Source organism: Eretmochelys imbricata, chromosome 1 (genome assembly GCF_965152235.1).
Source record: "Eretmochelys imbricata isolate rEreImb1 chromosome 1, rEreImb1.hap1, whole genome shotgun sequence".
In the NCBI taxonomy this organism is placed as follows: Eukaryota; Metazoa; Chordata; order Testudines; family Cheloniidae; genus Eretmochelys; species Eretmochelys imbricata.
Window position 1 is genome coordinate 139,244,379 of NC_135572.1, and position 240,691 is coordinate 139,485,069.

Consider the following 240,691-nt stretch of genomic DNA (forward strand, 5'->3'; position numbering starts at 1 on the left):
CTTCATCAGGGAGCTTTGCATATACACACAGGCTAATGTATTATATATAATACATATATCTCATGAAATCTATTATATTTTCCTAATAAAACAAAATTTTTATATATTTGAATGATACAAAAGTAGGATAAAAATTGGGGAAAAAATCATACTTTTTGTAAAACCTGAGATTTTTTCTATAAAAATCGGTTAAAACTGAAAATGAAAGGGCTTATGTATAACTGACCTGTTTCCATCATTATCTGCCATTCCACAAAGTATCGCCTCCCTCTCTTTACCCACATATATATTGACTCAGCCCCACCCGACAGCCCTATTTCACATCATGCTTCTCCCCCCTTTCCCTCCACATTCCTAGTTCACCCCACATTCAGCTTTTAAATGTTAACCAGTGTTTAAAAGGTGAATTTGGTAGGGGCATATTGGGATATGGTGGGTATCAAACATGGGAGTGGAGGGAACATAAAGGGAATCAGGACTGGGGGTGAGGTCAGAAGGAACATGGGAGCAATGTAAGAGGAATGTCGAAGTATAAGTCTACAACAGGTCTTTGAGATGGTATTATATATCAGCTCTGATAGCTATCCAAGGCATAATCGCTTTCAATGTTCATATAGACATCTTAAAAAAATGGGAAATTCCACTAAACAAAACAAATCTTTAATAAAAACCTGTTAAGTTTGCTCAAGTGCATATTCCACCAACAGAGCCAGGAAATCACTAGTTAACTCCTCACACAACCCTTGCAACCTATAACTATGGTTTCATCTTCTACAACATATTCCCTCCACACCCACATTCCCCATCCATACCACACAGGTCTCCTCCCTCTACCTCTGCGTAAAACATGCAACCTTCTTTTCTATATAGGTTCTTATACTATGCTAATCAGCACTGTATCTGATCAGCTTCCAGTAGTGCATTAAGTGATATGACTAATATATGTCATGTGTTTCTTCTCTTATCATCTCCCCAGGGCAGAGGTGTGGGTAGTGAAGTGTTTTGTTTTAAATGTTATGCACATGTGCATGTGCGCATACATTTCTAGATATTTGTGTGAGAGAAGGCAAGGTCAAAGAAATGTGCCTTGCCCTTGGAACAGAAGGTGGTGAAGTTTGTGATAATCCATGGTTCCTATGGGAATTCATTCCACAGTCTCGGACCAGCCTCTGAGAAAGTGCTGTCTCCTGCCCAGGTGAGCTTTACTTACTGTAGAAAGTTCCATGTGGCAGAGAAGCAAAAATGTTGGCCATGGACTTCATTCCATAGCTTTAGTTGAGCTTTTAGATACCCTCAGCCCAAGGCCATTGAGTGCCTTGAAGATAAGGGCCGAGACCTTGAACTTGGATTTGATATTCTATGCGTATGGAAAGCCAGTATAGAGTGTGGAGGACAAGTCTGGTGTGCTCATGGTGGTAGCCAGTATGGCTGAGTAGATGCACTGAGAGTTCTGTACTAGAATCGTAGAAATGTAGAGCTGAGAGGGACTTTGAGAAGTCATCAAGTCCAGCCTCCTGTGCTGAGGCAGGACCAAGTAAACTAGTTAGGGTTTCCTAAACATTGAAGGTTTCTTTCCCAGGAATATTGCATAACTGTAGTAATGCAGCTAAGAGATGGTGAGGCATGAATAACAGAGGCCAAGTAATCATTCATCAGATGGGATGGTGTTTCCTAGCCCAGCGGTTCTCAACCAGGGGGCCATGAGCCAGTTTCAGGGGGTTCACAAACCCAGTGTCCCATATGGGTGGAGTTGGGGGGGGGGAGACACAGGGGAGGTGTTGCCAAACACCCCTTCCCCAACTGCAGTGCCTTGCCCTTGGGATTGCCCCATTCTGGTTAGCTCCACTCACATTCCCCACCTCCTCCTCTCCCTTACCCCTGAGGTCCCCCTCCCTGGCCAGGTCGGAGTCAGGAAGCCAGAGCAGGGCAGTGCAGAGCAGCTGCTGCTCTGGCTGGTGCCAGGGAGTGGGCAGCTGCTGTGGCATTCCCCCACTCCCATCCAGTCTCCTCCTCCTGCTGCTGGTGCTCGGGGCTGCGGCTGCTCCTCAGCTCCCAGCACCCTTTGACTGGTCATGCAGCTGGTAAGAACTGCCTGGGCAGGGGGACCTGGCTCCGGGGCTGGCACAGCACTCAGGGAGCAGCAACCCTCCCAGCACACTGCACCCTGACCTACATCCCTGCTTGCACTCTGAGCTACCCCCTGCCTGCACAAAGCCCCTAGCTACCCCCTCCTTGCACCCTGAGCTACCCCCTGCCTACACACAGCCCCTAGCTACTACGTGCCTGCACCCTGAGCTGCCTGCCATCCACACACAGACCCTCCCTCCCTCCCTCCCTGCACCCTGAGCTACACCCTCTCAGCGCACAGCTCCTAGCTGCCCCCTCCCTGCACCCGGAGCAGTTTTCAGACTTTTTGAGCTGAGCTTTAAACAATAAATTCTAAAACTGATAAATGCCACTGCAAACCTCTTTCCTTATTGAACAAAGATTTCCCTCCATTAATAGTCATCCAATGCTATCCACTGAAATATAACCATTAACTAAAAACCTACCCCATACCCACCAACCAACTATTTCAATTCTAATTCAACATTCCAAACATTTAGAAAACATCCACTTTTATCCACTGTATATTATAGGAGTTAAAGGTTGTATGTTTTGTGCAAAGGTGGAGGGAGTAGTTATATATGATGTGGGGTAAGTAGGGCAGTTTGGAAATAAAATGATGGTTGTTGGTTGCAAGAGTTGGGTGAGTGATTAACTAATGATGTTCTAGCTTTTTATGAGTTTTTTGGTGGCAGATGTACTTGAGCAACCTTAATATTTTTTCAACAATATATTTTGTTTGATGGAAATTAATTAAATTTAAATTTTATGCTTTTGCCAGAATACCAAGAAAACCCCCATCCATCTCTCGCATCTCTCTACCTAAACTACTTATACGTTGGGGGTGAGTGGGCGGAATGACTAGCAACAGCCTCCTGCCTAGTATTTGTACTGTAAGTAAGTGGAGGTGGATACCAGGTGTCCAGAATTGTCTTGGGCCAGACATTGTACCCTCACCAGAAGCTGCTGAGGACACAGGTCATCAGCATTTACAGAGGTCACCTAAACTGATAGCTAAATTAGTTTCATAGTTAACCTAAGAAGAATGTATTGCTGGCTGAAAAGAAAATACAATTGATGGTTGCTGACTTAAAAAAGTCTAAGGTCTAAAAATATCGTCTCTGTTGGGTTCAGTCCCATACTTCTAATTAAGGCCCTGATTCTGCAAACATGCACATGCTTAACTTTATTACTGCAAGTGTTACTGGGACTACTCATGGTAGGAAACAAAGTTAAGCACATGCATAAATATTTGCACAACCAGGCCCCTTAGGGAAGACCCCATATTGCTTGCTCTAGATCCTTGTTGAAATAGTCGGAATTTTGTCCGAATGAAGAGTGCAGAATGAATGGGGCCTTTTACCTGTGTTACCTAGAAAAACAGTCCACAGTGTGGTGTTTTGTGTACTAACCATTCACTGTTGGTTCATTAAGCCTTATTTTAGTTTATTGAATGATCTTATACACAGCACTCAAGTGGCATTTTTGACAATGGGTGGTACTATTTAAAAAGGATTTTGACTGTAACACATACCCAATAAAAGAAATTGTCTTAAAAAAAACAACTAAAATAGAAACATATGAATGCTGTCTCCAAACCAGAAATAATATACAGAGAATGCATATTAGCTTTTTTTTTATCAGGAACTCCCCTTGGTTTGACTTCATAGGGAAGGTGGGCAGCTCTGGTAAGGGTGGCTGGCTGAAGCACTGCAGCCAAATGCACACACAAAACCACTGCCAGCATTAGAGTGGCAGCAGTGGGAGTGTGACAAGTCAAATTGTTAACTAAGTTAAGCTAGCCTAGTTTGATTTTCAGCAATGCTGAACATCCCGCCCCATCTTCCAGTGAAGCCGACAGGTTGTGTGGGTGTCTAGTACCTCAGAAAATGAGCAAAGATAGTCTTGTGGTTATGGTTTCAGAGTAGCAGCCGTGTTAGTCTGTATTCGCAAAAAGAAAAGGAGGACTTGTGGCACCTTAGAGACTAACCAATTTATTTGAGCATACGCTTTGGTGAGCTACAGCTTACTTCATTGGATGCATTATGGTTATGGTGTTACCTTGGGAGGTCTGTTTTCAGTTCCCTGCTTTGCCACAAACTTCCTCTGTAACCTGGCCTCTCTGTGCCTGGGTTCCCCAGCTGTACAGTGGGGATAATGGCACTTCCCTATCTAACAGGAGTGTTGTGAGGATAAACAAACTGAAGCCTGGCAGGCCTTCAGCCACTCCATCAAAGGGGGCCATGTCAGCAGTCCACAGCTAGACAGTTAGGCCCTCAGTCACGACAGCTATCCTGAACATTTTTGACAATGCAATTGGAATAGCTAAGACTATAGGGACGAGAGAGGGAGGTTTGGGGACTGGCCTAGGATCAGGTGGTTACAGCCCGTATCATACACAAAAGGCTGCCCCTTTAGCTCTGACCCGGGAACCCTTCACTGACCCCAGTCTTTCCCGAGTGACCGGAAGGGCTTGTGCAAAGCTCCCCAAACCTCTCCAGGCCGGCAGAGCCTTTTCCCTCTGGGGGTCGCCTCTCTCTCCCCCCCGCTTCCCTTCCCGTCCCAGCGCGGGTGGCTGCAGTTCCTTCCCCTCCGCCGCCGCCCCTGGGGCCGCTGCGCGCTTCCCGGCACCGCCGCGGCCGCGCTGCCCCGCTCCGGGGTGCCGCATCCGGCGCCCCCTTCCCCTTCCCCGCGCCGCGTTCCCGCTGGCCAGCCCCGGCCGCGGCACTGCGGGCTCCGCGGCGGGCCGGCTGGGCACGTCCCGCTCTGCTCCTGCGGGGGCCGCTGTCTGGCTGCCGCCTGCGACGGGCGGGGCTGGGGGGAAAGGTGCTGAGCGAGCGGCTCGCCGGCCGGCCGGCAGCCGGAGCACTGCAGAGCTGCACCGCGGAGGCGGGGGGACTGGGACGGCGCCTTCTCCCTTGGCAGCGCCGCCGCCTCCTCCCTGCCGCTCCTGCGCTCCCGCTGCCCCTCGTCTCCGCCGCGGCGCCCATGGAGCAGGGACCCGGCGGGGCAGCCGCGGGGGGAGCGGGGCTGCTTCTGCCCCTCAGCGACACGGAGCAGCAGCGCTACGCCGAGCTCTTCTCGCTCTGCTGCTCGCCCGCGCCCGAGGGGGGCTCGGCGCCGGCCCCAGCCGCCGGGGGGAGCAAAGTGGGCGACTTGTTCAGGGCGTCGCAGCTCCCTGCGGACACGCTGCACCAGGTGGGTGAGCCGGAGGGCGGGGGCGCTCGGCTGGCTTGCACCGCTTCTGCCCCACTAAAGGGGAAGGGTTGGCGGGAGGGGGAGGACGTATTTCCCTCTCAGCTGATTCTCCTGCCCTGGCTCAGCCTGCTCGGGGTAGGGGGAATGCGGGGGGGGGGGGAGGCATGAGCTGCACCTTGAGGAGAAAGTTTCCTCTGCCTTTTGTTCTTGTTTGTCTGTTGTCACTCACACGCTCCTCTGTCTTCTCTCCCTCGACCCCCCGCGGCCCCCTAGTGATACTGTGTTTTAATACGAAACAGATAAGCCCGTGGGTTTAAGCAGACAAGTGACACCTCTCAAGAAAGTTGGAAAAATATGTGTAGAACTTCCCTGTGCTATGCATTAAAATCCTATCACACGGTGAAACTGCCCGGAGTGCTGGATTTGGGATTATAGTTGTGTGACGAAAAAACAAACTTTTTTTTTTCTGGTCGTGATCCAATGTTTTTTTTTTTTTTAAAAAAAAAGAAAGACAAGAGGGTTTAAGTTTTTGATGAGTATTGTTGGTAAGACTATATGCGGTGTGTTATTGCTTTTAAAAATGTTTAAATTCTGAATTTAGCTATCCAGAAAAGTTAAACACTACTCAGAGTATTGTATTCCATTGAATCCATATGTGCTCTTTAACCAGCTAACGTTTAATGCATTGTAAGTGCTAAGTATTCTGAATATTTATTATTAGTATTAGGATTCAGAGATTTTGAACTGGAATGGAGTATTTGGCAACTTTAGCTAGTTTAGCCCCTCTTCCTTTACTCTTTCAATAGTCTAGAGAGTCTGAAACAAATGAGTATACCTCTAACTGTTGAAGGTATATATTCAGCTGAAGACTGTTTATTGTTTGCTATATAATTCTCTGCTACCAGCTCTAAAAAAACTGTAGCAGTAAACTTTGTACTATCACAATTGTACATAGCGTTTTTTGAGACAGCTTTGTATTTGAAATGTTTTTGGCAACACAAATATGTAATCCTAACTTTTTTTTTAAATCTGCCCTAAACTATCTTGTAATATTGCAATAATTGTTCAGTATCTGTTGTTTCATGCTCTAGGTGTTTACATATTAGTAGTGGGTGATTTGCGCATCAGTGTACATGAACAGTCATTCGGGATCCCTTGGGATGAATGCAAGATTATTTGTTGTCCTTTCGGGGTATATATGCATTTTTTTTTTTTTTACATAGACTGTGACTTTAAACTAAGTATTATCATAAATTTCATTAGACACATTCCTAGATCAGCTTTGATTACCAAAATAAATATATAATAATGTTGTGTATTCCCAGGTTTATGAATCATACTCAGTATATTTTCTTCTGGGATTGTCACAAAAAATCTTAACAATACAACATTTAAAATGTATGTAAATACAAAGAGTAGACAATTATATTACGTATGTTTACAAATGATGAAATTACCTTATGTATACTAAGCAGGTCTTAATTCTTCTTTTCCACCTGTGGAATAGTAATTTGATTAACTCAGTCCAGTAGCACATTCTGGTTAGTAATAAACTAAACATAGGAAGAAAAACACCAAACTTGTATTTTGTTGTCAGGAGTTTAAGAAATGCTGTTGTTCAGAAATCCTTGTTAAATATCAAACAGAAACAAATAATGTCTAGACTAAGTTGACTAACAGGTATAACTGGCCATGGCCTGCAGGGACTAAACTGTGTCGTTTCCCTGGAAACAGTCAGGCCTTCTCTTAATGAGCATTCGATTTGGATTTACATAATGTACAGGATATGCTGAAGTACAATAGGGGAAGTTACTTCCATGACCAGATGCCCTCCACTGTTCCAGGTGCTGCTTACTTAATAATATCCAGAGGAAAAAATGTTGCCAGTACCACTGTTGGAAGTCAAAGGGTACGTCTACACTGCACACTCACAGTGGTGTGTAGAGTACATGCATTGCATACCCCTCTGGCATGGGTATAAACAGCAGTGTAGAGGGTGAGGCTCTGCTTAGGTGAGGAGAGGACAGACACACCAGAACTGTAGGTGCATACCCTACATGGCTCTCTGTGCATCCAAGCAGTGCCCCCCAATCTGCACTGATATTTTTTAGCAGCATTGCCTCCTGCTGCCTTCCCACTGCTGGAAGTTTCTCCACTGCCAGAGCCTTTTACTGCTATGTGTAGCTACGCACCGCAGCACGCACGCAGCTTGCGTTTTGCTGCAGTGTGTAGCTACAAGTATCCTACACACTGCTACCAGTGTAGACAAGGACAAAGTGTGTTTGGATCTGCCATGAGTTGGTGGGGCTCCTTATGAATCCTTGCAGGAATTCACCCACCTGGATCTAATTGCAGAGTTCGGACCTTAAATTTACTAACATTTGGGAAAGAGGAAAAATAATTTAAAACAAGAAAGAAGGCTTAAGGAACTTATTTTTAAAAGAAAAACTGAATTGATAATCTTGAAGTTACTTATATAAATCAAATCTATTAGTGATTTTTCTTAATATGGTTTTATTCCATGGCTCTTATTTTAGTATAGTATATTAGTACTGTATCATTTGAGTGTGATTTATTATAGTATTGTGTGCATTTTCTTGCTCTGGGATGTGACTTCAGCTGGCAACGGTTTGTGATTTTTACTTGTTTATTTTAGAATTCCTTCCAGGTTCTTATGATGTACAGAGAGGCTTATTCATAAACTGGTTTATAATTGACTTCAGTAGTATTACTTGTGTGAATAAACTTGCATCCTGCAACTGGTTCCACACAAGTGAACCCCTGCACACGTGCCCTGCTCCAGTGACTTCAGTGAGGCATCTATGCAAGTGAATCCTTGTGCCTGAATGGGTCCAGTAGCAGGATCTGCCCTTTGTGCTTGTAGGATGAAACCCTAAATTAGCAGACTGTTATAACTACAGGCTTTGTAAAAGTGTTCCAAAGTTTTCCATAGAAATGGACTTTCTGGGGAGTTTATGAAGATGGATTTAAAAAAAACCCCAATAACCAAGAACTTCATAAAAAAGAGAACTGAAAAAGTAAAATTGCTTTCTGTGTCACATTCAGATAAAAATAATTAGTTAAGTCAAATATTCTATCTTTCTAGATCATAAGTAGTAACAAGACCATCTTCATTAATTCACAAAATCAAAATATGATCAGCCCCAAACTACAGTTTTGTAAGTCTTTTCACAGCACTGAATTTCTTAATTGGCTATAGTTCAAAGCTTAACTATAGTTTATCATGTTTTAAAATCTAGTTTCTCAGAGATTTTTGTCCTCAGGTTTTATTTACAGTTAATGAAAATAAAGAAATTCTCAAGTTCAGGTTCTTAAACTTCTGTACACAGAATACTACTTCAGTCCTCTAATCTTACTCTGAATTCTCTCTGTTGGTCGTGCTAGCAACCACCGCCATCAAAAGTATTAGCTAACATGTTGAAACTGCAGAAAAAATAATCTAACAAAGAAAAACTTTGGAAAATTGTTGCAAGAAAAAAATTATAGTTGGTTTTCTGAATTATTTTTCACTTTGCATGCTTTAAGAATGATAAAAAACAATCTGATCAGTTTTTATCCACAGAGAGTACAATGCTGGAAACATAAAATAAAGCAGCTGTGTATAATATGTGGTTGCCACTGATAAAGGTTGCAGCCATTTTAGGAAGAAGTGGCTAGCTTGCGTTAATAGATAACTCGTTTAGAAATAGTTGTTTGACAACAGGACTTTTACTTTTTTTTTTATTTAAAGGACGTTTTCGTGCTTAGTATGCAAGCTTTTATGCTGCCTCATGGAGTTAGTGGTACTGGTGGTCGTTGCCATGTAGGAGACATAGATTGGAATCCAATGCACCAGTCTGGATTACAGTTGAACTGAGCTCTGCACAGGCCAGAAGGGGAAGGTACTTTATGCAATGTTTGCGATCCTCAGACTCTGTAGAAAGCTCAGTAGAGCCCCATGTTTTTCACAAATGTGAAGTAACACAAAATTAAAACGAAAAACAATTGATAAGATAAAATGGGGGGAAATGTACTCTGCAGCAGCGGCTCCTGTCCTGTGGGCCTGGGCCTGGCTCCGTGCTCTAGTTTGGCCCATCCAACCCTTTGTCATGACTGGGGGGGGCAGCCAGGCCAAATCCTGAGTGAGTGGCAAACCCTGGAGCATGGGTTTGCAGCATCACTCTCTCAAATTTGACACCCCTCCACCCCGCATCCATTTGCATCACTTGAAGCATGGAGCTAGGGGCCCAGCCCTGTCGGACAGGAGCTGCTGTTGCAGAGTGAGTACGGGATGGGCTCACTGTGCAACTGCTCCCCCTCTCCAGGTCTCCTCCCCTTCCCCAAGGGCAGGACCTGACCCCTCCCCCCCCCGGTCCCCTGGGCCTCCTATGATAAAACAAAATTTAATAATACATTATAATAAATAAAAGAATTTCTCAGGGCTCTACAGATTGGGAATGGAGAAGTCCCCAGCTTGAGCTAGAGTAGCCATAGGGATTGCTCTAATTTATATTGTACTGCTATGGCAACCTCAGGAAGCATCAGGTAGTTCTTAACAGCTAGAAGGCAATATATCCTGGTCTGCTTCCTTCTCCCTCCTCTCAGAAGGCCACTGTGCTGTGTGGACTGTGGAGAGACTCAGCATTAGGGCCATTTTGATAATTCTATGCCACTTAGAAATCTTCCTTATGCTGGAGGTATATTCCATGGGGTTTGTTTTAAAATGGTGTTGTGGTTTCTTTTGCCTGTAGAGCTGGCATACAGGGGCCACAGCAGAGGCTAGAACCTGTGCTCTAATCTCTTGTCTCTAAATTGCTGGCTTTCCAGGGTTTGTAGTTGTGGAAAAGGTGTGATAATCCTTTGAAGGGGAAGGATGCCTTTATACAGCCATTACTTTTCTGGTGGATCACAGCATAACATTATGAGCTTGAAGGGAAGTCTCTTCCCTCCTTTCTTGCCTGTAGTGCTATGGCTTGTATAACAGGAGAAAAAAAGAGATAGGGATGTTGGCCACAGGAATCCATCAGGTAATGTTGATGAGGTAAATTGATATTATCGGAGAGTGAAATGCTAAAAGAGGAAATGGTGGGGAAAAAGTGAATTGCTAACAAACATGCAGTCTCATTAAAATCAGCTACCGTCTGGGGAAATTGTTGCATTTTTTTTAAATGGTGTTAGAGGCAGTTTTGTGAATTATAATAGTAAGCCTCACTTCAGTAGTAGAAAAGTGGTTGAAATGAGGATTAAAATAGAATGATAAGTCACCTAGATGAACAGGATATAAAAGGGAGTTTACCATTCTGGTTTCTATCTGCTCATGCCTCTCTCGTTTACTAGAAATCCTTGAATGTGACTGCAACATTTGCATAAAGGAGATTATTGATGTTATTTATTTAGAGTTTCAAAAAGCCTTAGATAAAATCCCTCCCAGGAGGCTCTTAAGGTAACGTTGTAAAATGTCTGGTGCCCCTAAGGTTTGTACTAGGACCAGTGTCTTGTCTGTTTGTTAGTTATCTGGAAAAGGAAGAGGACAGTGAAGTGACAGAATTTATTTAGGTTAATCGGGAGTAGAGGAAACTGAACATCATCAGACAAATCTAACAAAGCGAAGTGATTTGGCAACACAGTGGCTACATGGAAGAAATTCAGTGTTTACAAATACAAAGTAATGTACACTGGAAGGAATAGTTAGTGCTACACATGCACATTACTGAGCTCTAATTTAATTGTAACCACTTGGGGAAATATTGTGTGCAACTCCCTGAAAACATTTGCTCAATGTGTAGGTCCAAAAAAGCAAATAGACTGTTAGTAACACGGCTGTTACTCTGAAAACTGTTAGGATTGAATGCTGTGTTCATTTCTGATCATCCTGACTCAAAAAAAGAAATAGAAGGTCTCTAGCGAGGCAGAGACACACTCCTGTATGAGGAGAAATTGAAAAAACTGGAACAGCTTAACATAGAGAAAAGAGAGGGTTATACAAAATAATGAATGGTAACTTATCTAGGCTCTCCTACTTGTCATTTCTCATAATACAAAACCAAAGGGATATAAAAGAAACTGAAAGGCAGTAAATTTAAACCTGATAAAAGTAAATTGTTATGCAACAGGTAATTATTAATTGTGGAACTCATTGCCACAAGATATCAATCAGGCCAAGTGCTTAGTATAATTAAAGAAGGCTTGCCATTTATAAGGATATTGAGAATATCTATTATCAGGAAAAAAATTTTTTTGAAAGGGGGAGGGATTGAGAGAAAAATCCTCATGCTTCATAGAAGTGCAGGACTGGAAGGGACCTTGAGAGGTCTTCTAGTCCAGTCCCCTGCACTCAAGGCAGGACTAAGTATTATCTAGACCATCCCTGACAGGTGTTTGTCTAACCTGCTCTTAAAAAGATGGAGATTCTACTACCTTCCTAGGCAATTTATTTCAGTGGTTAACCATCCTGACAGGAAGTTTTTCCTAATGTCCAACTTAAACCGCTCTTGCTGCAATTTAAGCCCCTTGCTTCTTGTCCTATCCTCAGAGGTTAAGAAGAACAATTTTTCTCCCTCCTCCTTGTAACAACCTTTTATGTACTTGAAAACTGTTATCGTGTTCCCCTCAGTTTTCTCTTCTCCAGACTAAACAAACCCAATTTTATCAATCTTCATTCATAAGTCATGTTTTCTAGATTTCTAATAATTTTTGTTGCTCTTCTTTGGACTTTCTCCAATTTGTCCACATCTTTCCTGAAATGTGGCTCCTAGAGCTGGACACAATACTCCAGTTGAGGCCTAATCAGCATGGATTAGAGTGGAAGAATTGCCTCTTGTGTCTTGCACACAAACTTATGCTGCTACTACATCCCAGAATGATGTTTTCTTTTTTTGCAACAGTATTACACTGTTGACTCATATTTAGCATGTGTTCCACTATGACCCCCACATACCTTTCCTCAGTATTCCTTCATCGGTAGTCATTTCCCATTTTGTATGTGTGCAACTGATTGTTACTTCGTAAGTGGAGTACTTTGCATTTTTCGTTATTGAATTTCATCTTATTTACTTCAGACCATTTCTGCAGTTTGAGGGCAAAAGCCAACCACTAATTGATAATTGTTTGGAAGGTAGTTACTTTATGTGTGGAATATTCCATCATTGTCCACAATGGGGTTTCTTGCACCTTCCTCTGACGTAGCTGGTTCTGGGCACCATTGGAAACAGGAGACTAGATTAGATAGACTGCTATTCTGATTTGGAAGGACAGTTACCCTTTCCAGAAAAGTTGAATGGTGTAGTTTTCTGAAGGTGTAGACATAAGCAGTGGATCAGCCAGAGTGTTAGTGATATTTCATCAGGTTTATGCTTCCTGAGTGTATTGAAATATTGATACTACACATATTAATTGCTGTGTAACAGGTGGCTGTTATGACTGTTCTGCAGCATTTCTTTCTTTCTAGACAGTCAAGTGTGACCTGATTTTTAGAAGCATTGCAAGCAAGCAGTGAGTACAGCATCTGCTGTACCACTGCACAATGAGAAATTCATTTAGTTGGACAAATAAAGTACTAACAGAATTTGTATTTGGATGGTGTATTTTACGAAGTATTACTCTGTGTTTCACAATGAGAAGGTGTGTTTTGGCTAGCTTTAATAATCAGTATTAATCTGTTTTATTGAAGACGTTGATTGAGCAGAGAATCTGGGGGACAGGAAGATAGGAATCAAATGTTTGTAAGATTTGTAATTTCTGTAATGTGTGACTCAGAGTAGCTAGAGAGATGGGACTGACACGGCTATAGCTACTCAGAATAGCTAGTAAGATTCACAATACAGACATACTAGCTACATGATATGCTTTAGTCTTACACCATACTGTAATTTTCACTTTATATTTTATTTCTGCTAAATTGTTATGATGTACAGGAAACCTTATTTGTAAACTAAACCTTTGTAAATGTATGAGTGATTTTAGGGTTACAGACTTAAAATAAAAAGAAAAGGAGTACTAATGGCACCTTAGAGACTAACCAATTTATTTGAGCATAAGCTTTCATGAGCTACAGCTCACTTAAAATAGTTTACAAGCACATAGCTAATATTTTATAAAGAAAAGTGCATTCTTTCAACTTTTGAATCAACAACCTGTATTATTTTGAGCTCCACAGATTACAAACACTAGTTGTATGATGGTACTGTAGCTGCACAAATACTGCATTTCTAAGCCGGAACTGTCCTTGTATTTCTGTGTAAACAAAGTATTCAGACAAATTATATTGCTTTTCTTTTACATGCCTAGTAGGTTAATTTATCTTTATGGTGACGTGTTACTATGGTTACCAGGAGTTGTTCGACCACAGTGGTGGTGTGTTAAAAACAGAAGTATAAATAGATTAAAAAAAAAATCTCTAAGTCTGACATTCTGGGTGGAAAAAATGGCAGTAATTTAGTTGGTTCTTAATTTTAAATTGCAGAACTGTTAAGTAGAGAGATAAGGTGGGTGAGGTAATATCGTTTATTGGACGAACTTCTGTTTGTGAAAGAGACAAGTGTTCGAGCTCTGCCGAACAACAGTTAAGTGGGAAGAGTGGAATGAATGTCAGTCTTAAGGCAACTTCCCAAGATACAGAAGAATGAGAGCTGAGGCAGCAAGAATGTAAGGATTATGAGATTTCTGACTGGGGAAAGTCACGGCTTACCATTTCTCTTAAACAGATAAATGCATCTCTCTCTTAGTGCTAAGTTTTGCCCAATTACTTAAGCATGAGCTGAATGTGTGCATCGATGAACAGAATTTAGCTCTAAAGTTTTCTTGGTCTTGAAAATAAAACTTAGTTAACTGGCTTGGAGTAAATGTTGGACTCTAACAATGTGCATGTTGTGATGCGGGGACCTGCCTGGCTCTGTCTGCAGGAAGCAGATGCCTATAATTTGGAGGAGAGATATTTGTCATGAGAAATCTGTTAGTTTTATGTGCCTGTGTAAAGTAAGCATCCTGTTTGTCATAAAACAAATGATTGCTTGCAGTGTTGTTGTAGCTGTATTGGTTCAGGACATGAGAGAGACAAGATAGGTGAAGTAATATCTTTTATTGAATCACCTTCTATTTGTGAAAGAGACAACCTTTGTGTAAACTTGGAAGCTTGTCTCCTTCAGCAACAGAAGTTGGTCCAATAAAAGATATTACCATTGTCTTTCTCATAAAACAAGTGAGATATTTTGTGCATAGGAAGTAGAGGTCTACTATCCATTTAATGTATGGATAGACCTAACTGATGTCTTTCTGGCCTTTTTAAATATCAGAACGGCATAGGGTCGAAAGAGCAATTAAGGAAGGCAGACAATAGTATATCTGAGGAAAAATTACGTTATTATTGCTATTTGTTCATCAGCAGTGTGCTTTGCTTTGTACAAACAGAGGGAGATGCAAATATAGATCCAAGGAAATTATATATCTGAACTCTAAAAATTTAATTTAAACTAATTAGAGCAAGTTTCATGAGGTGTACTATATAAATGGTAATTGAAAGGCTTTAGTGCATCTTAAACTAACATAGACATAGGGCCTATGCTTTCAAAAGGGACTAGTGGTTTTGGGTACCGCAGTTTTTGGGTAACCAATATGAGATAACTTAAAGGGAATTGATTTGCAGAAATTGGTAAGCATCCGCTCTCTAAAAACTCTGGCTCCTTGATGGTGTCTCAAGTTGGGTACCCCAAAATTGAAGCATCCAAAACCACTAGTCACTTTAAAAATTAGGCCAATGTATTTCCATAAATGGCAGTGAGAATTGGCATAATCAGGCCAACCACTTCCTACTGGCTTTCCTTTCCTGGTTGGGGGGATGTTAGGGATTTAAATAGCTACTTGAGCAAGAGAGAGGCACAGATCCATTGGGATGTGCATAAGGGAGTGTCAAGGTTCCTCCCCCACTCTGAACTCTAGGGTACAGATGTGGGGACCTGCATGAAAACCTCCTAAGCTTACTTTTACCAGCTTAGGTTAAAACTTCCCCAAGGTACAAATTAATTTTATCCTTTATCCTTGGAATAACCACTGCCACCACCAAACTCTAACTGGGTTTACTGGGAAACGTAGTTTGGACACGTCTTTCCCCCCGAAATCCTCCCAACCCTTGCACCCCACTTCCTGGGAAAGGTTTGGTAAAAATCCTCATCAATTTGCATAGGTGACCGCAGACCCAAACCCTTGGATCTGAGAACAATGTAAAAGCATTCAGTTTTCTTCCAAGAAGACTTTTAATAGAAATAGAAGTAAATAGGAGTAAAGGAATCACCCCTGTAAAATCAGGATGGTAGGTACCTTTCAGGGTAATTAGATTCCAAACATAGAGAATCCCTCTAGGCAAAACCTTAAGTTACAAAAAAAGACACACAGACAGAAATAGTCATTCTATTCAGCACAATTCTTTTCTCAGCCATTTAAAGAAATCCTAATCTAACGCATACCTAGCTAGATTACTTACTAAAAGTTCTAAGACTCATTCCTGTTCTATCCCCAGCAAAGCAGCATACCAACAGACAGACACAGACTCTTTGTTTCTCTCCCTCCTCCCAGCTTTTGAAAGTATCTTGTCTCCTCATTGGTCATTTTGGTCAGGTGCCAGCGAGGTTACCTTTAGCTTCTTAACCCTTTACAGGTGAGAGGATTTTTCCTCTGGCCAGGAGGGATTTTAAAGGGGTTTACCCTTCCCTTTTCATTTTTGACAGGGAGCAACTCAGATTCTTCGAGAGAGGGGGCTCTAGCATGATTTAGGAGAGCTAAGTATTTCTGTAACCTTTTTCATTATGAGTGTTCTTGTCCTAGTTATATTTAGATAAATCTAGTATATTCAGTATGTAATTGCAAACAACTCTGTGTTTGTGTACAATGCCATGCAAACACTTTTGTGTATAATTATTCTAAAACTATTCTCTGGTTTGATCAGTGGTGTTCATATTAAAGCTGCTCATAGCCTGTTTCCTAAGGGAGATGATGTGTGTAAAAGTTCAGTCTGCTAGGTGCATTTAGTCCATAAAGACCCATGAGAGGGAATGTGTACAATTTGATGATGTGAGCTGAGCACAAAGGATTAACTACATGCAAAGAATTTATTTGCAAAAGATTGGACAAATTGGATTTGTGATAAAGAACAAAAGTAAAGACCTGTTCTTTATCCATGAATTTGTTTTATACTTTACTAAGTGAAATATTTGGCAAATAACATAGGAAATATTTTACTGTGGTAGTATGGCAAAATGCTGTGGATGCATTATCTCATTTAGGTCTATGAGTCCTCAGCATGCTTGCTCCAATTATTTTAACCTTAACTTCTTATTGTGAAGCATCTTGCCATGCTCTTGGCTGTAGTATGAGTGTTGTGTTGTGTTCTAGAATGAAACTGGAAAATGTTTTAATAAGATTTGCCTTGGCCCACATACACTACTAGTCAGCTACTGGGTAATTAAAAAAAGACGATGATTGTGTTTAGGTTAGTCTGACCAGAAACTAAATGGCTCAGAGACAGGCAAAGGGAGATGAATCCTTTTAGCTTGGTGTTGCTGGTCCAGCTTGAGTCCAGTTTAGTACTAATTAAGTTATTTCATGGCTGGTAAGTGGACAGTGTGTAACTGGTTGATGTACTCATTATTGTTCCTATTTCATAGAAGCTAGCAAACACAACTACAGCAAGTTCAATCCCAATTTAAAATAATACCGTAACTGCTGTCTTCAGAAAAACATCCGTCTTGAGAGCTTTGACGTTGTAAATTATGTGGCTGTCATAGCACATTATTCAGTCACCTACTTAAGTCTCTTTATTCGCTATCTCCACAGCTTCCTCACTTCCATGAACAATCTCCTCTTTCTGAATAGGCCACAGGAACAAACTTATTCACTGAAAATATCCTTTCCTTACTATTTCTGTTTCCAGTAACTCTTGAGTTTTCATTTTATATCATCCTATGATCTGTGTGACTTAGGTGGTCGTCTTCTCCTTCAGGTAATGGTAAGGACCTAGTCTTGCAAACGCTACCAGATGCAGGGCTTACTACTATGACTAGTCATGATTCTAAGCTCTGCACTACGTCAAAAATGTTTATAGGGACAGGCTGTAAATGATGAGTCTCAAATAACTTGTGTCGTAATAAACCCTTCAGATTCAGTTCTATGAAAATCTTTCTCTAATCTCATTCTGCCACAGAAAACATTTACTAGAGGAAAAAAAGTTTTCTTATCTAATGAGCCCCAGCTATTGGTTTCATTTAACTTTTAATACATTACTTACTTATTTACAGACATATTACTTGACTTCTTTGAAAGGTGCTAAATTGACAGTCTTTGAGACTGAAATAATGTATCTATCCTCAGGAAATGTTCCATATAGGAAATGGCAATGTAAGCTCTCCGTACTAGCCCTGTAATTTGCCTCAAAGCTGATATAGAGTGAACACTTCTGGAGATATTAGTTTAGTTTTCATTGAATCTTTGGCTTTTCTGGTGAAGAAGATTATATTCATGATGTTGGTTCTGTAAAATCAAGTTTATACGTAACTTAAGGCAGGAATGTGGATATAAAGTATGACATAGGTTAACAGAAACAATCACCAGTTCACCCTAATTTAGAATAACATGTTTAGAGCTGGTAGAAATGTTCATAATTTTAAACTTGATAAATGGAGGAAAAACTTTGACAGACTTTTGACAGAATTTCCCCCCTTTTTGATCAGCTCTAAATACATTACATTATCTCTTGCCTTGAGAAGAATATTTGTCACGGTCCTTGTAATTCATATTGCTATCAAAGCATAGTATTCAGTCACCTTCATCTATCAATAAGTGATTAGGTAAAGACACATTCTAGATGGGCTATTAGATATAGTATAAAAGAATCATATTCCTTGAATGGAAATTGAGTCAAAGTATTATTCTTTCTTAGGTTTTTGCCTTAAGTTATGTTTTTCATAAGAGGGGTTTAGAGTGAATAAATGATTTCTTTAGTCAATGGAACCACTGTTTGGATGTCAAAGGGATGCATTTCCACACAACAAGAGCAAATATATTGGGTGATATGAAAATGACCTTGCTGGATTTTAGTTTAGTGATGGGGAAGAGAAGAATTTAGGAGAGAGCTGCTTCTCAAGGTAATATATTGGTTAAAACCAACGCTAATACTGTAGAAGGTCAAGGAAGGGGAAAAGCTAAGTATCTCCTGCACAAATCTGTGTGAAATAAAGTTATTGCATTGGAACTGCTTGTTTTCATTTAAGAAACATTTTGACAGCTCCTTCAGTCTGGAAGGAAATCCAGAACTCTCAACAAAGGAGACTTGGATATTGATTAAGATAACCATGAAAAACTGAAGGAGGCAAATATATTAGAGGCATTGCTGGATTGCTTTCATAAATACTTTGTTGAACAGCAACCTGCCATACAAGGAGACTATTAGGGAACTAATTGTAGGAAATAAGCCAAATATGATAAATAGGATGGATGTAGGGAATATTTGAGATCTAGAGTTCACAACTTGGAAATGCCATGAGGGTAAATAGTGAAGAAAGAAACAATTTTTACTGAGAAAAATGACTTTTAGGGGAGTGGGAAATACACTGATGTATTTATTTGTTTTTAACTTGTGGTAGCAGATATCCTTTGTGCCCCAGTCATAGTTAAGACTGCGAGTCTGTCACAGAGGTCACGGATTCCGTGATTTTCTGTGACCTCCGTGACTTGTGCAGAGGCTGGTTCTGGCTCAGGGGCTGCCTGAGCTGGGCTGCCCCGGGCCAGCAGCAGCAGCAGTTTGAGTGTGTGGGAGGGGGCTCAGGGCTAGGGGCATGGGGTTGGGGCATGCGGGGGGGTTCTTACCTTGGGGTGGGGGACTCCCCGGCTCCCCCTGGCATGGCCCTGCAGCTCCTAGGTGGCAGAGGGGCCAGGGGGCTCTGCACTGCCTGTGCCTGCAGGCCTCACCCCCGCAGCGCCCATTGGCTGTGGTTAACTCAGTTATTTATGCTCAGGTTAGCCTAGCTGGGGTGAGAACAGCCACACTGAGAAGTAACACTCAAACTGCACAGAGTGGTTGTGTTAGCTAATTCAAGCTATGGCCTATACCTCCTGACAGACAAGCCAACTTGAGTTCAAAGCAGCACCACGCTGTAGTTAAGGGATTTTGTGTGTGGATGGGACTTAAGTTAGAGGCAGCACTCAAGTTAACTCTGCAGTGAAGATACTCCCTTAGGAACAAATGAAATTGACTAGCTCTTTTTGTAATCCTTTTCCTTCTCTGATCCACACTCCATCAGTGTTTGATATGTTGGTGCCTTGAATGTTCATAGTGTTTAATAACTGATAAAATTTTTGTCAGTTTATTTGGTGTGGCCAGAACTGCTTTGTGAACAATGGAAGTTAAGCTATTGCTTGTGTTTACAATATGTAAGGATATGGAAGATGTTAAAGTAGCACTGGAATCTTGAATGGCTTTTTTGCCTTATTTTCTGAATTGTGCAGTAATTAGATCAGAAATTGCCCCTTCCATCTCAAACTTCCCCTCCAATGTGGTCTCAGTATTAAATAGTGAATAAACTGGTACATATGTGCCATCACATTATTTGTTTACTACAAAGCTAGTAAGGTAGGCAAGGATTTTGTGGGATGTGTGTGTGTGGGTGTGTGTGTGTATGTTTTTCAGTGGTACAGCGAAAGTTATTTTGAAGAAAAATGCTTTCCTATTCAATGCAACATGGAGTGTGTTTCAAGAGAGGCATTAAAATTAGTCTCTCATTTATGGAGCATTTGAAGCACATTGTCTGCTTTTCACTGATGTTAATGTTGGGACCTGTCAGTTCATGTCCTACATTTTTGGTTATTTTGGCAATGAATCTTACTAAAGTAATTTAAAAGAGAATCTTGCTTACAAGAAACATGAAATTGCATTTGTGGGTAAGAAATTATCCTGGTTTCAATTTATGAAACATCACACTCGAATCCTACAAACTATGACCAGGATCCTGCAAAAGCTTATGCACATGCATAGCTTTAAACATTGTGAGTGAAATTCTGGCACCATTGAAGTCAATGGGAGTTTTGCTGTTGACATCAACTAAGCGAGGATTTCATCCACTGTGTATAAAGATAAGCATGTGCATAAGTCTTTGCAGAATTGAGCCTATGTCTTTGATCAAAAAGGGCTGATCTTGTGTTCATGAAAGCCTTTTAATTTCCACATATGCAGATTTTAACTTGTAGGTCACACAAATCTGGTAAAACAATGGAACATCTGGTAAATTTTGCCAGATTATTTTTTTTAACTGGAATAAAAAAAATACGAAGGATTACATCAGTTTCTGACAGTTTCTCTCATGTAGTCACATATGCTGTTTGCCCCTAAAACTAACCTTGGTTACAATCCAGGGCAAATATACTTGACTTTATCACAGGCCAACTTTCAAAGGATTATGGCTGAAAATGTTGACACTATTTTGCAAAGCTAGCTTTTCTTTCATTGAGTGAAGTAATAATAAATTTTCATCCATTGTTGAACTGCAGCCCTCTTGGGCACTCTTTGAAAAATGAGCCACAAGCTAAAACTTATTGGGGGAAAAATAATTTAGACGATTACTGTTTTTCATGCCTATCCAGATTTATACTATGGAAGACAGACAATTACTGTGAAAATGGTTTTGTTATGCAATGTTTAATAGACTTTTTTTAAACAGAAACTTGTTAAAATCTTAAATGTTTTGCTTTGTTATTTTCCAGTCTGTTCCTATGAAAACTTGATTTTACTCTGTCCTCCAGTTTTTTGAATAAGCTTTTGTATACTCTGTGCTCCCATCTGTGTGTCATATTATAGATTTGGATCCATATGGAATGTAAATCTCATTCTGGCCTAAATCTGAGTCTAATCCTTTTCATAGCTCTTGTAAAAATGAACTTCCTCTGCACGGTGTTAAGATTTCTGAGGTCAGTACTATCTGGATATACTCCCAATTTATTTAACCGGTTAAAAAGTCTTGTATTGTTATGCAATACAAATTATTAATTGTTCTTGTACTACTGACCTATAATCATCATGAGTGTAGTATCTCATTACTATTTTATTTTCTGTAAAAATGTGAGGGGGGGGGAAATGTATGAATTCCTTTATTTTAATTACTTTCTCTTGACATTGTAACGCTATCTGATGGAGCCAAGGATTGAGTGTTGCGAGACATATTGTTATGAAAGCAATCATAAGCGATTTAAAAATAATTAGGAGCTGAAATACGGTGCCCAAATATTGGAGAGATTATGACAGAGATTGTAAAGAGGGTGGAAAATACAAGTATCTTCTGTTAAAAATTGTATTTATTTATTTTGGATATCCTTCACTTGTTCGTTTTAGACCTAAGGTGTTTCTTCAGTTACTTAATTGAGCAATAATGAGACAATAAATAAACCAATGACTTCAAATTTTTACAAAGTTATTTTGGGATTCATGAAACATTTTCTGACAAGTCATTTTTGGTATCAAGCTCTTCTGTATTATTTTGTGGAATTTTGCATGTTTTGCTCCTCAGGGGAATGTTTATAATTGTCGCAACTATTCCCATGCCTATTTCCCTAGGAAGCTACAAGCAAATAATAATTTCCATATTCCTCAGAGGGCCTTGAACAGAAAATGGAAACAAACTTTACTTTGGTTTGGTAGAACTAAAACAATCCTGGTTTTGTATACACATCAGTGGGAAATCACTATACATGTAGCGTTATCTTTTTTATAATTATACCTTAATCAAGGATGTCACATAACTCTCTTCATGTTAATAAAATAATTACAGTGCAGAGACTCAAACAAAATATGATAGGTTGTAATCAGGTAATGATATGGAAAAGCATCCTAACCACATGTGTAGAAGCATGTGTGTATCAAGGAGCGAATATACCCCAAACGTGATGATGGGCGATCACTCATTACCGAGTATGATCATCTTCCATGGGAGTTATGGGTCCTCAGGTGGCTAATAAGGCCAATCCTTGAATCACAAATTCTATTACAATGAGGGCAGATGTTTTCAGGCTCAGCAGGAGGCTGTTGACCATGACTGGAAGCCAGTCTCTCCTTCCTCCTGCGCCTCTTGTCCTCTTCAGCTTGTCTGTGAGCAAGTTCAAAATGCTGCCGACCATCACGTAGGACTTCACTCCATTTTAAGTGATCCTGGGCAAGTTTCTCCCAAATGTCAATGTCAATATTACACTTTTTTAGGTTGTCCTTCAGCAAGTCCTTATAACACTTCTGTTGTCCACCCATGTTATGGTGCCCTTCTTTCAGCTGAGAGAACAGGATCTGTTTTGGGAGGCCATGGTCTGGCATCCGGACAACGTGACCAGTCCAGTGGAATTGCTGATGGATGATCGTTGCCTCGATACTGGTGGTCTTTGCCTCTTCCAGAACACTAATATTGGTGCACCTGTCTTCCCACTTGATCTTCAGAATCTTATGAAGGCAGCATTGATGGTGCCTCCCAAGGACTTTCAAGTGGTGTTTATAGGTTGTCCAAGTTTCGGACGTGTACAATAGTGCTGGGAGAATAATGGCTTGATAAACAAGAAGCTTGGTGTCTGTTCGAATGTTGTGATCTTCAAAAACCCTGTGCTGCAAATGAGAAAAAGCTACACTGGCACAGTTCAGGCAGTGTTGAATTTCTGCATCAATCTCTGCCTTGGATGAAAGATGACTTCCAAGGTAGAGGAAATGATCGACATTTTCCTGTGCCAGTCCATTGATTTTGATAGATGGAGCAGGTAATACCATATTTGGAGAGGGCTTATGGTTTCACTCTTAATATCAAGAAGACTAAAGTGCTCTAAGACGTGCGTAAGCATTGACAAACACATTCAAGATAGTTTGAAGATCTTTCTCAGAGTGGGCAAAGATTGCATTGTCACCAGCATACTGAAGTTCCACAATAGATGTTGTGGAGATCTTACTCTTGGCTTTCAGCCTGCTAAGTCTGAACAGCTTTCCGTCCATTCTGTAAATGATTTCAACCCCAGCTGTAAACTTTCTAGCAATTAGGTAAAGAATGACTGCAATAAAAAATGCAAACGTGATTGGAGCGATGATACAGCCCTGTTTGACTCCTGTTTGTACTTTGAAAGGTTCGCTCTGGGAGCCAGTGTTGCTCAGAATAGTCGCTTTCATGTTATCATGAAGCAATTTTAGGACACTGGATGTCCTGATAAATACAACAGTCTTAGAACATATAGTCCAGAGGACACAGCAATTCACTGAATCAAAGGCTTTAGTTAGATCAATAAAAGCCATGTACAGTGGTCGGTTTTGCTCCTGACACTTTTCTTGCAGCTGCCATGCTGTGAAGATCATATCCACAGTTCCACGACATGGTCGGACACCACTCTGTGACTCCCGTATAATTTCTTCTGACAGGGGGAGAAGGCAGATTGCAAGGATCCACGCCAGAACTTTGCCTGCAATGGCTAGGAGGGAGATACCATCATAATTTCCACAGTCCACTTTGTCACCTCTTCAAGAAAGGAGATAATCAGGGAATTCCTCATTTCACTGGATATCTCCTCCTTCATCCAGATTTTAAGGATAAGCAGGTAAAGCTGCCAAATTAGCTCTGGTCCACCGTCTTTAAAGATTTCAGCGGGGATCCCATCTAGATCCCATCTGCTACCTTGTTGTTCATCTGTTTGGTGGCATTGTGTACCTCATACAAATTGGGAGGGTCTCTGAGCTCATCCATAAATGGTCGTTGAGGGATTTGCTCAAGGACTTCATCTGCAACCATAGAATTACAGTTAAGGAGGTCCTTTAAAATTTCCTTTCCAGTGAGAATTAATGGCTTCGTTGTCCTTCAGAAGTGTGGTTCCATCCCTAGAGTGAAGAGGGTCCATACCGTGGCAAATAGGCTCATAAATAGCCTTGGTGGCACTAAAGAAACCACATGTATTGTGGATATCTGTGAAATGTTGGAGTTCTTGCGTTTTATCAGTCCACCATTTGTTCTTGAGTTCTCTGGTTTTATGTTGGACTTCCGCCCTCGCCTTGGCATGGGCTTCTCTCTTTATATTACATTTTATGTTGTTCTGCCAAGCATGAAATGCCATTCTCTTCTCATTGGTGAGTTGCTCAATTTCAGCATCATTCTTGTCAAAACAGTCCTGATGTTTTCTGGTTTGGTAGCCTATGGTTGCCTCACAGGCATTGATGATTACTGTTTTCAACTGGCTCCAATGTTCCTTAGTTTCTTTCGGAAACTCTGTTGGGAGCTTTTCGTCTAAGACTGCTTGGAAATGGTCACGCTTAATAGGGTCCTTCAAATCTTGAACCTTCAGCTTGTGCTTGACCTGCTTCTTTTGCAGCCTCCATTTGGGAGCGATCTTAATTTTCATTGTGGATCGAATAAGGCGATGGTCAGTCCAACAGTCATCAGCACTTGTCGTTGCTCTTGTGAGAAGCACGTCACTACGATCTCTGGCACAAACTCTGACATAGTTGAGGAGATGCCAGTGCTTTGACTGTGGGTGTCTCCAATATGTTTTGAACTTTTCCTTTTGTCGGAAAAGCGTGTTTGTAATAAGTAGTTCACGTTCAGCACGCTTGGTCAGGAGCAGAATTCCATTTGAATTGCTTTCGCCAACTCCTTCTTTCCTGATTATTCCTTTCCACAGGTCCGAGACTTGTTCAACACGTGCATTGAAATCCCCCAGAAGGATGATCTTGTCTTCTGTAGGGGTCTCTGATAAAATGGTTTCCAACTGAGAATAAAAATCTTCCTTTATATTTTCATCGGCATCCAGTGTTGGTGCATAGGCGCTCACAATAGTTGCCTGTTGATTTTTGGTGAGCCTCAATCAGAGTGTCGTAAACCACTCATTGATGCCAACTGGTACCTCAGAGATGCACCTGACAAGCTTGTTCTTTATAGCAAAGCCCACTCCATGCAATCGGGGTTCATCTGTAGAATTTCCCTACCAGAAGTAGGTGTATCCTCCTTTCTCCTCCCTCACCTGTCCTTCATCAGCTCTTCTAGTTTCAGACAAAGCAGCAATATCGATGTTAAGCCAACTCAATTCATGAGCAATAATGGCTGTACGTCACTCTTGTCAGTCGCTGTTTGAGTTGTCCATCAGGGTATGTGCGTTCCAAGTTCCAAAGTTGAAAAGTTTCTTACATTTTTGATCGCTGAGGTGATGATCCTGCTGGATGCGGCTATCCAGCCAGGAAAAACAGAGGCAAGACTATTTTTAAGGTACCTTTTCTAACCCCCTCCCTATGTGGGGTGAGCAGAGTGGATCCTAAAAAGGACTGCTCAGTCGTGGGTGCAGCTGTCAAGATGCTCGACCCACTTTAATCCTCGAGCAAGACGGCTGTATCACACACCCACCGCCTGTGTGACGTTCTGTAACTAGGAACTTCCAGATTTCACTGTCCTGTTCCCGTCACCACTTGCCAATCGCCACCGGACTTCTTGACTTGTGCAAATGTTGTTTTCCCAAAAGCTGGAAGATGCCTATGCAGGACTTTTTGAAGTGGGGAGACTGGTGCACAACGGTCACCGCACTGTCCTTGACAGATAGAGGACTTGAAACCAATGGCATGGATGCCGTGACGATTGGAGATCCTCTGTCTGCTGCAGCCTTCATCCACCTTCACAGCTGTTGTAACGTTATACAACAGTTTCACCTCCATTGTGCAGTTATCCTCTGTCTGCTCTGCTGTTAGGGACTTCTTGGATCACACTTTGTTTGGAACCTCGCCCTTGACTGTTCTGCCATGGGTAGCCCTAAGGGAGTACATGACTCCAGGCAGCATTGCTCTTGGAGTCATTGAGACACGTAAGCCTCTCCACCACTACAAGGTGCTGATCCATGGAGAAGAACAAACATGTAAGAACTGACATGTACTCTTCATGCTACTGTTAAACATCAGTAACAATATCAATGACTCACTATTTTCCCCTCACCCCCACATGTTAAAACAATTCTTATGCTGTCCACCAACTCTTCAGGAAATTAGGATTTTTGCATTTGCTCTTGTAAAACACCCAACTTGCTTTAATTGAGAGAGAAAATAAATGTAAATAAATAATTTATTAAGTGTACAGTGTTTAATGATGTGATCACATATTATTTGTGCTACAAGACCTCTGCCTCATTCAGTGCACAGGTAAGACTGAAGAGAAGTGCAAGAAGAGAAAGGATGTTCTGCTGTTTAAGGCACTGGACTGGGACCCAAGAGAACTGGATCCTATTCCGAACTCTGCTACAGACTTCCTTCATGAAGATGGAAAAACTATCATAATAAGTACTCAAATTGAGGCTGAATTAAGGTTATACAAGCAACCTTAATTCTGACATTTGCCAGTTTCAGTGGGTCTTGGATCAGGTCTGTATGGCACTCCAAACATTCTGCAGATATAGGGTCTGGCCGCAGATTTTGAAGAACACAACAAAATCTCATTATTTTTTTTAAAGAACAAAATCTAGCCCTTTTGGTTGCAATACTAGCCATCATATGGTAAATCGATATAAATGGTACATACACTGCTGTTATCATTACAGCTTTTTGTCTGCTTAATAAAGAATCTGATACAGCACCAAGGTGGAAGAAGTGTGAACTCTCTTCTTACCACTCCAGTAACGGTTATGGAACATTCATTTCCAAACATAATTTTGACTGTCCTGAACTATTACACTTCTTGACTGGTATTTTTACTGAATGTTTTTGAGAATATAGAGCAATTTATGTAGTCAGGATACTAGGTCTTAAACATTCAGAGGTGAACAGAGTTTTCATACGACAGCAAAGTTAGGAAAAAAAGAGAATGTTTTTATATAAAATATATATCTATATGATAGGATTAGTGGTCTTAGTTTCATTCAGAAAATGTACCTATTAATTGTTTCCATGCTTAATATACAGCATCCATTGTCTCTAGATTCTTAGTGACCTGTCATCCAAGTGTCCTAGTGATTGCTGTTTAAAAGTCAAGGTTCACTAAAGTTAAAAAATAAGAAAAAAAATTGAGGGAAAAGAAAAATGGTTAATGAACTACATAGCAATCATTCATCTGTTCAAGTGTGTGAGTGTAATGTTAAAAATCAAATTCATTTTTTTTGTTTCAATGCAAAATTCATTACAGAACAGGAAAAGCTGCTAGTCTCTATGTACCTTGTTTATTTATATTATTTATAACAACATATACAAATGTCTCTTGTTGGGTTTTTAGCCCATCTGTTTTATTCCTGAAAGTTGTCACTATTAAAAGGACTAATACACTTCACATACAGTTTTAAAATACCCTACCTGCTTTTACACTTTGTCCCAATTAAGGCGATACAGTAATATACTCATTATAAACATTAGCTCCCTAAAGACCAACAGAACAATCAACACTGCATAAGTTAGGGCTTGTCTACACTATAAAATTAAGTCAACTTTATCGCAGGAGTGAGTGGGTGAGATTCTGTGGCCTGCGTTGTGCAGGAGGTCGGACTAGATGATCATAATGGTCCCTTCTGACCTTAGTATCTATGAATAATTCGACCTTGAACCTCTAAATTAATTAAGTCGATTGTGCGTGGCCACACCATGCTCACTGTCTTGATGAAGTGCATCCTCACTAGCAGTGCCTGCATCGATGCACAAACTAGTGTACCGTGTGTAGCTATCTGTAGCGGGGCGGTCACCCCACTCCGGCTCAGAAGGGGTTAAAAGCCAGCCCTTGGAGAGAGCTGGGGGCTGAGAGAAAAGGCTAGGCTGATTGGGGAAGCAGCCAAGCTGGGGCCACGCTCCAGTCAGTCCACAGCTGGCCCTATAAAAGGGCTGGGAGCCAGGAGCTCAGTCACTCTCTCTCTAGTTCATGAGAGAGAAGAACCTGGCTTCCTGGGAGGGAAGGGTACCTGAGGAGAGTAGTGCTGGAGAAAGGCAAGAGGGGCTGGGGCGCTCCAGCCTTGTAACTCCCCAGGCTGCAGGCCTTGTGCCAGGCCTACAGAGGTACTGAGGCTGCAGAGGTGTAGCCTGGGGTTAGACAAAGGCAGCAGGTCCTACCCCCTTGCCGATGATGAGTGGTTTACAAACTGCAGTCTGCCCCAGTGAGCGGGGGCTAGATGATGACTGGCAGTAGCCACTGAGGCAAGGTGGGTTTAGAGGGTGGGGGTTCCCCTGGGAGGGGAGACCCAGAGCGGGGGTACTGCAGGGGCAGAACCCCGAGGTAAAGGGCACCAGGATCCGGGCGGGACATGGGGCTTGAGGCAGGTGATCCACCAGCCTGGAAAGGGCGCTCTGGGCTGAAATTGAGCTAATTCCCAGGTTAACCAGCAGGAGGCACCGCACTATGAGTCTCGCCTTGCTACACTATCCCAAAGTGCAGTTTGCTGCAGTGTGTTTTGGGAAGTTTTGTGCAATGCCTCCTGGGACCAAAACATTGTCACAGGGGAGAATGGTAACATTGTGTCAGCATCCAATGATGCACTGTGCTCAACGGCAAACAACCAATGGTTTTCGCGTCTTAAAACCGCCGCACATACGCCATAACCCCAGAAGCATGGAGCCTGCTCAGTTGTGCACTCTTGCTGTGAGCATCTCAAACGCCTTGCGCCTTCTCCTGCAGTATTTCCAGATCCGAAGTAGGGTCCGCCTTGCAGAACATAGTCATGTCCTGCAAGCAGCCCTGCTGCAAGCCATTGAAAAAAACAATTCACAGTTGCTGCTGGCAGTCACAGAGGAACTGCACTCTATTGAGTGCCGTTTCTGGTCCTGTGAAACAAGCGCTGACTGGTGGGACTGCATCGTTTTGCAGGTGAGGGATGACGAGCAGTGGCTGCAGAACTTTCAAATGTGGAAGGCCACCTTCCAGGAACTTTGTGTAGAACTTTCCCGTGCCCTGTAGTTCAGCAACACAAAAATGAGAGCTCATTTGACAATGGAGAAGCGAGTGGTGATCGCTATTTGGAAGCTTGCAACACCAGATAGTTACAGGTCAGTGGGGAATCAATTTGAAGTAGGTAAATCAACCGTGGGAGCTGCTGTGCTCCAACTGTGCAGGGCCATTAATCAGTTTCTGCTATGAAGGGTAGTGAGGCTGGGAAATGTGCAGGACGTAGTGGATGGTTTTGCCGTGATGGGGTTTCCTAATTGCAGTGGGGCGATAGATGTCACACACATCCCCATCCTGGCACCAGACCTTCTTGCCAAAGAATACATAAACCAAAAGAGAGAATTGTCAATGGTGTTGCAAGCACTGGTGGATCACAGGGAGCATTTCACCAACATCAGCATAGGATGGTCAGGAAAGGCTCATGACGCACACATCTTTAGAAACTCTGGTCTGTTCAAAAGGCTGAACTCGGGGACTTTCTTTCCAGACCACAAAATGAACATTGATGACATTGAAATGCCTATAGTTATCCTGGGGGACCCAGCCTACCCCTTCGTCCCATGGCTCATGAAGCCATACACCAGCTGTCTGGACAGCAGTAAGGAACGGTTCAACTACAGGCTCAGCAAGTACAGAATGGTGGTTGAATGCCCTTTTGGTCATTTGAAAGGGCGCTGGAGAAGTTTGCTAACAAGGTTGGACCTTAGTGAAGAGAACATCCCCATGGCTATAGCTACCTGCTGTGTGCTCCATAATGTCTGTGGGGAAAAAAACAGGGGGAATTTTCCACAGGGGTGAGCAGTTGAGACAGATCGCATGGCAGCCATTTTTGAACAGCCAGATACTAGGGGAATAAGAAGAGCACAGCAAAGGGTGCTGCATATCTGCGAGGCTTTGAAAAGCCGTTTCAATAATGAGCTGCTTGTCTGCATTGTGCTTTCCCAAACCTTCACCTGCTATGTATCACTATCCCTTTAAAGCCAACCCCCCCACCCAATCCCACTGCTTCTACTCAATAAAGAACGTTTATTTCTCGAATCCATCCATGAGTACATCCATCTCGAATCCATCCAGAGTACATCCATGAAAGTTTCCTAGAGATATCAATGGAGGATTCCCGGGCTATCCCAGTCCACGTAAACAGTCTTTTCCGAGGGCCAGTCTCTGCATAACTGGAGCAGCCTCTTGTAAACAGAGAACCACAGCACCTCACTTTTTCTTCACAGTAAACATTCAATACCGCCAAATGTGTGCGCCCACTAAAGTTTAACTGGACTTTGATTGTAACTGTATACTCACCAGAGGTGCCTTCCCCAGCATCACGGTTGGCCACTGTGATGTCCTGCAACCCACAGGGCTCCAGGGTTAAAAATATTTCCTGGCTCTCAGGGAGAATGGATCCACTGCTCGCCTGTCTCCCATTCTCCTCCTCCTCTTCTGCATCCACCATATCATCCTTCTTGTTGTCCCTAGACTCTCACACCTGTGAGGTGTCCACGTTGCTTGTGGGGGTGCTGGTAGGATCACCCCGGAGAATCGCACGCAGCTTGTTGTAGAACTGGCATGTGTGGGGTTCAGCACCAGAACGACTGCTTGCCTTCCTTGCCTTCTGGTACGTTTGGTGAAATTCTTTTATTTTCACATGGCATTGCTGTGTGTCCCTCGTGTAGCCCTTCTCCCCCATTCCACGAGTGCTCTTTGCATAGATGTCAGCGTTTCTTCTGCTGGATCGGAGCTCTGTCTGCACAGACTCTTCTTCCCACACAGCGATGAGATCCACTACCTCCTGTGCAGACCAGGCTTGAGCGTGTTTGGAGCATGTAGTCTCCATGATCAGCTGTGCTCAAGCTGGCATGCTCCCAGTGCTGATCAAACGGGAAATGGGAAATCAAAAATTCCCAGGGCTTTATCAGGGGAGGGGCTGTTTCCTGTGTACCTGGCTACAGTGCAGCAGAGTTGAGAATGATCTCCAGAGCGATCACAGATGAGCATTGTGGGACACCACCCTGAAGGCCAATTAAGTCGAATTACACAATGCTGTGTCTGCACTACCTCACAGTTGACCCATTAAAATGGAATTAAGTGCTACACCTCTTGCAGAGGTGGATTACAGAAGTTGACATTAGAGGCAACTTAGGTTGGAGTAAAGGACCTGGTAGTGTAGACACATACATTAACAAGTTGACTTAAGGCGGCTTTCTTTGACCTAACTTTTTAGTGTAGACCAGGCCTTAGAAAATGTTTCCTGAGCTCCACCTACACATGCAAGGTTCAGCATTGACATGTTTTTATATGATGGCTTGTTTTGGCTTGTTCTACAGGACTCTCTCTGTAAGACGTAGCAGTGAGTGGAACCTTTTGTGTGCTTTGCTGAGCTCTTTACCTTGGTGATGGAACAGTGTGGAACATTTGTTTTTATGTGGCTATTGTAGCTGATAGTAAATATTATCCATGTCATGGCAAGTTTTTCATAAAGAGTACCAGACTATAGTCCTCCTAAGACAAATACAACTTTATGGCCCTGAGTCAGCAAAGTATCTAAGCTTGTGTGACTTTAAACCCATGGGAGTTCCATTTATTTCAATAGGACTAACTAGGGGTTAAAGTTAAGCATTTGCGTAGGTATTTTGCTGTAAAATGGAACATGTATCACAGAAGATTACTATAATATTCTTAAATTATTTTGCTTATGGAATCCTAAAGTGGAAACAGAATGGCCATCATTTGACGAAGGTAAAAAAGCAAAGTGATTCTGTATTTATTGATCTTGATAGGAAAAAGCACCTCCCTTGTGATTACAGCTGGGTTTTTAAAAAATAATTTGTTTGAAAATTTTCCTTTTAAAAAAAATCAATGACATTGTTCAAAAATAGAGAAATGTTGACCCAGGTCATCTTATGACTCTTTTCCCCCCCCCCCCCCGCCCCGCGCTCTCAAACAGCACAACTCACCTACATTTCCCACAATCCTCCCTGCCATAGTGCACATACAGAGCTAAAAACACCCATCTCGTATCAGCCATGGGACCCTCCTTTGGTTCACCAAGCTGTTCACAGTAAAATACAGAAGCATCTTTCCCCAAATCCCTGTACGGTATCCTTCCCTGTCTGCTGTTCCGTGCTTGAATCAGAGAACATTAATCAAGATTTTCAAAGCTGATTGAGACAGATACCTCTGTAATTTGAATGGAAGTTGTGAGGCTACTTGCCCTACTCTGCTTTGAAAATCTTAGCCATCAGTTTTACTCACCCTCTGTGTAATGACTAGAAATCTAATAGTTTCTATTCCCTTTATCCTCCTCATAAGGCTCAAAGACTCCACAGTCTACATAGAGATGTGTTACAATAAACGTACTTCTATAATGGTTTCAATCCAAGAATCTCAAAGCACTTTCCCACTATAAATTTAGCCCCTGAAGTGGGAAGTTATAACCACCCTCATTTTAAAGATAGAGAAGCTGAAGCTAAGAAAGGCTAAATGACATGTCCCAGGTGGAGGACATCGTCTGTGAAAGAGCTGGGAACTCTAGAGAGTTTTTCCTTTCCAGCATGCACCTTAACCCCATCCACTCAACTCAAAACTGTCCCTAGAGCCATAGTAGCACAGTATGGACAAAGTGAGGGGATGCTGGGTCAAGTGAAACTTGTTAGTAGAACCTCAGCTTAGAGTTACCAGGCTTGCAAAGATCTGTAGCCATTTTAAATGAGCACAAAATTCTAATAAAATTTAAAATTAATCAGTAGTGGGGATCTTCAAGTCTTTCCCTCCTGGAAATTAGAATAAATTTATTCTATCATACTACTTGTTGCTTTTAATTTCCAGAATTTAGTTTGTCATGTAAGCAGCTGAGATTAATTTTGATAAATATTTTACTGTCTTTTTAAACTCTGGACACTAAAAGTTCATGCTTGGGTGATTGTGCATTTACATAGAGTTAAGGGAGACTTTGTCACAAGAGCCATGGTTCATATAAATTTATTGTGTTTTTTATGCAGCAGAACCATTTTATTGTAGCCAGGATCCACATAATTTTACTACCTATTACATATTTTATTTCGGTGTAAAAAGTTAGGAGGGAAGGTTTAATGGAAGTAAGTGCAAATCCATTTCCGAACTGTATTAAAATACTTATCTATCTTGGGATAACCAACATTTAAAAACATTTTGTATAATAAAAGATTAATAATTTCTTTAATAACATAATACATTATAGTTGATATGCTCCACCTTCAGTTTTGATTTTCAGAGTATGTGTTGGCTCTGACACAGAAAGATTCAGATACACTTGCAATTTCTGTTACAGGAAAACCTTGCCCCTGTTGTGTACCATCAAGAGAGGCTATAGGTGAATTGGGGCATTTAATGTCATGTGCCTTGCCTGATTCACTGAGATTTAATGAGAGTTAATACATTTTTGTCCACACTTTTTAACAGTTCTGCTGCCTATCAGTCTGCAGTTTTTGGTCTCCGTGATACAAATATTGTAACCTACTGAACTAAGGTAACAGTGCATGGCTGCATACAATAGAGATAGAACACTCCAACTTCTGTGCTGCTGCAAAACACATGGCTTTAGCACTTGAGCTGAAGCAGAAATCTCAATTAACTGTCAGTACTACAAAGATTTATATTCTCTTTTCAGTTCAACCTCTAGAAAATTAGACTTTTACAAATGGATGAATACTTGAGTTGATCTGACCTCAGAGTCCTCGCCAGATTCCAACTTGGATAATTATGTTCTGTCTACATAAAACTCTTCTTTTAATTTCAATTGCATATTGGAAAGGAAGGATACTGTAGTGGCTCGATACAAAACTGAGGGTCAGGGCATCTGGGTTATACTGACAGCTATGCCACAGACATTTTCTAAAATTTTTCATAGGTATGTTGAAAGTAGAAGATAATGGACAAATGAGCAGAGATATTTAGATTGATATTTAATGCATTTTAAGAAACGTGACTTTTGAAAAAGAAATATATTAAAAAAAAAAAAAAAAAGGAATCCTAATGTTCATTAAATTGATATTATTACCAAGATACTGATTTGCACCAAACAGAAGACAGACTCTGTGGAAGCTTTCCCACACTTGTGTGGGAAGACTGACAGACACACATGACTGCCTTTGAGTGCTAGGTGAACCTCATGTTACTTGAGAAGTTGATATGTTTTCTCATTTGCTTGACTGTAGGGCCAGGTCTACTACTACACTACTATACTTTGGTATAACTTACATCGCTCAGGGGTGTGAATAAACCACTCTCTGGAGTGACATAAGTTGCAGAACCTAAGTGCCTGAGTGGACAGGGCTATGTCGGTGGGAGATCTGCTCCTGCCATCATAGCTATCGCCTCCTGTGGAGGTGGATTTATTATGCCAATGGGAGAGCTCTTTCCTGTTGGCATAAAGTGTTTTCACCAGATGTGCTACAGCGGCACAGCTGCACCAATGTAGTGCTTCTAGTGTAGACTAGTCCTAAGAGGCAAAAGTGGAAAAAAATAAATAACATTGTGGACTAAGTCCTGCTTGTCTCAATCAGGTACTTTAATTCTATTGATTTCAATCAGATTAGGCACCTGAATAATAAAATTAGGATGGCCCATGTACAGCTGTGTTTCAGAGGGTGACAAGTCTTAATATCCAAATGCAGGTGAGCTGATACTCTGGGAAAATATATGAAGCAGTTAAGCAGATAAGAAAACAATGGATTTATAAAGGATGTTAATTTTCAAATATAGCTTTTTAGGAAGCCTTTTAAATTAAGGGTAAAAATGTTGACATGCTTTTTATTGCTACATTCCCAGTCTGAGCTATACCTGTGTATTAAAATCTCACTACCTAATGCTGTATTTGCTCACACAAGTTGAATTGACCGTTTTTGTATAAATTTGATACAAACTAGTTCATGTGAGAAAGAAATACCTCAAATAATTCCAAATTGATGAATGTTTTTTGTCAGGTCATTGGCCAAATAGGAAGAAAAAGAATGGAAGGAGGTTTCAAAATATATTACAGCTTCCTCTCTTTTATCTGCAAGGACTTATTACACTATCTTAAATACGTGTTAGAAAATTTAGTTTAGTGAAGACGCTTGGGTTTCCTTTTTAAAGGAAAGGTAGAATCAAACATCAGCAAATTGAATTGTTAGGAGCCATCAGAAATGTGGAACCCCTGTTTTCCTGAAAACAATTTCCTGTTGCCTGTGTTTAGAGACTTTTGAATATCTTTCAGGACAGAGGCCTTCTGAATTTTCCAACGTGCTTCTCATTGGATGATCCAGTCACGTCTTCAGCAAAACATGCAGAGAGGGAAGATAGGGATTTGTTTGTACAGTTGTCCTATCTGAAATAGGAAAGGCTAAGCACAGAGGAACTGGATTCTTTTCACCAACATAGCTCTGTGAAAACCGTTTTAAATATAGCAAGTGTATCCGCAATCTTGCAAGTTCTTCCGTCACTAATTCATTAGTGTAAATCAACGTAATGTTCATAACCAGCCCTGGCTCAAAATATTTGAAATCTTTTGTCTAACCATGCTGGCCACACGTAGGGTGACCAGACAGCAAATGTGAAAAATCAGGACAGGGGGTGGGGGGTAATAGGAGCCTATATAAGAAAAAGACCCAAAAATCGTGACTGTCCCTATAAAATCAGGACATCTGGTCACCCTAGCCACACATCCTAACTTACCATTCTTTGTAACTTCTTCTTATAATATTTTTGCACAATCTGTTTTCTGTTACCCCAGCTGTAAGAATCTTTCCATTTTCTGTTTATTGCTAACAGTGTTCTGTCAGAGATTGTATCTATGAAACTACAGTATGCACAATATTTCCTTCTTCTTTTAAATCTAACTCTACAATATTCTTTTAAAAAAATCCTTGAAAACCTTCATAAATATGTGAGATCCTTTCTGGGATATGTTAAATTGCAGATGTAATAATATTCAGTATTGGCATCTTTTTACACTGTTCAGAACTTTTTGAACTTTTTAAAAAATAAAGCAGTTGTACTCATTTGGCCACAAAACGATAAAATAAGATTGTAGAGGAGTACTTTTCTTCCTGAGACATAGAGGTGATGTGAAGCAGCCTCATTTATACATGACCCTCATTCTCAGGTCATGTCTACACTAGAGAATATTATGAAAAAATTCTTACCCGTGCTATGATCACTTTTAGTAGGAGATTAGTTTTGACTTAATGAAAGGACTGGTTTCTAATGCCTTTTTACTGGTGGGTGTTCTACAGTTCAGAAGGAATTGTATAAACCAGTGGTTCTCAACCAGGGGTACATAGAGATCTTCTGGGGGTACATCAACTCATCTAGATGTTTTAGTTTTACAATAAGCTATATAGAAGCACTAGTGAAGTCAGTACAAACTAAAATTTCATACTAGCAATGACTTGTGTATACTGCTCTGTATATTATACACTGAAATTTAAGTATAATATTTATATTCCAATCAATTTATTTTATGATTATATGGTAAAATTGAGAAAGTAAGCAATTTGTCAGTAATAGTGTGCTGTTACACTTTTTTTTAATTTTCATGTCTGTATCCTGGAGATGGCAGGAACTGTCTAACATGATCCTTAAACTCGGGAGTAATTTTTTGAACTGGGAGAACATTTCACACTCCCTCTTTTGTAATGAAATACCTATGCTTGATAAATTTCAGTTATTCCTGAATTTTAGCCATTTTTAGATGATTTAGGCAATGGATACTTTTGTGCACCCAGTGCATTGACAGCAATGCACATAGTGTTGTGCTGCTGTATACCATACAGTTAACCTCAGTCAAAAATGGAACCAGAAAAACCAGACTTTCGAGATGGTTTATCTCCATCCTTCCACTGGGTCCCCTGGAGGCAGCTGAATAACTAGCTAAAGTCTTAACATCTCTCTCACTCACACACCACCATTCCTCCTCCCCCCCTCTCCCCATTTCCATCCTTACAAATAAAACTCCAGAGCTTTTTAGAAATCCATTTAAATGTTATGCAAAAACTTTATTAAAATAATGATGTGGGCTGATGTGACGATTTCTAAAGCAAATGTTTTGTTTTTCTTTCATCTGATGGCCTGCTGGGCAAGGGCAAACCTGTACTAAAGTTAATCACCCCCACCAAGGTGTGTTCAGATGGATGGGGAAGATAGAAAATATTAATTTGACCTGAGAACAAGTGGATGTTTTCTGTCTCTTAGCTTTTCAAAATGGGTTAGTTGACCTTCTAATGTAAAGACAAAATAGCTGTTATGCTTAAACAGAGCACACAATTTTTTTTTTTATAGGGGAAAAGGCAACACGCCGCAGTTATTCAGAATACAGCAATTAGCATATGCTTTTTAGTTACATACATATATACTATACACACAGTTTTGCTAGTTGATGTTTATAGTTACCAGTTTAGAGTCTGGATTAATTTAGTGGCTAGCCAGATTGGTTGCAGCGGGGAGCTGGGTGTGATATATGGAATTTTTGTTTAATTCCTAAAGCTTGTAACATTGATGTAAAAACTTTTTCCGCAAAGGCCCCTCCCCCCCCGACCATTATCGGGATCTGTTATTGGTGCTGTTAGTTTTAGTGGGAAATACTTTTACCCATTTTGAAAAGGAATTAATTATTACTAACAAGCACTGAAATTCTTTTTTACTTTTTGGCAATTTGTTAATAAAATTAATCTGAACCCTCTGCCAGGGCCCAAGCCTCCACTGTTGCATCATGGGTTGCCAGTGAGGGGGTTGTGCTTTATTTTGTGCACACCAAATGCAATTCCTTACCTATGTTATAACATCATCCTCTATGTTTTTCTATTTTGCCATTTGTTTTAAGCTATTTAAGGTTCCTATAAAATGTATACTGTATATAGCCAAAGCATAACCAATTATATAGCACAGTACCCATGTACAACAAAGCTGTTGCTACTCATTAATTATGTGTATTACATTAGCAACTAGGAATCCCAGTCTGGGCTCCATTGTGGTGGGCAAAGTAAAGGAGGTTTCAGAGTAGCAGCCGTATTAGTCTGTATCCACAAAAAGAACAGGAGTACTTGTGGCACCTTAGAGACTAACAAATTTATCCGAGCATAAGCTTTCATGAGCTACAGCTCACTTCATCGAATGCATGCAGTGGAAAATACAGTGGGGAGATTTTATATACACAGGGAACATGAAACAATAGGTGTTACCATACACACTGTAACGAGAGTGATCAGGTAAGGTGAGCCTGTTTCAGTGAGTTTGAGGTAGGTGACAGGTGGGCAAAACAGACAAGCTGCATGTGGGAGTATGAGATAACAAAATTAATAGAGTAGAGCAAAACAGGAGAAACCACAGCTTCCTACTTGCTTAACCAGTGAAAGTCCAAATGGTGGTTCTCTCATCAGTTCTCTGCCTAGCCAGTCAACCCAATGCCATTCAATAAATATCTCTGATTCCACCTGCTCCTGCACTTTCACCTGCTGCTCTCCTTCTAGGAAACAAGCCTCAGGGTATGTCTATTCTGGCAGAGTTACAGCGCCATTCAGAGAGCGCTGAAGGGAAACCGCTGTTGTGGATCAATATGCTGCTCACTCTGACTAACACATCACAAGTGGCAGTGGAGTTGTTCCTTAAACTACAAAGGCAAGAGGAGTGCAACATTGATCTCACCACACGTAGTAGCTCTGACATGAGATTGCTTGTGGCATTCATGGAGGTGCTGATCACAATGGACCGCCGCTTTTGGAGTTGGGAAACCAGCACTGAGTGGTGGGATGCACGTCTGGGATGACGAGCAGAGGCTGCGGAACTTTCAGATGAGGAAAGCCACACTCATGGGACTGCGTGATGAGCTGGCCCCAGCCCTGCAGCGTAAGGACACGAGAATGAGAGCTGCCCTGTTGTTGGAGAAACGTGTGGCGATTGCACTGTGGAAGGTGGTTACTCCAGACTGCTACCGATCGGTCGCTAACCAGTTTGGAGTGGGAAAGTCGACCATTGAACTCGTGTTGATGGAAGTGTGCAGGGCCACTAATTGCATCCTGCTCCAAAAGACCCTGACTCTGGGCAACGTGCTTGACATTGTGGATGGCTTTGTACAAATGGGCTTCCCTAACTGCGGAGGGGTAATAGATGGCATGCATATTCCAATTCTGGTACCAGACCACCTAGCCACCAAGTACATTAATCAGAAGGGGTATTTCTCTATGGTTCTCCAGGCGCTTGTGGATCACTGTGGGCATTTCACAGACATTAACGCAGGCTGGTCTGGAAAGGTGCATCATGCACGCATCTTTTGGAACACTGGCCTGTTCAGGAAGCTGCAAGCAGATGCTTTCTTCTCAGACCAGAAGATCACCGTAGGGGAAGTCAAAATGCCCATTGCGATCCTGGGAGACCCTGGCTACCCCTTAATGCTGTGGCTTATGAAGCCATACACGGGGCACTTTGACAGCAGCAAGGAGCTGTTCAACAATAGGCTGAGCAAGTGCAGAATGACTTTTGAGTGTGCTTTTGGCCATTTAAAGGCCCGCTGGTGCTGCCTACATGGGTGGCTGGACCTGTCCGATAACAATATTCCTATGCCTATAGCCACATGCTGTACACTCCATAATATTTGTGAAGGGAAGGGTGAAAGCTTCATTCAGAGCTGGACTGTTGAGGCTCAGTGCCTGGAGGCTGAATTTGAACAGGCAGAGACCAGGGCTATTAGAGGGGCACAGTGTGGGGCCATAAGGATCAGGGATGCATTGAAGCAGAAATTTGAAGCTGAAAGCCACTAATATTTGTTGCTATGCTTGGGAGTGCAGTGCTTGTAATGCTAGGAGATGATTGTGATTGGTGCAGATGATTATTTCTGAAGTTTTAAAAAATTGCCTGTTGCTTTGCAGAGCTGTGTTTGCTTTCAATTAATAGGATAAAGATTGCTTTCAAACCAACACAATTATTTGATTAAAAAACAACAACCAGAGGAGAGAGACAAACAAAAAACACATCAGCACTATGGGGGAAGGGAGAAGGGAGGATCCCAGGAGGAGGTGGGATCCCGAGACGGTTAAAGATTTGTATATGTCCAAATATCATATGCAGCCTTCTCCTTTGGAGTATTTACTGCGGCGTGTACTGTACTTCAGCAGGGCTAAACTGCAGAGAGACGGGTGTTGAGTACTGGGAGTCCACAGGGCTGGACTGTGACAGGGGAGGAGTGGAATGCCATGGGTATAGACTGGAGCCAGGAGGTTGATAAGAGTGTGTTGGCGGTGTCTGGGGGCGCATGGGAAAGAGTCTTGCAACAGCGGCTGCAGGGGAGGGCAGGTGCAGAGCTGCTCAGTTTGCAGTACTAGTATCACTTGGAGCGTGTCCGCTCTATAATGTTTAAGAGCCGCTCCGTGGCTTCATTCTGGCGCACTGTGTTCTCCTTTCGTTCCCTCTTTTTCACTGTCCCACCACTCCTTCAGTTCTTGTTTTTTGGCCATGGAGTGCATCATGACATCACACATAAAGTCCTCTTTAGTTCTTCGTGGCCACTTTCTAATTCTGCACAGCTGTTCAGCTGGCGATAACCAAGAGGGAGTCTGGGCTCCCAAGATTATATCTGTGAAGCCAAAATGCAACATTTTACAGAAGAAGTATTATTTGCAACACACAGACCACTGATTCAGTGATTTAAAACACAGCCACTAGTCACATATCTGTCACTGACTGACCCAGGCAAGCACACATGAGCCACAAGACCCCCAAAATGGTGAGTTACCCCTGGGGCTGGGGAAATCAAAGTTCCAGGACCATACTGTACACGGGGCCCGTGACTCTTGGAGCCAGCACTGTGGGGGGCCCGAAGATCAACACTGCTATGTTTATCCCCACAGCATGAGCCTGAGTCAATCGGTCCAGGCTCTGAGACTCGCTGCTGTGGGGTTGTTTTTTGTTTTGTTTTGCTGGGTGGACATACGCTTAGTTTTGGTCTGCATTTCAAACTTGCCCATAGAGAATGTTTATTTACCTGAAGGCCAGGTGAACTGAATGAACAAAAAGTAAATTTGTCTTCTCCGTAGACAAGGATGTTGAGGTCTAATAAACAGAGTAGGTGAATTTGCGCAAATAGTTGCTAACTTGTGCATGTGTTTGAGAGAGGAGTTTAATTTCAAGCCTGTCTAATGTTTCACAAAAATATTTTGCTGCAATAGTTTTAGGGTATTTATGCTTTTATTTTGTAGTTAGAATGATTATCTGAATTATTGTTGGACAGAGATAGTGATAATTAATACCTCCTATTTATAGTGCAGCTTTCACCCCAAAAAGCTTTCATAGACTGTATGCTCACAGGGATCGTTTCACCTACTAATGAAATGTAGTCACCTCTTGGGTGGAAACATGTTAACTATTTTATAGCAGCAAAGCTACACTGCAGTGTTTTTTGAAGGAGTAATAAATAACTACTTATCTATTTGGGGGGGAGGGATAGCTCAGTGGTTTGAGCGTTGGCCTGCTAAACCCAGGGTTGTGAGTTCAATCCTTGAGGGTACCATTTAGGGATCTGGGGCAAAAATTGGGGATTGGTCCTGCTTTGAGCAGGGGGTTGGACTAGATGACCTCCTGAGGTCCCTTCCAACCCTGAGATTCTATGATTCTATTTTAAATTCAGCAGTATTCAGGTATATAGAGTGACCTGAACTGAATTGCTCACTTTTAATAAAGCGCTGCAAACAGACTTGTGAGTTTTTAGTTCTAGAAGACTTCTCTACTTCAATACGCAATGCAAGTTTCCTAAGAGGAAAGAGCGAGAAGTATTTTACAAAGTGTGTATTTTTTCTCCTTTAGGTCACAGAACTTTGTGGAGCAAAACGTGTGGGTTATTTTGGTCCGGCTCAGTTTTATGTTGCTTTGAAACTAATTGCTGCAGCGCAGTCTGGCCTTCCAGTACGGATAGAGAGCATTAAGAGTGGTAAGTAGCTCACTTTGCTTAGTGAGCTATGAACTTGTTCTTTAATTTCTTTAACATTCATTGTACATTATTTGCTTCAGTTAGTTTTTCTTCCAACCTGTTTGTAAAGCAAAATCCTATTTATGATATAAATATATAATATATAATAATATTTTAGGGGGAGGAAGGGAAGAGGTGAAGGTAGTTTTATAATCCATCCGTTATGGGTAGAAATTTACAATGAAATTCTTGGGTTCTATGTGCAGAGTTGTTACATGGATAGAAAAGTACAAATTGCTTCTGCATCCATAAAAGCATTATAGAAATAACAGTTGACAGTTATCATTGTGGGTCCATTTTTGCCACCCTCACTCATGCTGTGTGGTACTTTAGACTTAAAAGTTCTGCTCAGGCTGATCTCTGCAACTACATGGAGTCTATTGAAGTTGGGGCTCCTTGGGAAGTCAGAGGTCTGTCTGTGCAGAACACCTTGCCAGAATGGGGCCGTTCTTTGCAAGTAGACCTGTTGAAATGAATGCGTACAGGTAGAAAAATCACTCCCTTTGTCAGTAAATGTTACATCAGGAGTTCTCAAACTTAATTGCACTATAACCCCCTTCTGACAACAAAAATTACTCCAGGACCGGGGACCAAAACCTGAGCCGGCCTGCGCCCCACCACCCTGGGTGGGGTGAGGTCGGGTGGGGGGAGGGGAAGGAAAGCCAAAGCCCAAGATCTTCAGCCCCAGTCAGGGGGCCCTGCCACCCAGGGCTGAAGCTGTGGGGTTTTGGCTTTGGCCCTGGGTGGTGGGGCTCGGGCTTTAGCTTTTGCCCCAGACTCCAGCAAGTCTAATGCCAGCCCTGGCGACCCCAGTAATATAGGGTGGCGACCCACTTTGGGGTCCCGACCCACAGTTTGAGAACCACGGTGTAAGAGTGTCCATTGGAGATTATTTCAAACATATTTTCTGTTCAGATTCCATTGTAACTTGATGTTAAATACACCCTGTCTGCAAAAAAAATATTTTTTAAAAGAAACTTTTTAAAAATCCCAAGTGGATAGGCTGGAAGAACATTTTTACTGGTGAGATCCTAAAAAATGGAAATAATTAGATCCATGGTGCCACCTGCACTGCCAGCCCAGAAGCAAAGGATTTAAACTTTAAAGTGGGCGCCTCAAATTTTGATCCTCTTCTGGGCCTGTTATGTCTGTTTGACATAGAAACTATGTAGTGACAATCCAGTTTAGCACAGCTTTTGCTGAACTCCCACTAACCAGGGATCCATCCAAAGGCATCTGATGTAATGAAGTGATTTTAGTACTAAAATGTAAACTGCTTCAGGTAGAATAGGAATTCCAAGCTCTCACTTCCATAGCTATCTTGTGCCATTTTGTCATTCTTGATCCTTCTCTTTGACTGAAATATTATTCTTGAAATCCTTGAAAAGAACTCTCACTTGGGTGTCAATCAGAATCAAGGCATTATTAATTAGGATAGGTTTTCAGTTGAACTAGAGTTATCAAGGTATTTATATTGATCTTGCAGAAATAAGCTTTAGCCTAGGAAACCTACAACATGGCAGTGCCATATTTGAAAACCTTACTGTGTGTGTTTTGTAGCAGGATCACACATTTTGATGCCTTTTTTACTTCCAATTCAAACTTTAATTTTTTAAAACTATCCCCATGTGTGGGTGTGTGTTTTAATTTGCCATTATACCTTCAAAACTGCGTTTGATAGAGATTCCAGTTCCAAGCCTTTGTGATCTTCCACCAGTAAATCCAGACCACTGCATTTGTTGAGACTGCTGTTGTGTCTATGCATATTGGACCCTATTCTTCCTGCTATCTTTGCTATTGCATCATTGTGAGCCAGCAGGGGAGTGAAAATTAAATGGTCAAGAATCTTATCTAAAGAACTTCTAAGACTAGGCTCCTAAATATGTTGTTTGATCATCAAGCCTGAGAGCTGGGATTTTCACATTACTTCTGCCTTTGTTTTGAAGGTTACATTTAAAAAAAGAACAAACAACAAAAAAATCCAAACCAACAAGTAAACCATAAATCTGTCAAGGGGACATTATTAAATAGAAATTTTGGGGTGACTTTCGGTCAGATTCCTGCTCTGTCTATCCTAAGCATCTTTTTCGGACAATAAGGTTAATTTGAGGAGAAATTGGCTACTTCAGCAATCTGAATCAAGTGAGATTCAATGTGTATGTTTCACAAATACTGCATAGATTTGAATGAACAACGGTCTTTGGATTGATATCCCACTTGCTGAAATGTTTCCAGGTTTCAAAAGCGCTAACTACATTGTCCTCAGAAACACAGTAGAGCTGTTGGAATGGATGAGTGATGTACAGCAAAAGTAGATTGATTTCATAGCAACAGCTGTATGTATAAGTGATTGTAAAGATGCTATTGTGTTTTACTTGATTCCAGGAGCCTTTATTCTGTTTGTTTTGTTGTATTGATCTTATAACTTACTATGTGGAGAAGTGGAAGTTTGCAACAATAGGATGATAAATTTCCTTAGAACAGTATTTGATTATTGGATGATGCATGAGGTTATAAGTGTCACTCTTCAGTTCTTCTGAGCTATGGTAAATGGTAGCATTTCTGATACCACAGTCTTACTAGGCTTTGAATCAGTCTGTTTAACTTGGTGCTTTTTTTCTCTGTTCTAGTGACAGCATGGAGCATACAGTGATCTTGCCCTAATAAATGATTGCTCCCATAATTTCTTCTGGAAACTACTTGTAGACAACAATGAACAACATATGTAATGGTGCTGGCTAGGGTTCAGACCAGAAATGAGTTTGAGACTTGGCTTCGTACTGTGAATGAGGCACCTCTCTCTTTTTACAGTAATAAAATATCTAGTGAATATACCTTTGGATCATCATAATATTTGCTATTAAGACACAAAAGTAATTCCAGAAGTTCCATAGGTGGTTTTTTTAAAATTCTTAGTGCTATTTCTTATTTTACAGTTTAACTTTTAATTGGGTTTGCACTGCGGTACTGCTTCAAAGAATTTTAATATGCTGTAGTCTCATTTGAACTTCTCTTTCTTTCTTTTAATAAAGAATTGCCTCTTCCTCGGTTTATGGCACTGAAAAATGACATTGAAATGAGATATGGAAATGCAGCAGAAATACATGGAGTTAAATTTCAGATTCCACATGCAACCTTAGAAAAAAATTCCTTCAAAAGATCAGATGAAGGGGATAAAAAGGTAACAAGGCTCTATTTAAGGCAAATATATTAGTGAATAGCGCAACTTTACGGTCCCATCCTGCAAATAGTTACACTCACGCATGCTTATTCCATTAGTTCAGTGGGACTTCATGCAAGGTTAACTCTATATATGTGAATAATTATTGGCAGGATTTTGCTCTTATTTTGATATTCTCTTGTACCAACTGTATCCCAAGAGGATTTTGTTTGCGAGAAGTTTTATAGAATTATGTATTTTATAGAATTATGTATATGCCTATTATCTATCTATAAAATTCCAGGATTGTAACTCTGTCTGTCAATCTGAAGCGTAGCATGTCTGTTAAATCAGTGTAATGTGATGGAAATGGCTACAAGCATGTTTAGAATATCACCAGGTTCAATCATCACTAGGATTCAGGGTATGTTACCATCCAGTTTTTAAATTCTCAGCCATTTTAACAAATTACATTAATTGTGACACAGGTTTTCAGCTATAGTAAGGCATGTGTCTGTCATGCCAAGAATCCTAGACCATTGTGATATCAGAAGTAACTCAATCAATCACTACCCTTACTCTACAGCAAATTTGCATGCAACAGTTTTATTGGTTGTGTGAGGGAGACTGTACAGATGATAGATCACTTGGTTCAAGTGTTGCAGTTCAGCTCACGCACAAATCAACACAACTTGCCCTGTGTCACAAACTCAGAGGACTCGTGCTCTCTCTCGGCTCTGTATGGTCCCTGGGAGGAACCCCCTTCAGTATGACAGCCCTTCTCGGTGGTTTACTCTCTCTCTGGGGTTAAGCCATAGGCCCCTCCACATCCTGGAACCTCACTTCTCTGAGGCTTTAGCACGCCTGTCTCCCCCTGGACCCCTTCAGGGAGTCCACTCGCTGTGGACCCCAGGGACCTCCACTCCCAGAGGGAATAGTGCAACCCTGATTTCTAGATTGCAATGGCTCTCAGCCAGCATAAAACAGGAGGGTTTATTGAGCATCTGAACCCAGCACAGAAAACTTTCTGGGCCCTTGGGCCTAGCAACCCTCAGCACAGTACATCTAGGTCTCTCCTGCATCCAGATGGGCTCTGCTGCTCCCCCTCCCCAGCCTAGAAGCCCCCTCCTTCCAGCTGATCGTCCAATATCATCTCCCCCAACAGCTCCTCCCCGTCCTTTTATCTTTGGTCCCAGTAAACAGGTTGCTTGGGCCCTCTTTCTTCCATCCTTTGTTCCCCACTGTCTGGAACTGGCTGGTCAGGTCACTGGGGTACTCTCTCCCCAGCCCTTTGTCCTCCCACTGCCCAGAACTGGTTGACAGCTAAGCTGGGGTGGACCTCCTGGTCACCAGGTCACCGGTCGCTAGGGTTCCCCATCTCCAGGCAGTTGTCTGGGGTCCTGGCTGCTAGGCGAGGTCACACCTGGTCCTCTGTAACAACAAACCCTCTTCCACCACCTCGTTAAATGCACAGCGCACACGGAAACTGAGACCCACAGAGTATTTATGCAAAACACTAAGAAAATCCCCCACTTCGTTACACCCAGCAAAATGCACACATTCTTTCTCCCCCCACCCATATTTACCATAAAGTCATTCCTGTGGGTCATCATTTGTTAGAGCTGTAATATTCTTTGCAAAGGTTCCTGTTCGAATGTTGTTTTTCAGAGACTTTGCTTATGTAGTTCAAGATTGTTGTTTTTTAGGGAGGGGAGAGAAGGATGCAGAGAGGCAAAGTAGAAAACTGCCTTGGTTTAAAAAACAACCAAACTAATGAGTCTCTATCATAAGTACAATCCCTAGTGATGACATAATTAATAAAAAGAGTGATGCTGGAAGGCTAAGAGAACAGACAGCCCTTCATGACTCCTGTCAAGCTGTCTGGAGTGGCTCAAGAGCGTGAGTACCAACATCAGGGCAGACTGTTAAGCAGGATACAAACCCCAGATTGGTTGTGTTCTTCGTGTATGTGCAACGTGCTCCAGGTGGCACATGACCAGAATTCATCCCTGAAATTGGTCCATTGGTTGGATCATTAGCTTCCCTGTCCTGGTATGCGTACTGATGGGAAATGTGAGGTGAATGCTTATTCATGGCCCCGAGATTGGTTGTGAGTTCTGTATTTAGATTTCAACAACTAATTATCAAGTGTGAACTCCTTAGGCACTATAACAGCCTTAACATGGAGTTAGACAGTCCCCTTGGATACTCCGATCAATCTGGCTACCCAAATAGTGATAGATGGTCCCTAACACCAAAGATCACAGCACTATTCAAATTAGTTCCCTTTCCAAAGGACCAGTTGCTTACCCTTGGTCAATTGCACCTTAGATCTCACACCAATGGCAATGCTTTTAGCCAGTCCTATGATCAACTATCTAAAGAATCATTAACTAGGAAAAGGAAATAAAAGAGAGTTATTTACAAGGTTAACATCAGATAAACATACAGTCTTAGGTTCCAAAAGGTGATAGAAGCTGCTGTAATGTACAAACTCTGTATGTCCTTTAGGGCTAACCCAGGCTAAGCAACTGGGATCCCTGATATATGCTTGGAAATCTTGCCCTCCTAAAGTCCTAGCAACATAGAGATACAGCCCTGTTCTACACTACGAGTTTAAGTCGAATTTTGCAGCATTAGATCGATTTAACCCTGCACCCGTCCACCCGACGAAGCCATTTATGTCAACTTAAAGGGCTCTTAAAATCGATTTCTGTACTCCTCCCCGATGAGGGGATTAGCGCTAAAATCAACATCGCCGGGTCGAATTTGCGGGTAGTGTGAGCGCAATTCGACGGTATTGGCCTCCGAGAGCTATCTCAGATAGCTCCATTGTGACCGCTCTGGACAGCACTCTCAGCTCATATGCCCTGGCCAGGTAGACAAGAAAATCCCTGCGAACTTTTGAATTTCATTTCCTGTTTGGCCAGTGTGGCAAGCTGATCAGCACAGGTGACCATGGAGTCCCAGAATTGCAAAAGAGCTCTGGCATGGACCGAACGGGAGGTACTGGATCTGATCGCTGTATGGGGAGATGAATCCGTGTTATCAGAACTCTGTTCCAAAAGACTAGATGGCAAAATATTTGAAAAAATCTCCAAGGACATGAAGGACAGAGGCTATAACAGGGAGCCGCAGCAGTGCCGCATGAAACTTAAGGAGCTCAGGCAAGCCTACCAAAGAGTCAGATGGCTGCTTCGGGTCAGACCCCCAGACATGCTGCTTCTATGATGAGCTGCATGCAATTCTAGGGGATGCCCCTACAACCGCCCCACCCCTGTACATGGACTCCTGCAAGGGAGTCTCACGCAATAGGGATGAAGATTTGGGGGACCACGAGGGGGAGGTTGAAGATAGCACACAGCAGGCAAGTGGAGAAACCGTTCTTCCCAACAACCAGGAACTGTTTATCACCCTGGGGACAATACCCTCCCAACCCGAGCTCCCGGACCTTGAAGGCGGAGAAGGCACCTCTGGTGAGTGTATCATTGTAAATATAATACATAGTTTAAAAGCAAGCATGTTTAATTATTAATTTGCCCTGAAGACTTGGGATGCACTTGTGGCCAGTACAGCTACAGGAAAAGTCTGTTAACGTGTTTGGGGATGGAGCGGAAATCCTCCAGGGACATCTCCATGAAGCTCTCCTGGAGGTACTCCTAAAGCCTTTGCAAAAGGTTTCTTATTGCCTCCTCCATGGTAGGACAGTTTACCATGCCAGGCCAGTAACATGTAGTCTGGAATCATTGCATAAGAAAGCATGGCAACGTATGGTCCCGGTGTTTGCTGGCATTCAAGCAACATCCGTTCTTTATCTCTCTCTTATCCTCAGGAGAGTGATATCATTCGTGGTCACCTGATTGAAATAGGGGAATTTTATTAAGGGGATATTCAGAGGTGGCCATTCCTGCTGGGCTGTTTGCCTGTGGCTGAAAAGAAATCATCCCCACTGTTAGCCACACGGTGAGGGGAGTGGTGAAGCGATCATCCCAGAGAATTGGCTGTGTTGGGGGGTTAGTTGGGTTTGTGCTGCATGTTAACCTGAAAACCGCAGCCCCTCTTTTTTAATGGCCAACCCATTTTAAATGGCCAACCCAGCGGGTGGTTGGTATGGGAAATGAGGGCACTGCTGTTTGAAACCATTCCCACATGTTATGAAGGTTAACATGGTGGCTTACCATGGCTGCCTGCAAGCCGAAGTCTGGCGCCCAGCCCTGCGTGTGTGGTCTCTCAGACCAAACCGGCAGGCCCTCAATATAAGAGGAAAAATGTGACCTTGTAAAGAAAGCACATGTGCTATGTAATGTTAACAGCTTGGTTCACCGTGAAAGAGTCTACCCATTGGTCTCTAAAATGTGTCTTTTTAAATACTACTCTCCCTTTTTTTCCTCCTGCAGCTGCAAATGTTTCAACACTCCTCCTATCATCTCCGTCCCAGAGGCTAGCGCAGATAAGAAGGTGAAAAAACAGCACTCGCGATGAAATGTTCTCTGAGCTCATGCAGTCCTCCCGCACTGAAAGAGCTCAGCAGAATGCATGGAGGCAAACAATATCAGAGTACAGGAAAGCAGAAAATGAACGTGAGGACAGAAGGGACGAGCGAGATGAGAGGTGGCAGGAGCAAGATGAGAGGTGGCGGCAGCACGATGAGAGGAGGCAGGAAGCAATGTTGAGGCTACTGGAGGATCAAACTGATATGCTCCGGCGTATGGTTGAGGTGCAGGGAAGGCAGCAGGAGCACAGACCGCCACTGCAGCTCCTGTGTAACTAACCGCCCTCCTCCCCAAGTTCCATAGCCTGCTCACCCAGACGCCCAAGAACGCGGGTGGCGGAGGGGGTTCCGGGCACCCAACCACTCCCCCCCAGAGGACTGCCCAAGCAACAGAAGGCTGGCATTCAATAAGTTTTGAAGTGCAGTGCGTCCTCATCCTTTTCTCCTCCCCCACTGCACCCGGTGCTTCCCTCCTTCCGCACCCCTCCCGGGCTACCTTGGCAGTTATCCCCCTATTTGTGTGACGAATTAATAAAGAATGCATAAATTTGAAACAACAATGACTTTATTGCCTCTGCAAGCGGTGATCGAAGGGGTAGGGGGGGCCATTGGCTTACAGGGAAGTAGAGTGAACCAAGGGGGTGGGTTTTCATCAAGGAGAAACAAACAGAACTTTCACACTGTAGCCTGGCCAGTCATGAGACTGGTTTTCAAAGTTTCTCTGGTGTGCAGTGCGCCCTGCTGTACTCTTCTAACTGCCCTGGTGTTGGGCTGCACGTAATCAGCAGCCAGGCGATTTGCCTTAACCTCCCACCCCGCCATAAACGTCTCCCCCTTACTCTCACAGATATTGTGGAGCACACAGCAAGCAGTAATAACAGTGGGAATACTGGTTTTGCTGAGGTCTAACCGAGTCAGTAAACTGCGCCAGCGCGCTTTGAAATGTCCAAATGTACAACTCTACCACCATTCTGCACTTGCTCAGCCTATAGTGGAGCTTGGCTTGTTTAGTCTAACCAAAAGAAGGCTGAGGGGAGATATAATTGCTCTCTATAAATATATCGGAGGGATAAATACTAGAGAGGGAGAGGAATTATTTAAGCACAGTACCAATGTGGACACAAGAACAAATGGATATAAACTGGCCATCAGGAAGTTTAGACTTGAAATTAGACGAAGGTTTCTAACCATCAGAGGAGTGAAGTTCTGGAACAGCCTTCCAAGGGAAGCAGTGGGGGGCAAAAGATCTATCTGGCTTCAAGATTAAACTCAATAAGTTTATAGAGGAGAAGGTATGATGGGATAACATGATTTTGGCAATTAATTGATCTTTAAATATTCATGGTAAATAAGCCCAATTGCCTGTGATGGAATGTTAGATGGGGTGGGATCTGAGTTACTACAGAGAATTCTTTCCTGGGTATCTGGATGGTGAATCTTGCCCACATGCTCAGGGTTCAGCTGCTAGCCATATTTGGTGTCGGGTAGGAATTTTCCTCCGGGGCAGATTGGAAGAGGCCCTGGGGTTTTTTTGCCTTCCTCTGCAACATGGGGCCCGGGTCACTTGCTGGAGGATTCTCTGCACCTTGAAGTCTTTAAACGATGATTTGAGGACTTCAATAGCTCAGACATAGGTGAGAGGTTTATTGCGGGAGTGGGTGGGTGAGATTTGGTGGCCTGCATTGTGAAGGAGGTCAGACTAGATGATCATAATGGTCCCTTCTGACCTTAATATCTATGAATCTATAGTTGAACAGCTCCTGACTACTGTCCAGGGTGCCTGCGTATGGCTTCATGAACCATGGCATTAAGGGGTAGGCTGGGTCCCCAAGGATAACTATAGGCATTTCAACATCCCCAATGGTTATTTTCTGGTCTGGAAAGTAAGTCCCTTGCTGCAGCCGTTCAGACAGACCAGAGTTCCTGAAGATGCGAGCGTCATGTACCTTTCCCAGCCATCCCACGTTGATGTTGGTGAAACGTCCCTTGTGATCCACCAGTGCTTGCAGCACCACTGAAAAGTACCCCTTGCGGTTTATGTACTGGCTGCCTTGGTGCTCCGGTCCCAAGATAGGGATATGTGTTCGGTTTATCACTCCACCACAGTTAGGGAATCCCATTGCAGCAAAGCCATCCACTATGACCTGCACATTTCCCAGAGTCACTACCCTTGATAGCAGCAGCTCAGTGATTGCGTTGACTACTTGGATCACAGCAGCCCCCATAGTAGATTTGCCCACTCCAAATTGATTCCCAACTGACCAGTAGCTGTCTGGCGTTGCAAGCTTCCACAGGGCTGTCACCACTCGCTTGTGAACCGTGAGGGCTGCTCTCATCTTGGTATTCTTGCTCTTCAGGGCAGGGGAAAGCAAGTCACAAAGTTCCATGAAAGTGCCCTTACACATGCGAAAGTTTCGCAGCCACTGGGAATCATCCCAGACCTGCAACACTATGCGGTCCCACCAGTCTGTGCTTGTTTCTCTGGCCCAGAATCGGTGTTCAATGGCATGAGCCTGCCCCATTACCACCATGATGCCCAAATTGCCGGGGCCTGTGCTTTGAGAGAAGTCTGTGTCCATGTCCTCATCACTCTCGTCACCATGCTGCTGTACCTCCTCACCCGCTTCTGCAGTTTCTGGTTCTGCATATACTGCAGGATAATGTGTGAGGTGTTTACAGTGCTCATAACTGCTGCGATGATCTGAGCAGGCTCCATGCTTGCCGTGGTATGGAGTCTGCAGGAGAGCAGAGTGGCTGCGGAAGCGGTCGTTTGGTGGTTCCATGACAATGGTTTGCTGCCCTACTGCACCGTCTGCTGCCAGTAGCACCCAGGACACAACGGCAGCGGCTAAGCTGAGTGGGCTGCACGCTTGCCGTGGTATGGCGTCTGCGCGGGGAAAAAGGTGCGAAACGATTGTCTGCCGTTGCTCTCATGGACTGATGGGCAACTGACGACATGTACCCAAAACCACCCGTGACAATGTTTTTGCCCCATCAGGCATTGAGAGCTCAACCCAGAATTCCAATGGGTGGCGGAGACTGCGGGAACTGTGGGATAGCTACCCACAGTGCAACGCTCCAAAAGTCGAAGCTAGCCTCTATACTGTGGATGTACTCCACCGACTTAATGCGCTTAGTGGGGACACACACAATCGACTGTATAAAATCGCTTCCTAAAAAATCGACTTCTATAAATTCGACCTAATTTCATAGTGTAGACATACCCACAGTTTCTCCTTGTTAGGGCCTTTTATTCCTTAGCCTGTCAAGTTCCAAGTTCAGCTAGGAGGAATTCAGTTGCATAGCTACTATTCATGTGGGGAAGGGAGCAATCAACAAAATCTTTTGTCTTCTGACGTTTCCTATGGTTAGTTTGGTGATTATGAGCCTTCTTTTGTTGGCAGGAGATAACACCTCCTGTAGTATTTCACACTTGGTAATGCTTCTCTCCTGTGTACTGTAACTGGTGATTTACAGTTAAATATTACCTTATGACATTGGGTACAGATATAACAAGTGAGATTAATGGATGCAGCAGTTTACAAGTGTTCTGTGAAGTCTAAACACAAACCACATATTTATAACTCTACTACCTATTTTAACAATACTAACACATGGATGAGCCAGACCGGTTCCAGTTATGTATTTGTCAGCCTCCAGTTGAGGCCTAGGGCTTTGGCATGAGCTGGCAACTGGTCTGCTATCATCACAACTCCTTGTTTTTGGACTGAGGAACCTACCATATTCTTTCCCCTCTAACCTCCTTTGAGGTGATACCAGGCTAGTGTTCTGGAAATTCACCCTCAGTGAAATATTCTTCCAGTAACAAATCCTGCTGCCACTCTGGCCTTCTGAATTCCTAATTAAAAATAGCTGTATCATAAAGAGATCCATATTGTCTGAATCTATAAAAACTGAGAATGTGTGATGCTTACATGTTTATAAAACCAAGCAATCTCACAGCTTCTGTTGTTTGCATGACCCTTTCCCTTGCCTGACATCTTCTCATCTTGTATCATGTTTTGTGCAGTAAGCTACTTGGGGCAGGCAGTGTATATTATCTGTAGAGCACATGCACACACGGGATGATTTAGTTGGGGATGATCAGATGTGGGATGTTTTAGGATGATTTAGTTGGGGATCGGTCCTGCTTTGAGCAGAGGGTTGGACTAGATGACCTCCTGAGGTCCCTTCCAACCCTGAGATTCTATGATTCTATGAATAACAAACTTTGCCTGAGACTAACCATTATTAATGAGTCAATAGGGTATGCACATGTAGAATAATGAAATTGGAAATAAGGTTGCAAATATCTGTTTTCTCTAAATAATTTCATTCTAGTAGAGCATTGCCACCAAACCTATAACTCTTCCTAGGTGACTTTTATTGCCTTGGTGTTGCACTGTGAAGTAATATTTTTTCTGTTTATATAGTAAATTTATTTCAGGACCGTGTCCTCTACCAAAGCTCAATCCTCAAGGAAAAAGGAAACAAACTCCAAGTTAGATCTGACAATATCTACAAATCTGCTTCTCACAAAGGCAGTTCCCAGAATATTTAAAATAAATCTTTGAATTGGTGCTTTTAGTTATTTTTCATTTTTTGCCTTCTTCTGAAATGAAAAGTATTTTCTTAAATGGAGAATGCATTCAAGCACCTAATACAATATGTAAATCCAAAGATACCCAGTAATAATAAGATTTAACAAAAATATTGATCCAGACACACATGCAAGTAAAATGTCTTAGAGTTCATTCTAACCCCTTGGGATGACTACTCTTGTATTTTACCCCCAGAACAAGGCTCAACATCAAAGCATCACTTTGCCATCTTCCATTTATAGTCACGATTCTTTTGGAAATAGGGGCATGAGAATTTGTCAGTTATTACTATGCCTTGCACATCATGCTGTATGTGATTGAACTGGTATGCAGAATTACTCCACCTATTTCTGTAGTCACCTCAGAATTCCATTTTGTTGTTTCTGAAGCAGGAAACCAAGTCTCCCCCCATGTCACCGATGTGTTCACCTCCTGCTTCTCCATCTAATTACCAGAGAATACCCTTGAGTTATGGCTATGGCAGGTCAAGGAGTGGGCTTGAACAGCCACATGGAGGTAGGATAAAATCTGGGATGCACAAGTCATACACTGTTGTTTTTTTCCGTTCAGTGCCTTCAAATCTCAAATGCAATTAAGGAATCAGCCTAATAATGCCTGGACTTAATTACATCTGTCTTTTAGTAAATGATCTGACCATCTTTTTTTATTTTATGCAGAAGCTCTGCTTTCTGATTTAGTCCTCTCTTCCTATTTTCTTTCCAGTAAATTAATGATCATGTGTAGATTTGTGTGCAACTGTTCACAAATTAATGCTGATTACCACATTTTTGGCAAGCCTATGTGCAGTATATGTTAGTGATTGAGTACTGTGAATGTTTCAGTGGATAAGCATGTTTTTTAATATTAAGAAAAAAAAACATTCCTGATTTCAATAACTGCTGTACTAGTTTTCAGATTTACAGTGGGGATTTGTTTGCAAGGAAGAACAATGGTCTTCCTGGTTACATAACAAAAATAACAGTAAGGTGTAAATGTAAAAACCCAGTGTAATGGGAACCCAGAAGAAAACAAATGACCACAATTTAGACGCTTTAGGGTTGATCATGCTGCCATTAAAGTCAGTAGCATAACTCTCATTGATCTGAGTACACCTCTACCCCGATATAATGCGACCTGATATAACACGAATTCGGATATAACGCGGTAAAGCAGTGCTCTGGGGGGCGGGGGGGGGCTGTGCGTTCCGGTGGATCAGCGTGTCAGCATGTCTGGCTCCGACACACTGCTCATGTTAAGGGGGCCGGGCCAGTGTTGAGGGGTTGGATAAGGGTCAGAGGGTCTTGGGGGTGCGGTCAGGGGACAGGGAACGGGGGGGGGGTTGGATGGTTTGGAGGTTCTGGGGGCGGTCAGGGGACAGGGAACAGGGGTGTTGGATAGGGCGTGGGAGTCATGGGGGGCCCATCAGGGGGCAGGGGCGTGGATAGGGGTCAGGACAGTCAGAGGACAGGCAGCGGGGGGGGTTGGATGGGTTGGAGATTCTGGGGGCGGGGCAGTCAGAGGACGGGGAACAGGGGTGTTGGGATAGGGTGTGGGAATGATGGGGGGGCCTGTCAGGGGGCAGGGGTGTGGATAGGGGTCGGGGAAGTCAGGGGACAGGGAGTGGGAGGGGTGTTGGATGGGTTGGTGTTTCTGATGGGTCAGTCAGGGAGCGGGAAGTGACTATTAATAATGGAAATGCTCGAGGCCAAAGCAAGTTCAATATAACGCGGTTTCACCTATAACGTGGTAAGATTTTTTGGCTCCTGAGGACTGCATTATATCTGGGTAGAGGTGTACTTGGAGGATATAGGTTTTAACAGGTTATAACAGAATAGGGTGCCAGACTTGACTGGGGCTTGTAACAACTGTTGTAATATAAAATGATAATTAAGAATGATGGTGAGTGTCCAATAGACGCGCTCTCACAGATAAAGCATAAAATCTTTCATCATTTCATCAAAGGGACTGGACAGCTGATGTGGGTAGAGCTGGTTGGGAATCTTCCGCCAAAACTATTTTTTGTTGGAAAATTCCAATTTGTTGAAACTGAAACATTGGATGGGTATCCAGTTAGGCTAAAAAGATTTATGAGGTCCAGGATAGAATTTCTGAACAAAAGCAAAGAGAATGCTACCCACCCCAGAAGACCCAGTTGGTTGGGGCACTCACCTGCAATGTGGATGACCCAGGTTCAAGTTGCTGCTCTGGCTGTTTCAGGGTAGGAACTTGAATCAGGGTCTGCCACATCCTCGATGAGTGCCCTACTAAACAGGCTCTAGAGTCAGTCTCTGTCACTGGCCCAGTGGCTATTTAATAATAATCTCTCCAACAGAAGAGATTGAGCGAGACCCATCCCAAAATAGCCAATAGACCAGTAGCCACGTCATTCTCCTGTGATGTGGCAGACGCACATTCACGTGTCTGCTCCGAATCAGGCAGGCTCGCTCGCGCCCCAGGATAGTCCCTTAACCATTTGGCATTTCTGGGGTGGGTGGGTGGCTCCCTTTCTCATTTTCTCATTTTCATTAAAAAAAAAAATTAAAAATCTTGGTTTAGTCCTGATATGAAATGGGAGAATTTTCTAAATCTTGGAAATGTTTGTGGGACAGGAAAACCATTTCTCATCCAACTCTTAAGTGTGGGTACCATGAGTTAACATGCTCTCTGTGAATGATGAATGGGATGTATTGGTTCTTCAGCTGTTGTCCTCAGTTACAAGTGACTGACTAAACTGAGCTCTTACAAAATTTTTTAATTAAGTAAAATTTTGTGCTGGTGGTAAACATCAGTGGTCTAACGCAATCAAATGGACTTCTAGTTAAAGGTTCATGTTAGTACTGACTGATAGTCACTTGTTAGAAAGTAGACTGTCATCCACATTGATATGTTAGTTATCCACATGTAAGTCCTAACAAAGCAGTGATTTCTGATGTTCAAAATAAGCACTGCAGGTGGAATTCCCTTCCACTGTACCGACACGTGCCCTGTCCAAATCTATCAGCCACAGGACAGGAAGGACACATCCTGGATTGCAATTATAATGCAGTGCACTAGGAATTAATGTTAGCAGGAACTGTAAGATTACGAGAAATAGTGATTCTGTTTTCTATGGCACAATCCATTATATTCACGTACTCCCCCCTTACCCTCCTGCCCCAGTCAGATCACAGGTTCTTGTAATGAGTGCTGAATGTCCCACATTCTATTGGCTTACCTTGCTTTGAACAGTAGTTTATATTCCAGTTTATACTTCCAGCAAGGTGCTATTCAAAGTGAGCAAGGGTCTTAGAATCAAGGCTAACATGAGTGTCATTCTTCTGAAAATTAATACAAGCAGCTAAACGTTAAGATGATAAAATCCTGTGAGGCCGTGAGCCCACTGAGCACTAAAACATGGCCTCCAGAAAGGCATCCAGTCTGAATGTGAAGACTCTTAATGTCTTCAGATCAAGACTGGTTGCCTTTCTGGAAGGTATGCTTTAGTCAAACACAAGTTATTGGTCTCAATACAAGGGTGAGTGGATAAAATTCTATGGCCCGGGTTATGCAGGATGTCAGACTAGATGAATAATTGGTCCATTCTGGCCTAGAAAAAAAAAAAAATCTGTTAACATTCCAGTTTCATTGAAACCATTGCACTGAGGACACTGAATACCATTCTGGAGGGGCCTACAGAGCATTGGGTTTGTGTATGCGTGTGTGGTGTTAACCTTTTTTTTTGTACTGTTTATACTCTATGTGGTGTTCAGAAAGTAGTAATCCAGGGTCATTGAACATTCAATTTTTGCCCACCCCTCTAAAGTAGAACTTTAGCTGGGCATTCATGCATTTTATTTTCTTGCTAGTTTTTGAAAGTTCTGTTGCTGGTAACCACATAGCAACAGAACCCCATACTCAGCCTCCAAGTACTGCAGTATATTTCACAACTTCCTTCCTGTCTTCTTTCTGACATTGAAACACATTTGTAAGGGAAAAAACTAGATACCAGCACAGGACAAGAATAGATAACAATCGGAGTTAGAAACATAACTTTAAAAAGCAAGCTGCTTTGTAACGATAGTAAGATTTTGAGTTTCCTTGATTTTCATTTTTCAGGAGACTCTAAAATTTTGTGTAAATGATGCTGAATAGCATTAGGACAGTGCTACAGTTTGAACACTCCAGCAGAAGAAGTTGGATTTCAAAAGAACGATTTGAAAGAGAGCTCCAGTGTGCCCTGCTTCTATGTCTAGTTATTTATCTTTATTAAAAACAGGATTGTTCTTAAATTATGCAGATGGAATGGAAGTCTTCTCACCTTAGGAAAATTGAAATTATTGTTGCTTTTCTTTGCTAACTCTAGTCCAGATTCTGAGCAGTGCTGAGCACCTGCAACCCCATCAGGATCAGGCCTTCTCTGTTTTGAAATGTAAATTTGGGTTTTAAAAATAAAAGATATATTCAAGGTTAGTGGCCTATTGATGACCTGCAAAAAAAATCAGGTTTGGAATTTGCTTGTCAATCAGATATGTCTCAAATCAAGAAGTGATGATTGTGTGTGTGTGTGTGTGTGTTTCTGAGGAAATTAACAGTTCTAATACCAGCCATTTCAGTTGTTTGTCATACTATACTGTTGCTGTATTTGCATTCTAGTTACTCTTCTGCCTCTTAATGTGCACAAGACAAAGCTAAAGGGTGGAACATTTAGACATTGACAAGTGCATAATTTTTATAGCTCAGTTTAACTATTATTTTCTTATCTGTATTTGCAGTACATACTTAGGACCCTGGAAATATCGTCCATTAGAGCCCTTTTCTGTTTCCACTCTGGAAATGCTGAATTTACTTGAAATGTATGGGACTATTTTGTTAAAAAGTAACTTTGGCCTGTAGTAACTTTTCTCTGGAAAGCATCTGTTTTTGAATAAGAAAATCATTATTGATGTCAGCACATCTCCTAGAAAAGGGTGTGATTGCTATATACAGGGTAGGAAGCAAAAAACTTTGGGGTTTAAAGGGGCTCTAAAAGTAGGAAGCTTATTGTTTTTGTTTTCAGTGTTCTGGCAATTGAATGATCAACAACCATAAAACCCAGGTATTTAGGATCCAGAGAATTTTCCACAGTCAAATCAACAGTTTTGTACAGATCAAATCAATGTCTAATGCTCTTCCTTGACAATGTCCTCTTTAAACAAATTAGATTTAAATAAAAAAGTGAAAAACCTAAATCTCTTGAAAATGACAGTTGAGAATTCACTATATTCATTAGTTAGCTGATTTACTGTAATAGTTTATTTTAGGGCTGCTGCAGGTTGTCATGCAAATATGCATTTCAACAACTGTTAAAGCAATTAATGCCAATCTGGTAGGATGAAATGACAACTTCTATTGTTAATGCCTAAATATTAAAGAAGAGAAACTATGATATAGGAGTAGAGCATGTAGTTAGGGCTTTGGGTAAGGGGACAGAATGGACTGTAGTACAACAGTATTAAGCTTAATGAACCTCTGTGTTGTAATGCTTAATTTCCGGTTTGAGCTTGTGGAACCTTATTGATTCGTCTGATAATACATATATATATTTTTTTTTAAACTTTCATAGTTCCTTATGAAGCTAGACATTCTACACAACAACAAGATGGACCAGCAACGGGAAATTATGCATCCAAATCTGCACTTGTACATTCCTCTCTTAGTCGGGTAATGAATTGCATGGTGATTAAATAAATGAATAAAACAAAAAAAGAAATGCATGAAGTTCTAGTTCTTGTCACCTAGTAGTGGTGCTTTTTGAAATAAGTGGGGATATTAGTCCCAGTAACCTAGACAGGTTCCATTTTGAATAAACCTGGACCAAAATCTCCCTGCAGTTTTAGTTGAGTAAAGTATTCTTCGTTATTTTCACTTTATATAATCTTCATTTTGTTTCTCTTCTGCAAAGGTTTCCTCCTAGTCTCTACTGCCAGGCAAATATGGTCTTTATTTTGCAAGTAAGAACAGAAAGGAAGACTGGGGGGTTCAGCTAAGCCCAAATTTAGGTTTTGTAAAAACTATATTTTACAAAGTTTAACATGAATACAAATGTTTTCAGAAATTTAAATATAAAAATTCTTCCATTGGATTTTTTTGTTTTGTTTGTTTAAATAACAACACTCCCCTCTGGTATTTGCAGCTCATTGATTGGTGCATCCTTCTAGTGTAGGAGAAATATAAAGCAAAACTGACTGGAAAGCAAATTGAAAATGACTAGTTCATTTTCATTGTTTAAGCTGAGTGAAATTCAAATGTAAGCAAACAACATAAATATTGGAAAATTAGACTGAGATTCTTAGATCAGAAGTGAAAGAATTGTAAGTTATTAATAATGCAAGAAAAACATCTTTAATATATATGAATTTAATTGAGATTTTTTTTTGTCTTGATCTAGTGTGTTATCCCTGACACCCTCACACTGCCATGACCTGATATCCAGCTTCTCTGTAGGAAATCATTCAAATTTGTAAACCCAGTTTACTGTCTCAATCATCCCAATCCTGATAAAGAAGTTTAGGTGGGATGTTTTGTTTGCTTTACTTAAACTGGTCCAATGTTTTCCTGTTGGCTTCAAAACCGTAACTCTGCAAACTTTCTAATTTGTCTATTGTAAATTCCCTATTACGGCCACAGATTTTTGGCCTTAGGTAAAATATTGCCATGCTTACTAGCAGAACTGCTTTTAAATGTAAGTGGCCATTTTTTGGCTGTGCTCTCACTCCCTCTACCCCATAACATAAGAACAACATGAGACATGGATAGATGATTTGGGATGGAACGAGTTTTTCGAGCAGAGTCAGTTTCCCCCTCCCTCCAGCCCATGTCTACTTAGTACACAATGGACTGCAGCTCCTACAAGAATTATTCATCTTTTATATCTTGCCATATTGATTAGGTTGTATTCATGTTTTTTACCTGTACAGGCAAATATGGTGCACTGTAAAACCTATTTGTCAGTGTTCCATTTATGCATTTCAATAATTCTGCACCAAAAGAATTCTACAAGGCTATCTAGAGCTCCATCACATAGGAGCCAGGGATAATTTTGAATGCTTCCTTTTGTTTAAAGCTTGCCAACTATATCTATATTTTTGTAGACAGAAGTTATGAAAACAATGCACTCTAAACTGGAGCAGAGTAGGTTGACCTGTAATATTCTATTTCTTCTTTGTTCTGCTACTTGCATTCTATTTTAAACTGCCTTGAAGAATTGGGACTATGTTTGCTTGATCAGCTGGTTTGAATAAGGTCAATAATTTTCATTGTTTCAGTACTGACACCATTTTTTCTAGGATTATGTAGAAATTACACAAAATAACATAGCTGTTCAACTAAAGTAGTATGCATGGGAGAATTGTAGAATGTAGCATTATGGGGATCAAAGACACTAATGAAGACAGACGGGGTTGGCCTTTGACCTATCAGCTTCTCTTCCTCCTCTGCCTCCTTTGTTCGACCGGTTGCTCTGCTTCAGTTTAAGGCAATTACCCTTTTTCCACAACTCAGCTGCTGCAGAAAATAAAAAAGGAAGCAGTACACCATAAGGAAATCCTGCCTGGTGTGTATGGAGAATTCAGGCCAAACATGTAGGAGTAAAGTAAAATAACTTTGTGGCCTGTCATCGGCCTTGATGATGATGATATTTTTCTAAAGTCTTTCCATGTTGGATCTTAAAGAGCTTTAGGAAGATTAATTACTAGATCTAGTCAAATGTTTTTAAATCAAAACTCTTCAATGCAAAATGGCTTTTTGATTTAAAAAAAAAAAGAGGCTTTTTGATAAAAAATACTTCAAGCTTCTCAAGAATCCAAATAGTGTACTGAATGTTGAGTCCAACTTTGATGAAAATTTCATGACCACAAAAATGTTTTTGATAAGATACCGCATACTTGAGTTACAAGCCCAGAGTCCTGGTTCTTCTGAGTATTTTTTTAGTTGGATTTTGCACACTCTGTTTATCTTGTTGGCTGCGTAAGATATACATTAGATATATTTCTTCAGATTTCTCACCATGGTAACTAATGGTGCAGCTTCACCAGTAGAACCAACTGTGGGGGAATTTGTATAGGCCAGATTGACCACTGGCATTTTTAGTCACCGAGTTGTCTAATCATGCTAAGAGCAAATCTAGATGACATGGTGGTTGAAATGCCAAATGTTACCAGTGGCCTGTCCATACTACCTCACCAATGGCAGCAATGGTGGATAATAATTTTAAGGAAAAAAAAGCCTAGTGTAGACAAAGCCATTGTGAATTGCCACTGGTTTCATGAATAAGACTATGAGCCTGATTCTCATTTATACCAAGGCCCTGTTACACTGCTCTGGAGTGTAAAGGTGCCTCAAAGTGGCTATGAATTACACGTTTACACATCAGCACTTTGTAAAAGGGTCTTAGTACAAATGAGAATAAAGCCACATGACTATTAGGGTTGTTTTTTAATCACCAGTCACGTTTTTTTGTTCCCCGTGTCCGTCTACTACAGAGCAAAACTTCTCCATGAATTTTTACAAACTTTGCTCTATGGAAGAGTGACCTAGGTTTTTAAAAAGAAAAGGAGTACTTGTGGCACCTTAGAGACTAACAAATTAGCCGTATGGAGTAAAAAAAATAAAATTTGTTAGCCTCTAAGGTGCCGCAAGTACTCCTTTTCTTGTTGCGAATACAGACTAACACGGCTGCTACTTTGAAACCTAGGTTTTTAAGCTGTTCTAAACTATGGTCTCGTTAATATTAAACAGTTTTAAAATGTTTATTGAACTGTAGACTTTGGCTTGAAATAATATAACCTCAGGAATTTAATTTTTTTAAAATCAATGGTTAACTTTTTTTTTTGACATAGGAAAACCTCAGCTGATTCATGGGAAACATGTATCTAAAACATCATGTCTTTTAAACCAATAAATCTCACATAATTTCAAACCAGCACAAAGTACTATTTTGTGATATTTCCTGTTTTGAGGATCTTTTAACACATTTTTAAAACAAAGTCACATATTTGAGTTTGAGCACGTTGACAGTCTGGCCAGAGGAGTGGTTTTAAACTTTGCTGGAGCATGTAGCTTATTCTTTCCTACATTCTGTCGCTAAAATATTTTGACACGCAGGTCAACGCATTTTAAATGTTTGCTTCTTTCCACCAGAAGAGTGATGCTCACAACATTCAATGCAAACAAACAAACACAACCTTATACAAATCAATCTTAAAAAAAAGTAAATAAATACAATTAAAAAAAAACCTTATCTAATCAGTGTCCCCCCAATGGAAACATTCCAGTGACCAAATTGAGTTCACTCGGGACTTCACTGTTGCTATCTGTTTTATGTGGAAGGCATTCAGATGCTTTGGTGATGGGTGCAATATAAAACACCAATATGAGGCGATAGATCTTAATGCATGACTAGATGGAGTGATCTTTCTGCCTTCAACAGTAGTTGGGTTTGTTTTTTATTTTAGCTTCATTCATGTGAAACTTCCTGTAGTTCTCTGAGCAAATGGACATGTATAATAAGCCCTAACTATAAGAGCTATTAATCAACTTGAGCCTTTCTGCTCCCATTTCTTTAAAAAATGGGCCTGCTAGATGTGCAGACTGACCCTTACTTCTTAAAATGTCTGTGTATGCTGCTTTTTCACGCAGTTTTGCAACTGACTTTTTTCCCTGTCTTTGAAGTCTCTTTCAGTAGAGAGGGAGCCACAGGACAGCAGTAATTACCCAGATGACCCCTGGAGGATAACTGAGGAACAGCGAGAATATTACATCAACCAGTTCAAATCCCTACAGTCTGATCTGAACTCTTTCATTTCAGGTAACATTTACTAAATAATATATATGTGCAGCAAAACAACCAGGATGAAAGGCCTGAAAATTAAAGCAAAGTACAGTAGATAAAGGGAGAGCTTCTTGAGTTATCTTTAGATCAGGTTTGTGCCCCAGACAGGGTCGATTTATTTATTTATTTGTTTGTTTTTTAGAGTAACAACTTTTTTAAAAATTACCATCCTACCCACTGCATTTTGTCTCTTTTTTGCTACCCACCCAGTGTTCAAATTCTTGGGGGTGCCCAAAAATATAGGCCAGCAACCCTCTTCTCCTCTGCTGCCTTCTCCTTGCCCCACTGAGGGGGCAGCAACTACCTGCATCCAGCACCCGCTCACCCAGCACTGCAACCCTAACCCAGGTCACAACGCCATATACTCAAACGCCTCGCCCTCCAAATCCTCTTTCTCTCTCCCAGGGCCTGCAACCCTAGGCCGCAACCCATCTACAATCTTCCTGTGACCCACTGAATCACTGAATTAAAGCATTAAAATAATACAGTGGGTAACAAATAGTTTCTTTGAAGAATTTTTAAAAATTCGTGGTTCTACTGTTAAAGATGACTCTAAAATGGGTTACAGGTTAAATGTGTATTTTAATACCACATGCTCTCTGTTTACAGGTAAAATATTTTTTCTTAATTGCTAGCCCTGCAAACTCACCCTGGGATCTGAGAGCCAAACTGAGTTAATTCTTTCTTGTGTGTCATCATCAGAAATAAATGTTCTGCAGGACAAATGCTGTCCTCACAACTTTGCAACCCAACTGTCTTCAGAGAGTTTATACAAGTGTCGTTGATTGGAATTTAGCAACAACAAAAAAATCTTTTTATGATGCACAAGGAGGACTAGAGTCCAACTATTTCTCTCAGCTGTGGTGGCTGCAGGGCTAAGAGAAATACAAAAATAAAAGAAATATATATTTGTCACTAAAATTAATTGATACGATTCTAAACACACACTGGGAGTGGATCTTTTGAGGAAGAATGTGTGAGTTTTGCACACTAATTTTTCAGAGTTGAAACACACTTTAAAAATTCAGTGTGAACTTCAGGAAAGCATCTGCAGTTACAGGACAAAAAGTTAAAATAAATTGTTTGAATCTGAAGACAGTATTTGGGGCTCAGTCCTGCAAAGTGCCAAGCTCTGGCCTGATCCATAAAAACACAAGAATATACTTAACTACTTTCCTATTAAAGTCAGTGGGACTGCTTAGGTGCTTAAAGTTAAGTATCTGTTTAACTGTTCTACAGGATCATATCAGGATGCTCAGCACTATGTAAGATTGAGTTGTTGGCCCTTAAGCGGTTAAATGTAAACCCTGCATAGCACACACATGGTAACAGTGTTGTAACTGATCTTAAAAATCAGATTTTCATTCTGGCCAGACTGCTTGTGAGAGGAGTTATTCTAGGTACTGACAGTTAGTCTGGCAAGGAAAAAACACAGATTTTAACTACAGGCATTTTGACTATGTCCTCTGAGGTTATATTATTGCAATTCAGTACTTTGGGATTCAGGAATTCTGACCCCAGACAAAAGTTTTAAAATAATTGCTTGATCTTGGCAGAAATTAGCACTTCATCAGTTTTTTTCCCCTTGGTTAAATCTTCTCCAACTGATCTTCCTAGTAGAAGGGAAAAGAAAATGGAAGTTCAACACATAGTGGATTTTCCACAAAGCTGCATATAGTCAACTTTGTTTATAATAGAATGCAGTCTTTAAAATATGCAAGATGTTTGCTCTATCTATTCCGAGAGAGAGCCTCATAGGGCCAGACATTGCATTTCATGCACACCCAGATTTACTATTAACTGTAGTGGGAGGCAGAATTATAGATCTGTATATAATGGCTCTGAATGGGGTTGGCCTTACGTTTTTCAGGCTTATGTGAAGTAAAATGTGCAAGGATCTACGGCAGACTTTTGCTACCCCTGTAGCCTATTTGCATGAGACAGTGTTGGGCAGCTGGCTGTGTGGGATGTGTAGTGAACTTCTTATCACTGCAAAGGGCTCAGCAGGGGTTTGTTGGCTGGGAGGGAAATCAGATTGCTTATTATGGGAGGGCTATGGAGGATGTTCACAACTGGTAGTGAAGATTGTAGCAGGATGCTTAGCTGGTTCCTCTTGTTTTTCTTTCATGATGGTAGGGCCGCAGCAGGCCTGAAAGCAGAGAAAGTCACTGTGGGAGTAGCACAGATGGCAGAGGGCCATTTGCTGCCATATACTTGGCATGTGATTAGAAGCATCCTTTTCTCTGGAAAGGAAGCCATTTATCTCCATTTTCCTTTCTTTGTATTCATAATGGCATACTGATGATGATAATGGTAATACTGAGGCATGTTTTCATCCATTAATATTTTTCCCACATGGAGAGAAGTGGAGAAATGAGGTCAACCGCTCTGCCTGGCCTGTCCCATGTTAGTTACTCACCAAGAGACAAATGGCCAAGCAGCTATACTCATTCCCAACAATCAAAGTGTCTGTTGAATGTGAAATAACCAGCTGCTGATGCTGTTGCAGCTTTATAGAAACACAAGCAAAATCAGATTGGAAGATGAATATCAAATGCCAAGCAATCCTTGTGGCACCTTAGAGACTAAAAAATTTATTTGGGCATAAACTTTTGTGGGCCCACGGAAGCTTATACCCAAATAAATTTGTTAGTCTCTAAGGTTCCACAAGGTTTCCATTCTTTTCATTGTTTTTGCTTATATGGACTAACACGGCTACCCCTCTGAAACCTTTCAAATGCCTGTTTCACTGTTCTTGACAGGTTCCGTGGCTAAGAATTTCTTCACAAAATCCAAGCTTCCCATCCCAGAGCTTTCTCACATATGGTGAGTACTGTAGTGTAACTGAGAATATGGATGCTGGTTTTAAAAGACATTTTAGCTCAAGAGTTCTTGTTAGATTAAAATAGTGTCTTTAGAGTAATTCAAAAAAAAAAACCACCCCAAAAAAACCCCCAAACAGGAGTACTTGTGACACTTTAGAGACTAACAAATTTATTAGAGCGTAAGCTTTGAGTAATTATAATTATTGCTCTTATCAAAATCACTTTCAGGTCCAAGCAGCGGGGTGTGTGTTGATCCTCCTGGCATGCTTGTTACCTTTTTAGAGCTACTCTTCTACTCAACAGGACTGCAGATATTTCAATAGCAATATAAATGATAGCTGTTCTTAAGAATGTTATAAGAAACATCATTAGCTCAATGAACAGACATATTTCATGAAATGCTTTAGAAGAAAAACATATTTGGAATATTTTAGATGTGTTCAGTTAGCTTTATGTATCTGGCTGTGATTTGTCAGATGAGGCCTAATTAATACCTAATTTTTAATAATACATCTGCATAATTCATCAGTGCTTTATTAACAAGCCAGCACTCTTGCTTTTAATGAGTTTGTTTAGAGACCATTGCCAATGGCATTGTATACAATACAGTTTATAAGGATCTTGTTGTATTTCCATAAGCATAATGGTTCTTGTATCGTCATCCTATCTTGACATGAGGAACGAACTTTTCTAAACATTCACCAAAAATGCTGATAAAGAGAACTTTTATTTCACTTTATCTATATACTTTTATGAAGACAGATTTTAAGAAAAGCTTGCAAGAGCCCAAACATCTGTTGGGTTCAGAGAATTTGCCTGGAATAGTTTCAAAGCTAGTTGTGAATCATGAAAAAAAAAGGGCTAAAGAAACATTCTCTGGAGAAAAATAAGCACTGGAATTTAATTTAAAAGTTATTTAAGAAAAACTGGTTAACCCACTATGATAACCAAAAACATTTTATTTATGTTACTAACATTAATTGTGCTCTGTATAGCATAACAAAATAAAATGTTCCTTTCTAGGAGCAATTTGAAATCTTGCATGATATAATTCATCAGGCAAAAACTCCTTTGCTAAAATTGAGAAGCATTTCAATCTTATTCACTGTAACCTTGACTGCTTGAAACATTGTCCCTTCACTTTCAAACAGTGATGAAGTAACTATTGCTCTATTTTAGTCATTATAGTAATACTAAATGAATTCTAATATTTTCCAGAAGGTGTATGCTATGAAACTGTATTCATGTGCTTCTGAATTCCTCTGCTGTTGTTTGACGCTTAAACTAAGGGCTTGGCTACAGTTGCGAGTTACAGCGCAATGAAGGAGCCCCCTGGCGCATTAGCTCACTGGCAAGGCACATAATGGCTCTGACTCCGCGGCTACAGCGCTGCTGGTACTCCACCTTGGCGAGTGGACTAACGTTTGCTGCGGCCCCGCTGGAGCGCCGCGGCACCAGTGTGAACGAGGTGTTGCATTACTGCGTTCTGATCAGCCTCCGAAAACGTCTGTTATGCAGACAAAACTACACAGGATTGTTTCAGGGGACAAGACAAGATGTCACATTTATTACAACACAATTTGATTTATGACCACTAACTAATATCCAATACCGATGTGTATACACCCCCCCCCACCCCCATGTTCTGCAGCTGCTGTATAGTTACCAGTCCTGAATGTAGCTTGAGTTCGTGGCTTGGGTTCGTAGCTTGTGGCGGCTAACTGGCCAGGAAAGCTGGGCACAAGGAAGAGCTGGGTCTCTGTTGGGCATGCACCGATGCCCTTCCATGTTGGCAGCAGAATGTTACCCTCCAAAGTCTTTCATCTCATCCATCCTTTATGTAGGCTTTAGTTTGAATCCAGAGTCTATAGGTCTTGCTGTGTCACACTGCCTCTGGGTTCGGTGTGATTGATTACCCATCAATTGCAGACATGACTTTCAGCCTAGGACCTGGCTTTGATGTTTCTTCAATTGTACTTTTGTTCTTTTCTTTTGAGGGTGGACTCCTCCTACTTTGTCAGGGCTGTTGTCTGCATCTTCAGCCATTGGGTATTTACACTTTATTTCATTAGGACAGGCTGGGGCTGGAGGTTGATTCCATCATCCATACATACCTCATTCACACGTCTAAACTAAACTAATCAGATTACAGCAGAGTTTTGCAAAAATGGAGTGAGCATTTTAAAATGGAGTTTGAGTTATAATATGGACAAGTGTAAGGAATGGCAAACAGTGAGCAGAAGTTACAAGGTTGAAACAGTGCAAATTTCAGTGATTAAGCAGCAATTGGATTAAAGGGTGAAACTCAATTAGCGAGTTGTTGTTTCATTCATAAAACTTTGCTTATGAAGTTACAGTAATAAAGTGAACAATTAAAAACAATTTCATTGATCAGTTCTACATGTCCCATAATTCCCTTAAGTCAAGTGGCCAGTCTTGTCATTATTTTTGAATTGCTGCAGGATTGCGGATGTGCCCTTTGAAAGCTCCATTTCTGACAGCTGGCTTGCTTATCTGCTTCGAGACAAAGCAAGCCATTAGTGTGGAATGCTGTGTGAGAGAGAGAGAGGTGGGGAGGGGGGAGGTCTGCTGCTGTCTGAACTTACAAGACAGCATACTGACATGCTCTCAGCCCCCCAAAAACCCAGTCTCTCTCCCCCCACATACACACAACACACTCCCTGTCACACTCCACCCCACCCCCCCCATTTGAAAAGCATGTTGCAGTCACTTGCATGCTGGGATAGCTGCCCACAATGCACCGCTCCCAATGTCGCTGCAAGTGCTGCAAATGTGCCCACGCCAGAGCGCTTGAGGCTGTCAGCGTGGACAGACTGCAGCGCTTTCCCTACTGCGCTCTCTGAAGGCTGGTTTAACTCAAAGCGCTCTACACCTGCAAGTGTAGCCATGCCCTAAAACTAAACTGACAGCAATGCTAACGGGCTGTTTAACGCTAACATTCCAAACTGCCACCAGCATTAGTCAATCCGGCTGTGCACCTTTTAAGGCCAGTCTACACTTGGTAATTAAGCACTTTCTGAAAACTGTTTGCATTGATCGGTCTGCTTGAAACATTACCGAATAGGGTTTAAGTGCTAGCATAGACCAACCGAACTGTTGTCAACACCATTTCGGAAAGAGAGATTGAATTTGGATACTCAAATGTAATTTCTTGACAAATTTCAGCTTTTGAAATACCAGATAGAAAATATTGGATGATGTGGCATAAAGAGAAAGCACTTTTTTTCCCCATATAAAATCTTCCTAGTATTGGAAAGTCAGGTTGTTCCACTTCTCAAAGGGAAATGTTTAAAAAAAATACAGTATTTTTTAAAAAAAATTCCACTTCCTTGGGAATTGTTACCTTTTTACATAAAGGATATACTGTGTGTGTGTGTGTGTGTGTGTGTGTGTATGTATATGCTTCATTCCTGCAGTGGCTCAAAAAATATGTGAATACCATGTTCACAGGGAGCTGAGCGATGTAGACTGTGATGGAGCACTGACGCTGCCAGAATTCTGTGCTGCATTTCACCTCATTGTTGCTAGGAAGAATGGTTATCCATTGCCAGATACGCTGCCGGAGACCTTACTGCCAGATTACCTTCACCCAGGTGAGACTGTGATATTCCTGTATCATTTCAGAAACTCATCAGTCACCCAGAACAGCCTTTTTTAGTAAGAGACAAAGATTTAGCTAGAAGCTGAGTAGTACCTCTCAATGTAGCTTGATAAAATATTCATTTTTAGTTATGCTTAAAGGGAAAATGCTAAAGAAGAACCAAAAAATAATATTTTTTTTTTTTTTAAAAAAGGAGCAGCAGCATGTCTCTGTGAAGGAGCACACCTGTACACTGACAAAGAGGGGAGTAATAAGCTCCTCTGGGCCTGTTCAGCACCAATGAGGCACACCTGCAAGGCTTGTTCTGGAGCTGGTTGGGGGCGTGGATGTTCAAAAGGGAAAACCTGCCACAGGAAAGAGGGCGGGGGATGTGAACAGGGAGAAGGTTGCCCCGGCCCAGACAGCTGAGACAAGCCTGCTGTGACAGGGTTGGGCCGGATGGCTACAGGAGAGTAATAGAACGCAGATATGTTAACCCCAGGTTAAGTAGGTCCCTTTTCCCTGGGTAAGGTAACAGGGAAGGTTCCAGAACAATCAGGAACCTTCTGGAGACAATTGAGACAGACAGGCTGATTAGAACACCTGCAGCCAATCAGGAAGCTGCTAGAATCAATTAAGGCAGGCTAATCAGGGCACCTGAGTTTAAAAAGGAGCTCACTTCAGTTTGTGGTGCACGTGAGAGGAGCTGGGAGCAAGAGGCACAAGGAGCTGAGAGTGAGAATGCGGACTGTTGGAGGACTGAGGAGTACAAGCATTATCAGACACCAGGAGGAAGGTCCTATGGTGAGAATAAAGAAGGTGTTGGGAGGAGGCCATGGGGAAGTAGCCCAGGGAGTTGTAGCTTTTGCATAGCCTATTCCAGGACCACTCTAGGCAGCTGCATTCCACAGGGCCCTGGGCTGGAACCCGGAGTAGAGGGTGGGCTCGGATTCCCCACAAACCTCCCAACTCGTGGTCAGACACAGGAGTCGTCGAACTGGACTGTGGGTTCAGAAAAATGGCCAAGCTGAGGGCTGCCGTGAAGCTCCAAGGCAAGCAAATCTGCCAATAAGCGCAAGACCCACCAAGGTAGAGGAGGAACTTTGTCATGCTGCCCAAAAGGAAACAGCAATAAGTCTCACTTCTCTGAAGCTGCACGGCCCAGCCTCAGAGCAGCACACCTTATGAGGAGGGGCTGGAGGTGGACCTCGGGTAGATTAAGATCTAAGGGCTGACCCAGGAAGACTGCCTAAGTTCCAGGTCACCCTTGTGTCTTTTCAATTTTCTATAGTCTCCTCTCCCCTATAAGGGAAGAAAGAGGGGAGAGGACTTTTCTTCGTTTGTTTGTTTGCTCCAAGAATCCCTTGGGCATCGGCTGAGGGGAGAGAAAGACAGTACGAGGATTTGAAGTGGGGTCTGAAGGGAACTTGAGGGGACCCCCTCTACCCCCAAAGTCTCTGTTCCCTATAGGCTGTCTCCATGTTCTGTTGAAATACTAGGGTCTACTAGAATTCTACTGTCTAGATTCTACTAACCTGAGGCATAGCTAGGAGAGGCAGAAGTCAGTAGATCTGTGGCAAATCTGGATGTCACAAGACTTTACATATGAAGTAGGTGACTTTTAGCTTATGTGTTGTCTTGCCCTAATGACTCTTGGAGGCATGTTTGAAATGATGGAATATTACTGACCTGCTTTACAGGTTATCTTGAATGCTGTATATGTTTACTGGTTTTAGCAGAGCTCAAATTTTTCTATAACTCATTTTCCTGATCTGCCATTCCTATTGTTAATATTTTATAATTAACAGTGAGATTTCACCAGTTTGTGTGGGATGGGGATAAATGAGTCTACAATGTGTAGTGTACCTCACTACTGAGGTACAGTTGAGCGATATTGACATATGTTGTCAATTTTCATTACACATTAACACTGAAGTGCATACCCTTCCATTAAAAAATGTGCACAGCTTTCTCGGGTGAGGAGGATTAATTACTGATAATAGTTACAGTGCTAAGGGATAATATATAAGAGCTAATAAAATCTCCATTAAATTTGCTGGCACTATTAAAGGAGAGGAAAAGAGCAAATCAAGTTGTAGTTAAAAAAACTAAATGTCCCCCATGTATCAATTCACTGAAGTAATTTCTGTCAGATTCCTGTTCTCTACAATCCACCATCTTCATATCCACGGGTATAAACCAGAGGTGGCCAACCTGAGCCTTAGAAGGAGCCAGAATTTACCAATGTACATTGCCAAAGAGCCACGGTAATATGTCAGCAGGCACCCATAAGCTTCCCCAGCTCCAGCCGACAGCCCTACCAATCGGTGCCTTCCCCTCCTTCCCCACGCCTCCCACCTGCTGCGATCAGCTGTTTTGCGGTGCGCAGGAGGCTCGGGGGTGGGGGGGGAAATGAGCAAGGGCATGGCAAGCTTGGGGGAAGGGGCAGAGGCCTTGGGGGAAGGAGTGGAGTGGGGGCAGAGCCTGGGACAGAGCAGGGTGTTGAGCATTGAGCACCCCCCGGCACATTGGAAAGTTAGCGTCTGTAGCTCCAGCCCCGGAGTCAGCACCTACGCAAGGAGCCGCATATTAACCTCTGAAGAGCTGCATGTGACTCCAGAGCCACAGGTTGGCCACCCGTGGTATAAACTGTTTATGAAACATCAGCCTTCAAGATGTTCTCATGATTAGTCTGCATAATCATGTGTCATTATCACTATTGCCTCCATCTTCCGTCCCTCAGGATCTCCTTCCTGTTTGTTATGCTCGCTTCTAGTCTCATTTTAAATTAGACTGTAAGCTGTTCAAGACAGGGATCTTGTCTTTCTATACAGTGCCTTTCACTGTGGAACCTTGAGCATGTCATGATTAGGGCCTCTGGGTGCTACTGTAATAGAAAGAATTAGTAGTAGTAATAGGGCATTTCTCTGACCGCACTGTGAACCTCTCACTTGGCATGAATCAGGTTGTGTGTTTTCTAAGCTAGCCTTCCTCATCTCCATGTCTTCAGTTTTTCTCTTGGCTTCCTCCTATTGTCTTGAATTAAAACCAAATACTTGAATTGCATCCAGCTGTTCATAAATATCCACCAAGCTTTTATTAACTAAAGGCATGTCCACTGCAAATTTGAGAACAAAAGGCTAAATTGCAAACAGGTTTGTTTCTAGCTATTGCAGAATGTTTGTCATCCTACGAATAAAGAATATTTAAAAAATCTTATAAAAAAGTATTATAGTATTTAATAGATAACTTTTCTCTAGGCTCTTTAAGCCATCTCATAGAATTTAATAGGCAATTACATATCCTTACAAGAGAACTTTATAGAATAGTTTAAAAATATCAAAATCCTCTAGAGTTAGTACAATTTTCTGTAAAATTAAAGGGTTTTAGAATCTTTTCAGTAGAAAATTTCAGTGGAGACTAATGGTTTTGTCCCTATTACATTGTTTGGGACTTTTCTAGAAGGGACAACTGAAAATGGATAGCTCAGGAAGACGATACTGGAATACAATGTCTGACACGTCTAGGTCACTAGCTAGAAGCTAGTTTGTGCTGCTAATGACCGAGGGTTTGTCTTCAGCTGCCCTTTTTCACTGTAGCACTTTAGTGAAGACACTCCTATGCTGCCAGGAGAGCTTTTCCTGTCAGCGTAGTTAATCCACCTCTCTGAGAGGGGGTAGCTATGTCAGCAGGAGAAGCTTTCCTGCTGACATAGCACTGTCTATATGGGGGGTTAGGTCGGTATAACTATGTCGCTCAGAGGGGTGAATTTTTCACCACCTTTAGCGGTATAATTATGTCGCTCTAGGTCTGTAGTATAGACCTGGCCTGAGAGTAGTCTGGTGACCTACATGAAGCGTATTTGGTTGTCTCTGTCTCGTTCCTGGCTAGAAGAAAGGTTCCAATATTAAAAAGAAAAGTCATCACCACAGTTTGCACTAGTTAGCACCTTTTACTGGCAGTTTGAGCACAGAGCAAGGACTGAATGAGCACGGATAGTGTGTCTGCGTTTCTCCACCCTTTGAGGCGTTTCCTCCAGGTCATAGTTGAGACACTTTGGCAGGATGGTGGGGGGAAGCTTGCATTGTTGCTGTCCATCTAATATCTGATCTGTTGATAGAGGACCTCAGTTTTCATTATGTCAGTTTGGCACTTGTAATATCTACTTAATTTTAATGAAAAAAAATACATGAGGAGAAAAAAAGGGAGAAGATCATGGCTGCTTATCGTCCTGGCCGATGGTGTCTCGCTGTGTCCTTGTGCTTCCTGATCTGCTTGTTGTAGCCACCTGTTGTCTATAGTCTTATATATTTAGATTGTAAGCTCTTTGTGGCAGGGACTGTCCCATTATTACATATTTGTACAGTGCCTAGAACAATGGGGTGCTGGCTTCCAGGCAGTACTATAATACATACAATTAATAATAACTGAAATCAGCATGCCTCTGTAAGCATCTTCTATGTAACTCCAAACATTACATTTTAAAAAGTAGGGCAGACAGTTGCCTGGGAGGTTTTTTCCCATATATTTTTTCCTCTTCTTTGCACCTAGTTTTTGTTCTGAGCTCCCCTGTTTGCACTGTGGCCTTCTATCTTCCTAAATGAGCTCTGTTTTGTTTCTTTTAAGCAGCAAAGCTTTTCAAGGGCTAACCATTAATTCTAGCAGTGATATTGGCAGAGTAGTTGAGGGATTTGACATTTAGCTAATACTTACAGCTCTACTTAGACAAGATTCGCAGATAAAGATAGAGATTTTTGAAAGGAGAAGTGTGTATAGAAAAAAAAAAAAAACCTTGCACAGTGAATCACATACAGTACAGGCTTCTGAACCAACAACTTTTGGAATACAAATATAAATAAATAAATAAAGCAGTAGGGTGTGCTTCCCCATATATGTTATGGACCCTTTTATACCCACTTCCAAGTACAACACTAGAATTTATGACAACTCGGTATGAAACATTTTTTATGGGAGAAGTCCTGTACCATAGTTTAATGTCTATGAAATCAAGGTTTTGCTTGGCCATTTAGGAATGTAAGTCTATTTGATAGCAGTTCTCATTAGCCTGTTGTATTAAGTCCAATATGAGGTAGACTGAGTCCTTTACTCATATGGCTCAAGCAGAATTTTTTGCATTTGATCGAAATGTTAAAAGTTTAAAATAAAAAAATGACTTGCAAAAGAAGCATTTAAGGATGAATGAATTTTGCTACTTACATGGCTTGTTTTGTGAACTACAAGTTCAGGGCTAAATTCTGTGCTGGGGTAACTCCCATTAAGAACTTGACCCACTGTGTTTTGCTTTGAAAGCTTTTCTTGAATTAAAATAAAAAAACATAAAGCTGATTGCCCTGTCTAGTAACCTAACTGTATTTTAAATTAATACAGATTTGTAAAAGCTTAGTTTGTTTGGAGGGACCAGATGCTAATCAGAAACTGGACTTGTGAATTGGTTATTCTGCTACTCAACATATTAATCTTAAGAAAAATAGTTTTCTAGTTTCCAAGATGCTTAATGGTTTAAAGGGACTAATCCCTGAGGAGTGTTAGCAGAAGGGTCTGTGTATATAGAACAAAAACATGGGTGTTGCAAATGTTACCTTAACAAATTGCAGGGTTGTTTCTCCTGCTCCCAGTATTTACCTGATTGAAAACTATTAAAGATGATACAGACTGAAGCAAGTGTTGTGATTAGTCTTCATGCTTTTCGCTGACATTTAGTTATATTGCGTAGTGTGGGTTCTAATACATTTTCCATTCTAGATAACACAAACAGGAAGTTGCAGGCCTGTCAAATAGGTTTTATAGTTCTAACACTCCAGTCTGTAATGCCAACTATATTGACTCTAGATCAGTTGAAGAAAAGGCACAAATAAAACTTCAGTCACCGTTGTTTTTGGGTGGCTGAATAGTATCAAAATCTGTCCTCAATTTCACCCAATTGTTTCTACAATATATTAGACTTATACATCACTACATGCTGTTACTTAAAAATAATACAAGAGAAAATGATTTTCTGTACAGTACTTATCACCTTGTTATCCAGATCAGATGCAGTATGAAGGGGTCGGGAAGAAAAATAATAATCTAATACATGTAAAATATGTGTGTTATTAAACAAAGACATGTATCTTTGCTTTCCCTCCAGCTTCCCTTAAGCCTAAACGTGACTGCGCATTATTGGATTCTTATTCTGACTCATTGCCAGTTAGTCAACAGACCAGGGACTTTAATCGAACTGAGGTAAGAAAATTACCCGAGGACTATAGTTACATTAAGGAATTTACATTAGTAGACCACCTAGCAATTATTACATCATACATATCTGTGGAATTTTCAAGTGGGCTATCTGTTTTTAAGATTGCCTTTTGTCCATCTTACTGTTCTTCTTTCAGCGATTCATTCAGTGACTGGAGGGGGTAGACCGGCCTCCTTTCAACAGGTGTGCATGAGCGACACAGTCTACATCCTCCTCCTGAGGACTCTATGCTGTGACAAGTTGGGAGTCTGTGGGTCAAATGCAGGGAGAAAGTTGCATAGTCTTTTCTTCTCAAGCTCCTGCCTTGCTGAGGTTGGAACAAACCATGGGAAAGAAGATCTGTGCTGCTGTGGAAGGCAATTGATCAGAGGACTCCAGATAGACTGGGGCATATTAATGCTATTGGGGATTGTATTGGCCAAAATGTTGGCCTTTGTCAGGGACAAGCTTCGTTCTAGTCAGGATCTCCTGCCTTGTCACCTTGGCAGCACACTCCTCCTCAAAGATGCTTTCTTCCTATTTCAGAGCCCCAACTCCCATTTTGTCCCCAGAAATCCCATTGAAAGGGAATAAAATGTACCTTTCTCAGCTGTTCTGGTCTTTGCCCCCCCCCAGTCTCTGGTGACCCCAGATTTGGTGCAATATGTAGCAACAGTTTGGGTCTACAGGTCTAAGTAAGCATGTGCTGCCTGCTGCATCCTCCTTCCCCTGGTTAACTTTGTTCTGTCGTGACCTGGAACAGCGGGAATTGATGCTCTGCCCTTTTTCACTTCAGTGGACAGATTTTTAAAAACGCTCAGCCCCCATTCAGGTATCTAAATGAAGCGGGCAGCACTTGAAAATTTCTCCACACCTAGCAGCTCCCATGGAGAAGAAGAGAGCAATGGGAGCTGCTGGGTACAGAGTGCTTCCAAAAATCTTGGTCCCAAGTTCCTTCTGGCTTCCCTGTGAAATATATCTCATCCATGGTCCTGCTAGTGCCACCAATGGAGATATCGCCACCCAGTCAGCTGTGAGGTGGTGGGCCGCTGCACCCCAGTCCATGCTACCTGCCTCCACTGCCGGTCATAATGCCACAGTCTATCTAGGTACCAGTAGTGGATCAGCACATCTAACTTTTGAATGATCCTGGCACCTCCCTAGGTTCAGGACCCAGCCCTGGACTAATCCAGGCCTGATGGACTGCCTAAAAAGAGAATGGTATTTTTATATCAATATAAGTACAGGCCAAATAACTGAGTTAAGGGGACAATAATTCAGTCAGAAGAACAATAGAAAAGTAAGTAATCTCATGAAATTTATAAACTTGAGAGGTTTAAAGACCTAAAACCTGGAATAACCTTACCCACCTCATGGTTGTTGCCATCCCATTGCACCTGGGTATGTCAATTCAGAGTTTGTAAGCTGTGGCATTTGAAGGTCTTAGCTTGTTAGGGTAGTGAATCAAGTGACAATTTGTGGACAGGGCTATGGCTCAGAATTGTTAGGCCTCTGAAAATTGGCATGCATTGCTGTTGCGGAAGTCCCTTCAAACTCTGCATCCAAATAAAATAATAATGGTACATTATACCAGCTCAGTCCCAGGGCTGGTGTAAGGCTGTTCTCCAGTCACTTCATCCTCCCCCTTGTTATGGGGAAAACTCCATGGTCAAAACACAGCTCTTCTCTTAGCAAATGCAACTGTGCAATATCACCATCAGGCAATAGGCAATGTTTCATAATATTGCTGAGTTTTAGTCTCACTTTGCATGGTGTGATCATCATGTTTATCTCGTGGGACTACTTATATATGATCTTACCAGTGCCCTTTCTGCTCACAGGGCAATGTTCTGGGTACATCAGCTTGATTCAGAATAGCATTGCTATCGGTTTTTGAAAATGGTGCTTTTATTTTAGAAGTGCAGGTAGGTCTTTTACTGAAGCACAGATTTCTGGTCCTATTAATATGTTCACATGCTGTGAGGTTGATTAACAGTGGGGTGCCAGATTCTGCCACAGACCAACACTTCACTAGAACTTTTTCACTGTGTTCTAGTGTTGGAAAACTAATCAGTCCCTTGACAGTTTGACTTATTAGCATATATGTTTATTAATTTGCAGAAGTCATGCTGAAAACACATACTTGCTGCTCCTCTACCAGAGTTTAATAAAATATTAACTGCATATTAGTACTGTATCAGCACAATACATTTAAAATCTTCTTTGCCACAGAGTATTTTTTGTCTTTGCTTTTATTTACTAAAGTATTTTGTATGATTTTTCCACATTGATCTTTATAGATTTATCTAGACAATTATAATTTTTGTGACCAATTGTGTGTGTGACTTTTCTTTGCTCCCACCATCTCTGGTTTTGCTCATATGAGAGATGAAACAGTTTGGCCAAAAGGAATAAGCACAGCAGCTGGAGTCAGGAACTTCTGAGCTCTTTTTCTGGCCCTGCCACTTAATTCCTGTGTATCCTCGGGCAGTTCAACTTTTTTACCTCAGGCCTTGTCTACACTGGCAAGTTTCTGCACAGTAAAGCAGCTCCCTGCGCAGTAACTCCCGAGGTGTACAGGCTGACAAGTCACTTAGTGAGCAGAAACTGCACAGTTGCAGCACTGTAAAAAAAAAAAAATCACCCAGTTTTCTGCACTGGGGCTACAGTGCTGCAGTGACAGTGTAGGCACCCTGGTCGATTACAGCACTGCGATTGGCCTCCGGGCGGTGTCCCACAATGCCTTTTCTCACCTCTCTGGTCATCGGTTTGAACTCTACTGCCCTGCCCTCAGGTGACCAACTGTGAGCCCCACCCTTTAAATTGTGTGGGAATTTTGAAAGTCCCCTTCCTGTTTGCTCAGTGATGCGTGCAGTGGTCTCAGCACATCTTTCCAGGTGGCCATGCTTGCTCCATGCACCAGGCGATCCCCTGCTTGGAGCAACGCTGAGCTGCTGGACCTCATCAGCATTTGGGGAGAGGAGACTGTCCAGTTCCAGCTGTGCTCCAGACATAGGAATTATGATATCTACGGACAGATTTCATGATGCATGACAGAAAGGGGCCAAGACCGGGACACACTGCAGTGCAGGGTCAAAGTGACGGAGCTACAGAATGCCTACCACAAGGCGTGGAAGGCAAACGGCTGCTCCGGAGCTGTGCCCGTGAGCTGCCAGTTCTATGAAGAGCTGGACACGATACTCTGTGATGACCCCACTTCCACAGCAAAGGCCGCTGTGGATACTTCTGTGGCTTGCCTGCCAGTCGAGGGTGGACCGAGCCAGGAGGAGGAAATATTGGACGAGGATGTGGCACGGGAGGGTGACCCAGAGGCAGAGGATGACTCAGAGGTCAGATATGCATGCAACCAGGAGCTCTTCTTTGCCCCGGAGGAGGCTAGCCAGTCACAGTTGTCAGAACTTGGCGAAGAACAAACAGGATAGGAGGCCCCTGGCAAGTGGCTTTGATTTTGGGAATCGCTGAGGCGAGTTGTTGGGGGCAGGAGGGTTGCAGAAAGCAGGTTTGTGTCTGTATGATACCACCACATGCCTAATCTGAGCAGCAGAACAGGTTCTTGATTGACTCCCTCACAACACAGGAATTTGCCTCGGAGATCTCCAGGAAACTCTCATGGAGATACTGGGCAATCTTCTGCCACAGATTCTTTGGCAGAGCTGCTTTGTTTCTTGCCCCATTAAGGGTAACTTTCCTGCACTACTCTGGTGTCACTGTGGGGACACACCATTGCTCTCCACAGATGTGCCACATAAGGGCCAGGGCAGAAGCAGCAGTCTTGGAGAAGATCCTTCCTTGATTCCCTGCTCACCATCAAAAGCGAGATATCTTCCATAATGAACACAGCCTGTGGAAAATGTGGGGACAGGAATGATTACCAGGCCCCCCCTACAGTGCTGGCTGTCCCCAAGAGCCACGTTCCCAGTGTACAGTATTATGGTCCTGGAACACTGATTTCCCCTGCCTCTGCAGTTACTCACCACTTTGGGGGTCTTGTGGCTCATGTGTGCTTGCCTCGGTCAGCCAGTTAATGACAGGTATGTGAATAGTGTCTGTGTTTTAAGTCACTGAATCAGTGTCGTGTGTGTTGCAAACAATACTGCTTCTGTAAACTGTGGCATTTCGACTTCACAGATATGACCTTGGGAGTCCAGCCCTCCCTCTTTGTTATCGCCGGCTGAACGGCTGCACAGAATTAGAAAGCGGCCAAGAAGAAGTAAGGAGGACTTTCTGCGTGAGATTATGATGCACTCCGCTGTCGAAAAACAAGAATCGAAGGAGTGCCGGAATAACGAGAATAGGGACCGAAAGGAGAACGCAGTGTGTCAGAATGAAGCAACGACGCGGCTCTTAAAAGTTATGGAGCACCAAGCGGACAATCTCCAGGCGCTACTGCCACTGCAAACTGAGCAGCTCCGTGCCTGCCCTGTCCTGCAGCCGCTGTCGCAAAACTCTTTCCCATGCGCCCCCCAGACACAACCAACACACTCTTATTAACCTCCTGGCTCCAGTCTGTACCCATGGTATTCCATGCCTGCCCCGTCACAGTCCAGCACTGCGGACTCCCAGTACCCACTGCACTCAACACCCATCTCTCTGCAGTTTAGCCCTGCTGAAGTACAGTACCCGCTGCACTGTACTCCAAAGGAGAAGGTTCCATGTGATACCTGGACATACACAAATCTTCAACCATCCTGGGGCCGCACCTCTTCCTGGGACCCTCCATTCCCCCATCCCCCACAGTATTGATGTGGTTTTTTTGTTTGTCTCTGTCATAAGTATAAAGGGAAGGGTAACCACCTTTCTGTATATAGTGCTATAAAATCCCTCCTGGCCAGAGGCAAAGTCCTTTTACCTGTAAAGAGTTAAGAAGCTCAGGTAACCTGGCTGGCACCTGACCCAAAATGACCAATGAGAAGACAAGATACTTTCAAATCTGGAGGGGGAGGGAAAAGGCTTCTGTCTGTCTGTGTGATACCTTTGCCAGGAACAGATCAAGGATACAAGCCCTCCAACTCCTGTAAAGTTAGTAAGTAATCTAGCTAGAAATGTTTTGGCTTGTGATATTCGCTGTGCTGGAGAATATGTGTATTCCTGTTTTTGTGTCTTTTTGTAGCTTAAGGTTTTGCCTAGAGGGATTCTCTGTGTTTTGAATCTGACTGCCTGTAAGATTATCTTCCATTCTGATCTTACAGAGTTGTTCTCTTATCTTTTTTTGTTCTCTTATCTTTTTTTGTTCTCCTAATAAAGATCTGTTTTTTAAGAATCTGATTGGGTTTTTTGGGTCTTAAAAATCCAAGGCTGGATTGTGCTCATCTTGTTTATTCTCAAGCCTCCCCAGGAAAAGGGGTGTAAGGGCTTGGGGGGATATTTTGGGGAAATAGGAACTCCAAGTGGTCCTTTCCCTGTTCTTTGTCTAAATCACTTGGTGGTGGCAGCATACTGTTCAAGGACAAGGCGAAATTTGTGCCTTGGGAAAGTTTTTAACCTAAGCTGATTAAAAATAAGTGTAGGGGGTCTTTCATGTGGGTCCCCACATCTGTACCCTAGAGTTCAGAGTGGGGAAGGAACCCTGACAGTCTCTTTCTTCCAGTTGTTGTTTTTAATAAAAGAATTGTGTTGGTTTGAAAGCAATCTTTATTCCATTAATTGAAAGCAAACAGAGCCCTGCAAAGTAACAGGCAATTTTCTTAAACCTTCATAGTGCATCGTCTGCATCAATCACAATCACCTCCTAGCATTACAAGCACTGCACTCCCGAGCATAGCAACAAATATTAGTGGCTTTCAGCATAAAATTGCTGCCTCAAGGCATCCCTAATCCTTATGGCCCTGCTCTGCGTCCCTCTAATAGCCCTGGTCTCTGCCTGTTCAAATTCAGCCTCCAGGCGCTGAGCCTCAGCAGTCCAGCCTTGAGTTAAGCTTTCACCCTTCCCTTCACAAATATTATGGAGTGTACAGCATGCAGCTGTAGGCATAGGAATATTGTCATTGGCCAGGTCCAGCCTCCCATGTAGGCAGCACCAGTGGGCCTTTAAATGGCCAAAAGCACACTCAAAAGTCATTCTGCACTTGCTCAGCCTATCATTGAACAGCTCCTTGCTGCTGTCAAGGTGCCCCGTGTATGGCTTCATAAGCCACAGCATTAAGGGGTAGGCAGGGTCTCCCAGGATCACAATGGGCATTTTGATTTGCCCTACGGTGATTTTCTGGTCTGAAAAGAAAGCCCCTGCTTGCAGCTTCCTGAACAGGCCAGTGTTCCAAAAGATGCGTGCATGATGCACCTTTCCAGACCAGCCTGCGTTAATGTCCGTGAAACGCCCACAGTGATCCACAGGCGCCAGGAGAACCCTAGAGAAATGCCCCTTCTGATTAATGTATTTGGTGGCTAGGTGGTCTGGTACCAGAATTGGAATATGCATGCCATCTATTACCCCTCCGCAGTTAGGGAAGCCCATTTGTGCAAAGCCATCCACAATGTCACGCATGTTGCCCAGAGTCAGGGTCTTTTGGAGCAGGATGCAATTAGAGGTCCTGCACACTTCTGTCAACACTCGTCCAATGGTCGACTTTCCCACTCCAAACTAGTTAGCAACCGATCGGTAGCAGTCTGGAGTAACCACCTTCCACAGTGCAATCACCACACACTTCTCCAGCGACAGAGCAGCTCTCATTCTCATGTCTTTACGCCGCAGGGCCGGGGCGAGCTCATCACACAGTCCCATGAGTGTGGTTTTCGTCATCCAAAAGTTCTGCAGCCTCTGCTCGTCATCCCAGACGTGCATGACAATGCGATCCCACCACTCAGTGGTTGTTTCACTGACCCCCAGAAGTGGCGTTCCACTGTGGTCAGCATCTCCGTGAATGCCACAAGCAATCTCGTGTCGTAGCTATTACGCGTGGCGAGATCGATGTGAAACTCCTCTTGCTTTTGAAGTTTAGTTTAAGAAATAACTCCACTGCCACTCGTGATGTGTTAGTGAGAGCGAGCAACATATCGGTCAACAGTGCGGGATCCATTTCTGCAGATCGAAGAGGCAGGGTGCGCAGATGGTGCCAAATGTGGACGGAAGCACAGGGATTGCTGGGATGCGAAGCAATGTATCACGGGGCATTGAGACAGGACCCAGGATGCCCTGCAACTCCCTCCGCCTTCCTACAACTCTTAATGGCAGAAGAGGAAGAGACGTTCTGTGGGATAGCTGCCCAGAGTGCACCACTCCGAATACCACTGCAAGTGCCGCAAGTGTGAACACGCTATTGTGCAGTCAGCTGGCAGTGTGAATACACAACAGCGGTTTCCCTTCAGTGCCTTCTGAGCAGCACTGTAACGGCCGGTGCTGTAACTCTGCCAGTGTGGACATACCCTTAGTCTCCGGGTCTATAAACTGAGGATACTATTGCTTCCCTGCCACACAGGGTTGTTGTGGATTAATGTTTGTATAGTGCTTTTTGAAGATGAAAACTATCTCGCAAATATTTTTTTTTTCAAAATGTATATATGTGTGAGACAAGGTGTCACTTTCTAAGGCACTGCACAGGAATGCTGAATTATGCTAAATTCCCCCTAAACTCAGGTGCTAGAACCCTATATGAAGATGTAACTACTGCTGGCTTCTGCTAGCAGATGGATCACTTTAACTCCAGACAGGATATAAGAGGGATTTGAGTGTCTTATTCTGATGCAGAGGGAAGTAGAGGCTGGGACAGGGGAGGTCATGCAGGGAAAAGCCTTAGCAAGAACCATACTTGAGGAAAAAGTTTAGGCAGAGATGCGTGTGTCTTTATGGTTAACTTACCCCCTTTCTGCGGTTTGTTTTATTGTAAGTTTGGACTGTATTTAATATGCGCACACTTTATTCAGAGCATGCTGGGAGCTTCTACTTACAGTAGGCTTATTATATTTCTAGGAGGGTGTAATGCCTCATCCAGTCCCACTGAAGTCAGTGGGAGTCTTTCCACTGACTTCAGTGAGCTTTGGATGAGCCCTTACTCTACAGTACTTTTATCATCCAGGATCATGTGGAACTTGCTGCTGCATTGATTTACTGAGGCAAATAGCTTAGTAAGTGTTCACATAAAAATAAAAGATTAGATTTTTATGAAGGGCAATACTGCAATTAAACTAGCTAGAAAAACAAAAGGAAGGTTATTAGCCCTTATGCTTCAGGGTATAAAGCTAATCAGCAGCTGGGGTCAGGCGAAGCTTCCTTTCACAACTGTACAATTATGCATATTATGTATAACTGTGATGCTAGTTGCAGTAGGAGGCAGGCTACCAGACTAGCCTGATGATTGGTCCATTCTGATGCACCAGTTTTGTCAGTGGGCAGGTCCCCTGTTTGTCCCCATATCTCCCAGCTGACACATTTTAACTCTTCCCCCCCCCCCCCTTCACAAATTATTACCCAGATGTCCAAAGCAACTTCTCCTATTTCTGCAGAGTGGTGATGAAATTTGCTCCCTGCTAGTGTAAATGCTGGGACATATATAGATATTCATTTTATACTTCAGAAAGCTCAGGGTTTCTCCTTTCATATTCTTCTTAAATTTCCTAATATTAAAAATATTATCCTAATAACCTGATTCAATAAAATTCCATAAGCCAATTTAGCTGATCCATAGAAAGTGACATTTATGTTTGTGGATTTGAATGTTTACACAATAAAGGAGTAAACCTATAAGCAGGGGTCTCAAACTCAATTAACCTTAGGGCCAGTGCCAGTCCTCAAATTCTCCCAGTGGGCCAATAATTTCACTGAAGATGGTTTTCAGAAAAGAAAACGTTTATATTGTATTTTTTTATTTCAAATTTCTTAGAAATAATAAAACTGTCCTACAACTTTATACAATTCTTCGCCAGCCAGAGTTTTTAGTGTTTGCCAGACACCTGGCAATGCTTCAGTTCTGTCAGTCTGTTGATGTTTGACCTCAGTGACTGAGCGGTTGAAACCTTCAGGATTGCAGTAAGGTGGGCATCAGATGGTTGTATTCAGTATTTTGACTTGTTTATATTCATTGTGGAAAAGAGTGATGCTGCCTCCATGGCTGACTCTGCCCAGCAATTAATGATGATGACTCTGCGCAGCGACTAGTCATGGTCCCTTTCCCCCAGCCAATGGGAGCTCCGGGGGGCGGGGCCTGCAGCAGACATTGCCAGCAGCGTGTCTGCCTGCATCTCTCCTGCACGGGCCGCAGTGGGGAGGTTCTCGGGCCACAGATGGCCCGCAGGCCGGGACTTTGAGACCCATGTTCTAATGAGTAGATTTGCTGTACAATGAAATCGCATGTTTTTAGAAATTCCTAGTATAGTAGAAGCAGTAGTCGTTGTCACACTGTCTGCAGTGGCTCATAACCCTAAGTGCCTACCTCGGGGCAGAGTGTCAAAAAACAGGGCATATATCCCAAGCTGGTGGTATGTTCTGTAACTAGATTTCACCAAGCCAGTAACAAATGTGAACTCCCGAATCACTCTACCACTCTACCATGTAGTCACAGACTGGACTTTGTGATGAAATGGTCACTTAAACCAAAAATCACACCACATCAGGTTACTCCCAATCCCAAGTGATCAGCTGCTTACCCCAGATCAGTTGGTACTCCAGAGGTTACACCAAAGACAATGCTGGCAGCCAATTCTGTAGTAAACTAACTGTAGGTTTATTAGCTAAGAAAAGGAAATGAGAGTAATTGAGAGCTAAAAGCAGGTAAAATATAACAGGTGAGTCACTGTTTGTAATTCTAAGTGGTGGCAGTGATGTAATAAACTGCCAGTCTCCCAAAAGTCTTTTTAGGGTACCCAGATTGTCTCTGGGGATCTCTGCTTTGCATCTGGTACAGTTCCCTGTAAAAGTCCAAACAGTCCAGAGATGAAGGATCTTTCCATGAGTCCATATTTGTAGTTTCTTCACTCCGAGAGCAAGCTGACAGTCTCTCTACCCACAGTGGCTTTTCTTTTGATGACAGGGAGTGAAGAGCCATCATACATAATGGCCACTTGCTTTGAAATTAACATTTTCTGTTTAAGTCCTTCACTGGCATTTCACAAGATTTCTTTGTTGGGCTATTTAGTTACAGGGGTGTACACAATGAAAATGTTTGCTATTACATTAGAACAGGAACAAATGAATGAAAATAATACAAGTAACATTCCTCTAATTTTCATGAAGTTCAAACACCTGAGTACACTCATACATTTACACTCATTTTGATCTATACTAATACAAAAGTCTATTGGTCTGTTGCCCTGATCTGACTGGGTCTGCCAGCATCACAGCAGTAATACTAAGAGTAGAATAGTAGTGATAAAATATCTGTTATCTAGTGGTAAGATGAAATCCTCCACTGGGCAGTTGTTAGCAGTGGGGGATACAGCAGAAGATTTTCAAAATGCCATATTGTAAGTTAATTTTTAATTTAATTTTCAAGATAAGCTTTTGAGCACCCCTGTCTGTAACTCACCAGGCTCTGTCTTGCCCTGTAAAACAACCTGCTTAACATAACCACCAAATAACTCCACTCTCCCCAACCTATGAGCTGTTTCTTTGGTAATTAGGTCCCACATTCACGAGGAGCTGGGTATTCTGCTTCATTCTTCCTCATTTCTCTGGTGTGAGGGTGTCCAGTGCTGCCTGGAAACGTGCCAAGAAATACTTTTTCTCTATTAGCTGGTTCATTTGAAAAAAAAATTGAATTTATGGAGGTCTAGCTATTGGGTGAGATAGGATAGTGTCATCTGACCATATTGCAGTTGATTAGACCATTTGACAATCAACAGGCTCAGCTCTTTTCTTCTTGTCTCTATCTCTCCCCCCCTCCCCGCCCCCCGCCAATCTGTGACCTACAGTATTTCTGTTGAGCTGTAGCAGCCAGTGCTCTCTAGGCTTAGATGTGCCCAATTATCCATGATTAATGAATTGTAAAACCTTGCCTCAAAACTGACTCGAAATGATTTTGACTGAAGTGTTCTGATTTTTCCTGACTGATGTTTTTATTTTGAAAAATAATACACTGTGTAAATGTGATTCAGAAAGAGAGTAATTCATCATTGTCTCTGGGGAGTGCAGTGATTCACTTTCATAATTTAATTTGTGGTTCAGCTATTCAGGAAATAGAGTTCATACATGTGATCACAAGAGACTGAACATATTTTATTACCAATGCAATCAATTATGTGTTTTCTTCCTGTCGTCTTCCCTTTCCATCCATGATAAATTCAGGTAGTTTAAAGAGCATCCTTATTTGTAATTGCTGAAATACAGTACAACAGAAATGATTTCTTGAATTTATGTATGAAGAGGGTTATGACAGGAGATGGGTCATGTGGATAATAGACTCTTTCAAAGGCAGAGGGTTTTAATAAACTTGAAATATCAATTAACAGTTTCGGTATGTTTTGTAAAGGAGCAATTCATTTTCATTTTTAACATTAAGAAGTACTATCTGCCCATATTTTCTCTCTTTGGTTTTCTGAGACTCTCAGCACTTTCTTTCTGGTCTGCTATATTTTCCTCTTACATACTTTCTCCCTTTGTACCCCCTCTCCTCCACACACATCAGTGCTACTTCCTTGCAGCAAATAGCTTGGGAGACAAGACAGATTTCTCATGAGGTCGATGAAACTGCCAGCAGTTGCTTTAAGCTCCTCTTTGAAACAGCACCTGACCCAAAGTCCATTGAAATCAACGGAAGTGTTTCCATTCACTTCAATGGGCATTGCTTCAGGTCCTTAGCCTTTTCCTCAACCTTTATGATTTCTTGACTCAGAAGGTGGGGGAAAAGCCAATCTGGAGTCTGGGCCTCTAGTACATTGCAGCTAGACCACTATGGTTGGATATTTAGGCTCTCGAAACATTTGTCTCTAGCATCCCAACATGAATCTGAAATTCATTGTAGATTTTGATGATGGTGAAAACTGAAGCTATTGAACTGTAATAGATTTTTCTCTTTTCCTCCCCAATGTTTTCGCCTTTGTAAAAAAAAAAAAAAAAAAAAAAATCAGCTTGAAACTGTCCATGAAGGTCCAACCAACTCAGAGCCGTTGATTCTCTTTGATGTGGTGATCTCTATTGTTGAGCCAGTCGGTGACTAATTTTTTTTTTTATTCTACCATATTATTGTCTATGTGCTCTAGAAAGTATTATAGTCACAATCATGGTTAATATAGAGATTGACATTTGTCCATATTTTTTCAAAGCACCTACACAATGGATTTGCATGTTACTTCCACTGAAATCTACAGGAACTGTGCTGCGAAAAATCCACATGCTACTTCATAAAATAGATCTCTAATTCCTAACCATGAATTCAGTCCACATTTCTGTACCCACTATTATGGGCCTAATGGATTGAAACCTGGTCGCATGGGCCTGGCTGTCGATAACAGCATCCACAGGCGTCGACTGCGTGGATGCTGCAAGGCTGGAGCACCCACAGGGAAAAATTAGCGGGTGCTCCCCCCGCCTCCTCCCTTGATTGCACCGCGTTCCTGCTCCTCCCTCTCCCTCCCAGCACTTCTGCCTGCTGTCAAACAGCTGTTTGCCGGCTCTCCGGTAGGGAGGGGGAGGAGTGGGGGCACAGCGCACTCAAGGGAGGAGGCGGGAAAGAGGTGGGGTGGAATGGCGGCGGAGTGGAGGTAGAGCAGGGGTGGGAAGAGGCAGGGAAGGGGTGGGGACTTGGGGGAAGGGGTGGATTGGGGGCAGGGCTGGGGGCAGAGAGGGGTCGAGCACCCACTGGTGGGAGCAGAAGTCGGCACCTATGACAGTATCAGTAAGCATGTGAAGAATTTTGGGTTCTGGCATTGCCTTGCCCACTGAATCCCAAGTACTGCTGTTACTGAGATAAGTAGCAGAACAGCTCCCTTTTTGGTGAGGTAACTAGCAGAGATTATAGGAGTAGCAAATGTCCACATTATGGGGTATTACTGTAATCAAAGAAGTTGACCTCATTTGTCAGAACTGGGTTAAAGTTCCTGGTCTCTGCCACGGAGGCCTGAATTGGAATCATGGAAGTTGTGCCCTATGGACCCCAGCTTTCCCCACTTCAGAAGTATTCAGTGAGAGGAAAGAGTAGGCCAGAGGTCAGTTAACTCATCAGGAAGATTTCCTCACGCACAAGAGGCACAGGACAGAGAAGTCTGGCCCCAACTTTGACTAAAGAGGCTATTCTGATCATTGTACTGTTTCTGGTGAAGGGGAATTTTCAGCTAGTGTAAAGCTGATAGAGCTGGCTCCCCACGCCTTGCACAGGGGGCACATCATCAGAAAGAAGAGGACAGAGCAGAATTCTGCTCCAATATGAGAATTCTCAGCTGGCTTACGGTCCCTTAGGCACTATAGCCAGCTGTTGCAAGTTATAGCTGCCCCAGGCTGCCCTTTCTAATGTCAGGACTGCAACTGAGGCAGCTTGAGAAGCAGGAGGCTATAATTGTCTTCATAATGACCCTCCCCACTTCTTCGAGTGTATCTGGTGCAGGAGAGAATATTGGGCTGTATTTCTGTTAGTCCGTGTGCTTAAACATTTGACTATGGAAGTGTTTGTGCATATTTGATACAGCAATCTGTATAATAAATCAATCTTTTTTTCTTCTGTGAGAAGACATCGGTTGAGGAGATGCCTGATAAATCTGCCCTGACACAAGATGCAGATAGTGGTGACAGTCAAGGTATGAGAGCAAAGTGTCTTGTCTTTTTGCTTCATTCATTAGGTTTTAGGTGTAAATAAGTGCTTTATACAATTCCCTTTGCTAACAGAATCTGTGCAAATCTAGCTTCTGAGTCAGTTATGCATTTATGTAAATCTGAAAGAAAGGTTTGTAACAGTAACCAAAGAAAGGACGTACTGACAGCAACAGAGCTGAAGAAAAACAAAATGATGGTCAGTTATTTTAAAATGAACCCCTCATATTTGCATAACCTTTAAAACCCAAATATACCTTCTAAATGTATGTTGGTCCAAATGGGCCTAATGTCATACTTTTTGCCTAAGACTTCAACAAGAATTTTGCTTGAGTAAAGAGTGCAGGATCTCGACCTTAAAACTAATAAAACGACCAATGATGATTTCTTTTAGGCCTGCCTCAGATCTGCCTCATTCTCTGTAGCTGACATACTTAGGTAACAAGGAAAGCCTTTAGGTATGTAATGGTCCCATAAGGATGAAGTTTTGCTTTATGCATATTTACAAATTGTTTTCTATATGATTATGGAAATCTACCTCTTTTTCTTAGCCAAGGCACAGTTGCAGGCATGGAAGGTACACTTGGTCTTATTCTTTAAGTTATTACTATAAATGGGATTCAAAAGAAAAGGGAATATTCCTTCAGGGTGCTGCCCGGAAGGAGAACTCCCAGATAGAACTGGATGATTTTTTTGTCAAATAGTAAATTTGCCAAAAATGTACTTTTGAGGCACTAAAACTTTTTGCGAATTTGCCTAACTGTTTCAAGGGGGAAAATTAAAATGTTTTATTTCTGCTTTTTGGTTTTGAAATGTTTTGATTTTTCATTTTGAAATGGCATTTCATTTTGAGATTGTTATTTTAAAACACCCCAAAATGATTCGGAACAAAAAATTCATTTTGGTCAAACTAAACATTTTGTTCAACCGGAACAAAATGAAAAGCTGAAAAAGTGGGTTTTTTTTTTCAGTTTTGCATTTTGTTGAGGTCTAACGCAATGTTTTGTTAAAATGGAAACAGATTCCCCCCCCTCTCCCCCCCCCCCGAAATTTTTCGGTTTGGCCTCTGAACTGAAAAATCAATTATTTGCTTAGCTTTACTCTTGAGGAGTCAGAATTCTGTAGCTCAGGATGTTTTAAGCGAAACAAATTCTCATTCATTTCCATCATCTCACAGATAAATCAATTCTGCATTGTCACTTAATTGTATATTTAAACGTATATAGTAGTGGAAATAGAGATGGGAATGAGGTAGCAGACTACGTCCTCATAAATTCCTTTTACTCAGGACATATTGCAATGAAGTGAGTTTCATCCATAGTGATCCCGTATAATACAGTTCTCAGCAAAACGAGTACAGCTTTTTTGGTTGGTTTTTGTTTTGCTCACGTCCTTGATGTGGGATGTTTTAGGTGTTGGTGGAAAAGGGATATTGTGATCTAAACCTTTGCTAGAGGAGTAAGCCCAGAGGACCGGGAGCTCCTGGGTTCTGATCCTGGCTTGGTTGCTGACTCACTGTGTGCCTTTGGGCAAGTCACTTAGACCCAAGTTATCAAAAGATTTTGAATGCCTCAGTTTTTAGGTTTCTAGCATGAGATGCTTAGGTCCTAACTTTCAGAGTTACTGACCACTGAACATGCTCAGTTCCATTAACTGGAGTTGCAAGTGCTCAGCACCTTTGAAAATTGTGTACTCGGTCTCTCAAGTTAAACACCCAAAAGCTGAGGCACCGAAAATTTGTGATCGGTTGGCAGCTTGGGCCTAGAGCTCTCTATGCCTCACTTTTTTATAATTATTATTATTTATTATTATTATCATCATCATAATTAAATAAAGATAATAGTGACTTCACACTGTTGGTTTGAGGAATAATTTACCTAATGTGTGTACATTTCTTTTCAGCATGTATGAAATATTATTAATAGGGCCTTCATCAATGTTGAGAGCTATTGACTTTTGTTTTCAAGTACATAATTAATTTAAAATAACTTTCAATTTATTTTTAATTAAGCTCTGAACATAAGCACTACTGCCAAAACAATACCAAAGGATTTTAAACCATCTCAACACTTGTCTGTCAAAACAGGTAAGAGGAGAAAATTTTCATGTTTTAAAAAAAAATAAAATTATATATATATGTATATATATTTTTTTTAAAGAACTTGTCAGCTAAACAATTTTCTTACCAAAATAAGCCTAAATTTGTTTTATTATTTCATTTCACTGGTAATGTTCCTTTCACTCTAGTGATAATTCTTTATAATAAAATTACTTTTAAAAAATGATTGCATGGGTTAATGACCATTATTTGCAAAATTCATCCAAATTAGGATTTGAACTTGTCAAAAAGGTTCATCTACTGTACCTTTCTTCTGATTTTTATTTTTTAGTGGAATTAAAAAATCTTTTATTAATTTCTTAAGCACAAAGGACATTCTGTAATATAGCATATTGTAAAGTTCTATTTTTTTCTGTACATTAGATTGGTAGAAGTTGGTAATAATATAACTGTTGATGGAAATCCTTCCCAAACTCAAAGTAAACATTATATCTTGCCAGCAATGATTCTGAACAGTCTTCATTTTCACAAGAGCTGAGTACCCATAATGCTCAGAGAAGTCAATGAGTGCTTAGCAATTTTGAAAACTAGACCTTGTGACAGGAATTATGGAGCTATAGGACTGGCTCCACAGTTCAGGCTGGAAGTAGCTTTCCTTTCCAGTAGCTTCCTTCTCTTCCCCACCCCTATCATCTGAGAAAGTTTTATTTCTGGAATGGCATATGTCAAAAATTGCTTGCTTGGTCCAGAAACTTCATTTCATTTAACCTCAGTGAGAACTGGTGCTTTTAAAATTAACCACCCAGCCTTCCTAAAACTATTCCTTGCAGAACTCTGAATATTTGAAAACTTTATCAGGTCTCAGTAGAGCTTATAAATCTCAGTGGTTAACCATTTAGGTATTAGTGCAAATCTGGGTTTGCCCTTTTAAAAAAAATTGAAGTTTCTCATCCTTTTAATCACGAAGATATCCTTGATTAAGCAAACTGACCCCAAGGGCCTGTCTTAGCAGTTGTGCCTTAAAATTCAAGTTTATTAATGGCCCCTCAACAGCTGTGTGCCTCATTTCCGACTCTGTTTTCCTGGCTCCTTCCCAAACACTTGGTAACTGCCAGATTTCCTATCTTGCGCTCATGTTCTTGACTGATTGCTTGGTCTCCTGCATACATACTTCCCTTTAGGGAGGAAGAGTTAGTGGCAGAATGTTCATCTTTCTCTCTTTGTACTCCTGCAGGGATTTCTGAATTTCATTTTAGCAGGACTTCTGGCAGTACAGCTATTGCTTAGGGGCAGGTACCTGTCAGTCTCCAGCACTCGGGCCACACCAGGGCCAGCAGCCTCTTCATCTCTGAGTCGCCCCTCTTAGGCTTCCCGGCTACAGAGGCTGCCGCTGCCTTGGGCTTGGGCCACCCAGCTCCCCCCGAGTGGCACCCGGTTCCTGCTGCTCTCGGCCAGCAGGTGCGGGGCCCCAGCCAAGCCCAGCCCCTTGCATCTCCTCTGCGGTGGCGCCCCCCGCCCACGTCCTCCCGGGTGGCCGCAGTGGCAGCGGCCAGGAACTTAAGAGGGGCGACTCAGAGATGAAGAGGCTGCTGGCCCTGGCGCTGCCTGAGCGCTAGAGACTGACAGGTACCTGCCCCAAGCAATAGTGTAAAAAAAAAAATTGGGGCACAGCTTTTTGGTGCCCCCAAATCTTGGCGCCCTAGGCGGCCGCCTAGTTCACCTAGTGGTTACACCGGCCCTGCGTGCAGGGCTCTAATTGACATAAATAGGGAAAGTTCAGTTCTCTCTTGGAGTTGTTGATTCAGGCTGTCTGCCTGTGTTATAAACTCAGGAAGGACAGCATTTCATTGGTTCACATTTGGACGGTTTTCTTCACCATCATAAAGATTAGTAATTTGAAGCCAATGCAAACTGTTTGATTCAGCACCTTTGCAAATCGGGCCACTTATTTAGGTGCCCCTGTGAAATTACATTATTGAATGTGGGCACCCACCTTTAAAAAATTTGGTCTTTAATCATTTCCAAATGACAGTTTAAATTCTGCTCTTGTTGCTTAAGCCAAGCAAGAAGCAGCTCAGTGTGTTGCAGACTGTGTACGAGTGTTTTAGGATAGTCAAGAAATACTTGCAAAAAGAAAAGGAGTACTAGTGGCACCTTAGAGACTAACCAATTTATTTGAGCATAAGCTTTCGTGAGCTACAGCTCACTTCATCGGATGCATTCAGTGGAAAATACAGTGAGGAGATTTATATACACACAGAACATGAAAAAATGGGTGTTATACACACTGTAAGGAGAGTGATCACTTAAGATGAGCTATTACCAGCAGGAGAGGCGGGGGGAGAAAACCTTTTGTAGTGATAATCAAGGTGGGCCATTTCCAGCAGTTAACAGGAACGTCTGAGGAGCAGTGGTGGGTGGGGGAAATAAACATGGGGAAATTGTTTTACTTTATGTAATGACACATCCACTCCCAGTCTCTATTCAAGCCTAAGTTATTTGTATCCAGTTTGCAAATTAATTCCAATTCAGCAGTCTCTCGTTGGAGTCTGTTTTTGAAGTCTTTTTGTTCTAATATTGCAACCTTTAGGTCTGAAATCGAGTGACCAGAGAGATTGAAGTGTTCTCCGACTGGTTTTTGAATGTTATAATTCTTGACATCTGATTTGTGTCCATTTATTCTTTTATGTAGAGGCTGTCCAGTTTGACCAATGTACATGGCAGAGGGGCATTGCTGGCACATGATGGCATATATCACATTGGTAGATGTGCAGGTGAACGAGCCTCTGATAGTGTGGCTGATGTGATTAGGCCCTATGATGGTGTCCCCTGAATAGATATGTAGACACAGTTGGCAACGGGCTTTGTTGCAAGGATAGGTTCCTGGGTTAGTGGTTCTGTTGTGTGGTGTGTGGTTGCCAGTGAGTATTTGCTTCAGGTTGGGGGGCTGTCTGTAGGCAAGGACTGGCCTGTCTCCCAAGATTTGTGAGAGTGATGGGTTGTCCTTCAGGATAGGTTGTAGATCCTTGATGATGCGTTGGAGAGGTTTTAGTTGGGGGCTGAAGGTGATGGCTAGTGGCGTTCTGTGATCACTCTCCTTATAGTGGGTACGATAACACCCATTTTTTCATGTTCTGTGTTTATATAAATCTCCTCACTGTATTTTCCACTGAATGCATCCGATGAAGTGAGCTGTAGTTCACGAAAGCTTATGCTCAAATAAATGTGTTAGTCTCTAAGGTGCCACTAGTACTCCTTTTCTTTTTGCGAATACAGACTAACACGACTGCTACTCCGAAACCTGTCAAGAAATACTTGTTTCTTCCTTTCTCTTTTCAACCACTTTAACATATTAGCACCATTTACTGCCTGGCTTTCAGTTCAGTCTTCAGCCTCTAGAGCAGACCACCACACTCTTTAATTTTCCAAATCTGAACAGACTCCAAGACATTAGGTTACAGGCCAAAGGTCCAGAATCTGCATTCTAAGGTTCCAAAAAAAAAAAAAAAAAAAAAAGGAATTGGGAATTGCTAGTGTCCCTGACCTTTCTTTTGTGTTTTTCATGTGAGATGCAGGCTTATGTGCATTGAGGCAGTGGACTGAAGTATTGTTACATTTTCTGGAGGTATCTGTGCAACTAATGATTGCACATACAAATAAACTGTTTTTCTTATTTAGGAGAAAAAACCCAAATAGTTCTCCCCCCTCTCTCCCCAGGCTGGGTGTCATGGAATCTTAGTCTTGAATTTCCTGACTTTCACTTGCTTAAAAAAAGGCCTCGACCATAACACTGCATTGATGTAGTTCTTTATTTAATACAATAAATAATCAGTTCAAAATAGGATTCTGTCTTCTCTCTATGTCCTCATGTTCACCTCAACAAAACATCATTTGAGGACTCTGATGTCAACCTTCCATAAAGTTTTGTGGGGGGGATCTGAAGAAAATATAAATATTCTAAAAATATGGTTCACCTTGAAGGATATAAAATGAGAAGGCAAATCTTTCAAAAATTATACATATAATTCAATAGTTATCATTAATACTGTTAAAATTGGGTCATATGATTGTAGAAAACTGTTGCTAAAATTGTATTCTATGGGTGTTTCAAACCTAAAAAAAGATATTCATTATTGTTCATTGTTAATGGTAATTCCTTCTCCTCTCTTCTTTTAGTTGCTAGTAAGAGTTGGTTACACTGAGTCAGTTTGTTGATGACATTAATCTACTGAGAGATTCGTTCATAAGTGGTTTTCTTATTGAGCATTAATCACTACCAGTTGCATCTGTATATCCTCCACGCAGAGCCTCAGTCAATAGTGTACAAGCCATTCAAACAACTTCTCTTGTGAGGAAAAAGTGCATGTTTGTGGATCTACATTATGTTGCCTGCTATCTTATTTGTTCTGCATGTCTGTAAACCCCCCAACTGGTATGTGCATACAAAAGAATAATACAAGCCATTAAAAAGTCAACATTTGCCAACTGCTACCACAGATAGAGCCTGTGTAGGAAAGTCTGTGGTAAAATCAGATAGATATTGGAGTGTGGTAATTGTCTGCAAAATACTGATTTTTCTGAAGGTAACAAATAACACTGAAAGTCTCTCCCTAGTACCATCCCTCTGGGTTCTCTTTAGCATTCTATCTAGTATAACAATTTTTTTAAAAAAGGAACTTACCTATCTTAGACTTTTAAAATTGTTTACACTGGTGTAATACCCCAAGAATCTTTCTTTTGGGGAAGTAGATTTGAAAGCAAGCACAAAGTGACATTTCTCAAAATTACTTTTTGTTTAGAGAGGAGACTAATAGAAAGGGATGTACATATATAGGGAATGGTTCCAAGAAGGTAAATCATTCACTGCTGTTTTTCATGTCTCATAAAACAAGAAAAGTAAAACTGACTAAAGGCAACAAATTTAAAATCAATAAAGGAAATACTTTTTAAACAACTCTGAAACTGTGGAACTTATTGCTGCAAGATATAACTGAAGCCAAGAGTTGGAATAGCCAGTCTCAATGGGACTAAAAAAAGAACTAGAGGATTTATGTGGGTAATGAGAACATCCACTTTTACAGATGGGGAGTGAGGAGTGAAAACAATTGAATCCTCATTATTATGCAGGGATAAACATCACTCTGACATCCTCCATTTGTTTGTAATTAATTCTAACTATCTATCATTCTGCAGATAAAGAAACCTCTTCTTTTTTTAAAAAAAAAATGTTTTTAACAAGTAATCTGTTGGTTTCAGTTGTTCAGGAATCGAATACACTCAAGGCAAGACCAAGATCCAGGTACTTGTTTCTATTTCTGTCAAAGAAATATTCCCATCTGAAGAGACCTTCAACAGTGTATTATTTAAACATCAAACTGTTTAGGAGTGAAGGTGTTGGTGTTGCATTTTATTAACTGTGGTGGAAATAGAAGCCAGCCTAATGTCATGTAGGGAGATCGGTCATCATCCCATTTCAGGAACAGTCTCAAGACTTCATCTAATTAAAAGTTGCATGCTACATATGGATAGCAACATTGGACAATCTAGAGAGCACCAATAATGGCAACATCTGATGCGGCTGACTGTGTCCTGTCTTTTGAATTGTGTACTATCACATCTAACAGTAACCGGTTGGTGTGTAGAAGAACATAGTGTATGGTTCATATAAGAATGTGGATTAAAAATGAAAGCTGCTAATGTTGGTTACTTGCAGGGAATGAAAAAGGCAACTCATGTCTGAAAATATTGTGTAATCCAAAAATACAATAACTGGGCTAAGCATTGTTTTTGGCTGATCAGCATTCTGGTATGCCCACATCTTATATTCTACTTTAGGCTGTCTATTTCAGCCAGTGAGATTAAGTACTTTAGGGCTTCATTTCTTTCTCTAATGTATTGAATGTGTAATCATGAGTCTCTTCCTCATAAAGCTTATAATTAATTGAACAAAAAGGAGGAAGAGGAGGAGAAAAAAGTAGCCTGGCAGAGGAGGAGGATATACCAAAGAATAGGAGAAACTAAAAGAAATAAACGCTTTGAAATTAAACTAAAGACTGTAGAGAACAAAATTATATGCTTGACTGTTTAGAGTTTGTTTCAAGGGTTGTAGATGTAGCCTCTAACGCCAGAAGTTGTAGAAGTACTAAGCAGACTTCTCTGCAGCAGATGTATTTTTGCTCCCAAAATGACAGTAAACTGAGGGGAGGGAGGGAAAGGAATTTGACTGGTCTGCTACAGCAAAGCAGTACACTGGTGCTGCAGACAGATAGTATTTGCAGAGCAGAAGTTTGATATACTTCAGGGTTGGAAAAAAGTATTGAGAGGGGAAGAATATGAATTTATGTCTAATCAGATAGTAAAGTGAGTAGTAGAAAATTAAAACAAGGAAAAATGCACTTGGGACGGGTACGCAAAAACTGGAAATGAATTAGTCGGAGAAGAGGAACGCAAGGTTGATGTGATGTGATAAGGAAATTTTTACTTCTGGAGAGCTGAGTTTACCTTGCATAAGAAAATGTGATTTTGCGTGTGTGTGTGTGTGTGTGTGTGTGTGTGTTCTCAGTCCCTACTAGCTGTTTAGCACATGGCAGAACCACCATGTAACTAGACACAGAGAGAGTTTTTGGGTCATGAGTTGTACATTGGAATGGAATGGCAAGGGAGGGTTGAGAGACATGGCTGGCAGAGTCTGTGTCCAGGAAGATTGCACAACACCTGCACGCTTTGTGCCTAACTCAAACTGGAGCTTTTACTGTCTTAAAATTCACTTAATTGTGTTTTAAAATCATAAAATGGGAAAAAAATCTTAAATTACTTTGAAAAGAAAATCACGTGACTAAGGGTCTTCAATGGAATACTTCAAAAGTATGAAGTAAGTTCATTTTTAACCTCAGAACCCCTGTCTAGCATGTATTGCATAAAACCCACAGGCCTGTATGTGTTTGCGTGTTCCCCACTGTGCCTGATCCACAGAGGATATGAGTAAAGCTGTGTAAAGGACAGAAGTTCCATTTTGCAACGGATTTCGAGGTTTCAGAATTTGGCTGTTTCAATTAGGAACAAAACCTGAACATTTTGAAATTCTCTGCAGATGAAAATTCAAAAATTTCCCTCCCCTCCTTTTTAATTTTGTATTCTATTACAACAAATGTAAAAAATTTGGAAACGAAAAATGGAAATGTTTCATTCAAATAATGTTGCAAGAGGATATTGACTATTTTAAAACTAAAATTCCTGCAAAATAGACTGTATTTCGATTTTGATAGAACTTCATATTGTGACAGAATATGGTTCCCTTGAAGTTTATAAGACCAACTCTAGATAGGAGTTCTAACTCTTAGCCTAGTTCAATCTATAGAGATTCATGCTTTTAGTTCTGGAGGTCCCCGGTTCAATCCCTGGTGTCAGTCAATATGGTGGCCTTCAAGTACTGTAGCATTGTATTAACTCTGCAAGGCCAGATGCATTTTTGTCTCCTAGGTACTACTTTACAGTTCTTTACTGCATGAATGATAAAGTATAAAGCTGCCTATCCCCCTCCCCCCCAATATATCTCCCCTTCCATTGTTTATTGTATATATTTGAAGTACAATATTTTAAGGGCCTAATCCAAAGCCCTCTGGCTTTAATGGATTTTGGATCAGGTTTTAAAGGAGTAGGGTTGGAGGATTCTAAACCCTGGGCTGAAAAATGCAGTGGAAGCAAAGGCAACGTGTTGCATGTGAACTCTGAAACAAGTTGGGTTTTACCTCATATGTTTATTGGTTTCATCAAAAATATAAGATTGAAGTTGCCGGCGTCCAACCTGTTAACAAAGAATTGTCTACTAACTGCTGCCGATTTGGCAAAAGCTGCTGATCCCTTTACCCGTTGGTTGGAGTTTTTGCTGGTTGTAGACAAATGTTTTTTTGTCTTGCCTGCCATGCATAATGCGTTACAGTAAGTATAACACTTCATGTTGTCAGTCCTGATTTGAGTAAAGTCTGCAGCCTTGCAGAGAAAACTTGTGACTCCAACAGCAGAAAAATATTGGGCTCCACTCAAGATAATGAAACTTGTTACAAGTGTTTAGAAAATACATTGGATAGTGCACAGACAGTATCACGAAAATGGATCATTGCTCCTAAGAATAGACAGTCACATTCCAGTTTAAGGCATGGTAATGTGAGTTCAGATAGTTTTGCCCTGTTGTCCTACCACTTAATTATTAGTTTAGACCCCCAAATTACCAACTAGCTAGCTCATGGGCTGAAGGAGACTCATGTGATCTGAACCAGACAGTTCAGATTGTCTCTGCTGCAACACATTTAGGGCAAAAAAAACCTGAGCTTGTCTAGGCTGCTTGCTCAAGGAGGTACAGATTTCTCCTCCCTGAGCCAGTGAGGGCAGGCAGTGTTTCTAATACTGCCCTCCCCCAGGAATTCCATTAGAGGAGGACAGCTTTTTAATTTCCCCAATGGTCTGTTGGAACCCCATAAACAGGTGCTGTGAGGGTGAACTGAATAAGACTGGGCCCCGTTTTGGCCATCCTGCTCAGCTGCAGACCCTGGAAAGGAGATGGGGTTGTAGGCATATTGCACTGTTACAGATCCTCTCAAGGGGATTTTGCATTGCCAGCAGCCCTGTGCCCCGGTGGGTTATGCTGGCAGAATCCATCAAAACTGCAGGCTGCAAGTGGTCTCCTGCCAGGATACCTTGTTGTTTGAAGTACTATAACTTATGTTACAGTTAAATGCAACATTTTGGCTACATTTCTTTATTTTTGTGCTTTTCAGAATTCAGCCATATTGTAGGAAATAAATATCATAGCAAAAATGCTTCAGAAGCAAGTTAGCACTTTTAATATACTCCTAGTGGCAGCCAGAGCCCAACATGTTGAGAGTTCAAATTAAAGTTTATGGAGAAGGAGAGGAAGAAAGTCAGTAGAAAGGAAAGAAATTTTCACTCAGGTGTATTCAAGATAGTTACTACAATTATTCTGCTGTTGGCTGAGGTCACATGACCCTCCAAGTTAAAGGAGTGGAGCCTGAAACTATAAAACTAAAACATTGAGGCTAAAAGGCATTTTTAACACTTGTACTAATTCTGTGGCTTGAAAAGTAACCCTCCCTCTCTTTAGAGCAATAATACCCTCTGTCTGTGCCATCTAATATTATATCCCACCGCCATCAGCTGCCCTTTCAATCCATGAGGCAATGATTTTCCACTGTAAAGCTCAACTCCAGTCAATATTTACTACATTTGTATAAATGAATAGTCTAAAAATATCAGTTGATTTTATTTTCCTTTGAGATTCTTATATTTTCCTTTAGGTCCTATTCTAGCACATCTATTGAAGATACAATGAAAAAGGGGGAAGAGCCCCCTACGCCCCCACCAAGGCCCCAGAAATCACATTCCAGAGCCTCCTCCTTGGACCTAAATAAAATCTTCCAGCAAAACACACAAGGTAAACATTCTTATTGCTTATCACTCAGGTAGTACTGTGATAGGTGCTTCAGAAATACATCTATTCTAAATAGCTAGCTATCTTTAATAAATATTTACATACACAACTGTTAATGTTATCAATATATTTCTGCATCAAATGAGATATATATATATATATAGATATATATATATATATATGTACACACACACAGAGAGAGAGAGAGATGCACCAGATGTTGAGACTATTATCTTTATATATATCTCTATAGATAGATAATTTTTTTTCTTTGTTGTTCACTGAGGCTATGATTCAGGAAAGGATTTCTTTTCGGGAAAGCAGAAAGCCCCATGGAAGCAAATGGGATTTAAGCACATCCTTAAGTGCTTTTCCTAAATAGCAGGCACTTAAGCACATAGTTTAATAGCTAAAATATTGTTGTTAGAAAACATGTATGGTAGCAGAACATTATTTAATGTTATTAAACAACACAAAAAGTTTAGTATTGGTGTCAGCAAGTAGTAAAATTATACAATGCTGGTGCATACAATCTGATCTTTTCTTCTTATAAAACTGTTCACTGATGACTAAGCCTTCAAGATAACACATTTTTCAAACATAGCCCAGCAGTTTTTGCAATGAAAGAAAGCAGCTGGAACAGCTTTAGTGTCTTGAAGCAGAAGTTTTCCAAAACTGATTGAGCAAGATATCCTTAGGTACGGTTTTCTGCCCAACATCAGTTGTACAGGCCATTAGTATATTTACTCAGGGGAAAATAGGTGCATTTCTGCATAGGTTTGTACATAAAAGGATCTTGCTTTGGTTCAATAATACCAATATAAGACTTGGGGTTTTTTAAAATGAGATTACTAGCTCCTTTCTTACCACATTGTCTTTGGTTTAGCAACCTGACAAAATTAATCCTCTTTGCTAGGTTCACCGTGTATTATTTTTGCTGCCCTTGGCACACAGCATGTTGGTTTACGTGTGCCCACTTATATGTATTGTTGAGCTTTATTCATTCCTGGAAACATAATGGTATGTTTCAAGTACAAGCAAAAATGTCACTTAAATACTTACATGAATTGGCAACATCTTTCTCTCTTCTTTATGGCCTCACTTAGATAAGAAACATGCCCATTTTTTCTCCAAGGCTGTATATAATATGGTCCTGGAGAAAGGGTGTTCCAGGGGTGACCTGGTGCTCTGTCACGTGGAGGGGGGGAACATCATGGAAGGGATATTCTTGCCTTTGGGCTATTTTTGGACTCTTTTTGTAGTGGCCTTCATTTCCCAGTTTGGGTAAGAGGCTCTGAATGAGAGATTTTCCTGCTTTCTGATCACTGATAAAAAGAGCAGTTTTGCAGGCTAGGTGATGGTGCAGTGAGGAATGTTGGTGTTCCTGTTAATGGTTGCATCCTGAAGCAGCAACAGTCCCTGTTTGGGGAAAGCTGGGAAAGGAATGGGTTTGAAAAATGTGTCATTCACCAGGATTGACCTCACACTTTCAAAAGTCTCTGACACACTGCTGTTTGGGCTCCTGAAACAAGCCACAGGAGGCATACAGCTGATGGTGTTGGTGAGTGTTCTCTGTGGATACAGTGTGCTTTCCCTCTTGTGTCATTGCATGTGTTGGGAGTCTGCCTTCAGATTCTTCCTGTGGACTTGAATTTGGAAATAATATATGGAGAATAGCACGGGCCAGCAATGGGTGAAGTATTCCTCTGAATTTTGGCAGGTGTCGTGGCTTTAAAAACAGTCTGCATTGGCTATCTGCTGTCCAGCTGCTCACAACATTTTCTGCCTGTCAAATCCATTGAAGAGTTTTCTTCTGGACTGCAGTCTGGGCTAACTTCTGTGTTTTTGGCAATTATCGGAGTCCATGTTACAGCAATGCAGTTATCTTTGAAATTTAGTGCTTTTATATAGTATAGTCCGGAATGCATTTTATTCGCTGTTTAATTTCAGTTCTTCATTACAGTTCTTTAATTAATGCCTGTGTGACATAAAGGTTATTTGTTTTGGGAAGACAAGCAGCTTTGGCCAAGTACTGTAGTTGCAATCATCAATAAGATTCCTGAGTAGGTGGAAGCAGGAGAAAATATAATTACAGATTAAATGTATGTTGTATCATCTATCAAAACAGCCACATAAGTATTTACAAATGAATTTGTGACTGGCAGCTTCAGTTGCTGATTTGCTTTTGGAACTCAAGTCCCACTGAGAATATTCTTGCGGTACAAGATATGTGGAATCATTTCCAGAAAAGGCACCATTTCTTTCATGGGTGTGTAAGCAAACAGTCAGTGGACTCACTTCTTCCAAAACTACTATTGGATGTTGGTTTCAGCCATAGTAGTCAGTAACTCAGGGCCAGCATTTTGGTTGCTCTACCTCAGTCTGTGTAAATTAAATACCATGTTTTCTTAGTAAGAATTGGTCAAGGTTTTTTAGCTTTTATTTTTATTTTATTATTTTATCTTAGCTTATGTAGGTTTGAGGGCCAGTTCACAACCTACTATTTATTTTATTATTGCTGGGCAAAAAATGGAAAAAATTTTCATGAAAGTGTTTGCAAAAAATGTCCCCTTATTCCATGAAAATGTTCAAATTTCAAAAATTCTTGACCAATTCTAATTACTCGTAGACTTTAAGGCCAGAAGGGACCCTCATGATCATTTAGCTGACCACCTTCACATCGCAAGCCACAGAACCTCTCCCACCACTTCTGTAATAACTTCTGTATGTGTTATTGACATCCTCCTTCAATTGCAGTAATATCTTGGGGCTCCATCTTGCTAGGCTCTAGGCACACACAATGAAATGTTGATGTCTCCTCCAAACAGTGTACAATCTAAGTAAAATAATTCTTTTGTGGAGGAGACCCTTTAAGCATGGATCTTCCCTTCCCCATATGGAAAAGAGGGTCAGTGGCTTTCTGCAGAGACTTCTGAGGCTCTGGCAATCCACGGAAAGGAAGAGATGGGCAGTGGCTAGGGCTGGGGGAGTATGATTGGGGCAAGAGCAGGGACGTACATGGGGTTGCTCATTGTTCCCCCGCACCAGCATGCCCTTAAGAGTTCCTCACAGAAAACTAATACAACCAGAAAATGTATTTGCCACATTTCTGTGGATTTGAGATTTACCACCATCCATACTGTGAAACTCTGGGTGCCACCAGCAGCTTGGGAATGCTGTAAGAGCCATGCTGCAAGGTGGAGGGAGTGTGCCTCCATGTGGGGGGATAAAGGATGAAGCTTAATATAAAACAAGCCAGGGCAATAATCACAGAATCGTAGGACTGAAAGGGACGTTTAGAGGACATCTAGTCCAGTCCCCTGCACTCATGGCAGGACTAAGTATTATCTAGAGCAGTGGTTCTCAAACTAGGGCCGCCGCTTGTTCAGGGAAAGCCCCTGGCAGGCTGGGCCAGTTTGTTTACCTGCCATGTCCGCAGGTTCGGCCAATCGCGGCTCCCACTGGCCGCGGTTCACCACTCCAGGCCAATGTGGGCTGTGGGAAGTGGCACGGGCCAAGGGATGTGCTGACTGCCCTTCCTGCAGCCCCTGTTGGCCTGGAGCAGCGAACCGTGGCCACTGGGAGCCGCGATTGGCCGAACTTGCGGACACGGCAGGTAAACAAACCAGCCTGGCCTGCCAGGGGCTTTCCCTGAACAAGCGGCAGCCCTAGTTTGAGAACCACTGGTCTAGATAATACTGTAAAAAAATTACAGATTAAAAATCTGTAATGATGGAGATTTCACAACTTCCCCAGGCAATTTATTCCAGTGCTTAACCACCCTGACAGTTAGGAAGTTTTTCCTAATATCCAACCTAAACCGCCCTTGCTGCAATTTAAGCCCATTTCTTCTTGTCCTGTCCTCAGATGTTAAGAAGAACAATTTTTCTCCCTCCTCCTTGTAACAACCTTTTAGGTACTTGAAAACTGTTATCATGGCTCCCTCCGTTTTCTCTTCTCCAGACAAAACAAACCCAGTTTTTTCTATCTTCCCTCATAGGTCATGTTTTCTAGACCTTTAATTATTTGTGTTGCTATTCCCCAATTTATCCACATCTTTCCTGGAAGGTAGTGCCCAGAACGGGACACAGTACTCCAGTTGAGGCCTAATCAGTGTGGAGTAGAGCGGAAGAATTACATCTTGTGTCTTGCTAACAACACCCCTGCTAATACATCCCAGAATGATGATTGCTTTTTTTGCAACAGCATTACACTGTTGACTCATATTTAGTTTGTGATCCACCATGACTCCCAGATCCCTTTCTGCAGAACTCCTTCCTAGGCAGTCATTTCCCATTTTGTATGTGTGCAACTGAATGTTCCTTCCTTAGTGGAGTACTTTGCATTTGTGTGTATTGAATTTCATCCTACAGACGCTCCCCGGGTTACGCAAGACCTGACTTACACAAATCCGTACTTACGTACCAATGGTCCATCTAGCCCAATAGCCTGTCTTCCAGCAGTGGCTAATGCCAGGTGCTTCAGAGAGAATGAACAGAACAGGCAGTCATCAAGTGAGCCATCCCCTGTCGTCCACACCCAGCTTCTGGCAATCAGAGGCTAGGACACCCAAGAGCATGGGGTTGCATCCCTGCCCGTCCTGGCTAACAGCCATTGATGTTGATGGATCTATCCTCTGTGAACTTGCCTGGTTCTTTTTTGAAACCTGTTATAGTTTTGGCCTTCATAACATCCCCTGCCAATGAGTTCCACAGTTTGACTGTGTGTTGTGTGAAGAAGTACTTCCTTTTGTTTGTTTTAAAACTGCTGCCTATTAATTTAATTGGGTGATTCCTGGTTCTTGTGTTACCTGAAGGAGTAAATAATACTACTTTATTCACTTTCCCCACACCAGTCATGATCTTATAGACCTCTATCATATCCCCCCTTAGTCATCTCTTTTCCAAGCTGAAGAGTCCTAGTCTTTTTTAATCCCTCATACGGGAGCTGTTCCATACCCCTATTAATTTTTCTTGCCCTTCTCTGTATCTTTTCCAATTCTGATATAACTGTATTGAGAAGGGGTGACTGGAACTGCATGCAGTATTAAAGGTGTGGGCATGCCATAGATTTGTATAATGGCATTATGGTATTTTCTGTCTTTTATCTATTCCTTTCTTAATAGTTCCTAACATTCTGTTAGCTTTTTTGAGCAGAAGTTTTTCAGAGAACTATCCACAATGAATCCAAGAACTCTTTTTTGAGCGGTAACAGCTAATTTAATACCAATCGTTTTATATAGTTGGGATTGTTTTCCGATGAGCATTACTTTTCATTTATCAACATTTGTTGTCTACAGTAGTGCAACCTCCATTCTGATTTTAAATATCACAATGATTTTAAAAAGAAGACCCCTCCCACCCCATCCCTACTTAGGCATTTCAACTCTTCGCCATGAATGATATCTAGGATATCATCTTACTCTGTTCCATCCTTCTGAATGTAAAAGTTTATGCTGGCTTGATTCCTTGACACAGTACAAATAAAATTAAAGCAGATTTTATTGTAGAAATAATTTGGGATAATGATTATATTCACCTTTCCCCCCTACTCCAGTGGCTCTCAAACTTTTTTACTGGTGACCCCCTCTGAGTGTGACCCCCCCCCTTATAAATTAAAAACAGTTTTTTATATATTTAACACCATTATAAGTGCTGGAAGCAAAGTGGGGTTTGGGGTAGAGGTTGACAGCTCACAACCCCCCATGTAACCTCCAGACCCCCAGTTTGAGAACTCCTGCCCTACTCCCATTTTCCTTATGATTTTTGTCTTAAGTAATTTTATTTAAATTTGAAAAAGGGAGCTGTTGTTAATGAAAGCTTTTAAATGATTTATTTTAAATTAGTTATTTCCTCAGGTCTGCTGTGTAAAATTGCTATATCCCCATGTATCTGGGAATAAAGGAGTACTCTGTGACTGACCTGGTGCAGTACTACAAAATGTTTTGAGCTGTGTGTGTGTACACATTTTTGGGAGTGGTGTGAAAAATCAAGATAAGTGTTTTTTCTTTCATAGTTATAGTGGTTTAGACTTATGTGCCAAAGTGAGATAGGACTTTTACTTCTACATTTTAAAAATAATTAAGTGGGGTTTTAGCATGCATCTCCCACTTAGGTTACTGGAAGTTTCACAGTTACAGTTTTTTTGTCAGTTAGAAAATACAGTGGTTCATGCCATGTTGCTTTGTCTATATCTGTTAGCTTTGCAATATGAAGCTTTGGGGTACGATTCTTAGATGAGATACTGGTAGCGATAAGTTTCAGAGTAGCAGCCGTGTTAGTTCGTATTCGCAAAAAGAAAAGGAGGACTTGTGGCACCTTAGAGACTAACCAATTTATTTGAGCTTAAGCTTTCGTGAGCTACAGCTCACTTCATTGGATGAATCTTTATAATGCTTAAAAATAACCTGGGCCACAATCTCTGTTTTCCTCTAGTCTCCCAGAATCTGGTAAAACCAGCCCCATCTACACTCCAGCTTCCGCTGTTGCTAGGATTGGTGGAGAACTAAGGGCCCCAATTTTCCTGGGTTAGATGAGGCTACAGTGGTAGCCACCTCCTCCTCTGGACTCCTTGCCACTTCTCTTAGACCAGACAAGCCAAGTAAGAGAGCTGGGTCTTGGGCTGTCAGTTGTGATTGGCCTGGACCTTTGCATCTTATTCCCTTATCATCCTACTGAATAACTTTGCGTCCATCCGGATCGGGGAGAATGCCTCTGGTGAGCCTGTTGGTTCGCTACCATAGTTGTTAACATAGAAATGATGACATGGAAAACAATCTCTGAGTAGGAAATGTCAGAATGAGTGCCCTGATTACTTGTTGACAAGTGGAAAATAAAATCAGGGATGGGATTTGTGTGTGTTGGTTTTGGCTGCGAGTAATGAAAGTGCTGTGATTGCATAATTTTGAATTCCCTCTGTTATGTGGTATAGTGTTATCCCTGGGAAGGCCAGAGAGATAAGAGCCCATACAGTACTTATGTAGTGGCCAAGTCTCAGGATGTAGAATTAAATTCTGAAGTTTATTTTTAAGCCTTAATCTAGTTTTCAGGTTGGAGAACCTGTTTTATCTCACTTAATGTCCTGTTGGGATTAATAGACCTTTCTGATTGCCAGAATAAGGCTGAGAAATGGCCTGGACGCCTGCCATGCTGATAGTTCACCATGAAGTACAGATATGCTAAATGCAGAGTGATGATTTTAGTAGTGAAAGCACTATCGTTCTCTGTGTGGGAAAATACATTCACCCTGAATATAGTATTTTATATAGATACTTGATGCACTTAAGCTTCTTTCACTGGTACACACAAGCTACTTTGATCATGATATTTTTTTTTTTTTTAAGATTTAAAGTATGCTGCTCATTCTAATATCAATGTCGCGAAGTCACTGAATAGTGAGGCAAACTCTATGCAAACTGTGGTAGAAATAGCTTTTTAGGACTTGGACACCAAGGCCCCAATCCTCCAGAATTTACTCCTCCTTCCTGCATGAAGAAAATCTGTGGACTCCAGCAGCTCTGGATGCAGCAGAACTCATCAGGCATAATTCCAGGAACGTGCTGCATCTCTCGCATACCTCATAATTGTGCTCCATATTAGCTCACTGTGCTTTAATGTACAGAGGCTTTTCTGGCGTGAGGAGGAAGGAGGACATGGGAGTGGGCTAGAAGGTAGGTGGGTTAGGATAGGACTAATGGATCCAGTGGCCATTTCTACCTCACCACAACTTGTGGAATGGGGAGAAGAGAGTGAAGCAGTCTTGGGGGCTGCTGCACCCTTAAGGTGTGATTGAGCAGCCTAAGGGAAGGATTACTGCTTCTTCGAGAAATGGTCCATATTGCATTCCACTGCGTGTTAGTCATGCGCACCACGTGCCTGGAGTTGGAGAATTTGAAAGTAGTGTCTGTTGGTCCACATATGCGCCCTGACTCGCTGCGTGCTTCTGTCTGAGGGAAAAAAGGACGGGGCGGACTGACCATATCTCCAGCTCTTTCTCAGCGCCACATGGTCCGGGTCGGAGCCTTCAGTGTAATGGTCTCTGACGCAGTTTTAATAATTACAGTTACAAATAGTTTTATCAGTTTTAGCTGTAGTTTTAGTGGGTTTATTTCTTTCCTAGTTTTAGTAGTTACTAGTTTTAACAGTTAGACTAGAGCAGACTTGGGGGATTTACCTGCCCCTGCCCCCTGCAGAACTCCGGGCTTCAGACTCTGTGCTTCTTGCCCGCAATCCTTCTCCGTAACTGACAAACACCAATGCTGCCTCTACTTCCTGGGAGAAGCTCGCACCGCGGCTATGTGCGGTATTTGCCAGTCCTTTCCCAGCTGCACCCAAGAAGGCTAAGCACTTTGTCTCTGGAGGCATCAAATGGAGGTGGCCATGAGACCACATTCAGACCCAAGTAGGGGAACCCCCCCTGTACATTTAGCTTGATTCAGCAAGGAGTGTGCCTCCTGCTGTTATGTCTGACTCCGGTGCTGATGGACCCACCCCCAAAGGCCCAATGGCAGAGAGCCTAGTCAGGAGATTAGGAAGCACTCCAATAAGCATGGAACTAGGTCTTCCTCCAAATCAGAGAAACTGGACATTCCCTCCACCAGCTCAGCCCAAGGGAACACAGCATGTTCCGAGTCCCACAGGCATGAGATGAAGACCCATGAACAATGGGATCCGTGGGTTCCGGGCGGTGAACTGTCATACTGCCATCTCTGGCACTTCACACAACGTGAGACCCTCCTGCACCAGGAAAGACTTCAGCGCTGCTACTGGCAACTGGAAAAGAGAGCGTGCCCGCTAAACTAGGGAGATCCCAATGTGACTGCACCCCAAGATGTCTTCACCTTACTGGATCCAGAGTCTCTTCCTCCATTTGGTCCTCCCACTTACAGAGAACTCAAGTCCCTGCCACTGGATATGCCTACGGTATGGCCTCCTCACATGTGTCATGCGCTCCTTGATCGGCACCAATGGTACTGCTACTGGTACCGGAGTCCGCCTTTTCCTCTTCCGATGAATTGGAACTGGGGGAAGAACCGTCTCTACCACACCACTCCATCACGTAGACTGACACCCATGGGAGCAACTACCTCCTCACCTTCCCAGAAGCCACTGGTGCCCCACGCCATGAGGACTCCTGCAACCTCCTGTTGATCCTCCTTATTGGCCATGTTGGGGACCCTGAGCACAGTATCCTCCTTTGGAGCCCACCCAGTCTTCAAGAGTCGCCACCTGTTTCTTCCCCACCCCTCCTCTGAGGGATCCATCAGGCATGCCCATGGATCCAATAACAGAGGAAGAATTTTATACCCCAATTCTGGCAGTTCTGCTGGAGCCAGCTAGATTCCCATCCTCATCGCTGAACGAAGCTGTGACTACATCATCCCTTTCCCTACTGGATTACTTCAATTTCAAAATCTTTTACAGGGTATTGTGGGGGGAACTCCACATTCCTCTGGAAGAGATCCAAGGCACTCAGCATAAGCTTCTGGACGTTCTTCACGCTTTGGGACTGACAAGATTAGCACTACCAATCAATGGAGCTATACTGGAGCCAGCCAGGACAGTCTGACACACTTCTGACACATGTACCACCACCCTTAAAGGAATAGAGAGATGCTACTATGTCCTGGCCAAAGGCTCAGAATTCCTCTTCTCCCACCCAGCTCCAAACTCACTGGTAGTTCAGGCTACTGCAGAAATGGCTAAACAACAAACACACTCGATCCACACCTGCGGACAAGGAAGGGAAGTGTCTGTATCTACTGGGGAGAAAAGTAATCTTTTCCTCCAGTTTACAATTCAGGACAGCCAATCATCAAGCGTTGTTGGCTCAGTATGACTTCCTGAATTATGCTAAATTAGAGGAATTTGCTAAGACCGTGCCCGTTTTCAGGCCCTTGGCAAGGAAGGGAAACTCATAGCGAGAACTGCCCTACAATCCACAGTGGATGTGGCTGATGCTTCTTCCAGGGCCATGGCTACAACCATCGTGTTGTGTCGAGTCTTGGCTTCTTGCTTTTGTTTTTTCTAGGGAGGTCCAGAACACAATAGAGGATCTCCCTTTTGATGAATCCCATCTCTTTAACCAGAAGACAAATGAGTGTTTGCATACACTAAAAGACTCTAGGGCTACTCTTTGCTCGTTGGACATCTACACTTCTGCCTCGAAATGAAAGTCCCACTGCCTGTCATCCACACAGAGGTACAGGTCTCCACAGTTTTACCAACATAGACCCTATGAACCTCCATGCAAGCAACAAAAGGTCCAAAGGTCTCGTTTCTCTGGGACCTCCCTCAGGCTTCAGTCTCAAACCCAACCCAAACCAAGAGGTATTTTTGATGTAACTTCTTGATGTGAGCTCGAGAGCTGCCAACCACGTGAGCCTAACACCTCACGACCCTTTGACTCCTTTCGGGGGTTATTTAGCACTCTTTTTTCACACTTGGAGTGCAATAACAAGGGACAAATGAGTGCTGAATATCATCCGCCTTGGAGATATGATTGAGTTTGTAATGCTCCAAGACCCTTTGCCCCATCCCCTTTTGGGGACCACTCTCATGACAGTTTTTTCACCCAAGAACTGAATGCCTTATTACAACAAGGATTGGGATTAGCAACCTCCCCTTTTGAACCAATGATGTCTTGATCCATGTCCCTCCTCTCCATGAAGGTCGCCTTTTTTGTTGCTATCACTTCAGTGAGAAGAGTTGGGGAACTCAGAGCTATAATGGTGGACACGCCATTTACAGTATTTCACGAGGATAAGGTCTTTTTATGCTTACACCCAAAATTTTACCAAAGGTGATCTCCCAGTTTCATATTAACCAATCCATTCACTTACTGTTTTCTTCCAGAAACTGCATGTGTCTGCAGAAGAATGTAGACTCCATTCCCTCAATGTCCGATGAGGTCAGGCCTTTTACCTGCAGAGAACACAAACAATCAGGAAGTCCCCTAGACTGTTTGTTGTGGTAGCAGAGAGAATTGGGACAGGCCATATCCACCTAGAGAATCTCCAAATGGATTTCTGGCTGCATTAAACTCTGCTACCAGCTGTCGAACATACCTCCCACCACAGGGGTACAGCTTCACTCCACTAGACCTGAAGCAATGACCATGGCATGTTCCTCTCATAGACATACGTAGAGCAGCCACATGGAGTTCTGTCCATACATCTGCAACACAGTATGCCTTGTTACAGGACTCAGCAGTGCATGTCTCCTTTGGCACGGTGGTTCTCCGCATGACCCTTCCATCCCCATCCTTGCACCCTCCTCCAACTTAGGTCCTGCTTGTCAGTCACCCCCAGTGGAATATCATAGGGAGGATCACTCAAAGAAGAAGAGGAGGTACTTATCTGTAACTGAGGGTCTTTGAGATGTGTGGTCCCTATCTGTATTCCACTTCCCGCCCTCCTTCTCCTCTGCTTTGGATCTGTCAGATTCACCGTGGAAAAGGAACTGGAGACGTGGTCAATTCGCCTCACCCTTTGTCGCCTCAGACGGAAGCACAAGGTGAGTCAGGGTGCATGTATGAATCAGTGGACACTACTTTCAAATTCTCCTTCTCAGGGCATATGATGCGCATCTGTAACCCCAGTGGAATACAGATAGGGATCACATAGCTCAAAGAACATCCAGTTATGGTAAGTAACCTCTTCTTTTCCAGTTACTTGCTGCCGCTTTCTATGAAAGAAGCCTGATATTTGTGTTCACCTTGGAAAGAACTGTTTGCTGTGCTAGCTTATACTTCCAAAGAACACACAACAATTCCATCTTTAACAGACAGAACCCAACACTGACAAACCCTGTGTAGACTGGTTTCCAAGAAAGGCTGTCCTTCCAGAGTCATCTACAATTACAGGACAGCTGCTGAAATGTGCAAAAATGTATTTGTTTTATAGCATGCTCGTTTTTTAGGGGAATGACACCTAAGTGTGTCATTAACACACTTTTCATTGCCTCTTTGGGAAAAAACAATGCATGTTTTTTATAAGAAGTTATTACTTTTCAAAAGTCAGCTGACTCCAAATCTTCTCTGGCAATTGTGCTAACATAAGCATGATTTCCTTCTAACGACAGGCCATAGATGTTCTGAAACAGCAGGGATTTTATGAATATTTCATGAATAGCTTAAGTTAGAATTTGTAGGATTAAAAAAAGAGGAAACTGGGTCAAATTCGCATGGTTAAGTATCTCACTAGCTTAAAATACTAAACTCTCAAATGTGGCATATTTTAAAAGCTGAAATAAGATGCTCTGTGCTCTACTTGACCACTTCAGTGTGAAGTAATTTTAATAAGGAAGGTTGTGTGGACCATTCTGGCAGTGTTGTGGGGTACCAAGTACAAGTTCTGAGCTTGGGAGCAACTTCAGAACATGCTTTCCCTGTTGGGCAAACTAATTTCCTTGGTATAGAATATCATCATTTCTCTGAGGATCAAGCGTATCACTGGGATAGAGTGATGGGTGTTGGGGGATACAGAATATATATTAGATGCTGTATTCTCTGGAGCAATGTTGAGGTTAAAGACAGCACAGGTGCTGGCTTCCTCCTTTCCCTGGGGGTGCTCAACCCCTGCTCAGCCCCAGGCCCTGTCCCCACTCCACCCTTTCCCCCAAGGCCTTGCCTCTGCCCCACTTCTTCCTGCCCAGTTGTGTCCCCTCCCCCAAGTGCCCCCCATTCCCTCTCCTCCCAGTGCCTCCTGCACACCGTGGAACAGCTAATTGCGGTGGGCAGGAGGTGCTGGGAGGGAGGGGGAGGAGTTGATTGGCAGGGCCGCCAGCGGGTGGGAGACGCTGGGGTGGGGAGGTGGGGTAGCTGACTAAATGGGGTGAAGGGTCCTAGTAACTTAATCTCTGCCTGTTTGGATACTTTGTGACTTTGGTTAGTGTTTTATACCTTCAGTATATAAGCATTTTCCATAGGTAACCTAAATTAGGATTCAATAGTTCTGCATTCCTGTTTGGCACTTCTTTGTTTTTTCCATCTTGTGTGTCACACACCTCTTTTGAGCTGTAGTTAGCCAATACAACTGTATTCAATGTTTTACCGATGCATTTTTACACTAACATCTCTGTGTACTTGGGTCCAGATTTTAAAGCGACTGCGGTGTCGCTGCACTCAGCATTGCAATACCTAACTGATTTAGGGACTTAAATCTCATTTTCAAAAGGGATTTAGGCACTTAGGAGTGTAGGTCCCATTATTGCGACACTGAGTGTAACAACGCCTAAATAACTTTAAAAATCTGGGCCTTAGTGCTTCAGATCTTTGTTTTTTTGTTTTTTTTAAGGAAATGAACAGGTTTGCATTAGGGAAAACTTCTGGAAAATTTTAGATGGAATACATTTTAATAAGTTAAATGGCTATGCTGTAACTTGTAATGGTCTGTGTGGTCTTTTAGAATATGGATAAAACTAAAAATAGATGTGTGTGTGTATATATATAACCCCTTGTTTAGCACTATTATAGTAAAAGGGCTGTTTTATTTTAATTGTTGGTTTAGTGCTACATTTTAGGCTTTACAAATAAACACAAATCTGAGATAGGCTGACTCGTATTTTTTCAAAGGCAAGTGGTGGGAAGGCTACACAACATAGGGGCCTCTAGAAGGGAAAATCACTCAAGACTTTGATGAAACTCGCTTGATATCTATGGGTTAATCTAGTCCTTCTCATCACAGCTGCCTTTACAAAGCCTCATATTCCCTGCAGTTCTGCCCTGAGATGGGTTTTAGGGATTTAACGAGAGCCAGATTGAGAATTACAATGGATGGCCCGCATGGTTCTTACCAACTCCGTTCACTGGCTCAGAATGAAAGATTGCACGATGTTGCTTTGTTACATTACCAAAGGGGCCCAAAATTGACTGTTAAAATCCCTTTTTCCTCTCAAAGCCCCCCCCCCCCCCAAAAAAAACAAACAAACCAAATCAAAGCTAAAACTGATCTCTGTATGCTTCGTTTAAGCACCCATTCTAATTCCATGGGGGATATTTTCTTCTCTGACTGGGCGTTGTGACTTGTCAGTATATTTTGTCTCGAGCAAACCCTAATGTCTACATTAGTACACTGCATTAGTTCTTTAAAAAGGCAATAATGTTAATGACAAAGAACAGAGTCCTAAGAATAAGTAGACTTTCACCCCAGCTCTATACTTTAACTACAGTCAAATTGTTTTAGCTGCATTCAGCTGACTGTATATATCTTTGTGGCTGACTGAATATATCTTTACCTTTTACTTTAACAGTAAGCTTTTTATAGCATTTAAATCTCTGGTCTTTTTCAGAGGGTTTGCTGTAGCAGGAAGAGGTTTCAAACAGTGTTTGCAAAGATTTGTGTTCAATTGAGACCCAGTTTGATTTTCATCATTAAAAATGTTGAAAACCACCTGTTCGCTGACAGTCATCAGAGAAAATAGTCTAGTTCTGAGGTTTTCAAATTGTCAGGGAGGCATGCCACAGAGAATGGAGGAATGTTCAGGGTTGGGGGGTGAGCGGCGATGCCAGGTGGCTCATGCCAGCACCACGTGGTGGGGCCAAGGCCAGCTCTCACAGGGGCCCCTCCTGACTTACCTCAGCAGGCTACCCAGACTATGGGTCAGTGTAAACATTTGCTGCGACCATGCTGATTTCTGTGCTCCACCCTGAGTCACAGTGGCACATGCTTTCCCACACCTGGAAAACCTGGTGGGGAGGGGCAGAGAGACAGGTATCGGCTCTGCCCTACTGGTGCAGCCTGGCTGCAAGGTACAAGCAGCCTGCTGCTGAGGAAGCCTTGGCTGTGCAATTGGTAAGTGTCTGTGTATTTGAAACTTACAGGTGTAGGTAATTTAATTAAAGTTGTGTCAAGGTCTCTGTTAGGTTTACGAGTAGGCTATCAAGCATACTTTTGCATGTGTCTATTTTTGTCTGGCTTGGGGGTGCATCCAAAAATTGTAACTCAAAGAAGGGGCTCAGTTCAAAAAGTTTGCAAACCACTGGTCTAGTTTTTAGTTTTATTAGTTAATTTTATTTGTTTCTCTCTCATTTCAGCTGTGAAGTCAGGTTGGTTACCACCACCACCTGCCCTGCCCCCTAGGCCTTTTGTATCACAGGTATGTACAGAATTTCAGTATGTGGATAATTGGTGTACAGTGGTGGGTGGTGGTGGTTGTTTTTATACTGTGGTAATAAATACATGCAAGCTTGGATATCTAACCATTCTCATTATAAAGCTAATACTCATCTGTAGAATGCTTTGCAATGTCAGGCTTTTTGTGTATGGATAATGTTATTTTTGTTTGGTCTGTCTATCCAGTATGCCATGATGTCGTACTATGGACTCCTTCCAGCTCATCATTGTGGAGCTGTGTATGTCCAGTAGAAAACATTGTAATTTACAAGCTGTGCCATAAGGCTAGTCTGATGGTAGTGTTTGCTATCTGGAAGGCACAGGTTTGATTCCTAGCCTATTTCTTGCTTTTCAAGGTGCAAATGCTGTCAAGGCGGCAGTGCAGGGAGCAAATGCATATCACATTATGATATATTACATATCAGTGTGAAAAGTCATGCTAAAAGGAAATAACTCCCACATTAGCTACATTATTTAGTGGCATGCTGTGATTTACTTACTTTTGGTTCATCAGTGTCACACAGCCATTGTGTAAAGCAAATGGATCTAATCATGAGCAGTCATCCCAAGGAATGTACTATGTGTAGGTTCTTTAGTTCATAAGGAATGATGGATAAGGAAAGGCCATTTAGCTCAACAAGACCCATCATAGTGATTGCTTCCTCACTTCCTTGTTTGTTACCTCTCTGAATCCTCTTCTATAAAAATGTCTATCTGTTTTATTCATTTATACCATTGGCTCCAGTTGGCCTTACATGGCAATTTATTTTATATGTTAATTTTTCAGCTGAGATGTAGAACTGAGTCCCTGACCACTGTAGAGCTAACATTCCTACTCCACATAAAAAGTGCATTGGCATCTTTGAGTCGACCATCAGCAGTCAGGACTTCAGTTTTAGGTCTCAAATAAAAGTCAGAATCTCCAGCAGCATAGTGCCCCCTAATGGTAGGCTGGGGGCATTTATTCTGTAAAGGGAAGGTTTCCACTTGCTGGGTCATAAACAACAATTCTCTCTCCATCCCCTTCTCCTCTAAATTATCTTTGGAGTTTGCTAAATTCTTCATTTGGAGGATTATATAGATTGCTTCCTTAGGCCTTCTTTGATCCAACTACAACCTTAGCCGTGCACCTTAGTGCATCCATCAAAGCTTTGCTTTGTCTAATATCCTGTAAGTAGTGTCTATTCATCGCACCCCTTCTACTCTGAATTATTGCTTCCTGCCTCCCTCATATCACTTCCATCATCAGCTGCATCTCCATCTCCACTGTACCCTTTCACACTCAAAAGTCTTACAGTCACCCCGTCTGGAAAATAAACAAATGAGCAAAACAAAACCCTTTTCTTGAGGATCAAACCAGTGCTACAGGTAATACTTTTGCTAATTGCTTATTTTTTCAGCATGTGATAGATTTTATTCTCTCTGACCATGCAACGGGGAGCCACTCATATGTATTTCCATATCCAGCAGGGTCCTCACCATGTCAAAAATACCGAGCCTGTTGCACAGGCCAAATCCAGCTATGCAGAGTTCAGACTAAAAGAACAGGTACGCTCTAAAATTGTAAACAGTGATTCCAATGTAAAGTTCCTGATGCGTTCTTCTCTCCCAGTACAATATGCTATTCCTTGCAAAATATGTAGTGTTGGAGAAACATCTGACACTTGTAAAAATTATCATGGGTGGGAAGGCGTTACAGCAGGATTTTTTAAAAAGATATTTCTGCCTTCTCAGAATACTGTTGTTTTGACTTTGAATTGAAAAATAATTTTAATAATATTTTAGACCATGTCAGTTGCATCCTTGCTCACATCTTCTGTGCCTAGTCATCAAAATGTGCCTTTAAATGGTCAAGATTGTATATAGAGGATGGGGTTCATAATTCAACTTCTCTGATCCTTAATCATTGCAAGTACAGCTATAACAAACATATGGATTACATTACCCAAATGGGGCCCTTGACTTAAAGAGCATGAATAAATTCAAGCGAAGCCAATCTGTTTTCAAAATAGAGGCAGGATCAGGAAGAACTGAAGTAAAACATTGAAACCAGCGTGACATATTCAGCTTTTACCTGTTTTAGGACTTATCTTGCTCTTCTTAAATTTCTGTTTCAACTAATTTTCTACAGTGTTATTGGAAATCCTTTTTATTGCCTTAACATTTCAATATCCATATACAGCTAAGTACCCTGATTCACAGATGTAGCTTGGGAATGAAATATCCCAAGTATTTTTTAGGCTGCACTGCACTACTTGTGCATACTTATGGTGTGATTATTTTGACATTGTTTTGGAAATCAATTGGAGTGTAGGAAGATGGAAACAATTTATTCTGAAACTGGAGTTTTCCATGGATGACTGGGAGGTAGCTAGGATTGGTTAGGTGTTTAGGGTATGTGTTCCCTGCACAGTTAACCTGGGTGATTGGCACCCACCTTAGCCTAGTCCAGGGTGAGAGTCCTCACAGGAAAACCCAATCCGCGTTACTGCATCCTCGCTGTTTCTGCATTCACCCATGTGGCTCTGGGGGCATAGTCCATGGTTCCTTGTGTTGAGACTTTCTAGGATTCTTTCCCAGTCAGTTGTGGGAGAACTTTGACCTTCAGGGGGAATTGTAGGAAAGGTTTGAGGACTATCAGTACTTGAGTGAGTTAGCTGGTATTCTCACTGCAAAGTGAGAGGGTTCCAACCCAAGTGAAAGTGGAGCTCAAGTTTTAATCCACCCCACAGTTGTGTAAACTAGCCCAGACTTAAAGACTCTCCAGACTGGGTCAGAGGTTTTCCTGTGTAGATGGTAGGGGAGTGTGGGCTAAAGCCTAGTAAGAGCCCAGTTTAACTGTGCAGTTAAGACATACTAATAGAATGAAATTAAGGGGTTCACTGGACTCCAGGCACTGTTGTGTATCAGCAAGTTATGGTAGGATAGAAGTTTAGTAATTATATCTTAATTGGAAAGAAGCTCCTGTGTGAGAGTAATCAATAACAATGTAGAAATGGAGCTTTAACTTTTGTCCCATACTTTTGTAGTTTTCAGAAATTGTTTCAGCTTTTTTGTTAGACTTCCCTCTTCCTGCCAGTACTTCCTAGGCAGTCAACCTCACTATATTATTGAAACAACACAGTAATTTATAGCACTAAACACTTCTAGTTATGTCACAAATTCATCACACTCTGTCCACATCCAACCCGCCACGTTATTTATTGACTTATAGTTCACCTTAGCTAAATGGTGAATAAGCAGGATTGGGCCATTGGTCGGTTATAGTACACTTAATAAAATGTGTGGCTGACACAGGTATCCTCAACCCTGGTCCTGCTTTCCAGGCAAAGTACCCTGTTTCCTATTAAATAAAACCCATCATGGCTGGATTTAGGCATAGGGTTGCCAAGTGCCCAGTTTTCGACCAGAAAGTCCGGTCGAAAAGGGAACCTGGCAGTGTTCAGTCAGCAGTGCTGACCGGACACTAAAAGTCCAGTTACTTGTAGTAATTGCCTCCGCCACTGGGGGCGGGGGGAAGAGCAGCTGCTGCCGCTGGAGCGTGGAGGAGCACTCAGCAACAGCTCCCACAGAGAGAGGTACTGGCAGCTCCCTGGTCCTGCCCTGAGAGTTGCTCTTCCCATCCTGCCCCACTCACTCCTCCACCCCAAGATCATGCCTTTCCTTCCCCCACCCTGCCCCAGTCACCCCGCCACCTCCAGAGCCTGGCTCTGCCTCCCCCATCTTGCCCAGTTACTCACCCCCAGAGCCCGGCTCTCTCTCCAATGTCCTGCCCCAGTCACACTTCTACCCCTAGAGCCCTGCTCAGCTGGCAGGGAGAGGGTGATGGAGAGAGCAGCGAGTGATGGTCGGATGGAAAGAGGACTGGGGGGGCGGGGCCTCGGGGGAAGAGGCGGAGCAGGGGGCAGGGGAAGTTCCGGCACTCAGTGTCCAGTTTTCACAAATTAGAAAGTTGGCCATCCTACAAAGGCACCATAGGCCTATGCCAAAGACCTCTGCCCCTGGAGTCTTGTTATTACATCTGAATCTCAGTTCTTATCTTTTTTAAAAAGGAAAGTTGCTAGATTTCATAGTTGGAAAGAAAATTTTGAAATTGTATGCCCCCCAAATGTAACCGATGCAGAGATGTTTGCCTGAATCTGCAGACAGCTTGAAACAACAGCTCTAAGTGATGTGCACTGTCCCATGCATCAAAATAGGCTGTTGACTCCAAGGCTTGCTGCTCTGTGTGCCCCCGACAAGGCCAATCCAGCAGAGGACTCTGCACGTAGCAGAAGGAGAAAAATGCAGCAGGCCTTGCCCACCAACCAAAGCAGATATATCCTGGTTATTGGGGTAAATATCAGTGGTGGGGCAGGGGGTCAGCTGCCACTCCTGCCTCTTAGGAGGCAGGGGGGCCCATCTTGCTTCTCCTGTGGTGTAGAAAGGATCATCATACCGCTGTCGCTGCCTGGGAGGGGAAGGAGGTTTCTGTTATCATCACTTCATATGGGGAGGGGTGTGGCTGGGCACAGAGCCATGGGGGCAGAGCTCTGGAGATGCTTCCCAGAGCTGTCATTTAGGGCACTGGATTGCCTTAAACCTGCTCTGTTTCCCAGGCTCTCTCCTGGGCCTAAGGAGTTGGGAATGTTGTCTTCGGGTGAGCCAGTAATGGGGGAAATGGCAGCTGGGTTTGTTCCTCCGGACTCGTAGCCCCATAGATACATTTGTGGGTGTGCATGCATCCTTGTCACCTATCTATAGAACTTGAGGATTTGGTTGATTAACCATGCATTTACTTCTTCTTGACATTCCCTGAGGAACTACTGTAACCCATATCCTCTGTGATCTTATCTGTTGTCACAGTCTGCACTGAGTCCAAATCCTCATCTGTACCAGTTCACACAATGGACCCCTGTTTCAATATAGTTTTCACGAAAAATTTTCCTAATGCTATGAAATTAATCTCAATGTTCCTGTGGTAACTGCAATAAATAAATTTGCCTTTCATCAGTGCTTAGATACTGTAGCATAGAGAGGTATCTAAGCTATTGTTTATGGTCTCTTTATCCAGTTTACAATACACATCTCCTTTTTCCTCTGTAAGCTAATTTGAATTAATTTTTCCTGTAAGATTTTGTGAAACACCGTATCAAATGCTTTATTAAAATCCAAATATATTACATCAGCTGCATTACCTTCATTCACTAATATTGTGTTTCTGTATTTTTTAAAGGCAATCCAGGTTTTCCCAAGTCACTATGAAAGTTTGCTGGAAAGACTTTTTAATAGAAGTAGATTTAGACAAAGGCTAGTCTTCTGTTTTGGCTAATAAATTATTTTGAAGTATTTTCCATCTACAGATCTAGTGTGTTTCCTTCTAATATTGGGTACATGTAGTTCCACTGCTATCTTGTATAAAATCCAGTGGTGGTTTTTGTACATACTCCTCCTGCACTATTTTCTTAGATATAGGAATAAATGTGTTTTGCAAATTTTCCTCCTTCTTGTGTCTATAACTGGTAGCTCAAAGGATCAGTTATTAAGGAGGGATAGAATCAGTCTAACTAGACTGTCCAGTACCTGCTGCTCTATGCTCTTTGGGCCTGGGACTATCTCTTTGTTCTGTGTTTGTACAGTTCCAAGTACAATGATGTCCAGGTCCAGGACTAGGGCTCTTAGGCGCTACAATAATACAAACAGTTAATAATAACAGAAGGTTAGGGAGACAATCTGGCCAGTGTATACAAACAAAATACATGTTATTTAGTGGCAGCAGGGATCCATGCTAATAATAATGGAGAGTAGGGATGAAATTATTAATCAACTAAGCAAAATGGTTCCCAGCCAATGGGAGCTGCGGGGGTGGCAGGCAGAGCCCCCGGCTGCCCCTATGCATAGGAGCTGGAGGAGGGACATGCTGCTGCTTCCAGGAGCTGTGCAGAGCGGGGCAAGCCCCCACCCCCACCCCCCGGCTGGAGTGGGGTAAGCTCTGGACTCTGCTCCCCAGTGGGAGCTCGAGAGCCAGATTAAAATGTCTGGAGGGCCGAATGTGGCCCCTGGGCCATAGTTTGCCCACCCCGACATAGACAAAGAGAGCTTACAATCTTGTATTTGTAATTTTTAAAAGCAAAATAGTTGAAAAGATATTCCTTTCTAATTTTACTGCTGAGATCAGGATGCCAGGTATCTGTTGGAACTGCTCATAACATCACAAACCCTAAATCCGTGCAGATCTTTTCTCAGTAGCTGTGATAACATCAGCTGTTGTAGTGCAAAAATGAATCCTGAACAAAAGGCTTGTCAGGAACAGTCAATAAAAAAAAAAAAAATAGATTTGCAATTATTTCATTTGAAAATTGAGACATTATTATTTTTACAACTGTTAGTATGTTTAGATCTGAAAATGTAATCTGGTACTGGATAATGCCTTAAAGTTTTCACACTATTCCTTTTTTAAATGTTAGCAATGATATCTGCTATCTAACCCTATCCTTGAATCAGAGTCTAAATAATTATTAATCAACTATCCAATTACCATTGAAATCAATAAGTCATTCTGCTGAAGGTAATGGTCTTTGGAACCAGGCCCCTTCATGTGTGATGAATAAAAAAATTCATTCCATTTTAATATTACCAGAATTTAAAAAAGAGCTGTCAACAGGATAATCTCTGTGAGGGTCCCTTGAATGTGGAATTCTCTCCTCCCACCCCTTTGGTTCCAAATAGTCCAAGTCTGCTGACCGTTAGGGCACCTAGCATGACCTATCTGTTTGCTCAGGCATTCAGGGAAAGTAAAGGTATTGAGTGAATGGGACAGAATATGTTGATTTGTTTCTATTATTCTATTGTGGCTGTATTTTTGTTTAAACATTAGACTAATTGGTGTGCTTTTTTGTGTTGAACCTTGCTGACATTTGTGAATGTGATTGAAAGTGCTGGCAGGACATCTAGAGCGCTAGACGGGTACAATTTTGTTTTAGAAATCGAAAGGATGTATTGAGGTTATGGCAACCTAGTACCTGCATACAGAGTGGTACAGGTAGAGCCAATCTTTTCTTACGTTATTAAGTCACGGTAAACCCGTTTTTAGCCTATATATACAAACATTGTATGAGAAAAAAGTAATTGTTTTATAAAGGATTGATATAGTCCACCCTATGTGCTGTGGATTAACATATGGTGTATAATCAATGTGTTAGATGCTAAAGAAGGCTGTGACTATAATAAAACTATAAATCGTCTGTAGTATGAAATATTCTGCCATCTGTCACTTTGAATACAATACAAGTGGATTATCCTCCTCTATCAGGGAAAATTATATCTTAAATCCAGAATAGCCAGACCAAAAAAAATAAAAAGGGTTTAAAATGATAGTGACCAGCGCATCTAATAAGTTATTTTGGGGTTCAGTGACAAATGCAGTGAAACCTTTTCTAAAGTGGTTACCATAGGGAGACAAATATCTTAAATTATAAAAAAAAAAAAACAATTTTGTATTTTGCTGAAGTTTTTTAAAAATGAGAATCATATGCCTGTGTCTCTAACAGAGCGCAAATGCCCCCTTCCAGCTTACATTAATATGGTTCTGTGAAAGTGGAGTATTAAAGAAGATTGTTAATGTTTCCATCTGGGCCCATGCATTATTGCAGTTGGGTTGAACATTGTGGCAACTTTGTGTATATTTACTGCCTTTTCCCCAAACCTTATCACCAACTCTCAGATAGCTTTTTTAAAAAAGCGCTTTTCAAAATTTCAGGATTGCACAGTGCTGAGAAAGCCGTCAGCACTCTATGATCTTGGCAACTTGTTGCATTTGCATCCCTATCTGTTTTATTTCTGCCTTATTGCTTACAGTTTTTGTAACAAGCTGTAGAAAGAATTGACAGTTCAATGTGGTATATACCAGGGTCACCGAAACTGAAGGGAGAAGGCTTGGGTTTTTTGGGAATAGCCTTTAAACAGAAAAATTGATTTGAAACACAAAAATGTGAAAGGAGAAAAAGCTGTCCCTCAAAATTAACCTACTTATAATTGACAGAAGGTATAATTTGTATCCGATAAAGTGTAATGCATGTTTAAGAGTCCACTTCACCTTACAGATAAGCTCTTCTGCGCTCCCCTCTTTGTAAATTAAAGAAATGGCACTACAGGTGATAAGCATCTGGTGATCCTGTGAACACTTTTGCACATATGGGTAGCTTTTTTCACTTGAATAGTCCTGTTGACTTCAGTTGGGCTACTAATATGTGCAAAAAGAACAGGAGGACTTGTGGCACCTTAGAGACTAACCAATTGATTAGCACATAAGCTTTCGTGAGCTACAGCTCCCTTCATCGGATGCATAGTGTTTCAGAGTAGCAGCCGTGTTAGTCTGTATTCGCAAAAAGAAAAGGAGGACTTGTGGCACCTTAGAGACTAACCAATTTATCTGAGCATAAGTGAGCTGTAGCTCATGAAAGCTTATGCTCAAATAAATGTGTTAGTCTCTAAGGTGCCACAAGTCCTCCTTTTCTTTTTGCGAATACAGACTAACACGGCTGTTACTCTGAAACCTGTTAATATGTGCAAAGTTTCTCTTGTGCATAAGTGTTAATAGGTGCTGGAATGAGGGGTGCTGCCACACCCCTTGGCTTGAAGTGGTTTCCATCATATACAGGGTTTATAGTTTGGTTCAATAGCTCTCAGCACACTCACTATACAAATTGTTCCAGCACTCCTGTAAGTGTTGGCAAGATCAGGCCCTCCATATGTATTTCTCTCCAGCAAAAATGTTTCAATATAACTGAAATATGAAGTGTGTTATCTGTTTTGCTTTGGAAGGTCAATCATGCACTTCCTTCTAGCAAAGTGAGGGTGGAATCTGTGTATAATCCTGCTTTGCTTGAGGAGTGAGGACCGGAACCTAAAAACAAAAATGAAATGTAAAATAATGTAATTTTTGCATTTATCTAAACCTGCCATCTGAGGACTTCAAAGTACTAAACAATTAAGCAAGCCTTCCAACAACCCATCAGATAGATGTTGTTACTGATAACAATAGAGAGGTTATGGCTGACTGGCCCAGGGTCACAGAATGTCTGAATAAAAAGCAGGGGCCTTGACACTGTCCTCTTCTCTGTCCATTAGGGAAAACTTATTATTAGGTGCTGAGCTACAAGTATGATCGTTTCAGTAGGAGATTGAGATCTGAGCCTTGCTAGTACATTCCTCTAGAATGGAAGCTTCTTAGTCAGATTTAAACCCCTGCTTTGAGGGTAAGAGTATCCCCAGAAAATATGAATATGATGTGCAGCTGAGGAACGTAGGAGGAATATCTCTTTGGAATATGAACTGCTGTACATTGGTCTGTGTGAGCAGTGAGGCTTCTGAAGAATTTGAAATAGAAGAGTACGGTGCTGTTAGTCTTTTGTTTAGTCTTTTGTTGCTCTTTCCCAAAACAATATAGTCTTAGGCCTGGTATACACACAGGTTTTGTACCACTATAACTGTGTCAGTTAGGGATGTGATTTTTTTTTTTTAAACCAAAATAGCTATACTGGTACAACCCCTTGTGTGAACGCAATTATAACAGTCTAAAGATGCCTTATACAAGTATAGCTTATCTATCCGTCTGACTCAGAGGTGGGCAAACTATGGCCCGTGGGACCCTCCTGCCCGGCCCCTGAGCTCCTGGCCCAGGAGGCTCGCCACTGGCCCCTCCCCTGCTGTCCCCCTTCCCGTGCAGCCTCCGCTCACTGTGCCACCGGCGCAATGCTCTGGGCCGCGGGGCTGCGAGCTCCTGGGGCAGCGCTGTTGCAGGGCCCGGCCTGACCCGGGGCTCTGTGCTGCGCGGCGGTGCAGCCAGCCACCAGTGCTCCAGGCAACACGGTAAGGGGCAGGGAACAGGGGGGTGTTGGACAGAGGGCAGGGGAGTTCAGGGTGGTGGTCAGAGGGCGGGGGTGTGGATAGGGGGCAGGGCAGTCAGAGGGTGGGGAACAGGGGGGTTGAATGGGGGTAGGGGTCCTGGGGGGCCAGTCGGGGGGGGGGTGGATGGGGCACCGGGGGCAGACAGGGAGAAGGGGTGGTTGGATGGGGTAGGGGTCCCGGGGGGTGGGGTGTCAGGGGGTGAGAAGTGCGGGGGGGGGGGGGGTCCTGGGCCATGCCTGGCTGTTTGGGGAGGCACAGCCTGCCCTCCATACCATTTCTGAAACTTGATGTGGCCCTCAGGCCAAAAAGTTTGCCCGCCCCTGGTCTAATTGCATCCGCATTCAGTAGGTTGCAGTGCTTTAATTATACCAATGTAGTTAAAGTGATGCTACTTTCATGTGTAGACAAGGCCTTGCATTTAAGTTGTATGGTGGTGCTTACATGCTGAAGACTTTCAGACTCCACAGTAAAAGAGTGAAGTCTTTAGCACCAAGGAAGAATTCCTCATACCATAGAGTTGTAAAATCACAGCGTGTTGCTCAGCTCCTGAATGAAGAAGGAGGGGTGCCCAGGTATTTCCTGATGAGCTTGATAAAAGAGCTAGAGAATGGAATAGAATAGAGGGAGCACACCTCACATTGCTAGTCAGTGATCACCTTCTCCCCATGCTCTGTAGCAGCTGCTCAGAGTGGCGTTGTGGCATATTCTGGAGCAACTTGCACTCAGCCCACAGGAAGCGGGACAGGTGCTGGTATGTAGGGCCCAAAGGTGAAGGCACTGAAATGAATGGGGGGAAATCCCCAGCCAAAAGAAAAAAGTTGCCATTATAAATGGCACACCGTTTCTGAAATAGCTTTAGACCAGGTCATGCCCATGGACGAATACCTGTAGCTGCTTCTTGCGGAGTATCCTCTGCATTCTTTTACTGGGGAGAGAGAGATTGCCCCTCCATGAGGAAAGAGGTCTGGCTCCTAAATCCCACGAATCCCCTGAGGTACATTGTGTCTCTGGTGTTGCCCAGGCCCTCCTGACTGGTACCTCTTCTCTGGATCTTCCTCAAAGGAGAAATCCCCAGCAGAGGCAGCTCATGAATAAGTAACACACCCGTTGGCTGTACGACTATTCCTTTAAAATCTGAGTGGGACTAGTGAGGGGGAATGCTTTTGCTGCTGTAGCTTATACCAGTTCTCCGAACAAAATAAGCAATACTGGTAAAAGGACTTTATTACTAGTATAACTGCTTCTATCCTAGGTCTTTTGCTGGCATAGCTATGTTGGTTAGGGGGCTGATTTTTTTTTCATACACCTAATGTAGCTACATTAGGAAAACATTTAGGTATAGACTAGGCTTCCTTTTTATAAGAGGAAATGGAAAGTTCAGAAGAGTTCATACACGCTGTCTCCAGTGTAGCCTGTTATCTGCCTGCCTTGTGAATGAATTCAGAACCACCAGATCAGTCCCAAGCCAATGAATATGCATGCATCTCTTGTGCAGCCTGTGTTCTGAGAAACACAGTAATGACCTGTTCTAAATGCCACTAGGTGGCACTTTAAGGACATGACAGCCAGTGGTTTGTATTCATTTTACATCAGCTCCTGTACCAGAACTGATTCCTTTCTTTTATAAAATCTGTGTATTTAACCATCTGACCTCTCTAGTTAGTCGTGCCCAGTTATATTGTCAGATCCGCATTCCACACTGGGGTATGATCGTCATGATCACAAATGAATAGGCAGGGCAGTACCAACACCGATGGCTTTTGACAGCAGCGAATAGTACAATAGAAATGTAGCCCTGCAATCACTGAAGCTGTTGTTTTAATGGGTGCCCTATGCCCAAGGCACTCAAATAGCCAATAAACATAAAAAATGCTGTGGCATCAGATTGGCAGGACATCCTGAAATCTTATCCTTTAGTATTGGCATCAACACTTGATTTGATATCTGCATCTGATGGTGTCCAAACCTGGTACTTTTTTCTTTCCTTTTACAAATTTTATTTTAAGTAATATTGTTCTGCTGTGAGGTCTTTCTGTTTTGATCAGTTTAGTTGTAGGTTGCGATGCTCAAAGGAAGTCTAACTCTGCTCCCATTATTAACTTCAGTGAGACTTCATTGGGAGCTGAGCACTTTTGCAGATTCCAACCTGTGTGTGTGTGTGTGTGTTCATATTTGAAGGCAGTCAGTGGCAGGGGGATGAGGAGAATAAAGCTCTGTAGCTTTGCAACTGAAGTATGATCCTTTTTGCACCTGCCAAAATCTAATCTGTAGACAGAGCCAAATGGTGCTTCTCTGGTTATCTCTTCCTTCCATCTCAAACGATCCTCCGAGCATCTTTTACTCTGTTTTCCTGCTTCCTTTCTCACTCAGTTACATGTGGTCCCCTTCTGTACATTTCTTCTGAGCAGGAGGACATACCACATAGTTCCCTCTGGGGCCATCATCATTGGTTTTTCTCTGTGAATCAACCCTTTATCAAAGGAATGTGGGTGAGGGCGGAGATTTTCATTTCACCAGTGTCCAAATTCATTGCTTCCGTGATGCATTTGAGCTCTGCTGTCCCAAGATCATTCATTAGAATTTATATGCCTGAAGTGCCTGCCCGATATGCTGTTGCCAAGCCACTGAAGTCTGTGTTTTGGTTCTGAATTTCTTTCAGTTACATAAGAAATGGTTCTGGAAAGTAGGGAATCGATTGTTTGTTTCACTGGATAACAAAGAGACATGTTGTATTAAAAAAATAATTAAATCGTTGATTTTAGTGATTCAGCAAAGAGTGGCCTTTCCCCCTTTCATTCCTCTGTATGTCAGGAGCCTTCAGTTATAATCTCAGCCTAGCAATACCTGGAAGGTTTTCTGAGTCAAAATGGTAGTACCAAATATTAGCCCCCTGGCAAATTCTTTTTAGCATTGCTTTGCTGTTCAAATGTACCATACTTGAAGGAGGAAAAGGGAAATCTTGTCAGCCATGGCATTTATTTTCCCTTCTGTCTTGAGGAATTACATATGCATTTGAAGGAAGATCACAAATCCCTCTCCTAGCATTAGTTCTACCCCTTACAGTTGTAAAGCACTAGCAAACCTGACAGAGCTTCCATCGTGCTTCTGTTGTGAAGGGAGTAGAAGTGGTATGATGAAGTCCCTCTTCAAATACTTTATAATCTATATATAATTCTGACATTGTTTGATTTATGGGTTGTGCTGAACCAGAGGCATTGAAGTAACTTTGACTGCACTAGATCGTGATAATGCAGGGACTGTTATTGCTTCCAAAGTCTCTCAGCAAGAGTCTGTCAGCAATAGCAGAATAGGTTATTCCGTGCTTGATAAATTATTGGTATGAGGCTTTAGGTGAAATCCTGGCACCACTGAAGTTAGTGGGAGTTTTGCCATTGACGCCTGAGGAGCCAGGACTTAACCCTTTAAATTTAACCTCACAGAAACGAACTGTTTTGGAGAAGTGAGCATGCTGTAGTACAGTAACCCTCGGTTTTAATTTTTAGAATTTTTAGCCTGATACATTTAAGGACTTTTCTTTGGAAGTGCTTTGACTGTTGCAATTATTTTCTATTTGGAGCTAGATTAGGGCAGGAAGGTGGTAGATTTGTCTCCTTCTATACCTTGTATATAAAGTGACATCATCACAATTTTTGCAGTAGTTCCCATTTTCTTGTTCTAGGCCTTAGCACCCACAGTCAGAGGCTCCCCTGTAAACCCCTCCCTCCCACTGAATATCATTTGATCTCGTTATATATTCATATTACTATTCAGTTTTTCAACTGGAGTCTTCAGGATCCAGTGACAGTTTGCACCCCTGACCTTGGTAGTTGTTGCTGTGGCTTTTCTTTTCTCATAATGGAAGAGCTCTGTGTGTTATATTGTAGGAACCAAACCCTAGAAAAGACTCCTGGGTAGCAGGCCATTTATGTTCAGAGAAGTTACCATTTCTAGCTTTTCACAAAAAGTTTTCTCTTGTTTTCTTATCACAATAAAGGGGGAAAATGGTTTAATTAAAAATATACAAAAGATGTGTGTCATTCACTTAGCTGTCACCATAACTTTCCCCCTCAGAGTTAAATTGCTAAAGTAACTTTTCTTTTGTGTCTAGTGTTTGCTTTCATTGTCTTTATTGTACATGATTGCTAGACATTTTCTGGGTGTAGTGGTGACTGATTTGTTGTTACAGACAGAACAAGTATCTGAGATTGAATTACATCCTCAGATGAATAGAGCCCCATCACAGACAGAAGAAAGCAGCCCAACGAGAAAGGTAAGGCCAATATGTCTAATGCTGTTGTTGAATGATCTGCCTTTATCTTTTTGCCTTCATCAACTGACCTTAGTTGTTTTAAGTTTTAAAGCAATTAAACTGAGGTTTAGGATTACATTTTTACATGTTTACTTTTTCTGGAGGTCAGGACACCAGGGGGAATTGGACTCACGTGACATTCACCATCAGCTCAGATAAATCATTAAGAAAGTTTTCAATCCACACGTCAGTACATGTGCATTAAGAAAAACAACTTGCCATTTGTTTACAGTATAAACACACGGGCCCTTAAAGAAGTGGGGAGAAGAGATCAATGGTGTCTGGTCCTCATTTCCTTCCAGCCCTTCCAACATGAAACATTTTAAAAATCTGATATTAAGGATCCAACATAAGTACACCAGTTTATTAGAGCTCAGGATCTCTTCTATAATATGCATAGAATTTCAGGAATTTGTTTAAAACATGAATTACAGGTTTTATATGCTTGCAGGCATATAAAATAGATATGCTGTAACTCCAAAGGACCAGCTTATGTCATTTTCCTCCTAGTGCCTTTTGGGGTAATAACCCTTTGTACCCTTGCTTTGTCTGGATGCCACTTCTGTCCTTTCCGTCTAAGATCAGTAGCAGGGGCAGTTGTTAATTAGCAGTTAGAGACCTAGGATCTCCAATGATACTCCACCAGGTACTAATGCAGCGCAGACATTCCGTAGTGTCTATTTAGTACTGATGTACGGCACAGTGTGGTGCCAGATGCTGCCACAGAGGGGTGTTCTTGAAAGGGACGGACCTGCTCTGCCCATGAGAAAGGGATGTGATGATGCCTGGGTGGAGGTGAGAGTCTGCACAGGTGGCCTGTAGAAGAGTCGGGAGAGTTTGGGTGATGTCTGGTGGGAGAGGGAACTGTTAAAACACCCCCACAGGTGATAAAGTGGGCTTTCTTCTGATTTCCTTCTGTACTCCCTGCCTCTCCCTGCCCAGTGATGTTTCTTCCCCAAATGAGCACCACGACCTGTTTGTTTGGCTGGTAGCTCCTGTGCCATATGCTGCAGCTGCTCCTGCTGTTCAGTCACCCATATGACCTCTAGCCACCAGAGGCAGCTTTGCAGAGAAGAAGCCAGAGAGACGATAGCTATAGCCAGCCCAGCCCACTATAGAGCTGACCACATGATGCTGGGCACCTGAAACTGGCAGCCTTAAATAGCCACTATCCCCACCCACCCCAGCTTCCTGGAGTGTATGCCCAGGGCACAGGCCTGCAGGAGATCTGCAGCAGTGGCCTGAAGAGCCTCCTCCTCAATACAATGAAAGAGGAGGCAGGAGTATCTATCAGAGTTGTTCTGCAGAACTTCAGCCCTCCTTCACCCCGCAAGGCACAGATGGCGAGAGTTTCGGATGGGAGTAGGGGACAGCAGGGCAAAGTGAGCCTCTGGGAACTGTAAGTTTGAGGAGAGCCCAGTGGTTATGGTGCGTTGACTTGTCTGGTTCAGGAACTATTTTATCAATAGAACTTAACTTGTCATTAGGAAGTTTTTTATAACAGAGCATTCCATATAAAAAAGCTGACTTCTAGAGCATAAAACGCTTGTTTTGAAATGTCATCATCTCCTAAAATGCAGGAACTTACAGCTGCTCTTCCAGAATTTACCAGGGAATGAATCTCTTTAATTTTCTTCCTCATTCCCCAACTTTTTTATGGGGTTGGACCCTCTCCCATGTGCATCTTCCTGATGCTTCACTCAGGTTCCCCCACATCCTCTCTCCACACACACACCCTTCCTTTGAACTCCCTTTGGGTGTTGCTTTTTTACTGAGGAAGGGACAAATGTACTGAATAAGGGACTCTGGCACTAACAAATGTATCACTTGCACTGAGCATCAGTGACTACTGCTCAGAAGACAGCTTCCTTTCTCCTAGAACAACCAGCAGTGCTCATCTTTCTCCAAACCAGCACAACAGTTTCCCCAAACTACATGCTGATAGTTTTTAAGTGAAAGCAAATTTATTAGAAAAACACAATAAAGAGAACCAGCAGTTTGAGAGAGACCCCTGAGACTCTTCCCCCTAGTCACTAGGAGGGCGAGAAGCTGAATTACAATTATGGGATGTTGTCTAGGATTCTTAGCTGAAAAGTCCATCTAACTCACACTGATGACAAAGCTAGCATTTTAAGATGTCTTACCCAACTGCGTTTTTAACCAGATGCTAACAACTTCTCTGCCTGGCATCTTCTGGCAGGCTCAGTGTGTCTGTCTTTAACCAGCAGTCGTCTCATAGGTTAGTTTCCAAGTTCAGTTAGCACTAGTGGCATTGTCTCAGCCCAAAACAAACTACAGGATGTAGAACTGCTTTCAGGTCAGTTTGTGCAACTCAAATTTCTTTTGTTCTCAAAAGGACTGACTTCCCTATCATCCTGCCAAGTAAGGTTCTCTGTGTTTTCTGTTTGTCTGGCTTTAGCAATGTACCAGCCCCTCAAATAGCACTCAGGAAAATGGGGCTTTTTGACCTCCAGGTTTGGCTGTTTTTTGCAATACTAACATAAACAGAGATTGTGTATTTTGCATTTCCCCAGCTCTCACCCATTCAAGCATGTAGAAATCACATACAAGTTCCCTAGTCATCTCGTATGACATTTTCAGAGAGAGTTATTCAACCTTGCCAAGCGTGAGGCCACAAAGCACAATCTTACCCCAGATCTATAACCATACAATAGTTACACTCTTCTGCTACCCTATTCAATTAAATAGTAAACATAGATACTATTCAATTATTTAAAAAAAAACAAAGGGGAACCAGAGGACTGAGTTTTGGAAATGAGATTCTGAGCCTTTCTCCTAAAGGTCAGTGGTGGAAATCCAGCTCACGCCAGCAATAGTGACGGACAGGTATTACCATTTGATGGCTGTTCAATGAAGTCCTGGAAATGAGCTCTTGGTCTCATTTCACATTCTAGCAGCCTGGTGTCCACATTCATAAAACCAGCATCACTATTGGCAGCCGCATAGGAGGCCCAGGACTGAATACGGATAGAGGCTGAACTATCCTCTGCCCCAAGTGGTGGTCCTACCCTTTCTAGATTTGGGCATGCTGATGAGACAGGGTACGGGAGCTTACATTGCAATGACTCACACTGCAGCCATTCTCTGTGTAAGTGGGGGACTCCGCCACTAAGACTATTAAACCAGCAACTTACATAAGGACCTCATTCACTCACTTTAATTAACAAACACTACATCTCCATTGTGAAAACAAGCAGAACAGTGTATAGTCTGAAAATGTCTGCTGTTTTCAGCAACAAATATCTTGTGAAAATCTGGTACGTAGATGTAATCTCTCTCAGCCTGGGTATACATTTTTTTTAAAAAGCAGTAAGCAAATACATTAATTATACTTTGCCATGTGATTATTTTGAGTGTGGTATTCCACATATTTAACGCAAGTGGCTTTCCATGTTGGGTTGTGTGCAACAGATCTTGGTTTTTTGTTTGTTTGGTTGGGTTTTTTTTTTTTTTTTTTTTGGGTTGGTTCTTTTAAATATTTTTAAAGTAGTCATGGAACCCTGTGGGATTTTGGAATGTTAGAGACTCTACCTCCTCATAACGCTAACTCTCTTCCTGGCCTTAAATTACTTTTTATTGCAAAACACCCACAATAGCCCTCTGCTGACTCAGATTACATATTGCAGCCTTTTGGGCACTTCACTGGGTCATTTAAAGGTGTATTACTTTGTTTAATTTATTTATATTGTATTAATTGGTTCCTAAGACATAGAAAGGAAGGTAGCCTGGTCCAGTGAATACACCACTAGATCGTATAATGAAAGCTGGGTTCTAGTCCTGGCTCTGCCACTATTTCACTGTGTAACCTTTGGCAAGTCACTTTACTGTTTTTCGCCTCAGCTTCTTGCTTTGTGAAATGAGGATGATGATACTACTGGCCTCTCTTTGTTAAAGCACTTTGAGATCTACAGATGAAATGTGCTATGAAAGCTAAGCTTTATTATAATAATACATTATTATTATAACAGCCTGATACTGCAGTGGTGGTAAAGTTTTGGGCAAAATAGAGGATACTTTAATTAAAATAATGAAAGCGCTTCTGGCATTTTTTATTAAAAAATAATGTATTTTGTGTTTTCTACCTGAGCCTGCCCACGTCTTTTCATGTACTTCTCCATGACAAATCATTAGCCTTACGTGCACTCATTCTGCAATGATAGTTTACATGTACGTCTTTGTAAGCCAGTTTCCGAGCTGCCTCTAAAAGGGAAAGTATTTCTGGGACCGACATCGTAGGATAGAGGAAGCCTGTCTTGTGTTTGAGGCATTTGCCTGGGACACAGGAGATCTGGTTCAATTCCTAGCTGTACCACAGCTTTTCTGTGTGACCTTGGGCAAATCAGTCTCTCTCAGACACTGTACCTCAGCTGTACTGTGAGGTTGGTGGTAGTTCTCTACCTCTCAGAGGTGTCATGAGGATAAATTCATATGTTTGTGAGGCACTCAGATTCTATGGGAATGAGTTGAGGCCATATAATGGGTAGATACTTTATAATCCTTAACTGGCAATCGATATTGGTCACTCCTGGGAAATGTCCTGTGTTGATCATGATGGCAGCATATGCAGGCAAAATCCTCATATTACACAGAGCATAATTTTTTAATTATATTCCGGTAATGTCCAGAAGCCCCAGTATGCTACATGTACACATATGCATGTACACACGCGTGTATGCCCTGAACAGCATACAGTCCAAATTCAGATAAGACAGAAGTCGTTCATGCAAGACAATTGAAGGGAGGGAGGGCAAGACACACCAACAAAAATAGCCAACCTGCAAATATAGAAAATTAATATTAAAATGACAGAATGCAGTTTTTAAAAAGCTGGTTATTACTGAATTTAATTAAAATTGAAACAGCACAAACCTTAGGCCATACTTCAGCAGTTTGTGTGTCAAAAGCATTCACTCATCATAGTCTTTTCTTTCACCATGTCATCATTGTAGCATGTCTTTGGACGCTGACTTATTTAAGGACTAACTTAATCTTTGTTTTTTTGTCCTCCAAAGGAGATTCTGCTTACTCAGCCACCATCCAAACCAATCCGTAGGAAATTCCGCTCCGAAAATCAGATGTTGGAAAACCAGGAGCTTACTCCCACTAGCAGTGTGACCTCTTCTTTGCCTGCAGCCAAACCCCATCTTCCTGCCCAAAAGTAAAACACACACCTAAAAACTACACCAAGCTGCACCATGAGCTATGACTTGACTGTGTTTGGTTTTTTTGCCTCATTCTCATATTTAATGATTGAATGACTCGGGGCATTGGTAATGAGATACAGACCTCAACTCTTGATTGCCAGTTCAAATGCAGGCCAGGTCATAGTGACCAAAAATTGTTAACATGTGATAGCTGAACAATGGCCTCTTTGAAATGCACTTGATGGTTTCAGTCAACAAATATGTGTCTACATCACAAAAGCTACCACTCAACTACCCCCTGTAACAAGGTGGCAGGGATCTTGTGCTGACCCTGTTAGCAGGTGTTTGAAGCCTGCATAATGCTGCTGAAGTTGTCCTCACTCATTCTGGCAGTTGTGGCTTGTTAACCAACCAGGAGATGAGCATGCGGGGAATGGCTCCAAATCCCTTCAATCTTGTCATCATAATAAGATGACGGTTCTCCACAGCAAGGAACTAAACTTCAATACAGTCTCAGTTACATGGGCATTCATAACACTGAACAACCCTATGGTCAGGTGTTTGCAAATGCTGTGGCTGAGAAGAGCAACACTGGTTTCACCACCACTTCAGCCATAGTGTAGGAGTGCCAAAATTCTCTGACACAACTGGTCAGACTAAGCGCTTCTCTTCAGTCCCAAGCATTCTAAGACACCGCCTTTGCTACGACTTAACTTGAGGGTAGAAGGTGTCCAAGTGTCTTCACTGATGTTGAGCAATAGATAGTTGTAACGTTCCACTCCATCAAAGAGAGGCCTAAACACTGAAAAGCAATACTTCCCCCCATCTATTCTGGAACCTCATTGGGTCCAACAGTTTCGGAGCATGAACTGTAGAAACAAGTCGACCAAGCTGACAGGAGTCAAGAAAGGCTTTGCCCTCAGCCTAGGGGAGATGTTGATCAGAAAATGATTACAGTACATGTTTAACGCTTATTTCTAGATCCATCCCAAAGAAAAGAGTATTACACCAGTGTGAGTTGAGCCACAAACCACTTGAGATAATCTTAGATTGCCATGATGGCTATGGGATCTAGAGTCAGCATGCTACAGCTATTACCAGTGTGCATATTGAAAGCATAGATATTGAAATCACCGAGACCAGAGAGTCTTAGTGACTCCAATAACAAGTCCAATAACAGGAATGCAGGCGCAGGTGATGGGGTGGGAAAAGGGCTGTATTCAGTCTAATTTATTTTATCCCAGGATTCATATGCAAGGTGAGTGCAGTTGAATCTTTCTTTGGGTTTGCACATCTCCTGCAGCTGAAGTTGTATGCAAAAACCAAGGCTGTGCTTAGCCCAAATCCTCCATGTCTCATCAGCAGATTGTCTAGGGATGTTGTGGAAGCTCCTTCACTGGAGCTTTTCAAAAGAAGGGTGGCTAACCATCTGTCTTGATGGTTAGACGCAACAAATTCTGCATCTTGGCAGAGGAGTAGATTAGATGACCCTTGGTCCCTTCTAACCCTATGATTCTGGATCAGGTAATCTGAGCCAAAACCAGGCCAGCTGAGTCATCCAATCAGTTCTTCACAATAAGTATACAATCAAGCTGTTGAGGGCCTGAATCTGTGCTACATAGGGATGTAAAAGGTTAACCAGTAAGCATTAGGTTTACTGTTAACCAACCTTAACCATTAATCCTCTGCTTGCCGGCCAGAGCAGCCCCAGCCCTGGTGGTCCTGCACTCGGAGGGAACCCAGCCCCGGCTGCCTCAGTTAAACAATATAATTTTAGTTGTTTAACTGGTTAACTTTTTAAACAATATTTACATCCCTAGTGCTACATAACCTGGAAGATTAAAAGAGAAAATAGTGCTCCTGAGATGGCCTGAGAATGCTAGTACATGCTTTTGGAGCCCCAGTTATATAGGAAAATTGCAACACCTGCTAACATCCCTAATCAGCCCTATCTGATGCAGATGTTTGTATTTTCTCCAGAACATTTAAATGACCACATAGTGATACGTGTACGCTTTGATTTCTTTTCTTTTCTTTTTACATTTTATTATAAAGATTGATTAGAGGGAAAAATGTAGATAAACAGGTTGGTGGAAAGGTGAAAAACAATAGCAAAAGGACCACCTATTATAAGAAACAGGCACAGGTTCTATTGCAAAAATCACAGCTGTCCACTCTGTTCAGAGAAAGAGCTAACTTGGGCTTTTTCCAACTGCTTGCCACTATGCGCTCTGTTTAAATATGCATCTGTCTTAGAGTATGTTGTCATTAAAGAGCTGCTGATGCCTCATGTACAACTTTAAAATGCCTATTTAGAAACAGTTCTGCTTATCTAACCTATATTTATCATATTTCCCTTTCCTTGTTGTTTTGTTATTACTAGCAACATTTGCATTTAAACAAATCTTTGTTTAAGAGTCATGAGCAGATGAATAATGTCAATAATTCATCTATCTGAAGTTCCATTTCTGTGTGTGACATCACAGTCAGATGTGGTGGAAATGACTGGTATAAAAATGGAAGATAAGTATTTCAAGTGTAGAAAGAAACAGCAGAAGCAGCTAAATTCTTGAAAAAGCAAAGATTTTATTTTCATGCAGATGTCCTTAATAATAAATAATTAAAAGATACTAAAAATAAGTAAAATTGTTTCTAAGTAGAATGTTCTGTACATTTTCCATTAGGCATTAGTGAGATTTTAAACCCCATTAAGTGTTTGAAAACAATACTGGCAAGGATATTGCAGTAAATACAAGTATATTGAAAATAAAATAGTTGAAATGGGCCTAAAATAGGTTGATGGTTCAGATTAACAAATGAGACCATTTTGCTTTTGAATCACCCATCTGATTCAGTCATCAACACTTATTTACTACCTTTTCTTGTAAATTGGTATCTTTTTCTTTTGATCAAGGTTCAGTACACAAGTACATAAAGGGGATGTCTGGTCTCCTGGGGACAGTTACTGTTGAGGCTCTTTTCATTGAAATGTTTTGTATTTATCTCCAGCAGACAGTCTTCCAAGCAGAAGAGGGCTATTCAGACTGCTATTCGTAAAAACAAAGAAGCCAATGCGGTGCTAGCCAGGTTGAATAGCGAACTCCAGCAGCAACTGAAGGTAAGGAACGCCTTGAATATCACAGTTACAAGGCTTGATGCAATCGGTTGTTTTTCACCACTGGCGAAGGATCTAGTTCCTCTTTATAGATGAAACCTACTGCTTTGTTTCCAGACTCTCTCTTGAAAGAGTGGCTACGTTGTACCTTTAGGGTGAGTGGCCTATATAAGAAAATGTGAAACCTAAATGCAAAGGGCTGTGGTGTCGATTGAATTGAGTTTAAATGATGATTCTTGTGTTTTGAATGCTTGTAGAGCATTTAATGCTGTCTCCTCAGGCATGAGAGGAACTCAGACATAGCTTTCTTTGTCCTGATCAGTTATTCAACTTCTTACGTTCAGACATTCAGTATACAAAGTATTGGCTGAACTGTTGCCTTAGATGAGCCTCTAAGAGTGATTGTAAAACACTATCCATTAGCTTGTATTTGAGAACTTTTTGGAGCATTTAAATTGGTAAGTTCCTGATCAAAATAAATTCTTTTCTTTTTAATTGTCCAATCATGAAGTCAATATATTCCTAAATTTTTCTTCTGCTGAAGCTTCATGTCACTTACATAGACTATCATACTTCTACGTAAGAAGGTCTGAACATACTGGGAATCCTTTCAGAGACCATCAACACTGGTTGCCAGTCAGTCAGAGGAGACTACTGTTGCTCTTCCCTCGCGGGTTGAAAGTGCCACCTTCTGCCGCACGTCCAGCTCTTTACTGGTCTGGAAATGTGAGACCAGGACCAGAATCCGAACCCTGATGTCCTACCTAATAGCACAGTGGGCTGCCCCTGAGTTGGCCTGCCTGACCTTCTTTCCTCCTTTAGCATTCCTCTGCATCTCTGTCAGAGTCCTGAGAAATCCCCATGCTATATTTTTCCTAGCTTCACATCCCACCCTGCTCACTCAACATCCGCTGTTACAACCACCTTCCTTGGATCCGGACTGACGTATGATTCCACATAGGAACTTACCATTACCACTATTCCTGAATTGTCTGGAAAGAGCTCTCAGGAACAGTGCAAGGCAGACTCTCCCTGCCAGGGCTGAGCATGCGGCCTTTAATAGCAAGGTAAAAAGGCAGTGGACTGACCTTGGGGAAGGATGTCACACTTGTAAGTTTTAATAGCAAACACTCTGTCACCATTACCTTTTTGTAGTCTCTCTCTCTCTGGTATTTATATGCCTCCCATTTTCACACCTGAGCACCTTACAATCTTTAATGTAGACTCCAGTGAGGTCAGGCCATGCTATTATCCCCAGTTCACAGGCAGGGAACAGAGAGAGACAGTGGCAGGCCAGGGTCACACACAAAGTCTGTTTTGGAGCAGGGAATTGAACCCGGGTGTCTCAAGTCTGTGCACTCACCACTGGGCCATCCTTCCTCTCATCGGCCAGGTTGGGCAAGTCCCTGGCCTCTCTGTGCTTGTTTCCCCATCTGTAAAAAGGGAATAATTCAACTTATCTCAGTAGGTTGTTGTGAGGGTTAATTACCTAACGTTTGTATGGTGCCTTGAAACTATAAAGTGTGATGTAAGTGGTACGAACTTGAGATCTGTAAATGCCAGCTGTTACTAGACTACTCTTTAATAATGCAGCTTTGTATGTGTGGGTACCAGAAAAGTTATAGCATTTCTTTTTTCTCTGTGCTCCAGGAAGTTCACAAAGAGCGAATTGCATTGGAGACTCAGTTGGAACAGCTTCGTCCTGTAACTGTCTTGTGACCTTCAGTACATTATTCAATGGCAATAAATGGACATTTGTGCCAAGACTTTTTGACTCGGTTAGCACAACAATGTAAAGTCTATGTAAAGTTTTCACTGAGGCAATGGCACTGGGAAAAGTGGAATGTGAGTTGGGGTGGTTGTTTTTTTGCGCACCACTGTCCACGTTTTCTCTTGCGGATGAAGAGGGTAGATGAGATAAATGTCAAACCATAGGTTACGTCTAAGAAATGAAAGTTGTTTCCTACTTGTCCTTCAGGATATACAAAATGCAGTTAACCACCAAAATCAGTCATATAACTCTGAAATTATTAGTGGTTTATTTATTTACAGAATTCCTGATTTATGTACTTTCTTGAAAGCCAATTATTAAAAGTTACATGCATTCAAAATTCTTCTTTATATTTAAAGTTTCTATTCTAAGGTGGTTTCTTCTACGTTTCTGATTTCACATAGGTTTATACTGGGGGTAGTGTCTGTGGTTTTAAAACACAAAAGAGAATAAAAATAATTGTACAGATAGTCTATATTCACAATCACGTCACTTCATTGTCTTTTTAGTGCCATTTATGATTATTGGTCATTTATGTCTTATAAATATTGCAGGGTTTGTGTTTTATAAGTTAAATCATGTGAAAATGGAGTTCTGAGAACTAAAAAGTGTTGAAACGTGCTGATTTTTAGAAACTTTTTTTTAAAGCTATACCCCACAGGGAAAGTTAGAAATGGGCATGTTTCTCTGTATGTAATTAATGTGTGCTTGTTAAAACAACAGCATTGTAATTTTACCAATGGAAGTTAAAATGAAGCATATATTGTGCTTGTCTTTGGAGACATGGGTTTTATTTCGTGTTTGTGTGCATTGGTCAGCATTCCTGTTAAACTAGCTATTGCGTTTTTTAAAGGACCTGAACTTGATGTTTGATTCCAAATGAAATAAATGTATGTATATGCTCTAGGTAGGATTTTTAATGACTATGGTGTGAAGAAATGAATCCTACAAGGGGTTGTCCGTTGAGTGGCCTTAATATCGCACAGGAGATGCTCCTTACAGAATGAGGCTCCCAGGACCTGTCCCTTCTCTAAAGGGAGAGTCAAAGGCTATAGTACTCTATCTGGGTCTGATCTAGGGCCAGTTGAAGTCAATGGGCATTGGGTTAAGTCTTCTTTCTAATGAACCTTTTAGTTTTTGGGCCAATCCTCATATAACAGGTAATTTTAGAAGTAATGAAATCAGCCTGTCCCCTTTGACATATGCCGCATTGATGAAAACATAGCATGCATGCTGTCCTCTTTCTTTCCTTCCCCCCTCGCAGCCCCACATGAGATGCATTGTATAGTCCATTGTTCAGTGATGTAAACTAAGCGTCTGCATTAAGTTTGCAAAAGCTCTGCATACATTTTCTTCTATTATTTTTGATGTTTTATCCATCTTGTTTTGGAATGCTCCCCAAGGGTGGATTAGAAATAACTAGCCAGTCTCCTGTCAGGATACAGTGCAAAATGGATAAATGTGAAAAAGCTGCAGCGGAATAGCAGAGTAGCCAGAAGTTTTATCGAGATGTAAAACAAGAATGACATATATGTAAATGTTTAAAGTTGACATGGTGACTGCACAGACTCCCTTGGCTGAAGTTTATATGGATTCAGAGTTTATAAAACATTACTCCAGTGTTGGGAGGGCAGTCCTCACATTTGTAAAACTATATTAACTGAAAGTTTGTTTGGTAATACGTCACTCCTTAGCTAGCTAACCACTGTTTGTGTCTATGACAACGAACTGAATTTTTGGTTTTCTGACTTCTTCTGTGTTAATGCTCTGCAGTTGGAATCAGAGAAATGACCATGGCTTGTGACTAAATGAAGTTAGAATCACAGCTTCTCCTAGTGAGCTGCAGAAGAAATCTGCCATCATCTTCCCTATTAGTGACAATGTTCAGAACTTACACCAGTCGTTCTTAGAGAGATAAGGCGGATGAGGTAATATCCTTTATTGGACCTACTTCTGTTGGTGAGAGGACAAGTTTTGTAGCTCAAAAGTTTGTCTCTGTCACCAGCGGAAGTTGTTCCAATAAAAGACATTACCTCATCCACCTTGTCTTTCTAATATCCTGGGACCAACACTGCATACACGAGTCATTCTTTTCATTTATAAAATTGAATTGTTAGATTTGAGTGAGTTTAATTTTTTTTAATTCTTGTTTTGTCGTTTTATTAAGTAACAAAATGACAATTTTAAAGGACAGAGTTGGGTGGCACTTTCCATATTTGTGATCCAGAATGTTTGGAAGAAGCTTTTCAATTCTTAAGAAATGTACAAATGTTTTATTAAGCTCTTTGGGTGAGTAAGGGTGGAGGAAAGTAGTCCATAGGGCTATTTCAAAGATCTGTCATGCAAAGTACTATTATAATTATTTCTTATAATATGAATCAGGATACCTGGATGACCATCAATGGAACATGTTACTTGGGCTTGGTCTACACTAGCAACTTATGTTGATATAATTATGTCGCTCAGGGGTATGGAAAGTCCACTACCCTGAGCAAGGCAGTTATTCTGACCTAACTCCTGGTGTAGACAACCTTATGTTGATGGGAGGGCTTCTCCTGTCAGCATAGCTGCCACCTTCTGGGGAGGTGGAGTACCTACGCTGATGGGAGAAGGCCTCCTGTCAGGGTAGGTAGTGTCTTCACTGAAGTGCTACAGCAGCACAGCTGCATCGGTGTAGCTGTGCCTCTGCAACCTTTTAAGTGTAGACAGGCCCTTAGTCATCCTGAATCATAGGGGTTAAGACATAAAAGGGTTTATACCATTTCTGATGCTGAGCTTTTAGAGGTGCATTCCAATGTTCTACTGAGCTCAAGGGGCCATCCTAATTCAGACATTTTATGTGTAGTTTATTATATTATTGATGATGCTATACCACTTTACACAGTGTGGAAAGCAAAATAGCAAGGGAAGAGTTAAGACATGTTTTATCTCTGAAGCACAAAGTCAGGAAGTAAGTTACCTGGAGTATCTTCCTAGTACTTCAACAGTTCTCATAGCCTACAGAAGATGTAAAATCTGCTCCTGCTGTTATTTGGTTAAAAAAAAAATTGTAATGGGAGTTACAGGTGCTCAGCCCCTTTGAAAATCAGGCCATTTATTTAGGTGCATATGGCTAACATTTTCAAAAGTGCCTGAGTGCCATTTTCAAAAGTAACCTAGGCCTTTAGAAGCATAAGTCCCATTAACTTTCAATGAGACATAAGGAAAAAATGTCAAAAGTGCTTAAGTGACTTAGGACTTTCAATGAGACATAGGCTCCCGAGCTCCTAAGTCACTTTTGAAAATGTGATTTTGGCTTCTATGTCACATAGGCAATTTCAAAATTGTAGACTTAGGCTAAACTTTTCAAACATGGGTGCCTAAAATTAAGCACTTGTAATGGCCTGATTTTCAGAAGTGCTGAACATCCATAAATCCCATTGAAGTCAATGGGAACAAAGTGCTAAGAACTGTTTGAAAATCAGGCCATTTTATTTCCATTCTAAATGTATATAATGGCTCAACATCAGACACTATGAACAAGTTGTGGGGACCTGTTTAAAGATAGAACAGTCAAACTAGACAATCACGGAACATTGTTTAAAGATATTAAATATTAAAGATTACTGTTCTGGTTATTAAACTAGTATTAGGACACCATGGACATTTATATAATATCTTTTATTATGGCTCCCATATTGCTGGATTAAAAAATATAAATCATTAGCAAGTTCAGCCCTATTAGGTTCAGAAATGTCAGTTTTAACTTGAAACGTTATTTCCAAGTACAGTTTTATAGGATGGGAGATGGTCACTTCAGCGAGAGGAACTTTTTCAGCTTTCTTCTAAATATTTCAAGCTTCATATTGTACTCAGGGTCTCAGAGCATATCTTGTCATTTCACATACTGCGCTTGCGCATGCAAGCAGGTTAGACAATTTTATTTAGGTGGTGGCCTGGCCTGGTCTGGCCTAAAATTAGAAATAATCTTGAGAAAGCAATGAGGGAGGTTAGCGACTGAGTTTTCCATATCTCAAACCTTACTTCATACCTACCCAGACTTGGAGGACAACTATTTGCATTACTGAACTACCCTGTGGGGTGGTTGTGATTTGGAACTCTTCACAAGAAGCTTTAGGATAAGCTTAATATGGCAATTATCTCTCCCTGTTTTAGAAGCTGCTTCTGCCAAGTTTAAATCCCATTTCATGACAAAGAGAGTTTGTGAAAGCTTCCAGTCTGAAAGGGAGGAGCGTCACTTCTCCAGCACTGCCAGTCCTTTAGCCTTCAGCACATAAACACCTTAACTGACAAGAAGTAGTTGTTGTTCTAAAAGTCAGGATGGGAAAGAGGGATAATAAACCCACATATTTTAGCAACTAGAGTGAAAAATTATTTTTTCAAGACATGACTATTCCAAATGAGAAGAAATATATATTTTGAAGCTTTTCTTTATTCAATTATCTTCATGAAACTATGTATTACATCTTTGTCTGCTATTGATCATTTGATATAAAATTGGTATTGGGAACCTTATTGTTAATCTAAAATTTAAAAAAAAAGTTCCCCTCAGGTTACTATATATTTGTATATTTACTTATACAGTGTAGTTGATAACCATATTCCAGAAGACTTGTTTTCACAGCTACAGAAATGTTAGTGTGGTAGATTGCAAGATATATAACATTCTATACTATGCACATCCAATTTTGGAAAATGTATATGGTATGAAACTGGGTGCTATGTTAAATAAAAAGCTACAATAGTTTCAGATTGTCTTGCTACTTGTGTTTTGTTGAGGATGTCATTTGTACAGATGGTATGAAAAGAGAAACTTTTGGCATGGAAAGATGGTGTGTTGAAATGGCTGATGTTTGAGTATTTAATTTGCAAACACATACGCCAAGCGGCATGTGTATGTGTGAGAGACAGAGTATAACAGGGTCCCTGCAGGGCCCTCCTGGCTCCTGCTGCCCGCTGGGCTGAGAAAGTCACACAGAGACCTTGAAGCAGTGCTCACCTGGTTCTTTTATTTACAGGTTGTGTTCCCACCACCTTTCCACCATACACCTAGTCCCCTTCTTACAGTCCACCAGAAGGAGAGAGGGGACAATCTATCTCTCTCTGCTTCTGCTCACTGCCTTTCCTCTAGTGCAGCTTACAGCCTGTCCAGCTCCTCCCGGGCTTCCAGCCCCAGCCTGATGAGACAGCAGCTGTTCCAGCTTTCCCAATCAGGGCCAGGTGATCTACCCAGCTCCAATTCACCTCCCTTAATTGGAGCTGGAGTGACAGAGGGTTGGCTAAGCAGTTTTCTGCTTAGCACCCTGTCACAGAGAGATACTATTAAAAAGTTTAGAATGAAATCCTGGCGCTGTTGACCGCAGTGGAGACAGGACCTCACCCTTACTTTGCAAAAGTTCACCTTGCCACAAAGTAAACTAAATGAAACCAGTTTTAACTTTTAAGAATGTGAATAGTATAAACACCAGTAAGGAAGAATAATTGTATTAAGGTGGTCTTGAGGGTGCATAAGCAGGAGTAATGGGATGAAATGATAAGCAAATAAGTAAATTAACCACAGTGTTTTCTCTCATTCAACCTAGCGGTGAATTCTCCTATAAGACTGTAAGAAAGTGCTGGGTGCCCCATCACTTGAGACAATAAAAATCAGACTGGACAAATCACTATCCAATATGTATTTGAAGAACAGTCTTTCATTGGCAGAGAGAGAGATTAGATGGACTAATGGATTATTTCCATATCTTGGCTACTGTGATTTGTATTGCTTAACTTCACTGCTATCCAAAGAATGGGGTTTAAAAAGAAGAAATAATTAGTGATGAGTTGCAAATAAATTCTTACAGCATTAAGGAGTGACAAGGGATGCTTTATTAGCCCACAAATATGTCTCTGGTGTGTGTGAGGAATAAAGCCAAGGCACTAAGAACTTGTGAATATACTGTAGGGAGCAATTATGCATTGACAACAGGATGGATTTAGATGATTCTTCCATTCATTAATTTTTCTGCTTCTATGATATTCTGGGGAGCCTTAATGTGATTCTAGTTTGGCTCCCCAAATTTAAATTAATGTTTTTAACATGCTTGTAAAAGAAAAAGGGGGAAAAAACATATCCTTCCACTATGGAAAATATTTATTAGTGAAAGAATGAGGGGGAAGAGGGGGAAAAAGCTGAAGACCTTTTTTCTTCAACTTATCAGGTTGAAAATAATTCCATTTTAAGTGCTCCTTGCTTGCAAATCTTCATCCATGTCCTCCCTTTCTTGTCTGTCCATTGTGTCCTCTTTAGGCTTGACCAGCTTTTTCTTTCTGAAGGTTCTGAGCTTCAGCTGGGTCTCTTAGTATGCAAGGGGAGAGAAACAAAATAGCTTAATTTCCCTGAACAGGAGAAAAAGTCAGTTGGACCTATGCCTGCTCAGGGAACAGTCAGACCACAATAAGGGTGTAAATCTGCACCCATACAGCCACAGTCCCAATCCAAAATAAAATCTAGGGTCTGACACGTAGACAGCTTGAGTCAGAAACCACATGGGATAATTTCATAGTTGTACTGGTGGCTATATAATAGTATGGACTATGCATATTTAGCTTGTAAATGTGGAAGTCAACCAGTTGCTAACTTACATAAGAACATGAGGTTAGTCAGAGGATGGCCCTGTGCTCCAGAGAGATGATATCTTAGACAATATCAATAGGACTCATTTTAAATGCCACATACTGCACCTGGTCTATTCGGGGGTGAAGGAGAGGTCTACCTAACCTCCCCATACCCACTGCAAAGATAGTAGGACCCAGGCCTTCGCCAACAATTTCCCCTTTCGGTACTCCATATCCTCAGTTCATAGCAACATTTCTCAGCCCTCTAAACCATTATTCTGCGACTATCACAGAGGGTTCAGCTGCTGTAGTTGGAAATATGCAGACAGGAACCACCAGGGCAAGGTGCAAAAGCCATTTACTGTGTACAAACCAGGCCCACAAGACAGACAAAATTCTAAAATAAACTGGGACGTCGACTTGCAAATGCTACCCAGACACTCACTCCCAGTCCCAACCATACAAACAGGCATAACAAAATGGCAAAAATGTGTATGACCATTTGGCAGTGGAGTACAAGATGGAGTATGTGTTAATGTTCCTCAGGGTCGTGGAGGAAAAGAAGGGGCAATTTATCATGTCTGTCCATACTGACAGCACCTAGAGAGAAGGCAGAAAAGAAACACTGATAAGATGAAGTACTCACATGTCTTAGGCAGCAGGGAATCTTTTGTATCCTTGCCATCTTGTTTCACCCTCCCCCACAGAAAAGGGCTTTTTAAAAAGCTTTGCTGGTACAGCTTTGTAAGAAGGTTTAGATGCAAGACTGCCACTTGATATCCAAATTATTTTGTTCCCAGGTCAGTTAAACAATCAAGCAGTTCATTCCATTTGTCTCAGATTTAGGGTATGTTAAGCTAGTCATACCTGCATTCATCAGGCAGGCACAGGGCTTGCATTGTTCACTATAAATTCCACATTCTTATCTTAGAAGGGGAAAAAAACACTAATGGATGACCTCACCTGTGTCTTAGTTCACAAATCACCATTTTTCCTAAAGGATCTAAATTCTGAACTTGAACCAAGGTCTTCCAGTAATATTAATGGATTTTGGGAGCAGAACTTCTTTCATTTGCATGGGTCTCAAAGGCATACTTTTTCAAAAGTCATTAGTGATTGTGGGTGCCCAACGTGAGACACTCTTCACCCACCTGAAAATCAAGCCCTTTTAAAGGTGTCTCAAACTGGGCACTAGAAACTGAGGCAGCCAAATTCACTAGTTACTCTTGAAAATTTAGGCCAAAATGTTTCATAATATGTGTAGTGAAAATGGCCCCTCTTGGCAACGTTCTATTTCTAGCATTTAGCGGCATACCAGCTGGCAAATAACTTGCCAACATGAGCTCTTGTGCTCATTACTCTCCAAACTAGTGGAAGAACTCATATATTTCAAAAGCTGCTTCCTTAGGACTGTGTGTCAGTTAACTACAAGGGGTACCAAACCAGAAAACTAGCTCTATGCATCTGAGAATATAGGGAAGGCTTCGATCTGGGGCTGAACTTCATACCTCAGACCCTTCGCTACTAATTAACTGATTAATTTGATATACTAACATTGATATTTAAACACGCTGCAAAAGGTGCTACCATTATACAAATATTTACTTTTACCATCTTTTTAACAGCTGCTACTTTCAGGGTACATCTACAGTATGAAATTATTTCTAAATCTATTCGAATTTTTGGAAGCTACATTCGGTTTTCTGTGTCCCCCACTAAAGTGCGTGAATTCAGCAGATTGCATCCACAGTACCAAGGCTAGCATCGAATGTTGGAGCGGTGCACTGTCCCACAGTTCCCGCAGTCCCTGCCACCCACTGGAATTCTGGGTTAAGCTCCCAGTGCATGATGGGGCAAAAACATTCTCACCGGTGTTTCTGGGTGTGTGTCGTCAGAAAGCTACGGCAGACAATCGTTTCGCACCTTCTTGGTGTGCAGACGCCATACTGCTTTCAGCAGACAGTGCACCGCTGCTCTCCTGCTACTATGAATCCACCTCTCCAACTCAACTCTGCTCGGCCATCATGAACCGAGCAGCACAGCTTCCACTGCCAACTCTGCTCTTCCGCTGCTTCCAAGCTTCTCCATGTTGCCTGTCCTGGGCTCCCACCTCCGTGAAAGCCACAGAAGACAACCATTTTCCGCCATTGTTCAGCTACCGTGAACCAAACAGCACAGCTTCTGCTGCCACTCTGCTCTCCTACATTTTACTCCCTTTATCCAAGATTCCCCGTGCAGGTGCCATAGCCATGGAGCCCGATCAGATCTCTCCTGCAGTTTTGACCATTGTAAATACCTCGTGCATTATCCAGCAGTATGTGTGGTACCTGCAAAACTGGGTGAGGAAGCGACGACAGCGCGATTACTATAGTGATGAGGACATGGACACAGACGGCATGGCAAGTGGCGATTGGGAGATCATGGTGCTGTTGGGCCAGGTTCATGCTGTGGAACGCCAATTCTGGGCCCGGGAAACAAGCACAGACTGGTGGGACCGCATAGTGTTGCGGGTATGGGATGATTCCCAGTGGCTGAAAAACTTTTGTACGTGTAGGGCCACTTTCATGGAACTTTGTGACTTGCTGTCCCCTGCCCTGAAGCACAAAGACACCAAAATGAGAGCAGCCCTCACAGTTGAGAAGCGAGTGGCCATAGCTCTGTGGAAGCTTGCAACGCCCAACAGCTACCTGTCAGTCGGGAATCAGTTTGGAGTGGGGAAATCTACTGTGGGGGCTGCTGTGCTGCAAGTAGCCAAAGCAAACATTGACCAGCTGCTATCAAGGGTAGTGACTTTGGGAAATGTGCAGACCTTTGTGGATGGCTTTAATGCGCTGGGGTTCCCTAACTGCGACAGGGTGATAGACGGAACGCTTATCCCTATCTTGGCCCCGGAACACCGGGGCGTCCAGTACATATACCGCAAGGAGTACTTTTCCATGGTGCTGCAAGCACTGGTGGATCACAAGGGACGTTTCACCGACATGAGTGTGGGATGGCTGGGAAAGGTGCATGACGCTTGCATCTTCAGGAACTCTGGTCTGTTTGAACAGCTGCAGGAAGGAACTTACTTCCCAGACCAGAAAATTACTGTTGGGGATGTTGCCTGTAGTTATCCCCAGGGACCCAGCCTACCCCATAATGCCCTGGCTCATGAAGCCGTACACAGGCACCCTGGACAATAGTAAGGAGCAGTTCAACTATAGGCTTAGCAAGTGCAGAATGGTGATAGAATGTGCGTTTGGATATTTGAAAGCGCGTTGGCGCAGTTTACTGACTCGGTTAGATCTCAGCACAACCAATATTCCAATTGTAATTGCGTCTTGTTGTGTGCTCCACAATATCTGTGAGAGTAAGGGGGAGACGTTTATGGCAGGGTGGAGGATGAGGCAACCCACCTGGCAGCCAGTTTCGCACAGCCAGACAACAGGGCGATTAGAAGAGCGCAGCAGGGTGCGCTGCACATCAGAGAAGCTTTGAAAGCCAGTCTCATGACTGGCCAGAGTATGGTGTGAGAGTTGTGTTTGTTTCTCTTAAAGTTACCCGCCCCCTATATATATATTAAAGGAAATAAAGTCACAGTTGTTTAAAAAACGTTCTTTATTATTTGTTGCACAAAACATTGAGAGAAATCAGAAGCTAGACGGGGGAGGGGGGGTTGGGTTGGGGGATGGAGGAGGGGGAGGGAAGGATAAGTCCAGAAACCCAATCAAAATTTAGGATATGCCAGCTTTCTGCTGCTTGTGCAATCCTCTGGGGTTGACTGTGTTGGTCCCCATAGCCTCCCCCCCCCCTTGTTCTTGGGCATCTGGGTGAGGAAGCTATGGAACTTGGGGAGGAGGGAGGGCGGTTATTCTGGGGCTGCAGCGGCAGTCTGTGGTCTTGCTGCCTTTCCCGCATTAGATCCACCATACAGAGGAGCATGTCAGTTTGCTCCCCATCTCTTCGTATTCACGTAATGCTTTACGCGACTCCGCAATTGTTTGCCTCCACGCATTCAGCTGGGCCCTATCAATGCAGGAGGACTGCATGAGCTCGGCAAACATGCCGTCCTGAGTTCGTTTTTTCCGCCTTCTAATCTGGACCAGCCTCTGGGACAGAGTAGACAGGGGCCATGTTGAAACATTTGCTCCTGCTGCGGGAGGAGAAAAAGGGAGGGTAGTATTTTAAAAGAAACATTTTAGAGAACAAAGGGGACACTCTTTCTCAGTGAAACAGGCAATTCATAGTACACAGCACATGTTCTTTCTGTACAAGGTCTCATTTTGCCTCTTATACTGAAGTGCCTGCCACTTTGGTGTGAGACAGCCATCACATGCGGCCAGGCAACAGAATTCAGCTTGCAGGCACCTGCGGGCTCTCTGGGATGATCACACAACACCCTCCCCCACCCACCTACACACACACACACTGCGGGGCTCCAATGAGGCTCTGAGCAGGGATGAGCCCTTTAAACTAAATGTGAACAGCCCAGCATGGCTCCAATGAGGCTCTGAGAAGTGATGAGCTGTTTAAACTAAACGCAAACAGCCCAGCGTGTCTGGGTTTCCCCCGACCCCCCACTGCGTGGCTCTGATCAAACTCTCACTCACCAGAAGTGCCTTCTCCAGGGTCATGGTCCGGGAGCATGCTTTGGGAGTAGGGGGAGGCTATTGGCTCCAGGGTTAAGAATAGTTCCTGGCTTGGGGGGAAAACAGATTCCCCACCTGCCACCTGTGCACCGTCCTCCTCCTCCTCCTCTTTGTCCTCCAAAAACTCATCCTCCTTGCTCCGTGCTACTCCGCCCTTGCAGGTGTCCACGGACAGTGGTGGGGTAGTGGTGTTGTCACCCCCCATAATTGCATGCAGCTCACAGTAGAAGTGGCATGTATGGGGCTGTGACCTAAAGTGCCCGTTCGCCTCCCTGGCTTTTTGGCATGCTTGCCTGAGCTCCTTGATTTTTGTACGACACTATTCTGTGTCCCTAGAGTAGCCTCGTTCCGTCATGGCCCTGGAGACTTTAGCATACGTATTTGCATTCCTGTTCTGCCATAACAGACTTGTCTCCCCAACATGCAATGAGATCCAGTACCTCCCATTTGGAACATGCTGGAGCTCGTCTGCGAATCTGGGGCTGCGTGGTCTCTTGAGATGGTGGACTCTGCATGGTCGCCTGTGATGGTGGACTGTGCTGATGGTCACCTGTGCTGCTGGTGACCAAACAGGACATTCAAAAGTTCCCGGGGCTTTTACTGCCTACCTGGCTAGTGCATCGGAGTTCAGAGTGTTGTCCAGAGCGGTCACAAGAGAGCATTCTGGGATAGCTCCCGGAGGCCAAAATCATCAAATTGCGTCCACAGTACCTGTAACCCGGAACTGTGATCTTGATTTTAGCGCTACTCCACTTGCTGAGGTGGAGTACAGAAATTGGAGTAAAGAGTCCTTTGAATAAAAAAAAAACTGATTTGGTCGTGGGGATAGAACCAGTTTTATTTAGAGGTAACTTGGCTAATTTCGAAATAACCACGTACTGTAGACCAGGCCTCAGATAACATTCGAAGAAGTGTGCCAGAGCTTCTCTAATGACTATGCTACTCTGAAGGATACATGTGTGCACACAGCTGGCTTATGTTAATGAATGTTCTTACTCGGATTTTACTCATCCAGGCTTCCTTAGTCCTTTCTATTGTTTGTTACATCCATGTTGCGTCTCGCCTTAATTTAATGACCCTGCAGTTGGTAGTGTGTAGGCAAATTGCTGAGCCAGTGTGGAGCCTCACTGAAGTCATGTACAGCACTGCAGCATCAAGGCCTTAGACTGTAATTGGCAGGGACTCTCTTTTTAATCTCTGTATGGCACCCAATACAACAGGCCCTTGGACCTCTAGGACATTACTATAATGTAAAAAACAATAATGTGCCACCCTTAGGAATGTGAATTGCAGGTTTCTACATGGATGGTGAAGGTTATATAAAGGATGCAGATGATTACTTTTCACTCTTCCTTATATAATGGGTCATTCCTAAATCAGGCTCCCACAGCTCTTTCCCATTTACTGCTTGTCTGGTTTTAAGCTTTTCTTTCAGGACCAGTTGTAAGCAATTTTTGCGGAGCAACTGTGAGGTGGTTAGATATGAAGGTGGGTATTTTGGCCATGTATCAATTTTAACTGGGTTGGGTTTGTATAGGCTGCTCATCTGTGTATTTTCTGGGCTTTTATCCTTGGTGTTTGTCTATGTCAAGTATTTGTGAAAGCACCTTGAGCCATTGAGGATAGGCTCTGTTAATGCATAATTATAAACACATTAAATATGCTATAGGCAGAATTTGGAAACAAGCAAGCAAATAGAAACCCCGTAATAAGTAGGCACGGGGGAATTGCCACACCAGATTGGTCCATCTTGTCCAGTACGTTGTCTCTGACACTGGCCAGTGCCAGAGGCTTCAGAGGAAGGTGTAAATACCCCACTTTTGACAATAATGGAATAACCTGCCCAAAGGAAAGTTTCTTTCCATTCCCCACAAATTAGTGGTTGGTTTATACTCGAAAGGACAGGTCAATATCCATAATTTTTAAATTTTATTTTGTAACCGAATATTCTCTTTAATTATATACATCTATAACCCTACCTGAATCCTACTAAACACTTGGATTAAATGAGATCCTGTGGCAATGAATGCCATGGGTTAATTACACATGGTTTGTAAAACAATAATTTTTAACTATTTTAAAATTGGTTGCTTTTCAATTTAATTGAATGCCTTCATTTTGTAGCATAAGAAATGGTAAATAGGAGGGTGATGGCTGCCATCTTGGCCAACTCGCTGGGAATTGAACCGAGGATCTTGTGATGGGTTGTTCCCCCCACACCAGCCCTGAAGGGGTTAAGGTGGCCCAGAACAGACCAATCAACCTTCCTTTACAAACCCTGTCCTTCACAAACACTAATTGCAGATGAAGCCGAGCGTTATAAAGGGAGGAAGTCTGGAATAGCGAGGGGCTGCAGGAGGAGAATCTACAGTCACTCTTTGGAAGCAGAGGGACGGGAGGAGAGGAGGAAACCCAGAGGGGAAGATAAATCCTGGGATCCTAGTCCTGGAAGAAGGGTCAACCCCAGAGGAGTTGTGGAGAAAGACAGCCTGAGAAGGTAGGGTAGACAGAAGCCCAGGGAAACTGCAGCAAGGAAGGGAACTGTGTGGCTTGGCTGCTGGTTATAGGGCCACTGGGCTGGAACCCAGTGCATAGGGAGGGCCTGGGTTTCCCTACCAGCCACTGGGAAGTGGCACAAGATTACTGGACATGCCAACCAGCCAGCTGGTCCAGCAAGACTTTGCTCCACCAAAAGTGGGGAGCCTATATCGTGACCTCACCGGAGGGCTGAGTTGCAAAGAGAGAGAGCACTGCAGCGATGGGGTGAGCATCGACAAGGGGCGCCATATGGGAAGAAAGCTGCTATGCCACGCCTGGCCAGGAGGAGTGAACACGCATTACAGAAGTAAAAAGCACAAGCTGCTACAGCTTGAACTAAAAAGCCAGTGCTCCTCAGTGTGTGGCTGTAACAATTCATAGCCTTTGCAGATTGGCACGGATGGGGCTCTGATACACACTCACCACTGGGTTACAGGAGCTCCCGCTTTAGCTTCCCTGCATTATTCCTGATTTGGGATAGCTTTGTCATGTCCCCTCTTATTCATCTCTTCTCTACACAAAAGATTCCCAGTCTTTTCAATCTCTCCTCATAGGGCAACCTTTCCTTTCCTCTAATTGTTTTTGTTGCCTGTCTCTGGACCTCTACTATTTCTGTTTGATCAGGTTTTTTGGAATAGGGTGACCAAAACTGAACACAGGTTAGTGGATTCATTCTTAAAGCATGGATCTACTTTGAAAAGTGAGCCTGTGTTTTGTGTTTATTGAATCCCAACAATTTCTAATTTTTTTATCTACAAGTAAAAAAAATGTTTCTTTCTAACTTCCAGCCCTGAAATGCAAGCTGGGATCCTGAAAGTCAAGCTGTATCCTTTTTTCATTGTGCATTATTGCCAATAGATTATGGGGATACAAGCCAAATTTTGCCTGCAGTAATACTTGTTCAATACCATCGGCTAACGGGTTTGCACAAGTGTAATTGATTGGACCTCAGTAAATCATTCTGTTAATGTACAAGAGGGAATAGAATCCAGCTCACTCCCCACAGCTATGCTGGCTAACAACAGTTACAATTTACAAAATAGTTAAAGCTTTTTTGTCACCAACATCAGCAGAGAGACAGATGGAGCGGGCCTGCTGAGTACAAAGGTGCCATTTTTATATAGTCACTTTTCAGAGAAGAATTGCATTGTAACATTTTTGCTTCCCTAGAAGAGGTTATCCCTGTCCCCTGCTGATTGAGTGGCCTTATCTTATTCATTGCAAAAATATTGCTAAAAACTGTATTTGTCCACTCATATGAATAAAGACTTTCTTCTGACCCTGTGCTCTTCGATTTCTTCTACCTCAGAAAATAATAAGACTGTGTGTATCTTTTGAGAATGTAAATTGCAACATCAGGAATTATTCTGTAGTTTATGTTAATGGTAAAGCTGAACTAGAGATTTAAACATTCCTGGAATTAAAAATATTTTTGTAAGTAATAATACTTTGTAAAATATCCCAATAACAGTCCAATCTAGTCTGGAGGAGGAGGGATGGGAGCAAGATATCTGAAATATTGCTAGTCAAATTAATAAGCAAACAATACAATTCTATATCCTCTTTTAAAATGTTTGATTGATATTCTGTGAATTTAACAAAACATTGAAAGGGTCACTGTCAAGACTAACAAATTTATTTGAGCATGCGCTCGAAGATTTTTTGTAGATGTTCCAGGTGTTCTGCGCAGGAATCCGAAAATATGGCCACATCGTCAAGGTAGGCGACTGCATATTCTCCCAATCCCGCTAGGAGACCATCTACAAGTTTTTGGAAGGTGGCGGGTGCATTTTGCAGCCTGAAAGGGAGCACATTAAATTCATACAGCCCGACATGAGTGATGAAGGCTGACCTTTCCTTGGCGGATTCATCTAGCGGTACCTGCCAGTACCCCTTGGTTAAGTCCAAGGTAGAGATGAACTAGGCCCGTCGCAGTTTCTCTAATAGTTCATCTGTGCGGGGCATTGGATAGTTGTCTGGGCGAGTTACAGCATTTAGCTTATGGTAGTCCATGCAAAAACATATTTCCCCATCTGATTTGGGAACTAGAACCACTGGAGATGCCCAGGCACTGCCGGAGGGGCGGATTACACCCATCTGTAGCATATCCTGGATCTCCCGTTCAAGCAGTTTTAGCTTGAGGAGACACCCGGTAAGGTTGGGCTTTAATTGGGTGAGCATTACCTGTGTCAATGGAGTGGTATGCCCGTTCAGTCAGTCCTGGGGTGGCTGAGAACATTGGCGCGTAGCTAGTGCACAGCTCCTGGATCTGCTGTCACTGCATACGCCCAAGGGTCATGGAGAGGTTCACCTCTTCCACGTCACCATCACTGTTCCCTTCATAGTAGACACCTTCAGGCCACTCAGCGTCATCTCCTCCCAGGGCTGTAAACTGACAAACCTTTAATTCTCTGGAATAAAAGGGCTTTAGAGAATTAATATGGTATACCTTAGGCTTTCGGTTGGAGGTGGGGAATGCTATGAGATAATTAACAGCTCCCAGGCGCTCTTGGACCGTGAATGGCCCTTCGCATGACACTTCCATTTTATGGGCCTGGAGCGTCTTTAAGACCATGACCTGGTCCCCTACTTTGAAGGACCGCTCTGTGGCATGTTTATCATGCCAGGCTTTTTGCTCTTTTTGAGCATCCTTTAGGTTTTCTTTAGCAAGGGCTAAAGAGGTTCAGAGGGTGTTTTGTAGGTTGGTTACAAAGTCCGGAATGTTAGTTCCTGGAGAAGGTGTAAATCCCTCCCATTGCTGCTTCACCAACTGTAATGGCCCCTTAACCTCACAGCCATATACAAGTTCAAATGGTGAAAACCCTAAACTGGGATGGGGTACAGCTCTGTAGGCAAAGAGCAACTGCTGCAACACTAGGTCCCAATCATTGGAGTGCTCATTTACGAATTTACGTATCATGGCCCCCAAAATTCCATTAAACTTCTCTACCATGCCATTTGTTTGATGGTGGTAAGGGGTGGCAACCAAGTGATTTACCCCATGAGCTTCCCAAAGGCTTTCCACAGTTCCTGCATCTGTAGTTCCTGCATCTGTAAGGATATCAGAGGGCCAGCCTACCCTGGCAAAAATGTCCCTTAGTGCCTGGCACACACTTTTAGCCCTAGTGTTGCTTAGAGCTACTGCTTCCGGCCATCGGGTGGCAAAATCCATGGAAGTCAGTATGTACTGCTTTCGGAAAAGGACCCAGAATATCCACAGCTACTCACTGAAATGGAACCTCAATGATGGGGAGTGGCTGGAGAGGGGTTTTGACCTGATCTTGGGGTTTTCCCACTCTTTGGCACACCTCACAAGACTGGACATAGGTAGAAACATTTTTGCCCATTCCCTCCCAGTGGAACGACTTTCCCAAATGGTCTTTGGTTCTGTTTCCCCCAGCATGGCCACTAGGATAATCGTGGGCTAAGCTTAATAGCATTACCCGATACTTAGTTGGAACTACCAACTGTTTCTGACAATGCCAGTCTTCCTGGTGTCCACCAGAAAGAGTTTCCTTGTATAAAAGTCCTCTTTCTACAACAAACCTGGATCGATTAGAAGAGCTGAGAGGCGATAGTTTGCTCCGTGCCACTGCCCAAGCTCTCTGGAGGCTTTCATCTGCTTCCTGTTTGGTCTGGAACTGTTCCCTTGATGCTGGAGACATCAGTTCCTCATTGGATTGTGGACCTGGGCTTGGTCCCTCTGGAAGTGATGCAGGTGATGGGGCTGTTTCCGTGGACTGTGAACCGCTCTCCGCTGGTACACTATGTTGGAGTTCAGGCTCTGGCTGAGCCTCTTGTGTAGGGTTATCTGCTGCTGCTGGTGCAGGTTCGGTGGGGCCCTTTGGTGTTGGGGTTGCAAGTACTGGATTCAGTGCTGGCAATGGGTCTGGTGCTGGTTGTTCTGCTGGTTCCGGTTCTGAGACTGGCTCTGTCAGGGTCTCTGTGACTGGATCCACTACTGCTGTTGCAGACGTTGGTATGGGGATCCGGTTCCATCACCTCTGACCGGGTCCTGATAGAAGTTTCTGGAATAGAACTAGGCGTGACAGCTTGCTTAGCCTGGCTGAGGGTGACCATTCCCACACTCTTGGCTAGCTTCACATGATTGGCCAAGTCTTCCCCCAACAGCCTGGGGATGGGATAATCATCATAGACTACAAAAGTCCACGTTCCTGACCAGTCCTTGTACTGGACTGGCAACTTGGCTGTAGGCAAGTCAAAAGAGTTTGACTTGAAGGGTTGAATCGTCACTTGGACCTCTGGGTCGATTAAATTGGGGTCCACTAAGGAAGCATGGATAGCCAACACTTGTGCTCTGGTGTCCCTCCACGTGATGACCTTTTTTGCACCCACACTCACAGTTTCCCTCCGCTCTGAGGGTATCTGGGAGGTATCTTGGCCTGAGGACCTCTGGTGTGATTCCGGTGCAATGAACTGTAATCTGTTGGGGTTCTTGGGGCAGTTGGCCTTTACATAGCCCCAGCTTGTTACATTTAAAACATCGTCCAGCTGATGAGTCACTGGGGTGAGGTGGATTGCTGGAGAATGGTGTGGCAGGACGATAAGGTGTCTGGAGTGTTCCTTGGGGGGTAGCTGGGGCCTTGGGCTGTCCCCGGTAGTGGGGTGTGGTCTGAGGTTGTCCCTTCTGGTATCCGCTCCAACTGTGACCAGGGTTGTTCCTCTCTCCTCCCTCCACCCATTTTGTTCCAGCTTGCCCCCCTCTCTGGTGGTCTGGGACTGCTCGTATTGATCAGCATAAGAAGCAAGACTTTCTGCTGAGTCTATTTTCTTATCCCATAAACACTGTTTTATATCCTCCTTGGACATATTCAGGAATTGCCCCTGTATCATCAAATCCCACATTCCTCCAAAGTTAGTTACAGCCCATCCGTTGAGCCGTTTATCAAATACATCTGTCATCTGGTTTACATAAGCCACATTACTTAGTCCAGGTCCTCTCTTAAGGGCTCTAAATTTTACTCTGTAAGTTTCAGGTGTAACTTGAAATTGTTTTAAAACCAAATCCTTGAATTTATTATAGTCAGAAGCCTCCTCAATAGGCATCTTATTGAATATGTCCAGAGCTCTTCCAGTCAATTTTGCGACCATCTTGTGAGCTTCAGGAATTTGATGGAGTGTGCACAGTCTCTCAAAGGTGAGAAAATATTCAGCAATATCACTGGATTCATCATACTGTGGACATAGTCGCTCCCATTTGTGGATTGTTGGGGAAGGATTGTTAGGGTTATTTGGTATATTCTGCTGAGACTTTGCCTTCTCCATCTCCAGTGCATGCTTCCTCTCTTTTTCCTTTGCCTCCATTTCTTTTTCTCTTGCCTCCATTTCACTCCTGTGGGCAGCCTCCATTTCTTTTTCTTTGGCTGCTTGTGCATCCATCTCCATCTGTCTGAGTTCTACCTGTCTTTCATGTTCCTTTTGTTTTTCCTCAGCCTCAAATCTGGCTAATTCCAGCTTCTGTTGAACAGTGCTGTCTGTCATCCTAACCTCTCTGTTCTTTAAACACAAGAGTTAGAAAGAAAACAAACAAACAAAAAGAAACAAACCGGGCTTGTAAAATTTTGCTGTGCTGTAACCTGATACCTTTTTCTCTGATAGCTGTTCTCAGCCTACAGAAAAATCCTTTTGTTATACCTGCTGCTCTATCCCCCAGGCAGAGAGACAGAATCTAAGCTGCAATCACCTTTTACAAAACCCTTTAAAATCCTGCTGTGCTTCTGGTTCAAAATGATCCCACCGCTCTGCCACCATGTCAAGGTTCCTTCCACACTCTGAACTCTAGGGTACAGACGTGGGGACCTGCATGAAAGACCCCCTAAGCTTATTCTTACCAGCTTAGGTTAAAAACTTCCCCAAGGTACAAACTTTGCCTTGTCCTTGAACCGTATGCTGCCACACCAAGTGTTTTAAACAAAGAACAGGGAAAGAGCTCACTTGGAGACATCTTCCCCCAAAATATCCCCCCAAGCCCTACACCCCCTTTCCTGGGGAAGGCTTCATAAGAATCCTCACCAATTTGTACAGGTGAACACAGACCCAAACCCTTGGATCTTAAGAACAATGAAAAATCAATCAGGTTCTTAAAAGAAGAATTTTAATTAAAGAAAAGGTAAAAGAATCACCTCTGTAAAATCAGGATGGTAAATACCTTACAGGGTAATCAGATTCAAAACTGGCAAAACCTTAAGTTACAAAATGACACAAAAACAGGAATATACATTCCATCCAGCACAGCTTATTTTACCAGCCATTAAACAAAAGGAAATCAAACACATTTCTAGCTAGATTACTTACTAACTTAACAGGAGTTGTAAGGTTGCATTCCTGATCTGTTCCCAGCAAAAGCATCACACAGACAGACAAACCCTTTGTCCCCCCTTCCCCCTCCAGATTTGAAAGAATCTTGTCCCCTCATTGGTCATTTTGGGTCAGGTGCCAGCAAGGTTATCTTAGCTTCTTAACCCTTTACAGGTAAAAGGGTTTTGCCTCTGACCAGGAGGGATTTTATAGCACAGAAAGGTGGTTACCCTTCCCTTTATATTTATGACAGTCACCCTCAGTTATGAGGGCAGATACCTCTATAGTGAGCTCCAAACATCAGATTAAATATATAGTTTAGGTCCTAAATTTAGAAAAACCTCAAAGAATTTACAAAATGTATTATTTGTTGACTGCTCAATCAGAGGCAGAATAATCATCTTCTATGTCCAGAGGATTCAGGTCATCTATCCCAATCTCCATCGTAGATGTCTCTGATGTTTGTGGTTATTTTTTGTTCATATAAAGTTGTTTTATATTTTTTATTAAACAAAAAGGAAGGTGGAGGCATAGCCATAGATCATGGTGGATGCTGACCCCTGCAATGGGAGTAACTTTCTGTTACCTTGGCCTATGTCAGGTGATTGAATCCAGGAAACAAAAATTAGTCTTATACCAGTACTCCCCTGGGTCACACTAGAAACAAAAGTGAAATTAACCAGACTATTTTCATTGTCCCAGATGAGTGAAGTAAACACAGTACAAATGGTGAAAGCTAAATGAAACTTTAAATTGTTTCCATTTTTTTGAGAATCCCATGTGGTGGTAAGGTAAGAGAACTTTATTTAAAAATGTTTGATTTTTCAATTTGACTGTGTCGCTTAAATTGGGGTATTGTCTACCCCAACTATTCAAAATTCATGAGTCAGGCCCCCAAAATCTTGATTATCTCAAAAAAATTCCTGTGGACTTTATTTGCCCTCTGGTTTCTGAGCCCTTGAGTCACGATGTTTCAAGCTTTTCTCCACAACAATGATGGCTACAAACCTTTTATTAAGAAATCTAGGATTCTGATATAATCACTTGATTCCTGCATCAGCAGCTTTAAGAAACACATCAAATATCTTGTGACCATGAACTGGCAACACTGAAATTGAGTCATGACTTACATTTAATAATACAACAATCTTAGAGCATTATATAGGGTACATAACAACATTATGAAAAAGAAATGCCTTCAGTATTTATAAAATAACAGCCTGCATTTAGTTAATCTGTGCAATACTTTCTGCTTTACCACAATTAAAATAATTTCAATATCAAAATCACCGAGATTTCATTCAAGCCTATTCTCTGTTTGCTTTCCTTATAAAGTTTAGAGCCTGGGAAATGTATCAGCAGGATATGATCGGAAATGGAACTTCTATAGTTATATACAGAGGAAATGTTTCTTCAGTAAACTTCCTTCCACTGGCCTACCATGATGCCTTAACTGTGACATCAAAGTACCCTCTTGTAAGACTGAAAGAAGTTCAGTAGCTGAATTTCTATACTGATCCCTGGCTTTTCTACTAAAATTGTCAACAAGGTTGAGCAGTCAGTGCCAGTCACTGTAGTGGTGTTAATATTGTCCAGCTAGAAACCAGACTGAGAACACCACTTCCATATTCCTTACTATTTTTGTACACATATTGTAAGCTGGATATATTGGACAATTAAGCATCATTTCTGCAAGGTACTGAAGCATGTATATCATTTTAAATAGATGATTAATCCCACTGATGTCAAAGTCTTAAAGTGATACGCTTGCTTCAGTACCTTGCTGAACTGGGACCTTAGTTCTCAAATCAGTTTTTTGGGGTAACTCTAGATTTCTTCTGCTAAATTGCATTGTATGGAGGCAGCCTCCTTTTTCATAGATCTAAATCACACAGCATGTATTTCGGAAGAAGCCATCCAATTATTTCAGCTCTTTCTCTTGCCCCTAAAAACCCTGACCCCAACAATTTTTGCATGGCCAATACCATCTTCCTTTATAGAGTCTAGTGATGACAGCTTGACCTCCGTGTATAACCCAGGTTGTCAAAATGCTGTCACCCAGCATAACTGAATTATTTAATCGCCAGTGACCTAATAACATTTGTGTGGCAGGTGCAATAGGGCTCAGAGAACTAATGAATCACGGGCTGAAGCAGCTCAAGAGTCTGGGAGACGAATCATGAAACTAATACAGGGATGAACTAGCAAAAGAGATTATTCTCTGATGTACTCAATGGACAGAGCAACAAGCTGTCTCGGTTCCTGAGTTCCTGGAAATCAGCCCCTTCAATACTGTGACCCGTAACTTGGAATCCTGTGGCTCTTCCTGGAGATGGTAGATTTCATTGTTGTCATGTCTGTAACCAGTCAGGGAGGCAAGATGTTTTGGGCCTCATCCTGTTCTTGTTGAAGACCATGGCAAAACTTCCATTGACTTTAACAGGCGTGTGATCAGGCCCTTTGAAGGCTCAGGATAAGGTTTGTAAACCCTGAAAAACAAAACTGACGACCTTTCAATCAGTGTCAATAGTTGAGGTCTGTGACAGGGTTCCCACTGGTAAACAAAGCTATTAATGTAACAGATTACGGTAGCATTCCTTTATGAACTATAATCCTGAGGAAATCTGATTAATTCTGAGAAGAAAAAGTGCCCTGTGCTGCATTTATTATGATGTTGTGTATTGTTTATTAAGCACTGACCGTGTGTGTGGCACTCTGCTGACATGGTGGAAGACAAGCTCCCTGCCCCGCGGCGAGTACTCCAGTAGAGGAAGGATGGTCCACTGGTTAGAGCACCAGCCTAGGACTTGGGAGATCTGGATTCAGGTCCCTGCTCCAACACAGACTTCCTTCCTTGACCTTGGGCAAGTCACTTAGCATCTCTGTGCCTCAGTTCCCTGTCTGCAAACTGGGGATAATAGCACTGCCCTATCTCACAGGACTGTTGTTAGGACAAACCCATTAAAGATTGTGAGACATTCAGATACTGTGGGAAGGGGGCCATATAAGCACCTTAGACAGATGACCAACTAAGTCAAACTGTTCACATCTGAGACACAATACATTGCAGGGTTCCAGCCTGAGACCAAACATACACACTGCTGCTCTTAGCACCTAGTCAGTTGATCCAGGCTCTGAGACTTTTGCTGTGTAGACATACCTCACGTCACTGGATTGAGAGGATACTTCTTTACACCTGTGGTTCCCAAACTATGGGACAACCCCCCAGAGGGGCACGGAGGAACATTCAGGGGGCATAGCATGGTCCAGGCCAGCCCCAACAGGCGCAGGGAGGGAGCACCACCCAGTCCCGCTCCGCCCACAGTTTTGCTCTGGCCTCAGCTCCGCCCCAGCCCCTAGCTTCAACCCTGGCTTCTGGCCCCAGCCATACCCTGGCTGCAGCTCTAGTCCCAGACCTGCCTCCAGCCTCAGCCCCTGGCTCCTGGTCCCAGGCTCAGCTCCCTTAGTTCTGTCCATCCCGCACCCCTCTCTCCCCAGAGCTGCAGCCCCGCTCCCAGCCTGGTTCCTGACTGCAGCTCTGGGGGGTATGTGTGTGTGGACAGGAGTAAGGTGCGGGAGGGGGAAGATGTGGCAAGTTTGGGGACCACTGCTTTACACTCACCAACAATTGAGTCCCTGAACAAAGCCCACTTCCAAATGTGAGACAGCATTTGGCTTATTAGAAAGTAATCAGCGATAAATAACTTTTTGGATCCAGTGATGGTAAAGTTTCCTTGAAAAGGTGATCTATCATCAATCATGTTAGTAAGAACCCAGGCACTTTCCATAAGTACTGGCAACAGCAGCCATCATAGTGACACACCCTGCATCAGTACAGTGTGACCGAGAATCTGAAACTGAAGAAACAGATGCACAACCCTACAGGGGAACCTGGTTACAACACAGTTATCACCTGGCATACTTGAAGCACCGGTTGGTCTGGTGGTATAAGCTGAGCTATAACCATGTCCCCAAACGATGTTAACTCCTGGCATGTGGATTTAGCTCCTGTAGGACAAGTAGATGATAGTTAGGCTGCAGATACACATTTTAGTTCTTTTTGCCAAGTTAGGGATACTGTAACTCTTACTTATATGATTACACAGAGCTTAACAAACCTGCCTTATCAGGCCAGATAAACTTGTGTGCAGAGAGAAGCAGCCATCTTGTTAGAATTGCTGCAGGCTGTTCCAGAGGACAGATACACACTGCTGTCTCATGGACGCTTCACTTTTATTCATTCCTGGTTTTTCCTTTATCTAAAATAGGGCATTTTAAACTGTGAGTACATGGTTTAGTCTTTATGTGTGGAAACAGAACATGTTTTCTCTTGGATACATTGGGCCTATGGTTCTTTAATCAGTGACCTGAGCTCAAATTTTGTCTCTGGCTACTTGGCCAGAATGATTTGGTTGGTGTTACGGGGGTTTGGGGGGTGTCTAACTATGGAACTGGACCCTCAGTTCCGAGGTGGCTCATCAGAGGAAAAAAATTCCAGGTTGACTCAAATGGTAATGACATGACTAATGGCTAATGTAAATGATGTTCCTGCCGTGACTTTTACAAATGAGCTATAAATCACATATCTAAGGGCTCCATTCTGCCATCCATACCTATGCTGAATAATGCCTGACTTTCCAAGTCATCTTATTGACTTCAGCTGGATTATTCATGGAGCAATTTCTCATCAGGCCCTAATTTTGCAATGAGCTAACGGCTTTTGACCAAATGAGGGCAGATGCAAATCTTCACCCATTCCCAGAAATTAATTTAGTCCAGACCCACATTCCAAAAGGGCCCTTTCCCACAGCATTTTTGTAGGAACGTTGTAATGTTGCATTGTGTCACAATATTGTGGTGGTGTGTTGTGACTCATCAGTATGATGGTTGATCTAGGCCTTGTGGCTGCTTAATCCATCCCAGCTCATCAATCGAGATCAAGTCACATTTAAAGTCTAAGAAAGGTTGCTTAACTTTTTTTTCCCCTCTCAATTTTTGCAGTTCTTTCCATCTGGGACTGGAAATGGAAGCATTGAAACGTAAAAGCAGCTGTATTTGCAAGATTTCCAGCTTGGCTTATAATTAAATACAGAGTATCACACAAGAGAATCTGTTTTCTTGAGATTTCCAGCCCACTTCTGAAGACCAAAGATGCTGAAATAAGGACCTGAACTTGCAGATTGTCATGAGGTGCAAGGGAAGGCACCTGTGACTTGATTGCCTGCTGCCCAATTGACTGAAAGGGAAGGCACTTGTGACCAACTGGCAGCTGCTGATGGATTGAAAGGGAAGTTACCTTGATATGATATGATATGATATGATGCTGGGGAGAGTGGACCAGAAAGGAGGGAGGTTATTGCTTCCTATACAGAGATGGGGAGCGGTTTGAACTGGGGCTGAGCTCCTGATAGAGTGCTGGAGGGAAGCAGTTGGGGGAAGCCTTCTTGAGACACGGTCTGAGAATCCAGATAAGCCCAGGAAGAGGGACCTGGGGAACCCAGAGGATTCTGAAGGGAAAAGAGTAAGGAGCGGCCAGGGAGGGCTGAGATGCTGTGTTATCTGGAGAAACTGAAGCCAGACCTCAGAGAAGAGGGGCTGTGAAAGGGAATTAGATACCCCTCAGGAAATGAGGTGGGCACTGCAGAACCAAGTGAGGGCCAGAAGGGGGTGCTGCAGAACACAGTGTGCTCATCTACACAGGTGCTTGAGCAAACCTCAAAAGGTTCAGTTTGCTCTAGATTTAACCAAGGTCACAAAAGATTCTGCCCAATTCTTCCTGTGTTAAGATTCTTGCTTAAAGCTGCTGGTGCAACAATTTTGTAGGAATCTGTAGTGCTGTTAAACCTCTTTTGGCAGAGGCTCGAAACTTCCACAACCACTGTAGTTGCTCAGGAAAGGCCAACGATCTTTTAGAAAAACAATCCCATCCAGGCGCTGATTGAGACAAAAGTGAAGCTGGGGCTTTGTATTCCTCTTTCCAGCATATAAACAGTTAAAGTCATGCATGTGTACACAGAGGGCATGTCTATATTGCAGTAAAATACACACAACTGGCTGGGGGCACTGGGTTCCGGGTGATGGGCTACTCAATTGCACAACATCTATACTGCAATTTTATAGCCCCACAGCCTGAGCCCCGCAGGCTCGAGTCAGCTAACATGGGCCAACTGCGGGTGTCTTATTGCAGTGTAGGCATACCCAGAGGTGCCTAGAGTAGTGAAGCCTAAGGTGAAGATGTTGTTTGATTGTGGAGTCTTCAGTGTACAAATGATACCCAGCTCTCAAAGCATTACTGGTGCAGTTCAGTGACCTAGGCAGTGTCTAGACTTCATTGCAAGCTAGCTGGCTGAGACTCAACCTGGATAAGACAGGTCGTAAGAACATAAGAACAGCCATACTGAGTCAGACCAACAATCCATCTAGCCCAGTATCCTGTCGTCCAACAGTGGCCGGTGCCAGGTGCTTCTGAGGGAATGAACAGAACAGGGAATCATCTAGTGATCCATCCCCTGTTGTCCATTCCCAGGTAATGCATGTGTCCTCTGAGTAGGAAAAGGTAATTTTGTCTGTCTTGACTAGGGAGTACACGCATGATTTGCCTCTCAAGTTTTCAAACTCTGGGGGTCTTGCTGGAGCCCAAGCTAATCTTGGTTGTCCAAGCAAGAAAGTCATTACTTTTTCTTTTGGATGTGGACTTTACCACAACAACCCATACCTTTATCACCTTGAGTTTGTTATTGCAGTATGCTCTACCCGGAGCTACACCTGAGGACCATGTAGAAGTTTCAGCTGGAGTGATACACTATGTAGCAGCCAGTTTGCTTGGGAGTATTTCTCACTGGCAAAACATTACGCTGTCTGATCCATGATCCGCCCCTGGCTTCCAGTTTGTTTTTAGGTGTAATTCAAATTGTCAGTTTAAATCTATAAAATCATGAATGGCTTGCATCCTGGTTATCCAAAAGACCACCTCACTCTCCCTGAGTGACAACCCAGCAATTGAGATCAGCAGAGGTGTTTGAGCTAACAGCCTCTGCTTTAAATGGGGATTTTTCAGGCATTATCCCTAACAAAGCCCAAGTCTGTTGACCTTCTGGCAACAGTACGAATTCTGTGTAATATTTCAGACTTATATGCAATGGGGATGGGTTGAGAAGCTCATAAATGGGTTACATGGGAGTGTGTGTCAAATGTTATTTCTCAGGGTTTGAAGAGGCGTTTTCATAGGCACATTGTATATCAATGACTTATATTGTAAGCTTTGTGTCTAGTTTTATGTTGTACAAACATTTCAAGTCTAGATGGAGTGCATTCTATAAATTGGAAAGAGAACCTTCCAGATGGTCCTTTTAAAATATGAAATGTCAGATTTTTGCAGTTTGTAGTGCATAGTTCAGACTACGTACAAGTCCCAGTGTATTTTATGGCTGCAGAATTTGCTACAGAATCAACCTCTTGGAGAACTATGCTCCAGCTCTGATGTTTCTAACGTGTAGTGTCATAACCATAACCTTGAAAATATGAACTAAGTGTAAACAAATGCAGTGTTCTCTTATTGAGCCTGCGGACAACATGAAATGATAGCTCTGAGAGAGAGGTGAACTGCCCCAATCATTTCAATGGGTTGTTGAAACCTAAAGATGGACGTTTTAAATGTCAATACTCTTAACTGCCACACTAATCATTCCCAGCAGTTATCATTAGCTAACAGGCTTATCCCACAATCCCAAACTGTCTCCCACACTTTCCCAAGTGACAAATGCCCCCCTACCACAAGCTACTAAAATATCTAAGTCCCCCGACAACAACTTCTATGATGAACATGTTTAGTGCAGAAACTGTAAAATATTGAAAACTGAAAATGTGGGGTTAGCATAAATCTAATATAAAAATAACAGTGGATCTACTGTACTGTTTTTATTATTCATGTTCATATCTTATTCAGACCTATCATTTTTTAATTTCAATTAGGCTGCTGAGGATTTTCCAGTCTGTCAACCAAAGTGCTGTACAGTCTAGGGAATCTGCTACAGAACTTTGTTCTGGCTTGAGACCAGCCATTTCAAGATAGAGGATCAAATTCTGCTCTGTTCTAAAAATCAGTAATTCCAGTCCAGATTTACACAAGTGTAACTGACAGCTGAATTTGGCAAGAGTCTCATTGTTCTTTTATCAACTCCAGCAACTTCATCATCTGAATTGGAACTCAGAGAGGACAAGTATGGAGTACACTGTTCTAAGGTTGCTGGGTGTTGGTTTTTTTAAGCTTCTTGCTGTTGGGAAAGCAAACACAAATGAGCAGAGAACATTAGCAGTATGGCATGGTTTTGGAAAGAAAAAGAGTCCCTAGATAATAATTGTCCAGTATTTGAGCTGCCCTCTTTTGCAAAGTTTATTCAGAATGAATTTTCACTGCAGCTAGGGAATGTTGTTATTAACAAGCCCTGCAGGGTTTGGATATTGAGACTGTAGAATGACTGACATTTTTAAAGGCAAACATGGGCCTTTAATTGAGAAGTAGCTGTTATTAAAAATGCTGGCCTAGCTTTTGACATGGGTAGCCATGATTGGTGCATAATGTCAGTTGAAAGGGGAGGCCACGTCCCAGTGAAAAAGGAATCCAAATGTACATGAATCAGAAATACACTTAATATTCCTGACATGGGGATGATTGACAGAGGATATGTCTACACTGCAGTTAGATACCCTAGGCTGGCCCATGCCAGCTGACTTGGACTCGGGCTTAGGGGCTGTTTAATTGCAATGTAGACATCTGGGCTTAGGCTGGAGCCTGGGCTCTAGGACCCTGTGAGGTGGGAGGATCCCAGAGCTTGGGCTCCAGCCCGAACCCAGAATTCTACACTGGAATTAAACAGCCCTGTGAGCCCAAGTCAGCTGGCACAGGCCTACTGTGGGTTTTAAATTGCAGTGTAGACATACCCTAAAAGGCCAAGAAAGTTATACATTCAGTTATTTCCCACATGGCGGGGGGGAGGGGTTAACCCTGTCTTCTCCCAAAGATCTTCCAATGGGCTTTTAAAAGCACTTTTAAAATTCCCTGTAGAGGAAATGAAAAATAGGCACTCTGCAAATATTTTATAAAAATGCCTTCTCTACTTTTTTATCTGTAGCTCTCAAAGTGCTATGCTATATTTTAGCACAGCTCCCTGTGAGGTGATACTCCCATTTTACAGCACTTGCTCAGCATCACACAGGAAATCCATGGCAGAGTAGGGAATTGCATCAGAGCCTTCCAAGTGCTGGGCTAATGCCCTTAAGCACTAGACCAGGGGTAGGCAACCTATGGCACACATGCCAAAAGCGGCACGCGAGCTGATTTTCAGAGGCACTCGCACCGCCCAGGACCTGGCCACCGGTCCGGGGGGGCTCTGCATTTTAATTTAATTTTAAATGAAGCTTCTTAAACATTTAAAAAACCTTATTTACTTTACATACAACAATAGTTTAGTTATATATTATAGAGTTATAGAAAGAGACCTTCTAAAAACATTAAAATGTATTACTGGCACGCGAAACCTTAAATTAGAGTGAATAAATGAAGACTTGGCACACCACTTCTGAAAGGTTGCCGACCCCTGCACTAGACCTGCCTTCCTCCCTTATGATGTACATTTTCGGGAGTGACTAGTGACGTTTGATGCCTCTATTTGTGGGTGCTTCATTTAAGGCAACATAAAGGGGCTTGAGTTTTAGAAAAAGCTGAGCATTTGCTCTTTGAAAATAAGGTGCTTTTTGACAGAGTCAAGTTAGGTAACCAAGAGCACTCATCGCTTTTGAAAATTTAGCGCATTGCTTTTAGTTTGTTAAACGAGTCATCTAACCTCTCAAGACTGAAAGAATATTAAAAATTGAACTTATTTTTCACTAGTGATGCAGATTTATTTTGCATTCCACTCAGCTTACATGCTCATCAGTGACACTTTTTGACTCTCATGCACCATGCTTTATTGGCACTATTAGTTATTTAGTTGTGTGAGTTTTACACACCCATGAGTTTGAGATCCTTATCTCAAAGAGCCTGGCAATTTAACCTCCCTAGAGGAAGGCCACTATACGTTGGCTCATAACACTGAGGAAATTTTAATATTGGGGAGGAACCTGTTTTAATTGGCATTTTAGAAAATCATAACATTTCTATAAACATCACCTTTTGTAAAAATACTTTAAATGACAACTACTGAAATTGGGACCTATTCTAAGCTATAGTGCCCCTTTAGTTATGGGGGGAAATCAAGATTGGGAAGGGATAGATATAACTATCTATCAATAACTAAAGATAGGCCTGAACAAGAACCCCAGATCCAAACACCCCTGTACTTTTGCGAGTACATTGGAGTCACATCTTAAACGGGGGTTAGGTTCTAAAGTCAGCGCATAAGGCGAAAATCACGGATAGTCAAAATTACCCTTGAAAATCCCTTAAATCACCCATAAAGTACAGTATACTGTACATGGTTTTGTGTATACAACCCTGTACAGTAATATGTATACATGTATAATGTGTACAGTATATAATAAAGAGTACACATGCAAAAGATAATTTTACAGTACTGTATTTTTAATTACAGACAGGTAATTACAGGGGGTTGTCAGGGCTTAATGTCGATGCAGGAGACGGAGGTGACGGAGAGCGAGTCGTACACGAAGTGGTTGGCTCTGGTTCAGCTCGAGAAGTTGATTGCGTAGGCTCATCTGCTGCTGGTGGTTTTTCCTTGAAAAACATGGTGATCAGAAACTGTCGCTGTTGTCTCTTGAGCTGTTCAAACATTTCTTGATACGGTCTCAAATCGTCCGTAATACTAGGTGTGATTTTGAGGCTTTGTTCCATAGAGGGATTGTATTCAGAAATTAAATCATTCAAGTGTTTCGCTGCTTGGAACACTTCAGCAAATTTATGAAGATTCCAACTTGCTGGCTCTTCCTGTTCGTTGTCATCATCTTCGTCTTCTGTAGTCGATTTCATCAGTTCCTCTAACTCTTCGTTAGTCAATGTTTCTCTGTGGCTCTCAATTAATTCTTCAATTTCTTCCTCAAGGATGTCGACGAAGCCTTCACCCACTTGCCTAGCCACCTGGACAATGCGTTTCACTTCTTTGTCAATGGTTGGGAAACCCTTAAAATCATTCACACATTCTTTCCATAGGTTTCGCCAACATGCATTGACTGTTTCAGGCTTGACTGCATCCATTGCCTGTTTAATGTAAGTGATGCAATTGGCAAAGTTGAAGGACTTCCAACACTCCATCACATTAAGATTGGGATCAGCACCCACAGCGCTACGTATCTGTGAGAATGTAAGCCTCGTGTATGTGGCCTTGAAACAGCAACTCACACCTTGGTCGAGAGGATGGAGGTGGTATTGGTGGGGGGGGAGAAAGATGACTTCAATGTCATTATGCGCAAACCAGAGTGCCACAGGGTGACCAGGAGCATTGTCTACAATCAGCAACACTTTAAAGTCAAGTCCGCTTGACCTCCGGAATGAAACACTTGTGGAACCAATCCAGAAATAATACTGCCATCACCCAAGCCTTTTTATTTGATTGCCAGAACACAGACAGGAGATTTTTGTTCTTGCCATTTAGGGCACGGGGATTTGCAGCCCTGTAGAGCAAGCCCAGCTTTATTAAATGCCCAGCCGCATTGCCACAAAACAACACAGTCACACGGTCTTTAGCTGCTTTGAAGCCAGGGGCTTGTCTTTCTGATTTCGAAGTGTAAGTGCGGTTCGGCATTTTTTTCCAGAAGAGCCCAGTCTCGTCAGTGTTAAAAACTTGTTCCGGAAGATAGCCTTTTTCTTCTATGATTTTCTTTAATTGTTTGGGGTAGGCTTTTGCTGCATCTTCATTGGCAGATGCAGCTTTACCAGTAGTCTGCACGTTTTTGAGGTTGAAGCGGTTCCTAAAACCGTTAAGCCAACCTTGGTTGGCTTTGAATTCCTTCTCATCAGAAGGCTGTCCCTCTTCGGCAGGAGGTTTGAACAGTGCATAAAGGCTAAGAGCCTTTTCTCGCAATGTGTTGCCATTGATAGGCACACATTTACGGTTCATGTCTTCCAGCCATAAGTTTAATGCCTTTTCAGTCTTCACTAATGTCTTATCACGCACCTGGCTCGTCACCTTAGCAGTTATTGGAGCACTTGATGCCAGGGCTTGATGAATTTCTCTCTCTCGAATCTTGATGGCACGGATGCTAGATTTGTTGCAGCCATATTTACGCGCCCCAGGTTGGAGACCCACATACCGTCTCTCAATAAGTCCAACACAGCCAGTTTTTCCTCCAGTTTTGGAACAGACAGGGCCGGCTCCAGGCACCAGCGGTCCAAGCAGGTGCTTGGGGTGGCAGTCAGAAAGGGGCGGTGGCAATTTGGTGGCAGCTTCTCTCCCTCCTGCTGTCTATGGCAGCAATTCGGCGGCAACAGATTTTTTCACTGGGGTGGCAAAAACGGTAGAGCCGGCCCTGGGAACAGACTGCTGTTTCTTCGGTTGAGCACCAGATGAAGTAGTTGGCTTTCATTTAGGGGCCATGTTGTACAAGAAATACACACAGTATCTTTAAACACTAGAATCACACTCAGCGTGGTGAGATGCTCACACTATGAGAAGCACGCGGGAACTGAGACCGACTGAGGGAACAGCAGATTCACGTCTCCCATCTCACTCTCACTCCGGGGCATACGCTCATTGAGTGGAATGGTGGGCAGAACTGCCCGCACAATTTACAAGTATCTTGTTATTTTTCTTTTTTCTTTGCCGAGCGTATATAGTTGAATTCGCGTAAGTTAAATGCGCGTATGATGCGACTCACCTGTATTTAAAATATCAACCTTGATCCAGATCCACATTTTTCAAGTGTCCCTTATATTTATAATAAGCCAACACAAAGTCCAGGTCCATATTGCCCATTCCCTCCTGAACTTTGAGTGTTCAAAGTCCAGATCTGGATCTAATTTTTGCATCTTTCACTTAATAATCAATAATATTCCATGACAGCTGAATGAGCTATTGCATGCACACTCATTGGGCTGAGCATAAGCTTCAATCCTACTGTGCTTAAAAAAATGTGCATATCACATAGCCTACTCTAGTGTCTTAGAATTACATAGATTAGATGGTGTATTTAGCTTGTTAAAAGGCTACTTTCAGCAATGCGATTCCTGTGTCAATCAGAGGGCTCACTCCAGCAAAACACATGGCATGCCTTTCCCCCAGGTTCTGAGTGCGCTGCTATCATAACAATCCCAAGTATTGAAAAGTGGAGGGAAGCTGTCCTTGCAAACCTCTGAATCACTAATGATCAGCACCTGTTTCCTCAAGATTCTCTTTGATTAGTACTAAGACCTGGTATTTGCTGGTATAATTTCTTCCTGCCCTCATTTCTTGGTTGTTTTGGATGGGATTAAAATCTCCTCAGGTTTGCAAGATTGCTGAGTTATTTTGTTTGTTTTTAGGAGAGAAAGGAAGAAGTAGGTTGAGCTAATCTCCCCCAGCTTTAGCCAGGGCATGCTGCAGAACTGAGCACTCTTACACCAGTGAGTGCTCTATTGCTCACTGCATCTCCCACAGCAGGAGTTCCATTGGAAGAAAGAAGATAAACTCCCAGATGGGATTATGGGATCAGCAAAAAGAATAACAATAACAACCCCCCCGTCCTCCTTGCTCTTGGAGTTCTGAACCAGCAGAATATCTGTTACCCACTCTTTGAGGATACCATTTGGGACACTTCCAGAAACACTGCTATGCAGCGCAATAAGTCCCCTCTGTTCTGATGTTTGGCATCAAGAGTCCCCCTGACAAGTCTTATCTGGCCTTTACTAACTCTAGTTCTGATTGTGGAGCGAGGACTATCTGTATATTCCGATGGAAAATTGAAACCCCATTCATCTCTGAGCTCAATCTAAATTATTTATATGGTCCCCATTACCATAATAACTGAGCACCTCACCATCCTTGATGTATCTTTAGTTAAGTTCTATCTTCCCCATTTTACAGAAGCAGAACTGAGGCACTCAGAGAGACTAAGTGACTTGCCTAAAGTCACACACACAATCTGTGGTAGATCAAGGAACTGAACCCAGCTTTCCTGAGTCTGATTAGAGTTCAAACTATTGGACCCTCCTTCCACTCTGAAAAGAGCCAAAGGGTCTCTATATACAAAATAGAAATCACACTTGTTTGTCAAGAAAAAAGTATTTATCAACTGTTAATTGTCTTGGCATTGTGCATTCTTGTAAGAGGTGGCTATCCAAGAAGGTCATACTATTATGATTGATTAAGCAATATAATCCAGTCCCATTTTCTTTAAATACCCTGCCTACCAATACTCTTGTTCTCAGGATTGTTGAAACCTAAAACAATAGAGAGGGGCTCGAGCTGTAAAATGTGGCTTGGGATTCCAGGCTTAGGAGCGTTCAGATCCAGCATTTTAGGGTGGTCCATTAGACAGATAGGGGCCATTATTAAAAAAAAATTGGAACTAGATTTGGGTTCGGAGTTCAAAATTCTGGAGATGCTTAAATCCAGGGTTTAGATTTGGGCCAGTCTTTAGAAATAAATTTCAACCATTTCCGATGTTTGTCCTTCTCATAGCATGAAGTCCACATCTGTAAACCAGTACAGCAGGTGAACATGAAATGTTCCTTAGTTTGCACTACAATGTCCTTAAATTAAACCAGCAGCTATAGCATCAGAAAACTGTCCTCAGTGCCATATCAGATAAACATCTCCGCTCTTTCTCCAGGGCAGTCTCCTTCCTAAAAGTTCAAACCCACACAGTTCACATTAGAGTTTGAAGCATAAACCAGCGTGGAGTGAGTGAAATGGAGTCTTTCCTTCTTCTCAACTCTTTTACCAGAGAGGCAACCTGAGTTTGATTGGTGTCTGTGGAACAACTCAGTACTGCAGGTATTCGCTGGGCAAAACCGGAGAGTTTTGTGAGTATCCAGAAAGATTCTCATATGTGACTCCTCAGAGTGAGATTTCCACACTTTCACAGACGCAGAGATTGGACAATCTATTAGATCATCCAACCCACCTCCCTGCCATTGCAAGTTTGTTCACTACATTTCTGCCAACAAACATAGTGTGATTTGTCTCAGTTTTGATTCAAGGTGAAATCTGGCTGTCTTCACTATTTTTTTGCAGCAAAACCACAATATAGTTTTGTACTGACAGTATAGATTTCATCAACAGATGATAGCAACAAAGCTGAGGTGATCCCACATGATTTGCATTGTTTAGTAGCTCTCTTTCACAGACCTCTAGCCTGAACATGAATTAATAGCTGACTGAATTCTGAGGGCCTTGCTTAGTTTATACTCAGTTCTTACATAGTCAAACTCTCTTTGGGTACATCTACACAGCAAAGAAAAACCTGCCGCTGGTCCCCTTCTGGGACTAGATATTACATATTATCAGTCTCACCTGTGGAGTGCCTTTTCTATGGAAAGATAAAGTCATGACTTCAGTGTCCTTTTATTTCATTTTTTTAATGCAACTTGTTCATTCTTTGGTTTCTAAAGACTCTCTTCTGGACTGAAATAATTAATTTCAGAGAGTAATTTCTAACAGCTCTGAGTCTTCTTTCTGTTGATTTAAATAGGGCTTCCCTCGAGGTGTGTGAGACATCACAAGGAGGTATTTCCTGTGCATGCACAGCAGCCACATTTTCTATCATCAGGTTCTTTGGCAATTAAAAAAATTATTGACACTCAGGCTATGTCTGTAATACGGCCCTACAGTGGCACAGCTGTACCACTGCAGCTGCACTGCTGTAAGGTCTCCTGTGTAGCCGCTCTATGCCAATGGGAGAGAGCTCTCCTGCCGGCATAATTAAACCACCCCCGACAAGCAGTGGTAGCTACGTCAGCGGTCGCTACATCGGATGCTCTCCCACTGACATAACACTGTCCACACCGGAGCTTTTGTCGGTGAAACTTTTGTCAGTCAGAGATCTGAGAAAGATAGAAATGGATGCAAACAAATACCAGTGAAAAATGCTTTCTTGTGACTTTGGGTATGTCTACACTATGAACTTAGGTTGAATTTATAGAAGTCGATTTTTTAGAAAGCGATTTTATGCAGTCGATTGTGTGTATCCCCACACTAATGCACTAAGCGCATTAAGCGCTTTGCTGCAATGGGATTCCCTAACTGTGGTGGGGCAATAGACGGAACCCATATCCCTATCTTGGGACTGGACCACCAAGGCAGCCAGAACATAAACCGCAAGGGGTACTTTTCCATGGTGCTGCAAGCACTGGTGGATCACAAGGGACGTTTCACCAACATCAACGTGGGATGGCTGGGAAAGGTACATGACGCTTGCATCTTCAGGAACTCTGGTCTATATGAACAGTTGCAGCAAGGAACTTACTTTCCAGACCAGAAAATAACCATTGGGGATGTTGAAATGCCTATAGTTATCCTTGGGGATCCAGCCTACCCCTTAATGCCCTGGCTCATGAAGCCATACACAAGCACCCTGGACAGTAGTCAGGAGCAGTTCAACTATAGGCTGAGCAAGTGCAGAATGGTGGTAGAGTGTGCATTTGGACATTTAAAAGCATGCTTGTGCAGTTTACTGACTCGGTTAGACCTCAGTGAAACCAATATTCCCATTGTTATTACTGCTTGCTGTGTGCTCCACAATATCTGTGAGAGTAAGGGGGAGACGTTTATGGCAGGCTGGGAAGTTGAGGCAAATTGCCTGGCCACTGATTACATGCAGCCAGACACCAGGGCAGTTAGAAGAGCACAGCAGGGCGTGCTGCGCATCAGAGAAGCTTTGAAAACCAGTTTCATGGATGACCAGGCTATGGTGTGGCAGGTCTGTTTGTTTCTGCTTGATGAAAACCCGCCCCCTTGGTTCATTCTACTTCCCTGTAAGCCAACCACCCTCGCCTCCCCCTTTGATCACTGCTTGCAGAGGCAATAAATTCATTGTTGTTTCAAATTCATGCATTCTTTATTAATTCATCACACAAATAGGGGAATAACTGCCAAGGTAGCCCGGGGCAGGGGGGGGAACAAGGCCACACTGTACTTCAAAATGTATTGAATGCCAGCCTTCTGTTGCTTGGGCAGTCCTCTGGGGTGGAGTGGTTGGGTGCCTGGAGTCCATCCCCCTGCTCTCCCCCACCTCCTGCGTTCTTGGGCATCTGGGTGAGGAGGCTGTGGAACTTGGGGAGGAGGGCAGTTGGTTACACAAGGGCTGCAGTGGCAGTCGGTGCCTTTCCTGCACCTCAACCATACGCCAGAGCCTATCAGTTTGATCCTCCAGTAGTCTCAGCATTGCATCCTGCCTCCTCTCATCATGCTGCCACCACCTTTCCTCTTGATCCCGCCACCTCTCCTCTCGCATTCATTTTATGCTTTCCTGGACGCTGCCATTGTCTGCCTCCATGGATTCTGCTGGGCTCTTTCAGTTTGGGTGGACTGCATAAGCTCAGAGAACATTTAATCGCGAGTGCATTTTTTTTGCCTTCTTATCTGCGCTAGCCTCTGGGATGGAGATGCTAGTGGCAGCATTGAAACATTTGCAGCTGTGGGAGGAAAAAAAGGGAGAGTAAAATTGAAAAAGACACTGTCATAAATATAAAGGGAAGGGTAACCACCTTTCTGTATACAGTGGTATAAAATCCCTCCTGGCCAGAGGCAAAACCCTTTCACCTGTAAAGGGTTAAGAAGCTAAGATAACTTTGCTGGCACCTGACCCAAAATGACCAATGAGGGGACAAGATACTTTCAAATCTGGAGGGGGGGGAACAAAGGGTTCTGTCCGTCTGTGTGATGCTTTTGCCAGGAGCAGATCAGGAATGCAGCCTTATAACTCCTGTAAAGTTAGTAAGTAATCTAGCTAGAACATGCGTTAGATTTTCTTTTGTTTAATGGCTGGTAAAATAAGCTGTCTTTTTGTAATTTAAGATTTTGCCTAGAGGGATTCTCTATGTTTTGAATCTGATTACCCTGTAAGGTATTTACCATCCTGATTTTACAGAGGTGATTCTTTTACCTTTTCTTTAATTACAATTCTTCTTTTAAGAACCTGATTGATTTTTCATTGTTCTTAAGATCCAAGGGTTTGGGTCTGTGTTCACCTATACAAATTGGTGAGGATTCTTATGAAGCCTTCCCCCGGAAAGGGGGTGTAGAGCTTGGGGGGATATTTTGGGGGAAGATGTCTCCAAGTGGGCTCTTTCCCTGTTCTTTGTTTAAAACTCTTGGTGGTGGCAGCATATGGTTCAAGGACAAGGCAAAGTTTGTACCTTGAGGAAGTTTTTAACCTAAGCTGGTAAGAATAAGCTTAGGGGGTCTTTCATGCAGGTCCCCACATCTGTACCCTAGAGTTCAGAGTGGGGAAAGAACCCTGGCAGACACATTGGCCATTTAAAAGGAGGGGCTGATGTTTTTGGGTTAACGTGCAGCACAAACCCAACTAAACCCCCCCCACACCCAATTCTCTGGGATGATCGCTTCAACCCCCCCCATGTGGCGAACAGTGGGGATGATTTCTTTTCAGCCACAGGCAAACAACCCAGCAGGAACAGCCACCTCTGAATGTCCCCTTAATAAAATTCCCCTATTTCAACAATGAATGATATCACTCTCCTGAGGATAACACAGAGAGATAAAGAACGGATGTTGCTTGAATGTCAGCAAGCACCGGGACCACACGCTGCCATGCTTTCTTATGCAGTGATTCCAGACTACATGCTATTGGCCTGCCGTTGTAAAGTGTCCTACCATGGAGGATGCAATAAGGTTGCCCTCCCCAGAAACCTTTTGCAAAGGCTTTGCGAGTACCTCCAGGAAAGTTTCATTGAGATGTCCCTGGAGGATTTCTGCCCCATCCCCAGACACGTTAACAGATTTTTCCAGTAGCTGTACTGGCCGCAAATGCATCCCAAGTCTTCAGGGCAAATTAATCATTAAACACACTTGCTTTTAAAATGTGTATTATATTTACAAAGGTACACTAACCAGAAATACCTTCTCCGCCTTCAAGGTCTGGGATCCTGGCTTGGGAGGGTACTGTCTGTTGGGTGATAAACAGTTCCTGGCTGTCGGGGAGAACAGTTTCTCCGCTTGCCTGCTTTGTGCTAACTTCCCCCTCCTCCTCATCCCCAAAACCCTCATCTCTGTTGTGTGAGACTCCCTTGCAGGAGTCCATGTACAGGGGTGGGGTGGTTGTAGGGGCACCCCCTAGAATTGCATGCAGCTCATCATAGAAATGGCATGTCTGGGGCTCTGACCCCGAGCGGCTGTTTGACTCTTTGTTTTTTTGGTAGGCGTTCCTGAGCTCCTTAAGTTTCATGCAGCACTGCTGCAGGTCCCTGTTATAGCCTCTGTCCTTCATGCCCTTGGACATTTTTTCAAATATTTTGGCATTTCGTCTTTTGGAACGGAGTTCTGATAGCATGGATTCGTCCTCCCATACAGCGATCAGATCCAGTACCTCCTGTTTGGTCCATGCTGGAGCTCTTTTGCGATTCTGGGACTCCATGGTCACCTCTGCTGACGAACTCTGCATGGTGACCTCTGCTGATGAGCTCGCCACGCTGGCCAAACAAGAAATGAAATTCAAAAGTTTGCGGTGCTATTCCTGTGTACCTAGCTAGTGCATCTGAGTTGAAAATGCTGTCCAGAGCGGTCATAATGGAGCACTCTGGGATAGCTCCCGGAGGCCAATACCGTTGAATTGCATCCACACTAACCTAAATTTGATCAGGCAATGTCAATTTCAGCGCTAATCCCCTCGTCGGGGAGGAGTACAGAAATTGATTTTAAGAGCCCATTAAGTCGACAAAAATGGCTTCGTTGTGTGGACAGGTGCAGGGTTAAATCGATCTAATGCTGCTAAATTCGACCTAAACTCGTAGTGCAGACCAGGGCTTTGACTTACCAAAATTACAGTCTGGGTTTAAAGTAAATGACAACATGGCTGACCACTCCCACAAAGTCCAAAGTGCTTCCTTCCTTTGTCTTCTGAGATGAAAGGTAAAGTAGGATTCTTTGCCTCTCTCTTTTATAGGCCAGCGAACATTTGAAATGTGTCTGTCTCAAAGTCCAGTGCCCCTGCTTGGATGAAAAGTGCCATGGAGGCTAATGGAGAAGGTTCCGCTCTGGTTTCTTCCCTGCTGGTGCTTTCTGCAATGCAAATTGATCTGTCCCTTCAGTCTCCGATATGCCAATGAATGGCACTGGACGGTGATTGCCAATTGTCTGTGATAGCACCTGGATGGAGGCACTGGCCTTTCCTTTGTCTGGGAAGGGTGCCCACTCCCCAGACTTGTCTGGGTCAAACAACATTTTAGTCCCATGTTTCCTTCACATTTGTACAGTTCTTTGGGCGTTTTCCCTACAAACACCACACAAGAATATTAATGATCAGCGTGTTACTGATTTTCCAGTGATAGCTTACACAACACAGATTATGACTTGAGTGAGTGGGGGTACATTAAACTAGTCAGGCCTGCTGAAAATCACTGCCTAATCCCAGTGCCCCTTGCCCTCTGGGTCACATCCCCATATCCCAGCCCCCACATCAATTCTTCCCCCACTCGCCCCATATCCCCCTTTCCTTCAGTGTACCTATGCTAGTCCTGCATCCCCAGAATCCTTCAGCATCCCTATTCCAGGTCTGAGCAGTGGGTGAGAGGGGACAGCTGCAAGGGCCCTTTTACCCCTACGCAGGATGGTGGAGGGGCCCTTCCAGATTCTCCACCGCTCTTCCTCTTCCCAGGCCTAGTGTTGCAGGGCTAGAGATGGGAGGAGCAGAGAGGGGCCAACCCATTTTTCATAGGATGGGAGGAGGGAACAGAGCTACTGTAAGTTGCTGGGTCTTTCTGTGCCCTCCTCCCCTGGGGTGCCACCTCTGACGTGCCGAAAAGTGGGTCATAGGGGTGGGCAGTCTGGCCTGGGGAGGGCAGTGTGTTTGGTGCGGCTCGCTTCCTCTCCTTCCTGCACCTTCTGCCGTTTAAAGTGGTGACGTGCTGAGGCACTTGATGGGAGAACGCCGAGCCATTGTACTTGGCCCTGTTTTCCCCCACTGAGCCATCAATGGGCCCTACACCCCCTCACTTCTCAGTCCTGGCCTCCTCCACAGTAAGTGCCCCCCAACCTGATACCCAGGGCACAGAGTAAGCAGGGACCAACCTAAGGGCAGCCCCTTACACAGGGGGAGAGCTGAGGGAAAGGCAAATGGGGGCTGGGGAATGGGAGGTGTGAGATGCAGCCCCTAAGGCAGGTGGTGACAGCCCGCTTGGGAGGATTGCCGCTTGGGGCTGCATGAGGGAGGGGCTAGCCTGGCGTGCCAGGCCCCAATCAGTGCACCATAAATGAAGTCTACAAGCTGAGTGTTTTCTGGCCTGTGCATCTTGGCGCTGAGCCCCCTGAATGAGGCAGAAGCCCCTCATGACCCGCATTGGGGCTGGAAGCCTTGACCAAGATGGCCACCGAAGGCTGGCACCAGCTGCCTCCCAGAAGCCATGTTGGTAAAGCTAAGAGGGAGGGGAAGCAAGGCTCCTTCCACATTCCCTCGGTCAGGCAGGGAGGGGCCGGTAGCGGGTTCTGTGAGCTCCCTGAGTTGGGGAAAGGGAGTACAGAAGGGGAAGGGTAATAGGAGATGGCTCCTGGCAGGAGGAGCAGGGACCCGCTGAGCAGGAACAGCTGCCACTGTGGTGAGGAGTCGGGCACTGCAGAGGTGCTGCCTGGAGCTCTTCTCTGCTCTTAACAGCTTGTTGGTCAGGTAGGAAGCAGCAGCAGTAGCTTCTTGCTGCCTTATGGCTGCTGCTGGCGGGGGGGGGGGGCGAAGGGGGAGAGCCATGGAACAGCAAGGAGGGAGGAGAAGGAAGACAAGACTCTCCAGCAGCAGCCCAAGAGGTGACTGAATGGCCAAACCCTGGGACTTTTAACGTCTACGGAAGTTACAGGTTTCCTGGAACCACTACCTCAAAAATGGGACGATCCTGGGAAAACCTGGACAGTAGCAACCTTCCTCTCAGCTCCTGGGAGAATGGTGTCAGCTGCTCCCTCTCCCTCCTCAACTCGGGGCTGAGAGGAGTCTGTGAGTAACCTGACTGGGGAGAATCTGCCTGTCTGCTGCAGCAACTCTGGCTGGCTGCTCTTTGACAGGAGGAGAGCAAGTGAGAAAGGCTATCAGACACAATGTGTTTTCCCATGGGCTGGATTGAATTGTGGGCTGGAACTAGGGTTGCCAACTGTCTAATCACACAAACCCAAACACCCAGGCCCCGCCCCCTGAGCCAAGGCCCCGCCCCATCTTAAAGGCCCCACCCCACTCACTCCATCCATTGCTCACTCTCCCGCACCCTCACTCACTTTCACCAGGCTGAGGGATGGGGTTGGGGTGCAGGAGGGGTTCAGGGCTGGGGCAGGGGATTGGGTGTGGGAGGGAGTTAGGAGTGTGGGCTCTGGGAGGGAGTTTGGGTGCAGGAGGTGGTGAGGGCTCCGGACCGGAGGCGCTTACCTCAGGTAGCTCCTGGTCAGTGGTGCAAAGGCAGGCTCTCACACCTGCCCTGGACCCGCACCGCTCCCAGAATGTCCCTGTGGCCCTGGGGATGGGGGGGAGGCAGGGGTTCTCTGCACACTGCCTCTGCCCACAGGCACCACCCCCACAGCTCTCACTGAGCACAGTTCCTGGCCAATGGGAGCTGCTGAGTTGGCACTGTGAGCAGGGGCAGAGCATGGAGACCCCTCTGGCCTCCCCCAGGGGCTGCAGGGATGTGCTGGCCGCTTCTGGGAGCGGAGCAGAGCCAGGGCAGGCAGGGAGGGAGCCTGCCTTAGCCCCAGTGTGCCGCCGGAATTTTAGTGGCCTAAAATCTCCAGGATTGGCTTCAGTAGCCTCTAGGAAATAAAGCCCAATTCTAGGAGACTCCCAGCAAAACCAGGAGGGTTGGCAACCCTAGCTTGTGTCACTGGGAAATTATCTCCAGCAGGGGCTAAAAACAGGTTACTTACAATTAAATTGGGAGAGTTGGCAACAAAACAAAGCCCAAAAGCAAAACCACTGTGTAGACCACTTTTAAGTAGTGACTCTACAAGTTCCTAGCAGAATCCTTTGAGTCCTCATTTCAAATACTAATTTTTGTCTTTCTAATGAATGGCGCCACAGCTGTAACTTTTCACACCTATTTGGAATCCCTTTTAAGTACCAGGAATGACAACCTTGCTAAATCTGATATCAAAACTTATAACACTGAAAAAATGGGAGCAGAGCAGGATGACAAGTCAAAATGGTGGAGTGATGCCATCTGCAAAACCCAGCAACTGCCCACCAAGATCATACAAGAACCCACTTAAATTTTTTCACAGGAATGGGGAGTGAGTTTTTAGAATACAAACAGGCTCTACTGTTCTCACACCAGGTAACTGAGGCCCTGATTCAAGAAAGCTCTTGCCTTAAGGTGAAATCCTGGCCTCACTGAGGTTAATAGCAGTTTTGTCACTGATGTCAAAGGGGCCAGGATTTCACCCCTAAACCCATGTTTAGGCATTCAAATAAATGTGGCCTGGTTGGCCCAGGTGCTGAGTATTCACAAATCCCTTGAAGTCAATGGGAACTGTGGTGTTCCTCACATTTGAAAATCAAGGTTCTCCTCTAATCCATGTGTCTATATTTGGATTTAGGAGCCTAACTTTAAGCACCTGGGGTTGGTCTAAGAGCTTTTGAAATGTCAGATTTTAAAAACTCAGTTTTTTCTTCTAGAGTGGTGAACGATTATTGATCTGAAACCACAAAGAATTTGGAGTTTTTTTTCCCAATCCCTTATTTCTAAAGTGTCTTGATTGACTTTTTTTTTAAGCTTTTAATTTAAAAAAAATTTTTTCTTGTAGAGAGATTTTGTTTTATACCAACTTTCAGTCAGAAGGAAATTTTCTTGCAGAGTTACAACCATCTGGAAAGAGAGGATTATAAAGAAAATGCTGAAAGAGTTTTAGCTATAACACCTCTAGCTATTTTTGCAGTAGGACAGATTAAACACCAGAGAAGTATCAGCCCTTCTAATGAAAATCATCCAGAAAACAATTAGCATAAGAAGAAACAAACATTTTCTCAGTAAAAAAAACCACCCATCTTTAACAAACCACTATTGCATAGAGAGACGGGCACCAACTCAGCCATGGTGTATCTCCTTTTATTAGTTACTCCAAGGCTGAGCTTAATCCCATATAGCTTTCCTTACAAGAAAAGCTTTCACTTTAGTAACAAGATTTCTCTGTATAATGTGTGTATTGGAAGGAGACGTGGCCCATGATGCTGGCAGACCAGGTGCCAGCTCATGCCAGGGCCCTGGGCCTGACTGAATACTGGCAAATGCATAGTTGGAAATCAGTCTGGCTCACCTGTGTGTTAGTATTATTGAAATAGATATTAGCGTTATGAGAATGTGTGTTGTGTTTAGACTTTATGGAATGCTTGTAGGATGCTGCATGTTCTACTCCTACATATAATATCTGTATCCTGTGTTCTAGGGTAATGTTTAAATGTTGGCTCTGTAACTATAAAAATGTTTGCTAAGCCTGTAAAACCAGCACAGCCAGGGGAGAAGCATTACCAAGTGCAAAATGCTAGTTCACCACAAGAGGTGTTATCTTCTCCCCACAAAAGAAGGTCTACAGATATCAGTGGACAAAAGACTGTTGATTGCTTCTCCCACACCTCTGAAGAGGGTACAAGCCCATGCCCCATCACAGCTTGAATGCTGGGGGAAGGGAATATCATCAAGGAGCAGGTCCATGTACAGCAACAGCTCCTGCAGAGGCTGGTGAGTTCCAGTGAGGGAGCTGCAAATCAAATGGTGGGCCTGGGACTATGTCAGATGGTGGCCCCGGGGAATGACCTGACATCTTTTTACTAACCTTTGAGCTGGTGGCTACTAGTGCCAGATGGGACAAGGGTACATGGGCCTCTTATCTAGCTGGTGAGGCTCAGGTGGCCTTTATGGCCCTGAGTGAGCAATAGGCCAAAGTTTATGATCTGCCAGAGACCTCTACTTTAGAGAGGGTGGGCCTGTCAGAGGAGAAATACCCTGCAGAAATTCAGGGCAGCCAGATGGAATGGCAGGATACGTCCCAGGGCCTTTGCCCAGCAATTGTCAGACTGGGCTACTTGATGGGTTTGGCCAGCTAGATGGGACATGGAGGCCCTACTGAATTCCCTTGTTCTGGAACAGTTTACACAGAGTTCCTCCCCCCCGCCCCCAAGACTACAAGGGCCTGGGTTGGAGGCATCAGCCAAAATCATTAGAGGCAGCACTGCAGTCAAATTAACAGAGGAATATGTGGAGGTGGCTCTACCATGGAAAGAGCTCCATAACCCTACGACCAAGGACAGGGGAAAGAAGGTGGAAGAACGTCATGCAGCTAAGTCCTGGAAGGAGCAAACGGGGTGTCCCAGTTGCCAGTGCAATAGCTTCCTGTCAGTGTGGGGGCAAAGGGCACATCAAGAGAGACTGGCCCTATAGGGTCCGTGGGTTTGTGGAGTTCTGTGGGTGGACAGGTGTAAAAGGGGCACCTGGGATAAGGATGATCCCTGTCAAAGTCAGCTGAAGAACGACAAGGGGCATTGTAGATTCAGTAGCAGCATGTTCCTATGTATGGAGCACCCTGGCTAGGCTGCTGTGGCAACAGGAGGGGGCAGCAGTAATGATTTATTGTATACCTGGGGAAAAGAGCACGTGGGAGTAGAAGAAAGGTTTAAAAGGCAGCGAGTAGGCATAGTAAAGTCATTGCCTGACTCTGTAATGTTAGGAACAGACTGGACCCCATTCCCCTTATGTAAAAAGGATAGACAATGTGGGGAAGGGACCCCAACTGGTGGGTCTGCATAAAAAGCTCCTGAGTGTAGACTGTCCAGGGAGTCCTCTGGGTCCAGTGTGTGATAACCTAGACATATGGTAACAAGCTCAGAAAAAGAAAGCACACATTGAAGAACTTGGAGAGGGGGAGGAAAATATGAGAAGGGGGCAGTGGAGTGCTAGATCAGGGACACCTAGAAGAGGAGGGAGGGAGGGAGGAGGCTCGGCCAAGTCCCAGGAAGAGCAAGCCCCAGTCAAGGCACAGGGTGAAGAACAAACTGACAAGAGGGAGGGGATCCTGACAAGGAAGCCTTGGTGGGGAAATCAACCCGGATAGTCCCGAACCAGGAGCAAGATAAGTCAGGGGAAGAGAGCGATACTGAGATTGTGGCTCTAGAGGGACAATTCACTCAGTTAGATGTAAGCCTGGGGGAGAGAGATGTGGGATATGATTGGTCTGATGGGCTGAGATTGAGCTGGGGGAAACCTCCAGCCTCAAAATATATTTTGTGCAGGTGGAGGCAGGAGACCCTCACTGGTGGTCTATGGAAGGCCAGCCCCAAAGGGCCCAGGAACTCTAGTAGAATCCCAACCCCGTAAAGGGGGTAGAGCACAGGCAGTGAAGAAGACCTCTCTTGAGGAAAGAAAAGGCGTCAGGTGAAATAAGGTGGGGAAATGTGTGACAGGGCACTATTAGTGGCACCCTGGGCACTGATGTTGCTGCAGCATGAAGAAGGGTGCAAGCTCAGCTATGAGCAATTAAATACTTTCTGTTGGGGGATTATGAGCACCTGGGTGGTAATCACTACGCTACTGATGTAATTGGGCAGATATAATTGGAAGGAACTGGCAGCAAGGAAAGCTCAGAGGATGAGGCTGGGCTGAGGAGTGAAAGCTGCAGGGAACCATCCTCTTGCAATAAGCCTGCAGTACGTGTATATTTTGCAAGGAAAGAATTAATACACGCATGGTAAATAGGGTAACAATTGTGTGTGTGTTTGTGACCATGAGGCCACACAAACTGGCCAGGCCATGCAATACGCTGCATAGCGACCAAGGTATAAAAAGATTCATTATTAGAATTCTGAAGAATCTAGCAAAATCAGCAGTAGATCCTAAATTGTCTGAATTTGGGAGGCTGGCAGGGTTGTGTGTCTGTGGATTTCTCTTGATGCCAGGGTTTATAATAATCTGTAAGGAAAAGCTTCTGTCATTCTCTGCAGATTAATAAAATTCCACCAATGCAATTTTACAGTTTGGACAGCTAGTATAATGTTCCCTTAACCAGTAACTAAACTATCTTTTCTTTTGACTGGTTCTGTGACTCCAGACAGCTCAGCCAATTTAAGCCTTGATTGTCTCTGGTTGTGAAGCTAGAGTGTTCCCTGCATCCTTCTGTATACTGGGATACTCCTTACACTGTGTCCTAAGGCAAAGACGAGAGCATGCTTTACGTATCTGGATTTTGAGGCCTAGTTTTTATTTGCTTGCTTCTGGACAGCTGCCACAGAACAACCCTAATTCCCAGGAGAATGTTGCCAACTTAGCTACTTTGTCACTAGATTTAGTGACTTTTTGGATTCCCTAGGGAGAAAATAAGTGACCAGTGACAAATCTTGTGACTTTCACTGCCAATTACAGTGACATTCAGAAAAAGAAGTCACCAATATGTATACTCACAAAATTATTCACAAGCAGTTCAGTAGTGTTAATAAAATCCATTCCATGCTCTTCTTACTACATTCTGTTGCACACTAAGTCAATGTCATTACGTCTCAATTAAGCATGTCCTCGGAAGAAATCACATTCCAGGGCTTCTTGGGCTGAGATCACTATAATCTGCAGGCGAGGAAAAGAAGTCTTGATGTTAATTTGAACATTTGTTTGATTGATTGTTGTTTTGATAGTTCTCATTGATTGCCATTAAACTCGCTCGAATAGGAATAATTTTACTAGGTGTCCCATATTCAGCACAGGGAAATATGGTCATTCTATTTAAAAGGGTTCAGCAGCTATGTCTGCCTACAGAGGGATAGCTACATGTGCAGTAGCTCATTTAGTAGGTAAACCAGAGGAGTAAGCCTAGAGTGCTTCGGCTGAATTAGAGCCCAGTCCTGGGAGTCAGAACTACTGCATTCTACTCCATGCCTTATCACTGGCCTCCACTGTTGTGTTGGCCAAGTGAATTTGCCTTTCTGTGTCTCAATTTCAATGGGGATAATAGTTAGCTACAGTACCTCAGAGGTATGAGACCTGATTCATTAGTGTTTGCAAAGCTCTTGGAGCTCCTGGGATGAAACACTTATACATATATGGCAAAATATCATCATTTGGAGACTGCTTTGTAAGGAAGACAGTGATCAAGCATGTCACAGAACAATATGAGCTGTGATACAAGAGAACTCATTATTTACCACCGGAAGAATGAATAAAATGTCCGAGTGCAAATCAGGCAGTAACTCCAACAAAATTAAAAACAATGACTAAGACCCCAAAAACATTCACAGCAATTCAGTTGGAACACAAAGAAAAACCTGCCACAAGGTTTTGGTAAGTTTAGTTTGTGGTTGTTTTTTTAAATTTGTATTTATTTATTTATGTATTTGCTCTGAAGCTCTTTCCCCTGTAATTGGAGAGGCTTTTTTAAAGAAAAAGTTGCTCCACATGGCTGGCTGACCTTTCACACTTCTAGTCACAGGATTTAAATAATTGGACTAATTTGTTTTAAAGAAAACCAACAAATAAAGCAATGCTTCATAATTCTAAACTTCCGAGGAAGGAGATTCTACATGTTAGATGAGTGCGTGATTAAAAATAAACCAGTGGATGTTATGGATGGGGCCCTGTGTGCATTCCGGCTCTGTCCCATTTCCCTACCCTGCTTGCAGTTTTAACCACAAAAGGTTGCTAGGCCTATAGCCACCAATTAGTTTTCCTGCTTCCCAGCAACGTATTGTAGTCCTCATGCCATAGTTTCTCAGGTAAGTTCTTGCATAGGGTATTATGTACATTCTGACATGTTTTCTATATACCCTCTGGTTAGAGCATGATCACATTCCTGCAAGATTGAAATAAGGGGATTTGACTATAAATTAGAAAGCACTTAAAGCTAGGTTAGATTTACCCAAAGAGGAGCAAAGCAAAAATCTGTGGAGAAGTGTGATACCCCCAAAAGTTCAGACTGGCCTGAGACTCAGTTTTGATCTGGATTTAAATTTCCCCAAAGCTCAGGAATTTTGGAACTGGGATTTTGGTTTCAGCCCATCTCCACTGAAAACCTGTTCAGTTGTTCTCATATAACACCGTACCGCAATATAACACAGTAAACATCATAATTTTTGGAACAACTTAAGAAATATTTAACCCAAGGGAGGCAAAAATCCACGGCAGAGTTCTAATATTGGCTGATGACTTGGCCACTCTGTCGCAGGAAGTCTTGAACTTTTGCACCAATTAGAGGGGAAAAAAAACAGGTGATAGTAGTTGGAAGTCAGCTGGAAGAAGAGCTTTGAGTTGGCTGCATGCATTATTGAAAGGGAACTGCATGTGGGTTGGTGGGAAGAAGCTGTCCACCCTTACATGGCCAAAAAGTGAATCATCTGTTACATTTCAGCCCCCTTTCATGCTCATGGGGAAGCTGGATGGGTGGCCTAAGAATAGAACATGAAAGAATTTTTCAGGACAAGAAGCAGCAAAAGTAGCAAGGTAAACAGAAGTTAGAGGGATCAGGAAATGTAACCGAATTAGAGGGGCAACTGTAGAAAACTTGCTTTAAAACTTGCTTTTATGATTAAGTTCATAAGAAAAGAATGGAGGGTGGGAAAGAGACCACCCACATAGTAAACTCAGAATAAATCTACTATAAGAATATTGATTTTTATTATTTTAATAAATGTAAAAGTGGGATTGAACCAAACTCTGGATCCAAACTCCCCCTGACCATTAGGAAAACTCTCATGAGGATCCAACCTTCATAGTTGGCCTCAACTCCTGAGAAGGCCAAACCAAATTCCTGGCACTGAACACTGCTCAGATGTTGGGGAAAATTCAGATCCAGATACTAGATTCAGCTCTGTGGCTTGAGCCCATTTCTAAGCATAAATAATAAGGATGGGGAGAATTCAGAACTGAGAAGACAGCAGAAAGCCTTCAGGCTCCACCACCTCTGCTAGAAACAATAGAATAAGCAAGAGCAACTTCCTGTGAACACTTATGGGGGAGCATCGCAATAACGCTAAAAAAAAGTCTATAAAACAAAACATATCTATAAATGTCTGAACTTATTGAAATAAAGGTATAATTAAAACCAACCTTCTGTGTGGAGAAACCCTAGTGTATGGGAACCAGTGTGGAGCAGGATTTGGGGAGGCTGCGGAAGGTTTCCGTTCTTCCTGAGAAGCCCCACTCAGTAGGCATCCTACATGAGCAGAGGCAGCAAGGCTTGAGTGGTGGGAGAGGAGGGCAGCTTGGGGGACAAAAGTGATGGATGATTTATCACTATGCTGATCGACAGGCCACTGTCGTCTTGGAGTAGGGGCACAGGAGTGGCAGGAGCTATTGCAGCCTCAGTGTTGCACTAGCAGAAATAAAACTGCTCCACTGTAACTTCACTGCCAGGAGGGGAAGGACCCACCCCATGTGAGACACCCTGGACTATCCCTGGTTAAACGGGTTTTACATTTGAGGATGGTTGGTGGAAGATTTAGTCTAGAACAAATAATCCTATTTACAAATACAGAATAAACCACTCCTAACTGTCCAGGGCATTTTAAGGTTTGGGGACAACCATTATTTCTGGGGGTTCTGCATGTTCACCTGCTTCTTTTGATAGAATTCTGCTAAAGTCAGAAGTAAATGGTCTGCTACCAAAAAGGGAACAGACAGTGACGAGCTGCCTAAATCTTAACAACCAGTTCCCTCCTCACCCCAAGAGGGTGTCGTGGCCTACCCCCGCCCCCTGGGGACTCCTGCCCCATCCAACCCCCCGCGTTCTTTGACATCCACCCCGACCCCTGCCCCATCAACCCCCCTCCCCTGTCCCCTGACTGCCCCCAGAACTGTGCAGGAGGGTCTCGTGGGCCACCATAGTGGGTGCCCACCCTGCCCCTAAGAGCCAGAGGGACGTGCCGGGGGTCGAGGTGGGGAGCCCTGGCGGTGCTTACCTGGGGCAGCTCCCAGGAACCATCTGGCAGGTCCCTCTGGCTCCTAGGGGCGGGGGAGCGGCCACTCCCCACACTGATCACATCAAAAGCGGCGCCTCCGACTCCACCCCCGGAACACCCATGGGGAAAATTTAGTGGGTGCAGAGCACCCACCATCAGCTTCCCACCCTGTCCCTGGCCCCAGCTCACCTCTACTCCTCCTCCCCTGAACGCCTCCCCCCCCGGCTTCCTGCCAATCAGCTGTTCGCACGGGAAGCCTGGGAGGGCTGAGAAGCAGGCGGCGGCTTCGTGCTCAGGCCCAGGGAGGCGGAGGCGAGCTGGGGCGGGGAGCAGTTCCCCTACGAGCCCCCCCGGGGTTACCTGCTGTGGTGTGGGCGGCCCTCGTCGTGTCCCTCCCTGCCCCAGCTCACCTCTGCTCCGCCTCCGCGGGCCTGAGTGCGACGCCGCTGCTTGCTTCTTGGCCTCCCTGGCTTCCCGTGCAAACAGCTGATTCACGGGAAGCTGGGGTGGGGAGCGGAGAAGCAGAGCAGGATGGTGCATTCAGGGGAGGAGGCGGAAGCGGAGCGGAGGCAAGCTGGGGCCAGGCGCGGGGAGCTGCCGGTGGGTGCTCTGCACCCACCAAATTTTCCCCGTGGGTGCTCCAGCCCCAGAGCACCCACAGAGTCGGTGCCAAAGGCGCCACTTTTGGCCAGTTGTTAAATTTAGAAGCCCTTTTAGAACCGGTTGTCCCTTGTGGGACAACCGGCTCCAGCTCACCACTGGGAACAGCTAAAAATAAATCAATCTCGTAACATATATCCTCTTCCACGCCTTCCTGCCCCATAAAATTACAGTTTAGTCAGCCTGCTCTGGCAAGATTTGAGAGCCCATACTGCCATAACCTAAGTTAACATCATTTAGGTCCCTTATCTCAAACATTTTGGGATACTTCAAGTGTTTAGTATTTTATTGTTTGACATAAGAAAAGTCTAATATGGTATTTCTATGGCCATTAGCTCTCTACTATCTCAGCATCTCACAATTACTAATGGATTTTATCTTCACAACCCCACTGCAAAGTAGAAAGGTGGTATCCCCCTTTTGCAGATGAGGAATAGGCTAGATGAAGTGATATTGTCAAAATCATACAGGAAGTCTGTAACTGAACCAGGAATTAATCTCAGGTCTTCTGAATCCTAGTCCACTGCCTGAGACCATTCTTCTTGTAGGCCTACTTAAGATAATTGTTGCCTCATGTTAGACAAGATAACTGTGGTCTTTCACCTTCCCAAGCAGGGGGTGCTGGAAAAATTTGTATAGTGGGGGTGCTGAGAGCTGCTGAACCAGCCTGTAAACCCTGTATATAAGGGAAACCACTTCAATCCAGGGGTTAGGCAGCACCCCTAGTTTCAACACCTTTATTCCCAAGAGAAGAGTGGCCCTTCAAACCAGCTGGCTTTTTGATCAAATAAATAATAAATCTACTTGGCAGGTGAGATTGAAAAGTGACAAATTAACACCAGGAGCTTCAGATTATGTACAACTGAAATACATTCACTTAGACAATACAAGAGGCAGGCTGAATAATTAGTTTGGTACTGAGCTGGTGTAGCTCTCATTCAGAGTCTTTTAAATAAATACTCAGACTTTAAGGCCTGAAGGCACCATTATAATCATCTAGTCCGACCCCCTGCTTATTGCAGGCCAAAGAGCCTCTCCCACTCATTCCTGCAATAGGCCCATAAACTCTGACTCAGTTACTGAAATCCTCAAATCTTGATGTAAAGACTTCAGGTTACAGGTCTCCGAAGATCTGCTACTTCACAATCCTTGCCAGGGTGTCCTTTTTTACATTGAGTCTGTTAGCTTGCTGTAACAATCAAATGAACAAAAGTGAAGTTGTTCTTCCACCGGGCTGCATTTCTTTTTGTCTTCTCCTTTATCTTCCAGCCTCCTTTCATTGAGCTTAGCTGAAGATGGACAAATAAGTCAATTGCTTCTGCTTATTTCTTAGACCTACCAACAAATAGATACTATTAAAATGTGTTGTTTTCACTGTGAGGTATTGTCTTTAATTGTTTTACAGTTAGCCATTTTGATTGTCTATCTTTAAAAAAAAATTTTTTTCCCCTCACGTTGATGTTTTCTTCAGCTCCCAGCTAGATCATGAACTTCCAACTCCCATGCTTCCCTCTGTACCTAGGTGTTTGTATTGTAGTGTGCTGCATTATTTAGTAGTAATATTTGTATTGCACAAATGCCTAGAGGCTCCAGCCCCATAGAAGGCTGAGGCAGGGGGTTGGGGTTCCGGAGGGGGGTGGGAGCTCTAACTGGAGGTGTGGGCTCTGGGGTGGGACCAGAAATGGGGGGTTCAGGATGCGGGAGGGGGCTCCGGACTGGGGCAAGGGGTTTCGGTGCAGGAGGCGGTGAGGGCTCTGGCTGGGGGTGAAGGCTCTGGGGTGGAGCCGGGGATGAGGGGTTTTGAGAGCAGGAGGGGGCTCTGGGTTTGGGGGGAGCTCAGGGCTGGGGCAGGGGTTGGGGCTCAGGGTTGGGGTACAGGCTTACCTCTGAGCTGCCGGGGACCTAAGCTGAGCGGAGCTGCCGGGGAGCTAAGGCAGGCTCCCTGCCTGTCCTGGTCTGCCCTGTGCCCCGGAAGCAGCCAGCAGGTCCGGCTCCTAGGCTCTCACCCATAGACACCGCCCCCTTAGCGGAGCCGGTGCTCCGGGGTGGGGGCAGAGCATGGAGCCCTGTGGCCACTTCCGGGGTGCAGCGTAGAGCCAGGACAGGTAGGGACTAGCCTGCCTTAGCCTTGCAGCACCACTGACTGAACTTAAGAACGTAACATAAGAACAGCCATACTGGGTCAGACCAAAGGCCCAGTATCCTGTCCTTTGACAGAGGCCAATGGCAGTTGCCCAGAGGGAATGAACAGACAGATTATCATCAAGTGATCCATGACCTGTCACCCAATCCCAGGTTCTGTCAAACAGGCTAAGGACACCATTCCTGCCCATCCTGGTTAATAGCCATTGATGGACCTATCTTCCATTAATCTATCTAGCTCCTTTTTTGAACGCCGTTATAGTATTGGCCTTCACAACACCCACTGGCAAGGAGTTCCAGAGGTTGACTGTGTGGCATGAATAAAGACTTTCTTATGTTTGTTTTAAACCTGCTACCTATTAATTCCATTTGGATTAATTATAAGAAGGAGTAAATAACACTTCCTTATTTACTTTCTCTATACCACTCATGATTTCATAGACCTCTATCATATCCCCCCTTAGTCACCTCTTTTCCAAGCTGAACTTTTAACGGCCTGGTCAGCGGTGCTGACCAGAGCTGCCAGGGTCCCTTTTCGACTGGGAGTTCCGTTCGAAAACTGGAGACTTGGTCACCCTATGCCCCAAAGAGTTTACAATCTAAGTATAACACTAGGGACAGCGGGTGGTTCTAGCTCTTACCCTCTCGTTGTGCTTTCGGTTTCAGGGTCCTGATAGATCAATAATCGATCTCTCTCATTCTCCCAATCTGCTATTCTTAATACAGGTTTGCAGCCCTACTGTCTGAGGAACATTTGGGGAAAAAAGAGAAGGCCATGATCTTGCAAGCTCATATGTAAGGGCAGACATCTTGGCCAGGGTGGGGACCTATTGACTTCAGTGGAGTTAAGTTGTTTATCAGTTGAGGATTTGTCTCGTGATTAATTTTGTACTCCTTTTCCATCCCCCACACCAAAATAAGAATGTTTTCTTAGGAAAGAAGATATCATATAAGAAACTATAAATAAAAGAATATTTCATCTTTCTAAAGGAAATGCCTCTTGCAGATCCACCATTACAGTTACACCCTTCTTTGAGCCTGACTCTGTTAACACAAACCCATACCCGTGTAGGCCCACTGAATTTATCAGTGTCAGAAAGATTGGGACTTCGTATGGCTTGCTCAGAAATGCTACACTTTGGCAAATGCCATTTGCAACCTTCAGTTTTAAGTCCACCTGCTACTGCAGCCAAGAAGCTCAAAACCCTTTACAAACATTAATGGATGTGGGGTTGATAAATATTATTTCTCCTGTACAATATATACAGAGCTGGCACAGGCAGGGTAGCCCGTTATTTGCTGAAGCACCAGAAATAGAACCCAGACATCCTGACTCCCAGTCCTGTACTTTAACCACTAGAGAATACAGCTGCTCTGACTGAGAAACTGTCAGATTAAAATGCATCAGAGAAAGGATCTGAGAAATTTCAAATGAAAGCATGAAATTGTAAATCTGTCAAGAGCTGTAAAATAAAAATTCTCTCCAAAGGAAGATTCTGACAAGATCATATTTTCTCATGCAACTGGAGCTGGAAACGAGGTTAGTCTGAGAAAAAACACTTGGCATAAGCCACTCCTGGGAGATCATCGGAGGGGTTTTGACAAGGACAGTATCTCTAAGCCAAAAAAACCTAAGGCCAGATCTCCTACACCGATCAGAAAACTTAAAGAGACAATGTCCAAGTTGGTAGAGCAAACATATGAGCAATCTTAAAGTGAGAGAAATAGGATTAGTGTTTTTCTTTCTTTCTTTTTTTCAAAAAGGGGAGCTGAAAGCTATTGGGGGGGGGAGTGGTGATATAAAAAAATTGCATGCTTTTTAACTAAGGATAAGCAAATTATTTTGCCTAATTCCAAACCCCCCTTTAACATTGTAGAACTGAAAGTTTAACTTCAACTCAAAGTTATTAGATTGACACTCTGCTTTGCAGAGACTTTGAAAAAAGTGGCAGCGATGAGGGGGGAAACGCCAATGGAAAAATAAGTTGAAAAAAAGGGAGCGAGGAAGGAATGAAAAACAAATGCAGGAAATTGTTTAAAAAGAATTGGTGGGTATATTCTGATAAAGTAAATACTGTTCAAGATGGTTTTCAAAAGTGCCAGGAATCCACAAACCCTTTGAATTCAAAGGCAATTGAAAGTACTCAGCAGAACCTCTCGGAGATCTGACCACTTTTATTTAGACGTTTAAGGTGTCAGACAAACCACAACCAAACCAGGGCTTCTTGCTCTCTTTCCCCTCCAACAGAGCTGCAGTGAGTCATCACTGAGCCATGCAGATAGAGGGATGTGATCGTGATCGTTCCCCTCTATTCAACATTGGTGAGGCCTCATCTGGAGTACTGTGTCCAGTTTTGGGCCCCGCACTACAAGAAGGCTGTGGAAAAATTGGAAAACGTCTAGCGGAAGGCAACAAAAATGATTAGGGGACTGGAATACATGACTGATGAGGAGAGGCTGAGGGAACTGGGATTGTTTAGTCTGCAGAAGAGAAGACTGAGGGGGGATTTGATAGCTGCTGTCAACTACCTGAAAGGGGGTTCCAAAGAAGATGGATCTAGACTGTTCTCAGTAGTAGCTGATGACAGAACAAGGAGTAATGGTCTCAAGTTGCAGTGGGGGAGGTTTAGGTTGGATATTAGGAAAAACTTTTTCACTAGGAGGGTGGTGAAACACTGGAATGCATTACGTAGGGAGGTGGTGGAATCCCCTTCCTTAGATATTTTTAAGGGCAGGCTTGACAAAGCCCTGGCTGGGATGATTTAGTTGGGGATTGGTCCTGCTTTGAGCAGGGGGCTGGACTAGATGACCTCCTGAGGTCCCTTCCAACCCTGATATTCTATGATTCTATGATTCTATACAGCAACAACTGAGCTGCACTAACTTACTCTTCAGACAGAGCCTGCAGGGATGTGGCAGAAGATCATGGCTAAAATGACCCCCAGGCCCAGGTATTTCTCCAGCCCTGCTAGTACTGCAGATCACTGTGCAGCAGCACTACCTGCCCAAGAACGCTCCTGCTTCCTCGCAGTATATCAGACTCTCAAAAATCCCAGCTTGCTCTTGATTCTGTTCTTGTTTCAGTCTTGTTCTTGCCCTACTTTGACCTTGCTCTAGCCCTGTTATTGACCCATTCCAGTGTGGCCTCCACTCCCCAGCCTTCCCTGGACCTTTGGACTCTGACTTTGATTTTTGGCCTGTATCTGGACCCTGGCTATGATACTGACTTGGCTTGTCCCTGGACTCTGACCACCCAGCTTTGACCCCTGGCTTGTTCCTGGATTCTGGCTATGGTATGGATTCTGGCTTCACTCCAGACTCTGATCTCCGATCTGATCTCTGCCTATCCATGGATCTCTATTCCAGCGCAACTCTTGGACTAGTCACGACTCTACAATGGGCGTTGACCTCTGCTCTACCCACTGGGCATGACTACTGAGAGGCAGCACCTGATATAAGGTCTTAATGCCCCAAATATGCACATGTGAAACTTTACATTGGTGAGTAGTCCCATTGAAGCTAACAGAACTATTGCCACCTGTAAAGTTAAGCTTATGTGTAAATGTTGGCAGGATATGGACTTAAGTGCTTAAATGCTTTAAACTGGTTTAACCCTCACTTAAATCAGCTTGCCTTAACTTTGTTATTTACTGACGCAAACTAGACTGCTATAAGCAAGAGTTAAACCAGTTTAAATGTCTGTGCATTAGGGATTTGTAGTGGATTAAAAGAGATTTAATTAAATAGGTGCAACTTTTATTAAAGACAAGGCCTCAGTGACAATGGGCTTGGAACACCTGCCTCATCCTTATTTGTCAAAGCTGAAGAATCCAACATTAGAAATTCTAAAAATCACTGACAAGTGCATCTTCTCAGTGATTCTAGCCATAATATTTAAACTTTTCTCTTGAAAAGCAACATTAAAGATCAACATACAAGTTTGTCATCCACTCTATGGCCTCCCGTGCCCTAGAATGAATCAAGGCTATCCCTTCAGAGAAGGATCTTAGAGGGCAGCGATTCACTAGATATTCCATGGTTTGGGTGTCCTCTCCACATTGGCTTAGGGGACTGTCCTTCGTTTTCCATTTCTGTAGTAGATGACTGCAATGCCTGTGTGAGGTTCTGATGCAGTTTGCTGTGACCTATATCTTATGTGGCATGTTGAAGTCAGGTGGTGGGTCTGTATGATCTGGTCTTGATTCTTGACCCTGCTGTTTTCCAACAGCCTCTGCCACTTCTCTTTTGGTAAGAGTCCCAAGCTCTTAAGACCTGTGGTTTCTAAACAGAAGGGATTCCTAGACTTAAGGCAACATCTGGAGGGGGCATTGGAGATCTTCATAGATGGACAAGTCTGGGTTCATTACCCTGCAGTCATATTCTCATATTACAAGAGGAGGATGGAGGAAGATGGCAACTATCACATGGTCTTCCCTGTTAAGTGCTTCACCATGACCTATACCAGCAACATGGTGACCAAGTGTCAATTGGCAGCTTTGTGGTCTAAACAGCAACTCAAGCAACGACCGTATTTAGTTACCACTCATATTTTGTCTTCATTATTAAAAATCTGGAAACTTCTCTCAACGTTTCAGCCTTTGTAAAAGCATAGAAATTCTGGACCTGATTCTCACTGCCTTGCACATTGTGTTGTCAATTATCCCTAGGCAAAGTGGGTGTAAAAAGCTACCCGATCAGACTGGTAGCAATTGACACCCAATGTGCACATATGTGAATGACTGCACAAGGAGCAAGGCAGTAGAGACTCAGCCCTTAAATAGGCTTCTGCTGTTTTTGTCTCGCCCAGGAATGTAATCCAAGCCCCCAGTGCAGAGCTGAGAAATACATCTTTGCTTTACTCCCCTCTCAGAACTCACATTGTGATGAGGCCCTGACCTGGCTTAGCTACATACATACAGAGACTTGAGCTAGTTTCTGGCAGCTTCTCAGAACACAATGATCACCACTAGCGGGTTCACAAACTATTCTCCAATTCCTATACACTGCACTTATATTTCATGCTTTTTATATGTATATAACCTAGAAAGCTGAATAGCCACGTGGTTCTCACAGTTTATAAGTTTATTCCTCCTCTATGTAAATCATAGCCTTTCTCCACTCTGCCCTCCTCCTTTCGACCTCACACGTACATATGGCTGCACCAAAATCTCCTCCTCTCCATCCCAGAATCCCAGCCTCACAGAGGGGCTTCTGGAATATCCAGGAATCCAAGCCATTGACCCAAGGCACAGGGGACTCTGCTCTGTCTCTCCATTACCAGTTTTCCCTCTTTCTTGTCACAAATAGCATCCTATGCAATCTATCTACACTATGCAACCTCTGGTCCCTGGAGCACTAATGGAACAGCACTAATAATAAATCATAGATCCTGGCTTGAGACTTTCACCTTCAGAGAAGACAACTATCGTGGGCATTGTGCTGGTTGGTCAGCAATGGGCTTGGTGGTATTACAGGGACTGTGCCTTCTTGTACAGTGCCTAACACATTTTGGGTGCCACTGTAATATAAATATTCATTTAAACAGAAAAAAACATAGTTCTCGTAACAACTGACACCAATGTACCACATAGAACTGAAATCTATCAACTTCTGGACACCAGAAACTTCACTTTAAAAGGGGTTCAAGGAATCATGGAAAGCATTTTAATACTTGCAAAGTCAACCTTGTTTTTCTGTAAATCAGAAATAAGGCAGCAGCACATGAAGCTTATTGAGCTTCTGTAATCTGCTTTGTTTTATTACTGAAATTTGACCACAGGCAACTTTGGGGAGGGGACTTATTGCAGGAGCAAATTCATTTCAAGTGACTAAAAATCCACTCTCAAATTTTCTGGTTGCCATGGCAAGTGTTAGCTACTAAGGCCTTCACAGATGTCAGACAAGTAAAGGACTCATTTCAGTTTCTCAATTTAAATGGAAAAATAAATAAGGTGGATTTATGGGCCCATCTGAATTGGACTCTTCTATGCCCCTCTTGTCAAGCTTCCTCCAGCTGGACACTCACCAGGCTGCTGTGGTTGGATCCACACACTGGATCCATGTGCTTTAAACTGCCCTTGGGTCTGGGTAGGCTCCAGGCACTCTTTTGGCCTCTAAGCTCACTCCGTGGGCAGAGACGCCTGTGTGGTATCCCTTCTTGGCATTGGGACCTCATGGTCCAGCTGCCCCAGTCCCAAGACCAGTGCTCAACCCCTCCAAGACTCCCCAGTAGCTTATGCACACCCTTACCAGATCTTCACCCTTGTGGGTATGCTTGTTTATAGTTTAACCATTCTGTGATCCGTGATAGCTGAAGCAGCTAAGACAGATGGATTTCTAAATCCATTGCTCTTTACACAGCACAAGAGATACACAGATCCTTGCAAAACAAGAAACACATGTGTTCCATTCCCTGCCTCAGTTTCCTCACCACTCAAGTTTCTTTTGGAATTTGGTCGGTACCTTCAGGGATCCCCTCTCCCAGACCTCACTCCTTTGGCTCAGTCACCAGTGAGACCTTTAACTTTAAGGAGCCCTTTGAATTCTAAGAAGGTTATGAACAAAGGTGACAACAGCCCAAGCCTCCTGATAAACTTTGAAAAACACTCTATGTAATTGAATAGGATTCTGTACCTTTCTTTGTTTTCCTTCCCTCATTTATCACTGGGAACATTTGCATAAAAATGGGATCTTTGTTACTTAAGAATTCATTTGCTCATGATGCATATTCACAGAACCACAAGAGCTGCATTCTGCTGTAGTACCATGAGTTTCCTATAGAACTCAGTGAGAGTTTTGACTTTAGGCTGATGGAAAAACAGGTAGAAAAGGCAGAGTAGTTCATCTTGTCCAGCCTGTTGCAGTGTGCAGAAATGTTGTTCTGTCTCAGACAGGATAGTTACTTTCACAGCTATTAACTACTATATCGCAGACAGAAAGAGGGGCTTCAGGTAGGGAATGAGCAGCAGACACATTCCTTAAAGAAATATACTGTAAACCAAATGTTGCTCTTATATCCACTCTTGATTATTATTTAAATAAATAGGGTTACCTGGGTGTATGGGAGAGCAAAATTTGGATCCTGGTTTTTTTAATGCAAAATCTTCTTAATAAAAAAGAAAAATAAAATAAAAAAAGCCTAGACAGAGAGATAGACAAGATGTGATACAGCAACAGAAAATACTGACGTGGACTATTATCCCAAGTTTTACACAAGGAATTTTTTTCTATTCAAAAAATGAAACAACGTGACAGCAGATATTTTCCTTGTTAAAATGGGAGTTGGGTATAAGCCACACTATGAGGATGTGGAAGTTTGTGATTCAGACTCATCACAGATCATGAAGGGAATGCTAACCTCACACAGCTGTCACTCAATAGAATTCTTTTGTGAAACATTTGGTCTGGATGGCTGTCCATCTGCAAATCTCCCCAAACTTCAGAGCGGGGCAGGCTGCAGAAGTTACATGGATGTTGGCTCAGAAACAGATGAAACTATTTGGGATATAGCTCTGTCTGCTGTGGGGGGGGGGTGCTAAATTACGGTTCAGAAGGATTCAGATATTGTTTGTTCTTTGCCTTTTGAGTTCTGCAGAGGTGACTCTTGCCCCCCACAAGAGCAAAATAGGCTGCACGAATAAGGTCAGTGTTCAGAATCAAGAAGAGGAACAAGGGCAGTCGGCCTATGGACCATTAAATACATTATCTTAGGGGGTGCCTCTTTGCTCTCCTTCCCAGTCACATGGAGAAGTGCTGGTGATAGGCCCTCCCATTATTGTCAAGCATCAGTGTATGGGAGGGAATACTGACCGGTTTCCGGGGTTGCCATGGAGTGGGTTAGGTTAATGTTCTTTCTGAGTAGAGGAAAGCCCATAGCTGCAAGTTCTGAGTGCAGGAACCATCAGAGAACTTGTTTGTGGGGGAAGTATGGTTGGGCCTAGTTGGATTGAATGATTCCCCCCCACCACCACCCCGGTTCCAATTTTGGCTGTAATACGTTTTACAGTCATTTGACTGTAATACGTTTGTTTAGAAATTAAGCTGAAAGAAGCTTTCTTGGCACTTTTATTTTAAAGCTCTGTTTGTGTTCCTTTGGAGTGGGCTTCAGAAAGCCTCATTCTACAATTATTTAACTAAGGCTTCAAACAACACCGGTACCTGTTGGCTGTCTGGACTCTTCCATCAAGGAAGAGCTTGTCTCTAATAACACTAATGGCAGGCTGAAGATGGGTGGAATATTCCTATGACCCTGAGAGTCCTATTGCTGGTTTTGCCTTTCATTGGCAGTCCCCACCTCCACCTCTCATTATGCCCCTCTGAATCGAGAGCACCCTCTGCAGCCCCACATACAGTAAGGTTCGTGGAGGGTGTTGTAATTTGGAGAGCACTCATAGACTGTTCACTTACAAGTATTGTTGTTTTGTCTTTTGAACAGTAATGATATTCGTTATGGCAAATGCTTTGTGTGTTCCAAAATGTTAATGAATGTCAAGGACATAAACATTCAAATGATCTTATCATTGGATCCCTAAGGAACAAGTGATAAAATATTTTCAATTTTTCATCTTGAATTGCAACAGATTAAGGTCACAATCCTGCAGCTCATTTTGTGTGGGCAGACGCCTGTTACCTGATGGAATTCTAGTGAAGCTTACAGGATTGCATGCAGGAGAAGGGGCACACCCATTAGGAACTCCTTGTAAAATCCTAGTTTAAAGCCCCAATCCTGCCAAAGACTTAGACTAGTGGTCTCCAAGCTTTTTATATCATGCCCCCCCCCACCCCCCGTAATGTAATCTGTCCATGCTCCCCCAGGTACTGGAAGTGGGGCTGAGGCCAGAGATGTGGCTGGGAGCAGAGCCACACCCAGGAGCGGAGCCATGACTGGGAGTGGGGTTGGTGGCTGAAGCTGGGGCCTCCGCTGGGGGGCAGGGCTGGGGCGGAGCAGAGCTGCGGGCAGAGCAGGGCTGGGTAGTGCTCCCTCCCAGCACCCTGTGGGGTCTGGTCTAGGCACTGCCATGCCCCCAAACATTTCTCCACGCTCCTCTAGGGAGGTGTGACCCACAGTTTGGGGACCACTGATTTAGACACACACTTAACTTTGTGTATTGTGAGGAGTTCCATTAGACATAGTGGGATTATGCACAGTGTGAAAAGTAAAACACATTTGTAAAATTTTGCAGGATCAGGGCCTAAATTATTATCTGTGCAATAGTGGCTTGAGTTGAATTGTATACTGTCCATTGTAACTACCAACGGTAAAGAAAATGGTTTGCTAATACAAGTATAGCTTTAGCCCAGATCATTATACAAGAAAATGTAGAGCAATGTTCTGGATAAGAGATGCAGGATTTTCTTTTTGTTCTATTTCTCATTGTTCAAACAGTAAAAGGACACTGAATGCATTTTTCATAATTTCCCACAGTTGTTTATAATAACCCTGTGGAAGCTTGACATTGAAATCTGGTTCCTTAAGGAAAAAAATTCCCAGCTCACGCACTTGTTTTGTTATGTAAAGTTTTTTCATGAGCTGAACCACTGCCATTAGCACTTTTTTTTTGTCTGAAAAGCAAAAGCATATTTTGGGAGAACTGCATAGAGAGAATTACATGAGCTTTGCAAGGAGGTTATAAAGAAAAGGTAGGTCAGAGGCTAGGTTGATCAACCATGACAATTTCCCTTTACATATATATTGGGATAAATCCTGTATGACTAATTTTAAAACACATGCGGCTTTTTTCCCCCTGCTCTAATGTGAGTTCCAAATACTAATTAGTTGGGATTGTTTTACAGTCTGTAATGCAGCAACAAAGTCTCTTTGTTAAAGGAGCTGCATAAAAATAGTAACAAACAACATCTGAATCCCTTGAAACCTTAGTTCAAGTTTAAAAGTATCGCCTGTAGTGTTTCCCTTTGACAGTGGTGATGACAGTGCACATTAGATAGAACTGGTGCTCTGTACTGCATGTCATTCCTCATTATATCAGGAGAATCCCTGCAAGACCCAGGTGTTGGGGACTGGAAGATTAATACCAGCAAATGTAATCAGAGTGAATCCTTAACTACAAATGTAAGATGCTAAAAAATATAAATGTTGTGCTTTCTTTTGCAAACCCATGACTGCTTTCACCATGGCCATGCGTCTTCAGGTTTAATTATCATAACTGTGGCTTAGAAACCACATGGCAAAGACTATCATTTCCATGACGTTGTTGGTTCTGGACAACATGCGTAGTCCTTAGAGAACAGAAATTGTCTGACATACATGCACAGTCCCAATTACACAATCTTAAACCAACACAGAAATCTCTCTCCCTCCATTCTCTGCAGATGCTTTAGCTTTTTTCCTCAGTTACAGTAAATCCTCTCTAATTCTCCCTCATGACGCCGAGCTCGCCTGCAAATAAGTGAATGAATTTTGCAAGTGAGCGAACAAAGGGAATAAAAAAAAGAAGGTATAATGCTTCACCTAAAATAGACTTTATCTTGACATTTGCCACTTAGTTTTAATACTTCCTAATGTACTAGTCCATGTACAATGGTATATTTGCTAAAAATATAGTCTTGGTAATGAGATCAAGTAAATCTTTGCTCAAAATGGAAAAGAGACAGCCATTTTTGGTACTAATTATAAATGAGAACTTGTTTTTCTACAAACTTTTGAACATGTTGCTCATGTTTGCAATGCTCATAACCCTGGGAGCGGGTGGGTCACTGGGAAAGACTCAGGCCACACTGGTAAAAAAATAGGCACCTGGCTATATGAAATGGTTTTGGTGTGATGGCCAGTGAAAAGGAATTATATGGCTAGCTTTATGGAGGAATCAGCTAGGACTGTTATATTTTTTGTGTCCAACTTAAAAGCTGGCTCCTAGGTTAGTGAGGTGCTATAGTTACAAGAAAAATGCAGAGAATGTAACATTAGATCCAATGGTTCTCAATTCCATTCCCTGGAACCCTAATCAGCTGCTGTGGATGACCAGATTCAGTCCTAATGTTTTTTTCCATAAGTCACTTAAAATGTGACTGGACAAAGCACTGAAGGATATACTGTAGACAACAATCCTGCATCATCAGAAGATTAGCTAGATGCTCTAAGTGATTTCTTCCATATCTAAATTATATAAAACCTCAGATGACTGCTGCTTGGATGTGTTTATACACACCACCTTGGTACATAAGTGTGACATCAAAATACAGTCATGGGCTGTACTGAGAGGCTTAAATGCCTGCATAAACATGTTGGATGTAGCTGCTGAGGTCCAAAAATTCTTTTCTACTTTGGAATTCAGACATCCCCATACTCTCTCTTTGTCTATTAGTTGGAGATTGCAGCTTAACAGTAGCTCTGATTTGTTTGTGCTCCTTTTATGATCTTAATAACGTAAGGATTTGATTGCTGAACACAAGACAATGTTCTTGTTCTCAAAGCACAACACATGGGCTGGCCTGGTGAGTAATGATCCACAATGCCATTTAGAAGATCTGAGTTTCAATTCAGGTCACGGTTTTCCCCTCCGCTCTCAGGGCTGAGAGTTTTGCAGAAGTGTTGGGCCTTATTCTCTAGCCCCTCACACCTTGCATAGTCCATTACATCTATACAAATTGGGTGGAGAATCAGCATAAAACTGTACCAAATCAAAATGGTTGCATTTTCTACTCAGTAGGCACAGACACAGCCAATTACATGAAGAGAAGGGTCGTAGAGAGTCAGGCCAAGAGTATTGTGTTGCTAGGATGAGGAAGTGTTTTTCATGCCTCATTGGCAAAATCCAAGACCCATTAAGTGGGTTCGGAAGAGCATCTACACCTCCCTCAGCAAGACGGAATGTTGGCCACAACAAGTGGGTTCTCTGGGAGCGAGGCATAATTTGGAAATAATGAGGGATTCTCAGGATTCTGACAGTGATGCAAACACTTCCCAGCCCCTGTGGGACACATACAGTCATAAAAATCCCCAATAGGCTACTTCATACATAAAATGCCATCCTGTGCAGCTGAAAAATTAATTTAGGGGAAATGGCAGTATGACGAACTATGGAAAATATGGCTATGCAATCTTGATTTTATTTTTAATAATTTATATCACTGTAGGATGTAGCTTTACTGGACTGGTCTGACTCCCAGCTCTACCTTTTGCCGTTTCGGGTTATTGAATGTTTTTTGTGAACTAAATTTTCAATATAAAATCTTTCTGCCTATCTGCCAGGGGGCACAGCTATGAGGGATTCAAACTCAAGGAATTTATGGAACGAGACACACTGTGCTTTCTCCCTGTGGAGATTTTATATATTGTCTTTCTTAAATTTCTTTAATTTAAAATGAGGCATCTTTACCGAAGTACATTTGGCTCTGTGTATGAAAAACGTAACAGGATAATCTACAAATGTTTCTTTTCCAATTTGTATCTGTTTTGAAAGTTTAACAAGATGTGTGTGTGCAGTTACACTAGCTGGTTCACTGCAAACTAGAACAATATTCTCAGGTTGTCACTTATTAGATGTCACTCAGGCCCCAGTCTTGCAATCTGACTGCAGGATTGAGGGGTTTATATTGTAAGCTTGTCAGGACAAGGATCATTATTCTCTGCCAAGCACCATGCACAGCAATGATGCTATAGAAATAATAAACATAACCTTGGGGTACTATGTTTGGGCTAGACATGAGAAAACAGCAACTACGTATATTTAGGAAGGCTACATCTTTATTCCTTTATTCACTATCCTACCATGCTAAAACCTGATTTCTCAAAATATCTCCCAAGAGGGATTATTGTTTCACTTCTTGAAGTATCATGTGAGAGGAGGTGGGTACTTCTGATGCTGAAACTGGCAGACAGTACTACAAGGAATAGTTCATCACTATAAGTAAACTATGGGGCAGTTAGACACAAGACTGGCCAATGTACAAATCAGTAGGTAAAGTACCTTTCTTCATATTTAGAGTGATCTGAAACTGTTGTCTCTGCTTGGTAGATAGACCCTGTATCCTATTTTGACATCATACCATGACTCTCAAGAAGGCTGCTGCTAGAACTAACAATAGAAATGCCTTTTAAAAGAAAAGCAGAGCAGAGGAATGGTAAAGAGGTTTCTAACCATATGTAGAGACTAGACACATTCATCCTATGCATTTATTTGGCTAGTCGTCTGGGAAGTGCCAGGATTCCAAGAGTTAAACAAGATATAGTCTAGCATCTTAGCCAGATGTAAGACACCATCACACAATCTGGCATGCTTTTCTTTATTTAACTTTAAATTCATATTGAAGTGCTCTGTCTGCAACTTTAACTATGCTGTCCTTCCAATATGCCTCCACCTTGATTTCTACTAGGAGGGATCCCACTTATAGTGCTAACAGTGATGGTGGGTTTATTTTATGTGGACATCTGCCCTCTGCAACTGGGCTGACCTAGCTCATTTCACATAGCCCAGCAGATGGTTATAACGTTCCGTCACCCTAGCCATTACTGGATTTTGCAACAGTGGCCCAGACGTGAAAAGATTATGTTACTCCTATAGAACAATTATATTGAAATTTGAGAAATATCTGGGTATTGCTTGACATGGTTATCATTTAGTTCAGAAGCCTCACTAGCCAATCAGATTATTCCTTGCCCAATTATATAAAACTTGGTGTTGTCTATTGTGCTGGGAAGCTGAGAACAACATTAATAAACATAGGAAGAAATCACCACATGAAGGGTTTTTCTTTCAGGCCTGCTCTGACCATTAAACAAGGCAGATGTCACTTCAAATACAAATCGTATTGTAACTCTAGTCCATTAGATTTCATTGCTAACAAGGGTTCTCACCTCTAACAGCTCACTGAGGAATTTGCATAGACATAATTTGTTTGTTTTTCTTGTTTTTTGTTGTTGCTATGGTTATATTTTAAATTTGCATCCTCAAACTTACCTTGTTCTAACCCGTTCGCTGTCTAGACAGTCTGCTCTAGAGGACAGAAATTACAGATGCAGTGTATGTTGTAGCCTCAATTCCCAACTCTTTTTTTAGAATCAGGCAAACACAGTACATAGCCCAGTTTCTAGTCAGTGAATTGCAATCCCATTTATTTAATTATATTATTTTTAATTGACTACAGAGCTATTATGGGGTGGTTCTCTATGTCATTGATGGTTGTAACTGTAAACTATTACATGATGTGCCTCAAAGACAGACTGAGCCCTGAAGAGGAGTGGGGTGTGTGTCCTACTTTGTACAGAAGTTTCAGTGTTGAAAATTTTCCAAGCAATTGCCTATGAGAAAGAAAGCTGTTGGCTTGTTGTCATTCCTATTTCCAGTGGGTTGTGAATGTATGTGACTATCAGTGTTCTTATCTATGTTACCCCTATGTTACTTTCTTGCAGTGGGAAACTTGGCCCACTAGTTACCTGCAAAAATCAGGATGGGGAAACTGTTTAACTGGTGTGCATATGGTATTTGCTTAAGTGAAGCGCTGGAAAGGGGAACAGGCATTTCCCTCCACCTGTGGCAAAGTGACTCACAGGACACATTGTCCATCTGGCCCATGAGTCAGAAAGCACCAGGACCTGGATGCACAAAGAGACTTAGGCACTGCAATGCTTAGCATTGCAACACCTAACTTTCAGGTGCCTAGAAAAATCACAGGAGCAACACTGCAATCCCACAAAGCTGCATTAGGCGCCTGGGCTCCTTATACAATGCACAGGGAGAGACAGGCACCTTAGAATGTGATCTACAAAAGCCCAGTGGTTAAAGCCCTCTCCTGAGAAGTGGGAGCCCCCTGTTTAGATCCTTTCTTCCCACCAGATGGGGAGGGGGAATTGAATCTGGATCTCCCACATGCCATGTGAATGAGAGAACCACTGGGTTAAAAGTTATAAGGTAGCCACTACTACCCCTTCTTAGACTCATAGACTCTAAGGTCAGAAGAGACCATCAAAGATCATCTAGTCTGACCTCTTGCACATTGCAGGCCACAGAACCTCACCTGCCCACCCCTCTAATAGATCCCTAACCTCTGGCTGAGTTACTGAAGGTTTAAATCTTGTGGTGGCCAGACTTTGAGTGGGACCCAGTCCTGTAGGCAGCCTCTGAGCACACGTACTATATCAGGCCCCACGTGTGAGTTAAGTGGATGAACACCCACCTTCCCCCAATTTGTAGATCTCTCTGGGGCTTAAGTGGGAGATAGGCATCTGGAAGCCTAGACTGAGTCAAGAGTCCACATGCCCAGAGGCAGAAACTTAGGTGCTGAGGGAACTTTCACCCTGAAAGCTTAGGCTCTGCGTGCGTTTAGGCACCTAAAGGGTTCATTGGGAGTTTTGTGAATCACAGTGGAGCCTAAGTGCCTTTGTGGATCAAGGCCCAGATTTTCAGGCTAGGACTCTGAGCAAGGGTTAATGGACAAGGCCCAGAAGCAGCTGGAACTTATTTGCCTTCCAGGAAAACATCCTGGTGCACATAAATGGAAGAGGAGTTGGCAGGTAGGTGCTGACTGCTAGGACTGGCTGAGAGCCAAGTAGCTATGTTGATGGAACATGCATGGTGAAGGGTCCCTTCTGAAATAATTGTGAGTTTTTCCTTAAACTCTGAGGAAAGGGAGTTTGAGAGACGAGCCTTCTGCTTAACCCTGAGAGAGAAGAATGTAGGGCTTTGTGTTTGGCTTGGCCCTGAAGAGTGGAAAGGACCACATGCCCATAATGACAAAATAGCATTAGAGAGAATCTGTGGGTAGAATAAATCTAACATACAGCTAAGTCAGCTGTGACAACTTTTTAATGTATGTTTAGTCACTGGAGCTGAATATATCAGCTGGATTAAACTATTAAACTATTGCATTTCTGTTTGCAAATGTCTAACAAAACAGCAAAACTAGTCTTGCTATGCCTGATCTCACCTATCCACTTTGGAAAATTAAATTAAGAGACCTGGGCTGATTCAAAATAATTATTTTAATAATGCCTGTGTCTTCACCATGGCCATACATCTCAACTCTTTCCGATTTGATCAGTGTCCTTCCTTAGCAAGGTCTAGGCCTCACAAATCTGCATGCTGGAGCACTTAATTGGGGAGGGAAGGAGGACTATATTGAAACTGTGCCAGTGAAGAATGGACTTTTTGGGACAAGAAGTGTGAAGTGAATTTCCAGGAAAATATGTAAAAAGGTTAATGCAAATTCCCCACCTCTAGTTATGCAAAAATAAATAAATAAATAAATCAGTCTTTAGAAGCTATGTCCTGAAGAGTGGGTCATTGTCTGCTGATTACCTGTTCCTGAAGCCAAAATTAAAGCCCTGAGTTGTATATAGAAACAGCCTGTATTCTGAATCGGAAAAAGTTATGAACTTTAACCATGGGGGGAAAACCCAGTGTGGGATTTAATGGGCTGGCACTTACCAGAGCCCGAGGTTAGAGACGGGATGATTTCTAGCAAGCTTTTTAGCATGCATGTTGGTTCTTTAATTGTTTTTATGTGTTTTCTCTTAATGCTTTCACCTTAAAAATAAATGTGCTTGCTTACAAAGAGCTGTGTGGTAATGCATAACTGCTAGCAAATACACTGGGCATTCCCTCTGGAGAGAAAGCAAAGTGCAGACGTTGACCTGTTTAGGCAGTCTGTCTTGTTGGGAATATCACAGTGTTAGGCACGGAAATGTGCAGTGTGGAAAAACCCCAGTCAGGAAAGAGACCGATCGAGAGAGACGTGGGTCTCTTCTCAAGAGAGGTGATCCCTGAGGAGCAGGGAGCCTAGAGTGGGTGCCTTTGGTGGACCATGGATGGGGAATGCAGGTGCAGTTGCCCTGAACAGTGATAATATCTCAGACCCGGAGGCATACTTCTAATTGTAAACCTGTTTTGTAATTTGAAAAGGTGGCTTGCCATGCAAACTTCTCAGCTGACTGTAGGTTAATTATTGTATTGATAATTAGAAGCTGGGCATTAGGAAATAATACAGGAATTGAAAACTAGAAAGAGTGAGGCTGACAGAATTGTGAATTGTATGAGCAGAGAGATAGTGCCAATGTGGTCTTCCTGTAACTGGATGAGATTAGGCTTTGTCTGTGCTCAAAAGGTTTGCCGGTATAGCCATATTGCAAAACCTTCTCAATGGAGACTAAGTTTATACCAGCAAAACACTCCTTTTGCTAGAAATAGCTTACAGCAGTTCTTTCAGCAAAATAAGCCATACCAGCAAAGAGACTGGTTTTGCTGGTATAAACTGCATCTACATTAGTGTTAGTCTTTATTATTTCAGGACCCTACTGCCAGAAGACTGCAGGGAGCTAACAGAAGTCTCCCAAAATTCCCTCAGTATAGCCCATCTATCACAGAGACCGCAATTTAAACAATCGATTCTTTATTACCTTGGGAATTAGGAATAGGATAGGCAAGAAGGGAATGGGGAGGGAGGATTAGTAATACTGAACAGATTTTATAACCCTGCACTATTTCACAGAGGGATTACAAAAGGGTAAATGATGGCTGCTCTATTCTGTGTCCAGATGCTGCTGCTGCCGAGACCAGGATTCGATGGATGACTCACTGGACCATGATCACCACTGGAACAGGACAGGACTACCGCACCGGAGAATGACGGTGAGGAATCAGGTAAAAGGCCTAACTAACTTCCCACCCTAACCTCTTTTGTGACATCCTGTCTGTGAGTAGGAGCCCTAGCCACTCGAGATAGAGACCCCATGGATGGACGTATGCTTCCCTTAAAATAATAAACCCAATCTTTCCCCACGCAATTAGAGTTGAGCTGTTATCTAGGCAGATAACTGGTGTCAGGTCTCTTTCCAAGCCACAGCTCTGGAAAGAACCTCCTCCCTTCTCTCCAAGGTAAGAGCAGAGGAAGAACCCTTTCCCGCTCTTTCCCAGCCTATATGATCCCTCCCGTTGCCTAGCAACAAGCCACCAGATTTCCCGCCTTTTCTCTCCTGAGGGAGCAAGGAGGCTGTCTAACATGGCAGACTACTTGTCCTTTACAAACGAAGATGGAGGACAATAAAGAAAACCATATTAAACACCATTACCAAGTATCATGTCATAGAATCATAGAATAATAGAATAACAGGGTTGGAAGGGACCCCTGAAGGTCATCTAGTCCAACCCCCTGCTCGAAGCAGGACCAATTCCCAGTTAAATCATCCCAGCCAGGGCTTTGTCAAGCCTGACCTTAAAAACCTCCAAGGAAGGAGATTCTACCACCTCCCTAGGTAACGCATTCCAGTGTTTCACCACCCTCTTAGTGAAAAAGATTTTCCTAATATCCAATCTAAACCTCCCCCACTGCAACTTGAGACCATTACTCCTCGTTCTGTCATCTGCTACCATTGAGAACAGTCTAGAGCCATCCTCTTTGGAATCCCCTTTCAGGTAGTTGAAAGCAGCTATCAAATCCCCCCTCATTCTTCTCTTCTGCAGGCTAAACAATCCCAGCTCCCTCAGCCTCTCTTCATAAGTCATGTGTTCTAGACCCCTATCATTTTTGTTGCCCTTCGCTGGACTCTCTCCAATTTATCCACATCCTTCTTGTAGTGTGGGGCCCAAAACTGGACACAGTACTCCAGATGAGGCCTCACCAATGTCGAATAGAGGAGAACGATCACGTCCCTTGATCTGCTCGCTATGCCCCTACTTATACATCCCAAAATGCCATTGGCCTTCTTGGCAACAAGGGCACACTGCTGACTCATATCCAGCTTCTCGTCCACTGTCACCCCTAGGTCCTTTTCCGCAGAACTGCTGCCTAGCCATTCGGTCCCTAGTCTGTAGCGGTGCATTGGATTCTTCCATCCTAAGTGCAGGACCCTGCACTTATCCTTATTGAACCTCAGATTTCTTTTGGCCCAATCCTCCAATTTGTCTAGGTCCTTCTGTATCCTATCCCTCCCCTCCAGCGTATCTACCACTCCTCCCAGTTTAGTATCATCCACAAATTTGCGGACAGTGCAATCCACACCATCCTCCAGATCATTTATGAAGATATTGAACAAAACCGGCCCCAGGACCGACCCTTGGGGCACTCCACTTGATACCGGCTGCCAACTAGACATGGAGCCATTGATCACTACCCGTTGAGCCCGACAATCTAGCCAGCTTTCTACCCACCTTATAGTGCATTCATCCAGCCCATACTTCCTTAACTTGCTGACAAGAATACTGTGGGAGACCGTGTCAAAAGCTTTGCTAAAGTCAAGAAACAATACATCCACTGCTTTCCCTTCATAATTTGATTGGGGTGGAACTCACATTAGGGCCTTTGCTGACATAGCTGTGATGGCCAAAAACACCAGCACACACCCCTAACCAATATGGCTGTACTGGCAAAACGTTAAGTGTAGACCAGGCCACGCTCTGTTCTAGTAAACTGTCTTTTTTTTATCATTACCACTTACTTGTATGACCATAACCAGAGCTGAAAGTAAGCCGGTAGGCCCCGGTACGGTGTACCGGTAAGAGCCGCTGCGTCGTACCGGGACCGGCTTTCCCAGAGGGCAATTTAAAACCCTGGGGCAGCGGCACCGGGAATTTTAAAGGGTCCCGGAGCCCCAGCCACTGCTACTGCCCCAGCCCTTTAAATCCCTGCCTGAGCCCTGCTGCCCGAGCCCTAGGGTAGCGGCGGCGGGGCTCTAGCGGGGATTTAAAGGGCCCAGGAGCTCCAGCCCCCGCTACTGCCCCGGCCCTTTAAATCCCCGCCTGAGCTCTGCTGCCCGAGCCCTGGGGAGGCGGCATAGGTGGGGCTCTGGCAGGGATTTAAAGGGCCCTGGAGCTCCAGCCCCCACTACCTCCCCGGGGCCCTTTAAATCCCTGCCTGAGCCTGGCCGCCCCTACCCCAGGGCTCGGGCAACAGGGCTCAGGCAGGGATTTAAAGGGCTTGGGGCTCCGGCAGCCATTCCCACAGTGGAGCCTCAGGCCCTTTAAAGCTCTGCCAGAGCCCAGAGCCCTGGGGTAGCGGTGGCAGCCGGGAAACCTCAGGGCTCCTCAGTGATTTAAAGGGGCCGGGGCTCCGCTGCGGTAGTGGCAGCTGGAGCCCTGGGCCCTTTAAATCACCCCCGAGCCCTGGGGCTCCCAGCCGCCTCTGCAGCTGGTAGCTCAGGGTAATTTAAAGGGCCCCGGGCTCCCAGCCGCCACTACCACAGGTGGAGCCCTGGCCCTTTAAATCAAGATTTAAAGGGCCTGGGGATTTAAGGCCACGCTTCTTCTGGTTGAGGCCACACCCCCTGCTCAGGACTCCAGCGTACCGGTAAGTCCTCTAACTTACTTTCACCCCTGACCATAACAGCCATGAGCCATAATCATGGACCAGGACTCCATTTCATTAGGTGCTGTACAAACAGAACAAAGACAGTCCTTACTCCAAAAGCTTACAGCTGAAGTGTAGGGAGTCTCTTCTACCTTCACCTAGCTTAGCTAAGAACTCTAACCCTGGAAACAGGGGTGCTGGAACGGGGAGGCCTGAGGGACCATTGTCCCATCACTTTTTACTGGCAGTAAGGGTGAATGGCGGGGGCGTGGCCAAGGTTCAGAGCAGTGGCCCCCCACTTTTAGGCAGGTTCCATCACTCCTGCCTGGAAAGTGTTGTATCTGGTGCAGAATATGGGATAATATCTAGGGGGATTATGGGTCACCACCAGTCCAGGTTTTCTTATTTTTTTTTTTTAAATATTTCTGACAGATAGTGATTCAAATAGGACTCTAAAAAGAAACTCTGTACCTCTCTGTCTTATGTGTACAAGATCAATTTCAAAGCTGCATTGATTTATTTAGGATCCTTTATCTTTATACAGGAAAACATAACACCATAAACTCAACAGTTAAGGGTACTGAGAAACGCAAGAAGGTAGAGGCTGATGATTTTGAATAAAATGCCCAGCATGTACACACACACAAAATGTATTCTAGAATAGATTATTTAAAAACTAGAGCTTTGAGAGAGGAATCAATAGGACAAATCTACCAACACAACGAAATAGCGTTTCAAGACTAATGCTTGGAAGTATAAAACTCCATAGATTTTGGACCACATATAGTGTGTTATCAATAACTTGAATGATGCAACCTTGTGGAAGTGCACAGATCCTTCTGCACTTTTCAGCCATCTTTATCAGCTGTTGCTTTTCCAGTTATCCTGGAGTGCAGTGTATTACCATGTGTTCTAAACCTAGGCCGCATAAGCTGGGATTCACATGCAAATCACTGGGGGTGAGAGTTGTGGTCAACTGGTTCTACACAGATTTTAAAAGAAAAAAATTAAACTATGAATTTATACATTTTGATCCTATGGTGAAACTGAATGATGCATCTTCACCACATTCATTTAGTGGACTCAAAGCTGCATACTAGTGGGTGTGGCCACCTTCAAAAACTAAAGCTGCACCTCCAGAAGTTGACTCTGGAGAAGCAGTGCAGATCTCCCGAGCAGTACTTCTTCCCTGCAGCCCCCACAGCAAATGATACTGGCAGATGGGCTTTGTAAAGCACTGTTACACTTGAAGTAATCTATATAAATTATATAAACCTGTGTTTATTAATATCTGATTAAAATCCTAAGTAATTTATATGCAAATTTACTGCAGCCTTCAAGATCTTGGCAAATTGCCAGATTGGCTCTTGGTGTGGCTACAAATGATAAATTACTGTTCTTAGCAGTTACACTGCTATTGTGTTTTTCATATACACATTAAATGTTATTAAAAACTCATCTGAATGTTAAACATACCATAAAACATAAGATCAGCTATACAAACAGCACACCAACAGCAGGAAAAAGAGGCATAACTGTCCAATATAGATGTGCCTGTGAAGGGGCCATCTGAATGAGGTTTGACAGTCATACAGTGTCAGATCCTCAGCTGACAAAAACTGGCATAGGTCCACTTATACTAGCTGAGACTCTGTCCTTCTATACCTATGAAAGCTCACGTACTATGTTCCTTTATATAAGCTGATGATCTGGCTCTGAGTATAGAAAAAAATTCTGTGCAAGAAATGCTGTTTAATGTAAGGGACAGAAGGAATGATCACTTTCTATAAACTCTTGAAGAGAAATCATGTTGACAGTGTTCTTAGCCACTGGAGTAGGTGGGTAAGTGGGAGGGAGCCAGGCTATATGAAATGATTAAGGCACAATGGCCAAAGGAAGGAACGGGCTAGGTTTTACATTTGTGGCCAGCTAGTTAAAGGTATGCAAAATGCTTTGAAGATCTTTTGTGTTGGCTGCCCCTGGGCCACTTCCTACCTTCCCCTCAGGTTGTACTTGGAGCCACTGGGGGTCCTCTGGTTCATCGAAGCAGAAGGTCAGTGGCAGTCCCAGCAACTCCTCAATGCCTTTGTCAGCAGGCGGCTTCAGCAGCTCTGGCCAGTCCTCAGCTCAGTGGGAGCCCGCTGCAGTCTCCTAGCTCAGGAGCAAGCAGGATATGTCTGTCTCCTTCCATAGCTGCAGCCCAACTGAGCTCCAGACCCCAGCCTTTATACTTCCTGTTCTACCCCCTGACTGCTGGTGGGAGGGGTGAGCACAGCCTGGTCCCTCCCCTCTAGTCACACTGCCTCACTACATGCTGTGTAGACATAGCCTAAGATATAGATTTCTGTGGGCCCCAAACAAACTCTCAGTCCAACAGCAACAGACCAGAAATACAAGTATGATGTGACAGGATAGTGCAACATAAACACTTGACCCTTTGCTAGAAAGGGACCTCAGAGAGAGACCTCTGCGAACCAGCAGAGCAGCGGGGACAGCAGAGCAGCTCACAGCAGGAGTTTGCCTGGGACTGGTAAGTATCCGAGTGTGTGTTTGTTTGCTTGCTGAGGAAGTATCCGAGCGTGTGTTTGCTGGGAGGGCAGTGTGAGAGCCTGAGTGAGTGTCTGATTGGCTGGTAGCCTGCAGGGGGTGGGCATTAGGGTGTCTGTTTGTTTGCATCAGGGAAGCCTGGCTGTTTAAAAATAGCCAGAGCTTCGCGAACCAGCTGAGCGGCGGCGAACCAGCAGAGCAGCTCACAGCAGGAGTTTGCCTGGGAGTTCGCCTGGAGTGAGCCCAGTGAGGCTTACGTCTTGCAAACTGCTCTGAGGAAGCTCATAGTAGGAAGGTGATATGGAAGGGGGGGGTTCAGCTGTTGTGACCTGCACTGGATGTGCCATATTTGTCTTTCTTCCACAGGACAGAAGCGACTTTGTCTGTAGAAAGTGCAAGCTGGTCTCCATATTGGAAGAGAAGATTGAAGGTCTGGAGCAACAGATAACGACCCTGCGTTGCATACGAGAAACTGAGGATTTTCTAGACAAAACTCAGGATAGGCTTCTAGGGGCACAAAGCTCTAAAGATATAGAACAGGTTGCACAGAGGAGCCAAGAGTCCAGTGAAGAAGCTTGGCAACATGTGACCTCCAGAAGAGGTAAGCGGAATGTCCGGGTTCCAGTAACACAGACACAGGTAACTAACCGCTTTCATGTTCTCTCCGCAGGTACCGTTGTGGAGAGTGGACCAGATTATATGTCTGGGGCGAGAAGGCAGAAGGAGACTCCGCTGGTTGGAAGGCATGAGATGCGATGTCCTGAGGTTGGGGGTTCCACGACCACCACTCCCAAGAGGAGAAGGCGGGTGGTGGTGGTCGGGGACTCTCTCCTCCGGGGGACTGAGTCATCTATCTGCCGCCCTGACCGGGAAAACCGAGAAGTCTGCTGCTTGCCGGGGGCTAAGATTCGCGATGTGACGGAGAGACTGCCGAGACTCATCAAGCCCTCGGATCGCTACCCCTTCCTGCTTCTCCACGTGGGCACCAATGATACTGCCAAGAATGACCTTGAGCGGATCACTGCGGACTACGTGGCTCTGGGAAGAAGAATAAAGGAGTTTGAGGCGCAAGTGGTGTTCTCGTCCATCCTCCCCGTGGAAGGAAAAGGCCTGGGTAGGGACCGTCGAATCGTGGAAGTCAATGAATGGCTACGCAGGTGGTGTCGGAGAGAAGGCTTTGGATTCTTTGACCATGGGATGGTGTTCCATGAAGGAGGAGTGCTGGGCAGAGACGGGCTCCATCTTACGAAGAGAGGGAAGAGCATCTTTGCCAGCAGGCTGGCTAACCTAGTGAGGAGGGCTTTAAACTAGGTTCACCGGGGGAAGGAGACCAAAGCCCTGAGGTAAGTGGGAAAGAGGGATACCGGGAGGAAGCACAGGCAGAAATGTCTGTGAGGGGAGGGCTCCTGCCTCATACTGGGAATGAGGGGCGATCAACAGGTTATCTCAAGTGCTTATATACGAATGCACAAAGCCTTGGAAACAAGCAGGGAGAACTGGAGGTCCTGGTGATGTCAAGGAACTATGATGTGATTGGAATCACAGAGACTTGGTGGGATAACTCACATGACTGGAGTACTGTCATGGATGGTTATAAACTGTTCAGGAAGGACAGGCAGGGCAGAAAAGGTGGGGAAGTAGCACTGTATGTAAGGGAGCAGTATGACTGCTCAGAGCTCCGGTATGAAACTGTAGAAAAACCTGAGTGTCTCTGGATTAAGTTCAGAAGTGTGTGCAACAAGAGTGATGTAGTGGTGGGAGTCTGCTATAGACCACCGGACCAGGGGGATGAGGTAGATGAGGCTTTCTTACGGCAGCTCACGGAAGCTACTAGATCGCATGCCCTGATTCTCATGGGTGACTTTAATTTTCCTGATATCTGCTGGGAAAGCAATACTGCGGTGCATAGACAATCCAGGAAGTTTTTGGAAAGCGTAGGGGACAATTTCCTGGCGCAAGTGCTAGAGGAGCCAACTAGGGGGGGCGCTTTTCTTGACCTGCTGCTCACAAACCGGGTAGAATTAGTGGGGGAAGCAAAAGTGGATGGGAATCTGGGAGGCAATGACCATGAGTTGGTTGAGTTCAGGATCCTGACGCAGGGAAGAAAGGTAAGCAGCAGGATACGGACCCTGGACTTCAGGAAAGCAGACTTCGACTCCCTCAGGGAACGGATGGCCAGGATCCCCTGGGGGACTAACTTGAAGGGGAAAGGAGTCCAGGAGAGCTGGCTGTATTTCAAGGAATCCCTGTTGAGGTTACAGGGACAAACCATCCCAATGAGTCGAAAGAATAGTAAATATGGCAGGCGACCAGCTTGGCTTAACGGTGAAATCCTAGCGGATCTTAAACATAAAAAAGAAGCTTACAAGAAGTGGAAGGTTGGACATATGACCAGGGAAAAGTATAAAAATATTGCTCGGGCATGTAGGAATGAAATCAGGAGGGCCAAATCGCACCTGGAGCTGCAGCTATCGAGAGATGTCAAGAGTAACAAGAAGGGTTTCTTCAGGTATGTTGGCAACAAGAAGAAAGCCAAGGAAAGTGTGGGCCCCTTACTGAATGAGGGAGGCAACCTAGTGACAGAGGATGTGGAAAAAGCTAATGTACTCAATGCTTTTTTTGCCTCTGTTTTCACTAACAAGGTCAGCTCCCAGACTGCTACGCTGGGCATCACAAAATGGGGAAGAGATGGCCAGCCCTCTGTGGAGATAGAGGTGGTTAGGGACTATTTAGAAAAGCTGGACGTGCACAAGTCCATGGGGCCGGACGAGTTGCATCCGAGAGTGCTGAAGGAATTGGCGGCTGTGATTGCAGAGCCATTGGCCATTATCTTTGAAAACTCGTGGCGAACCGGGGAAGTCCCGGATGACTGGAAAAAGGCTAATGTAGTGCCAATCTTTAAAAAAGGGAAGAAGGAGGATCCTGGGAACTACAGGCCAGTCAGCCTCACCTCAGTCCCTGGAAAAATCATGGAGCAGGTCCTCAAAGAATCAATCTTGAAGTACTTGCATGAGAGGAAAGTGATCAGGAACAGCCAGCATGGATTCACCAAGGGAAGGTCATGCCTGACTAATCTAATCGCCTTTTATCATGAGATTACTGGTTCTGTGGATGAAGGGAAAGCAGTGGATGTATTGTTTCTTGACTTTAGCAAAGCTTTTGACACTGTCTCCCACAGTATTCTTGTCAGCAAGTTAAGGAAGTATGGGCTGGATGAATGCACTATAGGGTGGGTAGAAAGCTGGCTAGATTGTCGGGCTCAACGGGTAGTGATCAATGGCTCCATGTCTAGTTGGCAGCCGGTGTCAAGTGGAGTGCCCCAGGGGTCAGTCCTGGGGCCGGTTTTGTTCAATATCTTCATAAATGATCTGGAGGATGGTGTGGATTGCACTCTCAGCAAATTTGCGGACGATACTAAACTGGGAGGAGTGGTAGATACGCTGGAGGGGAGGGATAGGATACAGAAGGACCTAGACAAATTGGAGGATTGGGCCAAAAGAAATCTGATGAGGTTCAATAAGGATAAGTGCAGGGTCCTGCACTTAGGACGGAAGAATCCAATGCACCGCTACAGACTAGGGACCGAATGGCTAGGCAGCAGTTCTGCGGAAAAGGATCTAGGGGTGACAGTGGACGAGAAGCTGGATATGAGTCAGCAGTGTGCCCTTGTTGCCAAGAAGGCCAATGGCATTTTGGGATGTATAAGTAGGGGCATAGCGAGCAGATCGAGGGACGTGATCGTCCCCCTCTATTCGACATTGGTGAGGCCTCATCTGGAGTACTGTGTCCAGTTTTGGGCCCCACACTACAAGAAGGATGTGGATAAATTGGAGAGAGTCCAGCGAAGGGCAACAAAAATGATTAGGGGTCTAGAACACATGACTTATGAGGAGAGGCTGAGGGAGCTGGGATTGTTTAGCCTGCAGAAGAGAAGAATGAGGGGGGATTTGATAGCTGCTTTCAACTACCTTAAAGGGGGTTCCAAAGAGGATGGCTCTAGACTGTTCTCAATGGTAGCAGATGACAGAACGAGGAGTAATGGCCTCAAGTTGCAGTGGGGGAGGTTTAGATTGGATATTAGGAAAAACTTTTTCACTAAGAGGGGGGTGAAACACTGGAATGTGTTGCCTAGGGAGGTGGTGGAATCTCCTTCCTTGGAAGTTTTTAAAGTCAGGCTTGACAAAGCCCTGGCTGGGATGATTTAACTGGGAATTGGTCCTGCTTCGAGCAGGGGGTTGGACTAGATGACCTTCAGGGGTCCCTTCCAACCCTGATATTCTATGATTCTATGATTTGGTCCCCTGATATAAATCCCTCCTGGAGTTTTCCCAAATGTGTGAAGCTTTGCATCACCCCTTGTGTCCAACTGTCTGCAATTTACGTAATCTATCCTAAAATTGCACCTCACATCAAATGTTGGTACTTAACGATTGTATCCACCATCATAGATCAAAATTGCTGTACATAGAATTTCTTTTAAAGCTTAATTTATATTTTTTAAAGTACTAAAAGTTGTATCCAAATATCACTATCTGTGCTCACAACTAGTCTATGTAACCACATGTTTCTGATTGATGGTACATTCATCCTTTTTCTGTATGCCATCCATTGCTTTGTTGCAAGCATTGGTTGGATCTTATTGTGAATTAAACTGTAAGGAATCTGCAGCAGGGATGGCCTTTCGCTATAGTCTAAATTTTCAAAAGCAACTAGTGACTTTGGGCACCCACCTTGAAATATCTTTAGAGGGCCTGATTTTTCAAAGGCTAAGTGCTTGACGCTTTCTGAAAAAGAAGTGCCTTAAAGGATATGGAAGGCACTCAATCACTTGTTACTTTTGGAAAATATACAATACTATATGCCTGTGCAGTGGTAGGTTACACAAGCATAATGAGGTAAAGACTCCTTTGGCATTACTGTAATAGAAACAAATACAAATTGCCGTGATGTCCACAGGTAACTTAGGCAGCTGTGACAATTGCCCATCATGCTGACCAATCTTGTCTGATTGTTTCCTTGTAATCCCCTGTGTGTATCGACGTGGTCTCTCTTGTATTACAGTTGGCGTGTAAGCTGTTTGGGGCAAAGTCCATCTTTATTCTGTATTTGTACAGTGCCTAACATAATGATATTGTGGTCTATGACTGGAGCCCCTAGGTATTGCTGCAATAAAAAATAATAAATACTAATAACTAGGAATAATTGAAGTTTCAAATTGTTGGCAAACTCAGAAAGAAACAGGTTTCTATGAATATATTAGACTTTCCGTGATTCATTTTATTTTTAAAAAGGTAAGGCCTTTACAATGGAAGAACTCTTGTTTTATCACAAGTCTCTTTTGCTGAGAGAAAATGGTACATTCCTCTATGAAAATGTCACATTTCCACCTAGGGCAAATTCATGGACATGAAAATTTTCCTTCTTGTTGTAAATTTTCATGAATTTGCCCTAGGTGAAAATATGACAGTTTCACAATGAAGAATATCTCAATTTTGCTGAGAGTAGCAAAATAGCAGCTTTCTGCTTGAAAAAGTTTTTTTTTACTACAAAAAAGAGACTGAAATTCAGCTCTCACAGTTGTATTTCTCTCCCTTCCTCCAGTTTTGCCCCATTAGCTGTGCTCATGTGTTTCAAACAGCAGTAGGTCAAAATGCACCACAGAACTTTTAGCTCACAGTAGCGGGCTCCATACATCAACAATGTGCAACACGCTAGAGTGCTATAAACTAACACGCCGACCTGCCACACACTAACTCTCTATATTGGACAAGCCCAGAGAGACTTTCCCTTGGATGAAACTTCTAAATGCTCATCAGAATACACACTTACATAAGCAGTGAGAATTTGTAGCTTCATGCAGCTCTACACTTACATATCAGCATTGTTACAATAACTTTGAAGCATGAAAAGCAGTAATTGTGGGCCAGATACTATAGTCCATATTCATTCATACAACCACGCTCCCCCTCCCCCAAAGTCGTGGGAAGATTTCCCTGCATCTGGACTGCAAGATGTAGCTTTATATGACCCTAATAAATCTTGATTTTTGGAAAAAGTAATCGAAAATTTTAGTTTTCCATCTACTGTAAGTATATCCTATTAAGTCTCTGTGCTTCACTAGTCAATCCAGTCTGCATGGACACTGCAAAGTCAGCCAAAATCTAATCTAAGCTGCCACTGTCCAAAGCCCAGCTCATATTTCCAATGCTACGGAGGTGGGGGAGAAAGAAAGAGAAACACCTCCCCATCTTTCACTCCACTGGTTGCATCAAATGGCTGGCCTCTGTTATCCTTGGGTAACTTAATGCATTCTCTGTTCTCTCTATATTTGACTGTGCCTTAAGCCACAGTAGGGGGCGTAATGGATGCATACCACCCCTGGGAGCACTAGGAGGCATTGTGCCTCAAGTCTGCAGACCTTCAGGAGCATAGTTTCTGTACCCCTGAAGACAGTGTAGTGGTTATTCCCTCCACACACATACCTCGCTTCTCTATTTGTTGTGGAGAATGCAGGATCTCTGCCTTGTCCTTTCTGGTGAATCTAGCACTGTCATCAGTACTCAATTTGAGTAGTAGTCAGAGCTGTTCCTTGCATACAGCGAATTGGGGCGACAACTCAATGCCCTGTACTTTGCGGGGCCCGGCGGGCCAGTGTGATTGGCTGGTGCGGTGGGTTCTGGAAATGATGGGTCCTGGAAGTGACAGATTTGTCACTTCACCCCAGGCCCCGCACTCCCCTGGGGACAGCCCTGGTAGTAGTGTAGGGTGTTCAAAGACTATAACTGTGCCCAACCCCTCTGCTACTTCACTTGCTCATGCTGTTACCAGCATAAATTTTAAAACCTTAATCAGAAATTTCATACTGTTTATCTTAATCATTAGCATGAAGCTTTCCCCCTTTCTTTACTTAGGGCTTGATTCTTATTCCTGTGCAGAGTCCGAGTGAAGTTAGTGGGACTGGTCAAGGCAAGCAGATTCTTATGCCATGGTAGATTTTTTTGAAGAATTGTGGCCATCATGTCCAATCGTGTCAGGTGCTGAGTATCCTAGATTCCCATTGCCTTCTTAGAGAGGCAACGGACATTGAGATACACATGCCACTTTGTAGGGTGAAGGCTTAAAATCTATCCCACCTCCTTTTATGATATCACAATTCTCATCCAAGCTATGAGTGTGAAACAACCTTGCGTTTAGCCTTGTTGCTATAGAAATATACACAGTTAGTAGTCTGTAAGCCAAATAACATTTCTGATAAAACATTTATAACTGATTAAATACGATTTTATCAATATTTCTCAACTGCAATTTTTTGGGGAATGAATTGCAATGCACATTGAACAAAGAGTGCTAGGGGGTAGGAATAATGTAGGTGCAAACTGAAAGTTTTGTCCATGCACCTTCTAATGATTTGTGATCACATGTAGAGCTGGAAAAAAATATAGACCCATAGTTTATTTGCTGAAGAATGAAGTTCCAAGTTGACCAAAACTATTTGCAAATTCGGGTGAAATTCAGCAAGTATTTTCAGCTGTGAATTAAAAAAACATGTCAAATTTTGTTTCCACATATTTGAAATAAAACATTTTGGCTTTGTCTTGAAATGATGTTTTGTTTTACATTTAGCTAGATTTATTTAAAAAACAAAAAGGATGAAAAATGCCTGGAAATGAAACAAATTAGTTCAGGATCAAATTAAATGTTTTGTTTTACCTGCAATGATTTTCTCATTCTGTTTTTGTTCACATGAGAAACAAAAATTTCTGTTTTGAGTTGACCCACAACTAATTTTTTGAGGGGAGGCAGGACTTTTAAGCTCTGCTACTGATCCAAAAAAAAAAAAATCTGTTATTTGCTCAGCTTTAATTACATGTTCACCATGAAGAATGGGGAACTGGACTTGTGACCTTCTGCTTCAAAAATCACAGGCCTCTACTACCTGAACTGAAAGACCAGTCAGTAGAAGTAGGGCTTTTATTTTAATGGGAGTAAAAGGGCCTGGGTTCATTACTACATCTAAGGAATCCTTTCTAAAATATGCAAAACATATGGCTCAAGCCTCCACCTGAAGCCTTATTCACTTGCAGGTTTCAGGAATCCAAAAATTTTCATTCCCCATGTCTCCGTTACAAGTGTGTCCTTCCCCACTCGCAAACACTCTTTGGGAATCTGAAACCACAGCTACCTTTCATTTGGCAAGGAACACAATAATTACATAGTGTGACAAAGCTCTGTCCTTGCCTCCGTGGGTCCCACGTTTCCTGGCGGATTTCGCTAGCCTCAGAGGCTCACCGTGACCCTGCACATAACCCGTCTCTCTCTAGAGACAAGGGTCAGTGTCTACTGAGCCATTTTCATCATAAGCCAGCAAGGGAGATGAGGAGAAATTATCCTTTCTTGCACAGTCTCTGTTGCCTCCCAGTCTCAGTGATTAATCAGGGGGGCAAAGGTCGGGGGGGGGAGCCTGGGCCCACCCTCTACTCCGGGCTCCAGCCAAGGGACCCTAATAGTATCAGCTATGGTAGCTGACCTTTTAGAAACATGACATGTACAATTCCCTGGGCTACTTCCCCCACAGCAGCCCTCACTTCCTCAAGCTCCACTTCACCCTTACCTCAGGGCCTCCTTCCTTGTGCTTGATATGATGTGTACTACTCAGCCTCTCCAACAGCACAACTTCCTCCCACAGCTCCTGACATGCACACCCACCTGACTAACTGGGAAGCTTTTAACTAGTTTCAGCCAGCCCCTGATTGGCTTCAGGTGTCCCAATCAACCTAGCCTTCTCCCTGCCTTCTGGAAGGTTCTTAATTGGCCCCAGGTATCTTAATTGACCTGGAGCAGCTGCCATTTCACTTATCCTGGTACCAGGGATTTGTTTAGCCTGGAGCTAATATATCTATCTCCCACTACTTTTCCATAGCCATCTGGCCTTGCCCCGCCACATATCCCACAACCCCCCCCCACCCGGTCTGCTCAACACCATAGAGTTGGGCAACTTTGGATGCCAGGCAGTATGCTCATGACAGACCATCAGCGTTGCCATCCAGCCCTGTGCCGTATGTGGAACTGGAATGGTTGGAGGGATAAGAACTACCTGCTGACCCTTGCATTCTTTTCCTTATTCCGCTGCATCCACTGGAGGAGTGCATGGTCCGTCACAAGAGTAAATCACCGGCATAAGAGGTAATAACACAGTGTCTCCATAGCCCATTTGACAGCAAGGCATTCTCTCTTGACTACTGCGTATTTCTGTTCTCTTGGGAGAAGCTTTCTGCTTAGGTAGAGGATCAGGTGTTCCTCTTCTCCCTCCATTTGCGACAGAACTGCCCCCAACCCCACCTCGGAAGCGTCTGTTTGTAAAATAAATTCCCTGTTAAAGCCGGGGCTATGAGTACGGGGTCATTACAGAGGGCCGTCCGAAGGTCTGTAAATGCCCCCTCTGCTGCGTCGGTCCACTTTACCATGTCTGGACCTCGGGCCTTCACCAGGTCCGTCAGGGGACTTGCCCTAGTGGCGAAGTGGGGAATAAAACATCGGTAGTAGACTACCACGCCTTGGAATGCACGGACCTGCTTCTTTCGGGTCGGCCGGGGCCAGTTTTGAATTGCCTCTAGCTTATTCGTTTGGGGCTTCACTATGCCCCTTCCCACAATATATCCCAGGTACCTAGCTTCTGCTAGCCCTATGGCGCATTTAGCGGGATTAGCAGTGAGGCCAGCCCGCCTTAAGGTGCACAGTACTGCCTCAGCTTTCTCCAAGTGGGTTCCCCAGTCTGGCATATGGATGATGACATCATCTAAGCTGCATAACTAGTATGGGGGCGCAGCATCTTATCCATGAGGCGCTGGAATGTGGCTGGGGCCCCATGTAGCCCAAAAGGGAGGATGGTGTACTGGAATAGCCCATCCGGGGTGGAGAATGCTGTCTTTTCTTTAGCTTCTTAGTTCAGAGGAATCTGCCAGTACCCTTTTGTCAGATCCAGTGTAGTCAAGAATTGGGCACTACCCAGTCGGTCAACTAGTTCGTCGATGCGTGGTATGGGATATGCATCAAACTGGGATATTTCATTCAGTCGGCGAAAGTCATTACAGAATCTCATGGTACCGTCAGGTTTAGGCACTAAAACAATGGGACTGGACCACTGACTGTAAGATTCTTCAATAACCCCTAATTCTAACATTTTCTTTACTTCGGCCTTGATTTCTTTTCTTTTGGCTGCTCGGATTCGGTAGGGTCTCAACGTTACCTTGGCTCTGGGGATCGTGCGGATATGGTGATAGGTCTCAATCGTCCACACTGGTTTTCTAGAGAACACATTTTGGTTGCGATTAATCACATCGGCTGCCTCGATCTTTTGGATCGGCGTCAAGTCGGATGATATCCTCACTTGCTCATGTAAGTTATCTTCCTGGGGAAGGGCCTCCTGCATGACTAAGCATGCCTCTCGATCATGCCAAGGTTTTAGAAGATAGATGTGGTAAATTTGCTCCGATTTCCGGCGGCCTGGCTGCCGTACCTTATAGTTCACCTCTCCCACGGCTTCGATTATTCCGTAGGGTCCCTGCCACTGGGCCAACAGTTTACTTTCTGCTGTGGGCACCAATACCATCACCCGATCCCCTGGTTGGAACCGTCGAAGCTTCGCTTGGTGGTTATAATGGGTTCGTTGGGTCTCCTGTGCTCTCTCCAGGTGTTCTCGTACAATGGGCCTAACTCGGGCTATCTGATCTCTCATCTGCAGTACATGCTCAACTATGTTCCTTCTGGGATTTGGCTCCTATTCCCAGGCTTCTCTGGCTATATCCAATATGCCCCGAGGGTGGTGCCCATATAGTAGTTTGAATGGAGAGAAACCCGTGGAGGCTTGCGGAACCTCCTGGATGGCGAACATGAGATAAGGCAATAGGATATCCCAACCTTTCCCATCCCAGCTCACCACTTGCCTGATCATAGCCTTGAGGGTCCTTTCCACAAGGCCGTCTGTTTGCGGGTGGTATACAGAGGTCCGTAGGGCTTGTACATGGAGCAATGAACAGAGATCTTTCATCAACTTGGACATGAAAGGTGTCCCTTGATCAGTCAATAAATCCTTGGGTAGCCCAACCCGGGCAAAGATCTGTACTAGCTCCTTAGCTATTGTCTTGGAAGCTGTGTTGCGCAGGGGAACAGCTTCCGGGTACTGGGTTGCATAGTCCAGTACAACAAGCACATGTTGGTGGCCCCGAGCTGTCTTCTCTAGGGGCCCTACCAGATCCATGGCTAACCGTTCGAAAGGAACCTCTGTTATTGGAAGAGGTATCAAAGGGGCCCACAAGTGCGGGCGAGGGCTGTGTAACTGACACTCCGGACAAGAGGTGCAGTATTGCCGGACATCTTCATGTACTCCTGGCCAGAAGAACCTCCGCAGGATCCGTGCCTGGGTTTTCTCTACCCCTAGGTGTCCTCCAAACAGGTGACTGTGGGCAAGACTCAATATGGCTTTTTGATGTTTTTGTGGCACGAGAAGTTGTTGTATCTCTTGCTCCTGCATTTGCACCACGTGGTACAGGAGATCTTTCTTCACTATCAAGTAAAGTCAGGGACCCCGGACCTTCCCATCCACGGGTATCCCATCAATCTCGGCCACCTCTTTCCTGGCATTATCATATCTGGGATCCTCCGCCTGGTCCCGCCCAAAAGTCTCTCTCCCAGGACTAACCTGCCCAAGCTCCCAGGGGCCGGCTTCTGCTTCTTGCAACGGCTCGCCGCAGTCATGGCTGGGGGCAGCTTTTGGCTCACCTTCTGTGGTGGAAGTTTCTCTGTTGGCTGCTTGCGTCTATCTGCCTACTAGGGAGGTCTTCTGGCCCTGGGTCAGGATCCGGGTTCCCAAGGCCTTCGTGGCCTTCCTCTCTTTTTTTTGTCTTCCGGGTCTTTCGGGGGGCTGAGAACAGATCCTGAAAAATCTCAGTGAACATCGGGGGTTGACATTCCCCTGGTGACGAGTCACTATCCTCAGGGTCTCCACCTCCCTCGAGCCTCTCCAGGGGGAGTAAATTATCAAACCCTGGATAGTCCCTCCCAATGGCTACAGGATATGGGAGTTTAGGAACTATGCCCACGGTCACCTCAATGAGGTTTCCCTGAACCTCTATCTCCACTGGGATGGTGGGGTAATGGCTCACGGCCCCATGCACACACGTCACTGCTACACGTTTGGCTCGTAGCAGCTGACTACTTTTTACCAGCTTACCGATATGAGGGTGATAACACTCCCAGAGTCCACAAGCACTGTAGTCTCTGATCCATTTATCCTCACTGGCCTGGTGTAATTATGAGGGGCTAATGCGACCCCCGTGAGGTGGATAAGGGAGCATGGGACCTCCCAATCCCCCAAGTTACATTGCATAGGCTCCTTGGTGCTGGGACACTGTGCTACTATGTGTCCCCACTCCCCACATGCATAACATCTATAATTGCTTCTAATCACTCCCCTATCCCGGGGGTTAGGGGGTTTAGTCTCAGGGTTCCCCCCACTCAGGCCAATCCCTTTCTTCTGGGGTCCCCGCTGGTTTTCGGCCCCCCCTTCTTCCACCTAGGACTCCCCGAGGGTTTGGCTGCCCAACCTTCCAGAGTTGGAGTCAGGTGCTTGCTTCGAAAGGGGCCTTTCTTGGGTAGTCGGGTCAGTTCCCTGGCTGTCATCCGTCTTTCTACCAGTGTGATCATCTCGTCGTACGTGGACGGATCGTTCTGGCCTACCCATTTGTGGAGATCTGGCGGCAGTCCCCGCATGCAATGGTCTATGACCAGGGTCTCCAAAATCTCCTCTGGCCTGCACACCTCGGGCTGTAACCACTTCCAGGCAAGGTGTATGAGGTCGAATAGCTGGGACCTCGGGGGTTTGTTCTCCTGGTATTTCCACGCATGGAACCTCTGGGCCCTTACTGCTGCCGTTACCCCTGATCGTGCTAGGATCTCTACCTTCAGACAGGTATAGTCAGGGGCATCCGTGGCAGACAAGTCAAAGTAGGCCTTTTGGGCCTCTTCACACAAAAAAGGGAGCAAGAATGCTGGCCCACTGCTCCTGGGGCCACGCCTCACACTGAGCAGTCCTTTCGAATGAGAGGAGATATGCCTCTACGTCATCTCCTGACGTCATCTTTGGCAGATGACCGGTGGCCCTCAGGGTTTGCGTCCCGTCAGACCCTTGGGCCTGGGTGGTGAGGATCTTCAGCTGGTCCACCACCTCTTTCAAGAGGGCACGATCTTGGGTCACCTGGCTCATCAATAATTGATTGGTTTCCTGCTGTAGCCTCATAGACTCCTGTTGTGCCATTGCCTGAACCTGGGTGGCCTCCTGCTGGGCTGCCATGGCTTGTACCAGAGCTCTTATCACCTCCTCCATTGTGGTACAAAGCAAACAAATAAAGAAAATCCAAAACCCCAGTGCACTTTTTTTTAAACCTCTTTCTTCCGCCACGCTGTGTACGAAATCCCCCTCCTGACACCAGCTATGACAAAGCTATGTCCTTGCCTCCGTGAGTCCCACGTTTCCTGGCGGATTTCGCTAGCCTCAGAGGCTCACCATGACCCTGCACGTAACCCTTCTCTCTCTAGAGACAACGGTCACAGTCTACTGAGCCATTTTCATCATAAGCCAGCAAGGGAGGTGAGGAGAAGTTATCCTTCCTTGCACAGTCTCTGTTGTCTCCCAGTCTCAGTGATTAATCAAGGGGGCAAAGGTGGGGGGGGAGCCTGGGCCCACCCTCTACTCCGGGCTCCAGCCAAGGGACCCTAATAGTATCAGCTATGGTAGCTGACCTTTTAGAAACATGACATGTACAATTCCCTGGGCTACTTCCCCCACAGCAGCCCTCACTTCCTCAAGCTCCACTTCACCCTTACCTCAGGGCCTCCTTCCTTGTGCCTGATATGGTGTGTACTACTCAGCCTCTCCAACAGCACAACTTCCTCCCACAGCTCCTGACATGCACACCAACCTGACTAACTGGGAGGCTTTTAACTAGTTTCAGCCAGCCCCTGATTGGCTTCAGGTGTCCCAATCAACCTAGCCTTCTCTCTGCCTTCTGGAAAGTTCTTAATTGGCCCCAGGTGTCTTAATTGACCTGGAGCAGCTGCCATTTCACTTATCCTGGTACCAGGGATTTGTTTAGCCTGGAGCTAATATATCTATCTCCCACTACTTTTCTATAGCCATCTGGCCTTGCCCCGTCACAGTAGTTATATTAAAGTAAAAACTAGCATCACCCGCAGCTCCTGGAACTCTGGGGTAAACCTCTAGCACAGGGGCGGGCAAACTTTTTGGCCTGATGGCCACATCGGGTTGATGAAATTGTATGGACGGCCGGTTAGGGGAGGCTGTGCCTCCCCAAACAGCCAGGCATGGCCTGCCCCCACATCCGACCCCCCTGCTTCTTGCTCCCTGACGGCCCCCCCGGGACTCCTGTCCCATCCAACCCCCCCTGTTCCCTGATGGCCCCCCGGGGACCCCTGCCCCATCCACACACACACACCCCACTCTCGGTCCCCTGACCATCCCCAGACTCCCGCCCTTAACTGCCCCCCGCTGCCCCATACTGTCCCCCCGGGACCCCTGTCCCATCCAACTACCCCTTCTCCCTGACCGCCCCCAGATCTCCCGCCCCAACTGCCCCCCACCAACCCATCCAACCCCTCCTCTCCTTCCTGACTTGCCCTCTGGGACCCCTACCCCCATTCAACCCCTGTTCCCCACCTTCTGACCATCCCGACTCCTATCCACCCCCCTGACCACCCCGAACTCCCCTGCCCTCTATCCAATCCCCCACCCCCTGCTCCCTGCCCCCTTACCGCAGTGCCTGGAGCACTGGTGGCTGGAGGCGCAGCTGCACCAGGACAGGCAGCCACTCCGTTCAGCACAGAGCACCAGGTCAGGCCGGGCTCTGCAGCCCCACTGTCCAGAGCATTGCACCGTGCGGCGGCATGGCTGCCGGGGAGGGGGAAAAGCCTCCCAGGCCAGGAGCTCAGGGGCCGGGCAGGACAGTTCCACGGGCCGGATGTGACCCGAGGGCCGTAGTTTGCCACCTCTGCTCTAGCAGGTCCTACCCTATGGACTACAGCAATAAGCGCCCACTGGCAGCATTTCCCAGCCTGCTTGGAGTCAGGGGTGGAGACAGACTGACAAGAAACTCCTGCTGAAGCCAATAGGAGGCCTCTGCATGAGATGATATAGACAGGCAGTTAGCTCGGTCAATGATGAGCCAGGGCTGCTCAGCCCCTCAGTGGGTGGGAACTGCCCCAGCCATGCACTAGATCACAGAGCAGTTTGTGGGGACAGGAGTTGATCAGAGACTCCTTGAGCTGTCCTGCCTCTCTCAGCTCCTGAGCTCAAAACCAAAGCTAAAACTAGCCAATGTCTCTGAGTCAGGCTGTCCCCTCTCTGTGAGGGGGGCTGAGCAGCCCTGGATATTTTGGATTATTTAGGCGGGATTTAGGAAGGGTTGCCTATCTGCTGGCAGCCTGGCTCCAGCGTGACCCTTATCACCAGGGTTAAGAGTAACCATAGAAGCAGCAGAGAGTCCAGCCCTCCCTGTGATTAGGGATCCTGGAGAGCCTCACTCATGGCCTTCTGCACCAGGGCACTCTGTCGCACTAAACTCCTGGAGTTTCTTGAGTCCCCCTGTATCCCTCTCATATTTCTGCATAGAAGGGGACAAATTGGCCTTGAATTTGGCCTAAGCCACTAGCAGGGTTGGAAAAGTGTGTTGAACTCCCAGTTATCCCTGTGTTGTCTTTGGCAGTCGGATTATATTCCCTGCAAGGATTGATGGGCCTCGCTATTGATTTGGCACCACATCCCTTCTCTCAAGTGTTGTCATATTCATCCGTGCAGGGTAAATGGGCACTGGGCCAGCACTAAATATACCAAATGAAATGTGAAGTGAATCTAACATAACTTTTTTATTTAAAATAATTTATTTACCTGGAAAGGCTTAGCTCATACTCAGCATCTGGTTTTCAGTCAGTTCCTGCTCTCTCTCTCCCTTTTAAACCCAGTTTTCCAGCTGAGTTGATAGAGGAACAAACTAAGATCAAATAACTTGCCAAAGATCATAGAGAGAATCATTGGCTCAGACAGGATTTATAGAGAGAATTGCCCTGACTTCACTTGTATCAACAACCTACACCCTTCCTTTTTAGGTCTGCTCTTTCATTAGAGTCTCGGGATCTAACTCAGTGTTGCCCATTCTTATGATTTTATCGCATGTCTGGTGATTAAGGCTGTCGATTAATCGCAGTTAATTCAAAAAAATTAATCACGATTAATCACAGTTTTAATTGCACTGTTAAACAATAGAATACCAATTGAAATTTATTAAATATTTTGGACGTTTTTCTACATTTTCATATATATCGATTTCAATTACAACACAGAATACAAAGTGTATATTATTTTTTATTACAAATATTTGCACTGTAAAAATGATAAGAAATAATATTTTCAGTTCACCTCACACAAGTACAGTAGTGCATTCTCTTTATCATGAAAGTGCAACTTAAAAATGTAGATTTTTTTTGTTACATAACTGCACTCAAAAACAAAACAATGTAAAACTTTAGAGCCTACAAGTCCACTCAGTCCTACTTCTTGTTCGGCCAATCGTGAAGACAAACAAGTTTGTTTACATTTATAGGAGATAATGCTGCCCTCTTCTTATTTACAATGTCACCAGAAAGTGAGAACAGGCATTTGCATGGCACTTTTGTAGCTGGCGTTGCAAGGTATTTATGCGCCAGATATGCTAAACATGCGTGAAGCATGAAGGGACATATGAATCTTCAGTGCATCTGGCACATAAATATCTTGCGACGCCGGCTATAACAGTTCTATGAGAACACCTGTTCTCACTTTCCGGTAAGATTGTAAACAAGAAGCAGGCAGTGTTACCTCTTGCAAATGTAAACAGACTTGTTTGTCTGAGTGATTGGCTGAACAAGAAGTAGGACTGAATGGATCTGTAGGCTCTAAAATGTTACATTGTTTTATTTTTGAATGCAGTTTTTTTGTACATAATTCTACTTTTATAAGTTCAACTTTCATGATAAAGAGATTGCACTACAGTACTTGTATCCGGTGAATTGAAAAATACAATTTCTTTTGTTCTTTTACAGTGCAAATATTTGTAATGAAAAATATAAAGTAAGCACTGTACACTTTGCATTCTGTGTTGTAACTGAAATCAATATATTAAAAAATGTGGAAAACATCCAAAAATATTTAAATAAATAGTATTCTATTATTTAACAGTGCGATTAATCACGATTAATTTTTTAATCACGCTATTAATTTTTTAGTTGCTTGACAGCCCTACTTGTGATATTTGGTGTCTTTCCTAAAGCCCCATCTCTTGAAGTCAACTGTTTCTATGAGAATCTCAACTTTCATTTTAAAAAAAGTTTAGCCTTGGTGGTGGCAGAGAGAGAACTTGAAAATGTGACCTGAGTGCATGCTAAAGCCTCAGAGGCAAATCAAAGGAACCAAAGTTTTAAAAGAATCTCATGATTATCTTAAAAATCTCATAAGTTTTGGGAGTCCTGCCTCATGATGTTTGAACGCTTGTGGTTGCCAATACTCTGAACTTTCTTGGACCTCTTACTCCCCATACTGTGAACTCCCTTTTCCCCTCATTCTGGCTTCTCATTTAAGCAATAGGGGACCTTGTCTTAGTTCTAATGCTAAACTCCTGTATGCCTCTCTGTGTTTCCTGGAAGCATTTGTCATGGCATATTTCCACAACAGGACAGGAAGATCTGTTTGAAACAGTACAATTGGATTCCCACCTGACCAGCTCTGCATGTCTCCCCTGTGCATCACTGACTTCAGGGGCACTTCAGACTTGGATAAAAAGGTCCTGATCTTCAGAGCTGCTGAGTAACTGCAGTTCCTGTGACTTGAGTGGGATTTAGGGATGCTGATAATGAGCAGCTGGCCCTGGCCTAACCACATGGCGATACCTGTCCAAAAGAAGAGTTTTGAAAAGGAGTTGTGGGAGAGTTTAAATTTAATCTTATACTTTCACTATTAATCATTACCTCATGTCTTAATCAGCCTGACACCGAACTAGATATGGGTTTCAGTTTAGAGGTTTATGTTCATGCAAAAAAAATACCAGCACTCCTGAAATTGCCTGCTTGCCCTGTGAACATTGCATAATAACCCTCACTTGCGATCTTCCTCCTATGTACACACAAACCTTAACATCCCTGCAGTGTTAACTGCCTAGTACAGCATGTAATTATATTGAGAGAATGATCCCTATGCTATGGTTAGCTGAATGCATTCACAGGCATGTGAATTAGTCCGAGTGCTGACCCAGTGAAAAGACTGGAGGCTACCATTTTCTCTAGGGGTGTGAATGGAATGTGCTTGGGTGGTCCTCCAGAGGTACCACTACTAATGAAAAACTTACTTCTTGCATCCCAATCCTGTATCTCTTCTGCTGAATGCCTTCGACTGAGCTGAAGCTTTGCCCCTGGATGTGTGTCTGCAGCTTTTATCCAAGCGTCACCAGTTCTCAAAGGTTCAGCGCTATAGAGGCTGCGTGTTGCTTTCAGGGAAGCACTGCCCTTTTTTTCTTTTTTTTTTTTTTTAATTTTGCAGCTGGGTGCAGCTGTGGTCCAGCTCGATTTCATCTGTAACTGTTAGACTAGTTATAGAGGCTGTTGGGTTGGACCCGAACCTAAGATGTAGACGACAATTGTGCCTTGTAACTACCATAATAACTGACAATGATGATACAGTATGTTGTTTTTGAGTAGGGAGAGGAAAAGATAATCATATTGATCAGCGGATCCTGAAGAAATAAGAATGTGTTAAGCCCTGGAGCTGGCCTGACATCCAACCACTGAGTGTATCTAACCTCTTAAATCTGAGGAACAGTACTCCTCATAGTGTCTCTGCACCGTGTGGTTCCTAATAATCCCTCCTGGCGTAGGAGCATCTGCTGCTTTCACACCTGCCAGGGGGCCCCCTTCTCTGCTCTTCCACCTTGCTGTTTAAGAAACAAATTCCCTTGCTACCACTCCTGGCCCAGCCCTTTGGCTATTGAGGAGAGGGTGGCATGGATAACTGCAGGGTCCCCTCATCCTGTGGTTTTTCTGGGCTGATTGTCCTTGCAGTCCTGTGGATCTGTGGAGAAGGGAGAACAGTTCTACTTAGAGCCAGGATGTTTGCTGCTGCTGCCCAGCTGACTCCCCTCCCCATGTCAACATGGGTTGTACTGGAGTCATGATTTTAATGGTTGGATCTGTTTCCAGATGTTCACCAGCAGCCTCAGAGGGGACTCAAGGAGGTCTGAGTTGCACTATCTCCCACATGGGAATCCAGGAATATATGGCTTAGTCAGAACCAGATAGACCCCCACTGCTCCTCTCAGATTGACTTCTACATCCTAGGGTGCATTTGCAGGGCTGCTAGTTTATAACTAAACTATGTAAGTTTTTTCAAACAGCTTAACTGATAGGGGAACTAATGACCCAATAAATATGGAACTTTATGATGCCAGCTTATACTCTCTATCTTGTAATATAAAAAGAGTATAAAGTTACATTATTGTATGACTTGGGGTACGTCTACACGGCAAGCAGGATCCTGTTGCAGTGAATCTCAGAGCCTGGGTCTACAGACTCTCTGATTCACGACCTTTGTGCTATGGAGCTAAAAACAGCTGTCTAGACATTCAGCCTCCGGCTGGAGCTCCTCCTCCAAAGCCCACATTGGAGGGTGGGTTTCAGAGCCTGAGCCACAATGTCTACATTGGTGTTTTTAGCGCCCCAGCACAAGCCCAGCACGCTCGAGTCTGTAGACCTGGTCTATGAGACTTGCTGCTGGAGGGGGGGAGGGGGGTTAAAATACATTGTAGATATACCTGGTGTTCACCCTGAGTTCTCTAACTTCATATATACATGCATGGACAAGCCTTCTGTGCCAAATGCTGATCTCAGTTATGTGGGTATAAATCTGTAGTAACTTCTCTGCAGTTATTCCAGATTTACACCAATTAATGTGTTTTTAATCTATTTACTCTTTGGATCCTTTTCATACTTTAGTGATGTTAGCAGCTTCAAGTTAATTGTTATACTTCATATTTTACTAACTTTCTCAGCTATTTGGAAAGCATGTGACCAAGAAAACACTTGGTGTAAAATCTGAACATAGGTATTCCAGGGAGAGAGATTTCTCCATGGAGATGCTTATCTCTGAATAATGTGCCCTGGAGTTGTATTTTTGTGTTAAATGAAAGGATTTTTTTGGTCCACCCTTGCTAATTAGCAGAGCAATCCTTGGCAGCCAGGTATTACAGGTAGGAACAAAAGAGAGGAAATTTATAAGGTTTTGACACTTGAGCTGTGTAAATCAGCCTTACATAACTTGGTTGTTTTGGAAGATGTTCAGTTGCAAGCAAAGGTGCTCTGAATACAAATGCTGATCTGTATTTAGTGATGAAGTGTATTGAGTTACAGACACACTAGACAGATACACAGGCAGAGCAAATAAATATTATGAGAATGAGAGCACACTTTGCTCCAGTTCAGTTATAGTACTGGAGTGCATTATGGCTGGAGATTTATCACATCACCACCCATACATAGTAATTGGTGTGTGAGTTTGCAAACCCTAGTAAATTTTTTCAACTAAATCCAGACATACTGAAAATAATTTCTTCCACTGAGCTCTCTGCTCATGCATCAAGTATACAGCCTAATTCATCTAACTGTTCACAGTATGGTTTGAAGAATTAGGAATGCAAGGAGCAAATATTTTAGTGTCCACTAAAAACAGAGGTTAAGACTTACATTTGGCATTGGAAGGGTAGTACCGCTGAGTAGGGCTTAAAATCAAAGGTTTAATTTAATGTAAGATTTGTTTCATTTTACAGAGCCAAAGCTATTCTTGAGGCAGAATTTTGTGCTGATTCGCAAACAGAGGTGATAAATATTGCAGACTTTAAGAGGCCAGAGAGATCATAAATTGGAGTACAAAATGTCTTTCTTAATTTGGAACATGGCAGAGGTTAGTCTAAATGGTGCTTATCTAGTGACAGACATTGACCCAGAAAGCCATTCATCAATGGTATAGCTCTCCTAATGTAGAGCTGATGTTCTATAGCCTTCTCTGCTGGAGCATTTGGTGTCTAACACAGGGCATTAGATGGTTTCTAAGACCTGCGTGTTGTGGACATGGCAGTTGTTGGTGGAAAAGATGTTTGCTGAGATCTTATGAATGACTGCCACACCTTTCAATTAACTGATAGGCCTAATCCTGCTCTTGTTGAAGTCAGTGGCAAACACCGTCTTGTGTTGATGGGCACAGGAAAAATAAAGTGAACACAGACTAACAGGAATCAGGGTGTTGGTGTTTAGGGCCAATTTTAAACTTGGCCTTCTGGTGGTTAGCGTCTAGGTTAGGGAGCTTCTCCTTTCCAATGGTCAAATGCTGCCAAGTGGGAATCATATGGTAGCTGAGGGTGTCCAGTGTTTCTAAAGGTGATGAGCAGCTCTTGTGAGGAGGTACTAAGTGGATAATGCTTCTGGTGAATACTTTTAGACACACCACGGCTCCACATCTGCCTTGTTCTCAATAACCTCCCTTTCCATTTTGTTGCCCTGTCTTCAGGCACCAGTATCCCATTCTGACATCAGCATTGCTCCCCTGCTGAGCAATGGTAACAGTTGTCCAGGGCCTAGCATGTTGGCTTCTCAGTTGGGAAGAAATTGATGATGTGGGGTCTGGAATATTCTAAGTGTAACTTGGATACATGTGTAACTTATTTTCACATACACCATTCCTGGAATAGAGGTGGTCAAACAGCACAAAGGCAATGCTTTTCCCTTCCACCCCCACCCACCCCCTCCAGGTATCTCAGCTCAATGCCAATGCCCAGTTGCCAGGGAGCAACTCTGATTCTAGAGTTGACTCTATCTGAAGACCAAATTCTCCTGCTGTTAGCACATTTCTCCAAGCACCACTGAATTTACATGGAACCTTGCATAACAAAAACTAACACAGTGCGTCTTCCAAAGACAGAACATTTGCTCGCACAGTAAGAAAAAGAATATGGAGAACTATGTAATAGACATAAGCCCAGATGTTACCCTCCATTTCTGTGAGAAGACCAAGCAATGGGAATAGAATGGGGAGTATTACCTCTGCAACGTACTTCCATTCCAATCATCTTAGAGGCCCCCCATCTCCTGCCAACTTCTCTTTATAAACCCAGCCCAGCTCCTCCCCCAGTTGGATTTCATAAACAATTAGGCCGTAGTACGCCCTGGCTTTCCTCGAGATGCAGCCTATGAGTTAATTGGCCAAACTTACCCCTGCAGGCCTACTGTGGGGTGGAGACTCCATCACACCCCATATAATGTGCTTTATACTTCAACATGTTCAAATAAGCAGGGCTCCATCAAGAGGCTTGCTCTCAGAATAAACACACCTTGTTTTGAAGAAGGTTCTAGCCAATAAATCTACTAACTGCCTGCATGCCTAAAAGAATCCTCCTACGCCCAAAACAAGAACAGAGACA

At 43.3% G+C, this 240,691-nt stretch overlaps 1 protein-coding gene across 1 annotated transcript; it reads left to right on the forward strand.

The window, feature by feature from the left end:
- Positions 1–5,094: 5,094 nt before the first annotated feature.
- REPS2 (RALBP1 associated Eps domain containing 2) lies at positions 5,095–143,412 on the forward strand. The gene is made up of 20 exons (XM_077816359.1): positions 5,095–5,304; positions 41,982–42,105; positions 45,177–45,325; positions 54,787–54,913; positions 59,979–60,091; positions 64,085–64,220; positions 67,007–67,070; positions 70,541–70,683; positions 76,819–76,913; positions 88,924–89,001; positions 90,519–90,585; positions 92,610–92,684; positions 97,914–97,956; positions 101,969–102,105; positions 117,136–117,197; positions 118,682–118,762; positions 131,289–131,372; positions 136,445–136,590; positions 139,586–139,694; positions 141,342–143,412. The coding sequence occupies exons 1-20, from the start codon at positions 5,095–5,097 to the stop codon at positions 141,408–141,410; spliced, it is 2,112 nt and encodes a 703-aa protein (XP_077672485.1). The 3' UTR covers positions 141,411–143,412.
- The last annotated feature ends 97,279 nt before the right edge of the window (positions 143,413–240,691 follow it).

Coding starts and splice junctions, on each gene's coding strand:
- REPS2 (XM_077816359.1), top strand. CDS start 5,095: ATGGAGCAGGGACCCGGCGGGGCAGCCGCGGGGGGAGCGGGGCTGCTT. Junction 97,957..101,968: donor AAGGCAAGACCAAGATCCAG/GTACTTGTTTCT, acceptor ATTTTCCTTTAG/GTCCTATTCTAGCACATCTA. Junction 131,373..136,444: donor AAAGCAGCCCAACGAGAAAG/GTAAGGCCAATA, acceptor TGTCCTCCAAAG/GAGATTCTGCTTACTCAGCC.